We start from the raw sequence: 288358 nt of genomic DNA, 5'->3' as shown, positions 1-288358 counted from the left end.
TTCACTACTATCTTTGTAAATAAAGTTTAATTAGAACACGACCACACTTATTCATTACATGTACTCTATGACTGCTTACAGTACACCATAATAGCAGAGTTGAATAGATACCACAGAGACCTTATGCCCCACCAAGCCTAAAATATTGCTCTGGCTCAGTACAGAAAAAGTTTGCAAGTCCCTGACCTGGAGTCTGAGAGCAGCCTGAGCTGCTTGTCACATGGACTTCCTCCTTGTCTGTCTCTGTCTAAATTTTTGTCTCCTTGGAAGAATCCCAGTCACTGAAATAGGATACACCTTAATCCAGTATGATCTCACTTTAACTTGGTTACATTGCAAAGACCCTATTTCTGAATAAGGCCTATTCACAGATTCTGGGTGGGCAAGAATTTTACTGGGATACTATTCACCTAGTATACCACAATATCAACAATTAGGTCCAAATCTCAGCATGGCGCAAGTAGGGAAATGCTGGCTCTGCTAAGGGATGGAAGGATTACACTTAGAAGCCCAGGAGCTAAGATGTTCATACAGTTCTAGGAGTATAATGGTCTGAGGTATCCCAGACACCTCCTGAAGATAATGTAGGAGTTACTGTACCTTGTGCCTCTGACCACAGAGGAAAAAAATTAACAAATGAAATGAATTAAAACAGAGTTTGCTAGACCTCTTCTAGTTTTAGAGGCAGCTTGCACTGCAGTTGTGACTCATTTATCGAGTGACCTGGGAGATTTCCCAGTTTTGAATAGATCTGAGAGTGAGGCAAGAAAGTGTTCCACAGCTGAGTCCAACCACTCCCTTTAGAATTTTCAGAGATTTCCTTGTGATAATACACCGAATTACAATACATTTTCCTTTTCCTAAGACAAAATCCTCTACTGTTCTCTGTTCAAAACCCTCAGATATTCCATTAACAGCAAGAACATAATCCAGAATCCAGAATCCATATTCCAGTGATCAGTGGACTTCTCTCCACCCTAGATTTGTCACATTTTGGACTTCTAACAGCAAGCAATTTTGAAAGGGCCAGTATCAGTAATAAAGATGAAGAATTGCTTGTGTGATTAACCATGTTTGAACATTAAAGAAAGAATAAAAAGAGATGAAAAGGAAGAGAAAGAGAGAAAGAAGAGAAAAGGAGAAAATATGTCTTCACTACAAGTATGTAAAGGAGTAGAGTTACTTTTCATTTTTCCTTTTCCTCATTATTTATGACTCTGCTCCCATCTATTAACATAAAACTATAGAGTGTTGTTTAAATGTTTTCCAAGATAGGTAAATTCTAATTTTTTTTTTTTTACATTTATTTAATTTTGATAGACATAGAGAGACAGAACACAACTGGGGGAGGGGCAGAGAGAAGGAGACACAGAATCTGAAGCAGGCTCCAGGCTCTGAGCTGTCAGCACAGAGCCCGACGCGGGGCTCGAACTCACAAACCGCGAGATCATGATCTGCGCCAAAGTCGGACGCTTAACAGACTGAACCACCAGGTGCTCCTCAAGGTAGGTAAATTCTAAAAAAATATTTAGTATTTAAAATCAAATGCTTTGAAGAAAATACCAAAACACGATTCAGTGAATTACAATCCACTTTCATGTAGTTCCTAAATCTCCAAGTGGCAAAGCATTTTCACATATAATACAAATACTTTACCCAATACATCTATAAAGAAGAAAATGGAAGATATTGTTATTCCTTTAAAGGCTGAAATCAGCAAAGTACAGAGCTTTTCTAATAACTTAAAGTGAAGCCATCTCTCAATATACTTGACAAACACATGCTAGGCAAGCTGATATGCCATAGGAAATAAAAATCCCTATCCCCATTCTTCTGGGGGATAGAAGCATTGTGCCAAGACTAAAAATTTAAAACTGAGTAGGATGGGTAGCCAGAGGGCAGGGGGGGGGGGCAAAATGGGTGAAGGAGAGTGGGAGGCATAGGCTACCAATTAAGGAATGAGTAAGTCATGGGAATGAAAGGTACATCACAGGGAATACAGTAACTGTATTGTAATATTGTAATGGTGTTGTATGGTAACAGAGGGTAGCTACACTTGTGATCATAGCACAATTTATAGACTTATGGAATGCTGTGCACCTGAAACTAACATAACATTATGTGTCAACTACAATAAAAAAAAAATGAGGATGAGAAGCTGTGCCCTTAAGGACACACACACACACACACACACACACACACACATACATACATCAACATACATACAAGCATGCACATGTGCATGCCCATATACAACCATATGATATGATATACTCTCAGCATAAACAGTCTTCAACAACAACAAAGTAGTGATTAATTCCAAACGAAGTTATCTGAGACCTTACAGAGAAAGTAACATATTTGATGGGACCTAAAAAGATGAGATGGATTTCATGAGGAAGTAAAAAAGGAGAAGACAGCAAGGTGGGGAAGTAGAGGCAACACCAGAGAATCTTGAAAGCTTAGACAGGTGTTCAAGGAGGAGAAGAAGTCATTAAAATGGAGGAAGAAATGACTCGTGAGGAATGGTGGGCCATGCTTCTAGGTGTGTACTTTTGGTGGAAGACCATTAATTTTACTATGAATACTAGAAATCAAAATGTCCCACAGATAAGATTCCTTGCATTTTCAAAGTCTAGCAAAATACATGACAAACTTTGTAAGGGAACAAGAAACATTTTTGACAAGTTAACATAGGACGTTTAAGTGTGTATTGTGTTTTATGGCCTTGTTTTGCATTACATTTCATGTACTGCATTTATTTTATATCTATACTTTTTATTACTTTGGGGATAAGCATTTATATGAAGAGCATCATTTCTACTAAAACACTGGTAGCAGCAGTTGGCATTTAACACCACTCTAAAGGATCATTTTCAGAACCTCTCTTTAGGGAACTACATTTTAGGAGAAACACAACTTTGAAGAAAATACAAGCAAAGATGGATATAGGAAAGCAAAAGTTAGTGGGAAATTTCTTGGTGAATATCAGTAAGATTCTGCCAGCAGAGTTTAAGTGCAGCTAGATCTTAGGTGTCCACCTTTATTTATCGTACACTTTAAGAAGTTCCTCTGAGACCGAGGAGCTTCCTACTAAACTACACATTTGATGTGTCCAGATTATAAAAGAATTTCTACCTCATTATTCCTACATTATAACAATATAATGCGGGTAAGCATACTTTACAAACTGTATAAGTTTTTCCATATGTAATAATAATAATTACTGCTTACTGAATAATTGAAAATGACTGATTTTGAATAATTAAATAGACACTATGCAATAAGAACTGTTAAAGAATATTTTGAGTGCTTATTCTGTGATAAGCACTGTGATAAGTACCCTGCATAATTATTTTATTGATTCCTTTCAGTAACCCAAAGGAAATAAGTAGGATCTTGGATTTATAACTGAGGAAACTGACCTAGAAAGGTAATGTGATTTGCCCAAGGAAATATAGGAAAGTAATACAGAGATGGTAACATACAGATAACAGAAAGAAGACCTGAATATAAGCAGCACTAATATCAAAGATCCAGAAATTAACCATAAGACATCAAACAATCCTAAGAAATGGCTGAACATGTAAAATGGGCAAAAGCTTTGAATATACACTTCACCAAAGATATATATATGGTTAGCAAAGAAGTATGACCAAATATACTCAGCATCATCAATTAAAATGGGAATTCAGATTAAAGATACAATGTCATACCAGTATACATCTACTAGAATGGCTAAATTTTAAGTTTTAAGTTTAAAGTGAAATAAATGACAATACCAAGGGTTGCAAGGATATGAAGGAACTTGAACTCTCACATAGTGCTGATGGCCATATAAAAGGGCAAAACCACTTGGAAAAACAATTGGAAGTTCCTTAAAAAGTTAAACCTACACTTACCATATGATCTACCCATTACAAGCAAAATATTCACCCAAGAGAAATAAGCTCATAAAACTACACAAAGACTTGTACAGGAATGTTCACAATAGCCTTACTTGAACAACCAAAAGCTGTAAATAAGCAGAATATTCACGAGATGGTGACAGAATAAACAGATTGTGGTATCTCTACACAATGGAATACTATTCAACCGTAAAAACTATTAATTCACATGACAATATGGATGGATCTCAAAACCACTGTGCTGAGTGATAGAAACCAGGCAGAAAGGTATATACACAGATTCTATTTATATGAAATTCTGTAAAGTGCAAACTAACCTACATAGTGAGGAAATGCAGACCAGTGGATGGCTGGGATGAGGTGGGGCAGAGAGGCAGGAGGGAGTGATTACATAATGAGTTGGGGTACCTGTCAGGCTCAGTGGCAGAATATGCGACTCTTGATCTAGTGGTCATTCAAGCCCCACGTTGGGGGTGGAGTTTACTTAAATAAACAAATAAAAACAAAAATAAAAAATAAAAAAAATACATATAAACAAACCTGAGATAACTTTGGGAGTTGATGAATATGTTCATTACCTTGACTCTGATGATGGTTTCACAGACATACCTATGTCAAACCCTATCAACTTGTGCACTTGAAGTATCTGCAGTTTATTTTAGGTCAATCCTATCTCTTTAAAACTGTTTAAAATGTACATGTTGGTTGTTTTGTTTCTATGATTTTTTTAATGTTCCTTTTTTTTTTAATGTTTATTTAGTGTTTAGAGAGAGGGAGAGAGAGAATGAGTAGGGGAGGAACAGAGAGAGAGGCAGACACAGAGTCTGAAGCAGGTTCCAGGCTCTGAGCTGTCAGCACAGAGCCTGGTGCAGGGCTGGAACTCACAAATCATGAGATCATGATCTGAGCCGAAGTCCAATGCTTAATGGACTGAGCCACCCAGGCACTCCTAATGTTCTTCTTTTAGTCTGTGAGAATTACTATCAACATTTTAATGATGGTTTTTTTCTGGGAGAGAAAGATTAGGAATTTTCTGAATTTTCTTCTGTGAGTTAATACTCATTTTCTCAATACACTACAACAATTACAGATATTCTTTTAAAACCAAATACCAGTTTAAATGTAATTTTTTAAAATAGTTATAAACAGAGAGGGAGGCAAAACATTAGAGATTCTTAAATACAGAGAACAAACTGAGGGTTGATTGGGGGGGGTGAGGAGAGGCGAAAATGGGTGGTGGGCATTGAGGAGGGCACTTGTTGGGATGGACACTGGCTGTTATATGTAAGTGATGAATCATGGGAATCTACTCCTGAAGCCAAGAGCACACTGTATGTTAGCTAACTTGACAATAAATTATATTTAAAAAAATAAATTGAATTTTTAATTGTCCTTTTTATTTTTAATTTAGTATTTTTTATTTTAGTTGAGACACAATGTTACATCAGTTTCAGATGTACAATATAGTGATTCAACTTCTCTACAGCTTTGCTATGCTCACCACAAGTGTATGTATCTGCAATAACAAAAGACAGGAAAATAACATCAAGTTTAGAGCTAGTTTATTTATTCCTCCTACTTTTCTACAGTATCCTATTTTTCTTTGCAGTAAAGATAAATTTTACATTTAAAAATAAAATGTCTTTTTATTCTTTTTTAAGTTTTTATTGTTTTTTATTTATTACTTTTAATGTTTATTTATTTTTGAGAGAGAGAGCTGAGCAGGGGAGGGGCAGAGACAGAGGGAGACACAGACCATGAGCTCCTGACCTGAGCCTAAGTCCCACGCTTAACCCACTGAGCTACCCAGACGCCCCCAAAATAAAAAGTCTTTTTAAAAGAAGGCACTGTCTTCTTACAGACCCTTGGAAATGTGCCTATATACTACTCTGGCAATTATTTCCATACCTACATTTGTTAAAATAACCAGAAAGTCAATTTATAAAGACCCAATTTGGCTGTGGACCCCCGCGCCCAGATAAAGTTTTGTGACTTTTGTTTTCCTCTATGTCGCTGCCCTGCCTCCCCCAGGCCTTAGTCTTTCCACAGAAAGAGGTCACAAAGGGAGGGCAAGTACACTGGGCTCGTGCTTTCTTTTGCTAGTCGTAGTGCCTGCTTTTCTTTCTTTTTTTTTTTTTTTTTTTTAACAGCACTTTTAACTTAGATGAAATAAATTACAAACGCCCAAGGGCAGAAATGGGGCAATGTTTCGTTAAATGGAGTTGTCAGGATTATCCGTCTGCGCCCAACCGCGACAGGCGCGCGCGCCCCCGCCGCCCTCCGCCTGGAACTCTGAACCTCTCGAAGCGAACGCGGGTGTGTGTGACGCAGTCGCCATCGCCTAGGGCTGCGTTCTGATGCAGAAGCCCCTGAAGCCCCTGGTGCCCGACCGCGCGGTGAGCCGCCCGGGCCTCAGTTTCCCGACTTCTAAAGAAGGGGAACCATGCCGCCCTGTTTTTTGTTCCTCTCTAAGCAGATCAGCAGTTCGCTGGTGTCCATGCGCAGCGCGCGCCGAGGCTTCGCACTCCGACCGCTCTGGGTTTCCTGGCGCCCCTCGGGTCCCCAGCCCGCCGCCCCCCGCCGGCCGCTGGCCGCAGCCACCTCCTCCCGGGACCCTGCCGGGCCCACCTCCGCCCCCTCCCGAGTGCGGCAGAACTTCCACCCGGACTCCGAGGCCGCCATCAACCGCCAGATCAACCTGGAGCTCTATGCGTCCTATGTGTACTTGTCTATGGCCTATTACTTCTCCCGAGATGACGTGGCCCTGAACAACTTCGCCAGATATTTCCTTCGTCAGTCTCGGGAGGAGACCCAGCACGCCGAGAAGCTGATGAGGCTGCAGAACCAGCGGGGAGGCCGGATCTGCCTGAAGGACATCAAGAAACCTGACCTGGACGACTGGGAGAGCGGGCTGAATGCCATGGAGTGTGCGCTGCTCTTGGAAAAGAATGTGAACCAGTCGTTGCTCGAATTGCACACTCTGGCCTCAGACAAAGGTGACCCCCATTTGTGCGACTTCCTGGAAACTCACTATTTGAATGAACAGGTGAAATCGATCAAAGAACTAGGTGACCACGTGCAAAACTTGGTTAAGATGGGGGCCCCGGCTTCTGGCCTGGCAGAGTACCTCTTTGACAAGCACACCCTTGGAAATGAAAACGATCACAATTAAGCCACAGGCTGCCTTCCTTGCTGCCCATGGTGTGCCAAGACCCAGAGTCGGCTGACTCCTGCTTTCTTGCCCTTAAAATGCACCTCCACCTTTATATCCTGTTAAACTGTCCCAATCAAGTGACTTGTGGAGAAAATGTATTTAGCCTCCAGTTAACAAGGGCTTTTTTTTTCTTCCTGTCCAACATCAAGATAATTTTTCTAGCCTGTAAAGTAGCCCAGGATACTATGGTATAAAAAAAGACTGGGAAACAGCTACTGAAAAGTAGATACAAACTTTCTCCAGTTACCAAATATTATTCCAGACCATGAGCCTTCACTAAAATTCTGTGATTTTCTACTGAACAAGTGCCTGTTATTTTCAAGACTTTATGCTAAAGGCTAAAATTGGGAAGATGTGTAAGATAAATATACAAACAACTATAACAAGTTGAAGAATATATATAGTACTATAAAGTACTGTGAAAACCATACATGAAAAATTCTGTGACAACGTTTACCCTTTCCCAGTATTTTCCAAGAAAAAAATAATGTCTGGAGATGATCTGTTTCTGAAGGATTTTGTGATCAAATTCAAGGAAAGCTACACAAAGTGTCGATACTGGCCTTAGGAAGTTATGACACATATGAACATTTTAAGGGCTCTGGGAAGTCTGAGAATTAAAAACGTCTTGGATTATTTTTGTTTAGCTCAGTGTTTTCCCAAACCTATCCAATCTCTGCTAATTTGTAGGTGTTTTAATTTTTTTTTAATGTTTACTTATTTTTGAGAGAGCGAGATAGAGTGAGAGCAGCAGAGGGGCAGAGGGAGAGGGAGACCCAGAATCCGAAGCTGACTCTAGGCTCTGAGCTGTCAGCACAGAGCCCCACACCAGATTCGAACCCATGAACCACAAATCATGACCTGAGCCAAAGTGGGACGCTTAACCAACTTAGCCACCCAGGCGTACCTGTGTGTGTGTGTGTGTGTGTGTGTGTGTGTGTGTGTGTTAAATGATGATCTAGGTCTGTCTGATTACAAAGTATACACTTCACCATTGGGCTTTATAGCCTCCCTTTAATGTAACTAACTCCTTTTGACAAAAAGAGTGACTACACTGCAGAAAACACATTTCTGTGGCCTTTAAAATGGAGGGGGGTGCGTGGAGGAAGTCACAAAGAAATCCAGAATGAAGGAGGCATCAGCTGAGCACATGTTTTCTTGGGGGCTGGGGGAAGGAGGCATGAGAAAATGAATGCAAGAATATTTGGTCACCAGGCCCCGGAGCTGGACTAAGAACACTGGGTGGTGTTTGGATAGATGGGCTGGAGCCAAATGTGGAGGGGGTAGGAGGGGCTTAAGCTTAATGTGCTGAGCAATGGCAGTGCTTGAAGGGCTCTCAGCAAAAGAGTGCTGTGCTAAGAATTGAGCAATCACAAGTTTAGTTGTACAGAATACAAACCCGAGAACAACCTAAATGTCTGTGTTAGTTTGGGTCTTCTGAGAAACGTGCCAAGATGGGATTAAGTATATAAGAAATGTCTTAGGGGAGACCAAAAGGCCCTTGAGAGAAAATGGGAAAGGAGCTGGAGAAGCAGATACAGCCTCCAGACTCCATGCAAGTCTGATCCTGGCGGAAGGAAAAAAGGAATGTGGTGCATTGTTGTAAGCAAAGTGCTACAAAGCTTTCTGGGAGACCATAGCTAGAGTCGCTCATCAGAGGAATCCCAGGTCTCCCAGAAATGGGCCTGCCTAAGAACATTTCCGGAACTCTGTTATTGACTGGGAAGTGCAGGCTTGCAACAAGCTAAGAGATGAATCGATTTTTCTGAGCAGAGCAGCAGGGTCCTTGGCAAATTGTGCTCCCTGTAGTCCCAGATCTGAGAGGCACATGCACATGACTGCACAAACTCAACAAAATGGTTTAGATTAAAATGCCATACGTGGAATGCCCTACAGCTATTAAATATGATTTTGCCAAGCACATAATGATGTGAGCAGAAATTCACAATGTGTTCTCTTAAAAACGAGAGTATTATGAAACAGGACTATATTATATACTTGTATATAGACAAGTACAGGGGAAATAATATATATGCATACAAAATGGAAGTAGATACACCAACAAAGGAAGCCAGAGAGCCTCTTAATGAGATTGTGTTTGATATTCATTTTCTTTAGCTACTTGTCTTTTTAAAATAAATTTCTTCTTATGGACACCCATTGCACTACTCTCACAACAAGAAAAGTAAAAATATAAGGTAGAGAGAAAGCAGTAGGGCCTGAACATGGCAAAATCAGTGGAAATAGAAACAGATGCTGACAGGAATTTACAGGCAGATTATTTACAATTTTGCAAATGAATGAATGGAGAGAGTTACAAAAATGGGGGAAGAAACCAGGGAATTAAAGTGACAGATCTCAGACCTATGTCACTGGAGAACAGAGGAGCCCAGAATAAAAAGGGATCTTGACAGGAGGAACTACTGGGGTGTGGGGAGTGCACAATAATTTGCTGTTGATTAAGCTGATGGGCCTCCCTTTACCTTCTAGACTTAAAGTTGGTTTATTTTGCTGCATATAATCTTATTACATGTCTTCAGAGAATTTCCTCTTCAGTTCTTCTGGATGAGTGTTTTCCAAACTACAGATTCCACCCCATCAGTGTCATGAAATTATTTTGTGACTTGCTAGCCACCATTTGTCATTAGAACAGATTTGAACAGAAGTGAAAGTAAGTTAAACAAGGGTATTGCCTCCTGAAATTCTTGTTTTGCAGTCTCCGTGTGTGTATGTGTGTGTGTTTGCATATTTACCTCCTCAGTAATGTTATTTCTTATTCTGTGTTGCTGTCAAAACATACAATAGCCATTGTCCCAATTCTTTTACACACTGTCATTGTGGATCTCTCAGTCTCCTCCCGCTCAGTGCTGTCTGTTGATAATCCCCTTATTTCACTAAGAATTTAGAAGGAATCCCAGGAGAACCTCACACTTCCTTGTCATGGAATTGATCACATGCTTGTAATTGTAGAAAGCCTTCTGTTCTGCTACAGGGGTTGAAGCATCTATGCCACTTCCTAAAGCCAACCTCCCATGGTGCCCTGAGTCCCAACCCTTGAGCTTACGGAAGGACTCCAGGACATCACACCTCCAATTATTCTCTTGCTGGCATTATCCATTTTGCCCTTTCTACTGATTGGTTCCCAGGAGAAGCAAAGATGGTGTTATTTCTCCTCATCTTTTTTGGACTTACATTCCCTCCAGCACCCCCTACTTAGTTCTTTTTTTATACTCTTTTACTACAAAACTTCTTAAAAAAGTTATTTCTGTTTCCCATCTCCACTTACCCTGTTCTCTCTTGATCCCCTGCAAGTAAGTCTGTGTACAGTGTTTACCCCCACACCAACCTTTTTATTTTTCCATCAACAGCGTCAGTGACTTCCATGATGACAAACCTAGTGCTTCATTTCTCAGCCTTCTTCTCACTCACCCAGCTAGCAGGACTTGTCATTTCACTCCTCAAACACTTACTCACTGTCATTTGCCTCCCTTTCTAATTGCCCCTCAACTTGCTGAACTTAACACATTAAAGTGTTCCAGAACTCTGTCCTCTGGATCTCTTCTCCTCTTTATCTATACTTGTTCTTTAAACATCTCCTCCAGTCCTGTAACTTCTTTTTAAATACCTACCTGTTGGGTTCTAGTCAAAGAAGGCAATGTAGGAAGACCCTGAACTCACCTCCTCCATGGAACTCACCAAATGACAGCTAATTATAGAACAATTCTTCCTGAAGAACTGACCCAAGAGCTAACTGAACAATTTTTGGACAAAGATAGACAGAATGGCAAGAGAACAGCAAGAGAGACAGAGACACAGTAACAAAGGGAATCCCCATTCAGGGACACTGAGAATGGCAGTGGGGAGGCATAGTACCAAGGGGCTGGGAACAGTCCTTGGTTCTTGGGTACAGAAAAAAAAAGCCTTGGTTTAAAAGAGTAACTAGCATATAAAAGAGACAACACTAGAACTCTACCAAATGGAGGAGTGACTGTGGGAGCACTCTCCAGGTTGGAGGGACTAGAGACAGAAGCACATCCCGCTCCACCTTAAAAGCCTAGACTGGAGCAGGGTCTGGACACCATAACTGGTGGGCCAAGCCCATCATCACAGGGACCCTGAGTTCAGCAACCTCAGCAAGCCCAGGATTCGCAAATATACACCAGCCTGGGTCACCCTGGGACTCAGGAAAAAGCCTGCAGTTTAAAAGGGCCAAGGAGCTATGGGACACTCTCTCCTCTTCCACTTTAAAAACCCAAGACTGGCTCATAGTGAGCCTGCAACCTCAGACAGCCAAGGTCCACAAGCCCAAATCAGCCCCTCTGGTGCTGGGTTACAGAAAAGAAGCCGACTTTTAGATTTCTTTGCGGTTTTTTTTTTCAGCCTTTAAAAGTTTGTTTTATTTTTATTTTATTTTTAAAATTATTTTTTAAATTACTCTTGGTTTTGTTTTCATTTTTGTTCTTGTTATTTTTTCTTTTTGTTCTTTGTAGATTTTTCTTTTTTTCTTTTCCTTATCTTTTTTTCCCTTTTCTTTTTTCTTTTATTATTTTCTTTTTAATATTATTATTTTTCTTTTTGTAAAAAGCCACAAATGAAAAGAGTAGCTAGCATACGCAGCCACAGCTCCAGACAGCCAGCAAAAGTCACTAAGCACACACAGTCTACATAGGAGACACCATACACAAGATTATTCATTCAAATTTAGAAGAAGTAGCTGTTCTACCTAATCCATAGAATCAAACAGAAAGTCAAACAAAATAGGAAGATAGAGGAATGTGCTCCAAAAGAAAGGAAAAGAAAATGCCTCAGAAAAAGATCTAAATATAGATAAGCAATATGCTTGACAGAGAATTTAAAGTAATGATCATAAAGATGCACTGAGTTGGAGAAAAGAATGGAAAAACTCAGAGAGGTTTTCACTAAGCAGATAGAAAATATAAAAAAGAACTAATCAGAGTTTAAGAATACAACACATGAAATAAAAAACATACTAGAGGGAATCAATAGTAGATCAGTGGACGCAGAAGAACATAGTGATCTGGAAGACAGGGTAACAAAAGCACACAGGCTGAACAGCAAAAAAAGAAAAGAATTTTAAAATGAAAATAGGTTAAAAGATCTCTTAGACAACACTGGGCAGCATTTGCATTTGCATTACATTTGTATTACAGGGGTCCCAGAAGAAGAGAGAAAGAAAGGTACACAAAACTTATTTGAAGAAATAATAACTAAAAACCTCCCTAACCTAGGGAAGGAAATAGACATTCAAGTTCATGCAGCACAGAAAGTTCCAAACAAGATGAGCTGAGGAAGTCCACACCACAAAATGTGGTAACTAAAATATCAAAGATTAAAGAGAAAGAGAAAAATTTAAAAGCAGCAAGAGAAGCAAAAGTTTATGTATGAGGGAAATCCCATAAGGCTATCAATTGATTTTTCGGCAGTAACTTTGTAGGTCAGAAGGGAATGGCATGATATATTCAAAGTGCTGAAAGGGAGGGAAAAAAACTACAACCAAAAAAACACTACCCGGCAAGGGTATCATTCAGAATTGTATAGAAAAAATAGCTTCCCAGACAAACAAAAGTTAAAGGAGTTAATCACAACTAACCTCACAGAAAATGTTAAAGAGACATCTTGAAGTGAAAAAGAAATGGCCATAAGTAGACATAAGAAAGTTATGAATAAAAAGATGTAATATATGACAACATATACATAAAACATGGAGGAGGGAGTAAAAAGGAAAAGAAGAAAAAAGGAAAAGAAAACTTTTCCTGTCAATGCTTTTCTTTTTTTTTTTAATGTTTTTTTTTTTATCTATTTTTGAAGGAGAGAGAGACAGAGAATGATCAGGGCGGGGGTGGGGGGGAGCAGAAGGAGAGGGAGGCATAGAATTTGAAGCAGGCTCCAGGCTCTAAGCTGTCAGCACAGAGCCTGCTGTGGGGCTCGAACCCATGATCTGTGAGATCATAACCTGAGTCGAAGTTGGATGCTCAACCGACCAAGCCACCCAGGCGCCCCAATGTTTTTCTTTTTTTAAGAATGTGTTTGAACTTAAATAATCATCAAATTAATACAGGCTGCTATTTACTTTGGATGTTACATATAAAACTCATGGTAATCATAAACTCAAAACCTATGACAGACACACAGAAAATAGAGAAAGAAAGCCAAACTTAACACTAGAAACTCACCAAACCCAGAGAAAGAAGAAACAAACAAGAACTGTAAGAAAAATCAGAAAACTAATTTTAAAACGGCAATAAGTACACACCTATCAATAATTACTTTAGATGTAAAGGGCCTAAATGCTTCAATCAAAAGACATAGGGTGGCTGGTAGAATAGATTCAAAAATAATAATAACACACAAAAACACAAGACCCATCTATATGGTGCCTATAAGAAACTCACCTCAAACCAAAAGATACATACAGACTGAAAGTGAAAAGATTGAAAAATATTCACCATGCAAATGGAAGTGCAAAAAAAGCCATATAACAATACTCATATCACACAAATTAGACTTTAAAACAAAGACTGTAATAAGAGACAAAGAAGGGCATTACATAATGATAAAGGAATCCATCCCACAAGAGGATATAACAATTGTATATATCTATGCACCCAACACTGAAGCACTTAAATACATAAAGCAACTATTAACAGGCAAAAAGAGAGAAACTGATGGTAAGATAATAGTAGTAAGAGACTTTAACATCCCACTTACGCCAATGGATGGATCATCCGGATGGAAAAATCAATAAAGAAACAATGTCATTGATTGACACATTAGGTCAAATGTACATAACAGATATGTACAGAACATTCCATCCAAAACTGACACAATATATATTCTTTTCAAGTGTACACTGAACATTTTTAAGAGTATATCATATATTAGGCCACAAATAACTCTCAATAAATTTAACCATATTGAGGGGCGCCTGGGTGGCGCAGTCGGTTAAGCGTCCGACTTCAGCCAGGTCACGATCTCGCGGTCCGTGAGTTCGAGCCCCGCGTCAGGCTCTGGGCTGATGGCTCGGAGCCTGGAGCCTGCTTCCGATTCTGTGTCTCCCTCTCTCTCTGCCCCTCCCCCGTTCATGCTCTGTCTCTCTCTGTCCCAAAAATAAATAAAAAACGTTGAAAAAAAAAATTAAAAAAAAAAAAAAATAAATTTAACCATATTGAAATCATACTGTGCATCTTTTCCAACCACAACAGTATGAAACTATAAATAAATCACAAGAAAACACTGGAAAACACACAGACTTATAGAGACTATAGAACATGATACTACACAACCAATGGGTCAATGACACAATCAAAGAAGAAATTTAAAATACATGGAAACAAATGAAAAGAAAAACACAACAGTCTAAGATCTTTAGGACACAGTGAAAGAAACTCTCAGAGGGAATACATACCAATACAGATCTAGTTCAGGAAATAAGAAAAAGCTCAAATAAACAATCTTATCTTATACCTAAAGGAACTAGGGGGGAAAAAGCCCAAGGTGAGTGGAAGAAATGAAATAATAATGATAAGAACAAAAATAAATGTCATGGATATTAAAACAAATGAAAAAGTCAATGAAACCAAGAGCTGGCTTTTTGAAAAGATAAACAAAATTGACAAATCCTTAGCCAGACTCATTAAGAAAAAAGATAAAGGACCCAAATAAATAAAATCAGAAATGAAATAGGAAAATCAACAACTGACATCACAAAAATACAAAGGATTATAATAGAATACTATTAAAAATAATATGCCAACAAATTGGACAATCTAGAAGAAATGGATAAATTCCCGGAAGCACACAATATTGCAAAACTGAACCAGGAAGATATGGAAAATCTGAACAGACTTATTAAAAGTAACGAAGCTGAATCTGTTGATTAAAAAAAACTACCAAAAATAAAAGTCAAGGGCCAGATGGATTCAAGAGTGATTCTACCAGACATTTAAAGAAGAGTTAATACCTATTTCTTCAAACTATTGCAAAAAATTGAAGAGGAAGGAAAGCTTCTAAATGCATTCTAGGATATTTTACCAAATACTACCTGACACCAACAACAGACAAAGACACCACAAAACAAACAAACACACAACAAACTACAAGCCAACATCCCTGATGAACATAGATGGAAAAGTCTTCAACAAAATATTAGCAAATTAGATACAACAGTACATTAAAAATATCATTCACCACAATAAGGTGGAATTTATTCCCAAGATGCAAGGATGGTTCAATATTTGCAAATCAATCAGCATCACACACCACATCAACAAAAGATAAAAATCATAGATCATCTCAATAGATGCAGAAAAAGCATTTAACAAAATTCAGCATCAGTCATTTTAAAAACTCTCAACAAAGTGTGGTTAGAGGGAATATACCTCAACATAATAAAGATCACATATGACAAACCCACAGCTAATGGCATACTCAATGGTGAGAAACTGAGAGCCTTCCCTCTAAGATCAGGAACAAGATAAGGATGTCCATTCTACTGGAAGCCCTAGCCACAGCAATCAGACAAGAAGAAATAAGAGGCATCGATATCATTAAAGAAGTTAAACTGACAGTATGTGCAGATGGCATGATACTATACAGGGAAAATCCTAAAGACTCCACCAAAAAGCTACTAGATACAGGGGAGAGTCTGGATGACTCAGTTGGTTAAGTGTCCAACTCTTGATTTTGGCTCAGGTCATGATCTTACCCTGCGTTGGGCTCTGCACTGCTGGCATGGGGCCTGCTTGGGTTTCTCTCTCTCCTTCTCTCTCTGTCTCTCCCCGACTTGTGCTTTCTCTCTCTCTCAAAACAAATAAATAAAAAGTTTTAAAAAGCTCCTAGAAATAATCAGTGGATTCAGTAAAGTAATAGGATACCAAATTATTACCCAGAAGTTTGTAGCATTCCTATACACTAATAATGAAGTAGCACAAAGAGAAATTTTAAAAACATCACCATTTATGACTGCATCAAAAAGAATAAAATACCTATGAATAAAGTTAACCAAAAAGGTGAAAGACCTGTACTGCAAAAACTATAAAAAACTGATGAAACAAATTGAAGATGACACAAACAAATGTAAAGATATTCCATTCTCCTAGATTGAGAGAAGCAGTATTGTTAAAATGTCCATAGTGCCCAAAGAAATCTAAAGATTCAACCAACATACCAACAGCATTGTTCACAAAAGTAGAACGAATAATACCAAAATTTTTATGGAACCACAGAAGACCCAGATAGCTAAAGCAATCCTGAAAAAAAAGAACAAAGCTGGAGGTATCTTGAATCCCAGGTTTCAAGATATACAGCAAAGCTGTAGTAATCAAAACAGTTTGGTATTGGCACTGACACAGGACATGTAGATCAAAAGAACAGATTAGAGACTCCAAAAACAAACCCACATTTGTATGGCCAATTAATCTATGACAAAAGAGGCAGGAATATACAATGGAAAAAAGGCAGTCTCTGTAATAAATGGTGCTGGGGAAACTGGACAGCTACACATTAAAAAAAATGGAGCACTTTCTTATACCATACACAAAAATAACCTCAAAATAGAATAAAGACCTAAATATGAAACCTGAAATAATAAAAATACTAGAAGAGAGCATAGGCAGTAATTGTCTCTGACATGAGCCATAGCAACATTTTTCTGGATATGTTTAATTATTAATTAATTAAATATGAATTAATTAATGAATTGATTAATGAATTAATTATGAATTAATTCATATTTAATTAATTAATTAATATTTAAGTATTTTGGGTGTTCAGTTAACTGAACTGAACACCCAAAATACATATATGTATGTAAAATACATATATACATATAAAATACATATATATATGTAACTCAACACCCCCCAAAATTAACAGATTATAAAATGGGCAGAACACCTGAATAGACATTTTACCAAAGAAGGCCTATAGACGGCCAGCAGACACATGAAAAGATGTTCCACATCACTAATCATCAAGGAAACATAAATCAAAACCACAATGAGATATCACCTTATGACAGAATGGCTAAAATCAAAATGACAAGAAATAACAAGTGTCACTGAGGAAGTGAAGAAAAAAGAACTCTCAAGCACTGTTGCCGGGAATGCAAACTGGTGCGGCCACTGTGGAAAACAGTATTAAGATTCCTGAAAAATTAAAAATAGAAATACCATACGATCCAATAATTGCACTATTGGGTATTTATCCAAAGAAAATGAAAATACTAGTTCAAAAATATATATGCAATTCTATGTTTACTGTGACATTATTTACAATAGTGAAGATATAGAAGCAACCTAAATATCCATCAATAGATGAATAGATAAGGAAAATGTGGTATACATGTATATAAATATATATATATATGTACATATATATACACAAATGTATGTATATACATATAAATGTATATATGTATGTATGAATATTAATTAATATTATGCAGCCATAAGAAAGGATAAGATTGTACTGCTTGAGACAATTTGGATGGACCTAGAGGATATTATGCTAAGTGAAATAAATCAGACCAAGAAAGACAAATACCGTATGATTCCACTCATAAGTGGAATCTAAAGACAAAACAAAATAAATGAATAAACAAATTAAAAGAGGAATCAGACCTATAAATACAGAGAACAAACTGATGTTTGCCAGAGGGGAAGGGGTGGGAGGATGGGCAAAATGGGTGAAGTGGAGAGGTAGATAAATGCTTCCAGTTATGGTATGAGTAAGTCAGGAGAATAAAAGACACAGCATAAGAAATATAGTCAGTGATACTGTAATAGCGATGTGATGGGACAGAAGGTAGCTACATCAGTGGTGAAAGTAGCATAATGTATAAACCTGTCAAATCACTAAGTTTTACACCTGAAACTATTGTAACACTGTGTGTCTACTATATTCAAAATCATATATTTTGGATATATATATGTATCAATATTTAATCGATATTTCTTTTCAGATGTTTAACAGACATTTCATATTGACCATGTTCAAAAGCATATGGCTGATTTCACCACGCTCCACGACCTGTTCAACCCATTCTTTTGGGTTTTTTTTGGTTTTTGGTTCTTGTTTTTTTTCATAATAAATGGAAGGTCCAGTCTACCAATTTCTAAACCCAGTCATTCCTGACTACACTCGTACACTCATACCTTACACCAGAACCTTCAGCAAATCTTTTCTGGTCTTCCTTCAAAATAGATCCTTACTACTTCTAACAACTTTCATCATTGCCACCTTGGCATAAGCTTCCATCTTCTTTCCTGCATTACTACACTTTTATTTTTAATTTCTATTTATTTTTGAGACAGAGAGAGAGCATGAACAGGGGAAGGTCAGAGAGAGAGGGAGACACAGAATCTGAAGCAGGCTCCAGGCTCCAGGCTGTCAGCACAGAGCCGGATACAGGGCTCGAATTCATGGACCATAAGATCATGACCTAAGCTGAAGTCAGACGCTTAACCAACTGAGCCACCCAGGCGCCCCTGCATTACTATACTTTACTCTTGACTGGTCTACCTGCTTCCCCCTTGGGCACACAGAATCATTTTCTCCACAAAGCAGGCAAGTATTTCTTTGTAAGTGTAAGTCAGATCTTGTTACTTCTCAGCTCAAAACCTTTCAGTGGCCTCTGCTCTCATCTGGAGTCAAAATCAGGGTCCTTACCATGTCCCACAATACAATTTGAGCCTCTGATAACATCTCTAGGTATATTATATATATATTAGTAGATAGATAGATACAGAGATAGAGATAGATATATAAGACATGTGTGAATGTGTGTGTAAGAGTGTAAGAAATGGTAAGATTATAAAATTTTACATAGATATAAATATATAAATAATGACATCAAAGAACTCTCTTTCTCTCTCTCTGTAACAGATATCTCTATGCACATTATCAGAGAGTAGAAATAAAGACACACACACACACACACACACACACACACACAGAGAGAGAGAGAGAGAGAGAGGACATTTTTCCTCACTATATTCCAGTCACGTTGCCTCTTTGTACACTTTGCCCCTAGATATAAATATGGTTCACACACTCATTTCCTTCAGATTTCTGTTCAAGGGGCATTTTACAAAGACCTTCCTGATTATGCGATCTAAATTAGTCACAACATTTCCCATCATTCTCACTCCTCTGATCTGATTTGTTTTCCTCTGTGGCACTTACCACCACCTGACACATTGTTTATTTGCTTGTGTTTATTTGCTTGGGTCACTAGGATGTGAGCTCTGTGGGGCAGGGACTTTGTCTTGTTCACTTCTGTCTCCACACTCTAGAGCAGTTCTTATCTTTTAGTCGCTTCTCTGTGAGCTTGAATGAGTGCATGAAGATATCCAGAAGCCAGTTGGAAGTGCTGATCTGTAGCTTTCAAAAAATTAGTACCAGAAAAGTAAACTGGGAAGTTGTCCTTATGAACATGGTAAACGACAAATGTGAAAAGGCTGAAGCGACAAAGAAGAGAGGAGAGAAAAGAGAGATACAGGAGAGGGGTCCAAATATAGCAATGTGGGAAATTGGAGGAGCTCTATAATTAGGGGAGATTATATAAGGAACCCTTGATAGGCTACAGAAAAGGAACATAAAAATAGCAAGACAGAAAAAAAAAAAAACACTTATCTAGGAAGCCATGAGACAAGAGAGTTTCCATCAAATGCCCCAGAGCCTAATGAGGTTATGGGTTGAAAGGCCATCAGAGTGGGCAATCAGTAAGTGAGTGGTTATTTTGGAAAAATGGCTTTAGCAGAGGTGGAGATAGAAACCAGGTTCAAGGGAAACAAGGCGGAGAATACAGAAGGCTCTTTTGAAACTTTTTCTTTTTTAAGTAATGGAAGGTACAAGAGGGTAGAGGGTGCCCATGAGTGTGTTAAAATGAGGAAAGGAGCTAGAAACAAAGGAAAGACTTGAGAAGCAAGTGATAGAATGAGGTTCCAGGAGAGAACAGGGAACAAGAAGAAGAGCCTAAGTATATACAGCCTGGTAGAATATGTCCTCCCAAACCAGAATCAGACAGGAGGGAAGAAATGACATAGACTTTGAAGAAGAGGGCAAAGCGAGGAAGTTTATATTGGCTGAGCTCAAACTAGTTAAATAAAGTAGCAAATGACGTCATCAACTGAGACATAGCTGCCTGTATGTCAAAATATTTTAATTAACCTTATTTCTCAGATATGATTGCAAAAATAATAAATATAAGTTATTTTACAGATGGGATATAATCTTTACTCTTTGTCTAATATTTAAAACAAGACGAGCTTTCCCAAATCAAAAAGCAAGTTCCTGGAATTGAGCCAAGTGGGGGCCAGATTTCTAAACAAAAATGTAGTATACAGAAAGATATGGCTCCAAACCCCTAAATGTCATGATGGATTGTATTACTCCTGAACACAAACACTCAGTGATGCCAAGATCCTAGGCCCTCAGACCTGCAGGAAAAGACAACATATATCCACTAACAGTAGCAGCTCTTGAAAATGATCATCTTTCATGTTCAACTGTTAATCAGATTTTGTATGGTTCATTCGAAAGGGTAAAGCTTCCTTAGAGAAGACTTAGCCTCCATGCCAAGATATCTCAGGACAGAGTGTCTGTGTGTGTGTGTGTGTGTGTGTGTGTGTGTACGTGTGTGCATGTGCATGTACATCTTTTACTGAAATTTTGACCCAAAGTTCCTGAAGCCAAGAAAGTTCGCTTGACTTTTTAAAACTGTGAACTTCACCTTCAAACTTTCCGCTCTCGGATAAAAGGCAACAGAGAAAGCATTCAGCACCTCTAAGGTAAGAGAGGAAGGTGAGATGCATGTGTAGTGGAGAGAAGGGAGAACACACAGATTCCTGCATGAGACACTCTGTCTACTTCCTCCAAGAGGGCACCGAGACGTACATTCAAGAATCAGATGACTAGAGGGGCGCCTGGGTGGCGCAGTCGGTTAAGCGTCCGACTTCAGCCAGGTCACGATCTCGTGGTCCTTGAGTTCGAGCCCCGCGTCAGGCTCTGGGCTGATGGCTCGGAGCCTGGAGCCTGTTTCCGACTCTGTGTCTCCCTCTCTCTCTGCCCCTCCCCCGTTCATGCTCTGTCTCTCTCTGTCCCAAAAATAAATAAAAAAACGTTGGAAAAAAAATTAAAAAAAGAAATGATTTAAAAAAAGAATCAGATGACTAGAAAACATGCATGATTGCTAAGCAGAACTGACAACAGCGGTGTCTCTGCTTACAACAGACTGTCAAATAGCACTCACTTTATTAAATCAGAAAGGCGCACAGGCTGTTGCTCTTATGTTGTTACCTTCTCTAAGCTTTATATTTCTATTATGCGAGATTAAGACTCTTGATAGATATAATTGTTTTTAAGTGAATAAGTGAACAAATATGGTATGTGCATGCACATGCACAAAGTCACACATACACACACACACACACACACACACACGCGCGCGCGCGCGCGCGCGCGCGCGCTGAGTGTCAGACGGAATTCCAATGCCCACCAAGGACTGAGGCTGGCTGGCAGTCCAGGAGAACAGATCGTAGACATGCATTCAGGTTTGGGCTCCTTCCAAGTAACCTGGCCAATTTCCCAGTACAGATGGTGGCCAAACAATCTCCTGAGATAGATAGAGAGAGCTAATGCTTTTGGAAATACTTTAGTTTCTCTCAACCACCACCCCCCCCCCCCCCCCCGAGTACCATATTATCGTAGGCTGAATTAGCACAAAGAATTTCTAGGACCATAAAAGGACTGTAGACTACTAAAATCCTATTACATGACCTACACACGGAGCCTAAGAGCCTGCACTTGAGAATTCAGAATATCTGGGTGACAATAGCTCCTTCACCACAGCAGCTGCATGATTTGGGGAGAAGTTAAACTCTAAGGGTCAGAATTTCGTTTGCAGTAATGACAGCCTGCCTCAAAGGTTATTGGGGGATTAAATAAGACAATGCATATAAAGTTCAGCACATTGTCTGGCATACAGCAAATGCTCAATAAATATTAGTTGCTTAGAACTGGTGTTTTAAAGGGGAAAAAATTATTTGTATTTGTGAACATGTTTGCTTACATATGCAGAGACTATTTCTGGAAGGGTAATGTCAATTGCACTCAATCAAAAGAAACTGGAAGCTGGGATAGGGGCTCTAGTAAGATCTTTCCATTGTACAGCTTTCCATATATCTTGAAATTTTAACCACTTGAAAATATCACCTTTGTAAAAAACCTAAAATTTAAATATAGTGAATAAATAGGAGCTGTTATTAATTTTCCTCACTTCCAAGCACTGCACATATGCTACCTTTCTCTATAATGTGTTCTCTCATTAAATTAAGAAATAATCCAAATACAAGTTGGAGGAGGACTAATACTTCTCTTTTATCTAGCCTCAGGCATTTCCCAAAATCATTTGTTTGCTTTGCTCTCTCCTTAGCCATTGATCAAATATTCAGGCAGCTCTCGAATCACATTGTCCCAATATGCATGAATTTCAGTTACTATGGTTAGTTAAATAACAACAGTCCCCCAGCAACATGGTTCAAATTTCCGTTACCATGGTATATTTACTCTGAATAAACTGCATCAAGAACACACTTCACTTCTAACTCCTTAGCCCACAAATCACTATATAAAGAGCAGATGCCCATCACGATCAGTTACCAATAGTGTCACTTCTTTCCAAGTCCAATGGCAATCGGTCACTGTGCATCTGTTTTCCAGTTTACATTCAGATGGTAAAGCTTAAAGTTGTGTTGCCTCCCCGCCAGTCTCTCAGTGAAAAACCCAGGTAACATGTGATAACATTGGATAATCCAAAGAGAGAAGGGGGCAGAGATGAAAGTGTAACAAGAATATAAAAACACAATATTGCTAGAAGCGAAATTGGATGTTCTTAAATTTATGGATCTCCATGGGTGGTTATGATGAAATGAATGAAGATATGCCAGAGAAGTGACACCAGAAAAAAAAAAAAAAGACTTCCATTAAAAGAACTCTTGGAGATATTTCACAACATTGAAAGTGCAAAAGATGAAATTTTGGAAATGAATCCAAATTTTGAGAGAAGAATTGCAATTTATCAAGACGTTAAAAAAAAAGATGGTGGCTCCATATGCTAAGTTATATTAGAAGAAAAGGCAAACATTAATGAAACCACATGTGATATTTTCTTCAAAGAAATAAAACACTTTACTTCTCAGCATTTCTAATGTTTTAAATTACAGTGTACTAAATACTGGTCTTAGTATTTTTTTTTAATTTCCCTTTATATTTACAACCAACAGTAAGACAGTGTTTATTGTTTTGACAACACAATGTTAAAGGTCACACAATAATCATAATTTTTCCCAGTGATTATTAAGACCACTTTGCATGGCCTTGGGGTCAGTTTTATAGCCTTGTCCAACCACGCAAAACAAGAATTATCTGTATATTCAATAAAACAGAAAACTGATTTCTCTGTTAAGAATATCATTCTAGGGGCACCTGTGTGGCTCAGTCAGCTAAAGCTCAGGTCACGATCTCATAGTTCATGATTTCAAGTCCCACATTGGGCTCTGTGCTGACAGCTTGGAGCCTGGAGCCTGCTTCAGATTCTGTGTCTTCCTCTCTCTCTGTGCCTCCCCTGCTCGCATTCTGCCTCTGACACTCAAAAATAAATAAAAACATTTTTAAAAATTAAAGAATATTATTCTAAATGCTTTTTTTCTATTTGTCAGGCATTTCTTCAATCCAATTAAACATCTCTCAATTATTCCATGTAGTAATATAGGAATCAATTTATTGTGCAGGCAAGGAAACTAGAATTAGAGTCAATGTTCCCGTTTAAAATTCAATGACAAGTAAAATTATCATCTTGGCGTACAATTTATAAAATATCTTTACAAACATTAACTAATTTATTTCTCACAACAACTGTACACTCTAGGTGCTTTTTCCATCTCACTTATGAAGAAACTGAGACTTGTAAGTCACACTGTTAGCCAGTGGTTAGGCTGGACTCAGATTCTGAAGTTTCAATTTCAGGTTATGGGCCTTTCCACTCTATCATTTTGCCTTCTTCCAGGAAAGGATGCAAAACCCTCATCTCAAGTGTTAAATAGAACACGCTTCTTTTAATGTGTGCTTAAAGTGTGCTTTAAGTGCTTAAAATGTGCACTTAATGCTTAATTTTCAAGAATTAATGATTTATTAATCTAACTATAGTCATTAATAGAATGTAATGATGTCACATCCTTAATTATTAGATGCATTTTCAGTCATGTTAATTGGCAGTGAAAATGTCACAAATGTCAATAGTATCTGAGCTCAATTTCTTGGTTGTTAAGATTCCTCCATCATTATTGATACACACACAAACACACACACACACACGCATACACACTCTCTCTTGGGTTCATACAGTCATATGGGAAAGATAATTTTCCTTAAATTGAACAGGATCCACACAAAATAATTGAAGCTCCTTTATTTTCTCCTTTACTGACATGAGTTCAGGAGAGTCTCCCCAGTGTTGAAACAGGAAAATGTTTGATAGACTTGTTTCAAACGTTTTCTTTTTAGACAAATACAAAATGTGTTTGAGGAATAACTTAACAGTTTTAAGATGAACCATGTTATTTCTGTGTACTCTGTGTTTTGAAATGCCTACACGCTCTATATTAGTAATCTTGAAAGGACAAAAGATGTATCTTTGATAGCCAGGGGTTATTTATGAAGAAGATAACAAAAGCAAGATGGAAATACATGGGAACTATAAGTGGGTAATTTCAAGGTCACAAACTTGAAGGAATTTTAATGACATCAAGCTTCTAGTTGGTAGCATGCTTCTGCCACCCATTATAATTCTCACATGGGGCACATCCAGAGGAGGAAGTCAGGAACAAGTGAAATGCTTTGTGAAGGAACTAAGAGGAGGAAACTCATGGGTGAAAATCTGTGAAACATAATGATTTAGCAAGTAAGAAAGGGAGAGCAGCTCATCATGTAACACAGGGAAAGTAGTCAAGCATACATGAAGAAATGATCATTACAATAAAGGAAAACTTGAGTGAAGAGCTAGTGGGAATACAAAGAAGAATAAGGACTACCAGGAAAAGAAAAGGGAATTTTTTTTCACCAAGTGTTTGCGATCTGGTCAGAAACCTTATAATCATGTTTAACAATTCATTTTATCTTGGCCTCCATGTCTAAACCATCACCCAGGTCCTAAGTATTTCTTGACCGTGTTCACCCTCTGCCTCCCACCAGTGGCACCCAAGTGTAGGCCACCATGATGGCTCACCCAGACCACTGTTACCATCTTCCAAGTTGTCTTCCTACCCTGACCCAGTCTTCTCTCAGATAAGACAGTGATTTCCATAAAACAAAATCAGATGATGCTATGCATGACCAGACTCTTCTACAGTATTGCAATGTTCTTGGGAGTAAAGACAAAACTATTTAATTTGGCATGAATGCCCCTGTATGGTCTCTTTCATGGCACCTCTATAACATCATGTCTCATCTCTTTTCCCTCTCCATGCTCACTGCATGGGCATTATTTTAGTCTCTAGATTCACCCTCCTGCCACAGAATCTTGGCCACCCTGCTCTGATTGCGTGGAAATCACTTCCTTCCCTTGCGCATCTACTCACCTCCTCCTTATTCTTCAATTCTGCAACTGCCACCCACACAGGGAAGAGTTCTGTTTGCCCCACCAGAACCACTCTCTGCTCTTCTTGTCTTTCTCCATTCAAACAGACAAGGACCCATCAATGGGCTAGTCTGCCATGCGGTCCCATCAAGGCATCTGTTTACCAACTGACTACTTTCAATGTCACCATCATTTGCTGCATCCCTCTTCAGAAACCAGGACTCCTGTGAGAAAAGCAGCTCCCTCCACTCAGTCCCTCTGTCCTCAAGTTCTAACAACCCCTCTAACTCTTGCTGCATTAGACCTGAGGTGGCAATGTCCAACCCTAGCCCCATTCCCCCACCACATCTTTGTAAATAGTTGCTTTATTATAGTCTCTTCAAATTATCCTACTTGATTGTGCACTGTACTGCCTGCCAGGACTCCATGATCTTGTCCTTGCTTCTTTCTCCAGCATGATCTCCTGATACTCTTGCCTTCATCCCAAAACATGTGCCTTACAGTCTCCACCACAACATTTTGGACTATAATTACAGCAACCTGAATGTACCCTGATTGCACTCAGATCTTCTTCTTTATTACTCACCTGCCCCAATATCAACCCCACCATGCAGAAACTTTCTGTTCCGGGAAACCCTGACATGATCAACCTGCAACCTTCTGGTTTGTCCCTGGAGTTCCCACAGCACTCTGTCTATACCATGACCTTTGTCATCCTGTGACTGTTCCTTGTTTCAACTGTCTCTCCTGCAAGGCTCTGAATCACTGTTTACTTTCCAGTCCCCAGGGCCTAATAACCTACCCAGCATATGATAGCTATTCAGTAAATGAGTCAGATTACAAAGGTGTATGTATTGTCCAGCTAAAGTGGTTCAGAGCCTTACTATAATACAGTACAGTATATTATCAACATGCTTGTCTCTTTACTCGAGACAAAGGTTTTCTCCAAATACAGCACCTTAGTAAGAATGTCGCTACCACAGCTAAAATACTGCAATAGGTGTGTACAGAATGATGTAACTTCCTTAATCAGCCATTTGCTCCTTCTAAAAATAAAATATTTAAGCTTGCTTCTCAATTCGCCTTTTACTGAGATTTTATCCTTTCAATGTTGTCAAAGAAAATACGGTGCATTGAAAAGTTAGGATGACCCAGAAAATTGGGTCAAGAAAGGTTTTAGAAGGTTCTTCCAGGTAAAACATCATGAATTTTTCATAGCATTGCGACTACTACAGCACTTGGAATATTGATGCACATTTACCACTTGTTTAAATGCTTTTATTAAAATTATTTTTCTCTTTTCTTGTATGTTACCTCTTCCACTCTCCTCCCTCATTTCAACCATGTTATTCATCATCCAGTTCTTTAGAGGATATTATGGTGTGCCAACTAGATTTCCTTACCCCTTCAAGACTAAAGCAGTGGGAATGTTGACAGTTGATGGCTCACAGCTGAATCCTCCCCTCTGAGGATTAAGCCTCAGTTAATGAGAACTACAGCCACAGGATCACACGTCCTTACTGGGGGCAGTCCATACCCAATGACTAGTCAGTGAAGAGGGCAGAAAGGGAGAATACAGACAGAGAAGGTAGGGCAAATAGACCCCTGACTCCAGTTTGCAATGACCATGATAGAACATCCCCGCTCCAGAGACCCCTGGGATCCTCTGAGACGTTGCTGTGATTGTATCACGGTCCACCACCCCACCTTCCCTCCCTCCAGCCTAACTGGCTTTCCTTCATTTCCCTTCCATGGAGGATCAGAGAAGCACTTCTACATAGACTTCCTGCATGCCAATCTCTATCTCAGAGTGTGCTCTCCAGGGAACTTGACTATAAGAACCTTCAAGAAGGATCCCATATAAATAAACTAACATGAGGGGCGCCTGGGTGGCTCAGTCGGTTAAGCGGCTGACTTCGGCTCAGGTCATGATCTCGCGGTGCGTGAGTTCGAGACCCGCGTCGGGCTCTGTGCTGACAGCTCAGAGCCTGGAGCCTGTTTCAGATTCTGTGTCTCCCTCTCCCTGACCCTCCCCCGTTCATGCTTTGTCTCTCTCTGTCTCAAAAATAAATAAACGTTAAAAAAAATTAAAAAAAGTAAATAAATAAACTAACATGAATGCTTCCATGCTTTCTTCCATGTCTAATTAATCATGTACAAACATGTATTGACACACACACACACACACACACATATATATACACACACATTTGTATTGTAAATATATAATATTTTTTAATTAAAAATGTAAATTGAGGCATAGTGGATATACAGTATTATAGTAGTTTCAGGTGTACCACATAATGATTTGACATTTATATACATTGCAAAACATTCACCGCGATAAGTGTAGTTACTATCTGTCACCACACAAAGTTATTACTATATTATTGACTACATTCCCTATCTGCAAATGATAAAGCTAATCAGAAGTTAATATTCAAAATACAGAAAGAACTCATACAACTCAACACCAAAACACACAAACAACCTGAAAAATGGACAGAGGACCTAAAGAGACATCTTTCCAAAGAAGACATCCAGATGCCAACAGTCGCATGAAAAGATGCTCAACATCACTCATCATCAGAGAAATGCAAATCAAAACTACAATATCACCTTACACCTGTCAGAATGTCTAGTTTCTGTTATGTTTTTTTTTAATGGGATCTTATTATAAATCCCTTAATTTTCTCATTCATCAATATATAGTATAAATTCCTCTAGCCAATTTGTATAGCTTTGTAGCAATAGTTCATTCTTTTAGGAGATGAATAATATTTCACCATATATATCACCAGTATAGACATACTATAATGTATTCAATCATCCATTTTTTGATAGGCCTCTACCTTGTTACAGAATTATTTTGTTTTTATTTTTGGCTTCCAGGAACAAGGCTAAAGTAAAGATTATTGTATACTGTATATAACCTTACAGACTGGCATTTTCATTTCCATAGAATAGGTTTTAAAGACAGCACTAGGTTCAAGAGTGCATATATATATACTTTTTTCTTATTTAAAATTTTTTAATGTTTATTTTTGAGAGAGAGAGTGTGTGTGTGTGAGCAGGGGAAGGGCAGAGAGAAAGGGAGACACAGAATCTGAAGTAGGCTCCTGGCTCTGAGCTGTCAGCACAGAGCCCCATACAGGGCTGGAACTCACAAACCATGAGATCATGACCTGAGCCAAAGTCAAACGCATAACCAACTGAATCACCCAGGCGCCCTTATGTTTTTTCTTATACTGTCAGATTTATTTCTGAAATTTCTATAAAATGCACATGTGTACCATTCATGGAAAGAATAACTTATGAAGTGATTCCAATATATATCATTGTGATACATTTCTTTCTTGCCCTCTGACATAGCCAAGTGATTTTATATGAACTTTCTTTTTCAGGATGAAAATATAGAATGGTCCCAAAACACTCTTTAACAACTCATGGCTGTGTAGATGTAAAGATAACACAAAAATGGAAAACATCTTTTCAAAGCCAAAGTTCCATTTTCGGGACACCTGGGTAGCTAAGTTAGTTAAGCATCAGCCTTCAGCTCAGGTCATGATCTCGTGGTCCGTGAGTTCAAGCCCCAAGTCGGGCTCTGTGCTGACAGCTCAGGGCCTGGAGCCTGCTTCAAATTCTGTGTCTCCCTCTCTCTCTCTGCCCCTCCCCGGCTCATGCTCTCTTTCAAAAGTAAAATAAAAACATTAAAAAAAAATCCATTTTCAATTGCAGGGAAAATCTAGCTTTCTTTCAAGCTAGGGTAAAAAATGGCATTCTAGTGTACTTAGTTTTATCTGAAACAATTTCTTCTTTTATTCAGACTCTCTTAAAAGCAATAGAATGCATCCAACCTCTTTTCCCGCAGGATTTGACATTAGAAAGTCTCTTACATGTGTTCAGAAGTCTGTGATAACCAGTAAGAATTATTAGGACCAGAGATTTCTCAGGATCCTTGGAATAAATGTTGGTGTTTGAAAGCAGATAAATTCGATTCAAAAATTCAATTCAAAAAACAACATCCAAAACTTAACATATTCAAATTTGAAAAAGTCAGTTTCAAGATAAACTGATGTTACCAGCTCTGATTTCAAAACCAAACCTTTATGGAAATAAAATATAAGATAAAAAATCTTGAATTCTTATGTGTATTTCTCATGACATACATTGTACACCACACAAAGTTCAACTATTGTGCCACTTGAAAACTTGTTGTGATGTGCAAGGAAAACAGTTTTCCTCTCTGTTTTGGCTAAATTAGAAGTTAATGAACTAGGTATTCCAGTGTGGCATTAATGTAAATAAATACAAATCTACAACAAAGAGAGTTAATCAAATTGAGTTTCACAATACATTTTCCCAAGTACATTTTCCACAAGAGTACAGACTAAGGAGTAATTATTTTTATGCATGGGCACTTGGCATTTTCAACTTGAGAAACATTTTTGCCAAGTGAAGTCAATTCTATTTATAAGCAAAACCCATTGGTTGCTAATGTTAGGACACCATCTTGTGGCTAAGACATCTAGTTTGAAAACCTGTCTTTTTTAAATTACTTACATAGCAAAAGATAAAATTTGTTTTAAGTATAACAGAAACTAATCAATAGCTTCACTTTTATTTTCTTATCAAGTAGACATAAGGTTAAGTTTAAGAAAAGAATACTGAATAATTTTTATCAAAAGAACCTTTTTCTCACTGTACATATATCAGCTACAAATCAAATACTACATTCAAAAATTCCTATCTGTTTTAAAAGTATTTTAATGAAATTTTTCTAAAAAGAAATTAATTAAATCTTACTAGTAAAGGTAACCTTTCATTTAACATGTTAGTATAGTGCCAAACACTTTAAATAAGATGTAGATTGACTGGCTATCTATTTTTCCTGTGTTTCACTTGGACAATATTCATAAAAATATCTGAAGGATATGAGAATTTCAAATATCAAAAAGTATTAGTATTTAAAAAGTATTTAAAAAGTATTAATATCTCCAGTAGCCTGCCTACATAGCTAAAATTAAAAAAAAAAGGGCTTAACACTTATAGGAACACTGCTATAATTAGACATTTTATTTTATTATTTTTAATACTTATTTATTTAATAATATAACACTTAAAATAAATAAATAAAATAATTTCATGCTTATTTATTTTAAAGCATGAGCAGGGGAGGGGCTGAGACAGGGGGAAAGAAGATCCCAAGCAGGCTCTATGCTGACAGCAGCGAGCCCAATATGGGGCTTGAACTCATGAACCACAAGATTATGATCTGAAAGGAAGTTGGATGCTCAACAGACTGAGCCACTCAGGTGCCCCTGCAATTAGACATTTTAAAACACAAGTACATTAGCAGAGCATGGTACAAGAGGCTGAATGGGTGGTGTCTAATTCTACCTCTGTGACCAATCAGCCACCCATCGTGGACAAGTCAATTCACTTATTATGTACTAATTATCATGGCTGTCAAAAGAAATAATAGCAGCTTATCCAAAGAATTTTTGCAAACATAAAAAAAATGGTATGCATAAAATTTCTGGGTTGACTGTAATACAGGAAATTAAGGAGAAATGGGTATTATCTTTTTCCAGATCCTGGTTTCAATCCATGACCTCTGAAACAACTGTGATTTCTTTAGCAGTTTTGATAGATCATCCCTATACCCTTCCAACACATTTTTTTTCTTCTTTTTTTTTTTCTTTTAGTAAGCTATTTTAAGCCAGATTCTGTCACTTGTAATAAACCAGTTTGGTTAACACACCAATGACTTTGGGAAAGCAATTACCCCCACTTAATGGAGGAGGGATTAAAAATGCAGGGGTTGATTACAGGTATAGGTTTGAATTCTGACTTCTTCACTTGCCAGTTGTGTTACTTTTGGTGAGTTACTGAGCTTCTTCTGCCTTGATTTTCTCATTTTCCTTGCAGAATTATGTAGAGTGCTAAATTAAAGTTTGTAAGGCTTTCACATTATCGCAGGGAATGGCTATGTTGAATGAAATGTGGCAAAAAATGGTAATTATCATAATTATTATAAGTTGATATTATTTTATTTGATGTCCTCTCAAACTTGAAAACAACCCATTGTGTGAAATATTCATCAGTCATAATACTTAAAAGAAATAATGCTGTTCTGGGGTGCCTGGGTATCTCAGCCGGTTAAACATCCAACTTAAGCTCAGGTCATGATCTTGTGGTTTGTGGGTTCAATCTCCTCATCGGGCTCTGTGCTGACAGCTCAGATCCTGGATCCTGAGAGGGATTCTGTGTCTCTCTCCCTCTCTGCTCCATCCCTGCTCATGCTCTGTCTCTCTCCGTCTCACAAAATTAAATAAATATTTTTTAAAAATTCTTCATTTATGCCCACAAAACATCCGGTCAGGGGATGACGTAAATGATATTTTGATAGAGACAGAATTGATTTCCTCTAAATGGCCAAAGCTTTAAAACAACTGGTAATTTCCCACAAAACACAGAAAACAATACATGAAACTCTTTGAAAGATTTTGATCTTCACAAATAATTAGTCTAAAATGAAAATAATTTATGAGAATATTTGAAAAAAAAATTTTTTTTTTAACATTTATTTATTTTTGAGACAGAGAGAGACAGAGCATGAACGGGGGAGGGGCAGAGAGAGAGGGAGACACAGAATCAGAAGCAGGCTCCAGGCTCCGAGCCATCAGCCCAGAGCCTGACGCGGGGCTAGAACTCACGGACCGCGAGATCATGACCTGAGTCGAAGTCGGACGCTCAACCGACTGAGCCACCCAGGCGCCCCAATTTATGAGATTATTTGACTTATAGAATTGACTTAACTTCCCTATAATAAATTTGAGGCTGCTTTAGTTAACGTGATGAGTCAAGATTCAGCAGACTATTCAAATAGCCTCATCACGAAATGATCAGGTATCTTGGAAAAATATAAGATAGCCCTTAGTCTCTTTTATCATTTGACTCATTCAAAAGTAAAAAATGCCGGAGGGAAGATGGCGGCGTAGGAGGACGCTGGGCTCACCGCGCGTCCTGCTGATCACTTAGATTCCACCTACACCTGCCTAAAGAACCCAGAAAACCGCCAGAGGATTAGCAGAACGGAGTCTCCGGAGCCAAGCACGGACGAGAGGCCCACGGAAGAGGGTAGGAAGGGCAGCTAGGCGGTGCGCGCTCCACGGACTGGCGGGAGGGAGCGGGGCGGAGGGGCGGCTCGCCGGCCAAGCAGAGCCCCCGAGTCTGGCTGGCAAAAGCGGAGGGGCCGGACGGACTGTGTTCCGACAGCAAGCGCGACTTAGCGTCTGGGAGGTCATAAGTTAACAGCTCTGCTCAGAAAGCGGGAAGGCTGGAGGACAAAGGGAGGGTGAGCTGCTGAGCCCCCGGACGGCAGAGCTCAGCTTGGCGGGGAACAAAGGCACTCACCAGCGCCATCTCCCCCGCCCATCCCCCAGCCAAAATCCCAAAGGGAACCAGTTCCTGCCAGGGAACTTGCTCGCTCCGAGCACAACACCCAACTCTGTGCTCCTGCGGAGCCAAACCTCCGGCAGCAGTCTGACTCCCTCCAGCTGCCACAGGGCCCCTCCTGAAGTGGATCACCTAAGGAGAAGCGAGCTAAGCCTGCCCCTCCTGTCCCCGTGCACCTTGCCTACCCACCCCAGCTAATACGGCAGATCCCCAGCACCACAAGCCTGGCAGTGTGCAAGTAGCCCAGACGGGCCACGCCACCCCACAGTGAATCCCGCCCCTAGGAGAGGGGAAGAGAAGGCACACACCAGTCTGACTGTGGCCCCAGCGATGGGCTGGGGGCAGACATCAGGTCGGACTGCGGCCCCGCCCACCAACTCCAGTTATACACCACAGCACGGGGGAAGTGCCCTGCAGGTCTTCACCACTCCAGGGACTATCCAAAATGACCAAACGGAAGAATTCCCCTCAGAAGAATCTCCAGGAAATAACAACAGCTAATGAACTGATCAAAAAGGATTTAAATAATATAACAAAAAGTGAATTTAGAATAATAGTCATAAAATTAATCGCTGGGCTTGAAAACAGCATAGAGGACAGCAGAGAATCTCTTGCCACAGAGATCAAGGGACTAAGGAACAGTCACGAGGAGCTGAAAAGCGCTTTAAACGAAATGCAAAACAAAATGGAAATGACGACAGCTCGGATTGAAGAGGCAGAGAAGAGAATAGGTGAACTAGAAGATACAGTTATGGAAAAAGAGGAAGCTGAGAGAAAGAGAGATAAAAAAAAATCCAGGAGTATGAGGGGAAAATTAGAGAACTAAGTGATACACTAAAAAGAAATAATATATGCATAATTGGTATCCCAGAGGAGGAAGAGAGAGGGAAAGGTGCTGAAGGGGTACTTGAAGAAATTATAGCTGAGAACTTCCCTAAACTGGGGAAGGAAAAAGGCATTGAAATCCAAGAGGCACAGAGAACTCCCTTCAGATGTAACTTGAATCGATCTTCTGCACGACATATCATAGTGAAACTGGCAAAATACAAGGATAAAGAGAAAATTCTGAAAGCAGCAAGGGATAAACGTGCCCTCACATATAAAGGGAGACCTATAAGACTCGTGACTGATCTCTCCTTTGAAACTTGGCAGGCCAGAAAGGCTTGGCACGATATCTTCAGTGTGCTAAACAGAAAAAATATGCAGCCGAGAATGCTTTATCCAGCAAGTCTGTCATTTAGAATAGAAGGAGAGATAAAGGTCTTCCCAAACAAACAAAAACTGAAGGAATTTGTCACCACGAAACCAGCCCTACAAGAGATCCTAAGGGGGATCCTGTGAGACAAAGTACCAGAGACATCACTACAAGCATAAAACATACAGACATCACAATGACTCTAAACCCGTATCTTTCTATAATAACACTGAATGTAAATGGATTAAATGCGCCAACCAAAAGACATAGGGTATCAGAATGGATAAAAAAACAAGACCCATCTATTTGCTGTCTACAAGAGACTCATTTTAGACCTGAGGACACCTTTAGATTGAGAGTGAGGGGATGGAGAACTATTTATCATGCTACTGGAAGCCAAAAGAAAGCTGGAGTAGCCATACTTATATCAGACAAACTAGACTTTAAATTAAAGGCTGTAACAAGAGCTGAAGAAGGGCATTATATAATAATTACAGGGTCTATCCATCAGGAAGAGCTAACAATTATAAATGTCTATGCGCCAAATACCGGAGCCCCCAGATATATAAAACAATTACTCATAAACATAAGCAACCTTATTGATAAGAATGTGGTCATTGCAGGGGACTTTAACACTCCACTTACAGAAATGGATAGATCATCTAGACACATGGTCAATAAAGAAACAAGGGCCCTGAATGATACATTGGATCAGATGGGCTTGACAGATATATTTAGAACTCTGCATCCCAAAGCAACAGAATATACTTTCTTCTCGAGTGCACATGGAACATTCTCCAAGATAGATCATATACTGGGTCACAAAACAGCCCTTCATAAGTTTACAAGAATTGAAATTATACCATGCATACTTTCAGACCACAATGCTATGAAACTTGAAATCAACCACAGGAAAAAGTCTGGAAAACCTCCAAAAGCATGGAGGTTAAAGAACACCCTACTAACGAATGAGTGGGTCAACCAGGCAATTAGAGAAGAAATTAAAAAATATATGGAAACAAACGAAAATGAAAATACAACAATCCAAACGTTTTGGGACGCAGCGAAGGCAGTCCTGAGAGGAAAATACATTGCAATCCAGGCCTATCTCAAGAAACAAGAAAAATCCCAAATACAAAATCTAACAGCACACCTAAAGGAAATAGAAGCAGAACAGCAAAGGCAGCCTAAACCCAGCAGAAGAAGAGAAATAATAAAGATCAGAGCAGAAATAAACAATATAGAATCTAAAAAAACTGTAGAGCAGATCAACGAAACCAAGAGTTGGTTTTTTGAAAAAATAAACAAAATTGATAAACCTCTAGCCAGGCTTCTCAAAAAGAAAGGGGAGATGACCCAAATAGATAAAATCATGAATGAAAATGGAATTATTACAACCAATCCCTCAGAGATACAAACAATTATCAGGGAATACTATGAAAAATTATATGCCAACAAATTGGACAACCTGGAAGAAATGGACAAATTCCTAAACACCCACACTCTTCCAAAACTCAATCAGGAGGAAATAGAAAGCTTGAACAGACCCATAACCAGTGAAGAAATTGAATCGGTTATCAAAAATCTCCCAACAAATAAGAGTCCAGGACCAGATGGCTTCCCAGGGGATTTCTACCAGACGTTTAAAGCAGAGATAATACCTATCCTTCTCAAGCTATTCCAAGAAATAGAAAGGGAAGGAAAACTTCCAGACTCATTCTATGAAGCCAGTATTACTTTGATTCCTAAACCAGACAGAGACCCAGTAAAAAAACAGAACTACAGGCCAATATCTCTGATGAATATGGATGCAAAAATTCTCAATAAGATACTAGCAAATCGAATTCAACGGCATATAAAAAGAATTATTCACATGATCAAGTGGGATTCATTCCTGGGATGCAGGGCTGGTTCAACATTCGCAAATCGATCAACGTGATACATCACATTAACAAAAAAAAAGAGAAGAACCATATTATCCTGTCAATCGATGCAGAAAAGGCCTTTGACAAAATCCAGCACCCTTTCTTTTTTTTTTTTTTTTTTTTTTTTTTTTTTTTTTTTTTTCTAATTGTTATTCTGTTTTTATTTTTTTTATTTATTTTTTTTTCACTTTTATTTTTTTTTTATTTTTATTTTTTTAATATATGAAATTTACTGTCAAATTGGTTTCCATACAACACCCAGTGCTCATCCCAAAAGGTGCCCTCCTCAATACCCATCACCCACCCTGCCCTCCCTCCCACCCCCCATCAACCCTCAGTTTGTTCTCAGTTTTTAACAGTCTCTTATGCTTTGGCTCTCTCCCACTCTAACCTCTTTTCTTTTTTTTTTCCCTTCCCCTCCCCCATGGGTTTCTGTTACGTTTCTCAGGATCCACATAAGAGTGAAACCATATGGTATCTGTCTTTCTCTGTATGGCTTATTTCACTTAGCATCAAACTCTCCAGTTCCATCCACGTTGCTACAAAAGGCCATATTTCATTCTTTCTCATTGCCACGTAGTATTCCATTGTGTATATAAACCACAATTTCTTTATCCATTCATCAGTTGATGGACATTTAGGCTCTTTCCATAATTTGGCGATTGTTGAGAGTGCTGCTATAAACATTGGGGTACAAGTGCCCCTATGCATCCAGCACCCTTTCTTAATAAAAACCCTTGAGAAAGTCGGGATAGAAGGAACATACTTAAAGATCATCAAAGCCATTTATGAAAAGCCCACAGCTAACATCATCCTCAACGGGGAAAAACGGAGAGCTTTTTCCCTGAGATCAGGAACACGACAAGGATGCCCACTCTCACTGCTGTTGTTTAACATAGTGCTGGAAGTTCTAGCATCAGCAATCAGACAACAAAAGGAAATCAAAGGCATCCAAATTGGCAAAGATGAAGTCAAGCTTTCGCTTTTTGCAGATGACATGATATTATACATGGAAAATCTGATAGACTCCACCAAAAGTCTGCTAGAACTGATCCATGAATTCAGCAAAGTTGCAGGATACAAAATCAATGTACAGAAATCAGTTGCATTCTTATACACTAACAATGAAGCAACAGAAAGACAAATAAAGAAACTGATCCCATTCACAATTGCACCAAGAAGCATAAAATACCTAGGAATAAATCTAACCAACGATGTAAAAGATCTGTATGCTGAAAACTATAGAAAGCTTATGAAGGTAATTGAAGAAGATATAAAGAAATGGAAAGACATTCCCTGCTCATGGATTGGAAGAATAAATATTGTCAAAATGTCAATACTACCCAAAGCTATCTACACATTCAATGCAATCCCAATCAAATTTGCACCAGCATTCTTCTTGAAACTAGAACAAGCAATCCTAAAATTCATATGGAACCACAAAAGGCCCCGAATAGCCAAAGTAATTTTGAAGAAGAAGACCAAAGCAGGAGGCATCACAATCCCAGACTTCAGCCTCTACTACAAAACTGTAATCATCAAAACAGCATGGTATTGGCAGAAAAACAGACACATAGACCAATGGAATAGAATAGAAACCCCAGAACTAGACCCACAAACGTATGGCCAACTCATCTTTGACAAAGCAGGAAAGAACATCCAATGGAAAAAAGACAGTCTCTTTAACAAATGGTGCTGGAAGAACTGGACAGCAACATGCAGAAGGTTGAAACTAGACCACTTTCTCACACCATTCACAAAAACAAACTCAAAATGGATAAAGGACCTGAATGTGAGACAGAAAACCATCAAAACCTTAGAGGAGAAGGTAGGAAAAGACCTCTCTGACCTCAGCCGTAGCAATCTCTTACTCGGCACATCCCCAAAGGCAAGGGAATTAAAAGCAAAAGTGAATTACTGGGACCTTATGAAGATAAAAAGCTTCTGCACAGCAAAGGAAACAACCAACAAAACTAAAAGGCAACCAACGGAATGGGAAAAGATATTTGCAAATGACATATCAGACAAAGGGCTAGTATCCAAAATCTATAAAGATCTCATCAAACTCCACACCTGAAAAACAAATAACCCAGTGAACAAATGGGCAGAAAACATGAATAGACACTTCTCTAAAGAAGACATCCGGATGGCCAACAGGCACATGAAGAGATGTTCAATGTCGCTCCTTATCAGGGAAATACAAATCAAAACCACACTCAGATATCACCTCACGCCAGTCAGAGTGGCCAAAATGAACAAATCAGGAGACTATAGATGCTGGAGAGGATGTGGAGAAACGGGAACCCTCTTGCTCTGTTGGTGGGAATGCAAATTGGTGCAGCCGCTCTGGAAAGTAGTGTGGAGGTTCCTCAGAAAATTAAAAATAGACCTACCCTATGACCCAGCAATAGCACTGCTAGGAATTTATCCAAGGGATACAGGAGTACTGATTCAAAGGGGCACTTGTACCCCAATGTGTATAGCAGCACTCTCAACAATAGCCAAATTATGGAAAGAGCCTAAATGTCCATCAATTGATGAATGGATACAGAAATTGTGGTTTATATACACAAAGGAATACTACGTGGCAATGAGAAAAAATGAAATATGGCCTTTCGTAGCAACGTGGATGGAACTGGAGAGTGTGATGCTAAGTGAAATAAGCCATACAGAGAAAGACAGATACCATATGGTTTCACTCTTATGTGGATCCTGAGAAACCTAACAGAAGACCATGAAAGAGGGGAAGGAATAAAAAAGGTTAGAGAGGGAGGGAGCCAAAACATAAGAGACCCTGAAAAACTGAGAACAAACTGAGGGTTGATGGGGGGGTGGGAGAGAAGGAAGGGTGGGTAATAGGTATTGAGGAAGGCACCTGTTGGAATGAGCACTGGATGTTGTATGGAAACCATTTTGACAATAAATTTTATATTTAAAAATAAAAAATAAAAATAAAAAATAAAAAAAATATTTAAAAAAAGAACCGGAGTTAAAGAACTCAATAAATGAAATAAAAAATGCACCCAACAGAATAAACAGACTAGAGGAATAAAAAGAACAGATCAGTTACCTGAAGGACAGGGGTACTGGAAAGCAACCAATCTGAACAGAAAAAGAATTTTAAAAATTAGAATAGGTTAAGGGAGCTCAGCAACATCATCAAGCATAAAAACATTTGTATTATAGGAATCCAAGAAGGAGAAGAAAGAGAAAAAGGACAGAGAATTTATCTGAAGAAATGACAGCTGAAAACTTCCCTAATTAGGAAAACAAACAAACAAACATCCAGTCTTGCAATCAAGACTACTCTATCCAGCAAGGTTATCATTCAGAATAGGAGACGGGAGAGATAAAGAATTTTCCAGACAACCAAAAGTTAAAGGAATTCATTACCATTAGACCAGCCTTACAAGAAACATTAAAGGGAATTCTCTGAATGGAAACAAAAGCCTATAATCAGAAGTAAGAAAATTAGAAAAGAAAAAAAAATTTCACAGATACATACAAACATAATAAATGTGTTGATTAATCGTGTATAAAACCAGTACAGAGATTAAAGCACAAAAGCAGTAAAATCAATTGTATCTATAAAAATCAGTCAAGGGATTCACAAAATAAAAGGATATAAGGTATGACATCATATACATAAAATATGGTGGGAGGGGGAGTAAAAATTTAGTGCTTTTAGAATGGGTTCAGACTTAAGCGATCATCATCCTGAAGTAGGCTGCTATATGCATAGGATGTTACATATAAACGTCATGGTAACCATAAATCAAAAACCTCTAATATATATGCAAAAAATAAAGATACAGGAACATGCTGATTAAAAGTGAAGGGATGGAAAACATTTATTATGCAAATGAAAGCAAAAAGAAAGCTAGGTACCAATACTTACATTGGATGAAACAGACTTTGAACAAACACTGTAACAAGACACAAAAAATACTACAAAATCATAAAAGTGACAATTCAACAAGAAGTTATAATAATTGTAAATATGCACCGAACATGAAAGCATCCAAATACATAAAACAAGTATTAATAGACATTACCAAGGAAGAAATTGATAGCAAAACAATAATGGTAGGGAACATTAACATCCCACTAGATCAATGGATATTTCATCCACACATAAAATCAATAAGGAAATAGTGGGTTTGTATGACACATTGGACCAGATAGACCTAACAGACATACTCAGAACATTACATCCAAAAACAACAGAATATATATTATTTTCAAGTGCACATGGAACATTCTCCAGAATAGACCACATGTTAGGCCACAAAACAAGTCCAACAAATCCAAAAAGGTTGTAATCATATCATACATCTTTTCTGACCACAATGGTATGGAAACTAAAAATCAAACACAAGAAAAAAGTCTGGAAAGAATGCAAAGACAAGGAGGTTAAATAACATGCCACTAAATAATAAATGGGCCAACCAAGAAATCAAAGAATAAATAATAAAATACATGAGACAAATGAAAATGAAAACACATGATCCAAAATAGTTGGATGCAGCAAAAACTGTTCTAAGAGGGAAGATTATAGGGGCACCTGGATGGCTCAGGCAGTTAAGCATCTGACTTCAGCTCAGATCATGATCTCATGGTTCGTGAGTTCAAGCCCCACATGGGGCTCTGAGCTCACAGCTCACAGCTCACAGCTCAGAGCCTAGAGCCTGCTTTGGATTCTGTGTCTCCTTCTCTCTCTGCCCCTCCCCTGCTTGTGCGCTCTCTCTCTCTCTCTCTCTCTCTCAAAAATAAACTATAAAAAAGATGGAAGATTATAGTAATACAGGCCTACTTTAAGAAGCAGGAAAGGGGCACCTTGTTGGCTCAATTGGTTGAATGTCTGACTTTGTGAGTTTGAGCCCTTTATCCAGCAGGCTCACTGCTGTTTGAGCACAGAACCCACTTGGGATTCTCTGTCTCCTTCAATCTCTGCCCCTCCCATGCTCTCACTCTCTCTCTCTCTCTCAAAAATAAATAAAACATTTTTAAAAAGCAGGAAAAATCTCAAACAGCTTAAACTTATGCCAAAAGGAACTAGAAAAAGAATAAACAAAGCCCAAAACCAATAGAAGGAAGAAAATAATAAAGATTAAAATAGAAACAAACAAACAATGAAAAAAAAAAGCCCAATAGATATCAATAAAACCAAGGGCAGCTTTCTTGAGTAGACCAACAAAATTGATAAACTTTTAGCCAGATTCATAAAAGTTAAAAGAAAGTACTCAAACAAAATTGGAAATGAAAGAGATGGGGTGCCTGGGTGGCTCAGTGAGTTAAGCATCTGACTCTTGATTTTGACTTAGATAGTCATCTCATGGTTCATGAGATTGAGTCCCACATTGGGCTCTGTACTGACAGTATAGAGACTCCTTGGGATTCTCTCTCTCTCTGCCCCTCCTCTACTCAAGCATGCACGCTCTCTCTCAAAATAAATAAATAAACTTAAAAAAAAAAAGAAATAAAAGAGGAGAAATAATAATCACCACCACAGAAATACAAAAGGTTTTAAGAGAATATTATAAAAATTATATGTCAGGGCGCCTGGGTGGCGCAGTCGGTTGAGCGTCCGACTTCAGCCAGGTCACGATCTCGCGGTCCGTGAGTTCGAGCCCCGCGTCGGGCTCTGGGCTGATGGCTCGGAGCCTGGAGCCTGTTTCCGATTCTGTGTCTCCCTCTCTCTCTGCCCCTCCCCCGTTCATGCTCTGTCTCTCTCTGTACCAAAAATAAATAAATAAATAAATAAATAAATAAATTATATGTCAACAAATTGGACAACCTAGGAAAAATGGATAAATTCCTAGAAATACATAACCTTGCAAAAATGAATCAGGAAGAAATATAAAATTGAAATAGACTAATGAAATTGAGTGATTAATCAAAAAATTCCCAACAGACAGAAGTCCTAGACCAGATGACTTCACAGGTGAATTCTACCAAACATTTAAAGAAGAGTTAATAAATATTGTTTTCACACTGCTCCAAAAAATAGAAGAGGAAGGAAAACTTCCAAATTTATTCCATGACACCAGAATGACCCTGATATCAAAACCAGATACAAAAAAAGGAGAACTATAGACCAATATTTCTGATTAACACAGATACAAAAATCCTGAACAAAATATTAACAAACTGAATCCAACAATATATTTTTTAAAAAATCATTCACCATGATCAAGTGGGATTTATTCCAGGGATGCAAAGGTGATTCAATATTTGCAAATCAATCAACGTGATACATCACATCAACAAGATAAATGATAAAAATCACCCGATCATTTCAATAGATACAGGAAAAGCTTTTTACAAAATACCATATCCATTCATGATTAAAAAAAAAAAATTCAACAAAGTAGGTTTAGAGAGAACATACTTCAACATAATAAAAGCCTTATATGAAAAACCCACAGCTAATATCAGATTGAATGGTGAAAAACTGAAAACTGTTCCTCTAAGATCAGGAAGACAAGGATGTCCACTCTCACCACTTTTATTCAACATAGTACTGGAAGTCCTAATCACAGCAATCAAACAAACAAAAAAAAAAGAAATAAAAAGCAGTTGGCAAGGAAGAAGTAAAACTTTCACTACTTGCAGATCATATAATATATATATAAAACCCTAAAGACTCCACCCAAAAACTATTAAAATTGGCAAATTAATTCAGTAAAGCTACAGGATACAAAATTAATATACAGAAATCTGTTGCATTTTTATACACTAAGAATGAAGTAGCAGAAAGAGCAATTAAAAAAAAAAAGTCCCATTTACAATTGTAACAAAAAGAATAAAATACCTAGGAATAAATTTAATCAATGGGGTGAAAGACCTATGCTCTGAAAACTATAAAACACTGATGAAAGAAACTGAAGATGACACAAACAAATGGAGAGATAGTCTATGCCCATGGATTGGGAGAACAGATATTGTTAAAATGTCTATACTACCCAAAGCAATCCATAGATTTAATGCAATCCCTATCAAAATACCAACTGCATTTTTCACAGAAGTAGAACTAATAATTTTAAAATTTGTATGGAAACACATAAGACCCCAAATAGCCAAAGTAATTTTGAGAAAGAAGAACAAAGCTGGAGGTATCACAATCCCAGATTTCAAGATATACAACAAAGCTGTAGTCATCAAAACAGCATGATACTGACAAGAGCACCAAAAGAAACACATAGATCAATATAACAGAATAGAGACCTTGGGGACCCTGGGTGGCTCAGTCGGTTAAGCGTCCGACTTCAGCTCAGGTCATGATATCGCGGTCCGTGAGTTCGAGGCCCGCGTCGGGCTCTGGGCTGATGGCTCAGAGCCTGGAGCCTGCTTCCCATTCTGTGTCTCCCTCTCTCTTGCCCCGCCCCCGTTCATGCTCTGTCTCTGTCTCAAAAATAAATAAAACGTTAAAAAAAAAGTTAAAAAAAAAACAGGATAGAGACCCCAGAAATAAACAATTATATAGTCAATTAATCTTCAACAAAGCAGGAAATAATATCCAATGAGAAAAAGACAGTCACAAACGGTGTTGGGAAAACTGGACAGCAACATGCAAAAACAAAAACAAACCAAAATAAAAAAAAAAACCCGAAAATATAAAAACTGGACCACTTTTTTACACCATACACAAAAATAAACTCAAAATGGATTAAATACCTAAATATGAGATCTGAAACCATAAAGTTCCTAGAAGAAAACATAGGCAATAATCTCTTTGACATCAGCAGTACAAACATTTTTCTAGGTATGTCCCTTTTGGGAAGTTAAACAAAAGTAAAATTAAACCATTGGGACAGCATCAAAATAAAAGGCTTCTGAACAGTGAAGGAAACCATCAGCAAAAGAAAAAGACTACCTACTGAATGGAAAAGATATTTGCAAGTGATACATCTGGTAAGTGGTTCATATCCAAAATATGTGAAGAACTTGTACAACTCAACACCAAGCCCATAAATAATCCAATTAAGAAATGAGAAAAGCACATGAATTAGATATTTTTCCAAAGAAGACATACAAATGGCCAGCATACACTTGAAAGATGCTCAACATCACTCATCATCGGGATAATACAAATCAACCACAATGAGATGTCACCATATGTCTTTCAGGATGGCTAAAAACATAAGAAACAACAAATGTTGGTGAGAATTTGGATAAAAAGGCACCACCATTCAATGTTGGTGGGAACGCAACATGGTGCAGCCACTGTGAAAAACAGTATAGAGGTTTCTCAAGAAACTAAAAATAGAATTACCATATGATCCAGTAATTCCACCACTGGTTATTTAACCAAAGAAAATGAAAATATTAATTCAAAAAGATGTATACACCCCTGTGTTTATAGTAATAGTATCTCTAATAGCCAAGATATGGAAGCAACCCAAGTGTCCCTCCATAGATGAATGGGTAAAGAAGTGGTATATGTATACAATGGAATACTATTTTCAGCCTTAAAAAATAATGAGCTCTTGCCATTTGCAAAAACATGAATGGAGCTAGAGAGTATAATGCTAAGAAAAGAGTCAGAGAAAGACAAAGACCTTATTATTTCACTCATATGTGAAACTTAAGAAACAAAACAAATAACCCCAGGGAAAAAAGAGAGATGGGGCACCTGAGTGGCTCAGTTGGTTAAGCATACAACTCTTGGTTTTGGCTCAGGTCATGGTCTCATGGCCAGTGAGACTGACCCCAGTGTTGGGCTCTATGCTGACAGCACACGGAGCCTGCTTGGGATTCTCTCTCTCCTTTCCTCTCTGCCCCTCCCCCACTTGCTCTCTCGCTCTCTCTTTCAAAATAAATAAAATAAACTTTAAAAAAGAGAGAGAGAGAGAAACCAAGAAACAGACCCTTAACTATAGAGAACAAACTGATAGTTACCAGAGGGGAGGTGGGTAGGGGGAAAGGGTTAAACAGATGATGGGGATTAAGGAGTATATTTGTCATGATGAGCATCTGGTGTTGCATGCAAGTATTGAATCACTACAATGCACACCTGAAACTAATATAACACTGTATGTTAATTAACTGTAATTAAAATAGAAATTAAAAATAAATAAAAAATAAAACAAAGGAACAAAGGAAAAAAGGGAAAACAAAAATAAACTTTTAAATATAGAGAACGAACTTGTTGTTATAGGGGAGGTGGGCAGGGACATGGGTGAAACAGATGAAGGAGATTAAGAGTACACGCATCTTCATGAGCACTGAGTATTGTATAGAATTGTTGAATCAATATGTTTATATCTGAAATTAATATAACACTGTATGTTAATTATACTTGAATAAAAAGAATTCCAACTGGCTGTTTGGGAAATTTGATAGTACATTATTTTCAGCCACCCATGTGACTATAGATAGACTGAGGTCAAAACCCAGTTAACTAAAACAAAAGCTCTGTGGACAAAATAGTTCTCAGAAAATATGTCAACATACTCCCCCATCACCGTTTTTTTCTTTTCTAATTCAGTTCCTGAATTCTCTAAGGGTCAGCTCAATTTCCAACACTTTCCTGAATTCTTCCTTATCCATCATAATTAGTAATGATTATACTAGGCTATCTTATACTTGATTTTATTAAACATCTATATGTTGAGGGCAAATCAAGACACTCCAAGGTAACTAAAACCCTCAAATTTATTCAAATTAATAGCCTTTAAATATGAATTAGGATTTACCTTGGAGGGAGGAATCCTGATTTTTTTAATGTTCATAAATGTAAAAACCTCTTCTTTCATTTTCAGAGTAGAGGATTTATCACATGTATAATATATGAGCTCATTTGGATTATATTTCATTCTACATTTTTCTCATCAATCACAACGGACTCACATTCCTCACAGTCAAAAAAATTGAAAGTAGTGTACAGAAATATAGTGCCAAATTCTTTTACAAAATACGTGGTTTTTTTTTCTGTCTTTAGTGTTAGCAAAACATTTCAAAACTGTCTATGGTTTTTGCTAGAGTTTTCCTATGCAGTATCTTGAATAAGAAATCTTTGGGAAGCATATTAAAGAGTTAAACTTTTTTTGTATTCTTTTTTTGTATCCTTGCATTTATCATTCATTTTATAAAACTTCGGCTTCCATGACTGCTGATATCAGGTGACTGTCAACTGATTGGCGCAGAGTTGGTAGCATGGCCTGCAGTTGCCCTCTGAACCTTGAATATCACTTGTTCAGATGGGTAATGTTTAAGGGCAGTGTTTATTTTGAAGTGTTTAGTTGTAGAGGCTGAATGTGTCATGAGGAAGGGTTGCATAAGGAGTCATATGGGGAACTCCAAAGTTAGTTTGGCTGCCAGGACATCTAGCCCCTCACTCTAACTCTTTTAAAAACGTGAATTCCTGCTGTGCCTTATGAATTGATCCAACTAACGACTTTGAAGCTCTCAAAATAACAAGTGGGTGAGGTGAGTGGTAACTGATTCAAAATCATCCTTATGTGACACCTACCCTCAGGTCCTAATATAATCCTCTAGGAGCAGTTAATTGAAAAATCCATGATATATGGTTATTATGTAACCATCCCTACTGTTTAAAACTCATTATCTGAGCATGTTAACAGAATATTCAGCTATAATAGGCATTTGGTATGGATCTGTAGGTTTCATAAGGACTTTTCATGAATCTATAATGCTTCTTCCCCATCTTAGATTTCTTCCTTTCTGTAATAACACATCTCCATGGCAAGAGTCATGTTTTTCAGTAAGCCATATGTTGAGGTACTTCCTAATATATATCTTTCAACAATTTCAAATATTATCTTTTTGTTTCTTGGTTACATTAGTATTTTTCAAAAACTAAACTTTTATGTACTCACACTATGCACTTAGTAACTTTATTAAAACCAATAGTGCATTCTATTCTGAGCTGGTTCATTGGCAGCAAAGATTTGACAGAAATATACCGCATAGTACAGTATCACTTTCACCTGAATCCAGACTGACCCAGTGCATTTATATTGACTTATTCACTGAAAGCAATGGAGCTGAGCCCAAATTAACAATGCTCCCTTGCTTTCTAAGAAGTCCCATCACAAAACTTCTTTGAAATCGGGGGCCTCTTTTATCTCCTACCTCCCTATAATGGTATGCACACTGTCTTTTAACCCAAGAAACTTGAATACCTTTTCTTGTTCTCATGGAGTATTTCTGAAATATATTGCACAGTAGAGGTCCGGTCAAAAAACAGGTGATTGTTGCAAATAATAGTTAACATAAAAGAAAGAAATTGAAAATGCCTTTTGTTGCTATTATTTTTTTGGTAAGGCTCTTACAAATCTGACAGGTCTACCGTCTCACTCGTGTGTCACAGTCCAATGGCTGAGATGATATTGTAGGACTAACATTATGGGGGGAAATGTAATAACTTAGAGTTGTTATGGTTGTGTGGGTTATACCGAGCTGCTCACCACTTGATGCTCATACTCCCTTGTGGCAGGGAGCACACATTACTGGTTGAAAGGAGATATATGATTGGAGAATGATCAGAGAAATAAGTTCTCTACAAAAAATACCCAGTTTACATAATGTGAAAATCAATCACTTAGACCTAATTAGCATCATATTTGAATGAAATTAAGTGACAGAGTTGCCTATATTTATTAAGTACTCTCATATGTATAGCAAGAAGCTCTTAACAACAGGCAAAAATATAGCCAAACAATATACTGAAGAGTCAGAGAATCATTTGACTATTTTAACTGAAAATGTCTTTAAATATCATCTTGTCCTAATATGTTAACCGGTCTTTTGTTCATGTGAAATCAAAGAATAAATAAATTCATGGCTGATCAAGGTGAGAAGAGTGAGCACTGTTTTAGGGCAGTTCTTTTTTTTGTTTTTTGTTTTTTTTTTGAGAGAGAGAGAGAGAGCAGGGGAGGGGCAGAGAGAGAAAGAGACCCAGAATCAAAGGCAGGTTCCACACTCTGAGCTGTCAGCACAGAACCTGACATGGAGCTCGAACTCATGAACCATGAGATCACGACCTGAGCCAAAATCAGATGCTAACTGACTGAGCCACCCACGAGCCCCAGGGCAGTTCTCTTTTTTAACAATGACTTCTTCAATGAAAGTGTCACATATCATTGCTTAAAAGAGATTTTTTTTAAATATGTATTGAATTTTAAAGTCAATAATAAGAAATATCAAATCTTATTAATTCATGGTTACAAAAAATATTGCATTATAATGGTCACAGATGTAACTTGTATTAAAATTACTTTCTTCATTTTTCAGGCTTCAGTAAGCATTACCAAAATTAATTGTAATTAATTTAACCCAATCTAAATGGAGAGGATTAGGAAATCTTAGTATTGTGTTTGAGATATTAAGACTTTTAAAACCTGATTGCAGTTTTCTATATATAGATAAATATATCTTGTTATTCCTCTCAAGTCTAACAGAAACAAAATATGGTCCCTTGGCTAGAGACTTTTGGATTCTGATGATGGTTAGGCAACCAACCTGAGTCTGACCAAACTTTAAATAAGCAATCCTGCAAGAAGAGACTTCATAAAATAGAAAGTAATGTGAGAGATTCCAATATTACTATAAATTAGGAGCAGTTGGTCCCAATGTATAATGGACCCGAACAGCATTGGCCAGCAAAGAGGAAATGATAACTTCGACCAGAGACAAACAGAGAGCCCAGCACAGTTGGCAGTCTTGGTTTTGCCTGTCCAGTATTCCTTCCAACTTCTTTGGTATGCAATACTACCATCTTGTTTGGAGGTTTATTTTCTTCCCACTGAGTGCGGTCTTGGTAGGATGTCAGTTAAGGGGACTTGACTTAATCTGGCCAAAGGGGAGAGGAAGGCACAGACCAATCTAGACCAAGTCCACACACACAATAACTCTCAAGAATTTCACTCTGTTAAGTAATTGAGCTCAGAGTTGCAAGGGTAAAAAAAGATATGGAGCTGATTCTTTCCAACTGTGAGCAAACAATCCACTAGGCAGTTCCACTGCCTCTAGCCTCAAAATTGCTTTTTCTATGACTTGATTCTATAGCTTTTAGTGTGTATGTGACATACAGCTGTATTCTTCCAATAAATATATCAGTATCATTCTTACAATTAGCTCAAATAAGTTTCTATTACTTTTATCCGACTAGTCTAAGTGTTTCACTGAGGAGCTGGCTGAGTCCAGTACTGGCCTCCAAGTAGAGGGAAGGGCTGCTGATAGCCAATGCCAGTGTTCCAAGAACCATACCAAAGTGATGAAGCCAAGTCAATCTTGGTTCTGTCAAGTCTCAACTTCTTCAAAGAAGTTCACTCCAGGGAAAAATGCACATTGAGAAGAGAACAAGTAGGAGGACCCACACTTTTATATGAGCAGTTGTATTGCCCTTACAGAAATATCAACCTCTTCAAAATAGTAGGCCAGGCAGAAACAAAGATGCTGCAAACAGGCCTCCTAGCCAGGGGACAAGACTGGCAGAATATTAGTGATGCCATGGGCTGAAGTTTAACACAAGGGATCAAAGAAGAGGCTAGAGATGGTGTCTAGATTAGGTGGGCCCTCCTAATCATCAGGGGTCATGTTGGCATAGCTACCCTAGATCTAGGTTAACAGGACTGATTCCAAACTCTGTTTACTGGGACCAAAGTAGTCAATAAAGCTTTTTGCTCTAGTCAGAAATGGCCCAAGGGCAAAGCTGTACCAGCTCTTCTATCTGGGATGACAAGGCAGGGCTGGGTTAGAAGACGATAAAGATGGTTTGCTAAGAGTGGAGAAAGTCCATGATAAGTTGTGCTTTGAGCTGGAAAACAAAAAGTTTAAATATGTAATCTAACACACTTCTTGCTGTTTCCCAAAATACTACCCCCCTGCATTTGAACTCTTCTCTTTTCTTGGGATGTCCTTTCTTTCATTCTTACATGGTAAGATTTTATTTTTTATTTTTATTTTTTGTATAATAGATCCAGCTCAAATGCTATCCTATCTTCCAGGGAGAATTCTTGGCTCTAGAAATAAGCTTGTGGTATTTTTACATAATTCTAATTTGAATTATTTATTCCTCCTACAGGAAGGCATGGGCGATTTCTAATTAATACATGGATTTGTGCACTGTGCCCTGCACATCACAGGCATACAGAACATAGTTGTTGAATGCATGAATGCCAAGTTCATGAAAGATGTAACTCCCTCTCTGGCTGAAATTATTTATATCTCTCTTTAATGTTTTAAGTATTCATGAGAAATGTTTCAGCTAGAAATTAAACTCCATTAGCATTGGAGGCACTGTGTGCCCTCCTTTACACACAAAATTAACTTTATTACTTATGGAGAAGAAATCTCTCCAAAATAAGGAGAAAGTGATAGGAATAAAGTGGAATAAAAATAAAGAGGAATAGAGGGAAAACAAAGTGTATGTTTCACAACCCAGCTGTGGAATGTATTTCCATTTTTCTTGGGTCTTCCTGGGATATAGGTGGAATATAACAACAAGGCACTTTAGTTTGTATTTGGAAAATATGCATAAGAACATCAGTTGCAATGAAAAAGAAAATGTGCTTAAATACTCCAGAACCAGCTATGGGGGAGGGGGAGTCTAGATTCTCTGTGGTTGATGATCATTCTCTGCTTCCTTCAGATAGCTCTTTATTCCAGATCAAAGGCTTGAAAAGTATCATTTCTTCTCTAATACCCGAAATCCCACCTTTCGGTTTCCAGCGTCATCAGCATTATCTTCTTAGGAAAGAATTCTTCCTCAAGGATGAAGAATAATGAGTACCTTGTAATGTACATACCTGAAAGTATTCCATTTAGAATTCCTTGTTTCCAAAATACAAAATAAAGAATGCTTTTAAAAGGAGTGATTGAAGCATCATTTAACTTTTTTCTTTCCTCTCCATATAGAACCAGATTTACTCAATGTAAGTGAATTTAAAAATGCAATTTTAAAATAACCATGACAGCCTATTTGCTGCTAATATGTATATGAATTCAAGAAACAATAAATAATCAAGAGATCATTTGTTTCATAAAATTTCAGATAAATTTGTTTTTAGCAATTTAGAGTTCTGAAAAATATATCAGTGTATAAAGCACATTCGTGCATCTCCCAAAAGAGTGGCCTTTTGAAAGAAATCAAACCTTGTTTCCTTTTACAGGGATAATCAGGAAGATGTCCAAACAATTGTTTTCAGTGAGCTTATGAACTTTTAGAAGGTTAAAGTCTCTATTCCTAGTTCTTTGGGGATTCTTCCTATGTCTTTCACAAGCCTGATACAAGCTTCACTCATCACATGTGTTGGCAGTTTACAAGACTACTGTGCCTGCCAGAAACTAAGCCTACATTTTCACTCATCTTGCAGAGTTTGGCATTAAAAAAAAGCCACTTACTTTTTCTATCAAATGATACTGCTCATTTATAAAAGTGAGAGGTCTGATTCCAAAATCATAGCAATTTGAAGGATTTCTCTTTTCAAATATCAGGACCTCAAAGCATAAATGCTACAAATTAGAACTTATACAGTGACAGATAAAACTTCCTGCAAAACTGTCTTTTTAAAATTAAAACCATGATAATTATGTCACACTAAGCACAAAGGAATGTTCATTTCCAAAATGCACAGAGGAAAGCACAAAGGAATGTTCATTTCTCTAAATGTAACCTGAATCATCTAAAATTTTTGAAGAAAGGAATGATCCTAATTAGCAGAGGGTCATCCTAATGATACAGTGAATTTTTTCTCTAATTTACTTCTTGGATTTTTATTGTGTCCCTTTAGAAATGCAATACCAACACAAATCTTCAAATGCCCCAAATTCCATGGAGATACATGATACAATCAAAATCCTGCTTCCCCATAAATGGAGAACAACAAGGTTCCCAGTGCACTGCAAATATCTTCAAACTCTCTCCTCAGAAAGCCCCCTCTCTCTCTCTTCCAAAGCTTTTTTCTTTAGCCTTCAAAACCAGTGTTGATTCATTAGAGTCTATATTAAAACTGAGAGTCTCTGGCCTGGCTGTCTATAGCAGTGTAGATGTCTAGGCCATTGTTAGATGAGGGGAGAAGGTCCAACCATCTCTCTCCATAGTACGTAGATTGAAAAAAAGTGCCTTCCTTCCAGAAAGCTAGGAAATGCTTTCCAATCCTTACTTTTCCACATCCCCTTATTCTGGAGACCAGTGCAGAATATAATCTCCAGCCGTCCTAGAGCTGGATGAATCAATTATTCTAGGGATCTTCCCATTCTGGGAATGGAGAGAAATGGATTCAGCAGAAGGGTCTGGCTCTTCCACTTCAGACAGTGAAACCATGACCAGTTATAATCAATTTCATGGTTTTACTTTACTGACCATCACTCCAGAACACCCTTCAAGGGAAGAGAATAAAAGGAAAAAAAGGCAGGCAGTCATGGCTAGAAGGGGAGGGTTTTCCATCTCCTTTGCTTTATAAGGCAGGAGAGTCTCAAGGATTCTTTGAGCAGAGGGATCCAGCAGAGGAGTAAGGTAACAACAATAATGTGAAAGGGAGCGTGTCAGCTAAAGAGAGCCTGTTCCACAGCCTGCGAGGTCATTCCACCTGCTGTAAAATCACAGGGATTGCATATTGTTTGTACAATGTGACACAGTAAGTTGTCAAAATCACCTGAAAAGATACTTAATTCCACCCCTAATTCTTATGTCCCTTCAGTTTTGATCAAAATTGAAACGAGCTCATTTGAATAAGTGTGCTTTCCATATGGTGGTTTATACAAAGCACAAATATGTTTATAAACTTTTAAATTTTGTCAAAAGGAAAAATATAAAATAACTCAACAGTCTCTGTGATTTTGTGAGCTAGTTATAAAAATAGAAGTTGATTTTTAGGTCTTATGTACTTGACACAAATTAAAATGATACAGCAGGAGTCCAGCATCTAAGCCTAGAGTTTTCCCCATCTTTCTCACCAATGTCCTTCTCCTCCCACTGGCCCACTGCCCCTCTCTTCACTCAGCCTCTGATACCCCAAATCCAGTGTTTCTCAAGCTTTAGAAATGTAGTTATCCCTTTCAATGGAAAAAATAATCTTTGAGGATTTCTGGTGTTGACAAATTCTTCTTTATTATTATGTTCGCTAAATATGTATAAACACAAAACTAAGTATAAACTCCTCATGCTTAGAGCTTATGCTTGGAACATTAAGTCTACAACCAAAACAAATTTACCAATGTATACAAACAAAATTTAAAAATCAATAAAATTCAATTAACATTAATTGAGATAGATGATGCTATTATGTTGCAACTAAACGTAAATACGATATTTAACTGCCTCTGCACACATCTGTCATCTTTGTTCTGAATGCTTACAGTATTTTCTGATATCTTATCATTCAAGTGTTCTAAGACTTTTCTATTAAAACTATTGTAAAGCCTTAAATTGTCATGTGATGTCATTTGGCCTCTACCTGGTATGAAATGCATCATTTATGTATTAAGTTTCGCCTCTACTCTTTCCATAGTATCGCACATTTTAAGTGCCACTTTGCTTAAACTCATTCTTAGACACGAATGCACATTGGCTCTCCATGGGGGCAATTTTGTCCTCTAGGGGATATATGGCAACATCTGGAGGCATTTTGGGTGGTCAGCTGGGAAGAGGGAGTACTGGCATCTAGGAGGTAGAATGCAAGGATTCTTCTAAACATCCTAAAAGCACAGGTCATGTCCCCACAAGTAAGAACCATCGAATCCAAATGTCAGTAACATGGGGGTTGAGAAACTCAGGTAAAGCAAGTGTCAGCTGTTAAATCCTTTCTCAGGACTTGGTTATAAGTGGTCCTGTGGATAATCCAAAATATGCTTATGTCAATTAATTTTATATTTTTATTTAAAATTTAAAAATCAGGGGGTCCTGGGTGGCTTAGTCAGTTGAGTGTAGCAGTCTTGATTTCAGCTCAGGTCATGATCCCAGGGTTGTGGGATCAAGCCCCATGTTGGGCTCCATGCTGCTTAAGATTCTCTCTCTAAAATAAAATTTAAAAAAATAAAAAAATTAAATTAAAAAAAATTTTTAAAGACTATTCCTTCTGAAAAATTTCTGAACTCTCCATCTGTTTGATGAAAACTAAAACTGCAATAACTTAGAGCTTCCATTCTGAAGAGGTTAATTTTCTTATATTATAAAATTCCCACCAAGCTTTTGGATTTCTGAATCTTGATCTATTTATTTTATAGCCTGAATATTTACACACATGTAGAATTACTCTTGAATGTCAGTAAATTACATCACCAGAAAAACATTTGCTGGCCCATAATTGACCACAATACCATACAAAAGACACATAAAATTTACTTCAGAATCAATACTATATTATAACCAAAGATCTGGATATACATACCTACAAAGGGATGATGGGTATGAGAAAGTTTGCTAAGTATAATTATAGATCAGTCTAAAAATGAAATAGCATTTTAGAATTCTAATACCACCTTCAGTCTATCAAAAAAGTATTTATTGGATACCCGTTATGTGGCATGGTCTTTCTACAGTTTAATCTTAGGTCAAGTACAATGTATGTTTTCCCTTCGCACTGATATCCAAGTTTAATGGGTTCCAGCCAGAATGCCTGGAAAATAAATTCTTGCCACAGACAAAGAAACTAGAATGCTTTTGAAGCCAAATTTTTGTTTGTTTTAACAGTAAGTTTCAACATAGTGCGCCTTTCAGTTCCTTTTCAATCTCTTCTAGGCAGTTGCTGCAGATCATGGAACATGTTCAGCATGTGCAAGGGCATATCCACCCTTCTCTAAGAGGCAGTATTAAGACATCAACCTAGGAACTTCCTCTGACTCTGTATTGTCCTGACAACTGTGACTTCTGGACGTTATCTATCCTCCCATTTCCTCATTTGCACAAAACAGATAATAAAATGTTTTCATTAGTAATATGAAAGACAGGTAATATGGAGACAGCTGAAAACAACACCTGACACTTGATAAACTCTCAGTAAATGTTAGCTGTAATTATTTATTTGAATTATAATAAGAGACAAAAAGTTTATAAAAATAGCAGAAGATTGCTAAAGGCTCATTTTTTATTTTAATTTTTAAAAATTTTTTTAAGTTTATTTATTTTTGAGATAGCACATGTGCACGAGCAGGGAAGTGGCAGAGAGAGACAGAGAAAATCCCAAGCAGGCTCCGCGCCATCAGCGCAGAGCCCAACATGAAGATTGATCCCAAGACCATGAGATCATGACCTGAGCAAAATCAAGAGCTGGAAACTCAACCTGAGCCACCCAGGTACCCCTTAACACCTCTGGATGTTTGAAATGAGAAGCATTATTCTGCCTGAAGTAAACCATTCTCTTAATTCCTTCCAGGCATTCGTTCCACTAAAAATGTGTCCATTTACTATTTGTGAGTCCAATTATTATTTTTTCATCAATTCCAACAAATAAACATTTACTGAGCACCTCCTATGTTCCAGGGCAGATGGAGTCCAATGTGGAGTTTCAAAGATGAATAAGGCAGAGGTTCTTCACTCCAGAAGTTAATGAGCTAAAGTAAAACTGATATTGGCACAGAACCAAATATCACAAAAAAAAAAATCGCTTCAGCCCACTACCTGCTTCACAGGCTTGTTTAAAAATGTGTTAGTGATCAGCCCAAACTCAATGATAATGCGGAAAAAACAAAGAGCAAAAGAACTGTATTTGCCTTCCTTTTGTTTGTCAGGAATTCTCTTTATGAAGACAGATGTTGATTACAGATGTGAGGAAATCATTCCAAGCTTCTATGTGCACTGATAGAAAACTCAAACACTCATGTGCACACACACAGACTCATACACACAACACATAATGAACAGACTTTTCCTTTTAATCTCATATGAGGTTCAATAAAATACTAAGCAAAGCTTCACCTCAGTATGTACTCCACTGAAACAGGTGATGGATACATCAGCCCCAAGAGAGATAAAACAGAAAAGAGAACTGAAATTACAAGGACTGCATTACACTCTTGCCATTTTCTTGATTCCCCACAGAGTTGTGGATGAGGCTTGATCTGCAAGCACTCAGTATATTTTTGGTCTTACCTAGCTTCTGTAAAGTTCCTAGGCTTTGCCTGTTAAGAATCTCAAAAGCAATAGCATTGTGAAAGAGCGAAAATAATAAAGCAGAGTTCTGTGTGGAAGATGAGGAGCTTAAGAGTTAACTAAAAAAACAACAACAACAAAATCCACATGTAATGATCCTATTGTAATATTCCCTGGGGGAGTATTTCTACCTGCAGCTTTCAAATCACTGTCCTTGTTTCTGCCACGTTTATAACAATAACAGTAAAAAAGTCATGTGACTTTTGGGAAAAAAGAAACAATTTAGGATCATGCCACAGATTAATAATGACAGATCATCCACATTTCAGCGTCATTTGGTTCTATAATAGGAAATCAGCTCTAACATCTTGTATCCGTCAAGAACTGTGAAAGCTCAGATTTCTACTGTACTTGCAAGCTTCCAAGTTAGTGTACCACAATGTCATAGGCATAGTTTCACAACACTATACTCCTAATCCATAAAGAAAAGCACACTTTGTTAGTCGAGCCCTAGCTGTAGCCAGAGCATCATCACTTTTGCTGCAGGTCTCTGAGCCTCAACTGCCATGGGCCACCGCAAAACGGGCCAAGGAACACCTGTACGCAGGGGGCGGTACTCAACAGGAAAGAAACTCGAGCTTAGCAAGCCCAAATCTTTTCTAATGGGCAGTCAGCCTGCTTGAATTTTGCCCCAGAGGCAGACATGATCTTCATCACAGTGGAGATGAAACCATCTGCCCTTTGCTCTCTAGTGAGAAATTTCCCTTCGTTTCTTCCTAGAGGGTTTGCTATAAAAACACCCTTAAATAGATAGTCTAAGATGAGGCAGGCAGTGCCTTGGTTTGTAAAACACGTAGCAATGCCAAAGACCCACAGAGAATTACTGAAATACAAAAATATAAAACATCAAAACCCCAAAAGAGCTAATGACTATAGTTTGTGTTTTGGGGGTCAATGTTACTACTGAACCATGCTGATTCCCAGTGTCTCATTAATTTAAATCCAGAAAAGGGTTGACAGATACTTCCTTTTTTTTCCAGATCTTGACTTAGAGCATCAGGGATTTCATATCCACTACATTGGATTTGTTGTTGGGAGTAAGGACTTACATTCATTTCATATTCCTTCCCACCCCAATGATAACACTAGAATGGAAATAGCTTTGGCCAAAAAGCATATATATATAAAGCCATTTGGGTATAGAATTTTTGTGTGTGGGTGAGAGAGAGAGAGAGAGAGAGAGAGAGAGAATGAAAGCTCTGGAATACCAAAAACTATCAGAACTCATTTCTCCTCCCCAACTCAGAGAGGCTACCTTACTTTCCACACAATCCACACAGCAATAATTATTGTATTTCTATCATGCTAAATTCCACTACAGAATATGTGCTGAATGTCATGCAATACAGAGCTAATCAAGGCAAGATTTCAAAGATTCCTTTTTAGAAAAATTAAATGGACTTCCAATCCATAATTAACTATCGCCCCTACAAGACAACCAGGACTTCATTTTATCTTTGTATTTCAAATCCCTCATAAAGATGTTGAAAATGTAAGCACTCAAGGAAGTGTTATTAAATAAGACGAAATTTAAAAGATGCCCTGTCAGTATTCACACGACTACATTGAAATAAGTTCAAGGGACTCAATATATTAACAAAAACGTTTTTTCACCTGGACTAACAGTTGCACTATTGTGATAGATCTCACACGTAGCTGTTTTGACCCTACTAAATGAAGCAGAGGAGGTTAATACTGTGTAGAAGTGGCAGTGATCCAAAAATTGGAAATTCATCTCCAGCCATCCAAAAGCTACCATAGCAGGTGGTTAGGGAGAATATAGCAAGTATACACACACCTTAACACAAGTTAGAAGAAGAGAACTACAATAAAGAATACATGTTTATATAAAATATCAACTTCATTCTAAATAGATCAGGCTAAATTCGCAAATATTTACTTCATAAACTTTGTTAAAAATTAAGGGTTGAATTTCCACTCCCTAATGGCTAACTGAATGCAAAACCTTACTTATTTCTCCTCCTAAAATTTTCAAGATAACAGAAAAACATAGCAGTCAGGTCATGTAACAAGGAACTGGAGCCACAGTAGTCCGAGTATAATTTCAATCTACTGTTATTCTTTTTCAAGGCTGCCATTTGAAAGTTCTAGCTACTTGACTATCAGAAACACGACAGTATTCCGACAAAATTAAAAATCTCTCTGCTCTTCAGCCCAGATCTTAGAATATTTTTTTTACAGTAAGTTGGAAATTTCAGGGTGTCAAAAGATAGAGAAGATACAAGCCCAAAGAATTTATACTATACCTTTATTTCCTTTCCAAGGCAATGCCAAGGGATATTCCAAATCGATTCATGCTCTTTCCATCCTTCTCCCAAGGTTGTGAGTTGTCAATCAGCATTATCTAGGACCATCAATTCACTTAGCTCAGGGGGGGTCATAAGGACAACACCGAGGTGTACCAACCTCCTAGGCAGGCTCTGTGGTCAAGTTTGGTGACTGTCTTAAAAATAGAAAGTTATTTCCAAATGTTTTTGTTACCTCTCTGGCAAAGACTGTACGATCTGGGTGACAATTCAATTATAACCTTCTTAAATCATTTCAGGTAGGTTCACAGGTCTCACCTTATTTAGAGCACTGAGAGGAAATATCATTTCTGATCTATGGTAGAAATTAAATTGGAATCTGCCATCATTTCTACACAAAGGAACGCTCCTCAGAGAAATTTTGAAAACATTACACACTACACCCCCTTGTTACGGTATGCAGAATAATTCTACCAGTGGAAAGATACACACCAGGCTTTAACTAGGAAAAATATTTTGGCAAACTCATTTGTCTCCCATGAGAAAGACGAATTGACATGTCATCTTGGTAAAAAGCCCAGAGCTTTTTCCGAAGGTCTCCTACAGAGCTGCAGAGCGTTATGAAAGTGACACAGGACACTGGTCCACAGAATACAGTATAGGAGAAAGAGTTCTCCGTCCCTATTCCAGCTGGCCAGTCCAGGCCCTAAAACTTCATGACTGTACCATCTCAATAGCCTCCAAACTAGTCTGATATCCTTCAAATCGTTCTTCACATGCTAATAGCCTCCCACATGGCTGGCAACATTTTATTTCTAAAAATGTAGTTCTAAGAACATTATTCATCAACTCAGAATTTTCTCAACTTCTCACCACCCTTAGGATGAGTGTAAACTCCTTAGCATGATTCCTTTATGCTCTGATATGAAGGTCTAATTCGCCCCTCTAGTTCCATTCTCCTTCATTTCCCCTCCCTCCAAGCCCATCAAGCTGAACTACTCACCTTTCTCCATTCCTTCAAGTCTCCACTCCTTTTCCAATATTCCTATTTGGAAATCATGTGCTACAGATAATTTATCAAGATACGTGACTCTGTGCTGCACAATGAGACTGGAATGCGAGTACAAGTAAATCAGGTATTTGTATGTTGCCAGGGCTGGGTATTGACAAAGCAGGACTATGAAAAGTTTACAAGAGTGAGGGCACATGATATGGTCTCTAGAATAGTCTCAGTTGAATAGAGAGACAGGTGAGATCTACAAATGGCTGCAGGACTGGGAGTAAGGCAGTGAAACAATTGATGGTCAAGGGAAGGGAACTAACAGTTTCCGTTGTAGAAATAGAAGAACAAAGACATGAAATCTCTGAAGCTGAGCAGCTCTGCATGATGGCAAATTGCAAATGTTGAGTGGCAAGTACAGATAATAAACAGAACTCCAAGATTTTTGAATTGGGAAGGTCAAGGGCTATGAGGCTAGGGTTTTGAAAAGCTTATACAGATCAAATCAGCCAAGTGAAGGCAGAAGATGAAGGAAAAAGGAAAATCTTGTTTTCACTGCCACAATCCTTCCTCAAGATGGGTTGTCCTCTGAAGGAGGGGAAGAAGATGTCACTGAAAAGGCATATAAACCATCATACAACTAGATGGCATGGGCCTCAGCTCACTGAACAACCTAAAATCAAACTGAAATACATCTCATTTAACTCCTTGAAATAAAATAGAACTTGAGATAATGAACATTTAAAAACAATTCCTCAAAAAAGCACTCAAAGAGTTTATTTGTATTTTTATAGTTTATTGAAAAAAGGAAGATACATTTTTTCTAAGCAAACAAACACTCAAAAGGCACATGTCCTGGACCAAATACACACAGTAGAGAGAACTGAAGTTTAATTATAACCACGTAAAACCTCCCAGAGTAAAAATATTGTAATCCACATTAAGATAACTAAACATTTCACTTCCTGACAAGATTTAAAGTGTAGTAATAAAAATGGCTTGCTAGATTCCAGAAGAGAAAAGAGAATCCCGCTCCTGATGTTCAACCACTTTTTCCCCAGGAACTTTGTTACCAGAAGAGGCACTGCTGACACGGAGCACTACTTCCTGCTTTGGCTGTACCAACCCACAGAGATGTGAATAGATTTTTTTTTAAGTTTATTTATTTTTGAGAGAGTGAGAGAGCAGGAGAGGGGTAGAGAGAGAGGGAGAGAGAGAACCCCAGGCGGGCTCTGCACCATCAGCTTGGAGCCCGACTCAGGGCTCAAACCCATGAACTGTGAGATCATGACCTAAGGCAAAATCAAGAGTTGGACACTGAACTGACTGAGCCACCCAGACGCCCTGACATGAATAAATTTTTATTACACATATAATAGATACCCTCAAAATAGTCTACATTATCTATCAAAGAAAAGAAATTTGTCATAAACCATCTATTACGAGAAAGAAGAATGTTATTTCAGTAGACACCTTAAAAGTGGATGTACCTTTCAAATCAACATTCAAGTATGCACGTGGTAACCATATTTTATTCCTATGGTTGTTTGTCTTTATCTTAAAAAGAGAATAATATTGATTGAGAAATCAGAAAGTATAACAATTATATTTTAAAAATCTAAATTTAGCTATATATATAGTCAAACTCAGAGACGGTTATTAAATAATCAACCAACCTTTTACAAGGTACTCTCCATTAACTGAATCACTGTAAAGTGTTGGAGATATTCATGAACACTGGAAAATAACATATCTTTCAAGTTGAACATTCTCAAAATCTGAAAGAGAAAGGAAAAAAGGACATTACAAAATGTACTGATGATGTCAGAAAATGGAAATAAAACAATAATATCAATTTGATGACTTAACATTTTCAAAACTAAGTTTTATGTAATATGGTGATGTTCTAAGTGACCACCTAATGTTAGAAAATGTGCTGTTCCTGGGGCACTTGGGTGGCTCACTCAACTAAGCGTTGGACTCTGGGTGTTAGCCCAGGTTGATCTCATGATTCATGAGATCAAGCCCCACGTCGGGCTCTACGCTGGCAGCGCAGAGCCTGCTTGGGATTCTCTTTGTCTCCGTCTCTGCCCCAACCCTGCTCATGCTGTCTCTGTCTCTCCCAAAATAAATAAATAAACATAAAAAAGAAAGAAAGAAAGAAAATGTGCTGTTCCCGCTTGCCATTATGTAGTCACTAATAAGTTAAAAAACTATGGTATTCTCATATCATTTCTCCATCAATAAATTGCTGTTTAGGGTGCTATATAATTAGAAAGATATTTTAAATCTGGCAAATAAAGAAGTATCAACTTGGTGTTTTTATTCCTATTCACTCACGTACTTTTTATTTGTAGCCTAAGAGATACTATGATTATCCACAGATGATTAAGGTCCCCTTTGTGCGTTCTGGTGCTGTGAGACATATCTCACTGATGCTTCACAATAAACGGTAGAGAAATACAAGAGACATGACCTCAAAAGAAATCATGGCAAAAAGCAATGCCTCCACCACTCATAAGCAGTGGAATTGAGGGCAAGTGTCTTAACCTCTCTGAGCCGCTATTACCTCCTTTCTAATGCCTACCTCCTAAAGCTGTAAGCAATCAGTGAGATAGTTTGTCAAAACTTGAGTGCAGTGTCTGACTTTGAGAAAGTGCTCAATAAGTCACAGTTTGCATTACCATTATTATATAAAACCAGTAAGTAAGACAGGATAGGCAGAAAAGGAGATAAAATATAACGCATCAAAACTGAGTGTCAGCAATAGAAGTGAGAAGCATTGCAGGAGCCCATAGTAGGGAGACAAGACAGGAACAAGGCAGTTTCCCAGAGATGCTTTCCTTGAGATATTGCTGCTTGGTTTGGATTCAAAGACAGAGCTCACAAAAGAGACAAGAGACAAAGAGTACAGCAGGCATGGCAGAGGGCCTGTGGCACACGCAAATGTTAGGAACTACCTCAGTGTAGCCAGAAGGATGCTCTTGGGGAAGATAAGGGGACCTTCAACTGAAGATTAATGCAGGAATAATATTGGAGAAGATATAAATACCAAAGCAAGGAGTTTAGATATACTCGGCAAATGAGAACTGAACAAAGTTTTCTAAAGCCTGAATTTTTATAGGGATGTATTTATGTACACTGATAAGTTAATTGAAGTACATTGTCAAAAAGTACCTCCTGAGTTTTCTCAGATTGGGCCTTTATTTAAAAAGTCAAAAATATAAAATTAAGCTTATCTTTCCTGGCTCCTGAAACAGCAGTTAATGTGATCCACAAAACCTAGTACTCAAAACATGGTTTTTACATTTTAAATGAATATTGTTATTGATGGTAATGGAAAATAAGGATGTGTGCATAAAATTTCATCTTATAACCCCAAGCATTACATTGTCCAATAGTTTAACCTTTCCCTACTGTAGCAGCCGTCAAGGAGGAGCAAAATGAATGATTAGAATTCATCTCCTCTCTCTTCTACCATTGGACATGCTAATGAGCAGAAGAATTAGCAAAAAGCAGGAATGATGGGCCAGAGGTGAAAGCAGTAAATGACAAAAAAGCAAGTCACAAAAATGAAGAATCACTCCCTAAGTAATATAAAGTTGATTATGCGGTATTATGGATAATTACCCTTCAAAAGCACTTTAACAATGAAAATCATTTACAAACAGCTATCACTTGCATACTCCTAAAGGGCTCACATCCTAATTGCCCCTAACTGCACTTGTTATTGCTAAACTAATGCATGTACCACGTGGGGCTGGGGTCTTTCTTTCATGTGAAGGATAACACCGGGGTACATGAAAGCTCATCCAGTGTTCAATACTGCGAGGCACTAAGGAGTTAAGTGGATAATCATACAGGCACAGGAGCCAGATTGCCTGGGTCAAAGCCTAACTCCACCACTAAGGAGCTTTTTGATCTCAGGCAAGTGTCCTTAACTACTCTGTGCCTGAGTTTCTCAGCTTTGGAATATGTGTTATAACAGTGCTGTCTAATAAAGCGTACGTAAGTCCATACACACAAAACACTTGCAAGAGTATCAAGAACATGATAAAAGTCAACAGAAGTTAACTAATAATTAGCTATGTAAACAAAAGGATAAAGAATTTCCAGAACGGAAGCAATTACGTCTACATATGACAAGTGGTGGGAGTCACGGAAGGCTTCAAAAGGAAGATACTAGTTAGACATGAAGTCTTGGTATGAAGGAAAATGGAGAAAGGACAATTCAGAAAGAGAACAAACAAGACTGAGGAACATGGAGGCACCTGGTGGACTCCAATGGTGGGAAGAAGACCTGTCTTCTAGAAGTGGTGGGAAGTGAAGCCAAAATCTTGGACATTAGGATACACACTGGTAAGGAGGTTCTAAAGCTTGTTAAGGTTAGGAAAGCCTTGGCTAGACATAAGATTTAGAAGGAACTTAGCAGTGTGGTAGGGTCCCCCAGCCTAAGGAGAGAGAATAAAAGGGAGAGAAAACTTCAAGGTAACCTGGCTATGTGCCAATGTGACAACATCCCTCATGACCTGTAAACTGAGACTACTTAATCAGACTACATGCTTGTGTGTGTTACCATATATGGAAGAAAAAGAAATAGAAAATGTATAAAAAACTATGCCACATGACATTCAGGGCTCAGTTCTTCGGGTACTAACCCAACTGAGCGATGCTGGCATGAATAAAGTTGCTTCCTGGAAATTAAAAGGCCTCAGTGTCATGACTCTGGGTGAGAATCCTGCTACAGCAGCAGTAGAAAGGCTTCTTGAGCTAACGGTGAGATAACCCAGATTCACTGAAAGATAGTATACTGTAAGGCTATCACTGCAGATTATTTAAATCCTAAATCCATCAGCCACTGAACATATACATATATGTATATATGTATGTATGTGTGTGTGTGTGCATAATATATAATCTTTAACAAAACTTTGTGTAACTACTTGCCGTCATATGGTGCATATGCTCAAGATCAACAAATTTAAATGATCTGCTCAAACAAACACAGCTAGTAAGAGGCAGAACTGAGTCTTCAAACATCCATGTCTATTGGGTGCCAGGGCCCTCGTTCTTTCCACAACATCTAGCTCCCTTCCCAACCTGTTCAATGGCATTAATCTAACACAGAAAACAGTAAGGACCTATACATGGCTATCAGCAATGTAGACGAACAGTGGATGGTTGCTTCCCAATGTCTTGACCATGAGCTATGAAAGGGGAAGGTAGCAAATGTAATTCTCAATTCCCTAGCATGAGTAATCAGCCTCTGAGTGAAAGAAAGATATTTTATGAGAAAGGTGACAGACTTAGTTTAAATATGTGGTGAATTTGAAGTGCCTGTGAGACATCCACTTGGAAAGATTCAGTTGGCAGGTAGAAAGAGAGCTTGAAGCTTCCCAGCAAGGCTAGGCTGCAGACAGACTTAGGAGATATCAAGGATTGGGTGATAGATGGTAATAAGAAAAAGAGAGATTTGTACAGTGGAAACATGTAAAGAAATAAGAAAATGAGAAAGAAGATCTTTTGTTTGTGATACTGGCTTAAATCATTAGTCCTTGAGAAACCAATAATTTTAAGCCCTGTAATAGTTACTCCACTCTGCCAAACTATTGAAGTGTCATAACACTTATTAATGACACACATTTTTCAGCTCTTGTCAAATGCATTAATGCAGTCAAATGCATTAAAAGCATGCAAAGCATTGTTTAACTTTACTGAGCACCCCCTTGCAGAAGTCATTAACCATCAAAATCTCTCTACAAGAAAAAGGCAAGAATTGCAATAACAGCTATAGATTAAAATTTGTGACTCGAACTAGGAGCTCAGCAAAATTATTGATAAAGCTGAACACAGACTCAGCTCTTCTGATTTACACTCCAGAGTATTAGTCAGTGGAGTGACTGCATCTGTTGTTATAATGTGCATCTGTCCCTCCTTGGGACTGAATTGAAACTAAATCACTTCACACTGTTGTCTTAATAGCTCTAAAATTATAATTGCTATTTAATCACTACTGAATTGGGCTTGGCCTTGATTTCTTGGCAAGTTTTATTTCATTAGTAATATATTGAGTTTCTTTCTCTATTTTTTCCTATCTTCTTGCCAAACATCTCTTTCTAAAATGAAAATATGCAAAGTCTCATTTTTTAAATAAAATTATAACCACAGTGTAAGGCAAATAAGATTACAGATAAGTATCCTTTTCCATTAATAAAAAAGAATGCTACCATTAAGCATCATAAAATTATGACAAGTCCAGAAAATCTCTTTCTCAAGCACAAATTTCCTTTTACATGGCAGATCAACTTCAGTAATACACAATATGTAAACTATGAAACTGAAATACATCTCACATTTGTGTTTAAATTAGATCCAATTTCATCCCTAAAAACACATTATGTTGATACCAGCTTCCTTGGTAATCACATTCTTGAATCCAGTTCAGAGAAAGTGTCTCCAATAGTCTAATAAAGAAAAATAAAAATTGTGACTTGATTGTGCTTTTCTGATACCTACTTAGGAATAGTTAGAATGATGCATGCATGAAATTAAGAGGTATTTTAATAGCATTAAAGCATAAAGAATTAAACTGTATGCTTGACTGAATCACTGTAACTTCTTGCCCTCGGTTTTCTCAACTATAAAATGAAACAGCTAATCTTAAATTATTTTGAAGTCTTTTCTAGTTCTAATATTTTAAGATGAAGTGACAGTACCAAGGGCTAAGTGTACGAGAACCTCTAGACCAAATTTCCCATGGCACTCAAGACCCCTCCCAAATGAGCAGAGCAACAAAGTAAACACAGGGGATTATTATATAAGGGCAGCCTGATGCCAACTCACAACCCTCCCACCCAACAAGATGGCTGGTCCCAACCTTCTCTGATAGAGACATTTTAGAGCTAAATGACTCATACTCTTGATTCTTTTAGTTTCAATAACTATTACATGTATTCATTGACAAGTCTGGAACCAGAACAAGTATTTGTCAAACAAGGGACATCGTTAACACATACCTTCATAATTAGGAAAGGTAAAGAACATTTTGTTTTCTTTCCTATAATCCAAGATAACCTAAAATAAATGTCATAATATTCCTTCCACTACGCATATTTTGGATTTCATCACACCAAAACTAGACCCACGGCTGTAGTTTAAAAGTTTTAGTATGTTTCCCATGAGGACGCAGGAGTTCTGCTATTAAGACTTTCCTTTCAAGGTCACTGACACATGCAACTGAAGCACTTGGGAGGTAATTCTATGTTTGATTTAAGAGACAGAAGTTGAACTAAAATAAGCATATTGAGAAGCACTAGATGCTAAATTATTCGCTCAGGTTCTGTAACTAGAAAACTGGAATTAGCTTGTGCCTTGGGCACTAGTACATTAAAGTTTTAATATAAAAAGTTCTGCTTATGACTTTGCCCTGATGACTTCTCGTCACTTGTATGCCAAAAAAAAAGCCATATGGAAAAGCACATCAGGGCATGGGCAATAAGTAATTAACTGCTCCTCACTTAAAATCTTTTATCATACAAGGCAGAAACTGTCTCCTAATGACATTAACTTACTTAAAATGAATAATACATGGCAAAAAATGTGTCCCTGAAGTTCAGAAAGGGGATTTGACTCTCTTTTAGTGCATTGTACAGACAAGGCAAGGGCAATTCTCATTAAAGTGTTGAGCATATACTCATAGACCAATGAGGCACAGAATAATTACACATACCTCCCAAAAGACAAAGAACATTAGTAATGTTACCTCATACACACCTCAAGGATCAGGACTGAAGGAAGTGATTACAGCATAAAGCGATTGTTTCTAAATGTTCCTGCAAGGGATCTGATTAAATTTTCATGATATTCTAAGAGATTCTTCCTTTCATATATCTTGAAAAGATGCAGAGTATATAATGAGTTTAGAGGAGAAAAAATTTTTATTCTTTTCTAGGTTAAATTATTCATTGATTTATTAAATATCTAACATATTTATTTCACCCTTAAATATCTCATCTATTTATTTAAATAACATCAAGATCATTCTTTTCATGGGCAACTAGTAAACAAAACCAAACTTAATAATTTCAATAATAGGCTAAACTGTTTTCTTTGAGCAAATTTTAAACATCTCGGGCAAGGTTTCAAGGATGTCCACAATGACAGTGTTTTATAATGCCACTGTAATGTTTTAGTATATCTAAGCAGTTTACAACATAACTCTATTTTTTACTGAGGTCTTGAACAATTATTCAGTAGTTAAAACAGAACATGTATGAAAAACAGCCATTTATCACAAATTCATAAACATTTTAACAGGAAAAATATGATTTCTGCTTTTAGATACTCTTTGAGTATAAAAATAAATGCACATGAAAAAATAAAAGGAAACTGTCTACAAGAATGTTTTTAATAAAATTCAAATTTTTAATGAAAACATTTCTTAGGTATTCTTTGTCATTTACTCAATTTTCCAAAGTGGATCATCTGATTTTGCCATGATAACAGTAATACATTTTTAGTCAATAATCTCAATGAGATAGCTAACACTTCAAAATATAACTATATTACTTTTTTTTATGAAATCAAAAGTGAATAAGACATAAATTTCTCACACAACCTCTGGAAGGCAAAGACCTTCCACAGTTTTACACAGCAATTATACCGGTAAGGATATTTAACATCCATTTGTAATAGGAATGGACACATTTTTGAAGAGATAAAATTTTATTTTTATTAAAAAATATATTTTTAAATAGGAGGGAAGGACTCTAATTTAAGTAAATACATAGATAGATATAAGTATATGTGTTTGTGTCTGTGCATGTTGTGGGTTTTAAAGCTAGTGCTGAAAGCTTTTTCCATGAATGGTTGAATTAAATTATTTTTTATTAAATTACTTTCAGGGTTTTTTCCCCAATTGAGAGACCAAAAGAAAGGATTACTAGGCCAAATGCAGAAAAATTGCTTTAGAGAATACTGTAAACTGCAGGTCAAGGCATACATAGTCATCTAACCATACTGCCTGCTAACTTAACCTCATGTAAAAACTAAGCTCAATCCAGGAGTAAAGACTTGCTCTCAGCTTCATACTATGCAATGCTTCAAGGACAGTTAAAGCCAGGTGGTTTATGGACAATACAAATTAATGATATACACAGATAGAATGTTTTGTCCTGAAGAATGGAATCCTAGCACATTCCATTCTTCAGATATGTGGTGATAGAGAAGGGAAGAGCAGCTTATTAATATCACATAGCACCCAGGTTAATAGCTATGGGTTCCTCATCATCAAAAACTACCATCAGAAATTCTAATACCTACTTATGGAACTGTTTCTTAATATCAAAAACAAAACAGAAAGAATGGTTGTGCTCTCCTATTATCGGGTATATTACTGTTTGAGTTTAAAATATTGAAACATGGTAAACAACTCACTGAACACCAGTAAGTAAAAGGAAGCCCTGGTTAGTTATTAAAAAGAGATATGCCAAATGTTTATGTGTGATCATATTCCCCCATTCCAAATTGGCAATGTTTTAGTATCGACTGGGAAATGATAAATGATAATTGTTTCCTTTTGAGCATCTGGACATATATCACATCCAGGTTTGGTTCATTATGGCTGAGTTTAGCACACATAGCTCATGCATTTACTCATTTATCTGAAAAAAGGTACAGAATGAGGCTTCAGTCATCTGAATCAACAGCTTTGGGGTTAGATAAGTAATTTCAATTTGAAATTAGATCAATGAAATTCCTGAAAAGGTCTCACTCTTATAATCTTAGTTGTACAGATACCTGTAGCAGTGCTGAAATACTGATCTATTTCTAGAGACAGCTAGCCTTCAGCTAAGATAGTCTTCTCTCTCTGTACAAAAAGCATATCAGCTATATATTTACTCAGCTTTGAACTCTAGGTGAAGTCATTTTACTGAATTATCACCAGGGAGTTAATCCAAAAAAGTATAGTTTTCTGGGTTTTACCCTGAGAGATTCAGATTCAGCAGATGTGGGATTGGATCCAAGAATTTGCTTTTAGTAAGTCTTCAAGTTGCTGGAAGCTTGGAAAGCATGCTCTGAGAAACATTTACATAAAAGACTGGAACCAAATCTTTATGACTCTTAACAATATCAATCTATTTATATTGTTCAAACAATTGCTCAGATTAAGAGTCACTGGAGTATATTAAAATTATGAAAAACTTGTGTGGAAAGCATAATCTATCCGATGTTTACTCTCACATGGATTCAGAGCCTTCATGCCTTCTTTTTCCTCTTTCTTCTTACATGCTCAGACACAAACACACGCATACACACAATTTGTTATATTGATCAGATGACTGATTGATTGTTCCATTTAAAATTTTAAATCACAACTTTCAAAATTTAAAGTGTAAAAGGAGCACCTGGCTCTGGAAGTATTGGAACATCTGACTTCCTTCAACTAAAGTGTGACCTAGAAAATGTAAACTGTGAAAATATGCTTTGGAAACTAGGAAAGAGTATTCATCAAATATGAAAACTTCAGAGGGCCATTATTAGTTAATGAGAGGATAAAATAAAGAATTTTATGTAAAAAATGACTAAGAAATGAATAAATTCATAGAAACAAAATTTACAAAGATTGGCTTAAGAAAATAGAAAAACTGAATAGTCCTATTGTAGATAATTGAACACTTTTTCACAAAGAAAGCTTCAAGCACAAAAGACATTGTCAATTAATGCTAAGAGACATTTAAGAAGAAATGAGGCCTATCTCATTTAATCACTTTCAGAACAGAATAAGAGAACACTTAGGTTTATAATAGCATAACTTTGATGGCAATCACTGAAAGTCACATCAAGAAAATAAATTTATAGGCAAATCTTGCCCAAGAACATAGGTACAAACATCTTAAATAGTGTATTAGCAAAATGAACACAGCAGGATATAAAATGTGAAAAAAAACCCTGACATTGCATTTATTTCAGGAATAAAATCATTTGCACTTAACACTTAAAAATCAATTTATCAATTTATTTCATAACATTAACATTCTAAAGAGAAAAAAATACATAATTACCCTAATTTAATACCCATGTGTGTCAAAAATAAATAAAAGTAAGAGGAGAAAGACAATTAATATACTAATCAGAATCTTCTTAGAAAATCTATGTTGCACTGAAAGGGGAAATATTGAAAGCTTTCCCACGTGAAATTGGGAATAAGTGTGATTATACCTCTTTCTAGCTTGTAGTTAAGATCTTGACAGTGCAACAATATAAGAAAAATAAATGATTGGAAAAGGAGTAAATAGTTATTTGCAGATAGAGCCAATAGATGATTGTGCACACAGAAAATTTAAAAGAATTCACATAACTATTATAATTAATATGTAAATTTATCACGGATGTGGATTAAGTCAATGTTCAAAAATCAATTGCATTTCTGAATAACAATAAACAATGAAAAATTTTAAAAATTAAATGTTACTTTTACAACAGCATCAAAAATAACAAATACTTGGGAAGAAATCTAACAAAAGATTGTGGGGAATAAGCTTAGAAATTCCCTGACCCTGCACTGATGGGTTAAAAAGGCATAAAGAATTACAAAGCCATAGCATGCTCACAGCCAAGTTTGGGTAAACAAGATTAGGTAAATAGATATAGAGAGGGTGGGGCTGAGGCCCCAATACAAAGGTACTTGAAGAAGTAAATAAGATTAGGTATTCAGGGCGGATACTCCCCCCCCCCCCCCCCCCCCCCCCCCCCCCGGCTCAATTTAGTACTATAGCAGAAAGCTGCTTTTGCAGGAAGGAAGGACCAAATTAGGTAAACAGGAAAACAGGGCTATAAACTGCTGCAAGGTGAAGTTGCCCAGAATGGAGCTAATTAACAAAAGAAAGGTGCCTTGTAGACCCTGAGGTTATACACTCTGTCTTATCCCCTAGGCTGGCTAAGTTAAACAGACATGGAGCCCTCATGTCTGCCTTTAACATCCATCTGTCCTGCGCCAGGATTTTGGTTTCTATTGACCCAAACCCCTAACATGGTATATCTTCAAAACTCCCTTTCCCTCAGTCCATGAGTTCATGTTACAGATTCATTGTCTCTTTGTGCATGCCCATCATATTTGTAAGCCTTCTGATCTTAATAAATATGGAGCAGGAAGGACCCTTATTCGGGGCTCTTATCTTTTCCCGAACATTAGCCATCTCTTGCATTTTAATCCTGTGTCCCGATTTCTTGTTAGACAAGAAAGAACTTAAGACCCAGAATCTATAACAAAAGATGTGCCAGATCTCTATAAAACATTATGGACAATAATTAAAGAAAATCTAAATAGGGGTGCTTGGGTGGCTCTGTCGGTTAAGTGTCTGACTTCGGCTCAGGTCATGATCTCATCGCTTATGAGTTTGAGCCCCACTTTGGGCTCTGTACTGATAGCTCCGAGCCTGAAGCCTGCTTCAGATTCTGTGTCTCCCTCTCTCTCAGTCCCTGCCCCACTCATGCTCTGACTCTCTCTCTTTCTCTCAAAGATAAACATTAAAAAACAAAAAAACCTTTTAAGAGAGAGAGAGAGAGAGAGAGAGAGAGAGAGAGAGAAAGAAAGAAAGAAAGAAAGAAAGAAAGAAAGAAAGAAAGAAGAAAGAAGAAAGAAAGAAAACCTAAATAAATGGAGGAATATAATATCATATTAGTGGATTCAGACTTAATATCCTAAAGATTTTTATTTGCTACAAATTGAGGTACAGTTTAAATTCTGTCCCGATAAAACTCCCAATATTTTTTTGTGTGTGTGGAAACTGAAGAGTTTATTTTGAATTATATATTAATATGCAAAGAACCACAAGTAGCTTTCCAGGATTTCTCAACCAGATTTCCATCAGAGGATTAAACCCTAATGACCTAAAACTTCCATTTCATGATTTAACTTCTCTTCTATGCTTTAAGAATGGTGCCATAATTGAAAGAATTGAGAAAAATTATCATTCTGTTTTTTTACATTTTCAGTTCAGATGAAGAACATTAGTTGAGAAAGCCTAGCAGAAAATTTTGAAGAAACAGAACACAGAATGCTATCACTAGATAATAAGATTAGTTCTGAAACTGCAGTAATTAAGTCAGTTGGGTATTGCAACAAGAGATAAACAGACTAATAGAAGAAAATTTTCAGGAACAAGTCTAGACATTTATGTCCCTTAATGTATAACAAAGACGCCAGTGCAGAGCAGTAGAAAAGGATGAGCTTTCAATAAATGCTGCTGTGTTAACTGAATGTCTACCTATGTCTGTGCATCTATGTCTATAAACAGACAGACAGATGAGGCAGAAAGAGACATGGATGGTTAGCAGGAGGGAGAAGATAGAAAATTTTACCCCTACTTTTTCTATTAACCAAAATCAATTCTACGTGGCATACAGATCTAAATTTAGAAGATACAATAACACTTCCAGTAAGTAACATTAAGAAAAAACCTTCATTAACTTAGGATAGACACAGAGTTTTAAACAGAACTCAGAACTAGCATGAATAAAAATTTTAATAAATTAAGCTATATTAAAATTAGGAACCCATGTTCATCAAATACCATAAAAAGTATGAAAATACAAGCCACTGAGAAGATATTTACAACACCTATAACTGCAGAAGGATCCTGTAACATATGCAAAGATATGTATTCATCCTCTTCAAGAAAGGACTCATTCAGTTATTAAGAGTGTGGTTAGCTGAGAGCCTCCAGCTATTAGCACCTTTAGAGTCTCCAACTTTTGAGCCAAGACCCCCCCATTTTCAGGATGACAGTGACCAAGGAAGTAACAGCCCAGGCTACATTCTTCATGGGGAGGCCCCTAGCTAATGCCATGCCTTTACAATAAACTTTCTGCATTTTTAACTCTTTATCAGTGTCTGCTTCCCTCAAACACAAACTGACAGATTCATGTACAAACTACACACACACACACACACACACACACACACACACACAAACTTCTAATAATCAACAGGAAAAGGACAAGTCATTTTTAATGGGCAAAGACATGAATAGGTACTTCACAAAATATAATATCCAAAAAAAGATGTTCAACCTCATTACTCCTCGGCAAATGGAAATGAAAACCACACTGATTTACCATTACATACCCACCAGAATGGCTAAAGTTTCAAAGGCTGAAAGAACCAAGGGTCAGTGACCGTCACTTTGGAAAATTCTCTGGCAATATAAGTTAAAACAGAAAATACACACATCCTATGACTTAGCAACTTCACTCTTAGGTATATACCTGAAAGATGTGTGTGTGTGTGCATGTGTACATAACAAAAGACATAGGATGTGCATATGAAAATGCTCTTCATAAAAACAAAAAGATTTAAATGAATAAATAATTTGTACTACATTTATCCAACAGAACACCTTACAGCAATGAAAAAAAAGTAGTACTACATGCAACAACATAAATGAATCTCACAATGTTAAACAAAAGAAGCCACACTTGGGGCATGTGGGTGGCTCAGTTGGTTAAGTGTCCAACTTCGGCTCAAGTCATGATCTCATAGTTTGTCAATTCAAGCCCCATTTAGGGCTCTGCACTGATAGCTCAGAGTCTGGAGTATACTTAGGATCCTCTGTTCCTCTCTCTCTGCCCCTCCCCTGCTTGTGTGTGTGTGCTCTCTCTCTCTCAAAAATAAACATTTTCTTTTAAAAAGAAATATTCAACAATAAAAAAAGAAGTTACACTTAAAATAATCATGTTATGCCATTTCATTTATATAAATGAAATCAGGAAAAACTAATCAATGTGATATAAGTCAAGGTAGTAGTTACCTTTAAGAGATATGGGAATGAGGACAAGATCTTTTGGGGTGTTAATTTTCTTTTGCCTGATCTGAGGGGTAGTTAAATGGATACATTCACTTTATAAATATCCTTTGAACTATATGTTCATGATTTGTATACTTTACTGAATATATTATATACCTAAAATTTAAAAAATATTTTTAAAAGATTAGAATGTTTTTGAAACTATTTAAAAAATTTTTGAGGTTCATTTAGACTTGACTCTAATTAATTCAGACCCTTCTTGTATTAACATTGCAGCCTATATGAATGAACATTATTACTTCATACTATTATGACTATGAGGTAGTTACATTCATAAGTATGGACCATGAAAATCAGTTTAATAGCTTTGCAGTCATATCACACGTTGTGGATGTTTACAATATAGCTGCATAAGGAAGTACTCGAGAAACCCCATAATGATGGGGTTATGTCAAAGGGACAACAGGTACCAAGTGGAAAAGCCCCCAGTGGCCAAAGTTAAAGCAATTTGAACAATGAAATAAACAAAGTAGTATTATATTATATTATATTATATTATATTATATTATATTATATTAATTATATGTATATTATGTATGTATATTATATTACAATCAAATGTATAAAACAATCCTGGATTCATATTGATAAAAATATATTATTTTAAAAAATAAGTAGAACAGAATAAATATCCCATACATAAAAATTTTAAATAATTTGTGTAGATACTCTGCCCCCAAGAAGATGGAATATAATTCTCCACTCCTTCATTGTGTGTATATAATGATTTGCTTCCAAAAAATACAGTATGAGAAGGGGTGGAAGGATGGGAGAGTAACTTCACAGTGAAGATACCTGAGAAACACTACCTCAGTCAGATGAACAAGGTTACCATCAACAGTGATAAATCATGTAAATAGTATGTGCCCTTAATACAGTTTGATGAAAACTGCACTTTACCTTTGTGGTTTTCCAATCAAAAATCAATAAACCCAGTTTAATGAGATCAAAGAAATCCCAATCAGGAAACTTCAGTAAAATATCTGACCAATACTCCTCAAAACTGTCAACATCATCAAAACCAAGAAAAGTCTAAGAAACTGTCAAATTCACAAGGAGCTTAAGGATATATGACAGTGTAATGTTTTACCCTGAATCACCAGAAAGGCATTAAAAAAGATTAAGAAAATCTGAATAAAGTAGGGACTTTAATTAATAATAATGTATCAGGGCACCTGGGTGGCTCAGTCTTTGAGTGTCTGACTCTTGATTTTGGCTGGGATCATGATCTCATGGTTCCAGAGATCAAGCCTCACGTCAGGCTGCACACTGATAGCATGGAGCCTGCTTGGGATTCTCGCTCTCCCTCTCTCTCTGCCCCTACCCTGCTCACTTGCATGCTCTTTCTCTCTCTCTATCTCAAAATAAATAAACTTAAAAAATAATTTATCAATATTGGATAATTGATTGTGACAAATGTTCCATACTAATGTAAGATGCTAATAACAGGGGAACTGGGTGTTGGGACTATGGAAACTCTGTACTCTCTTTGAAATTTTTCTGTATATTGAAGACTAGTCTAAGATAAAAGTTTATGTGAAAAGAATGAATGTGATTAGAAAACTAGTTTGACATGTGAAATTATTTCTAAAGGAAAAAATGGCAACTTACACATATTAGTAAAAGTATTTTCTCGTATCTTTATTGGTTTGGACTAATTCTCAGTGCTTCGAAATAGTGTCTATTCCTTTATGGTCATCGTCCTCAGTACTCATCCATGGAGACATTTAATTTTCTTTTATGGGATTTTGATTAGCATGAGTAGTATAAGGAATCAAAAAGATCTGGAATTCAGTGCCACCTTTGACACCAGCAATAAATGTGACTCAGTAACCTCCTTATGTCCTCATATTTCTCATTCGTAAAACTGTGATCTAAACTACATTTTGTTAAATGCTAATATTTCTACATATTAAAATACTCTGTACATACTAGTCTTTAGAAATGACTAATGAAATCACATCTTATCTACAAAATCTCCTATAGTTTATAGTAGGCATAACAAGCTATTAATAATCCCTGATGGTGGAAAAACAAGAGAAATAAATGAAATAGAAAATATAAGATGAGTCTACTGCCTAATAGATTTTGTTGAGCCTCTCAGGAATTCAATTATTGCCAAATTTTCTAAAGATTCTATAAACAGGGCCTCAGTCAGTTAAGTGTTCAACTCTTGGTTTCACCCAGGTCATGATCTCACAGTTCCGTGGGTTTGAGCCCCACATCAGGCTATGTGCTGGCAGTGTGGATCCTGCTTGGGATTCTCTCTCTCTCCCTCTCTCTGTCCCTCCTTCACTCACACTGTCTCTGTGTCTCTCAAAATAAATAAACTTTAAAAAATTAAAATTAAAAAAATAAAGATTCTGTAAACAACTTGAAAATCCAGGAGTAATTTCCTTATTTATACCATTTGTTGATGCACTATGTATTCTAATATAGTATCATACATAGCAAAGCTGCAGAGATTTGAGTGAAGTTTGCAAAGATTGCCTCAATCCTGTTTCATAGCTTTTTAAACCAGATTTCATAAATACTGAAAAATATTTTTGATGAGACTCTTGTCTTCATTAATACTATGCTATACATCTTAACGTAAGCAAATTAACTTAAACAAAAATAAATGAAGTATTTTTCCTTCCAAGTAGGTAGGAATAACTTGACATTACAAATAATAAACCTGAAATAAAGGGTAGACACATGTATTTTTGAAGTTGGCAGTCATATCTCAGTAGGCCACTGGAAATGTTTCAATTCCTTAGAGATTAAGGAAGAAACTGTTTGTCAGATATAAATGAAAATACTGAACATTATATGTGCAAGACACCTCAACATTCTCTTACCACTGCAATTCTCCTGCCAAGAATCCTAGAAGATATATACACTTCGCTCCCATTAGCATCAATTAAACTCCCAGGCTATGGAGCAAATACCTTATTAATGTCAGAGTTGGGGTGCCTGGGTGGCTCAGTTGGGTAAGCATCCTACTCTTGATTTTGGCTCAGGGAATGATCTCATGGTTCTTGAGATCGAGCCCTGAGTCGGGCTCCGGGCTGTTACCATGGAGCTTGCTTGGGATTCTCTCTCTCCCTCTCTCTCTCTGCCCCTTCCCGGCTCATACTTTCTTTCTCAAAGTAAAAAATAAATAAATAAATAAACCTTAAAAAAGAAGAAGAAATGACAGACTGGTTGAAGATTAAAAAAACCCAGGTAAAATAAATTTTGAAAATCAGTAAGCCTAACAACATAAACAGCTGAATGTCCCAGGTTGGGAGAAAGTGGTGTTGAATTATGGAATCTTTCTGAAAAGGTTTCTGAGTTACCATGTCATCACTCAAGAAAGATATAATCAGAGATGTGATATTTAAGAAGCCATGATTTTCCAAAGAGTCAAGGACAGCTTGACATTCTAGACCAAGGAAAAATATGTACACATATAAGGTATACTCTAGAAAATCCATGCAGTCCCAGATTGATAGATCAAGGCTGGGATAGTGGTCTTTGAATTTCTTGTAAGTAGTGGGTATAGTATGGGTGGAAGAGTTATTCATGTGGTTAACCTTGGCTTCCAGGCTTGCTAGCAAAAGAATGAACATAAGAAAAGAGCTGTTAAAATGTGAGAAAATGAACAACTCAATACTGAATCTGAGAGTAAACACATCAAGTTGAGGTTTGGTGGAAGTTAAGCAAATAAAAGAATACTACCTTTAACAAAAGGGAAGTTTTCCTTTCTGTCATTTAAAAGATATCTAGAAATAAATAGTACAGGTCTGATTCCACAGAATCAGGGAGTCAGTCACCTTTTATCTTGTCGTTCAGTTATTTTCAGCTCATACTTTAATTCTCATAGTACAAAATGGCAGCTGGAGCTCCAGATATCACATTTGTTGTCAGGCCAACTAGAAGGAGGAAACAGGGTAATCCCTTCCCTCAACTCACTTCAAGGACACTTTTACTCAAAATGTTGCTTACATATTATTAACCAGAAAAGACTTAGTCACTTGGATAAGATCAGCTGTAAAAGAAGCTGGAAAGTACAGTATTTGTTTCCAGATAGTTATGCTTACCACTATTTGTGGGTTCTATCTTTAAGGTGGAAAGAGAAAGAACATCAGCGATAGGTAACTAGCCTCTCTGCCATGGTTCTTCCAACATTTAACATTTCAGAGGTTAGAGACATTCTGGATGATAATAATGTCCAAGAGTATTATTTTGTTCAAGTGGAGAGAATATAAAAGATACTGATACTGAGGAACTTGGAAATACTTGAGGTGCAGAAGTTGGATAGATTATGCACATGCACACTGGAATCACTCAGAACAATAGAATATTCAAAGAATAAATACTGAACCAGATCCAAAACCTTCACTGGATTTTGGGGAAAAGTGGGACTCTATGAACAATTATATAATCAGAGTGTGTGATTTTTCATAGGAAGAGTTTTTTTGTAACAAGATGGGAGAATCATGATACAGAGTTCCTAGACTTCTAGCCACATCCCTCCAAGCCAGGAGATGCAGAAGGTAAGGATGAATGAGAAGCTTTGAGCAACAATGAAAGTGAGTCCCACAGATTTCGGGCTCAACCACAACTTTGTCATTCACTAGTTTTGTGATTACTGGCAAGGTATAAAAGCACCTTGTTTCCTCATTTATGAACTGGGAATGATTCCTACCTCAAAAGAATATGGTAAAGATTAAACAATATAATATTAAAACATTGCTGAACTCCTAGTAGATTCTCAAAAACATTTAGCCACATGTTCTCCTCCATCCAAGAGTCCACAATATTTCTGAAGCAGTTGTTTTTGTTTTTCAGGTTACAGTCTTTTCTACAAAAATTTAGGACAGAATATAAGAACACCATGGACTGAAAATGCATAAATAACCTTTAATTATGAAGGTTCGTATTAGACTTAATTTATGATAAATGAGGACCCTCTTTTAGGTCATAAATTCAGCCACTTATTTCTCTCAGTACCCTCTATTAGACATTAGGAGAGAGAGGGTGCTGTGAGTCTCAATGCCATGTAGGGAGAATAAGCAAATATCCTCCCAGGGTGCCACTTTGCTAAAAGCCTGCCATATGTCCATGACGCACTGAAGCATTAACAGCACATTTCATTTTATATCCCCACTTGACAAGCACAACTTAAAGCGAGGAAGAGCTTGCACTACATGTGCTTGTCTAATTCCCATTACTGCTAATTATGTGCACACAGCGGGAAGACCACATCTCTTCAGACTAAGGCTTACTTTTCAAGAGAGAGATTATGAAAAGTCAGTAAACTTTCAAAGTCATGAATGATTTATTACATTTATTGGCACTTTATATGCCTGTGGATATTTTATTCAATGACCTTAATTGTTATTTAGTGGTGATCACATACTCTTTAAAAAAAATATTATCTTTATTTTCATTTTTATTTTTTTATAACGTTATTTTTAATTTGTTGCCTGGTAAGACCTAGTGAAATCTGTCTTCATCAAGAACCCTGGCCATGCCATTTTCTGATTGCAAAGTAGAAAAATTATCTCATGACTAAGAGGTACTGGTGAAAGGAATGAAATACATAAAAATAAAAACATTTATCTTTTTATTTGAGTATTACTAGAGTATGCCATTTTTAAATAAGCTAAGGAAATTTTATACCAGTTTTCCACGTGATTTCCTATTTTAATCTTTCTAATTATACAAGGAAGTATTTATGAAATACTTTGATAATAGCACAATATATGCTGTTATAGGACACACTACTAACATTCTTCTCTGTGCAGTTGCCTGCAGGATAATTACAATGCAAAGAAAACTTTAAATCTCACAAATTTTCAGCCTTTTATCCTGGCTTATGTATTTTTAAAGTGTTTATAAACCATCAGAGAGAAAGTATAATTTGATAAAATGAAACACTGGCAAAGCTACAAAGCCTTACCGTCACTACAGTAAACCAAATTCGGCATATTCTTTCATCAAGATCTGCCTACATTTTAGAGAAATCTATTTTATTATGAAACATCTAGTAGTCAAATAAAATCCATTCCTACATAATAATGCAGAGAGCAAAATAAGCCAAAATCCAATGCTTGGACATATATGGAGTTTAAACTTAACTTCTTCATCCCTAGTTGAGGGAACACATCACTTTATTTTTATCCAAGTCCTGATTCAACTCCAGATCTCTGAAAATTGCTTAATGTTAATATGCTTTTTGGCAAATGATCTTTCAGCAGATTTTGTTTGTGGAACTTCTTGAGATTTCGTATATTTTGAGCCTCTCCTTTTAAAATTATATCTTCAGGAGTGTTTGAAGCATTTTTACAGAAGGCAAACTCTATGTCTGTCAAGTGTTGCCTTTAAAGTAAATTTTCATAAAGGTGTATCTTCAATCAAGTGAAGCATGATCATTACACTGAGCTCACAGAGAAGGTAAATAAGTGTCAAAGAGGGAAGAGGAGAGATACAGGCTCAACTTCATGCACGGTAAGGACTAGACAACTTTTCTTTGTAATCTTGCCCTATCCTCTTCAAATTATACATTATTTCATCTGCGTCATCTTAAAAATGGAAAGATAAAAAATGCATGATTTATATTATTCAGATGGTTTAAGTCTTTCCACTGCTGTCAACACACGACAGAATGGAAATCTCCATTTAAAAGCAGGTCTATTATGAATATAAAACTGACCCAAAATTTCAATTAATCATAGCAGCTGTATTTTTTCTTTGAAAGATTCAAAAGATACACTCCTTTTTCCTAATCTTAGAGGGAAAGTTTTGTGATTCACCACTGAGTATGATGTTACCTGCAGTTTTGTCATATATACATGGCCTTTATTGTGCTGAGGTATAATCTCTGTAACCACACTTTGAAGAGAATTTTTATCACCAATGGATGTTGAATTTTGCCAAATGCTTTTTCTGCATCTGTTAAGATGAAATGATTTTTGTTGATGTGATGCATCACAATGATTGATTTGCAAATATTGAACCATCTTTGCATTCTACAATAAATCCCACTTGATGGTGGTGAATGATCCTTCTAATATATTGTTGAATGTGGTTTGCTAATATTTTGTTGAGAATTTTTGCATTTATGTTCATAGGAGATACTGGCCTGTGGTTTTCCTTTTTTGTGGTATCTTTCTGGTTTTGGTATCAGGGTAACACTGGACTCATTGAATTTATTTGGAATCTCTCCCTCTTTATTTTTTGGAGTAGTTTGAGGAGATAGGCATTTACTCTTCTTCAAATGTTTGATAGAATTCACCTGAGTGTCCATCAATACACAAATGGATAAGGAAAATGAGGGGCATCATGGAGCTGTAAAAAGAAAGAGATCCTGGGGCGCCTGGGTGGCTCAGTTGGTTAAGCATCCAACTTCGGCTCAGGTCATGATCTCACAGTCAGTGAGTTCGAGCCCTGTGTCAGGCTCTGTGCTGACAGCTCGGAGCCTGGAGCTTGCTTGAGATTCTGTGTCTCCCTCTCTCTGACCCTCCCCCGTTCATGCTCTGTCTCTCTCTGTCTCAAAAATAAATAAACGTTAAAAAAAATCTGCCATTTGCAACAACATGGATGGACCTGAGGGGTATTATGCTAAGTGAAATAAGTCAACTGTGGAAGACAAATATCCTATGAATTCACTCGTGTGGAATCTAAAAAAGAATGAATAAACAAACAAAAAGCAGAAAGAGACCTACAAACACAGAGAACAAACTAATGGTTCGTAGAGGGGAGAGAGTAGGGAGATGGGGAAAATGAATAAAGAGGAGTGGCAGATACTGTCTTCCAGTTATGGAACAAATAAATCACGGGAATAAAAGGCACAGCATAAGGAGTACAGTCAATGATAGCAGCACTGTATGGTGACAGATGGTAACTACACTTGCACTGCATAAATGTATATACTTGTGAAATTACTATTTGTACACCTGAAATTAGTGTAAATTGTGATCAATTATACTAAAAAGAAGAAGAAGAAGAAGAAGAAGAAGAAGAAGAAGAAGAAGAAGAAGAAGAAGAAGAACCACCACCACCACCACTCTTCAGTACCCAAGAGAGCATCTCTGATTATTTGGCCTCACACATCTACCCCAAGTGAGTTCCAGAAGCTGCTTCAAGGTAAAACTATTGTCATTTATTCTTCCAGGAGACAAAGACATATGCTGGAAAGGAGAAAATATCCAACTTTCCTCCCCTTCAAACATTCTGCCCATCCCCAAATGATCAGAATCAAGTCTACTTTCTGGACCAGCTTTCTCCCATCCAGCAACTAAGGGGCGATTCACTAAGCAACTTCTATTAAAGATAAAATGTGAACTCAGATTGAGTGAAGATATTCACTCTGTCCATACTGTAGAGTGGACAGTTTAAGACTAAGAATGAACAAATAAAAATCAATTGTGGACTAGCAAGACATTCTTTGTAAATTGTATACGTGCAAAATAAGTGTTTTTTTTTTTAAAGAATTGGAATTATTTCAACCTAGCTGGTTATTCTAGGCAGGAATAGGATTAGTTGATCTTTTCTTCTTTTTAAATTAATTAGATAAACACTGGGAAATTGATTGGGGTTACAAATCAAGCTTCTGGAAAGAGAATAAAGAAGCCACTGTAAATGTGCATGAAAATGCCTCATTAAAGGTATAGTCAAGTTACCTGGCTCCAGCCGGGCCCTTTGATTCACACTATTGAACCAGCTGCCAAGCATCTCCCTGGAGGGTAGCCATTAGAATGCTGGCTACATGGCAGAAATTACAATACAGCCGTCCTGCATGTTTCTTCCCTACTTTTCAACAGTGGTAAAGTATTATCAGTAGTGAGAAACAAGGGGTGGTGGGGTGGTGGGAGGGAGAGAAGTTAAAAAATGAATATGATTTCTAGACTAAAAAAATTCCTATTCCTTTCAAATAAGGGCAATAACAGAAAAAAAAAACATAATTTTTTTTCTGTATTTGAAACATAATTTTTTTTCTGTATTTGTATGAAAGATTTGTCACATGAATTTACCCATCATTTCTGCCTATTTGATGTTACTATTTTCCTTAAAAATAAGCAGTTACTAGTTTAAGTTCACAAATCACATTCATTAAGTTCATAAATCACATAAACTAGTGATCACATAAATCACTAGTTTAAGCTCATAAATCACTAGTTAAGTTCATAAAAAGAGTAAAAATTTACTCTTTTTTAGCATGTCCTCTAATTTTGACATTTGACATTGGCCCCAAACAACCATCCGGATGCAAAGTCATGACGCCACTTTTGCTACTTCATTCACCCTTCCATCTAACCCTATCCCTCCTTCCGTTTTACCACCGGAGTTGTTCTCGCTCAGACTGCTGTCAGTTCCAGTAACAGCCTCTACCCACCTTCTCTAATGCTGATTCCTTCCTGCACAAAGGCATTGTGCAAATTCCTGAGAGAGTCCTCTTCCTGTGGCCTGCTTTTGGTTACATCCCCTGCTCAAGTGGCTTCAATAATTCCTGAAAGCCTCCTTTAGGCCAAGTGCCTTGGTAAGTATTCAAGGAAGGCATTCAAGTCCACACTCTGATCTAACCCGACTTCTCCCATACTTTTCCCCACTGCTCTCCCTTCAAATAATCCTAGGATCCAACAATTAGATGACTCTCTTGGATCTGCCCTGCAAACCCCTCCTTCTCTGGCCAAGTCCACCAAATCCACTGCCCAACAGGCGTCTTTCCCTATGGTTAGCCTCCTCGACAATGTCGGAAGCAAATCCCTTGCCAGTTTCATAAGGCCTCCTTCAGATCTCAAATTCCATCTCCTCAGGAAAGGTTTTGTTGACAACACATAAGAGGTTAGGACCTCAGTTTTATACACTTCTGACATCTGTTTCTCCGTGTAATTCTTATGGCATGTATCATTAATTAAATATTTGCATAATTACTTGAGTTATTCTGTTTCTGCTACAAGACAGTGAGTGACCTGAAAGCAAAGAGTGATATCTGTTTTTAATTCTGTACTCCCAGCACCGGGGGATGTAGTGATCATGCCCTCTTGCCACCTATGTGCAATTTTCTGTCCCTGTCCTAGAATTGCTCTCAGACTGTGTGTGCAGTGCAGCAATGTGTCATGATGATGTGTATATGCATCTTATCTGCAGCCTTCAGGCTTTATTCACCCTTTGTCTCCCTGACAGCACCTTGCACAAATCTTTGCAGTGTTCAGTAAATGTTTAACGTAGTTGAGTCGAAAAATAATTAAATGAAGGCTTTGTTTTGGGGGTTTAGAGGGAGGCTTTTTGTTTGTTTGTAAAACCTACAAGTAAAAATTGACCTTTGGAAAATTGGGATTATTGGCTCTGACTTCCGATCACATAAAGTCTTGTCTAAAGGAGAATAAATGAAGTTTATACTTTCTGCCATTAAAGAGGTCTTAAACCTTGACCCTTTAATCACTTTAAATATATTCATTTTTATGTTTACCATGTTTACACTACAAGAAGAATTTATTTCACATCTGTATGATACAAATTCCTTTCAAAGTCTTTTAAACTCTTTTTCTCATGTATGCATATTCAACAACTGCGTACAGAAATATCAGTGTGCTAAAAGGCCAATTGTTTTAGCAACATGAAATATTTGCTACATCCATGAGTCTCCCCATGTCAAAACCATTCAACCAGCTTTTCTTGAGAATGAATGTGTCAGCAGCTCTAGCATTTCCACAACAGCTCCAGAATTTCTATCAAGAAATTGTGAGCAATATAGTTATAGCTATATAGTATCACTGGAGGACTTGTCTTTAAGGTGTAACTTCGTAATAAATGTGCTACTTCTATTAAAATTCTATGTCCACTTGGAGTGGCCTGGATGGAAGCTAATGTAGATTATGGGGAACATATTCCCACACTAACAACTGATGGCACCACTGGCCAGGTCAAGTAAAACCTAGTATTACTGTAGTTACAATTTTTCATGTTGCTTTAGAAACAAAAATTAGGGGGCGCCTGGGTGGCGCAGTCGGTTAAGCGTCCGACTTCAGCCAGGTCACGATCTCGCGGTCCGTGAGTTCGAGCCCCGCGTCAGGCTCTGGGCTGATGGCTCGGAGCCTGGAGCCTGTTTCCGATTCTGTGTCTCCCTCTCTCTCTGCCCCTCCCCCGTTCATGCTCTGTCTCTCTCTGTCCCAAAATAAATAAAAAATGTTGAAAAAAAAAAAAAAAAAAAATTAGAAACAAAAATTAGGCAATCATTTTCCTTTCTCTTTCCAAACTTAATTGAGGAATAACTGACAAATATAATCATAGATACTTGAAGTAGACCATGTGAGGGGTGCCTGGATGGCTCAAAGGTTAAGCATCTGACTTTGGCTCAGGTCATGATCTCATCATTAGTGAGTTTGAGCCCCACGTCAGGCTCTGTGCTGACAGCTCAGAGCCTGGAGCCTGCTTCGGATTCTGTGTCTCCTTCTCTGACCCTCCCCTGCTCGCACTCTGTCTGTCGGTCTCTCTCTCTCTAAAAAATAAACATTAAAAAAAATTTTAAGTGGACAATGTGATGATTTGATATACATATACATTGCAGAATGATTACCAAGATCAAGATAATGAACACATCCATCATCTCACATATCTTTTTTTATTTTTGTGTGGTAAGAATGTTTAAGATCTACTCTCAGCAACTTTTAAGTATACAATACTGTGTTTTAAACTAGTTACCATGCTGTACATTGGATCTTCAGAACTTATTATCCTTATAACTGGAACTTTGTACTCTTTAATCTACATCTTCCCATTTGGCTCCCTGGCAACCACCATTCTATTCTCGGTTTTTCTATGAAATCAGCAGGGGGTTTTGGGGGTGGGGGGGGTTTGTTTGTTTGTTTGTTTGTTTTTAGATTACACACACAATCTACTATTTATCTTTCTCTGTCTAGCTTATTTTACTTAGCAGAATGCCTTCCAAGTTCACCTATATTGTCACAAATGATAAAAGATCTTTCTTCTTTTTATGGCATACTAATATTCCTGTGTGTGTGTGTGTGTACTTATAGTCTTTATCCGTTCATTTAGGTTGTATCAATATCTTGACTATTGTGAATCATGCTGCAATAAATATGGGTGTGCAGATATTTCTTCAAGATAAATGACTTCATTTTCTCCAGATGTAACCATTTTTCATTCTTCCACAGTCAACAATCTTGCAAAGGGGGTAGTATATTTACTGAGGAAACAGGTGCTCTATTACTTTGAGTAAAAAATGCTAATTTATGCAAAGTTCAAATTTAAAATAATTTTTATTAGCAATACTTGTTCAAGTCCCCTCAGCATATGAACAGGATTTACTGCAGACAACGGCCTTCTCTTACAAATGAATCAGTCTACCTATTTATTTGGAGAAGTGCTTTCCCAATCTGCATCAAGAAATATCATAGAGTAAGTCATCCTGTAAAATATATGGCTTCTCTCATTCTTACCCACCTAATAAAAACCTGTGTAAGAGAAAAAGGAAACTTAACCAAAGCTGTTTGCATCTGCTAACAAAAGCTGAACCAAAATGAGGGAGAGAGAAGCAGGCAGAGATGGAGTCCGTGTCCCGCCCATGCTGATTATACTTCTGCTCCTGCCATCCTTCATTACAATCAGACTGCCCAGAGCAGTGTTTTCCAATTAGGGCATGTGAGTTACAATGAAGATACTTTTTTAAAGTTTATTTATTTTGAGAGAGAGAGCATACAAATGGAGGAGGGACAGAGAGAGAGAATCCCAAGCAGGCTCTGCAATGTCAGTGGAGAGCTGATGCAGGGCTTGAACTAATGAATTGGAGGATCATGACCTGAACCAAAGTCAGATGCTTAACTGACTGAGCCACCTAGGCGGCCCTGAAGATACTTTTTTTTTTTTTAAACTTTTTTTTTTAACTTTTATTTATTTTTGAGACAGAGAGAGACAGAGCATGAATGGGGGAGGGTCAGAGAGAGGGAGACACAGAATCCAAAACAGGCTCCAGGCTCCGAGCTGTCAGCACAGAGCCCGACGCGGGGCCTGAACTCACGGACCGTGAGATCATGACCTGAGCCGAAGTCGGCCGCTCAACCGACCGAGCCACCCAGGCTCCCCAAGATACTTTTTTTTAAATTTCATGTGTTTATTTTACTAACAATCTAAGATTTTATACATAAGCACATTCTGGATATCTGTCAGTACTTCCGTGTAGCTTCATCATTTCAGTACCCATGTATCTGTCTTTCCTACCATACCGAAACCCAACAGTTCACCAATTTGCTGAAGCTAATGACAAAAAGCACAGATGTGAGGTAAATATAAAAATAATATTTTCACTCTGCACGAATGTTCGATGGATATCAATAAACACTCTCGAAACAATGGTTATATATATGTTTCCATGAAGACAAGTGAAGGGACTTTTGAGTTATCCCTGAGCAAGCAAAGGGAAGGTAAAAGATAGGCCAAATTTAAAAGAACCTGCCTTGTGGCAGCCGGTTTCATATTTATATTTTGAGCACTGATTCAGTTTTAGCAAACAACATCATCTGTCATAGTCAAACAATGTTTTTAAATAAAAATTTCTGTTCTCTTTTCATTTTGTTTGCATTGATTGAAAAGATTATTTTGGAGATTATGGGGGGAAAGGCTGGATGAAGATTATGAGGAACCACCCTCCACCACCAGCTACCAATTGACAGCACCACTAGGAAGGAAAACAGGAACACAGTATAACCGTACCATCAACATGTAATTTTTTATGTTGTTTTAAATCAAGACACAAAAATCAGTCATTATTTTTTTACTCTTCTCCATTCAACAACCTCATAAAAAGGAGTAGTATACCCAACAATAAGCCAAAAATCTTGAACCCTTAAAAATATTGAAAATAAAGAAGAAGAAAAATAATTTTAAACTACATTGAGGGATATGAACATTTTTGTTTTCATTTAAAAGGTGCCATGAACTTCTCAACTTTGAGAATCAAGTTGATCTTGCCTACCCAGCATCTTTTGTCCTAACTTTAGTAATAGCATCCCATTCATGCCTTGGAAGACCACTCCTCTGTTACACATGGTTGAAGTAGAAGAATGAATCATGCTGCTGTTTGGTCCCTTATCCACCATATGGGCACATGACTCACATTAGTGAAATCAGATTCTCCCTCCCAGGATTGTGACTATGAGATGGAGATATATAAAGGTATCAAATGGATAGAACTGAGTTACTTCCAAGGAACATAACTATGAGTCCTTGTTACTGAGATCAATGGAACTCTAGTAGGTTTCTCTTCTTTCCTGGAAACCTGTTGTTGAACTTACTATCCTGTATCATGAGTAATACATTATCCTTCCTATAAATTCCTTTTCTTTTTTTAAATTTAACCAAATTCAGTTTCTACCAGTCACCTAGAATCCTAACTGATGCATTCATCTAAACAAAACTAATCCACATTCACACAAACATCAAAGAAGAAAACTAAAATAGCACTCAAGAGTTTAGAGAAGGATAGAGAAGAGAAAAGCAAGACTGTACATCGTATTTTCTTCCTTTTTCGGACTAGCTACAAATTAACTTATTAATAAATTTTAAAATTGGCATGCATTTGGCTGTATAATGTATCACACATGACTAAACATTTCTTGAAAGCAAGAACTAAATCTTATTCATGTGGTGTTTCTAACATCTTATAAAATACCTGGCATACATAGTAGAGTCAACAAATATGTTTGAACATATTTCATATGTCAATACACAAAGAGGTTTTTTTTTGAGGTTTATTTACGTTCAGAGAGATAGAGAGAAAGAGTGGAGTTGGGGCAGAGAGACAGAGAGAAACCCAAGCAGGCTCCCTGCTGTCAGTACAGAGCCAGATGCAGGGCTCGAACTCACAAACTATGAGATCATGACCTGGGCAAAAAACCAAGAGTCAGATGCTTAACCACCTGAGCCACCCAGGCACCCACAAAGAGTTTTTAAAATTCATAGAGTTTATTGTAAAGAGAAGGACAAGTCAGTTTTGCAGTTATTTGGAGAATGACCTTTAGAAAGGTAATTATTAGTACCACAAGCATCCTTCACTCTACAGTAAATTCCTTTAAGTCAGAAAATGTTTTTTATCTTTGTATCTCCAGAGTCCTAAAAGCATCTGGTATATAAGTATCACTCAGTAATGGTTTAGTAAATTAATTTATATTAAAATTAGAAATATCACTCAGGAGCATTCATGATATAAATTAATGTGACTTGAATTTGAAGACCCTTTTTATGTCCTACTCTAGTTCACACCTAAGTCTCTATCAAACTATCTGTATTACTTACCAAATTTCCTCCTTAAGGCTATCAAGTAGGCTACATAGCAGCACCGATTATTCCAAATTCTCTAATAATTCACTAGGTCTGTTGAGGTCTAAAGCGAGAACCATGGAACAATGAATATTAATTGAATCGGTAGTACGGATTCTGTCAGGAGTACTGCCATTATCAACAACTTGATTAATATATTCTAAGTCCTTTTTGCTGAAGTACACTATATAGAAATCACTTTAATGCACGCAAAACCTCTGTGACCTAGCTTGTTCTTTCTCAGAGCTTCAAACACCAGTTAGCCTTACCTTTACTTATAGTCCACCCTTATTTCACCTTTTCAATCCAAATTTTTGTTAGACACTCAGCAGAGTTAAGGCTTGGTCTTATGTAGGTTATATCTCACTTAAAAATGGATTTTGGTAAGAAGAGTCTAAAGGAAGTGGTCTCCAAATTTGAACAAAGATGTGATAAGCATACTGTACATCAGGGAAATCACTACACTCCTTGGAGCTGTGGGATTTGAAATCCACAATAGAAAATGAAATAAAAACTCCTTGCCTGAGATATTTAATTATCAAAACCAAGCAAAAGACAACGGTATGGTCAATGAATCTTCAACCAAGGAGGCAAGAATATGCAGTGGGAAAAAGTCTCCTCAACAAATAGTGTTGGGAAAACTGGACCACTTTATATACCATATACAAAAATAAACTTGAAATGGATTAAGGACATAAATGTAAGACCTAAACCATAAAAATCCTAGAAGAGAGCTCAGGCAGTAATTTCACAGACATCGGCCATAACAACATCTTACTGGATATGTCTCCTGAGGCAAGGGAAACAAAAGCAAAACTAAAGCATTGGGACTACTTCAAAATAAAAAGCTTGTGCATAGCAAAAAACAAAAAAACAAAACAAAAGGAAACAGCCACCAAAATTAAAAGACAACCCAGTTAATGGGAAAAGATAGTTGCAAATGACATATCCAAGAAAGCATTCGTGTCCAAAATATGTAAAGAATTTACACAACTCAACATCAAAAAAAATAAAAAAAATCAAATAATCCAATTAAAATGGGCAGAAGACATGAACAGACATTTCTCCAAAAAAGACATACAGATGGCCAAAAGACACATGAAAAGATGTTTAACATCACTCATCATCAGGGAAATGCAAATCAAAACCACAATGAGATATCACTTCACCCATCAAAATGGCTAAAATTAAAAACTGAAGAAACAACAAGTGTTGGCGAGGCTGTGGAGTAAAAGGAACCCTCTTGTACTGTTGGTGGGAATGCAAACTGGTACAGCTACTCTGGAAGACAGTATGGACGTTCCTCAAAAAATTAAAAATACAACTACCATATGATCCAGTAATTGCAGAAATGGGTATTTACCAAAAGAATAAAAAAATACCAATTCAAAGTGATATATGCACTCCTATGTTTAATGCAGCATTATTTACAATAGCCAAATTATGGAAGTAGCCCAAGTGTCCATCAGTAGATGAACATATAAAGAAGATGTGATATATATGTGGTATATGTGTATGTGTTGTGTGTGTGTATATGCATGCACACACACAACACACAGAGACACAGGGTTATCATTTAGCCATAAAACAAGAATGAAATCTTGCCGTTTGCCACAACATGGGTGGATCTAGAGAGTATAATGCTAAGCAAAATAAGCCAGGCACAGAAAGACAAATACTATATGATTTCACTCATATGTGGAATTTAAGAAACATAACAAATGAACAAAGGGGAGAAAAGAGAGACAAAGCAAAAACAGACTCTTAACTACAGAGAACAAACAGATGGTTATCAAAGGGGAAGTGGGTGGAGGGATGGATGAAAGAGGTGAAAGGGATTAAGAGTACTCTTACCTTGATGAGCACTGACTGATATATGGAACTCCTGAATTACTGTACTGTACACCTGAAATTAATAGAACACTGTATGCTAACTATACTAGAATTAACATTTTTAAATAAATAAAAATTTTATAACTTTGTTATAATCCTCTCTCTCTGTCATTAACTAGCTTTATGTCCTTGATCAAGTTATTTATTCCTTCCAAACTTCAGCTGCCATGTTTATCCATCTATCCACACCTATACTTTGAGAAAGAACTTTTTTTCTTTGACCATATCATGCTCTCTCTTATCTTCATACTTTTGTACATGTTAGAAATGTTCTTTCCTCATGATCTCCTTATTTGCTGCAAATCAAGTTTACTTTGTGCAGCAGAAAGAAAGAAAGAAAGAAAGAAAGAAAGAAAGAAAGAAAGAGAAAGAAAAGGAAAGAAGGAAGAAAGAAAAGGAAAGAAGGAAGAAAGGAAGGAAGGGAAGGGAAAGAAAAAACAAAAGAATTCCTGCCTCCTGTTAACTGCCCGACTTTTTATTTATCAGCATATACTCAATCATTACCTTTTCCTAGAAGCATCCAAACTGCTCTAGTGTACCCTCTCTGTGCTCCTATAGCATCCTGGGCGTGTCTCTCCCATAACTCTCATCACACTATGTCATTACTGTTCTTGCTGATCTATCCATCTCTTCTCTTGGCCTAAGAGCTCTTTGTACAGGTTGTGTCTTATTCCTAATGCTACTCTTATTACTTAATATAGTCTTGTGCATATTAAGAGCTCAATAAGTGAACTAATGAATGGATGGACAGATGAATAAAAAAAGATTCTGTTCTAATACTGGTGTTTATGACAACCAAATGGCATATTTGGTAAATATTATTCTACAGATATGAAAACCTTTGGAATAATGCTTAATCTCATTAAAATACAAACTGTACATGAAGGAAAGAAATCTAGCTACATCCTTTCCTGCTAAAAGAGGACTACACGGTGGGATCTATTGTTTTTATGGTCCATAGATCAGCTTAATTGCAACGCAGGTATTTATATAAACACAATTATGCTATTTATAGTCAAGTCACTATAAATGCTTTCTTTTAATGATTTCAGAAATTAAAGGAGAAAATGAACATCATCATTGTCACAGCAGTTTTTATAATTGAGTTTTGAATAATAAATGAATAATGTATAAGAATGTAATATAAAAGCAGTTTAGGAAGTACATGTTTTTCATTATATAAATATATACTATTATATAGAAAATCTCCTAATTTTACTGATAAGATAGTATTTAATATTACATAAGAAAAAAAATGCCAGTGTTAATAATATCACTAAGCTCAATTCAAAACATACTTTAATACAATTTCGTTTCAAGTTTTCTTTACTATCAGTGTAATGAAATCAAGTATATCTTATTTTAAGCCTAAAAAGAAACCATTAGGGAGATTTCAAATATTTGTTAATGGCAAAATTTTACTGTAACAAATAAGGCATACCATTCATATTTATGTTTGTTTTTCATTTATATTTTACAACTACAAATGCTTCATGGTCTAAGCCCAAACTGCACTGTTTCTAATAGCTCAAAAACACAAATATCTAGAAATCAAAGCATGTTGACAAGATGCTATTTTATTTCTGACAATTATTTTTAATTGTTGTAAATGTTCATCTATATAAAAGATGAAATTTAGATTCTCAAAAGTGCAGTTTTCCTTTTTGATGACCACTGTTCTAAAAGTTCAGTAGATTGTTTATAAATTCCCAAAAGAGTAATACATAAGGAGAAAAAAAGGGAGAAGATGCACAGTCAAAAAGTTTATTTCTTACAATCATTCAGTTTCTCTGGAGGAGCTGAATAATAGTATAGATGCATCAAAAAACCTGTAAAAAGTAGTTGATGCAAAAAAGTATTCAATCACAATTTTTTCCCTGACCTTGTATACTATCCATATTTGTGGTAATCCTCATTTCTTCATATTTGTTTCTTAAAATGTATCAGAAAAAATGAATTGATTTAGGGATTAAATATCATTTTTCTCTAACATGTGGGACACTCAGGGCAACTATAAATTTTAGGAGAGGTAAAAAGGCAGCAAATCTGACTGTACACATTATGTGAAAAGAAAAGGTCAAGAATGAACAGTAGGGGTGCAGTGAGCCATCATTAACTTGGAACACAATTTAACTGACCACTACAGAACAAAATACCATTGGGTTGTCATCTGAAAAAACTTGTAGCTGTCAACTTAAAAATAAACAGAATTTAACTGACCCCTATAGAACAAAATGCCACTGGGTTGTCATCTGAAAAACTTGTAGCCCTCAATTTAAAAATAAAAAGCTCACTTTTACCTCTTCTAAATAATCAAAAAAGAATGTTGGTAAGTTACACAAACTGCATTGTCACCATTTGGCTTTCACAGTGCTGGGGACCTCCGGCCCCCAACAAGGAAGATTCTATTTCCCTGAAAACTGAATGGTTTAGACCCACTGCTAGTGGATTTTCAATATGGTAAAGATCATCTTAACTAGGAACCTCTCTTTGATTACTTATACAAATTTTACACTTTTAAATCCTGTCATTGGTTTTGGTTTACATTCATTTTCACTATTTATTATTATATTATCATTTAAAATAATAGGTTTTGTGGAGTGCTTACTCTGTCCCTAGCATTATGCCAAGAACTTTATGGAAATTATCACATTTCAGCTCCACGAGAATCGAATTCAAGAGGTACTCTTATGATCTTCATTTTATAGATGAGAAAACTGAGGCTTAGGAAAGGTTTCTTGGTCTGGTTACCAGAAGAATTTAAGCCCTTCCCAGATCTGATTCCTGAACTCATGCTTAGCCACAAATTTAGACTGCTTGAATAAAAAACATGATGATACCACTCAAAATCTCATTTTAATGACTATTGTTGATAAAATATTAATTTTAAGTTAGACAATAAACAGGAAAATGAAATTCCTAAAATGCAGAAAGATGATTGCTTTATTGAGCAAAACTACTGTTAAATCTTGACCCTTTCAGAGTATTACCATCAGCAATTTACACCAGATTCATAAACATCCTGTACTAAAGATCAGAGCAAATTTTTCTATTCAATCTCAGCTTATTCTATAGTAATAGATGCTTTATGGAAGATGGCAGCGTAGGACGATGCTGGGCTCGCCTCGTCCTGCTAATCGCTTCGATTCCACCCACGTCGGCCTAAACAACCCAGAAAACTGCCAGAAGACTAGTAGAATGCACTCTCTGGAGCCAAGCATAGACAAGAGGACAACGGAAGAGGGTAGGAAGGGCCAAGAGGTGGTCCATGATACTCCCGGGGCAGTGGAGGGACAGCCCGCCCAGCAAGGCAGAGCCCCCAAAGTCTGGCTTGCAAAAGTGGAGGGGCCAGACTCCATGAGTTCTGACAGCCAGTGAGACTTACCATCTGGAACATTAAAAGTCAACAGCTCTGCACTCGGAGAGTGGGGAGGGTGAGAGGACACCAGGAGGGAGAGTTGTTGAGCCCCAGAAGACAGAGCTCAGCTCGGCAGGGGAACAAAGGTGCTGGCAAGCGCCATCTCCCTCTCCCATCCCCCAGCCGAAATTCCAAAGGGAACCAGTTCCTGTCACCGAACTTGCTGGCACCATGCAAAGGCCCAACACTGTGCTTCTGTGGATCCATCCCTCTGACAGGCCTGCCTCCCTCCCTCCCTCCCAGTGCTGCAGAGCCCCTCCCGCAAGGGACCACTGATGGTGAAGCAAGCTAAGCCTACCCTTCCTAGCCCTGTGCACCTTGTGGATCCATCAGCTAATATGCCAGATCTCATCAAAGCAGCACCACAAGCCTTACAGTGCGCAAGGAGCCCAGAAAAGGGCCACACCACTCCACAGTGAGTCCTTCCCCTGGGAGAGGGGAAGATAATGTACACACCAGTCTGACTGTGGCCCCAGTGGTGGGCTGCGGGCAGATATCAGGTCTGACTGCGGCCCCGCCCACCAACACAAGTTACTCCCGATAGCACAGGGGAAGTGCCCACAATTTGGAGCCACCAGAAGGACTACCCAAAATGACAAAACAGAAGAATTCTCTTCAAAAGAAACTCTAGGAAGCAGCAACAGATAACGAATTGATGAAAAACAATTTAAGCAATATAATGCAAAAAGAATTTAAAATAATAGTCATAAAATTAATTGCTGGGCTTGAATAAAGCATAGAGGACAGCAAAGAATCTATTGCTACAGAGATCAAGGGACTAAGAAATAGTTATGAGGAGCTAAAAAATGCTATAAATGAGGTGCAAAATAAAATGGAGGCAACCACAGCTCGGATTGAAGAGGCAGAGAAGAGAATAGGTGAATTAGAATATAAAATTATGGAAAAAGAGGAAGCTGAGAAAAAGAGGGATAAAAAAATCCAGGAGTATAAGGGGAGAATTAGAGAACTAAGTGATGCATTCAAATGAAACAATATCCGTATCATAGGAATTCCAGAAGAAAAAGAGAGAGAGAAAGGGGCTGAAGGTGTACTTGAACAAATCATAGCTAAGAACTTCCCAGATGTGGGGAAGGAAAAAGGCATTGAAATCCAAGAGGCACAGAGAACTCCCTTCAGACGTAACTTGAATCAATCTTCTGCATGACATATCATAGTGAAACTAGCAAAATACAAGGATAAAGAGAGAATTCTGAAAGCAGCTAGGGATAAACGGACCTTAACATACACAGGTAGACACATAAGGGTAGGAGCAGACCTATCTACTGAAACTTGGCGGGCCAGAAAGGAATGGCAGGAAATCTTCAAAGTGATGAACAGAAAAAAAAATATGCAGCCGAGAATCCTTTATCCATCAAGTCTGTCATTCAGAATAGAAGGAGAGATAAAGGTCTTCCCAAACAAACAAAAACTGAAGGAATTCATCACCACTAAACCAGCCCTACAAGACATCCTAAGGGAGATTTTGTGAGTGGAATGTTGCAAGGACCACAAAGTACCAGAGACACCACTACAAGCATGAAACCTACAGATATCACAATGACTCTAAACCCATATCTCTCAACAATAACACTGAATGTAAATGGACTAAATGCTCCAACCAAAAGACACAAGGTATCAGAATGTATAAAAAAACAAGACCCATCTATTTGCTGTCTACAAGAGACTCATTTTAGACCTGAGGACACCTTCAGATTGAAAGTGAGGGGATGGAAAACTATCTATCATGCTACTGGAAGTCAAAAGAAAGCTGGAGTAGCCATACTAATATCAGACAAACTAGACTTTAAATTAAAGGCTGTAACAAGAGATGAAGAAAGGCATTATATAATAATCACAGGGTCTATGCATCAGGAAGAGCTAACAATTATAAATGTCTATGCACCAAATTTGATGCACCCACATGTATAAAACAATTAATCACAAACATAAGTAACCTTATTGATAACAATGTGGTAATTGCAGGGGAATTTAATACTCTAATCACAACAATTAATAGATCATCTAGACAGAGAATCAGTAAAGAAACAATGGCCCTGAATGATACATTGGAACAGATGGACTTGACAGATATATTTAGAAGTCTGTATCCCAAAGCAACAGAATATACTTTCTTCTCGAGTGCACATGGAACATTCTCCAAGACAGATCACATACTGGGTCACAAAACAGCCCTTAATAAGTATAAAAGAATTGAGATCATACCATGCACACTTTCAGACCACAATGCTATGAAACTTGAGATCAACCACAGGAAAAACTCTGAAAAACCTCCAAAAGCATGGAGGATAAAGAACACCCTATTAAAGAATGAATGGGTCAACCAGGCAATTAGAGAAGAAATTAAAAAATATATGGAAACAAATGAAAATGAAAATATAACAATCAAAATGCTTGGGGATGCAGCGAAGGCAGTCCTGAGAGGAAAATACATTGCAATCCAGGCCTATCTCACGAAATAAGAAAAATCCCCAATACAAAATCTAACAGCACACCTAAAGGAAATAGAAGCAGAACGGCAAAGACACCCCAAACCCAGCAGAAGAGAAATAATAAAGATCAGAGCAGAAATAAACAATATAGAATCTAAAAAAAATTGTAGAGCAGATCAATGAAGCCAAGAGTTGGTTTTTTGAAAAAAGAAACAAAATTGATAAACTTTTAGCCAGGCTTCTCAAAAACAAAAGGGAGATGAACCAAATAGATAAAATCATGAATAAAAATGCAATTATTTCAATCAATCCCTCAGAAATACAAGCAATTATCAGAGAATACTATGAAAAATTATATGCCAACAAACTAGACAACCTGGAAGAAATGGACAAATTCCTAAGCACCCACCCACTTACAAAACTCAAACAGGAAGAAATAGAAAACTTGAAAAGACCCATAACCAGCAAAGAAATTGAATCAGTTATCAAAAATCTCCCAACAAGTAAGAGTCCAGAACCAGATGGCTTCCCTGGGGAATTCTACCAGACATTTAAAGCAGAGGTAATACCTATCCTTCTCAAGCTGTTCCAAAAATAGAAAGGGAAGGAAAACTTCCAGACTCATTCTATGAAGCCAGCATTACCTTGATTCCTAAACGAGACAGGACCCAGCAAAATAAGAGAACTACAGGCCAATATCCCTGATGAATATGGATGCAAAAATTCTCAATAAGATACTAGCAAGTCGAATTCAACAGCATATAAAAAGAATTGTTCACCACGATCAAGTGGGATTCATTCCTGGGCTGCAGGCCTGGTTCAACATTCGCAAATCAATCAATGTGATACATCACATTAATAAAAGAAAAGAACCATATGATCCTGTCAATCGATGCAGTTAAAGCATTTGACAGAATTCAGCCTTCTTTCTTTTTTTTTTTTTTTAATTTTTTTTCAACGTTTTTTATTTATTTTTGGACAGAGAGAGACAGAGCATGAACGGGGGAGGGGCAGAGAGAGAGGGAGACACAGAATCGGAAACAGGCTCCAGGCTCCGAGCCATCAGCCCAGAGCCTGACGCAGGGCTCGAACTCACGGACCGCGAGATCGTGACCTGGCTGAAGTCGGACGCTTAACCGACTGCGCCACCCAGGCGCCCCTCAGCCTTCTTTCTTAATAAAATACCTCGAGAAACTCGGGATAGAAGGAATATACTTAAACATCATAAAAGCGATTTATGAAAAGCCCACAGCTAATATCATCCTCAATGGGGAAAAACTGAGAGCTTTCCCCCTGAGATCAGGAACACAACAGGTATGTTCACTCTCACTGCTCTTGTTTAAATAGTGTCGGATTCTAGCATCAGCAATCAGACAACAAAAGGAAATCAAAGGCATCAAAATTGGCAAAGATGAAGTCAAGCTTTCACTTTTCACAGATGACATGATACTATACATGGAAAACCCAATAGACTCCACCAAAAGACTATTAGAATTGATACATGAATTCAGCAAAGTCACAGGCTACAAAATTAATCTACAGAAGTCAGTTGCATTCTTATACACTAATAATGAAGCAACAGAAAGGAAAATAAAGAAACTGATCCCATTCACAATTGCACCAGAAGCATAAAATACCTAGGAATAAACCTAACCAAAGATGTAAAAGATCTGTATGCTGAAAACTATAGAAAGCTTATGAAGGAAATTGAAGAAGATATAAAGAAATGGAAAAACATTCCGTGCTCATGTAATGGAAGAATAAATATTGATAAAATGTCAAAACTTCCCAAAGCAATCTACACATTCAATGCAATCCCAGTCAAAATTACACCAGCATTCTTCTCAAAGCTAGAACAAGCAATCCTAAAATTCATATGGAACCACAAAAGGCCCCGAATAGCCAAAGTAATTTTGAAGAAGAAGACCAAAGCAGGAGGCATCATAATCCTAGACTTTAGCCTCTACTACAAAGCTGTCATCATCAAGACAGCATGGTATTGGCACAAAAACAGACACATAGACCAATGGAATAGAATAGAGACTTCAGAATTGGACCCACAAAAGTATGGCCAACTAATCTTTGACAAAGCAGGAAAGAACATCCAATGGAAAAAAGACAGTCTCTTTAACAAATGGTGCTGGGAGAACTGGACAGCAACATGCAGAAGAATGAAACTAGACCACTTTCTTACACAATTCACAAAAATAAATTCAAAATGGGTCAAGGACCTGAATGTGAGACAGGAAAGCATCAAAACCCTAGAGGAGAAAGCAGGAAAAGACCTCTCTGACCTCAGCCACAGCAATTTCTTACTTGACACATCTCCAAAGGCAAGGGAATTAAAAGCAAAAATGAACTATTGGGACCTCATGAAGATAAAAAGCTTCTGCACAGCAAAGGAAACAACCAACAAAACTAAAAGGCAACCAACGGAATGGGAAAAGATATTTGCAAATGACATATCGGACAAAGGGCTAGTATCCAAAATCTATAAAGAGCTCACCAAACTCCACACCTGAAAAACAAATAACCCAGTGAAGAAATGGGCAGAAAACATGAATAGACACTTCTCTGAAGAAGACATCCGGATGGCCAACAGGCACATGAAAAGATGCTCAATGTCGCTCCTCATCAGGGAAATACAAATCAAAACCACACTCAGATATCACCTCACGCCAGTCAGAGTGGCCAAAATGAACAAATCAGGAGACTATAGATGCTGGAGAGGATGTGGAGAAACGGGAACCCTCTTGCACTATTGGTGGGAATGTAAATTGGTGCAGCCACTCTGGAAAACAGTGTGGAGGTTCCTCAAAAAATTAAAAGTAGACCTACCCTATGACCCAGCAATAGCACTGCTAGGAATTTATCCAAGGGATGCAGGAGTACTGATGCATAGGGGCACTTGTACCCCAATGTGTATAGCAGCACTCTCAACAATAGCCAAATTATGGAAAGAGCCTAAATGTCCATCAACTGATGAATGGATAAAAAAATTGTGGTTTATATACATAATGGAGTACTATGTGGCAATGAGAAAGAATGAAATATGGCCCTTTGTAACAACATGGATGGAACTGGAGAGTGTTATGCTAAGTGAAATAAGCCATATTGAGAAAGACAGATACCATATGTTTTCACTCTTATGTGGATCCTGAGAAACTTAACAGAAACCCATGGGGGAGGGGAAGGAAAAAAAAAAAAGAGGTTAGAGTGGAAGAGAGCCAAAGCATAAGAGACTCTTAAAAACTGAGAACAAACTGAGGGTTGATGGGGGGTGGGAGGGAGGGGAGGGTGGGTGATGGGTATTGAGGAGGGCACCTTTTGGGATGAGCACTGGGTGTTGTATGGAAACCAATTTGACAATAAACTTCATATATTAAAAAAAATAGAAAATAAAATTTACATATATATTTTGAAGTAAAAATAAATAAATAAATAATAAATGAAGATTTAAAAAAATAAAATAAAAACAGTGTTTTTTGGCACTATATGCTAAGTATCTTGGATGTAAATTTTAAAAAGTAAATAAAAAAAGAAATAGATGCTTTGCTAAAACATGTATAATAATTATTAAACATTAAATGTCTAAATTATAGACACTAATAGATTATTAAGAGCAGAAAAGAGAATCTCATACCCCTCAGGTCAAATCTCAGCAAAAACTTTAACTAGTTTCAAACATTAAACATTACATGGTTCAGCATAGTAATTTTTAAATTTCATTATGTCCAATACGTCCTAAATCTCTTAAATTGTACACAACATTTCCAATGGGCTTCCTTTGATTCTCTAATGTACTTTTTTTAGACAGCTTTACATTGAAAGCATTTTCACTGATCCTCCTGAAGACTTTCAAAATCTATCAAGCTAGTTATTTAGAACCTATCTGATAATTCAACCTCAGTTATTTGTACAAAATCTACACATACCCATACCCACAGAAATGGACATTTACGAAACACCAGGAAAATAAGGACTTCATGAAAACCCCAAGAGAATCTGCTATTTACTTATCAAAATCCTAGATGGCCATTTTTTTCCTTTTGAGAAGCTTTATCTCCATTTTTTTTTTCCTGATTGTTTCTGCACACAAATAAATAGCAGATAAGTTTGTGCATTCAGGATTTATTCAAAGAAAATACTCATTTTTGTGGGACTGTTCTTCATTTATCCAGATCATAGTTTCTTAATTTATATTTTAATGTAAAACACCATTTTTTTAAAAAACAGAAACTTAAAGTAGTTCATCTAGGGGTACCCGGGTGGCTCAAGTTGGTTGCACTTCGGACTCTTGATCTCAGCTCAGGTCATGATCTTAACAGTTTGTGAGTTTAAGCCCCACTTTGGGCTCTGCGCTGACAGCATGGAGTCTGCTTGGGATTCTCGCTCCCTTCTCTCCCTGATCCTCCCTTGCTTGGTTCTTTCTCTGTCTCTCTTTCTCTCTAAAAAATCAGTATTTTTTAAAAAATACAAAAAATAAAAAAATATGGTAGTTTAACTATATTTGTCTAAGACTTCCATACACTGAAACCCATGATTCCAAATGGTTGATCCTTTTACCAGATTTTATAGCCCCATAATTGCCAAACACCAGTAGACCTATCCGGCACTACAGTTAGAAGTTAGAGATGTGACCAAAGGAACCTCATTCCCTCATAACATAAAAATGTATAATATAACACAGTTGCTCCCCAAATGTGGGGAACTTAACACTGAATACTTGATATGATTTGGTTAGTACACATTTAAAAAAAATTTTTATGTTTATTTGTTTTTGAGAGACAGAGAGACAGAGAACGAGCTGGGAAGGGACAGAGAGAAAGACACAGAATCCAAAGCAGGCTCCAGGCTCCAAGCTGACAGCACAGAGCCTGATGCGGGGCTTGAACTCAGAAACTGCGAGATCATGACCTGAGCTGAAGTTGGATGCTTAACTGACTGAGCCATCCAGGCACTCCCACATTTTTAATTCTGATGTAATGTACTTACTACATTTTAATATAAAAACATATTACTAATACATCAAAATTGTGATAGTATTGTAAGGACAAGGTAAAATAATACATAAGTTTTGTTTTAGGTCATTTTAACAGACAATAAGGAGGTAAATAATAGGTGGGCATGGCATAAAGACAATGCAAAACTTATGAAAATTCTGTAAGAATGACTTAAGTTCGAAAAACAGTAATATAATTGAAAAATAGTTGAAGGTTGGCTATAGTCTCAAAAGAAGCATCAATATCAGGACATCTTAAATTACCATAACTAATTCATAGTTGTTACTGAAGTTAAAAAAGAGAATAATTTGGTTCCATATTAGTGGGTAATATCTTCAGGCATATCTCGAAGCTAATGTTTTATTCAATGTGACATTACAAGCATTTACTTTTACAAACCAAGCCAAGAAATAAATGTGCTGCATTTTAAATAATGTATAATATTTATAGATTTTTCTCCCACTCAGATATGTGCTTTACTCTGTAAAGGACAATAAATACCAAGGGCCTGAAAAGATTTGTAAGTGCTCCTTAAAAGCCTTTCTAGAAATTTATTTGAGCCACAAATATTATGTACCATGTAAAATAAAGCAAAACTAAGAGTAAAGTAGATTGCATTCCTGACACTGTGTTATAGTAAGAATGTGACAAAAAGCAGGTTCCATTTAACAGGTGCAAAGGAAAAGGAGAACAATGTTGTATTTGTAAAAGTCAGATTAAATAAAGTTTTAAATTTTGACCACTCTCTCAAATTGTGTGAAATGTGTTTTTTATTTTGTAGGGGAAATTATATACAATTATTGCTTTTTTTTTTTAAGTTTATCCATTTTGAGAAAGCGCATGCACGTGTGCGAGTTGGGGATGGGGAGAGGGAGAGAAGGAGAGAGGGAGAGAGGGAGAGAGTGAGAGACAGAGACAGAGAGAGAGAGAGAGAGAGAGAGAGAGAGAATCCCAAGCAGTGTTCGCGCTATCAGCTCAGTATCCAATGTGGGCTCGATCTTACAAACCATGAGATCATGACCTGAGCCAAAACCAAGTGTCAAATGCTTAACCAGCTGAGCCACCCAGGCACCCCTACAGTTAATTTTTAAAAATAAAATTATTTAAATAATATATGATATATGGCCTTTATTTCTATTTGGGACATAAGCTCCCACTTTGCGCTCTTCTTTTTAGAAGATAATGCCAAACTATAAATACAAATTTAAAATACACAGTATTAGAGTATTCAAGATACAAGTGCTTCAATACTTTCTGAAAAAGTCAATAGCATGGTAATTCAGAAGCATAAAAGACATATGTGATTCCAAATGTAAAATTCGTATAATGTACTCTATATAAATGATACATTAAAAAAAAAGTCAGAAATATTATAGGATGATGTGCAGTGAGAATCACAGCTCCTGATAATAGTGAGTGCTGACTGAAAATGATTTCATGGAGGTAATCCAAAAATAACAAATTATACTTTGAAAGGCTTTATCAGGGCAGCTGGGTGACTCCATCGGTTATGCGTCCCACTTCGGCTCAGGTCATGATCTCATGGTTTGTGAGTTTGAGCCCCACGTTGGGCTCTGTGCTGACGGCTCAGAGCCTGGAGCCTGCATCGTATTCTGTGTCTCCCTCTTTCTCTCTGCCCCTCCCCAACTTGTACTCTGTCTGTCTCTGTCTCTCAAAAATAAATAAATAAATGTAAAAACATTATTTAAAGGGTTTGTCATAAAACTTATCACAGACAGTAGCTGGGGGGTGGGGGTGGGAATCAGGGAGCTGAGCCTCAGGAACTCTAGTCAGCTTGTAAGATTAATCAAACTATGTCCATCGAGATTAATGTATACAGCTTCAGTACAGCAAAGGGATTGGCAAAGTCATTAAGGCTAACTGTAGAAATACACAACATGTACACACAGCAAGCACCATCACAAAACCCTCTCTGGTCTCCACCAGAGGAGGAGCAAATGGAAGAGACTGTAGACAATAATTCTATTTGCCTTCAATTTATAAAAGTAGGGTTTGAATCAAGTACTCATTCTTACCACTCTGATATTTTATTGATAAACATTTTTTCCTCCTTTTCACATGGTTCTTTCAATCTGCCTTTTCTTTCCTCTCTCCCTTCCTCCCTTCCTTCCTTCCTTCCTTCCTTCTTTCCTTCCTCACTCTCTCCCTCCCTCCCTTCTTTTCTTCCTTCCTTACTTCCCTCTTTCTCAGTTTCTTTTTTTGTTTCTTTCTGACTAAATCCAGTTGTTTATAATATTATATTGTTCAGGACTATCAATGGTCCTGATCAATGGTCCTTACAGGGCCTCTCTGGTTTTGTATCTCTTGTTATATTGTTTGTATCATTTATTCCCTTCAATCATTCTCTTCTACCGAACATTCAGGTGTTAGCTTCATATAGATTTACCCAAGAAAGGTGATAGTGTCAAATGTGACCATAACTTAGAATTTAAAAAGATGGTGTTCAATTAATCTTTTGTTTTTTACTCCCTATTTACAATCTAATTTTTTTTTTCAACGTTTTTTATTTATTTTTGGGACAGAGAGAGACAGAGCATGAACGGGGGAGGGGCAGAGAGAGAGGGAGACACAGAATCGGAAACAGGCTCCAGGCTCCGAGCCATCAGCCCAGAGCCTGACGCGGGGCTCGAACTCACAGACCGCGAGATCGTGACCTGGCTGAAGTCGGACGCTTAACCGACTGCGCCACCCAGGCGCCCCCCTATTTACAATCTAAATTCACTCTCTGTCCTCTACATAGTATTCCAAAGTATATATACGGCACATTGGTAGCGTCCAATACCCCAACAGCAATTAATCTTCCTGGGAAATAGAAATTCTAACAATATAAGGTTGTTACTGCTGTGATTAAATTTGTTTAACACAACCTGCTGATTTCAAAATAATATATTTTTTTCTAACGGGTCTACTCCTTAATCCTATAACAAGTTAAAGTCCTTTCATTTCTGAAAATGAGAAAGATATACATAATGAATAAATAAAGCATGTAGTTAATCTTTCACAACTAACCTTTAGCAGAAAAAGACTGTCAAATTATCTTCTTCCCACGCAATTTATCACAGTCTTTTGTTTTCTGAAAAAGTGGAGAGATGTCCTTGAGCCAGAAAGCTTCATAGGACATATTTGATGAGTTCCTAAGGATACATATAAATGTCAAAGAAATATTGCTACCGGACATTTTAGTACCTTAATGAGATCCTTTAACCCTTCCTTCTACTCTCTAGCTTTCCCTTATGGACTCCAATTGCTTGTTACCTTAACAACAGTAGAATATGTTACTAATGTGACTACAAAATCTCTAGACCAAAATTCAAGTTCTTTCGCTTGAGGAGAAAGGCATCAAAAATTGATTTTAACAAAAATTGTCAGTCTTTGCTACCATTTCTTTGTTCTAAGGACCTCTATATTTTAGGTTAATTGTACTACTACAACATCTCAACTAGAAACGTGAATTTAGAACTACAAGAAAAAAGAATATATATTTGGGAAATGATGAATTAAGATGACTTAACCTCACATAGCTGCTGTGGGGGGTAAATAAAGTACATATGGATAGTGCCTAGCATAGTAGTGCTTAGTAAAAAGTACTAAATTCGTATTAATTTCTCCTCCCATCTCCTCTTTCTTGAAATCCCACTTTGGTCTCTTTCTTATTTTGGATTTCCTCAATGACCAAGTGTCCAAAATCTTAGCCAACTGACAAATCACCTTTTTAACAAAGTCTTCTCATGTCACTATTCTTAAAGAATTTTTACTTGAGTGTAGTGACAATATCTCCTGTCAAAACTTCTAAAAAAGTGAGTGATGTAAACACAGTGGAAACTCAAAAATTATTTTTGAATGAACAATTTAAAACTGAAATAGTGAGTTCAGGTGTGAGTTCAGGGATAGAGATCCTTGATTCATTCATGAAGATCCAACATGTTCTGGGTATAATTCAAATAGACTGCATAAAAATAAACCAAGGTTCTACTGTCGGGGGGGTGAGCACATACACAACAGCACTTCCAACTACTTGCTGAGAGTTCTCAACTTCAACATTTCATGTTTAAGAGCAAAACAAGTATAGGGGACTGGTCATAAAAATGAAGAATACCTGGTCCCTATACTATGACTCTTTTTCTCCAAAACCTATTATTCCACAGCTTGAAGCTATTTATTTAGGCTATATCATTGATACCTATTGTCATCTTAAGCGACTGACCTGCCAGCCAGCTTTTGGAGCTGCATATTCACAAAACTCTGGTGACCATATGTCCCAGTTTGCCTAGGACACTCATCATTTATAATATGAGGAGCCCCACACTGTCGCAGGCAAAATGCAATGTGGGACTCAACATTCCATTACATTCTCCTAGTAAAATATCCTTACAACAGGGTATTATTAATTTTTAATATTTATGTTTTGAATATTTATGTTTTAACTTAATATTTAATTGTGAGAGTAAGAGAAAGGTAATCTCATAAAATTGTTTTTAATTACAAATAAGACCTCTGCTTTTATCTTACCAATTAGACTACTCATAGTCTTATCGATAATGTTTAAAATTTGACTACCACCCACCATCCTAGTCCTCTTTCCTATAATAGTATAAACACCCCAGTGAGTTTGCCATGAAACCATCCAGGTAACTCCTTGTGTATCATATTTACCTATATACATGTCTAGCGGTAATAAAAAAAAGTATTATCTTTTAACTGAAGGGAGTGGTTACATAAATTGTATCACACTGTCGAACTAATACTTCAACTTGCTTTTTCCATGCAACGTTTTTTTTTAAATTATTTTTTTTTCTAAAGTTTATTTATGCATTTTGAGAGAGAGGGAGAGAGAGAGAGAATGCAGAGGAGGGGCAGAGAGAGAGGGAGGGAGAGAATCCCAAGCAGGCTCCACGCTGTCTGCACAGCAACAAAGACAAGGCTCAATCCCACGAATTGTGAGATCATGACCTGAACCAAAATCAAGACTCTAACACTTAACCTACTGAGCCACCCAGGCACGCGTCCAATGAACATTTTGTAAGTGGTTATTGTTGAGGTAAATAAATTGATTAATGAGATAAAGACATGTAGAAAATTATGTTTTTAATTTTTGCATTTGGCCTCATGTTTTTCCAGTTTGAAGAACTCTCCAACACATACAATTCATGTGTCTACTCATTTTAATTTTTTCTTGGTTAATTTTGGTTTTCCATATGGCACTAGAAAATTGTCACTGTCTCTAGATGTCCTAATTTTTTTTATAAAGTCTGTCATCACCTTTGTACCACTACCTGGTAGCACTGCAAGTAATAACAAGCTGAAGTTATGTGTGCTTTCTGCTTTCTTCATGATGGCATTTACCAAATGTTGTTTTTATTATTAGTTTCAAAAGAATATTAGTTTCACTGATAAAATCTTCTGAGATTTTTTTATGTTTTATTTTTAATATTTCTGCCTTCTTTTCTATTAATTTCAGTACTGAACTTGATGGAGGTGTATTTTATTTTTAGTCTTCTTAAAGTTCATTTCATTTACTTTCACTATTTCATTAGTTTTATCATGTATTTAAGTCCTAAATTTCTTGAGTGCTCTGCTTTAGCCACAACCACAAATTGGGATATGTGATACACACATATTTGTTCACTTATGAACACCTTATAATAGCCATCTCCATCTCCCCTTGAACACAAACATCATTTAGAATTGTGTTTTTATCTTCTAGTCGTGTACTTTCCTGATTATTGATATCTAATTGCACTGTATTGTGATCAGGAAATGTGATCTGCAGGAAAACAATTCTTCCTGTTTAAGATTTCTTCCAAGGTTAAACATAAATTTTTGAAGACTATTTTTACATGTTTGAAAAAATACATATTCTATATTTTGAGAATAGGAAATTCATGCAATTCTATTAGATCAACCCTAGCATTTAAAGTTGTAATTTTCAACAATCTTAATTTATTTTAATCTTTTAAGCTATTTTTCCAAGTGATAAATATTAAAAGTTCAAGTATGGGGGCAGCTGGGTGGCTCAGTTAAGTGTATGACTCTTGGGTTCAGCTCAGGTCATTATCTCACAGTTCTGAGTTTGAGCCCTATGTCAGGCTCTGCACTGACAGTGTGGAGCCTGCTTGGAATTCTCTCTCTCTCCCTCTCTCTCCCCTTCCCCTGCTCACTCATGCATGCATGTTATCTCTCTCTCAAAAATAAACTTTTTTAAAAAAATTAAATATTTTTAAAAATAGTTCCCACTATGATTGTAGATTTTATATTTTTCAAATTGTGTAATAAATTCCAAGCAAATTTTTTTTCTTCATGATGAATTGTTCTTATGATGGGGAAACAGTCCTCTATGTTCCTCTGCTTATTTAGTGTTGTAATGAACACATGTATAAATGTCTCTTACTGGATTTACCTGGATTTAAAGGGTTTTAAATTAATTTGAACTCCTAATTTTTTAAATAAGTATATTTAACATATTCACATTCATTGTGGTTACTGCTATGTTTGTATTTCTTACTGTATCATTTTATATTTTGATTTTTACTGCACTTTTTGTTTTTTCTTCTTTTGTGCTTTTTGTTGGGGGGGGGGGTCTTATGTCTTTTTGTTCTTTTTTCCCCTATTGGTTTTACATTATACTTCTGTTTTCTTCTAGTCATTAGGAAATTGCCATCACTTGCACTTATTTTTAATAGCATCTAGAGTTCATCAATATTCTCCACTTTAACAGAACATTAACATGCTATATCGTATTCCTTCTCTCTACTTGCTTCTCTTGCTCAATGTCCCATGTTGATATGGTTTGGAATTTTCTTTTCATATTGTTTTTAAGCATTTTAAAGATTCTATACTTAGAGTTAGCAAAGCTTCCTAATTTATTTTCTCCCTGCTGATTTTTGAATTTCACTAATAGCTCATTCATTTTTATTTTACTGGAACAATCCTTTAGTAATTCTTTGTAAGGATGCTTTATTTTTGAAATCAAGCTATTTTGGTTTTGTCATAATAATTTGGAATTTATTGGAATCTAGAGGAATATTTTGGAACTTACAGTAATCTATAGGAATAATTTACAAGTTTAATCATTTACTTTTAGTTATATACTTACCAATATAAGTACAACTTTATAAAATATATTTGGTCCCATACTTTTATAGAAAGTTGCCTTTGACTACCACTGCCACTCACTATGAATAATTAGGAAATTTTAATACTGCTAATTTTTCTCTCCTCATTTTCTTCTCTATCACCTAACTTGGACTAGTTATATAACTAATTTCTACTTCAAGTGTTTATCTTCAAAGTTTCTGAAATAATACTCTGTTAGTTCAGACATGACCTAAAACTAAAAGTCAGTATTCTTACATCACCAAAATCCATTCTGACTTTTAAAAGCTCTAATTCGGATCTTGGAAGAAGATGGCGGCGTAGGAGGACGCTGGGCTCAACGCGCGTCCTGCTGATCACTTAGGTTCCACCTACACCTGCCTAAAGAACCCAGAAAACAGCCAGAGGATTAGCAGAACGGAGTCTCCGGAGCCAAGCGCAGACGAGAGGCCCACGGAAGAGGGTAGGAAGGGCGGCGAGGCGGTGCGCGCTCCACGGACTGGCGGGAGGGAGCCGGGGCGGAGGGGCAGCCTGCCGGCCAAGCAGAGCCCCCGAGTCTGGCTGGCAAAAGCGGAGGGGCCGGACGGACTGTGTTCCGACAGCAAGCAAGCACGACTTAGCGTCTGGGAGGTCAGAAGTTAACAGCTCTGCTCAGAAAGCGGGAAGGCTGGAGGACAAAGGGAGGGTGAGCTGCTGAGCCCCCGGACGGCAGAGCTCAGCTTGGCGGGGAACAAAGGCGCTCACCAGCGCCATCTCCCCCGCCCATCCCCCAGCCAAAATCCCAAAGGGAACCAGTTCCTGCCAGGGAACTTGCTCGCTCCGAGCACAACACCCAACTCTGTGCTCCTGCGGAGCCAAACCTCCGGCAGCAGTCTGACTCCCTCCCGCTGCCACAGGGCCCCTCCTGAAGTGGATCACCTAAGGAGAAGCAAGCTAAGCCTGCCCTCCTGCCCCCGTGCACCTTGCCTACCCACCCCAGCTAATACGGCAGATCCCCAGCACCACAAGCCTGGCAGTGTGCAAGTAGCCCAGACGGGCCATGCCACCCCACAGTGAATCCCGCCCCTAGGAGAGGGGAAGAGAAGGCACACACCAGTCTGACTGTGGCCCCAGCGATGGGCTGGGGGCAGACATCAGGTCGGACTGCGGCCCCGCCCACCAACTCCAGTTATACACCACAGCACGGGGGAAGTGCCCTGCAGGTCTTCACCACTCCAGGTACTATCCAAAATGACCAAACGGAAGAATTCCCCTCAGAAGAATCTCCAGGAAATAACAACAGCTAATGAACTGATCAAAAAGGATTTAAATAATATAACAAAAAGTGAATTTAGAATAATAGTCATAAAATTAATTGCTGGGCTTGAAAAGAGTATACAGGACAGCAGAGAATCTCTTGCCACAGAGATCAAGGGACTAAGGAACAGTCACGAGGAGCTGAAAAGCGCTTTAAACGAAATGCAAAACAAAATGGAAATGACAACAGCTCGGATTGAAGAGGCAGAGGAGAGAATAGGTGAACTAGAAGATACAGTTATGGAAAAAGAGGAAGCTGAGAGAAAGAGAGATAAAAAAAAATCCAGGAGTATGAGGGGAAAATTAGAGAACTAAGTGATACACTAAAAAGAAATAATATATGCATAATTGGTATCCCAGAGGAGGAAGAGAGAGGGAAAGGTGCTGAAGGGGTCCTTGAAGAAATTATAGCTGAGAACTTCCCTGAACTGGGGAAGGAAAAAGGCATTGAAATCCAAGAGGCACAGAGAACTCCCTTCAGACGTAACTTGAATTGATCTTCTGCACGACATATCATAGTGAAACTGGCAAAATACAAGGATAAAGAGAAAATTCTGAAAGTAGCAAGGGATAAACGTGCCCTCACATATAAAGGAAGACCTATAAGACTCGTGACTGATCTCTCTTTTGAAACTTGGCAGGCCAGAAAGGATTGGCATGATATTTTCAGTGTGCTAAACAGAAAAAATATGCAGCCGAGAATGCTTTATCCAGCAAGTCTGTCATTTAGAATAGAAGGAGAGATAAAGGTCTTCCCAAACAAACAAAAACTGAAGGAATTTGTCACCACGAAACCAGCCCTACAAGAGATCCTAAGGGGGATCCTGTGAGACAAAGTACCAGAGACATCACTACAAGCATAAAACCTACAGACATCACAATGACTCTAAACCCGTATCTTTCTATAATAACACTGAATGTAAATGGATTAAATGCGCCAACCAAAAGACATAGGGTATCAGAATGGATAAAAAAACAAGACCCATCTATTTGCTGTCTACAAGAGACTCATTTTAGACCTGAGGACACCTTTAGATTGAGAGTGAGGGGATGGAGAACTATTTATCATGCTACTGGAAGCCAAAAGAAAGCTGGAGTAGCCATACTTATATCAGACAAACTAGACTTTAAATGAAAGGCTGTAACAAGAGCTGAAGAAGGGCATTATATAATAATTACAGGGTCTATCCATCAGGAAGAGCTAACAATTATAAATGTCTATGCGCCAAATACCGGAGCCCCCAGATATATAAAACAATTACTCATAAACATAAGCAACCTTATTGATAAGAATGTGGTCATTGCAGGGGACTTTAACACTCCACTTACAGAAATGGATAGATCATCTAGACACACGGTCAATAAAGAAACAAGGGCCCTGAATGATACATTGGATCAGATGGACTTGACAGATATATTTAGAACTCTGCATCCCAAAGCAATAGAATATACTTTCTTCTCAAGTGCACATGGGACATTCTCCAAGATAGATCATATACTGGGTCACAAAACAGCCCTTCATAAGTTTACAAGAATTGAAATTATACCATGCATACTTTCAGACCACAATGCTATGAAGCTTGAAATCAACCACAGGAAAAAGTCTGGAAAACCTCCAAAAGCATGGAGGTTAAAGAACACCCTACTAACGAATGAGTGGGTCAACCAGGCAATTAGAGAAGAAATTAAAAAATATATGGAAACAAACGAAAATGAAAATACAACAATCCAAACGCTTTGGGACGCAGCGAAGGCAGTCCTGAGAGGAAAATACATTGCAATCCAGGCCTATCTCAACAAACAAGAAAAATCCCAAATACAAAATCTAACAGCACACCTAAAGGAAATAGAAGCAGAACAGCAAAGGCAGCCTAAACCCAGCAGAAGAAGAGAAATCATAAAGATCAGAGCAGAAATAAACAATATAGAATCTAAAAAAACTGTATAGCAGATCAACGAAACCAAGAGTTGGTTTTTTGAAAAAATAAACAAAATTGATAAACCTCTAGCCAGGCTTCTCAAAAAGAAAAGGGAGATGACCGAAATAGATAAAATCATGAATGAAAATGGAATTATTACAACCAATCCCGCAGAGATACAAACAATTATCAGGGAATACTATGAAAAATTATATGCCAACAAATTGGACAACCTGGAAGAAATGGACAAATTCCTAAACACCCACACTCTTCCAAAACTCAATCAGGAGGAAATAGAAAACTTGAACAGACCCATAACCAGCAAAGAAAGTGAATCGGTTATCAAAAATATCCCAACAAATAAGAGTCCAGGACCAGATGGCTTCCCAGGGGAGTTCTACCAGACGTTTAAAGCAGAGATAATACCTATCCTTCTCAAACTATTCCAAGAAATAGAAAGGAAAGGAAAACTTCCAGACTCATTCTATGAAGCCAGTATTACTTTGATTCCTAAACCAGACAGAGACCCAGTAAAAAAAGAGAACTACAGGCCAATATCCCTGATGAATATGGATGCAAAAATTCTCAATAAGATACTAGCAAATCGAATTCAACGGCATATAAAAAGAATTATTCACCATGATCAAGTGGGATTCATTCCTGGGATGCAGGGCTGGTTCAACACTTGCAAATCGATCAACGTGATACATCACTTTAAGAAAAAAAAAGAGAAGAACCATATGATCCTGTCAATCGATGCAGAAAAGGCCTTTGACAAAATCCAGCACCCTTTCTTAATAAAAACCCTTGAGAAAGTCGGGATAGAAGGAACATACTTAAAGATCATAAAAGCCATTTATGAAAAGCCCACAGCTAACATCATCCTCAACGGGGAAAAACGGAGAGCTTTTTCCCTGAGATCAGGAACACGACAGGGATGCCCACTCTCACCGCTGTTTTTAACATAGTGCTGGAAGTTCTAGCATCAGCAATCAGACAACAAAAGGAAATCAAAGGCATCCAAATTGGCAAAGATGAAGTCAAGCTTTCGCTTTTTGCAGATGACATGATATTATACATGGAAAATCCGATAGACTCCACCAAAAGTCTGCTAGAACTGATCCATGAATTCAGCAAAGTTGCAGGATAAAAAATCAATGTACAGAAATCAGTTGCATTCTTATACACTAACAATGAAGCAACAGAAAGACAAATAAAGAAACTGATCCCATTCACAATTGCACCAAGAAGCATAAAATACCTAGGAATAAATCTAACCAAAGATGTAAAAGATCTGTATGCTGAAAACTATAGAAAGCTTATGAAGGTAATTGAAGAAGATATAAAGAAATGGAAAGACATTCCCTGCTCATGGATTGGAAGAATAAATATTGTCAAAATGTCAATACTACCCAAAGCTATCTACACATTCAATGCAATCCCAATCAAAATTGCACCAGTATTCTTCTCAAAACTAGAACAAGCAATCCTAAAATTCATATGGAACCACAAAAGGCCCTGAATAGCCAAAGTAATTTTGAAGAAGACCAAAGCAGGAGGCATCACAATCCCAGACTTTAGCCTCTACTACAAAGCTGTCATCATCAAGACAGCATGGTATTGTCACAAAAACAGACACATAGACCAATGGAATAGAATAGAAACCCCAGAACTAGACCCACAAACATATGGCCAACTCATCTTTGACAAAGCAGGAAAGAACATCCAATGGAAAAAAGACAGTCTCTTTAACAAATGGTGCTGGGAGAACTGGACAGCAACATGCAGAAGGTTGAAACTAGACCACTTTTTCACACCATTCACAAAAATAAACTCAAAATGGAGAAAGGACCTGAATGTGAGACAGGAAACCATCAAAACCTTAGAGGAGAAAGCAGGAAAAGACTGCTCTGACCTCAGCGGTAGCAATCTCTTACTCGGCACATCCCCAAAGGCAAGGGAATTAAAAGCAAAAGTGAATTACTGGGACCTTATGAAGATAAAAAGCTTCTGCACAGCAAAGGAAACAACCAACAAAACTAAAAGGCAACCAACGGAATGGGAAAAGATATTTGCAAATGACATATCGGACAAAGGGGTAGTATCCAAAATCTATAAAGAACTCACCAAACTCCACACCTGAAAAACAAATAACCCAGTGAAGAAATGGGCAGAAAACATGAATAGACACTTCTCTGAAGAAGACATCCGGATGGCCAACAGGCACATGAAAAGATGTTCAACGTCGCTCCTCATCAGGGAAATACAAATCAAAACCACACTCAGATATCACCTCACGCCAGTCAGAGTGGCCAAAATGAACAAATCAGGAGACTATAGATGCTGGCGAGGATGTGGAGAAACGGGAACCCTCTTGCACTGTTGGTGGGAATGCAAATTGGTGCAGCTGCTCTGGAAAGCAGTGTGGAGGTTCCGCAGAAAATTAAAAATAGACCTACCCTATGACCCAGCAGTAGCACTGCTAGGAATTTACCCAAGGGATACAGGAGTACTGATGCATAGGGGCACTTGTACCCCAATGTGTATAGCAGCACTCTCAACAATAGCCAAATTATGGAAAGAGCCTAAATGTCCATCAACTGATGAATGGATAAAGAAATTGTGGTTTATATACACAATAGAGTAGTACGTGGCAATGAGAAAGAATGAAATATGGCCCTTTGTAGCAACGTGGATGGAACTGGAGAGTGTGATGCTAAGTGAAATAAGCCATACAGAGAAAGACAGATACCATATGTTTTCACTCTTATGTGGATCCTGAGAAACCTAACAGAAGATCATGAGAGAGGGGAAGGAATAAAAAAGGTTAGAGAGGGAGGGAGCCAAAACATAAGAGACCCTGAAAAACTGAGAACAAACTGAGGGTTGATGGGGGGTGGGAGGGAGGGGAGGGTGGGTGATGGGTATTGAGGAGGGCACCTTTTGGGATGAGCACTGGGTGTTGTATGGAAACCAATTTGACAATAAATTTCATATATTAAATAAATAAATAAAAGCTCTAATTCTAATTGCATTTGTTCCATACTTTTCGTTAAAGAACTACAGAATGCTCATTGGTAAAGCTTCAGATGTCAAAGCCTCTATTGTCTGTGGCAAATATGGTGCATTCAATTGAAATTTACTTAGAGACAAGAAGTCTGTAAGTGTATATACTACTTAAATCCCGAACTGTTTTTTATTTCAAAGTTTTTCGGGGTCAATTACCTTTTAAAAAACTCTGCCTTCTCAGATATAGTGCGTATTATCAATCTAATGGCCTTTAATTGTATGACATATCAATTTCACAGTTTTCATAGCACAGAATTCTAGGACAAGGGGGAGAAAAAGCCTAGGATGTGCTAGAATAACTATGTTGCAGAAGTGTCTAAAATTAAGATCACCACTGGGGAACCTGGGTGGCTCTGTTGGTTAAGCATCCGACCTCGACTCGGGTCAAGATCTCACGGTTCACGAGTTTGAGCCCGCCAGTTTGAGTCTCCTGTCGGGCTCTGTGCTGACAGCTCAGAGCTTGACTTGCTTCAGAATCTGTGTCTTCCTCTCTCTCTGCCCCTCCCACCCTTGTGCTGTTTCTCTGTCTCACAAAAAACAAAAACAAAAACAAAAACAAAAACCAAAGACCACCCAAATTGTATCTGTCAGTTTTGTACAGGAAACAAATTATTCTGAACCCAAAATAAATTTTCAAAAAGAAATGTAAATTGGAAATCACAGTAAGAATAATAATACTGAAAAAAACAGACAATGAAAAAATAACAGTTATGGGAAGGGTTGGATTTTAAGATAGCAAAAGGTAGGAAAGATTTCAAAAGTAGTATGAAAGGGTTAACAGGGTTAACAACTGTCACATATAGGGAGGAGGGGGAATAAAGGAATTAAAATCATTCCAAGTATCCATTGCAACTACTAAAATTGTTCATTATCTTTACTATTTGTCAGTTTACAAGACTAATGCATGCTGGTTATAAAATATTTAAGTATAATAGAACTTTGTAACATACAAAGAAGTCTCCCATGATCCAAGCCCAAAGAAAACAAATTAGATTTTTTAAAAACATATACACACTTTATCAATGTTTTTTTTTTTTTAATTTGTTTTGTGTTTCTGTCTGTTTTTAGGCATTTACAACATTTAATAGTTTGGGATTCCTTTTGACAAAACAAGGGCATAGATGGGACACAATATGTTTAATTGGCCCCTTATTAGGCAACAATTTCTTGTTCCAATTTTTCACAATTTGCAAATGAGAGTATGATGAATATTCTCAAATGATATGAGTGTTCTGTAAATGTATGTGTACATTTAAGTGTACCCATAGTCCTCAAAATAAGATTGCCAAATCAGAGGGTATAAAAAGTTTATATTTTAATGCATATCACTAAATTTCTCTAAAAATTACTAGAACACTAGAATATTAAACTATTAAAAGCAGTGGCCTTTCTCCCACATTGTCCTCAACACTGGATAAGAAATTAAATATATTGATTTTAAGAGTTGTTACAACATTCTATCAAAAACACTCTTTCCTATCCCCTCAGGACAGCACAAAGAATAGAATTGTACTAAAAATACCAGTATTGACAGGAGACAGGTGCATGGCTGGCTCAGTTGGTGGAGCATGGGACTCCTGATCTTGGAGTAGTGAGTTCGAGCCCCACGTTGAATGTAGATACTATATTTAAATACAATCGTTTTTTAAATTTTTTAAATGTTTGTTTATTTTTTGAGGGAGAGAGAAAGTGAGACAGACAGAACATGAGTAGGGGAGGGGCAGAGAGAAAGGGAGACCCACAATCTGAAGCAGGCTCCAGGCTCTGAGCTGTCATGATAGCACAGAACCTGCTGCAGGGCTCGAACCCAGGGACCACAAGACCATGACCTAAGCCAAAGTCGGATGCTTAACCGACAGAGGCACCCAGGTGCCCCTAAAAATAAATTTTTTTGAAAAAACAATACTGACAGGAGACAGACACAAATGCAAATAGGAATCCTAAAATCCAAACTAAGGAAATGGTAAAGGGTCATAATGAAAACAGTAGTCCACATGGTTTTTAAAATAATCTTTTAACATGCATCAATTCTTTGCAGTTTTTCTCCAAAATAAAGAACTTTGCCTGTGAAATACTGATCAACCAGAAAATAATTATTTCCAACTCAAGCGTAACTGTTACAGAGGATGTAGTAACAAATTTATCTGATGTCAATGACAATAAAAGTTAAGGGCATCTTCTGAGTTTAGACTACCTTTTTAACTACCTTTTTAAATTTGTTCAAAGTCAGAACCAACTGTGTGCTCTACATTAATCCATCATTTTAAGCTTTGCTATTTCCTCTAACAATATAATCATGTATGGTATTACCACTGGAATAAGAACTCTTCTGTGTTGCATTTTCTTTTATTTTAATAGGAAGGAGTAATTAAAGAGAAATAAAAATAGACTCAGCTTACACAACTAAATTGAAAACACCACTTATCTGAGTCCTTCAAACACTCATTTAATCAATATGTGTTTTTAATGGTAACAGTTACATGCTTACTAAGAGAGCTTAATTAAGAAGTACAATGATGAAATTAGAAAGGTACTAAGGAAGCCATCTGGACATTTAGTCTTTCAACCTATAGACTATCTGTATTCCTTTTATGTTTTAAAATGCATCTAGGAATAATTTGGTGAGCCAATATAGCAATACCAGATGTACTCTGCAAACCGATTATGAAGCAGATGATTTTATGATCACACTTGTGTTTTAAAAGGTGTTATTCTATTATGTAAGGTTTGCATTCACAATGCATGCTTCTTGTTTAGCATTGTGGATGGTGTCATTCTGTCAGAGTATCTCACACATTTCTCTTTCTCTGCATCTGTTCAGTAAGTAGGCTGACTGATTCTCATACCAGGAGGGATAAATTATCCAATTACATTGCTGGGAGGACAGTATATTACACAGTCCTAATTTCCTTATTAACATCATGACATCAATATAACTTCTACTAGAGGCAACCATGGAAAATCAACACAGATGTCTAAAAGCCAAGTCAGATTGTGTCCAGTTTATTAAATGCCTGATCCATGTAACCAAACAAGATTTGACATGAATATTTTATTCTTAGTGGTCTCTTTCTGCTATATACCATATAGTTTTGCTTAAACAAGCTTGTAGATAAAGCATACTCTGTAAGTAATTCTATTTTGAGAGACTATCATCATAATTATTCTAGGCATACTAACCTAATAATGAAAAGTATTAGCCTTTATTTAGCCATAATAGAAAATAAATATGGCTACAAGTATAAGCATGCCTTTCTGGCACCAAATTTCAGTTTTGTCGTTTCTTTAGAACATAGTGAAATGTAAGAAAAACATGCTAAGGAAAAGCCCGACTTCTCTATAAACTCAGTCTGCGTCCTGACATCCTTGACTGATTTGTTAAGGGAACTTAATTCTGGACTTGTGAGATCCAGTGGAATTTATTCTATTATCTTCATGACTGGATTAGTGTTACTGTAGAAGAAACCTTCATTCATTCAACTAGCATTTATTTGCCACCTACAAAACACTCCTGAGCTAGCCACTACAGATACAAATATAAGTGGGTCATGTGTATGCCCTCAAGGAGATCAGAGTCCAGTGGCAAAGTAGAATGCAGATTATTCATGAGTGTTAGAGAGAATTACTATTATTGTAACAAATATTAAACTGTAGTTAATGGTGTTCATAATGAGATATTAAACAGGAAGTATACTGATGTCTATAATTTACTTTAAAATACCCTTAAGGGGCACCTGGTGGCTCAGTCGGTTAAGCATCTGACTTTGGCTTAGGTCATGATCTCACAGTTCATGAGTTTGAGCCCCGTGTTGGGCTCTGTGCTGACAGCTCAGAGCCTGGAGCCTGCTTCGGATTCTGTGTGTCTCTCTCTCTCTGCCTCTACTCCACTCATACTGTCTCTGTCTCTGTCTCTGTCTCTGTCTCTCTCTCTCAAAAATAAACATTTAAAAAAATTAAAATACACCTAAAAGAAGAATTAAATACACCTAAAATACCTTCTAAAAGAAGATGAATTAAGAATGGATAGAGGGATGGAAAGCAAAACAAATAGGTATGTTCTATAACAAATATAGTAACATAGTAATGATATGATCTAGGTAGTGATTATGCAGGTATTCACTGTAAAATTATTTCAACGTTTTTGTATGTTTGAACTTTCTATAACAAAATGCTGGAATGGAAAAGAAAGCAGGATGCTTACAAGTGAAATTATGGAGGAAGGAGTGCAGTTGCTAGTTATGGCTAGTTTAGAGTAAAAACATGAGAGAGGTTGGCTGTTTTAGGGTGAAAATAGGGTAAATAAATGAAAATCAAGGAATTGAGAAACCAGGGCATGGAACTGGAAAATTCATTTACTTAAATCTTTGTAGATACTGAAATCATCAAAATTTTGTATTTGTTGTACTACAGAAAGGTATAGTTAACTACTGTTTAAACCTTCAACGAATGGGAAATTGGCCAATAATGAGTGACACAGTCTGATGGGAAGCTTCAGTGCTAGATGCTTTTAGGAGGGAGAGGGGGTCAATGTTCTAGATACAAGAGAAAGGAACAATAAGGGAATTCATTCCAATTTCAGGCTCAGGGGCACAAGGGCCAGAGGAGAAAAATTAGCCACTACTTGAGAAAGTTACATGAAAAATAGTGTAGGGTACAACCAAGTCCTGGCTAGAGGACAAAGGTAAAGGGAATGTTTAATAAAGAGTTTGGGGGCACCTGGGTGGCTCAGTCAGTTGAGCGTCTGACTTCGGCTCAGGTCATGATCTCGCAGCTTGTGAGTTTGAGCCCTGCATCGGGCTCTGTGCTGACAGCTCAGACCCTGGAGCCTGCTTCAGATTCTGTGTCTCCCTCTCTCTCTGCCCCAACCCACTCGCATTCTGTCTCTATCTCTCTCAAAAATAAAGAGACAATAAAAAAAATTAAAAAAATGAATTTGAAGGGGCGCCTGGGTGGCTCAGTCGGTTGAGCATCCAACTTCGGCTCAGGTCATGATCTCATGGTTCATGAGCTCGAGCCCTGTGTCGGGCTCTGTGCTGACAGCTCAGAGCCTGGAGCCTGCTTTGGATTCCATGTATCCCCCTCTCTCTCTGTCCCTCCCCTGCTCCCACTCTGTCTCGTCCTCTCAAAAACAGACATTAAAAAAAAAAAAAAAAAAAGAGTTTGAAGGATATTTTGATAAGGACAAATCACAAGTTCCAGAGGGTATGCTAGCGGAATTTAGAAAATGAAATTGGGAATAGGGGTAAAAAAATAAAGTCAAATGAGCCATGAGTCCAAATAAGGATGAGTCCAGATCTTCTGGTGGGGGACAAAATACACAGGAATCAAAAGTGTGATGGGTCTCAGAGACCAACTGGGTGATGAAGTTCTGAAAGATGGAAGGGGAATAAGAGTCGGGGGTATCTTGCCAAAAGCATGCAGAAAGAGTAGATATTTATCAGGTAAACAGGCAGGGAAGAGATTTCCAAGCAGTGGGAATAGACTGAGCAAATGCTCAGAGGCTCTTAACAGTAGAATGCTTCAGGGATTACAGGTAGTTGAACACTTGTGGTGTATAAAGTGCAAAGGTGAGAGTTCTAATGGTTGAAGCTATACACAGAAGCAGGGTGTTATATGCCATGTGGGGTTTAAAACTTATCCTCTAAGAGGTGTGGAACCATTGAAGAATGTATAACCTTGTAACAAAGATTACCTTGGACACAGTATGGCCTGAATTGGATGATGTCACTCTAGAAACAAAAAGTCCAGCTAAGAGGATTGTTCCTAGAGCAGGTGATAAATGATTAATGCCTCAGCTATAAATGTGGCAGTAGGGATGGAGAAGCATGGAGAGATATGAGATGTCTTTAGGAAAAACGACCAAGCTTCAGGGGGAAAAAAAAAAGCTACAGCAATTTATGCAAAAAGCAAGATAATGGGAAAAATTCATGACAGACTCAGGTATCTGGGATGATCATGGAGCCGGTAATACACAGGAAGTAATGGATATTGGGGGGATTTAAAGGAAGTGAGAAGGCTTTGATTAGGGAAAGTATAATAAATTGCTTTTGTAACATGAGCTTGAATGCAAATGTGAATGTGTATAGTAACATTTGGGTTACAGAATCAGAAAGTGAACAAGGATTGGGAAATAGCTTTTAGCAGTTTTCAACACTGAACTAAAATACTGAATTGATCATTTGCTGCCTGTCCACTGCTAGCCCAAACATTACAATCAAAGAACACAAATCAGTATGAGAGAAGCATGAAAAACAAGGGAGACTTATAGGATTAATTATTATGAGAGATTTTCACTTGAAAGATACAACACTCAGTAAGTTAAAATAAGGAAATAGGTAAAAAAGTGTAGTTCTGATCTGAACATTTTTGATTTAGTAATGCTTTTTTATAAGTCTTTATTCATTTATTTTGAGAGATACAGAGACAGCGTGAGGAGCAGAGGGGTGAAGAGAGAGGGAGAGAGAGAATACCAAGTAGTCTCCATACTACCAGAGGTACAGTCTGATATGGGACTCAAGCTCATGAACTGTGAAATCATGACCTGAGCTGAAATCAAAAGTCAGTCACTTAACTGACTAAGCCACCCCAGCGCTCCAGTTTAGTAATACTTTTAAGAGCCATAACATTTTCATTATGAGCCTATTACTATTAGATCTTGATATATTATGGAGGCAACAAAATGGGAAGCATGGTCTTCACTTAGAATGGCTGCAGAGTTGAATCAAAGAAAGCTTAATGTTATTCCAATACCTTTGCTTGTATCAACCTAGAAATTCACACATTTCCTTTATCCCACAAGCAGTGATGACCTAATTTTTTGGCTGTCACACCAGAATGGTGCTATTCTGAAAACCTCAGTGCAAAGCCAATGAAAAATGGACTTAAACTCTAGTAAATACATTAAATATGTATGACCATTGGAAAATCTGTCTCTTCAATTAAAAGTTTAGCATCATTTCATACATGCATTTAAAAAATTTTTTGGCAACAAGTTCCAATATTCTGAGGGCATAAAATATCTTTGATAGTAGATCCAAGTAGAAATCAGTTTTTATTAAGAATATACAACCATACATTGTAATTAATTCCTACATTTAAAAATATGATGAAGATTTCTTGTGTTAAAAATGATAACATGAAAATTTAAAGTCCACTTCCTGAAAAGTGAAAAAAATTGTCACATTTATCTGAAACAGAAAGGCCATGTCTTTGCTGTGGAAACTGCCTTGCAAAAATCTTCATAAGGTGAAATTCACATCTAAAACCATAGCTTTACACTTCTTTTTTGACATAAAATTATTAAACATGGGTGATTCATCATTCTCCCAAATTCATGAGTCCATTTTTCCCATTTCTGTTTAAATAACAGTATTCTAGACTAGATAGATAGATCTAGTACACTGTCAAAATTATAACCAAAACTGACATTTCTTAAACTACTCTGTCACTACTTGGATTTGACATACTAGAAGGAATAAGAAACATTTGGAGTTCTCCCATGAAATACAACTTCTTTTCAGACTTTTCCATGATTTCTGATTACATACTTTTGTTCTACCCATTCAACCTTGCTGATCTGTCTCCACTGACATGGCACACTATTTACACTACTGCTCTTTTGGCCGCTCTTACATTTGCAACCTGAGGGTGGGGGAGGTTTCTTTCATTTATTTATTAGTATTTCTTACATTGATGATTGTACATATGCTAAGTAAGATATAATTCTGCTTAGCTACAACCAATATAATAAAACTCAGGCAACTGGAAGAATTGTAGTGTTTAGAGTCTGGTTGTAGCCCTGCATTGGTACTGCTGAATCTCTACTTTGAAAATAGAGAAGGTAGTTTTTAACATGGCAGGCTGATGATGCTGACAAGCAGTTGCTATCCTTCCATCTAACATTTCTGACAAGAGGTATTGTTCATGATTGTTTAATTTAACCACTATTAGAATTAACGGCTTTTTAAAAAAAATTTTTTTTAATGTTTATTTATTTTTGAGAGAGACAGAGACAGAATGCGAGTGGGTTAGGGGCAGAGAGAGAGGGAGACACAGAATCAGAAGCAGGCTCCAAGCTGTCAACACAGAGCCTGATGCAGGGCTTGAACTCACAAGGTGTGAGATCATGACCTGAGCCGAAGTTGGAGGCTCAACTGACTGAGCCACCCAGGTGCACCTAGAATTAATGGTCTTTTTATCATCCAAATAGCAAAACTGGAACAACTCCATTTAAAACTGGGTTCTATTCTAATAAAGATATATACAGAATTTAAATCAGCATATAATCAAATATATGTAATCAACCACATCTCCAAAATCTGAAACAAATTAGGTCACCCCAGAATAAATTAAACACTGAGCACTTCAGTATTTTAAGAATTTCTTCCTTTCACATCTTTCTGTTCAAGTCTTGTGTAAATGGCTCAATGAAAATAACCTTTGGATTCTCCAACTCTTTTAAAGCAATTATCTTAGGCCCTTTGACTTTACAATTGATCTTGATCTCTCTGAATCCTACAGCCTATTGTCTGTAACGTTCTTTCCTTTGCCTCCAGTTTTCAGCCCAGCAATTACTTCCGGAATTTAGTAAAAGAACTTGGTTTTCCTGTTTTGTTTTGTTTTTAACTTTTCGGTGTCTTAAAATACAGTTGGTTCTCCCTCTCTGAGTCTTTCTATACTAGTTCACTCTGGGCAATTAATATGTCTGATCAAACTGCAGCCTAACTGCAGCCTCTCCTAGCAACCTGATTGGTCTGTGACTCTCCACCTCAAGATAACTCGCAGCCCTCTGAGAAAAAAACCCTATTTTTTTCCTTATGATTTTCGTTCCTGTTACTTTTTCTGCTAGGAAAGATAGGAAGGAAGGAAGGAAGGAAGGAAGGAAGGAAGGAAGGAAGGAAGGAAGGAAGGAAGGAAGGAAGAAAGAAAGAAAGGAAAAACCATCAAGGAGCAGTAACATTTCAATTTGTCTGACTGTACCTAGGAAAAGAGAAAGAAAGTTGCTGAGCAGCTTACATGTACCTTCTTATATCACATGACCTACCCTTACTTATTCCCTGACTACCTGGTCAACAGAGCAGGATTAAGAACCCAGATAGGTAGATTTTTTTTTCCCCCAAAGTTGGTGCTTACTTTCTAAAAGGGTATTAAAACAAACAAAAAACAGAAAACTCCTTAGTCAACTTTTTTATTATGCTAGCAAACCAATTCATTTTTAAAACTGATAAAGGCTATCAAGTATTTATCCTACCTCTTCTACACGATCATATCCTAAGATAACAAAATAGTTGAGAAGGAAAAGTTTCTCTTTATAGAAGCAGGATACTGCCCAAATAAATACCAAATAATGCACTTAAATTATCACCATTTTTGAACCACTAAGAAATTAATAGAGCTAGATAATGATCAAAATAGGTACTAATTTCACAGAGGAGTCAAATACCCATGTCTTCGAATGGAAGTACACAATCTTACTGATGAAGTGTTTTTATTTTCAAGAGTTAGAGTCCCATTCAGCCTCCAGATCTAAGTACCAAATCATAAGAAACATAAGGGTTAGAGGACAAATTAAATACCAAGACACAATGGTATCTAGGAAGTATTTTAGTTCTTAAAATAAGACAATAAAATAATTTCAAAATGCAAATACTCATAAAATACATCCTGTTGTGCAGAAGAAGTATAATTAATACTGACATTGAGAACACTAAAAAAAAAAAAAAAAAAGGCAGGGAGGACATTCATCTCTCAACCTTGAGAGAATAATAGGGTCTGGGATTACTTTCTGTTGTAAACAACTTGAAAACTGAATAAAATATATGGAATTTCATATGTAACTTATATATAACTTTCATATATTAGGTAACAGGCAGCACAGGGCTGTAATCCCTGAAAGAAAGCAAACAAATGAATATAGATCTATTTATGGTGTTTTTCTAACCTGATCTTTAATAGTTTGAAACAACACTTTGCTTAATCAAAACCTAGGATACCCTCCAGCTATAGAACACAAAAATATAAGCATTTTTATAGGACAGATATAGACTAAACAACAAGAAAAATGACTGGGAAGGAAAGTAATACATGAGTAGATAAGTGAACAGAATTTTTAAAAATACGATTATCGGGGCACCTGGGTGGCTCAGTCGGTAAGCTTCTGACTCTTGATTTCAGCTCAGGTCATGATCTCACAGGTTTGTGGGATGAAGCCCCACATTGGGCTCTGTGCTGGCAGCTCAGAGCCTGCTTGGGATTTTCTCTCTCTCCCTCTCTCTGCCCCTCCCCCGCTTGTGTGCATGCACATGCACTCTCTCCCTTTCAAAATAAATAAGCATTTACCATTATCATTACATCAGACAAAATCAGGTTCACCCTATTGTTATATAAAACCCAAATTTACAGGGACTCAAACACCTAAGTCTTGTTTTTTATTTCTTTCACTCAAGGAAAAGTCCAGATTTGGTATAACCATTCAATGAAGTAGTTAGGGACCTATATTCCTTCCAAATTTTGAGCTCACCATTATGTATGTGGCCTTCATCTGTATATTTTTAAATACTGCTGGAGCCCTGCCATTATGTCAACATTCCAGCCAGTGGTAAGGAGGAAGAACAGGAGGTACATTCACTTCAACATAAAGTGTACCTACAACTTACATTTATATCCTTTTGGTCAGAGATATTGGTAAAGGAGGCTAAAACAGAGTCTGTATTCTGGATGGCTGAGTATATTTTTAGCTGTCCTACCTTAAAATCAATCAATGATTGTTTTGCAGTATCAGATGAGGAAAACAGGTAATGGAAGGAACTCTCAATCTCTGCCACAATTATAGAATTACCAATCTAGAGACTGGGAACTAGAAAGCTAACTAGACTAGAAACTAGAAATCTCAGCAATCAATATTTCCAATCAATATTTCCAAGCAAAGTAAGACCAACTAAAGATAAGGTACGGGGGAATGCAATAGTGAATAAAGAGGTTAGTGGCCCAGGAGCTAAGTCTATGCATGCTGAACCCCTCAAAGACCTACTTGGATCTTTCATTGGATAAGATTTATGCTTTTAGGAACAGGTTCCGGAAGATGGCGGCGTAGGAGGACACTGGGCTCACCGCGCGTCCTGCTGATCACTTAGATTCCACCTACACCTGCCTAAAGAACCCAGAAAACCGCCAGAGGATTAGCAGAACGGAGTCTCCGGAGCCAAGCGCAGACGAGAGGCCCACGGAAGAGGGTAGGAAGGGCGGCGAGGCGGTGCGCGCTCCACGGACTGGCGGGAGGGAGCCGGGGCGGAGGGGCGGCTCGCCGGCCAAGCAGAGCCCCCGAGTCGGGCTGGCAAAAGCGGAGGGGCCGGACGGACTGTGTTCCGACAGCAAGCGCGACTTAGCGTCTGGGAGGTCATAAGTTAACAGCTCTGCTCAGAAAGCGGGAAGGCTGGAGGACAAAGGGAGGGAGAGCTGCTGAGCCCCCGGACGGCAGAGCTCAGCTTGTCGGGGAACAAAGGCGCTCGCCAGCGCCATCTCCCCCGCCCATCCCCCAGCCAAAATCCCAAAGAGAACCAGTTCCTGCCAGGGAACTTGCTCGCTCCGCGCAAACACCCAACTCTGTGCTTCTGCGGAGCCAAACCTCCGGCAGCAGATCTGACTCCCTCCCGCTGCCACAGGGCCCCTCCTGAAGTGGATCACCTAAGGAGAAGCGAGCTAAGCCTGCCCCTCCCGCCCCCGTGCACCTTGCCTACCCACCCCAGCTAATACGCCAGCTCCCCAGCACCACAAGCCTGGCAGTGTGCAAGTAGACCAGACGGGCCACACCACCCCACAGTGAATCCCGCCCCTAGGAGAGGGGAAGAGAAGGCACACACCAGTCTGACTGTGGCCCCAGCGGTGGGCTGGGGGCAGACATCAGGTCGGACTGCGGCCCCGCCCACCAACTCCAGTTATACACCACAGCACGGGGGAAGTGCCCTGCGGGTCCTCACCACTCCAGGGACTGTCCAAAATGACCAAACGGAAGAATTCCCCTCAGAAGAATCTCCAGGAAATAACAACAGCTAATGAACTGATCAAAAAGGATTTAAATAATATAACAGAAAGTGAATTTAGAATAATAGTCATAAAATTAATCGCTGGGCTTGAAAACAGTATACAGGACAGCAGAGAATCTCTTGCCACAGAGATCAAGGGACTAAGGAACAGTCACGAGGAGCTGAAAAACGCTTTAAACGAAATGCAAAACAAAATGGAAACCACGACGGCTCGGATTGAAGAGGCAGAGGAGAGAATAGGTGAACTAGAAGATAAAGTTATGGAGAAAGAGGAAGCTGAAAGAAAGAGAGATAAAAAAATCCAGGAGTATGAGGGGAAAATTAGAGAACTAAGTGATACACTAAAAAGAAATAATATACGCATAATTGGTATTCCAGAGGAGGAAGAGAGAGGGAAAGGTGCTGAAGGGGTACTTGAAGAAATTATAGCTGAGAACTTCCCTGAACTGGGGAAGGAAAAAGGCATTGAAATCCAAGAGGCACAGAGAACTCCCTTCAGACGTAACTTGAATCGATCTTCTGCACGACATATCATAGTGAAACTGGCAAAATACAAGGATAAAGAGAAAATTCTGAAAGCAGCAAGGGATAAACATGCCCTCACATATAAAGGGAGACCTATAAGACTCGTGACTGATCTCTCCTTTGAAACTTGGCAGGCCAGAAAGGCTTGGCACGATATCTTCAGTGTGCTAAACAGAAAAAATATGCAGCCGAGAATCCTTTATCCAGCAAGTCTGTCATTTAGAATAGAAGGAGAGATAAAGGTCTTCCCAAACAAACAAAAACTGAAGGAATTTGTCACTACGAAACCAGCCCTACAAGAGATCCTAAGGGGGATCCTGTGAGACAAAGTACCAGAGACATCACTACAAGCATAAAACATACAGACATCACAATGACTCTAAACCCGTATCTTTCTATAATAACACTGAATGTAAATGGATTAAATGCGCCAACCAAAAGACATAGGGTATCAGAATGGATAAAAAAACAAGACCCATCTATTTGCTGTCTACAAGAGACTCATTTGAGATCTGAGGACACCTTTAGATTGAGAGTGAGGGGATGGAGAACTATTTATCATGCTACTGGAAGCCAAAAGAAAGCTGGAGTAGCCATACTTATATCAGACAAACTAGACTTTAAATTAAAGGCTGTAACAAGAGATGAAGAAGGGCATTATATAATAATTACAGGGTCTATCCATCAGGAAGAGCTAACAATTATAAACGTCTATGCGCCAAATACCGAAGCCCCCAGATATATAAAACAGTTACTCATAAACATAAGCAACCTTATTGATAAGAATGTGGTCATTGCAGGGGACTTTAACACACCACTTACAGAAATGGATAGATCATCTAGACACACAGTCAATAAAGAAACAAGGGCCCTGAATGATACATTGGATCAGATGGACTTGACAGATATATTTAGAACTCTGCATCCCAAAGCAACAGAATATACTTTCTTCTCGAGTGCACATGGAACATTCTCCAAGATAGATCATATACTGGGTCACAAAACAGCCCTTCATAAGTTTACAAGAATTGAAATTATACCATGCATACTTTCAGACCACAATGCTATGAAGCTTGAAATCAACCACAGGAAAAAGTCTGGAAAACCTCCAAAAGCATGGAGGTTAAAGAACACCCTACTAACGAATGAGTGGGTCAACCAGGCAATTAGAGAAGAAATTAAAAAATATATGGAAACAAACGAAAATGAAAATACAACAATCCAAACGCTTTGGGACGCAGCGAAGGCAGTCCTGAGAGGAAAATACATTGCAATCCAGGCCTATCTCAAGAAACAAGAAAAATCCCAAATACAAAATCTAACAGCACACCTAAAGGAAATAGAGGCAGAACAGCAAAGGCAGCCTAAACCCAGCAGAAGAAGAGAAATCATAAAGATCAGAGCAGAAATAAACAATATAGAATCTAAAAAAACTGTAGAGCAGATCAACGAAACCAAGAGTTGGTTTTTTGAAAAAATAAACAAAATTGACAAACCTCTAGCCAGGCTTCTCAAAAAGAAAAGGGAGATGACCCAAATAGATAAGATCATGAATGAAAATGGAATTATTACAACCAATCCCTCAGAGATACAAACAATTATCAGGGAATACTATGAAAAATTATATGCCAACAAATTGGACAACCTGGAAGAAATGGACAAATTCCTAAACACCCACACTCTTCCAAAACTCAATCAGGAGGAAATAGAAAGCTTGAACAGACCCATAACCAGCGAAGAAATTGAATCGGTTATCAAAAATCTCCCAACAAATAAGAGTCCAGGACCAGATGGCTTCCCAGGGGAGTTCTACCAGACGTTTAAAGCAGAGATAATACCTATCCTTCTCAAGCTATTCCAAGAAATAGAAAGGGAAGGAAAACTTCCAGACTCATTCTATGAAGCCAGTATTACTTTGATTCCTAAACCAGACAGAGACCCAGTAAAAAAAGAGAACTACAGGCCAATATCCCTGATGAATATGGATGCAAAAATTCTCAATAAGATACTAGCAAATCGAATTCAACAGCATATAAAAAGAATTATTCACCATGATCAAGTGGGATTCATTCCTGGGATGCAGGGCTGGTTCAACATTCGCAAATCGATCAACGTGATACATCACATTAACAAAAAAAAAGAGAAGAACCATATGATCCTGTCAATCGATGCAGAAAAGGCCTTTGACAAAATCCAGCACCCTTTCTTAATAAAAACCCTTGAGAAAGTCGGGATAGAAGGAACATACTTAAAGATCATAAAAGCCATTTATGAAAAGCCCACAGCTAACATCATCCTCAATGGGGAAAAACTGAGAGCTTTTTCCCTGAGATCAGGAACACGACAGGGATGCCCACTCTCACCGCTGCTGTTTAATATAGTGCTGGAAGTTCTAGCATCAGCAATCAGACAACAAAAGGAAATCAAAGGCATCCAAATTGGCAAAGATGAAGTCAAGCTTTCGCTTTTTGCAGATGACATGATATTATACATGGAAAATCCGATAGACTCCACCAAAAGTCTGCTAGAACTGATACATGAATTCAGCAAAGTTGCCGGATACAAAATCAATGTACAGAAATCAGTTGCATTCTTATACACTAACAATGAAGCAACAGAAAGACAAATAAAGAAACTGATCCCATTCACAATTGCACCAAGAAGCATAAAATACCTAGGAATAAATCTAACCAAAGATGTAAAAGATCTGTATGCTGAAAACTATAGAAAGCTTATGCAGGTAATTGAAGAAGATATAAAGAAATGGAAAGACATTCCCTGCTCATGGATTGGAAGAATAAATATTGTCAAAATGTCAATACTACCCAAAGCTATCTACACATTCAATGCAATCCCAATCAAAATTGCACCAGCATTCTTCTCGAAACTAGAACAAGCAATCCTAAAATTCATATGGAACCACAAAAGGCCCCGAATAGCCAAAGTAATTTTGAAGAAGAAGACCAAAGCAGGAGGCATCACAATCCCAGACTTTAGCCTCTACTACAAAGCTGTCATCATCAAGACAGCATGGTATTGGCATAAAAACAGACACATAGACCAATGGAATCGAATAGAAACCCCAGAACTAGACCCACAAACGTATGGCCAACTCATTTTTGACAAAGCAGGAAAGAACATCCAATGGAAAAAAGACAGTCTCTTTAACAAATGGTGCTGGGAGAACTGGACAGCAACATGCAGAAGGTTGAAACTAGACCACTTTCTCACACCATTCACAAAAATAAACTCAAAATGGATAAAGGACCTGAATGTGAGACAGGAAACCATCAAAACCTTAGAGGAGAAAGCAGGAAAAGACCTCTCTGACCTCAGCCGTAGCAATCTCTTACTCGGCACATCCCCAAAGGCAAGGGAACTAAAAGCAAAAGTGAATTACTGGGACCTTATGAAGATAAAAAGCTTCTGCACAGCAAAGGAAACAACCAACAAAACTAAAAGGCAACCAACGGAATGGGAAAAGATATTTGCAAATGACACATCGGACAAAGGGCTAGTATCCAAAATCTATAAAGAGCTCATCAAACTCCACACCCGAAAAACAAATAACCCAGTGAAGAAATGGGCAGAAAACATGAATAGACACTTCTCTAAAGAAGACATCCAGATGGCCAACAGGCACATGAAAAGATGTTCAACGTCGCTCCTCATCAGGGAAATACAAATCAAAACCACACTCAGATACCACCTCACGCCAGTCAGAGTGGCCAAAATGAAGAAATCAGGAGACTATAGATGCTGGAGAGGATGTGGAGAGACGGGAACCCTCTTGCACTGTTGGTGGGAATGCAAATTGGTGCAGCCGCTCTGGAAAGCAGTGTGGAGGTTCCTCAAAAAATTAAAAATAGACCTACCCTATGACCCAGCAATAGCACTGCTAGGAATTTATCCAAGGGATACAGGAGTACTGATGCATAGGGGCACTTGTACCCCAATGTTTATAGCAGCACTCTCAACAATCGCCAAATTATGGAAAGAGCCTAAATGTCCATCAACTGATGAATGGATAAAGAAATTGTGGTTTATATACACAATGGAATACTACGTGGCAATGAGAAAGAATGAAATATGGCCTTTTGTAGCAACGTGGATGGAACTGGAGAGTGTGATGCTAAGTGAAATAAGCCATAGAGAGAAAGACAGATACCATATGGTTTCACTCTTATGTGGATCCTGAGAAACGTAACAGAAACACATGGGGGAGGGGAAGGGAAAAAAAAAAAAAAAGAGGTTAGAGTGGGAGAGAGCCAAAGCATAAGAGACTGTTAAAAACTGAGAACAAACTGAGGGTTGATGGGGGGTGGGAGGGAGGGCAGGGTGGGTGATGGGTATTGAGGAGGGCACCTTTTGGGATGAGCACTGGGCGTTGTATGGAAACCAATTTGACAGTAAATTTCATATATTAAAAAATAAAAAAAAAAAAAAAAAAAAAAATAAAAAATAAAAAAAAAAAAAAAAAAAAAAAAAAAAAAAAAGATTTATGCTTTTAAATAGAAGAAGTGACAAGTAGGAAACACCTTAAATTACCCTTGATATATAATTCCTTTAGGTTAATTAGAACAAAATGAGGGTATTCCACTTCATGCAAGATGTGTGGGATGGACTTCAAAAGCATTTGGTGTACAGGGACACCTTTTATCTGACGGAATTAAGATAGTCTACATAGAGCATCCACCCACTACCCTAGTTGTACAGGTAAGGATCCTGAGATTCAGGAAAATGAAATGACTAACCCAGGGCCAGAGAGCTAATAAATTTTAATACTAGTACAACTGACCCTTGAACAACATGGTTTACAATGGGAGGGTATACTTACACACAGATTTTATTCAATAAATACAGCACAGTGCTATAAAAGTAATTTTTTCCCCAATGATTTTCTGAAAATTTTCTCTCATTTACTTTATTCTAGAAATACAGTATATAATACACATAATGTACAAATATGTGTTAACCAACTATTATTAGTAAGCCGTCTGGTCAAAAGACTATTAGTAGGTAAGTTTCTGGGGGTCAATTTCATAAGTGGATTTTGAATGTGTAGGGGTTGGTGTCCCTACACCTATCATGTTATCAAGGGTCAACTGTGCTAGATATAGAAACATTTTTATTTCCATTACATGGATCTTAAATCTAGCTAAATATTGTCTTGGCAAAATCTAGTTATTCATCAAATTTTAGCTTGCTCAACCTTGAAAAGATCTCACTCAGTACATCAATTTAGAATTCTTATATTCAGGATCTATGCAACATTGAGTCAAAAAGCCAGTTTAACCTACAGTAATTCTGTATTACCTAAATTCTACATTTTTTTAAGGATTTTATGTGTATGTGTTTTTGTTTTTTTTTTGAGAGAGAGAGCATGTGAGCGAGGGAGAAGGGCAGAGGAAGTGAGAGCGAGAGTGAGAGAAAGAGAGAGAGAGAGAGAGAGAGAGAGAGAGAATCTTAAGCAAGTTCCATGCCCAGCACTGAGCCTAATGCAGGGCTCAATCACACAACCCTGGGATCATGGCCTAAACCAAAATCAAGAAGTCAGACGCTCATCTGACTGAGCCACCCAGGCACCCCGAGGATTCATTTAATCCATTGCTCAATCTGCCATTATGGTCACACTGATGCAACTTTTTTTTTTTTTTAATTTTTTTTTTAATGTTTTATTTATTTTTGAGACAGGGAGAGACAGAGCATGAACAGGGGAGGGTCAGAGAGAGGGAGACACAGAATCCGAAACAGGGTCCAGGCTCTGAGCTGTCAGCACAGAGCCCGATGCGGGGCTCGAACTCAAGGACCGCGAGATCATGACCTGAGCCGAAGTCGGCCGCTTAACCAACTGAGCCACCCAGGCGCCCTGATGCAACTTTTTATTCGTCTTTTACTATTAATAATAGTCTTGGGTATTCAGAAAGTCTGACTCTTTTCTGTTTAAAATATTCTGAATACAACCAGGTACTCAGTCTCAGCCTGCACTGCTACATAACTCTGGGGGACAAAAATCACACAACAGTCTTTATTAATAGCCTGGGTATTTTGCTAGATGCTAGAGAGTAAAATAGGTAGCCAAACTACCCCTGGCACCTGCTAACACTGAGCTTAGAGTTTAGTAAGGAGACAGATACTAAACAAGCACACTATTGGCCATATAATTTTGAAAGTTATTTAAGGAAGATAACAGGTCCAGTGAAAGCACACAATAAAGACTTTCAACAAAAGTTTACTGAATAAATTTTGGGACATAGATCATACAGTGCGACTGTTAGGACTGGTATGAAGTGAGATTGTAAAGTTAAGATGTATCACATCATCAAGGACCTTAAACCGAAGCTAGGTGCTTATACTATGCATAACAAAATGTATAAACAAAATGAGCCATTAGTTATAAAGTAGAGGAACTACATAATCTTATTTTTTAAAATGTTTTTAACATTTATTCATTTTTTGATAGAGAGACAGAGCGTGAGTGGGGGAGGGGCAGAGAAAGAGGGAGACAGAATCCAAAGCAGGCTCCAGGCTCTGAACTGACAGCACACAGCCGACGCGGGGCTTGAACTCACGGGCCGTGAGATCGTGACCTGAGCTGAAGCTAGACGCTCAACTGACTGAGCCACCCCGGCGCCCCTACATAATCTTATTTTTGTTTTGGAAAGAATACTGATAATAGCTAGTGACATGCTTATGCTTGGCTGTAAAACTAAAATCAGGAAGACAGGTTTGCTGGCAATTACAAGAGTTCAGGTGAGAAGTAAAGAGGGCCTCAATGTAACAGCGACACAACAGGAGCAGGAATTAATTGGAAAGACATCTCACAGATACTTCTGAGAGATGGATGGCTAATAATCTACTAAAATATCAGGGATAAGAACATAAGAGATTATAGTTAACCAAATGTTTCTTGTTTAGATGACTGAGACTCTGCCAGTAAATAAGACAGAACAAAGAGGTACTGTAAAAAAAAAAAAAAAAAAAAAAAAAAAAAAAAAAATCAGAGGAGGAAAAAAGCAGCTCCTGTTAAGGTGACCTGCTCTGAAACTCACAGGTTGGATTAAGTGTTACTACACATCCATCTCATATTTACAGCGAAGCTATGATCTGCTCGTGGATGCTAACAATCTCACCAAACATGAACATCAAACAAAGCAACGCTAAGACCATAACTAAGACAAAAAGATAATCATCATGAAACCTACAAAATACCAAATATTCCCCTCCCTCAGCCAAAATGAGTGACTACTACTTATTTGCCAAATGCAGTTTTATCCTCACTCCCTTCCAATACATAAAATTTATTGAGATACCTAATCATAGATTTTCCCTCTGCTTTCTGAAAATACCCAATATACAGCTATTCCTTGCTTCCTTAGATCTCCTCCAAAATTACTCAGACTAAATCCAAATCCTGTAAGTTCTAACATCCCCTCAGTGAGACATCCTACACTTCACTATGTTGTACATTCTTCCACATTGCAACAAGTAATAGTCCCAACTTTTTAAACCATAAGTGTGCTTCACTGGCCTTTGACTTGAGATCACTGACATAGCAATGAGCCTAATACTGAATATACAATCTTGAAGAAATTCTGGGTGTATGAGACAGTTGGATATTGAGTTTTAGAGTTCAGGTAAAAAGAAGGATCAGATATATACACATACTGGGGACTTACAACTTTTATGACAATATTTCCCAAAGTAGTATACAAAGTTTCAGTAGATTTAATAACTACAACACGATATGACTTATGCTCCAATGAGACTGGAAAGAACTAATTTAAAGATGATTGAGAGGGTTCTTTACATTAGAATTATCATAGGATTTACTTTACATTATGAATGTTACTTTATATTATGAATCATACAAATTCTAAATGTATTTCATTAGAGAACCATTTTCCTAGCCAGATCTATCAATGTGAAGTTTTATGCCAAATGTAATTTGGGAAATGTTTCAAAAGAAAGTTGAAATATTCAGGGTAGATGAGCTCCCTCAATGAGTAAAAATACACCAAAAAGGAAAAAAAAACCAAGAATATAATCTGTTGTAAAACACAGGTATCATTAACAGTCAATTTATATAAACTTTAATAAATTATATTAGAAATAAAGGCAAAAGAGACCCAAAAATAAAAAATGGATAACATTCCTAATTTTTTTACTACATCATACTATCATCTATATTCCTGAGCTTATGACTGATTGATCTTCATGGTGGATTCCATAAAATAGTGTGTTACTGCAAATCTCTTCTGATCTCCACCCCACTCAGGGACATCTCCTTAGCAGCTTGAAAGAGGTAACAGTGGGGGAGCACTTACACTTCGAATAAGAGCAAATACCACAAATCAGGGCTCGCTTAACTGTTTTATTGATTGACCCTAACCTTATGACAACGAAGGAGAAAATTTTAACAACACAGATTAAGTTTAAAAGTTTGCTTTGTCTACGTCATTCACTGTGGATAGTGCAATGTTCTTCCTGTAATCAAAAACCATAACCAATTCAGTGAGAAGTGCTCTTGTCATTTATGAACAAATGAAGTTTCAGCATATATCTTCACTACTTTCGCTTTCATCTACTCACTAATGTAAATAAAAATACCAATCAATATTCATGTCAGAATTATGCTCATTCCTCAACTGAAACCATACTTTTTAACTACATTAATATACTACAAAGCTGAAAATTTATTACTAGATATTGGTCTGTCAGAGCATTCAATGATAATATTATTATTTTTATTTTCAAGCTTGAACTTCTCTGCATATTTATCAAAAACCTTATACAAAATTGATCTTCATATATTCGTGTTTAATAGATAATATAGCCATATTTGTCCATTTATCTTCACTTATAGCTCAAGAACACTTTCAGTTAATTTTAATGTTGATGTTTCTTTCACAAGAAGCGACATGTACCTATATGCTACTAGTCTAAGTCTTAAACCTTAGAAAATATTTGGCAGTGAATCATTATAATCTCATTCACAATAAATTCCAGAAACTGTAATATTATCCGTGTCTCTGTTTCCTCAGGATGTATGCTAAATGGTTCCAGTTAAAAATATTTCCACTAAAATATTTTCACATTAAAATTCATCATAAACTTCTGGTTTATCATAATACTGGTTACAACTACACATTTTCTTCTTCTGCAAAAATCAGAGAAACTGGCTGAAGGATAACGCACATTATTTAATCCACTGTTTCTTTTTTTTTTTTTTTTAATTTTTTTTTAACGTTTATTTATTTTTGAGACAGGGAGAGCATGAACAGGGGAGGGTCAGAGAGAGGGAGACACAGAATCTGAAACAGGCTCCAGGCTCTGAGCTGTCAGCACAGAGCCCGACGCGGGGCTTGAACTCACGGACCACGAGATCATGACCTGAGCTGAAGTCAGACGCTTAACCGACTGAGCCACCCAGGCGCCCCTTTAATCCACTGTTTCAAAGCAAGCGTCCATTTTTAGTGAAAACCCTTGAGGCATTCACCTATTGCTATTCTGCTCTGCTAATGGCAATGTAATACCAGCATCTTCTGTTGTTTCTTCTCCCGTTCTTCTCTGAAATTTGATTCTTTTTTCTATGTGAATGTCCATTCTCTTACCTTTTTTCACTTGTTGGTGTTGCATGGTTCATATCACTTTCCACATTTCCTGTATGCCTCTTTTCAAGAAATGATTTTAAAGCTTGGCATTTCATGGTACAACATTCAAGGATGATTCCAGCTTTCTGCAAATTTTTTAATCTGATACACCTCATCTAAAACTTCACATCAGAAAAAAAATAGAGAACTACAAAATTCACAGCTATTATTCTATCATTTACCCCAAAAGCTATTAAATGTGGGAATATATAGTATCACAGAGACTGCAAATCAGCTGTGTTGAAAAGTGTGCTCAGCTGATTCCAAACAATCACAAACTTACTACCGAATAGGTATCTGAATCTATGTGTATCAGAGGCCAATTACATACCTGGCAGTTCTCCAACTTACTTTCATATAAGATACGTTTATTAAAGTTAATAAAAGTGTGGTAATTTTGAAGCTTACATCTACATTTTTTTTAATTTTTTTTTTTAACGTTTATTTATTTTTGAGACAGAGAGAGACAGAGCATGAACAGGGGAGGAGCAGAGAGAGAGGGAGACACAAAATCTGAAACAGGCTCCAGGCTCTGAGCTGTCAGCACAGAGCCCAACGCGGGGCTCGAACTCACGGACCGTGAGATCATGACCTGAGCCGAAGTCGGACACTTAACCGACCAAGCCACCCAGGCGCCCCTACATTTTTTTAAACTTAATAGTAAAACTGTGGTAATTATTTAGAACAGACAAAATATTTGTTCAGTGAGGAGAGTTTTATCACTTTTTTTTTTTTTTTTTTTTTTTTTTTTTTTTTTTTTTTAGCATTTCTAGTGCATGGTGATAATAGAAGCAGGTTGACTTTAGTCAGGATTGTAAATAATTTTAAATTTTCTCCAGAAAAATTCTTGCCCCTTCCCTCATTTCTTGCATCCAGAGCTGACCTCTCCCATACCCTGGCCCTTGCTTGGAACTTCCCTGCGCTCTAAAGTAGTTGTTACAGACATGAACACAGGCAGATCTCAAGTCCAGCACTATCACCAGTGGGGCTGGGTAATTCTCTCTTGAATCAATAGTATTCACATGACCAAGGTAAGGTATGAAAAAGTCTAGCATGAAGCAACCTCTACATAGTCCATCTATTTGGCAAGGCTTCTAGCTTAGACAATGATAAATGTGAGAAGACAAAAGAGGAAGGGGGTCACTGGCTCAGCCATCACATTCAGGTGAGTCAATCCCGGCGACAGAAAGGGGTGATATCTCATACTGTGAACAATCAAAAGTATAGTGAGCACCTGGGAGGTCACTGGTAACAGTGACAAACACAATTTCAGTGGAGTGGTAACAGGGATTCAAACAGCAGGGCTTTGAGGAACAGCTGAAAAGTGAAGAAGCAGAGACAGCACTTTAGAGAATCTTGAGTAGGAGTTGGGGAAAATAACAGAGCTTCTTTCTCCAACCCTAATCCTCACCAGAAACAAAACTAGCATTCCTTCAAAGAGAGGCTAAATGACCAGCTAAAGGCAACTCCCAGCCTATACACTCTATCACTCTCTCGGCCTCAATGGACAAGTGACCGAAATATCTGCTACAAATAAAAAATGTTTTCTCTGAACAGGCTTTTACACCATTCACTTTATTCTGTCCCAAATTTCCATCTCATTGTTTAAATATAACTACAGCAAAATATCCTTTAAATATTACTCAGTCACTTACAAATGTATAAATCCTCAGGTATTTCGAGACCTGCTTCTCCCAGTCTATTAAGATTCATAAAGTATGATTTTTGCCTTAAAAGATTTTGCTTCACTTTTTACAAATTTCAGTAACTTTAAGAGAACTATCATTTTAAGGGGTGTGTTGGGGAAATACACTTAAGAAATTTAAAAGGTTTTAATTTCTATGCCTAACAATGTTTTTAAAAACTTTAAGAAAGTGTGACAAATCCTTTGTATTACTTCATGAAATACAATGTCTTTTGCCACCTTGCTTTTATATGACTAATTTCCTTTCCTGAGAATTCTCTCCCTATTCTATAGCTGCCTATTTAAGGGCCACCCTTCTTTCAAAATAGAGCTCAAAACCTATCTCCTCTAGGAAGTCTTCTAATCAAATTGTTCTCTCACTTCCCTGTAATAGTCTTTATATGGCACTCAATATAGTTGGTCTTGGCATTGGAATTATTAAAGTCATTATTCCATAAGTCCATGGTAAACATGGAGAGCACAACGACTTAATCATTTATCTCCTATTGAAACCAGTACACCGGTTTGCACAATAGATGCTCCACAATGTTGATTAAAATGAATCACAGCCATAAATTTAAAGTGAATATACAGGGCTTTAATAATGTTTTCTCAACTTAAATCATTATAGGCTTTGTTGCATAATCTTGAGCTTATCTTGGGTTAACTGGTAACTAATTAAAAAAAAAAAACAAATCATATAGGAAGGGATTTATAGTTTATAAAGTGTATTCAGTCTTTAATTACTGAACAATCAATAAATAATTAGATGAATGGGAAAGAATGGCATGGTAGTCATAAATTATAAATGTAGTTTATACATTCATATCATGGAATTGTTATAAAACTGCCACCAATGATTTTATGTCAAGAGACTTGGATTGCCCTCTTATTACCTCTCTGACCTCAGGAATATTTGTTATTCATAAGACACGACTCCCTCTTACATACTATGCCTATCTTACAAAGTTTCTGTCAAGATGAAATGAGATAATGGAAAATAATAGCAGTTTAAATTATTGACAGGTAAATATTCATTAAGAAACTACACTGTGTTTTTGCTTAATCATCACAACAATCTTATGAAGCTGATTATCATTCTCATTTTTATAAGGGAAACCTGTCACAGAGAGCTTACATAACTTGCCCAAGGGCATACAGTTATTAAAAAATGGAATTAAACTTTGTTGTCAGATAGTCTGACTCCAGAGCTAAACCTCTTAGCCAAAATACTAAATTGCTAACTCAGTGTCAGCTCATTCCCTGAGATTTTGTAAAATTTGATTATGTAACATTAACCAGTTTTTTTCAAATTTTAGTATCTAAAATTCCTAAAATACAAACTTTTCTTTAGATTTCCCACAGAGATAATAACAAATCTATTCAAAACACTCCATAAAAATTAAAATAAAATCTAGGCAAAAAGCAATCTGTTAGAGGATTAATTTAGTAAACATATTGGTCTAGGAACTTGCGAATTACCTGCCTTCTATATACTAATCAATTACGCTCTTCAGTGTGTGTGTGTGTGTGTGTGTGTGTGTGTGTATTTATATATACATACACATAAAGTTGTATCTTTAAAAAACCCATTAGCAGTTCACCTAGAGGGTTGGTTGTTGTTGGCAATTCACTTCAAATCAAAAATTAAAGACTGAGCAGTTAATCTTAGTCATTAAAGAAATACAAAATCTGATAGATTCAACTGTTTTCTTTCTAATTTAAAAAATGTTGTCATAAGCCATTTGCTTAGATTGCTTTCTATACATTTCCAAAATTTTTAAAGGTTTTACTTATTTATTTTAAGAGAGAGAAAGCATGAGCAAGGGAGGGGCAGAGAGATAGGAGGGAGCAAGAATCCCAAGCAGGCCGCACACTGCCAACATAGAGCCCAAAACCTGAGCCAAAGTCTGATACATTTAACTGACTGAGCCACCCAGGTGCCCCTACCTTTCCAAATTTCAATTGTAGTGTCAAATTTGGAGAACAACACTGCCATCCAGGGATAGAGAACTCAAAGTGCAGAGCCATAAAAGCAAAAACTTAATGCAGTAGTTAACAGTTGGCACTGAAACACCCAACTATACTACAATCTGCTGTGAGTGAATTACTAACTGTTCAAATGTAATTTGAGTACAAAATCATCAGATTAAAAAGATTATAAATACACCACATTCTTAAATAGTGAAAGGATTCCCCAAAACTTCTCTTTTACCCACTCATTCAAGTAAGAGAAAGGCGGAGCATTACAATCACCTTGTTAGTACCAGCCCATAACTTTCTTTTTTTAAAGCACTTCACTAAGGTAAGATTAATCTACAAAAAACTGTACACAATTAACACACTCAACTTAATAACTTTGAAGGTAAGCACAGTATATACCATGAAGCCATAACCACACTCTATTCCATTAGCATATTCATCATCTCCAAAAGTTTATCCTGCCCTCTTTAATGCTTTTTTTTCTTTTTGAGGATAAAAACATTCAGCATAAGAACTATCCTCATAGCAATTCTTAAGTATATGATATTGTTAACTATAGGCATTATGCTTCATAGTTGATCTCTAGGACTTATTCATCTTATATAATGAAATTCTGTACCCTTTGACTAATACCTGTCCATCCACATTTCCCTCACTCCAACCCCTTGCAAATGCCATTCCAGTCCTTTCTTCTTTGAATATGACTGCTTTCAATTCATAATGTATATATTTAATGTTGTATTTGTCCCTCTGTGTCTGGCTTATTTCACTTAGCAAATGTCCTAATAGCAATTGTTACCCAATATCTAATGATAGAAACAGAGATCAATGGGCACGTTAGATAAGGAAAAGATTGCTTTAAAATTTTTCTTAAAAGTCCTTAGAGAAAGCATGAGTCAGGGACAGGAGCAGAGAGAGACAGAGAGAGAGAGAGAGAGAGAGAGAGAGAGAGAGAGAGAGAGAGAGAATCTCAAGCAGGCTACTACTCAGAGCAGAGCCAGATGCAGGGCTCGATCCCACTATCCTGAGATCATGACCTGTGCCAAAATCAAGCATCAGATGCCTAACTGACTGAGTCACCCAGGTGCCCTGGAAAAGATTACTTTTTAGGTAATTTTCTTTTCTCAAAGAAAGTGGCCTCAATTGTGTCCTCTACCCCTACTCCAACCTATACATTGAAGCTAAAATCCCCAAAATGTTGGTATTTAAAGATAAAGTCTTTAGGGAGGTAACTAAGATGAAATGAAGTCATAAAGGTAGAGCCTGAATCCAACAGAATTGGTATTCTTAAAAGAAAAGCAAGAAATACCACAAAAGTCTCTCTCCAGGTGTGTCCATTCGAATGGCCACATGAGGACAAAACAAGAAGTGGCCACTGCAAGCCAAGAAGAGAACTTCAACCAGAAACAAACACGATGCCACCTTGATCTTGGACGTGTACCCTCCTAACTCTAAGAAAATAATTTCTGTTGTTTGAGCCACCCCACATGTGTTATTTTGTTATGGCAACCCACATAGACAAAAATAGTGTGATTTGACAAACTCTTGAGAAACCTAAAAATGGAAAACTTGATTCCCATTGAACATGTTGTTGGATCCTTACTTCCACTAATTTTTATTACAGTGGATCCTTACTTCCACTAATTTTATTACAGTGTAATAAAGAGGTAAGAGGTCTCACAGTAGTTGCTTTTAATGATAATAGAATTGTTCTTTCATGTATCTGGCAGCATTTAACTGATCCAGGTCAACACTTCAGGAATAAAAGGAAGAGGTGTTTTCATGTGTTGCTTTCCAGAGAAACCTGTACCCTGATTAATACAAATACATTGTTATTACTAGAGGAAATGCATGTAGCTTAAAAGAGCAGGTTAGTAGAATCATCTCTGCAAAGAATCAAGATAATTTTTGAGATTGTACCATCAAAAGGGGGAAATGGTTTGACTTGTTAGCGATGTTTCAGGGACAATGGAAAACTACTAGTAGTTTAAAATGAGCATCTAAGGTTGCTAAAAGTTTATAATGTATGAGAATAGTTTTTACAGAAGAAATTTCAAGTCAGACTATTGTAAGTAATATAAAAAATGAGGTGCTGATGAAAAAAAATTAACTTCTGTTGGGAGTTACGGAAAGGATTCTTTAAAAGGATGGATGGGGGGCGCCTGGGTGGCGCAGTCGGTTAAGCGGCCGACTTCAGCCAGGTCACGATCTCGCGTCTGTGAGTTCGAGCCCCGCGTCGGGCTCTGTGCTGACAGCTCGGAGCCTGGAGCCTGTTTCCAATTCTGTGTCTCCCTCTCTCTCTGCCCCTCCCCCGTTCATGCTCTGTGTCTCTCTGTCCCAAAAATAAATAAAAAACATTGAAAAAAAAAAATTTTTTTTTTAAAAATAAAAAAAAAAATAAAAGGATGGATGGAACTTAATCCAGTCTTGAAAAGTCGCCATTGAGAAAGCAGATCTGGCATGTGAAAAGGCAAAGGAGAGAGCCTGGGCCAAGAAAAGGTAGAAAACAAACTTTGAACCTGAGAAGATTGAAGTGTTGGACAAGAGGAGTCGTCCAGAGAAAACACTACAGGGCCTTTAAGAACTACAGACAAACTTCATATTAAGAATACATTTTCTGAATTATTATGAAATCATAAAAACACCTTGTCCCAAGTTAAAATACATATTTTCCATAAAGCTCTACACTTATCTTTAAGATGCCCTTTCCTATGTACTTATGCATGGAGTGCCTACTACCTACCTAGGTTGAAGAAGCCATTACATTCCAGGAGCTCAGCTTTAAGAAAGAGAAACAGATGACTAAGGAGACAATTACAATTTAGTGTATGGCTTATTAATGGCAAAACTACCTTCGTGCAACATTATTCAAAGAGGAAGTCAACCATCAATGATTTGTGCCCAAATCATACAATAAACTAAAAAAAGAAAAAAAAAAAAAAACAACCACAATACAAGTCTGAGTTAATGTAATTTGAATACAGAATCATCAGTTAAGAGCACAGACTCTGGACACAGCTGTCTTTTTTGGACAGAGGCGCCTAAGGAGGCCTAGCTTAAACATTCTTTCATCAGTCTTAAAATTGTCAATTTTATCTGTGAATTTGAGTTTTGTAAGTGAAGTCCAGTGTGACAATGAAACATATCTCAAGGGTTTAGTCCTGGGTCATTTTTGGTCTTGCCTCCCACATATTCCAGTTGGATTCTCCAGCTTCCCACTTTCCTGCCTCTGCTCAGCAACTGCTGCCATCTTGTTACAAAACACGCATCCTACCCTGAGTCCTGGGGTACAGGTCCCAGGCACCTGTAAAGGTCTGCACTAGATTCACCAATATGCCTGTGCTTGACAGAACACTACATTACATACCAAATAAAAACAAAGGACAGGTCAAGAAACACCATGCAAGAAATGAAAAAAACAAAAACACCTTTTTCCTACTTTTTCAATGAGGGGTCTTACATTTTCATTTTGCACTGGGCTCCGCAGATTTATGTAACCATTCCCTCAGTCCTGTGGCAGTGGTTGGCCCCAGCTAGGAAACTATGGGTAAGACCCTTGGCTCCTCCGAAGTCAGTTTCCACATCTGTAAAATAAGAATAGTTCCTATCTCATCGCATGTCTGTATTTTGGAGATAATTCATGTAAAGCTTTTGTCCCAGCCTCTGACCCATTTTAATGATCAATACTACCAGGTGTTAAGTATTAATTCAAAGATTATCTAATTCAGATTTACTCCTTAATGTCTCTTCAACCTGCAGGCAAATACTTCAAAACAGTCATTCCCTTAGGCAGTTGCAAACGTGCTTTTAAAGTTTTCCTCAAATGTTCAATTATTTGTTTCCTTTTCTAAAGGGAAAAATCTATTTAAATCTACTTAAACAGTTATTACTATTATATTAGTATTAAATCTATTTAAACGTTCGTTACCTAAATTCAAACCTTATTACAGTGTGCAGAAAAAATAGGTCCACGCTTCAGCTATAGTATGAGCCTGGGGGGCGGGGGGGGGGGGGGTGGCGATGGGGAGAGCTGCATCTAATTAGGTCTCCTTGTGAGAAGCGCAAGAATGTTCACAAACCCCAGATAAAAATTCGGTGCAAAAATTGGTCACTCAACTGTTCCTTTCATAAAACGTCTTTTCACTCCCCACTGGGACACAAAAACAAGGTCTTTAACAGCCAAGCCAAGTTTACCAACAAATATAATAAAATAAATAAGCATCTTAAAAAACTTCCAAATTTGCCAACAGTTAGAACCTCCTCTAAGCCACCTGCGCAGGCTCGGTTTCCATAGGAACGTGCAGTTCCGGCGCGTAGCACTTCACTCCGGAAGTCGTTCTCACTCACTTCCGTTCTGTCCCTGAAAGAGTCAATCTCCCTTCTCCTCAAGCGTCGTCGCGGAAGGTTGGTTGGTGAGTTTTGGGCCACAGAGCGTGCCGTAGAGGGGCGTGGCGACGCAACAGCGATTTGATTCGCAGAGCTCACGTGCTGGTCGCAGCGCTTCTTGAACCCACCATGGCTCAACAGGGGAGTCTAAACCTCAATAACGAGGTAGGCGCCGAGGTCTGGGAACTTGTGGGACTGCCCTTTAGTACCCTCCCTCCCCCCACGAACGGGTCTTTGGGTCTTTCTGACAGGCGCGTGGTCTCCTGGGGGCGAGGGTAAGGAGTGCGGCTGAAGGAGCCGCTGGATGGGCCCAGACAGGTTTACCGGAACTCGGAGGCTGGTTACAGTAAGTTCTCTTCACGGTTCCGAGGTGGCTGAAGCAAGAGACCTGTCTCTTGCCCTTGGGCCCCATGAATTTTTATCTCTGAGACGTTGGGAGTATCATTTAATCTTTATGGTAACTGTCCGCGTTTGTAAAACGAAGCTCTTGATCCTACTTTCTTCGCAAGGATGTTGTGAGCAATTAATTGGAATATGGGAAGTGTTTGCACGGTGCTGGACAGCTAGTACACTCTCATTAAGCATTACCTGCCTTTTATCGGGTGCTGAAAGTGAAGGCGGGAGGTTAAGAACTATAGCTTATACTAAGAGATTGCTGATCTACAGTGAGATCGTGTCGTTTGTAAGGAGGTACACTCAATACCACGTTTCTTATTGCAACTACTGTCCCATTTCTCTCCTTTCATTTACAGCAAAATTTTTAAAAAGAGTTGTTTATACTTGCTGTCGCTAACTCCTCTTCTCTCGTTCTCTCTTAAATTCAGTCTGAAACCAGGTATTTGCTCTTATCACTGCTAACGTATCGTGTCTGTGTCACTAGGCTACCATTTCTAGCGCTATCCCCTTTCCAGTTTCTGGTTCTTTTTAAGGAATCATAAGACATCTGAAGATTTAAAGTAAGCTGGAGAAGCAAGAATCAAATGAGGACCTCCCAGCTAATGCAAAGGAGGTTTTTTTTCCTGTATTCAGTGGCTCTGTGTTTGCTATGAGCATGATCTACTGTTGACCTTGCACAGTTGTGTGTAGACATACTTTCTATTTTCAGGCAACCTGTAGGTTGCAACTCAGATAGGAAAGGGTAAGCAGCACCCGCCTATGGTATAGAATAATGCCCAGAAAGACAAGTAGTGCAGAAAAGTTTCCAAAGAAGGCTAAATGAAGTGATTATTCTTTGTCTTTAAGGATCTTAGACTGGCATTGCAGTCAGTGATTCACTGAACGGAAAAAGGCATTCCAGGCAGAAGGACTGGTGTAAACCAAAAAGAGATGGTAGTAGGGACTCCCTTGGGTAGTACAGGGCTAGGTAACTCTCCATTGATGAGAACGTGTGGATGAAGTAGGAAATTAAATTAAAATATATTACATACTGCCCTACTTCCAGGTTAATGAGTCTAGATTTCACTTGTCAGTGGAGTACAGATACATTGAAGGGGGAAATCCTGAAGATCTTAGCATATGTTTGTAAACATACATTATAATTTAAAATAAATGGGAGGGAAAATTTGCAAAGGGAAAAACAAGCATAGAGTTGTCCATATAAAAATGGCAAAATATCCTGAAATTTAAGAAAGACCGCCAATTACAAAATATATATATATATATATATATATATATATATATATATATATATATAGCAAATACGACAGATAAATGGCTGATGTCATTACTGTTAAATAGGAGTTAGGAGAAACCGTCTCATAGAAAATTGGTAAAAGAAATGAAATAACTCCTTCAAGGAAGAAATGTATCAGAAAAAGAGTTCACTATCTTAATCCATTACTTTTTCATTACCGTCCCATCCCAGTCCAAGTTATATCTCTGACCAGAACTGCTTACTAGCCTTCCAACTATTTTCCTTGATTCTTCTCTCCCTCTAGTCTGATCTCCATAGTGCAGCTACAGTGAGTGCTCGCTTCAAAATAGAAATCTAATCCCATGACTCCCTTGCTTACAGCCTATTTGATGGCTTCCTGTTGCTTTTGGTAAAAACCTGCCTAAACAAGACCAGTCCCCTCTCCCCCTTCTAGTACACCACTGCCTCCCACCCCACACCCCACTTCAGCCTCACTGGCCTTCCTGTACTAAGAAGCGTCGCACTCTTACTCCTCCTTTGCGCGTATTCTCCCTTGTACCCAAAACTCCTTTTCTTCTTATTAGTCCATTTCATATTTCTACTTTACTTGTTATTTTCTCAGGAAAACTGAGTTTGACTTTATCCTTTTATCCCTTCTATAAGCGTTTGTAACTCCATTTACTTTTTAGCTCTTACAATAGTTGCTTAGGGTATATGTGTGTGAATGTGAGAGAGGTTTCTTATTTCCTCCATTTATCTGGAAGCTTTTTGCTCACCATCATATCTTCACTACCCATCTGTTCAGTGAGTAACTCGAGCCATCATTTTTATGATTCTTAATAACTTAGATTAGCTCTCCCTAACTGAGATTTAGGAATTCAGGGATCCAATAACTGCCTGAAATTATGTGTAAATTGGTGTTTATGTGTGTGTCTCTGGGGGGGGGGGGGGGGGAGTCCACAGGTTTCAACAGATTCTCTCTCTTTTTTTTAACTTTACTTATTTTGAGAGAGAGAGAATGTGCGAGCAGGGGAATGACAGAGAGGGGTAGAGAGAATCCCAAGCAGGCTCGATGCTGTCAGCCTGGAGCCTGACACAGAAATGAATCCCATGAACTGTGGGATCATAACCTAAGCCAAAACCAAGAGTCAGATGGTTAACTGAGCCACGCACACACCCCAGATTCTCAAATGTTTATAAATCTCTGGTATTATTTTTGTGATATTGATACTCATTATCTGTGCAAAATTTTTAAGGCTTTTTCTTTTAATAAATTATGTGGCCATCTAATTTATAGCATGTTTAATTTTCCAAAATATCTTTTGTGAAAATAAAAAGCCTGCCTGCACAGGCACCTATTGTACTGACTTTCATTGTCTTCTACCCTTAATGTTTTTTATTCTTTTCAAAAATTTTCCAAGGAGAAAAGCTGACATTTATAGACGACTTCCTGATTCTCAGTTCTTAAAATAATGTTTATTTTCTTAAGTATGTAAAATCTTCCCTTTTTAATTTTACCTCTATTTTTCTTTTAAAAAATCACTTTATACTTCACTTTATGATTATTTATTACATGTTTTATCTTGACCTGTACTTTATGTGGAGTTCAAAGTGAGACTATCTAACTGACTTCTTATAGCAGCTTCCCTGACTTTAAGCATAGTACCTAGTTTGTACAGTTAACAATGAGTAAATAGTGTTGGGCAGAGGACAGTATGGATAGCTCAACCTGAGGTACTTCATGTTCACATGAACGATGGAAATCTCCTAACTGTAGACTTTTTTTCTCCCTCTCCATTGAACTAGAGAAAGGATGCACAATTGGAAACAATGCCCTAGCATGTAGTAAGTACACATTTGCAAAACTAGTGCTGGATTTGGTCCAGTCATCTCTTTCTTTAGGCAGCAGTGACATGCACAATCAGAATTAGGAGGTGAAACAATCTCATTATGAACTTTAATTCCATAGGGGGGCCAAGGGCCTTTATGTGAAACAGACATTATTTTGTTTCTGATAGCACATTACCAAGACGCTCATTAGAAAATTGATTTCTACCTCCTCTTAGATCCTAAACGTGAAACAGAATTGCCAGAGAACAAAGTGATTTGTCTCCATGTATTGTAAAAGATAAAAATGTCAAGAACCGTGTTTGTATGTGCTTTTGAAGTTGCAAAGCTTCTATTTCATAATTGAGTGTGTAGTCCTTTTTAATATTTTTTACTGAAATAGTAAATGAGGGTCTGTCCAAAAGAAGGAACTGTTTTCTGTTCTGTTGTTAAACTATTCTGAGAAGTTGTGCTAGGTGGCAGCATATGCTCAATGATTAAGTTATAATCACCAAGTATTCTAGAATTTTTAAATTGTTGCTCGTCAAAAATAAAAAAGTATAATTCAACAGTAAATTATCCAAGCGGCCAAATTAGAAGTCCTCTGTATAATTAATACCATAATAACTAATAATAAGTTATCATATCATAATTAATTGTATCAAATATGAAATTGTTCAGTCATATGGAAAATGACATAACAAATGTCCCTATAATCTCATTGTTGTGTTTAGCAAGTGTCAATGTTTTGCCATATTCTAATGCTTAATTCCACTCACCTTCTTCTCTGTTTCAGAAGTAATTATTATTCTTTCAGTGTTATTTTATTATCTATATGTTTAATTTAGTAGCATATTTACCAGCATGTATTATGTTACGTGTACCCACAGTACACGTATATGTTGTATATTTTTATACTTTACGTGTGTTACTGTATTAATGCAGTGTCATACCACATGTATTCTAAAAATTACTTTTCATCACTTTTAGAGTTTACTCCTAATTATACTTGCATATGTCCTGCATTGATTTAGAATACCACATTGTTTGTGCTTTATTTATATGCATTATTTTATGTCTACTGTAGCATTTTATAGGAAGGCTGCTGTGAACGGTCCTGTGCATAGCCATTTCCTATTGTTGGAGATGTATCCTCTGGATAGATTTCCTAGAAATAGCATTTTTATCAGGTGTTGCCAGAGTTCCCTCCAGAAGGAGTACACCAGTTTGTAGTCCTCTATCAATAGCACGTGAGAGTGCCTATTTCCTAACAGCCTCATGGACATGATGTGCCATGATTGTGTGTGTGTGTCGCGGTCTGACAGATGTGTAATGAAACACAGGTATGCTCAGATTTTTCTTAGCACTGCAAGCTCCCCTAGAGCAATACAAGGTCTAAGGAGCAATTGTTTTCTAATAACTATGGGATTTTGTTATAGGTTAATTTAAATGCATGACAAAGTCAATGAATTACCAAAAGATGCTGGCTAGTAGTCTGGTTCTCAGATAGCTAACAAGGGTCAATTCAGAGTAGTATTTACTTTTATCTTGGGACCGTAGTTTGCTCTCAGCTTTATATATCAGAAACTTGGTATCCTTGTCACCCCAAAAGTATAGCTCACTCTTTCAAAAGCAAATTCACATTAACCATAGCTTATAAGAGTCTGTATAAGTGAGAAAGCTAGTTTATTAAATGTATCTAATGTAGGACAGTAATGCTTACATTGCAAAAGATTCTTTCACTGCTGACCTCCACTGGCTGCACACAGTTCATTGTTGGGCTCTGATACATGTGTCCCCATAATTCAGTTATTCCAGTACAAATTGTATTACTCGTCTCTGAACTGGGAAATCTTCTTTGGAATCTCCTTGAATGAGACACTGCTAGCTTTTGCTCTTTGTGGCTCCCTTTCCTGTGTTTGTGTTGATTCTCCCCCATGTGCCCACATGTCTTTCCTCAAGCATGTGTATTAGCTTTCCACTTAATTTAGTTATGATCTTATTTTTGTACTGTCTACCCAAGAGTTGACCCAAGTTACGTTAATGTGTTAAGATTTTACCAGGTTAACTGAGAGTATCCATATGCCTAAGTTCTCATTGACACCTCACTTTGAGCATATGCATCAGATATGTGTGTGTGTGTGTGTGTGTGTGTGTGTGTGTGTGTGTCCTTTTCTTCTGCTCTTACAAATTAAATACATTCTTTTGCTGCTTGGAAGCCCTCAGCTTGGATTTGGCAGTCTTGCTGGTCATGACCTACAGATTTGTCCTTCAGTTTCTTTCTTCAAGCTCTTTCCTTTTACTTTTTCTCCTTTTTATTTCTTCTTTGTCAACACATTTCATTTCCATTATTATGCCTCTGTTTTCTCCTTGCTGTCTTTACTTCTCTTTCCTGCCTTCCCTCCCAGACAGTATCATACTTATTTCACATTTCTAGCAGTGATAGTTCTGTTTGCTTTGGGTTGGGAAACCCAAGAACATTTGCCCTTAAGTAGTGCATTGGCCTTCTTACAGTATTGAATGTTTTAGGACTATTTGTTGACTTGTGGGTTTTCTGTCAACCAACTTCATAATTCCTAGGTGCAAATGAATTTTGCATTTGTAACTAAGAGGTTCATGGTACCTGTTTGTCACTTTTGCAAAAATAAAGTTAAGTGATTGAAGAAAATGAAGTGCTTGAGGCAAGCAGTTGTGAGAAAAATAAAATTATAATTCCATTGCCACATAAAATGAATGTACTCAGTTTTCTAATATAGTAATGACATTTTTTTTATAGCTTCCACAGAAATCCTGGAAAAGTCAATATGTTAGAGAAGCATTTTTTGGTTTTGACATGAAGCTACATACGTAAAGCATTCCCTTTTCGTTTAGAATTCCCTAATGCAGTAATGACGAACATAGTACTTCTTAAATTGGAGTTTTAAAATTGGCATCTAGCTTTCCCATGATCGGAACCTAACTGAGGACCAACTCTGCTTACTGTAGTTTCTTAGTTATGTTTGGCTCACAGCAGATAGCAAAAGAGCATATAATCACTTCATGCAGCTTCAGGGTGCAGCAATTAGAAACAGTTGTTAATATATTTTAATGCATAATTTGTCACTCACTATCGATTTATAAAGGACTTTCAAAAAAAATGTATCCTAAACTCCCACTTTGCTGTGTATGAAATGTAAGCTTTTCTCACTTAAACCTGGTCTAAATGGCTTTTTATTTGTACAAGTAAATTTTTTTTTTCCTCAATCTAACTTCAAAATAAATTCCAAAGAGGTTAGCATATCTAGTGGGAAAAAAACCTGATTACTCTGCACTTTGTTAATATATTATACATATGAAACAGTGAATGAACAAGTGAGTATTGTAGACTTTCTGGTCATTTATTTAACACATGTTTATTGAAAACTTACACTATACCATCACTATGTTAGGTGTTAAGACGTAATGTTGACTAAAACCAGACACTTGATCCTTATGGAATTTATAACCTACTGGGAAGAAGACACATTAGATTGTAATCGGATTACAAGTAAAATATTAAACTTAAAATAATGGGCATGATAAGTTCTAGTAGCACTCTTTTAGTGTTTATATAGGCGTATTTTGACCCACTTAAGAAAGCCAGAAAAGATTTTACTGAGAAATGACAGTTGAGCCAAAATCAGAAGGATAAGAAAGAGCATGCCTACCAGAGGAAACAGCAAGTGTAAAGGCTTGGTAATAGGTGGGAGCATGGTGAAGACCAAGGAATAAAAGAAAGCCCGTGTGCCATCCTAAGATAAATTGGAAACCACCGAAGAGAATAAAGTAAAGGTCTGTCATCAGATCTCTGTGTTAAAAAAATGTATTCTAAGTTGTGGATAACTGATTGGACAGAGGCAAGAATGGATGTAGAGAAACCAGTTAGCAGTAACTCAGCCAGGAGAGCTAGGAGGTCAAGATAGGGGAAAAAGCAGTACAGTTTGAGATATAATTAGGAGATAAAATTAACCCAAGTTGGTAACAGATTCATTGCGAGGGATTTAGAAAAGAGAACTACTTATAACGAGCCCGGGGTTTATAATTGAACAAAAGGATTGTTCTTTTCCATGAAATATGAAACAACAAAAAGAATCCATTTGGGGGTGAAGAACATGAGTTTAAATGTAAGTTGTAGATGAGTTTAAGCATGCTTAAAAGGAACTGTCAAGTAGAGAGTTGAACACTTAGGTCTGGAGCTAAAAGAAATCTGAGCTGAAGGCAGAAATTATTGAGTCACCGTTGTTTAGTTGGCAAATTACAATATACATAGGTAAGATCACTTAGGGCTAACAAGTATATTTTGAAAAGAAGAATTGGTTTAGGATTGTCCTTTGAACTTATGACTGGTTTAAAGTGGATGAGCCTTCAAAGAAGACCAAGGTGGAGTGGCTAGAGATGATGGAGGAAGCCCAGGAGAGTATTCTGTTATGGAAAGCAAGGAGAAAGTGTTCCAAGAAGGAGAAAGTGGTCAACAGTGGCAAATGCTTCTGAGACTTCAAGTGAAATGAAGCCTGAAACATTTCCGTTGGATTTGAGGGACTTTTAAAAATCATCGGTGTCTTTTGTGACGGCTCTTAGTGCAATAATGGGGATGGAAATCCAACTGAAATTATGTGATATTCAGAAGTGGAGATAAGGAGTTTGAACCTGTCTGAAAGCTTGGCTCTGAGGCATTTGTAGAGAGAAGGTACTCCTAGTGATCTTCATAGTGAGGATATTTTGTCTGTCTTGTCTCTAGTGAAAATGAGTCAAGCTTGAATAAAAATTAATAGAAACAAAACAATTAATGGAAACATCCATGTAAGAGATTGACAGAGTTAGAGTAAAGGGACAGTCTATAGTAAAGGTTCTAAGAAGGCAGAAAAGATGAGATCCAAAACACAACTAGAACATTACCATCAGATGCTGTGTAGGGGAATTTCTTACATTGTAACTTTATGAATAGAGGATAATTTGCATTCATGGTGGTAGGTGGTAGAAAGATGATGGATCCCATCTGATGTTCGTCTTCTTTAGGAAATTGGAAAAGAGAGAGGAAGAGGAAGGTCTCTTGTTTTAGAGAGCAAAGGTTTAAAATAGTCATTGTGGAAGGAATTAATCAAAAACGTAGGATAGGAGTTAAGAGTATTGGGCCCATTTCAGTTGTGATGAATTTAAAGTAGATAGAATGTATTTCCCAGCTATTGGGGTGCTGTGATAAAGAACTCAGGATATTGTTTTCATCCAGGATTAACTAGAGGGATTGCTAAAAGGAGGGATGGGGGAGTTTCAGGTATTCACAAGTGTTGATGATGCATATGACTTGAATAAAAGGAAAGTTTAAAAGAAGAGGACTAATCATATGAGAGAAAGTGTAGGGGTCAGTGAACTGGTGGTTACAATGAAGTCAAAAATGGTTGTAGTGGTTAGACTTGAAAAAGGAAGTTAATAGACATTGTGGTCTTAGTGTGGAGTATTTGAATTAATGGGTGCTGAGATAGAATAGTTTAGGTCATAAAGAGGAAATGAAGAAGTAAGGATATAATAATGGCTAGGTTGTAACATGGACATCTACATCACCTGGAATGGTGGAAAATGTTAGGGCGGAAATAAATTGTTAAGTTGGTTGCCAGTATTTTCAAGGAATAAGCAGGTGAGTTGTATTGAGGGTAAGAGAATAGCCAAATGCAAGAGCCTTGAAGAGACAGGATCATGTTGATATTGTTATTTCAGTAAGGAGAATTTGAGGGATTATATGTGCCAGGCATTCTTTCAAGGCCCAGAAAGCATCATGTAAGTCCCACAAGGCCCCTGTCCTCTTGGGAGTGCCCAGAGCATTGAAAGTGATGGCCACTTGGGGCGCCAGGGTGGCTCAGTCGGTTAAGCATCCGACTTCGGCCCAGGTCATGATCTCACAGTGCATGAGTTTGAGCCCTTGCGTCCTCTGTGCTGACAGCTCAGAGCCAGGAGCCTGCTTTGGATTCTGTGTCTCATTCTCTCTCTGCCCCTTCCCCACTTGTGCTCTGTTTCTCTCTTTCAAAAATAAATAAACGTTAAAATTAAAAATAAAAAGATGGCCATGTGAATAAATAGAGACAGTTCACTGAAATAGATGCTGCCTACAAAGTTTACTAGGGATGCAAATGTCAGACGGGTTATCTCTATCTGAAGAAGTCATTGGAAATTTTCTCAGGAAAGATTTTATCTGAACTGAATTTTATTTAGTTCTTAAAGTGGAGAAGGGAAGAAGGGCATTATAAGGAATGATATATGACTCCTAATAATGATAGACGAAATACAAACTCAGAATGATAGCATCGTGTTGTACTAAGTACTGTTATAACATGTAGTTCTTCATTATTAGAATATTTCCATTTCTTGGCTGATCTTTCTGTTGTTTCATTCTTAGAGTTCAACACTCCTCTCTAATAGGATGATTTAAAGCATCTGTCAGTGTGCGTGCGTGTGCGCATGCCCCTTGTGTTTTTCACATCTCTTTTAAAGTTATGCTTGAAATTTGTTACTGGAAACAAATGCAAGGGATGCTGCATAAATAAGGAAAATGTTACCACTTTCACACGTTTGTTTTTGGTAATATGAACACTCAGTAAATTAAATTCCTACCATTATAGGTGAAGCTCTGTTTTAAACCCAAGGGTACCAAGATGAATATGACGCTCTCCCATCTCAGGGAGCTCAAAACACAAGTGCAGTATTAAAATACTAATCACCGAGAACGCTGTGACTTTTTAAAAAATTGTAACTCGTTTCTCTTAAGTCCTCAGACACATTTTTAGAATGTTGATTTATTGCTTCAGTGTTGATGGAACAAGTTGGATTTCATCTAACTGTAACTGTGCTTAAAAATTCAGTTAGAGTGACTAGACTTAATCTCTAATATTAAGATTCAAAATAAAGTGTGTTTCTCCTTGAGTGAAAAGGATACCTTTCTAATTTTGGTTTCATTCCTCAAAGGTTGTGAAGATGAGAAAAGACGTGAAGAGAATCCGAGTGCTGGTTATCCGAAAACTTGTCAGAAGCGTTGGCAGACTCAAGTCAAAAAAGTTAGTCATTTGAAGTCATGGTCCTATGACTAATGAAATGTCAGAAGTTGTTTTTATTCAGTATTTACAAAATCTGAGGGTGGGACCTGGAGGAATAATTAAGTAACTTACTCATGCAGCACTTTTTTTTATACGGAGAGGGGGTCTGAGTGGGATACAGTGTGCTATGTCAGCACATCCTCACGTGGTCTGGGCCACGTTTGTTTAAGATACACAATGAATTCTGCTGTTCTTGCAGAGCTCTCGTTTTGGAAGCCTTTGCAGAGTGAAAGTCCTTCAGGGTTACTTACGTGTTTTATGTTATTAGAAGTTATTTTAAGATGTTTGATGTCGTTTAATAAATCTGGTAATACCTTGAATCAGTAATAAAAATTTTATAGCACTTTATCCACTGAATTGCTACATAAGTTGAAATCTTTAGAACCTTGTGGAAGTCTTTATCAAAGCATTGTTTTCCATCAGTTTTTTAATATTTTGAAACCTCATTGTCACTAATATTAAAGTAAATATGTTACTTTTAATTTTTACTCATTAAGCATGAATAGTCTTCAGATATTTTGCTCCTGCTTAATTTCTTGTTCTTTCTATCATAAATAACCTTTTACTCTGATATAATCAGGTATTTCTCTTTCTGTATTCCTTTTATTGCAGAGAATAAAATTTTGTTGAATAAAATTGTATCCAAACTTTAATGGTAGCTCATTAGCCTATGTTATGTTAAATGCAGTGTGCTGTTAATCATTTGATTAAAAAATATTATTTCGCCTTTCCATTAAGGAGTTAAAAGGCATACTGTCTCTCAGTAGTAATAGTCATTAATATAATGCCAGATAATGCTTATAATTTGCCAAAAACTTGGGTTTGTTGATGGAATCGGGATATGTGTTATGCAGTGGATGTGCAGGACAATGCAGGATAATAGTGCTTGTTATTTAAAGACTTTTGGTGCTCTTCTAGAAAAAATGAAGACTTATTATGATGTGAGTCTAATAAATGCTTTTCCTGGCTGTACATTTTCATGTAATTTTTACAGGGGTACTGAAGATGCACTGTTAAAAAACCAGAGACGGGCACAACGATTGCTTGAAGAAATTCATGCAATGAAGGTCAGGCCTTGTGTGAGTGTGAATATACACGTGTGTTTCCATGTCTCCTCTCAGCCTGCTGTGTGTGTGTGTGTGTGTGTGTGTGTGTGTGTGTGTGTGTTGTTATTTGAATATTGCTGTTTGAGACTTATTTTTATGAGTCTCTTTGCTGAAGAATGTAGCACATTTAGAAAATTGTATGTTTAAGCTTACATTTTTCCATGTTTTTTACTGAAGTTGTTAAAGCATTAGAATAATTTGCATCGAAACTCTGCCAAACTAAACTCAACTATGTTTAATAATGCCTCATGCCTAAGATTTTTATTTTTACCCAAACTACACACAAGTCCACGTTAAGTTCTAGAATTAAAGTGTTTATGCTGTTCGGTAATGCGGATGGTGATGTTGGTGGCTGACATCATGCTTTGCCTATTGCCAATTCAATAAATTTTTGTGTGGTGGTGTCAGCATTTTATTCAGCTCTGTAGTAACTTGAAATAAAATTAGTGTTGGACCAAAATGATCCGTATTTTTGTTTCTTTCAGCCAGACTCTTCACTAGCATAATTTTTAGGTCTTCTCACTGCTCTTACTTTGTGGAAACTTTCATTTACCAAATGACATACTATTAAATGTCTGGGAGACTGTTTTATTGCAGAACTTAAAAACAACATTTGGTACCAGCAATTATCTTAATTGCAGGGTCATTTTGCATGTATGTTTGACTATTACGTTTTGGTATATCTTCCAAGTTTTGAGATAGATAAAACAGCAAGAGATTTCTCTAACAGTATTCTAATTGAGTTAGGTCATCAAAGCTTCTCACCGTTTTTTCCTTTTGAAGGGATTGTAAAGTGTTTTATAACAAAGTTATCACAGGTAATCTGACTAGAAATAAAGGTAGGACATGATTCTCCTTTGGTGTGAATTATGTTTTTTGTGGGGTAATTTTACTTATGTTCACAGGTCTACAAAAATCATGGAATTCATTTGATACATCTTTCCTTTCTCATAGTTTTAATCCCCGTTTTATCAAGACATTCAGTCAAAATATTCTGTATGTGACTCCTAATTATTGTTTGTCTGACTATGGATTACACATCACGTAGGCCTTTCCATAGACCTTTTTTTTTTTCCTGTGAAATTCCTATGAGAAATAAAATCTTTCGAGATTTTTGTTTTGAGTGTAACACTGAGATAGGAAATTATGATTTATCCCATTTTCTCTTTCACTTTCTCTTAACCAAGGTCCTTACTAAATTACATTCCTTACCTAAATTTTTCCCTGTAATTTCTTCCAAATAGTCATTTTTGCAGTCCTAGATTATTGAGATGCTTTGAACTACTGTATAACTGCTGATTTTATTTTACCCTGGAAAGGATGTTTTGTATACAATAAGCCTATATGTGGTGTATAAAGTTTGAGATTAAAATATATTCATTAATTTTCCCTTCTGTAGCTCTCAATGATAAATTAGTTTAGTTAATTAAAAAGAAAAGGCCTATTTGGTCTGCATGTGAAAGTTGTTTTCTGTTTTTCTTAAACCTCATCAGCAATAGGAAATCAGGCCCAGTGATAATTAAAGTTTATAGGTTTACAGAATTGCTGTGTCATGACCTTGTGTGTTTGTTTGTTTGTTTTCCTAGATTATATAAGACCGCTATGGAATTGTTGGCTCATAGAAAGCTAAAAGTTATCACCTGTATGTTCTTTGTATTTTTAAAATTAATAGTGTATATATTCTTTGAATTCTTGGTTCTAGTGGTCTAGATTGGTTACTCTGACATCAACTTCTTTCATAATGCTGCTTAAAAACTGGATTACATTTAAATTTAAAAAACAGACTAAAAAGTGTACTAGAAAGACCGTATGCTTTCCTTACATTGAAATTTCTCACTCTGGATTCTTTTACACAATCAGTGTACTTTTCTAAAAGAAGCAAATCGTAGAGGACTTTTGAAAATTGAAAGTTCATCTGTGATTTCTTAAGGAAATGTTCATCATCTACATGGAAGTATCAAAGAAATAGCTACAAAACAGAAAACTTACAGTCTCAATTAAATTTGGAGAAAAACCTCTACATAATTGTTTTTCCAGATGAATTTTTTCTTTAGCTCCTATACCACTACATTTTTATAGACTTGTTCATGACATATCGTCCTATACTTGCCTTCTATGATAATAGGGTATTTTGTTGCAAGCTGACTTCCTCAAGAAGAAAACCTGAGATATTTTTAGAAATGGGAGTTTGCGTTTTCTGGCCAAGAAAAAAAAAAAAAAAAAAGTCCTGATCTTTATGTTACTTTAAAATCATAGGTTCTAATTTTATAGACTGTAATGTATGAATACCAGGTCTTTGCTGTCTTTGCTAATAGTATTCATACTTTTAAAACTTCGATGTAAGTACTGTCTTCTGAAACAGCTCCTTTTTCTTTGGAAGTTAAAGTAGCTTATTAACTTTTACAGATTCTTGTTAGCTAGCCAGAGAAGGAGATAGTAAAATTAAGACATAACATGCAGCCAACCAAAATGCTCAAGGAATTCCTTCTTAAGTAATAAAGGTAATGACTGGCTTTTACTGAGCATTTAGTATGTGCCAGGTACTGTATTGTGTATCTTATATTCATGATTTAATGAAGTTGACATGATTATTGTCTCAGTCTTACAGAATACAAAATTGAGGCTTAGAGAAATTAAGCAGGTTGACCAAGGTCACACAGCTATTAGAGGATGGGCTTCCTAACTATTTTTAAGTGAATGGAGGTAGCTACTTGATGGTGCTGCCTCAGTAAGATAAGAATTTCCTGAAATACATCTAGATTCTGCTCTCCCAGATGAGATAATATAATAAACACGGTAGCTGCCCTCTAGAGGATTAAGGCCCAAAGACGTGCAACATGTTTTCCGTTTCCTTGATTCCTCCCAGCTAAATATGTTCAGTTACCTGTGTCTGCGTGTCTTTTCTTACTTGTTCCTCGCTGAGGCTATTACTCTTCCCCGTGCCAAGTATTCCTGGACACTGAGAACTTGCACGTTCTAGGAGACCTTATCCGGCCTGCTGCCCTTACTTCTCTGTCTTAAAACTTTCTAATTTTGTTTCATCCCCTATTTTTTACATGTTCAGGGCTCTTACTCAAAGCAGCCTTTGAGCTGGCATCAGCTGTTAGGATCGCCTTGTCTCATGCTCCTTCATAGCCTGTTTCTAAGTGGTTGTCATTGTGGACCACAGATAGGAAAAATGGTGTAGATTATGATAATATTTATGTCATATCATTTGAATTTCACCGCAACTCTGTAAATTAGGCATATTCCTATTTCACAGGACACGTTGAGAAGAGTTCTGGGCTACATACACCCACTCAATTGCAGGCTTATCATCATATATTTTCATGTGTTAACATTTTGTGATATTTCTGGTTATATTTGCTTTTTAAAAATTGGTGGAGAAATCTCATGTACTTAGGTTTTAGTTAAAGTTTTCTTCTGTGAATGCTTAAAAAGAAATTTTGCCATAGGATAAAAGATGCCTTATGTTTCCTGTAAGTATACTGTGTTAACTATTTTTATCAAATCAGTAGAACAGATCACTTATTCTACTAACATTTTACTTTTTATTATTCATCTTAGATCGTAATTATTTTTGATGTTTTCATCTTTTGCTTATAAGCCAGTACAAAGAATCAATCAGACACATATTAAAGATCTTACCAACCATCCAACTTTACTAATAGTTGCAAGGATATGCAGTCAGAAGGCACATATCTGGAACAAGGAGAGATATCTGGAACTCTGGGCGATTCCCCATGTCCGTCCTTTCTACGTCAGGCAGGCACTTTCTGGCCCAGAATAGATGAGGTCTTTAAATGAGGAAGTGTAGTTATTACCTCATAGCAGAGAGCACATAGATTTTGAAACTTGTCCGTTCTATTCCCCAGGGTTGTATAGTTTAAGTGATTTTCTCCAGTGGGCCATGCCTCATAAGTCTAGATTTTTGAGTTTGTTTACTGTAAGCATCCTTAACAGGGGACATCCTACTAAGAGCATTCCTCATGTAAAGATTTTCCTCTTAACAAAAATCACTAATCTGTTTACCGGAGGACCAGTTAACAGTATATTATTATTAACAAGTACATTAAACTCCTTTACCTACTTTTCTTAGAGTTTCTTTCTGATAAAGTGAATGGATCCCGGGACAACTGCTTTAATTCTTCCTGGATTTGTAATAGTCTTTTGGCTTGCTTTGTTTGTGCTTCCCTCCACCTGTTGGGAGAATGTTTCAAACCTATAGAAAAATTGTGATTGTGCAGTATAATAAGAATAATGCTACATTGTGTCATATCCATGTTTATTGGTGATGTTGAGTTCTAATCATTTGGTTTGGATGTTGTCTCAATTTCTCCATTTTAAAGGCACCTTTTTCTGTTTGCAATTATTAAGTAAATTTGTGAAGTTACAAGTTTGAGACAATATGAATATCTTGTAGTCTTTCACCCAGTGATAGATGTTCTGTGGCTAAATCAGTCAACGGTTTTTTATTGTTTCTGTTTCTCTGCTGAGATTTTTTTCTCTGATAAAATTGTAATTCACTGAGGGGAATTTTTACAAATATATGCAGGTATGTATCATTGAGGTTATTGATAATAGCCATTTTTGCCTCTGGAGAATGCAGGTGTTTCTGTTTTTTGGTTCTTCATATGAGGATTTTACCCTGGACATAATAGAGGTCAGATAGTAGAGATTCTGGGTTTGATTGGTTTTCTGCAAAGAGTGGTTGTATTGGCAGTTAATTTTTTTGGTTAGGCTTTATCCACAAACTTTGTTTCTTAGATAGCAGCTCCACCTCAGTTCAGGTCTTTTCTGCTTCAGTGACCTGCTTGAAACTGGCTCTTCCACATGTTCCCCTGCCACTGCTCTTGAACCGTAACCATGCAGACTGCAGCTAGCCTAGGGCCGTACTCTGAAGAGTATACTTTGAAGAGAATGTATTTATTTGTAAAGCTTCCCATCTTTACCTTAGCTTAGTCAGCTTCCACTCCCTATCCGTATTGCTGCTTTCATTTACTCCCTATTACCTTCAGGCAGGGTTTTTTCTAGCATGTCCAAGCTTTATGGCTGTTGCTGGGGGAAGTGAGGGACAAGGGAGTTAACTGTATGATCTGTTAGTGTCTTAGTCTCCTACCCAGAAATGAAGGTATCCAAAGCTGGAAGTAACTGTAACTAGCTAAGGAAAGAGACCTGAGCACTCCAAGACAGTGTAGATTTACATCTTAGAGAGATGAGGAAGAATAAGTCAAAGAGACTGAGAAAGGATAGCCATGGGAGGAGAAAGAACCAAGAGAGTTTGATATCTGGGAAACCAAAAGACTCGTTCAACAAGGGAGTGATCATCTAGGTGTCTTTGTTAGCAGTGGTAGTGGTTGTGTTTTCAAAGTTAGCAGTATCGTTTTCAGTGTGCAAACTCCATTATTTGATGATGATTATTGAGGAGTTTTTTAAGTTATAGTTCTTCTGTGGCCTAGCCTACTTTGCAGAACCGTGCTGATCGCAACAAAATGGGTTTTGTTCTTACTCCTGCGATCCTGAGTATGCCTTTCCTCCTCCCTGTCCCCATCCTGTTTTGTACCTATAAAAAGATGTCTGACAACTCTGAAGGCTGAATTTGTTTCAAAGCCCTGTTTTTCTTCAGTTCTGAAACCTAGAAGCTGCAGACATTGGCCCAAGCATGGAAGAGGTATAGTGTTTCTCTTTCTCATTTACTTCCCAGATTCCTTGAATATGTGTGCCTTATGATCTTTTATGGCGCCGGGGTCTGCAACAATCCATACTGTGACTTGAAAGTAACTTTCATAAATCTGTACTTTTTATTAGGTTATTTTTCTGTAGTGCATTAAGGAAATCAAGTAATAAATGATTTCTTGAAACCTTTAGGTTAACTTTAAAGATCCCCAATAAAAACTCAGCATGGTATTCATTCATAAAAGGGAGAGAAGTAACACTCTTCTCCAAAACAGTTTCGCCATCCAGGCACCGATGAGAACAGTTCCACCTGCGGGACTGTTTAATTTTTCTCCTTTATTCCTACTTGTCCCATCATATTTTTGCTTCCTTTTCCCTTGTTTGCTATTCTTTTTTACTGTAGCTCCTGGTAGTATCTGTTCTGGTGGACACTTTATTGAATAGATAGCTCATAAAATAGGTGAACAGGGAGACTGAACGAAGTCAGGTTCAGTGGCTCTTGCACTAAGGTAAATCTGAAAAGCATCTGTTGCTGGAGAGGACATCAGTCATGAACAAGCAGTCTTATCCTGCTGAGCTGAGTAGGTTTTTTCTTTCGATGCTTCTGCCTACTTTTTCGTTAGAACATAGTAAGAGTTTTTCCACCCCTGTCCTTAGGCCAAAAGAAAAAAAAGTAAGGATAAATTGATAACTAAAAAATGGAGATCTAAGTTGTAGAGTTCAAATATAATTCATGTGATGAACTTGGACCTCTCTCTAGGCTTCCGTTTTGCAACCATCAAATGAAGAAGATCAAATAGATTAAGCTTTCAAAAAGTCATTTCTTGCTCCCACATTCTTTTCTTTTATATGAATTTGCTTACTCGCAACTTTTACTTTCCTGTCTCTTTCAGGCATGAGCAAGAGTGCCTTTATAGCTTCATACTGAGATAGTATTTAGATTTTGAAGTAGTGTAATAATTTGAATTTCTCTTTTAATTACAGAGCAGCAGTTGACATGTTTTGACATGTTGTCATGATACTACTTACACCCCTTAGATACCTATTTTACTAAATCAGCAATTCCTTATTTTATATTTTTGGTAGAGTAAGGCCTTTCTAGACATTTACCCTTTTAACATCTAATTTTTTGTGATGGTTAATAATTGTTTTAGATACAATCTTCCTTGTACTTTGGTATTTAAAAAGTGACATGTGGTGATTCTAAAATTTATTATAGGTATTTGTTTCTTCGGAAACTAACCCCACACTGATAGTTTGTTCTCATTGGTCCTGAGGGGAAAATTGTTTTTGTTGTTTGTTGTTTTTTGTTTTTTTCCACTTTCTATTCAGGACCCATCCCTCTTAATTTGCCAAGTCCCTTTTGTCTCTTTTATTACTTATGCCTTTTTTCATCAATAGCTTCAAACTCTCCCTCTTTCTGTTTGTTCCTCAGCTAATAAACTTGTTTAGTCTGTGCCTGAACACCCATCATCCTCCTTTAACTGCCCCTCAGTGTCTTTTTTTCCCCTTATTAGAATAACATCTTTGTTCCTACTAGTATAGCCACTGTGACCATGACCTCCTCAGTTCACATTCCCCTGGTAGCCACTGAGTTTCGCTCTTCCCTGTTCCTCCGTTTCTTTGAGTAGCATTAACTCTTATCTGTATATTGGCGCTCCCCTTCAGTTCTTTATTTCTTTTTTATTTTTTAAATTTTTTTAAACGTTTATTTTTACGAGAGAGAGAGAGAGAAAGAGAGAGAAAGAAAGAGAGCGCACGCGCACAAGCAGGGGCGCGGCAAAGAGAGAGGAAGACACAGAATCTGAAGCAGGCTCCAGGCTCTGAGCTGTTAGCACAGAGCCTGACAAGGGGCGGGAACCCATGAGCCATAAGACCATGTCCTGAGCAGAAGTCAGATGCTTAACCAACTGAGCCACCCAGATGCCCCTCCCCTTCAGTTCTTTCTTTAGCTTCTCACATGGCAGCCTGTAACCCAGCTGCTTGCAAGTTGAACTACGTACGATCACTATTCTGGACACTATAATCTCTCTTTGATGCAAATCTTTCGTATAAGATATGCACGCTTATATTAGCTCCACTTAGGTATTTGTGCATGCACTTGAAATTCAACATTGTACATGACTCACAGAGCTAAGCTACAGAGGCCTTTTGTTAGGATTGTGGAGTTTCTTAAGAAGCCTAAGGGCAAGAACGCAGTTTCTTGCTGGGGACTATAGTCAGAATGTAGAGAGCTCTTAGAAACTCAGCTGGTGGAGTGCCTGGGTGGCTCAGTCAGTTAAGCATCCGACTTCAGCTCAGGTCATGATCTTGTGGTTTGCGAATTGGAGCCCTGCATCAGGCTTAGTGCTCGCTGCTCAGAGCCTGGAGCCAGCTTTAGATTCTGTGTCACCCCTCTCTCTGCCCCTCCCATTGTCATGCTCTGTCTCTCAATAATGAATAAACATTAAAAAAAAAAAAGAAACTCAGCTGGTTCTTACACATGTTTCCTTCTTGCCCCTTTTGCCTCCATTTTTTGCTCGTCTCTGCTTTTCCTCATTTTCCATCCCTTCACCCACTTGTCCCGTTGTTCTCCCTCCCCTTCTCTCTGACTCTCCAGACAGCTTTCACTTGTACCATAGAGAAGAGATGGTGGCTGACCAGATAGTCTAAAAGATGTCAGTATATGAATATTGACCCTAACGTTTTATGACTCACCATGACTCTCTTATTCAGGTATTCTCTTCTGTTCCTGATTTTGGTTTTGACACTGTTCATCTAGTTTCCTAAGCCAGAAATCTAGGAATCCTTTTGCATTCCCTTCTCCCTTAGTTACCTGCTGCTCCCAAATCTTGTCCTTTGTCAAATCTGTTGTCTCTTTTAAGTATGTAACCACTTTTAGCTTGGGTGCTTATTCTTTCTCACCTTGACTTCCTGCATCTGGTCTCACCTCCTTCAAATCACATTTTTCACTGTGATCAGTGACCTCTCTAAAATGCCGATGTGATCAGTAGTCTCCGGTGTGGCACACAAGGCCCTGTGTGATCTGAACTCTGGCTCCACTTCTCCTCTTCCTCTCCCTTCCATGTACCCCATACTTCTTGTGCCAGCTCTACCAAATCCCAGACGTATCAGTCTATTTCATGCCTCCTTGCTGTTGATCAGGCTTTTTATATATTCTCTGTCCTGAATAGACTTATTCTCTTCTTTAACACCTAGTTCTTAGGTTCCTTGCTTTTGGAAACAGTCTCTCATACCACCACTCTGACCCCAGAATTATTCACCACCTCCTCCATACAGCCCCCTTACCTTGTATGTATTTCTTCTGTTGCATAGCAGTACATTCTCCTTTCATGCCATTCCTACTACTTAGACCTTAAGAAAATTAGCGGTTTAGGGCACCTAGCTGGCTCACTCAGTTAAGCGTCTGACTCTTGATTTCTGCTCAGTTCATGATCTCACAGTTGGTGAGTTGGAGCCCCACGTCAGGCTCTGCACTGACAGCATGGAGCCTGCTTGGTATTCTCTCTCTCCCTCTCTCTGCTCCTCCCCCACTTGTGCATTCACACATTCTCTCTCTCAAAAATAAATAAACATTTAAAAAAATAACTATCAGTCCTTAAGGAAAAAAAGAAGAAAATTGGTGGTTTTATTCAGTTCTCTCTGTTCCCACACCTACTAATGTGTGAGGTACATAGTGGATGTTGCCTAGCTAGCTGACTGAGTGAATTTTAAGCATACTTTTTTACTTTTATTGGGTTGCTCTGTGTCTTTGTAGACAAGTAGAATACTCACCCATTATTGAGAACAGTCTAAAATCGTAGAGTCGTTTTTAATGTTAAATATCAGCAACAGAAGATGAATAGGCTCTTCATTTCACAGTCACCTTAGCCATTGCTCTTGGACCATTTTCCATCTAATTTAATTTTTTTTAAGCCAGAATTTATATTGCTTCCAAGGCAGTGTAGGATGCCTTGTATACCCAACTTGTGGTATTTGAAATGATAAACAGGAAGTCATAGCGGTATTTTAAAAGATCAGTATATACCGCTCCCCTCACACTCATGGAACAGCGTTTAGAAACAGATCATGACATTGGAATTTCAGTTTGCTTCCTGGCATGTGGTTTCTGCAGCTTTAAGCCAGCTTTCTGAGTAAGTCATATTCCTGAAACCCTTAACAGTTTTGCATTATTAAGCTGTGTTGATAGGAAGATAGTGTATCAAGTCTCTGGTGGCCTTAACAGATTTTATTTTTATCTTTTAAGTAAGAGTATTTGTGGCAAATAAAAGTGGTGCCCATCCTCACTTTGAACCTGCTTACTTCTGCTTGAAAACGGAGGATAAGTTAGAGGTTCTTGTTGGCTAAAGTGATGAATATGTGATTATCATTTACTGAGTCACTCTACACACCTAATTTTTAAAAAACTGATTTTGGAATTGCTTCATTCGAGATCAGCCTAGTTCAAAGGCTCCTGAGTGGATAAACAGGATTTAGGGGTAGGAAGTAAAAAAGGAGTATCCCATGACCTTTTAAAAAATATTTCTTATTTTTGTATTGTTTTTATTTAATTTTTTAAGTTTTGTAATTCTGGAAATTTGAACTTACAACCTTGGCAGAACATTCTTACTAACTGTGAAAGTACCCAAAGCCCTTTTCAACTATTAATTTTAAAAATTTGGACAACCAATAGTACTATCATAATTCCAGTACGAAATAATGTGGTGTTTGAGAAAAGAGGCAAATATTACAACATACTTTGTTGGAAACACACAATGGAAGAGAACAGGCCCTAGAGAAAAGCAACAATAAGAAGAGTAAATAACGGGTCTTGCAAAATAGGATTTTCTTTTTTATTTAACTGAACGTCACCTGAAGTTTGGTTAAATGGAGACAAATCACATCCAAACGTTTACACTCCTAAACTTGAACACATCTCCAACTTTGCTAGATTTCTATCGCAGTGCAAACCTTGTATTCTTTTTGTTCTTTCCTACGTGTTAGAATAACTGGTATTAGGGTCTCGGCTCCTCAAAGAATTACTATTTTATGATCACAAGAGAAAATATTATTTTAGCTTTTTTTCTTGAATATGAAGAATTTTATTTTGTGTTCTCTACTTGCCACTAAATTATGTAAGCTGTGTAGTCTTCTAAGAAATAACAGTAATTCTAAGGGGAGTGATTGTTTCAATTGAAAATGCTTCTTTAGAAATTAAAATAAAAATGTATAGTTTACTTCCCCCCCTTTTTTATAAACACTGCCCAAACCCTTTATAGGGTGTTCCATTTTATATACTGGTGAGAAGGAGGAGAGGGAAATACTCACTTTTCTAATTATTGATATCTGTTAAAACTCTGTATTAAAATAGAACTTGTAGGTTTGGGTTTAGTTAACCAATAAAAATTATTCTTCTGTTCATCACAATGTAAGATAGCATCCCAGTTTATTAATGATCATTTACCTTAAGATCCATAAAATTTGTAAATTTTACAATAAATTCTGTATTACGTGCTCAGGTTAATTAAATAAATTTTGATTGGGAACCTCCTACTGTGTATGTAGATGGATGGATTTCTTCTGTCAGGGGACCTACTGTTCTGTGGGAAACAAGCAATAAGCATAAGTGTCTGTTTAGGATACATACTCTTCCAGTATTGTAACCACAGAGTTGTAGAAGTCCAGAAAGGGATCAGTTAATTTAATTACTTATAGGACTTAGGAAAGACCTTACTGAATGGGGGACACTGAGTTGCAGCTTTAAGAATAGATAGGATTCTGGTTTGGAAAAGGCCATCTAGGTAAAGAGAGCACATTGAGTACAAAGTATACAGGCCTAAAAGTACATGGTGTGATTTGGGACGAGTATTTAGTTCTGTCTTTTATAGTATTTTGCCAGTTGAATTGCAGCTTTTTCTTTGTATGTCACCTTTTTTGAGGATAAGGCCTTACCCAGTGCTAGTGCACTAATTGGCAAAAAGCAGACATTCAGCCAAGGACTTCTTGAGTGAATTAATGTCCTGGATGGAATATGGGGTGAATGGAGTCACAAACAGTTGAAGATAGTAATCACAGTGGTAGATGAAGTTACTTTTTAAAGCTGTTTAGGAAACGTGGATGGCCAAAGGTTTTTAAGTAATCATATTTGTTTTCTGGCAAGACCAATCTGAAGGACCACGGAAGATTGATTTAGAGGGAAAAGACATTGAAGACTAGCTAACTAGACAGAAAGCAATGACTGACTTCATTTTTTCATGTACATTTACTTAACATGTCTTTACACAAGGTCTTATGCCATGTGATTCATTGTTCCTGCTCTGCAAAAATCTTAACCCTGTCAGAGAAAGGATCTGGGACACACAGTTCTAAAAACAGGCTGTAAGTTACAATGGGTGGTTTGAAATTTTTAAAAGAGCAAGAGATTGCTTTTAGCTAGAAGGTTTCCTGGGAAAGCTGACAGTTTAATACAAAATATTAATGTTACTTATTAAACAAATTGATTATTTCTTTAATATTCTTTAATTGAAGGATAGATAGCAGGATACAATGCAACAACTTCATATCCCAGACTTACTTATTTCTAGCACAAGGAAGCTCACCTTGGGATGTAAGAGCACCGCTGCTCATAAGCAATGTAATAATAATGTTAGTTAGTAGTTGTGGAGCGCCTACCCCACGCCAGGAGGCACTTTGCTGCAGCCTACATGTAGTATCTCTCATCTTCGCAGTATCTCTCCAAGGTTCCTCTTGAGCTCCTCCATTTTACTGATGTGGGAACCAGGGTTTAAGGGATAATTGCTCTGTTCAAAGTCACACACCCTTGATAAAACCAGAATTCAATCCAAATCTGTCAGAACTGGTAGTCCATGTGTTAACACTTTACTAACCTAACCCCCTAAAAGTATTAAATATATAATTTTATCAAGAATGACTAGGTATGGTAGAGAAATGTGCTTGTGCATTATAGTTTGAATGATCAATGTTAATAGAAAAGGGAAAATAAAGATGAGATATCATCATTGCCTCTTGGGGGAAAAAGTTTGGATCGGTTCATATTTTGACCTAATTAGAGTAGTTGGGCCTTCCTAAGGATACAGAGTGCCTCAATATCTATAAAAGGTCTTGTGTGTGATTTTAACATTCAGAAATATTATCTGGAAGCTAAAGACCAAAATAATTCCCTTGAGACCGTGAGTTAGTAACAATGATTCGGTTAAATGGGAAAAAAATTCCCATTTCTTGCCAAATTTGGTATTATAAAAACATTGAATGTAACACAACTCCAGTATTAATTGGTATAGGCTTTTTAAACTGTTAACACATAATTAAGAAATGAATATGGATTTCATTATCATGTGCCCTTGAAAAAGATTACAGAAACTTGAGGATTCTAGGGAAAATACTTTGAAGGAATTTTATAATAACAAATAGTTTGACTTCGTTGGGAGTTTGAAAGATTTTCTCTCATTCTTTTAAAGACCACTCTTTTAATACATTCCTATATTCCTTCTAGCACAGCTGTATATCTTAGTCATAACTCCGAAATTACAGGAAAATGCTGGCTCAATCACCTCATGTAATTTCCCTAACTAAGTCTTTCTGATGAATTCTCAAGGTGATTCACTGTTGGGGAGGGAAGAGGGGGGCGGAATGTGCTATAGACCTATGTAATTGTCTATTGAGTTTGAGGTTTTCTTTGTTTCTGGTTATGGTTGGGCAAGGAAAACTAGCATGAAATATTTTCGGAGTAAAAAAGCAAATACAGTATGTTCATACCACACTGTAATTTTGTCCTCTTTTTCTTTGATGTACTGAGTAATAACACGTACATCTATAAACCTCTCACTTTTACTGATTATTTTTGTTCTTAACACGTTATCCTGAGAAGACATAAAAATTAAGTGGTTCTAAGTATTTCATTTACTCCTTATAAATTGACCACGATATGTTCTTTTAAACAAAGGAAAAAGAGTAAACCTTTCTCCCCAACGCCAGCCATTTTGTTAGAAAAAAATCTCTACAGCGAAAAAATCTGTCTCCTTGGGCTTGTTAGAATGCAAAAGTGCTCTTGGTAGAATCTTCAGGTTGATGTAAATGCTGGACCTTATCTCTGACTATCTCTTTGGACATGTTAGAAGTGAGTAATTTTATGTGTTAGGAAGAGTTTAGATTTTTTTTCTTTTTGTCTTAAAAGATATATCCCATTTTGATTGCTTGGGTTAAACAAGCAATTTTGTCTTGTTTTCTAAAACGTATTTCTGCTGTGAGAGCTAGGACTAGGTAATGACAAGATGGTTTTGGAGTTTCATTTGGCTAAATTATTTGATACTTACTGTTAAGTGAAATGCAAGTCTTAGAAATACTGAATTATATAAATTGTTTTAGCGTTTGCTCCCTGAGATTGTAGTTATTTTTGTATCAGTAATTTTTTTTCCTATCTTGATGAAATTAATTTATAGTAGAAAGATGTATGCAGTTTAATTTTGAGAATATGAAGATGTAATTTTAAACATGAAAGTCAACTTGGAACTGAAGTGAGACAGTACTATTTGTAGACATTTAGTAATTCTTTAACTGGCTGCCAGCAGAAAACCTGACACTAGTAAAATTTCCCAGTAGTAAGACTGATTTATTTTATTGTATCACTCTCCTGCTCAGGAGCCTAAATTAGCTTCCTCTGGTCTCCCACACCAAGTCTAATTCCTCATAGGTATTAAAAGCTTTTTTGTCACTTGGCCTTTCTCATATTGAGCAGCTTTCTCTTTCATCTCTATTTCTGTCTGCATATAACAGTCACCATTATATTTCCCACATGTACTTGGTGCATTCCTGTTTTTATGACTCTCTAGCTCCGAAAAGGCAACAGTCATTACCACCTCACACACACTCTTAGAAAACTAGAGTGAATCATTGTCACAGCCTTCACCAACCCCACAAACAGTGGTTTGGTTGGGGGAGGCAGGGGATAAATGCATGAAGATTCATGCCTGGGGAAATAATATCATAATGGATGGGAAATATGTACAATTTGAGAACAGTCCCACAGCCATTTGTATCTTTCTGTTGTTCCCACCATTGAGAAGTACAGTCCTAACCAGAAGTTGCCCTGCTTAACTTCATCTTCATGCACAAAAGTACTTAGCTAAGGAGTTTTTAACAGTGTGGTGCATTGTATCTTCCTTTGTGTTATCAGTTCAGGTCATTTGCATGTTACTTTGAAAATTAAACTCTCTTTTTGGTTGGCTTTTATTAAAAAAAATTTTTTTTAACATTTCATTTTTGAGAGACAGAGAGAGACAGAGTGCGAGTCAAGGAGGAGCAGAGAGAGAGGGAGACACAGAACCCAAAGCAGGCCCCAGGCTCTGAGCTGTCAGCACAGAGCCTGACGTGGGGCTCAAACTCACGGACCGCGAGATCATGCCCTGAGCCGAAGTCAGACACTCAACCAACCGAGCCACCCAGGCGCCCCTATTTTTTTTAATTGAAGTATAGTTGACATACAACATTCTGTTCATTTCAGGTATACAACATAGAGATTCAACATTTGTACACATTATAAAATGATCACTGTGGTAAATCTAGTTGTTTTTTTGTCATCACACAAACTTATTACAAGTTTATTGACTATATTTCCTATGTTATACTTTTCTTCCCTGTGTGACTTCCTTATTGTATAACGGAAAGTCATAGCTATTAGTCTCCCTCACCTATTTCACCCATCCTTCCACTACTCCCCTCCCCTGTAGCAACTAGCAGCTTATTCTCAGGATTGATGATTCTGTTTCTGTTTTGCATGTTCATTTAGCAGGTTTTTTAGATTCCACATATAAGTGAAGTCATACGGTATTTGTCCTTCTTGGTCTGACTTATTTCACATAGCATGATACCATGTAGGTCCATCCATGTTGTCTCATACACATCACGTCTCCTTTATCCATTTGTCCATCAGTAGATACCTAGGTTGCTTCCATATCTGGTTATTGTAAATGATACTGCAGTGAACTTAGGGTGCATGTGACTTTTCAAATTAGTGTTTTCATTTTCTTAGCAGAATTGCTAGAAGTGGAATTGCTGGATCATGTGGTAGTTCTATTTTAATTTTTTTTTTTTTTTTTTTTTTTTTTTTTTTGAGGATGCTGTTTTCCACAGTGGCTGCACCAGTTTACATTTTCACCAAGAGTACATGCGGGTTTCCTTCTCTTTATATCCTCATCAACACTTGTTATTTTATTTATTTATTTTTCTTGATAATAGCTAATCTGACAGGTATGGTGTAGTATCTCATTGTAGTTTGTCATTTCCCTGATGGTTAATGATTTTGAGCATCTTTTTAATGTACCTATTGGCCATCTATAGGTCTTTTTTGAAAAAAACATCTATTCAGGTCCTCCACCTGCTTTTAAATTAGAGGATTGATTTTTTTTTTTTTTTTAATATTGAGTTTTAGGAGTTCTTTCTAGTTTGCATTTTAAACCCTTATCATATATGTCACTTGTGAGTGTCTTCTTCCATTTTGTAGGTTGCCTTTTTGTTTTGTTAATGATTTCCCTTGCTAAGCAAAAGCTTTTTGGTTTGCTATAGTGCTTGTTTCTTTATCTTTGCTTTTGTTTTTCTGGCCTATAGGCTGATCCCAAAAAATATTGGTAAAACCATTGTCCAAGAGCTTACTGCCTATGTTTTATTCTAGGGTTTGAGGTCTTAACATTTAGGGCTTGAATGCATTTTGAGTTTTGGTTTTGTTTGGTTTTGTTAATGGTGGAAGGAAATGGTCCATTTTCATTCTTTTGCATGTAGCTGCCCAATTTTCCCAGCATTTATGGAAGAGACTGCCTCTTTCCCATTGTACATTCTTGTGTACTTTGTTATAGATTAATTGACCATACAGCATGGGTTTATTTCTGGGCTCTCTATTCTTTTTCCATTGGTTAAGTGTTTTTTGTGCCAGAACCATACTGTTTTGATTACTATAGCTTTGTAGTATTGTTTGACATCTGGAAGTGTGATGCCTCCTGCTTTTTGTTTTTACTCAAGATTGCTTTGGCTACTTGGGGTCTTTTGTGGTTCCATACAAATTTTAGAAATATTTGTTTTAGTTCTCTGAAATATGTGATTGGTATTTGGATAAGGATTACATTGAATCAGTGAATTGCTTTGGGTAGTATAGACATTTTAACAGTATTAATTCTTCCAGTCATGAGCATGGTATAACTTTCCTTTCATTTTTGCCATCTTCCATTTTTTTCATCAGTGTCTTATAGTTTTCAGAGAAGGTCTTTCATCTCTTTGGTTGAATTTAATCTTAGATATTTTACTCTTTTGGTGTAATTGGGATTGTTTTGTTAGTTTTTCTTTCTGATAGCTTGTTATTAGTGTGTAGAAATGCAACGGACTTTTTATACGGGCCTACCTCGTTTTATTGTGCTTCACTTTATTGCATTTCACAGATACTGCATCTTTTACTAATTGAAGGTTTGTGGTAACCCTGTGTTGAGCAAGCTTATTGGCACCATTTTCCAATAGCATTTTCTCACTTCACATCTCTGTGCCACATGTTGATAATTCTTGCAATATTTCAAACTTTTTCATTATTATATTTGTTATGGTGATCTATGTTCAGTGAATATGACTTGCTGAAAGCTCAGATAATGGTTAGCATTTTTTAGCAACATTTTTTTTAAAATTAAGGAATGTACATTGTATTTTAGACATAATACTATTAGACACTTAATAGATCATTTGGTTTCCTTTATTGTGATATTAATTTTATGTCAGTTGTCTAGAACCAGACCCACAATATCTCCAAGGTATGCCCATATTGATTATTGTATTCTACAACTTTACTGATTTCATTCAGTAGCATTATTTATATCAGACAAAATAGATTTTAAAACAAAGACTGTAAGAAGAGAAAAAAGGGTATTACCAAATGATGAAGGGATCAACCCAACAAGAAGATAGAACACTTGTAAATATTTATGCACCCAACATAGGAGCACCTAAATATATAAAGCAAATATTAACAGACACCAAGGGGGAATTTGACATTGACAATAATAAGATAATAGTAGGGGACTTTAATAACCCACTTACATCAATGAATAAATCATCCAGATGGAAAATTAATAAGGAAACATTGGCCTAGAATGACACATTAGACCAGATGGACTTAATAGATAAATCAGAACATTCCATCCAAAAACAGCAGAGTTCACATTCTTCACAAGTGCACATTGAACATTCTCCAGTACAGATCGTATGTTAGGCCACAAAGCAAGTCTCAATTAATTCAAGAAAAATCATATCAAGCATCTTTTTCAACCACAGTAGTATGAAAGTAGAAATCAAATACAAGAAGAAAACTGGAGAAAACACAAATGTATAGAGACTAAACAACATGCTACTAAACAACAAGTGGGTCAGCCAAGAAGCCAAAGAGGAAATCAAAATACACCTTCAGACAAATGAAAATAGAAACACAATGCTCCAAAATCTATAGGATGCAAGAAAAGCAGTTCTGAGAGGGAAGTTTATAGCAATACAGGCCTACCTGAAGAAACAGGAAAATCTCAAAACAAGCTAACCTTACACTTAAAGTACCTAGAGAAAGAACAAAGCCTAGAGTTAGTCGAAGGAAGGAAATAATAAGGATCAGGAAGGAAATAATAAGGATCAGAGTGGAAGTAAACAAAATAGAGACTTAAAAAAAAAAAAAAACACAGTAGAAAAGATTAAAGAAACTAAGAGGTGTTTCTTTGTTGTTTTTTTTTTTTTTTTTTTTTTAATGTTTGCTTATTTTTGAGTGAGAGGCAGAGTGCACATGGGGAAGGAGCAGAGAGAGGGAGGGATACAGAATCTGAAGCAGGCTCCAGGGTCAGAGCTGTCAGCACAGACCCTGACACCAGCCTCACACTCCTGAACCACAAGATCATGATGTGAGCCAAAGTCTAATGCTTAACCAACTGAACCACCCAGGCACCCCAAGAAGTGTTTTCCTTCAAAAGATAAACAAAATGGGTAAGTCGTTACAAAGAGTCCTCAAAAAAAAGGGACAGCCCCCAATAAATAAAATCGAAAATCAAAGAGAAGAAGTTAAAGCACATAGCACAGAAATACAAAGATCATAAGACTGTTTTGAATAATTCTGTGCCAACAAATTAGATAACCTATAGGAAATGGATAGATTCCTAGAAACCTACAATCTTCCAACACTGAATCAGGAAGATACTTAATATCTCAACAGACCAGTTGGTAGTAATGAAATGAATCAGTTATCAAAAAACCCCCTACAAACAGAAGTCCTGGAACAGATGGCTTCACAATTCTAAACATTTAAAGAAGAGTTAATTCCTTTTTTCCTCAAACTATTCTAAACAATTGAAGAGAAAGGAACTTTTCCAAAGTCATTCTACAAGTCCAGCATTACCCTGATAGACCAGACAAAAAGACACTACAAAAAAAGACACACAAACTTAACAGGACAGTGTCCCTGATGAACAAAGATGCAAAAATCCTCAATTCAAAATATTAGGAAACTAAATTTAACAGTACAGTGAAAGGATCATATATCATGGTCAAGTGGGATTTATTCAGAGGACGAAAGGGTGGTTCAGTATCTGTAAACCATTCAGCATGATACACTACATAAGTAAAATGAAGAATAAAGATTATGGTTATCTCAAGAGATACAGAAAAAGCATTTGACAAATTCAGCATCCCCTTATGATAAAAACTCTCAGTGAAGAGGGTAAAGAGGAAACGTGCTTGAACATAATGAAGGCCATGTGTGACAAATCCACAGCAACATACCCAGTGATGAAAGTTTGAAACCTTTCCCTCTAAAATCATGAACACAACAAGGATGCCCACATTCACCACTTTTATTAAACAATACTGGAAGTCCTAGCCATGACAGACGAGAAAAAGAAAAGAAGGGCCTCCAAATGGGAAAGGAAAAAATAAAATTCTCATTGTTTATTGTTGTCTTATACTACACGTGGAAAACGTTGAAGTCCCCAATCTTTGTTTTAAAGTCTGTTTTATCTCATACAAGTTTTGTTCCCCCAGCTTTCTTTTCATTTCTGTTTGTGTAGATTATCTTTTTCCATCCCTTCACTCAGAAGTGAGTCTCTCCTAGGCAGCTTATAGGTAGGTGTTATTTTTTTTTTTTATCCATTTATTCATCCTCTGTCTTTGGTTGGAGCATTTAGTCTGTTTACATGTAAAATAATTATTGGTAGGAAAATAAATAAATAAAATAATTATTGATAGGTATGTACTAACAATAATATTGTATTTGGTTGTCTTTTCACTCAGTGCCTGATATTCTGCACAATAGAAAACTCAGTAATATGTTTATTCATATGCATATCTGTTATAAATAGGTTTTTAAAGAGGCTATAGCAAAGAACATTAAATTTTCTTTTTTTTTTTTTTTTTTTAGTTTTTATTTATTTATTTTGAGAGACCGCATGAATGGGAAGGGCAGAGAGAGAGAGACAGAGAGACAGAGAGAATATTCCAAGCAGGCTCCACATAGCCAGCACAGAGCCCAGCATGGGGCTCAAACTCACTGTGAGATCATGACCTGAGCTGAAATCAAGAGTTGGAGGACTAACATACTGAGCCACCCAGGCACCCCAAACCATTAAATTTTTCTAATCAGAATGAAGATAAGTCTTTATCAAAGTTGTTTGTGAATTTTCTAGTTTCCTGTTTTTTATCCTTTATCTAATGTTAATGCTTTAGACTTTGTTGTTAATTTTTCATTTCAGGTTTAAGAATTTGAATTTCAAAATAAATTTGGCAGTGTGTTCATAACTTTTAAGATGTGGAAAAATATAATTAAAAAAAAAACAACAATTAAAGCCATTTGTGTCATTTCCTGAAATGTTTAACAAGTTGGGTTGATACGTTTTTGTGCTCTCGTCTGTGTGTTTCATCTTAAAACTGGAAATATTTCCTATATGACTGCTGTAGGGATTAAATAAAATATGCAACATCAGTCTTCCTATCATAGTACTCTTTTAATATTTTTTTAAGATTTTTAAAAAATTTTTTAATATATGAAATTTATTGTCAAATTGGTTTCCATCAACACCCAGTGCTCATCCCAAAAGGTGCCCTCCTCAATACCCATCACCTACCCTTCCCTCCCTCCCACCCCCCATCAACCCTCAGTTTGTTCTCAGTTTTTAAGAGTCTCTTATGCTTTGTAAGATTTTGAATCTGTAGTTTTTTACTCTATATAAATGACAACGAAATGTTTAAATTTTAAAAACTTGTTTTTTGTAGAGAGACAAAGACAGCATGAGTTGGGGAGAGGGACAGAGGGACAGGCGGGAGAGAGATGTACAACACGGAGACCAATGTGGGGCTCAGTCTCACAATCCCGGGATCATGACTTGAGCCAAAATCAAGAGTTAGATGCTCAATCGCCTGAGCCTGAGCCACCCACGCGCCCCTAGAGAAAATATTTAAGATAGCTGTTGCCTTTAATAGCTTTTTGTAAAGTTATGCTAAAACTATTCAGTGACAGTGTTCTTGAACAGAGATCTCTTAGAAATCCACTATACTACACAATCCATCATCATTGTCCACATTGCATCGTGACTTTAGACCAGAAGCTGAAATCATTCTTATTAATTTAGCTAGTACTGCAGGATTTAAAAAAAAAAAAAAAAAATTACCTAATATTATTTAGTCCTGTAATTTGCCGGAAAATTTCGCATACTTTTATAATGTCCTATCTGGGCTATTCTTATGACCAAGGCTCTTTATTTCAGGTCAACAGTAATACATTAGGTCTCTGCTTTTTTATGCCAGATGCTCTGCTACTGTATACAAATATAGGAATTAATATGTTTGCCCTTGAGAAGTGTATAAAGAGAGAGATGGACATATGAACAGAATTTCAGTACAATGTACAAAACACTCATAGATGTATCAGAGGAGGGCCATTTAATATAGCTTTGCGGATTCAAGGAAGGCTTTCTGTAGCATGAAGCTGAGCCTTTAAAAGGTGACTGACTGTGACTTCACAAGTAATAAAATGTAGATTTAAATTTATATTGCTTTATTCTTAGTTTGAAAAGGTTGTGAAGGAAGTACTTAGAGAACCAAGAAATACAGTTTTTAGATTATTTTTCTAGTTTTCTTACAAGAAGTTCTGTGTTAAGTTTGATATTTATAGTCACATCTCAATGTGGGCAAGAGTAAAAATTAACTGGTGGGTTTTTTTTTTAATTTTTTTAAAATGTTTTATTTATTTTTGAGAGAGAGAGACAGAGTACGAGTGGGGGAGGGGCAGAAAGAGAGAGAGAGACAGAGTCTGAGGCAGGCCCCAGGCTCTGAGCTGTCAGCACAGAGTCCGACGTGGGACTCGAACTCACAAACTGTGAGATCGTGACCTGAGCCAAAGTCAGATGCTTAACCGACTGAGCCACCCAGGCACCCCGTTTTTTTTTATTTAGAAAAATAAGAAGTAGTAAACTTGAATGAAAGACATAGTTACTAAGTGTACTCTCTGCCATAGTTCCTGAATAGGGACAGTGTTTGCTGGCAGGTCTGGATTGTGCTATATACCCAATAGTGAGATAACAAAGATCTTTCTTTAACAATTCATAATACCTAGCAAGCATGTATAGCTTAAGTAAGTATTTTTTTAGCGTTTACCACATGCCATGTGATTTTCTAGGCTCCTGTGATACATCTGAGGGGGGGAAATTTAGACAGAGTTTCCTAATCTTTCATAACTTCTTTTTTGGGAGAATTGAGGAAGGCAATGTATTTTTTTTCTTCCAAGTTTTTATTTAAATTCCAGTTAATACACAGTGTAATATTAGTTTCATGTTTAGAATTTAGTGATTCAACCCTTACATACAATACCCAGTGCACCTCACAACAAGTGCCCTCCTTAATCCTCATCACCTTTTTCATCCATCCCCCCACCCACTTCTCCTGTCATAACCATCAGTTGTCTATAGTTAAGGGTATGTGTCTTAGTCCTTGTCTCTTTTTTTTCCCCCCCTATGGTCACTTGCTTTGTTTCTTAAATTCCACATATGAGTGAAATCATATGGTATTTGTCTTTCTCTGACTTATTTCACATAGAATAATACTCTGTTCTCCATTCATGTTGTTGCAAATGGCAAGATTTCATTCTTTTTTATGGCCGACTAATATTCCATTGTGTATATATATACTACAACTTTATCCATTCCTCAGTCGATGAACATTTGGACTCTTTCCATAATTTGGCTATTGTTGATGCTGCTGTAAACATCAGGGTGCATGTATCCCTTTGAATCAGTGTTTTGTATTCTTTGGATAAATACCTAGTAGTGCAATTACTGGATCAAAGGACAATAGGTATTTTTAACTTTTTGAGGAACCTCCATACTGTTTGCCACAGTGACTGCACCAGTTTGCATTCTCACAAGCATTGTAAGAGGGTTCCCCTGTCTTCACATTCTTGCCAATACATGTTGTTTCCTGTGTTGTTAATTTTAGCTATTCTGACAGGTGTGAGGTGATATTGTAGTTTTGATTTGTATTTCTCTGATGGTGAGTGATGTCGAGCATCTTTTCATGTGTCTGTTGGCCAAGGGAAGACAACATATTAAGTTAATTATATATCATGCTAATAGATAATGTGCAATGGAAAAAACAGAGTAAAGTAGGAAGGATTAGGAGATATGATGTGAAGTAGCAGTTTGATAAATGAGTCTGGGGTGCAGAAGAGATTTGGATTAGAGATAGTGACTTTGGGGAGTTGTTGACATTTATGTGATATTTCAAGTCAGGAGACTGGATGAAATCACTAAATACTAAATACTAGTGAATAGAAAATTACCAAGTACAGAATCTTGGTCCACTCTTAAGCCAGAGAGGAGAAGGGGAACTAGCAAAGGAGGCTAAGATAGAACAGCCTAGACTGTGGGTCCTCTAAGTCAAATGAAATTAAGGAGAAGGAGGAATTAACGTGTTAAAAGCTGGTGATTGTCAAGTAGGGGAAGAGCCAGATGGTACTGATACGCTGAGTAAGAGGAGTACTGAGATCTGTTCATGAGATTGAGCAACATGGAAGCCATTGGTGACTTTCACAAAAATATGCATAGGGGAATAATTGGGGGCAGAAGCCTACTTGCAATGGATTTAAGATAAAGAGCTTTTGGAGATAACTAGAGTTACAGTTATATGGTTCCCTAAAGGCTAGATTTCCCCAGGATTCTTCTGATAATCACCACCTGTCTCAGTTTAATTTTTAATACGGCATCGTGTCACTCCCACATGTGTTCTGTTTTGAACAACAAATTATGCGGTCACTGGGTTTATGATCTCTTGCTGTCATTGTTTTATTTGACACCCAAGTTTGACCAGTAGTATCCCTTCTAAGCTGGCTACGTGACTTTTGAGAGAATCATTGTCTTTTTGAGAGAATCTGATTAGTTCTTCCTTTTCTGGCATAACAAAATGTTGTAGGGATTATACATTTCATATTTCCAATCTATAATCAGCCATTTCTCTAAGAAGCCCTGCTTCATTTCAGTGGCATTTAGAAACCAAGAGTTGAAACATGGATAGATTTTAACTGGAGACCAAGGGAGTGTAAAAGGTAGGTGACCGATGGCAGAAAGGCATTCCACAAATAAAAACTGAAAAAGCAGACAGTTACTAAAGATACTGACACTGGAGGAGGTAAAATTTTTGTAGATGTTATGTAAAGCTGGATGGCCTATGAGACCCTTCATAGTATATAATTGTATATACTATTACGTATATATTATATATTGCTATATAATATAATAATTATATATACTATATACACTAGTATATATAGTATATACTGTATATTTATACTATATATATAATTATGTATACTATAGTAAAATTGTATATACTATATAGTATATAATAATACATATAGGAAAGATACATGGAAACCAGATAATGAAAGAGTTTGAATATAAGACTGAAGGTCTTTGTCTTTGTTCTGTATTCAGCATATTGACACAATGGGCCTTGGAAGTTGTCGGGCCTGGAGGCTGGAAACCCAGTTAGGCTGTTACAATACACATAATCCATAATGAAATCCTGAACCTATGGGTAGTCAGAAAGAGGGGACCAAATTCAACAGAATTACAGGAGAGAAAGTAAAAGGCGGGGAGGGTAGGAACATAACAGAAGCATGACGAAGAGGCCCACAGTGTCAGATTACTCTAAGCTGTCTCATCTGAGTAGCAGAGGCTGGAGATGCCATTAATTGCAGTCGGGAACACAGGAATAGGTGAAGGAGGAAGATGGAGATATTTTATTTGGAAAAAATCCTTTGGCAGTATGATGACAGAGTATACCTTATTGAAGTTCCATCTGGTAGAAATGTATTTAGGAAACAGTAGAACAATATTTAGGAACAGAGTTTTTTGTTGTCACTGAAGGGTAACCATAATGAGATTTCCATCTGGAAAAGCATGAAGATTTGGATGTCAGTAGCTCTCACGGGTTATTTCAGATTCTCTATTTCAGAGAAATGCATTTCTTTCCTCATTTCCAAATAGACAAAAAAAAAAAAAAATCTTTAAGAATTCAGACTTCTCTTGTCACCCTTTAATTCCTTGTGTCCAGTATTAGCCCCTCATAAGCTAAACATACTCCAATTTTAATCACATTTTGGAGAATACAAACATATTTTGTATTTTATTAAGTTAAAAGCCCAACTTTAATGAGAGCCTCTTGGAATTAAAAATGTCAGCATGGTTACTGCGTCCAAGTTATTTTTGTCTTGACTCAGTCTCCCTCCCCACAGCCTGATACAGAACAGTTTGGATGCAAACATACTTTCTCCCTTGAGTGAGAGACAACACTACACTGGTTATCTAGTTTTGAGTCAGTATACTCAGTACTCTGGAGAGAACTAAGACAAGGAGATAGCCAAATAGTCAAAATTGGGATTACCTAATTCCAGTTACATTTGCTATTTTGAATATAAGCAAAGCAGTAGCATGCAGCATAGTATGGAATAAAGGAACTGGAATATTCTGGTGAATCTTATTGGTGGATGACTACTTTTAATGTAGGAAACTTGAGCAACTTTAGTTGAATGTGATTAGGAAAGAATGAAAACAATTTCTAATATATCACCACTGACAGGATATGGCAAAAAGCAAACTGTGGGGATTCCACGCTTAGCTCTATTGTAATTCTTTGAATGGATCTCTTAAACTTTCTTGGATTATCATTTCTTCTTAGGCTCATTGATTCACTAGCATTCATAATACTCAAGAGAAGCTGTTATGCTCAGTTACAGATTATTACTGTTCAAGGATATCAATTAAGATCAACAAAAGGAAAAGGCACATGAGGGGAAAGTCCAGAAGACACCAGGCATAAGCTTGTAGCCTGCATCCTCTCCCAGTGTAGTCACATGGTCACACTCCCAGCAATGTTGTGTGACAACACTTGCAAAGAGTTGCCAACCAGGAAACCTCACTTGAGTCATGGTGCCCACATTGTTGGGAGCCAGTCACGTAGGCATGAATTAATCTGCATGACTGTCCTCCTCAACTGCTAAGACTTAAGCCTCCCAGAGCAAAGACATAGCCATCATCAATCACATAAACTATCTGATCACATTGGTTCTATGTGTACATATCCAAGCGCTCTGAACTCATCCCAAAGAGCTAGTCAGTGGCCAGTCCTGAGGATAAACCTTTCTCAGTTACATGAAGTTTGAGCATCCCAGGTCTGCTGAGTTAGCCCTTTCCTGCATGGGGGTAGAATTATTCATTAGCTTAAGTCTCTTATATTTCCAGTGTTTTAATGAATGGATTGCTAACTACTCTCATATAAATTGTATAGAATTTAATGCTTTATTTAATGTTTAAAATGGTTTGGATAATTCTATTTGAAAGCTTAAATAAAAGAAATTATACTGATACTAGAAAATAAAGCTGGATTGAATGTCTAACAGTAAAAGAAGGTGTGTCTTGCACAAGTAAACACAGAGCCCTGCTCCCCTGACGAATGAACTCCCAAGTGAATAAACTCCAAGATTTTCAAACTTCAGTAATTTTAAGGAAACCTAAGGAAAAGAAACTACTTAAGTCCAGTTTCAGAAGCTAAGTTTAGTTAGTATTTGATTAGTAAATCACTGATCATTTTTGTTTCTCTTGTGTTGGTGATAAATTTAAAGACTTTTTTTTTTAAAAAAATAAAAACCCTTTATAGAATTTCTGTACTGTTGAGTAAAATTGCTCAAGTTTTGCTTGTCTAATTTAGTGTGAGTCTTTCTTGCACTCATTTTAAAGTTGTTTAGTGCAGTATTCCGTATTTAGCACCTGCAATATAACTGTGGTATCTTCATTTTCCCATTATTTATCCCTGATCCGTGGTTTTCTAGTTGAGAATGGTTTCATTTGTGGTTTTTTGTTTTTTCTTTTGTCTTTTGTAACGTTTTTCCTTTTTTTTTTTTTTTTTGTCACTTAATGTGTTAGGCCATACTTATTTGACTCAGAAATGTTCAAAACGTTTTCCTAAATTGAAATATATCTAGGTATTTTTTCCCTAAGTCTGTAGCATATGACTTTGATACAAAATCAAATTTCCATATGGAGTAATGGATTTTGTTCTTTTGAAATTGTAGAATATTTGAGATGATTATATTCAATCTAAAATAAAGACCTTTTTAAATTTTTTTCTCATCGTTTTTAATGTTTTTATTTATTTTTGAGAAGAGAGAGACAGAGCATGAGCGAGGAAGGGGAGAGAGGAAGAGGGAGACACAGAGTCTGAAGCAGGCTTCAGGCTCTGAGGTGTCAGCACAGAGCCCGATACGGAGCTCAAACTCACAAGCCATGAGATCATGACCTGAGCTGAAGTTGGACGCTTAACCAACTGAGCTACCCAGGTGCCCGGACCTTTTTAAAATTTAAGAGAAATACTTTTCTCTGCAAAAAGGCTTTGGAATTTATTTTGTATGAAAGAAAGCTAAGTGTTCCTTTCTGGTTAGTCATTTTATATAGAATTAACCCCATACACTAGAAATATCGTAGTGCAAAATTATCATACAAGCCCTGAACTGGTGTGTTTTCTTTCAATTTCTAATGAGTATTTTTTTCACCATGTTCATGTGTGGTGCGTGCAGGGACCAGATAACCTTTCAACACCAAGTACATATAAAATACGTTACTTAGCTGCTATGTAAAATATCTGTTGCTGGGTGTAAAAATGGATCTTAGTTTTACAGTTGGTATGAAATCTTTTCTCAGAAAGAATATAAATCTTTTAGCTGGCTTATTAGCTAAGGTAGTTTCCCACCCATTCATAATATGATATGTAGGTTTCAATGAGTCCCTAAGTCATATTTTACCTTCTCCCATTCTCCCAGTTATTTGTTCTTACCTTTGCTTCATAAAGAAAACGCCCACACGTGCAACTGAAACTTTATTCGCAAATCCTGAATTGGCCATTTCTATTGATAAGAGATTTTACTGACCTCCTTTAGATTTTCTCTTTTCTCACTAACAAATAGGCATTTTAAATTTCTTTACTCTGGTCCAGTCCTTTCAACAAATGTCTTATACTGGAATCTAGGGGCAAAGATGTGTAAGACACCTTTCTTAACCTGGAAGAACCTTACACTCTGTGTTTTTCATTCCTTTTTTATATCAGGAAAATGGAAGGCAGAGGTTAATATAAGCATAACTTATTCGGTGACTGTTTTGTATAATGCCTAAAACCATTTCGTTTGGACTAGATAGCTTACTACCTGGCCATGTTAAAGTTTGCTTCCTTCTTATGTTCTTGAAGCAGAACTGTTCCCAACAAGCTGGTTAGAATGTACTTTCACTTCTGAATAGTTAGCCAAAAAGCTGGAATTGTCGCATCTCTTTATTGTTCAAGCCTCTAAATATCATTTGTACTTTCAGAGCTCTCTACTTTTTTAACTAAATTAAGGCTTTTTGGAGTTTTATCCCCAAACCTTGCAATTTCACTTGTTTTTCAAACTCTTGTGGGGAGCCATTCATTTATAGCAAAGAGAGTAGATGTATTGTCAGGTAAGACACACCACAGTGGAAAATCCTAAAAATTACCCATCATCCAAAGCATTCTTTGAAAATTGTCAATTACTTCAAATTTTAAATAAATAAATAAATAAATAAATTCCCTATCTTCGCAATTAAAATCACTGATCTAGTGGACCTTAGTGGAATTTGCTATAGCAACTGGCTTTCATAATCCATTTGAAGTGTAATTCATTCTTAAAATATGACTAAAATCATATGGCCAAATTATAACCTATTTAGTTTTTCATACAATCCAAGAAAAATGAAAATGTTGTTTAAAACTTCTCACTTTCAAAATGTATTAGAGGGGACTCTTGAATGGCTCGGTCATTTGGGCATCAGACTCTTGATTTCTCTCAGGTCATGATCTCAGGATTCCTTGGTTCAAGCCCTGTATTGGGCTCTGCACTCCCAGCATGGTGCCTGCTTAGAATTCTTTGTCTCCCTCTCTCTGCCCCTCCCCTGCTTGCACTGTCTTTCCTTCTCTCTGTCTCAAAGAGATTTTACTGACCTCCTTTAGATTTTCTCTTTTCTCACTAACAAATAGGCATTTTAAATTTCTTTACTCTGGTCCAGTCCTTTCAACAAATGTCTTATACTGGAATCTAGGGGCAAAGATGTGTAAGACACCTTTCTTAACCTTTCTTATTCCCCCCCCTTTCTCTTTCCCTTCCTGTTTCCCCTTTTTCATTTCCACTCACTCTGTAGTGTCTACATATAAGAGTTCCAACCTGAAAACAGATTTTGGATTAATTGATGTTTTTGTGTTTTTCTATTTTCACTTTCATTGGCATTTGTTCTAGCCTGTATTGCTTCTTGTTTCATGCATTTGTGTTCATTTTGCTCTTTTTCTAGTTTCTTAATGTGGAATTGTAAAATAAACAGTTTTAATAAATAAATATATATATACATATATATATATGTATATATATTAGATATTCTGAGTCAGAAAGTACATAAATCTAGAATTTAGAGCAATGAGAGACAGTTTGTGAGTTTTGAAAGTTTAACATGAACTTCCCAAGTAAACTCCACAACACACTCTGAGAAGGATGCAAAAAGGTTATGGGTTAAATTTCCTCTTACCATGCTGAAGGGAATACTAACATTTGAGGTGCTATCTATCCATTTGTGATAATACATCAAGAAGAGTCTTATTTAAAAGGCAGTGCCTGATTTCTTGTGAATAAACATATGGGAAGGGAGGATAACTTCATAATATAATATTTAATGGTGTTTTTGCATGGTCTAGAAAGACATTGGATTTATTAGATTCTCCGTGCCTACTTACGATAGCACTAAACCGAAATTTTAGTTTGGGTACAGCATCCCTACCCGTATAGGTTTGCTATTTAAACATGATTTAAAAGTTTTGTATGAACTATAACTTGGGAGGTAGCATTCCCTATGTTGTCATGTGGTTACATTTAAAACTAAGGCAATAACCAACTTGGCTCCAAGAGTGAGTATTGTCATAAGGAAAGGTTAAGCCATCCATATTGCATCTTAATTTACTTTGGTAATTTCATAACTTGGTATTAAGATACTTAATTCTGGGCATTATTTATGGTACATTGTGCTTGTCCAAATAATACAGTGTAATGAATTACTTTGTAATATGAAGATTGGTAGGAGATAGAAAGTTTGTTAGTTTCCTAGTGCTGCTGTACAAATTATCACAGATTTGATGGCTTAAAACAAGAAGGATATTTTATCCTAGAGTTCTAAAAGTCAGAAGTCTTAAAACAAGGATGTCAGCAGGGCTGTATGCCTTCTGGAGACCCTAAAGAATCATTTTGCTGCCGTCTTCAGCTTTTACAAGCCACTTGCCTTCCTGCCCTCATGGCCCCTTCCTCCATCTTCAAGGCATGTTTGGGAAGCCATTCAACCTAGTACAGAATGTGTAAATAATAGGTGCTTATGTTGTAAAACTAGGGGTTTATTATAACCCTAATTTGTGTTTGCGGGTTGTACTATCAAAGATACAAATGTAAACAGTTGTCCTTCTTCATTCTGAGAATATGCTCCGTACTTAATAGTCAATTTTCAAAGGTGTTATATTCCTAAAAAGTTCCCTTAGTTTTGATTGCAGCATTTGTTAAGTTTATTGTCTACTATGTGTCTGGGGCCTTTGATATTTTGCAAAACAATGGATAAGATAAAAAGCAGGTACTCTGGTTCTTGCTGTTTGAGTAATAAACTGTCCTTTGTTTCTGGCCCAGGAGTTTTGTGTCTACTGCTGTCATCCATCAGACTATGCCAGGCTAACCTGTTAACTTTCAAGGAGGGTAAATTCTCAGACCCTTCACAGATCTTGATAATGGCTGTTGTTTATAATTAGCCCAAAAAATGCCCAGTCTTTTTTAGTGGCAACATTTCTTTAAATATATTCAACATTGTTAAATTCAGATCAACTTCAGTCTGTACTTCTCTTTTAAGGGTATTGTGTTTATTTTTTTTTTTAATTTTTTTTTTTTAACGTTTATTTTTGAGACAGAGAGAGACAGAGCATGAACGGGGGAGGGTCAGAGAGAGAGGGAGACAGAGAATCTGAAACAGGCTCCAGGCTCTGAGCAGTCAGCACAGAGCCTGACGCGGGGCTTGAACTCATGGACCGTGAGATCGTGACCTGAGCTGAAGTCGGACGCTTAACCGACTGAGCCACCCAAGCGCCCTGAATCTTCAAATCTTAAATTAACATTTTGAATTATTTTAATCTTATTTCAGTTAAAGAGTTTTTATTATGCTAGAGATTTCTTGGCACATTGAATTTTCTGGCTTCCTTGGAATCTGAGTGTAATTATCTTAGGAGGATTAGCTCTTAAATTCCTTTTTCTGTGGTTTTTCAGAGTATGATAATTTATTACTATGATAGGAGTTATTCTTGTCTAAAAACTAAGAACTTATTTAATATCAAATTTCTTAAATGCAAAACATGGGAAGGAATGTACCTCATAATAATTAGTAATGAATGATGCTTTAAAATTAGACTCATAGGGGCGCCTGGGTGGCGCAGTCGGTTAAGCGTCCGACTTCAGCCAGGTCACGATCTCGCGGTCCGTGAGTTCGAGCCCCGTGTCAGGCTCTGGGCTGATGGCTCGGAGCCTGGAGCCTGTTTCCGATTCTGTGTCTCCCTCTCTCTCTGCCCCTCCCCCGTTCATGCTCTGTCTCTCTCTGTCCCAAAAATAAATAAAAAACGTTGAAAAAAAAATATTAAAATTAGACTCATAACTAAAATTACTTTATTTTTTTTTATAGGAATTGAAACCTGATATAGTAACTAAATCTGCTCTCGGTGATGATATCAACTTCGAAAAAATCTGCAAAAAGGTATATCTATAATTGGTTGACTTTCTTTTTCTTGTCACCCTTTTCCTTGAAGAGAAAACTTACCAACCAGCCAGTTACTATTAATGTATGATGATTTTTCCCCACTTGAGCTCCAATATTGCCACTAAAAAAATATTTTATGGTAATTTATGAATACTACTTTGCTTGTAACATCACGCCTTCAAAGTCCTCAAAGGTATGTTGAACTTAAATGTGGCATTTATGTGAGACAACAATTAGTCTCTTATTCTTACTAATGAGTACAAAGAGTATTTTTATTTTTTTCCAAGTAATTTTTGTTACTAATTTATTTAATCAACATATTTACTGCTCTGTGAAAGATTATTTTTACCCCTGTTTTTACAAATGAGGAAACGGAAGATCAGAAAGCATGGAGTGAGCTGAGTCAAGGAGACTACTGTTATGTGGCACAGTTAGGACTGCAAACCAGTTCTGCTCCGTACTATTCCCCCCCCCCTTTCTCTTTCCCTTCCTGTTTCCCCTTTTTCATTTCCACTCACTCTGTAGTGTCTACATATAAGAGTTCCAACCTGAAAACAGATTTTGGATTAATTGATGTTTTTGTGTTTTTCTATTTTCACTTTCATTGGCATTTGTTCTAACCCGTATTGCTTCTTGTTTCATGCATTTGTGTTCATTTTGCTCTTTTTCTAGTTTCTTAATGTGGAAACTTCAGGCCCTGATTTTAGACCTTTCCTCTTCTGTAACAGAAGCACATAGTGCTATAAAGTTACCTCTAAGCACTCTTTTACCTGCACCCTTAAATTTGGTATGTTGTATTCTCGTCTTCTTTGAGTTCAAAGAACTCAATTTTTCAAAGAACTTAATTTTCCTTTGAAACTTAATCTTTGACCTGTGGTTTAATTCTAAGTGTATTGTTTAGTTTCTGAGCAATTAGGGGATCTTCTAGGTATCTTTTCATTACTGTTCCCTTTATGATCCATGAGCACATTTTCTCTGATTTTTATTTGTGTTATGGTTGAGAACGTGCCTTACCTTGGTGAATATTTCCTGTGCACTTGAAAACGATATGTTTTCTCTTGGGATCAGTGTCCTAAAATGTCAGGTAGGTCACATTAGTTGTTGGTGTTGTTCAGGTGATTTCTTTCTTTACTGATTTTCTGCCTACTTGTCTTATTGAGTACCAAGAGACACGTGTTGGAATCTCCAACTATGAATGTCAGTTTGCCCACTGACTTCTCTACAATTGGTATGAGACATGTCAAATTTTAAAGCATTTTTTAAAAAAATGTTTATTTATTTTGAGAGAGAGAGAGTGCACACACAGATGGGGTAGGGATAGAGAGAGGGAGAGGGAATCCCAAGCAGGCTCCATGCTCAGCACAGAGCACTACACAGAGCTTGATCCATCACCATGAGATCATGACCTAAGCCAAAATCAAGAGCTGGACTGAGCCACCCAGGCACCCCTGAATTTTAAAGCATTTTAAGATGGTAAGAACATAAAAGAGTTTTGTTTGTTTGAAGGGACGGAGAGTTTGTTGTTGTTGTCATTGTCCAACATTAACCAAAAAAAAAAAAAACCACTTAAGTCTTGAATGTGGTTTTACAACAGCCTATTTTGTAGTAGCATAATTTTACAGTAATTTTTCATAGGATTTTATTCATGAAGAGAAGGAAAAAATATGATCTTATTATGGTTTTAAACTGTAGTTTGGTCTGTATCTCAGGCATAATGGTGACATACATGTTAAATAGAATAGTGATAACTGTAAAAATATCATAGAATGTATTTTTTTTTGAGAGTTTAAAAAATCTTTTAAGATTTTACTGAAATAAATTTTTTGAACTTTCTGGATGCTAAATTTGAATTCTAGAAGTATTTCATTAATGTTTCACTTACGGTGAGACTAAAAAGCAATGTAATATCCTAATAATAACGTTTCCATTTAAACTCTTAACAGTAAAACTTGGCAGTATTTGAAAATACCCACGATAAAAAAATCCAATGTTTGTATTTTTTTTTTTTTAATCTTCCTAGCCTGATTGTTTTCACTTTGGAAGGTTAATATTAGTACATGTGTCATGTACATTTTTTAGGAGTGCCTGGGTGGCTCAGTCAGTTAAGCGTCTGATTTTTTATTTCTGCTAGGTCATGATCTCATGGTTTGCTGGATCAAGCCCCACATCGGGCTCTGCACTGACAGCATGGTGCCTGCTTGAGATTCTCTCTCTCTCTCTCTCTCTCTCTCTGCCTACCCCTGCTCGCGCACGTGCGCGTTTCCTCAAAAAATATTTTTTTTAAAGCACATCAGTTTTTTAGAGTATCTTCTACGTACAACCCTTTGTTCAGCTTTTCCATTGTGTGAAATATCTTTTGTCCAAAAAATGGGGAAACAAATGTCTATGTTAGCTTATCATTGTTACTTTGTATAAGTAAAATCATTTGCATAGGACCATATTTGTAGTCATGAGATTTTTAATAGCAGTTCAGGTAAAAAGTTTAGGATCTCACTGTGAAGTGTCAAGTGAAACCTGGTTATATTTTTGCCCTGCTAGTACCTTCCTCCAAACAAAGGAAGGGAGGATGGGAAGGTAGAGAGGAAAGGAGGAAAAATTGTTTTATTTCATCAAAGTTCTTGATGGAATCCTGCAGGGATTTAAAGCCAAGGGAGACTGCCCTGCTTTAGAAACCATTTCAGATTCCTCCCAAGCTATTTGATTTCACCTGTTCTGTTAGTATTTTATTTCATTTCTGATGTTCTTCCACTGGATTTGGTTCTTGTGTATGAAAATTTGCTAATTTTCTATAAAATGAGGCAGATAGCAGTGTTGTGGAGGCAGGACTGATTGTTCTTCAGTGTGTCATAGAAAAGCTGCTCATGGGGCGCCTGGGTGGCTTGGTCGGTTAAGCATCTGAGTTCGGCTCAGGTCATGATCTCACGGTCTTTGAGTTCAAGCCCCACGTCGGGCTCTGTGCTGACAGCTCAGAGCCTGGAGCCTGCTTCGGATTCTGTGTCTCCCTCTCTCTCTGCCCCTCCCCTGCTCGCACTCTCTCTCAAAAATAAACATTTAGGGGCACCTGGGTGGCTCAGTCGGTTAAGCGTCCGACTTCGGCTCAGGTCATGATCTCACGGTCCGTGAGTTCGAGCCCCGCGTCGGGCTCTGTGCTGACCGCTCAGAGCCTGGAGCCTGTTTCAGATTCTGTGTCTCCCTCTCTCTCTGCTCCTCCCCTGTTCATGCTCTGTCTCTCTCAGTCTCAAAAATAAATAAACATTAAAAAAATAAAAAATAAAAAAAAAAAGAAAAGCTGCTCAGTGGAAGATAACCTCACAGAAATGAAGTCTGTTACGTAGAGCTCTGCACATTTGAGGCTGTCTGATGAGCAGAGCAGAGCAAACTAATGTGTGTAATATCTTACAACTTGCACAGTTCTTCCATATACAGTCTTACCTCAATTGATCTTACAACAGTGATCTCATGTGGAAAGCATTCAGGTGTGTATATGTGCACACACATGGGTTTGTGTGTGTGTGTGTGTGTGTGTGTGTGTGTGTAGTCGTAATAGTGAAATGCAGAAAAGGGGTGGAAAGGTTAAGTAGGCAGTTAATATGTATATGATGAAATTTTAAAGCTAGAGAGTTGAAGGATGATAATTCTGACATTTCCAGACAGCTGGTGCCAGAATTTCAGGAGCTTCTCAATTAAAAACATCTGTTGCTTGCAAAGCCATCAGCCGGGCAGTGTGGAATATAGGAAGGGAATAGGAGACACAGAGTATTTTCTAGAGGAATATGTCATCTTCTGGGGAGTAAAAGATAGTTATAGTAAACAACCACAGGATAAGGGGAAGCAAATTAATATCTGTTAACATCTACTAGTTGCCTGACTCATTAGATGCTTTTTGTATATTAGCTTTCTCTGGGAAGATGATAATAATTCCATTTAACAAATGAGACACAGGGGCCCAGAAGGGTCAAAAATACACCTATAGTCAGTCATTAGCAGATGGCAGGTCCAAGGTCTAAACCCTGGTCCTGCCCCTAAAACCAAAGTTTAAGAGAAAATGCTGGAATGGGTCCCCTGTCGGTCAGACTACATCTTGGAAACATGGTGTCCTAGGTTTTATACAACCTGAACAAATCTAGAAAGGTCTCCCGTTGCCTTAAGTGTGGACTCAGAGCCTTAGGTTGCCACAGTTCTTCTGAATCAGCTGAAATGACTGGTTCATATTACCTCCCTAGATATTTTTAATAAATACGAACATTCATATATCTTTAGGTAAAACCTAGAATTGAAATTAAGTCTAATTAATGTCAGAAACATACCAGCATTCTACTTCTACCACTGCATTAAGAGTCCCTTTGTTCTAGGCAGCATTTCACAGGAATGAATAGTGCATGTAAGAGAGCTTTTTCATTTTTAGACTGTTGTTTATATTCACATGTACATTCTCAAAATTCCTTTCAGAATTGAACACCAAATGCTTGTGTTCATAATAAATACCCAGATGCCAAAATAAAATTTTTCCATAAAAAGATGAGGTGTTTTCCCTTTTTTTATGTAATTTATTTGAAATGGAAGAATCTGGAGGTGTGTGAAAACCACAGCTTCCTGAGAATTTTCCATGGCAAATGTTGTGTCAGTGTTAAATAAGGAAAGCTGTGGTTCCTTCACACATCCTCTAATATTGTGAAGGCTTTTTTCATGCAGGTGTAAAAACTGTTCATAGAGAATACGTAGCATTTTAAGCTTCACAATAAATGAGTTCATTTAAATTTAAGGTATATGACTGAATTTCTTCTATAAACCACCATAACATTTTTCATCTCTCCAAGGAGGTTTATCACATTCACTTATTTTGTACATTATTGTCTTAACCTTTGAAATTAGGGCAAGATTGTGAGCCTCGGAAGAGGATGTTTGTGTCGTTAATGTGTAAGTTCGTGCTTTCACATATTGAGGCATGTTTATATAAATGTAAGTATCAGTAAATATAAAGAGGGAAAACGTAAGTGAGGCAGAAAGGTGACCAGTAACAAAATAAGGAGGGGTAAAGGATTTGAAGGGTCTCATGGCAGCTTCTGCCCTGCTTGTTCTTGTGAGCTCTTACACCTCCCCCAGTGTCCTCAGCAGAATGGAGACCTGGCGGCTTGCAGCGGAGACCCAGGGCACTGCCAGCTCCACGAACCTGCACCCACTCAGTTCACAAGCCTCTTTGTTCATAATTATGTTTGATTCCTTTCCAGAAAGCTTGGAGGGGGCTTGGAGGGGAGTCACAGAATGAGAGAAAAGTGATCTCACATACTTTAGAAGAAAACTGATAGAGAATACTAGACTGAGTTCAGAAACTGGACTGTGAGTTTAGCTTCTTCCCAACTTGCTGGGTAATCTTGAAATCAAGTCAGGACTGTTTAGTCTAATTATTGGGTAAAATAATTGGTCTGTATTCCCTTTACCTCTTGTTAAAATTTGAATTCAAAAAATGCATTGAATGAATTCAAATTGCTGTATTAAGAATAAACTTCAAAAGAAGTTTAAAATGTAAATTTGGCATTGTTTCCTTAGAAATAAAGTTTATTTAAATGGTTGTTTTCACTTATAAAAGGTGATATTTTTAACTAAGACTTTTTTAAAATCAAATATTTTAAGAAATACATGTGTCACATTTTTTATTGGTCTAACTGAAATCCTTAGTATTGATAAAGCATGTAAGTATGTATATGCCATTAACAGTTTTTCGGTTTGCCCTTTTTCCCAGTTAGAATTCTACTCCCCAAATCATAAGCTACTCAGATTTGCAAATTAGTAACAGACCATCAAGAACAGATCTAAATTAATTAAAAACAACTGGCAACTAAATGTAAGGAAGTTTGAAGGACTAGATGTACCTTAAGGAGATCTGTACAATGCGTTCTTTTTACAAAGATTGCTGGTCAGCAAAGGGAAGAAGCTTAAATTTCTAGTTTCTGCATTCTGGCTACTGTTGATTTGCCATTAGTTGCATGGCTTTAGACAGGGCACTATCTCTGGCTCTGCTTTTTTTTTGTTTTGTTTTGTTTGTGTTTGTTTGTTGTGTTTTTTCATTTCTCTAATAAACTCTTCCAGATCAAACATTCTGGTAATGCATTTTCAACCCCTTCCAAAGTCCTTTTTGTGTCAGATCTAAAAATGACAGGGCTGATCCTCTCAGTGTTCAATTTCATTTTGCCAGAAAAATGAAATGTTTTGTGCACCTTCACATACTCACCAAGATTTTCATGAAATTTCTACACTGTATTATCTCTTGATGTTTAAGTATTCTTAAATAGCTTTGACATTTTTTCAGATTTCAGTAGAACAGAAGTACTTTGTTCTCTAAGATATTTGGTGGTGGTGTTAAGTAGCTGACCTTATCAAAATTTCCAGTTTATAAAAATTGGAAGTAATAAGGACATGTTGAAATGTATATTTGCAGATATCATAGTGCACAAAGTAGGTTTGTCACATTAACTACAAGACAGTGTTATTGTTAAATAGATTTACAGCTAAATGAATGAGAATTTGAGAAACTATTTCTTTTCTTTTTGTCTACAGATGCTGATATAGTAACTTTAAATATTTTGGTAATTTTTTTTTTATTTTTTGTTTCTAGTTTTATTGAGATATAATTGACATATAGCAAACATTGTGTAAGTTTAAGTTCTACAACTTGATGGTTTGATACACGTATATATTGTGAAAGATCACCATAATAAGGTTAATTAATTAACACATCTATCACCTTATATAATTAAATTTTTTTTGTGTGATGAAAACATTTAAGATTTACTCTTTCAGAAACTTGCAAGTATATAATAAAGTATAGTTATGTATAATCACCTGGTGAGTATTGGATCTCTAGATGTTGTTCATCTTTTAACTGGAGGTTTGTACCCTTTGACCGAAGTCTCCCCCTCCACCACTTTTCCTGCACCACTAACACCAGTCTCTGGCAACCAACAATCTGGTCTTGTCTCTGTGAGTTTGGGTATTTTTAAATTCCACCTATACGTCCTACTATGCAGTATTTGTCTTTCTCTGTCTGATTTATTTCACTCATTGTAATGCCAACCAGGTTCATCCACATTGTTGCAAATGGAAGAACTTTCTTCTTTCTCATGGCTAAATAATATTCAGTTGTGTATATATATGTGTATATATATATGTATGTACTTACATATATATGTATATAGACACCACATTTTCTTTATTCACTCCATTTATCAGTGGACTCCTGGTTGTTCCCATGTCTTGTCTATCATGAATAATACTTCATTGAACACAGCATCTCTCTGAGATAACTGACTTCATTTGCTTCTATTTTTAATTTGTTTAGGAGTCTTCTCTGTTTTCCCTAGTGTCTGTACTAGTTTCATTCTCACCAGCAGTGTGCCAGGGTTCCCTTTTCTCCTCATGCTCACCACACTTGTTAGCTCTTTTGTTTTTGATACTAGCCATTCTGACAGGTATGAGATGATCTCTCATCAGGGTTTTGGGTGATTTGCATTTCCCCAGAGATTAGTAATGTTGAGCTTCCTCTCATGTACCTGTTGGCCATTTCTTACTTGGAAAAGTATCTGTTCAAGTCCTCTGCCCATTTTTAAATCAGATTTTATTTTTATTTGGTTTTATTTATTTGCTGTTGAGTTGTATAAGTTCCTTCCATATTTTGGATTTTAGCTCCTCATCTGAGATATGGTTTGCAAATATTTTCTCCCATTCTGTAGATTGCCTTTACACTTGGTTGACTGTTTTTTATGTTTCGTAGCCAGTTTGTAGTTTGATCTTACCCCACTAGTTTATTTTTGCTTTTGGTGCTTGTGCCGTTGGTATCACATCCAAAAAAAGTTATTGCCACAACCAGTGTCATGGAATTTTTTTCCCTACGTGTTCTTCTAGGAGTTTTACAGTTTCACTTCTCACATTTCATTCTTCTTAGTCCAGTTTAAGTTAATTTTTGTGAGTGGTAAGATATGGGTCTCGTTTCATTCTTTGGCCTATGAATATCCAGTTTTTCTAATACTGTTTATTTAAAAGACTGTCTTTTCTCCTATCATGTATTCTTGACTCCCTCATCAAATAGCAGTTTACTGTACATGCAAATGTTTATTTCTGGGTTCTCCTTTCTATTCCATTAGTCTATGGGTCTGTTTTTATTTTAATACCATACTATTTTATTACTAAAAGTTGGTACTATAGTCTGAGATTAGGAAGCATAATGCCTCCAGCTTTGTTCTTCTTTCTCAAGATTGCTCTGGCTATTTGGGGTCTTTTGTGGTTTCATACAAATTGTAGGATTTTTTTTATTTCTATGAAAAATGCCATTGGCATTTTTATAGGGATTGCATTGAATTTATAGGTAGTTTTGGAACTGCGGATATTTTAACAATACTAATTTTTCCAATCTATAATTACAAATACCTTTACAATTATTTGCAACCTCTTTGATTCGTGTTATTAAAGTCTAACCGAGTTTTAAGCGTAAAGATCTTTCACTTCCTTTGTTGTATTTATTCCTAAGTATTTTATCATTTTTTATGATACTGTAAATAGGATTGTTTTCTTTATTTTCCTTTTAGCTATTTCATAGAAATGCAACTGATTCTTGTACATTGCCCGGATAAGTCCTTCAAACACAGTAGACTTCAAACTGCCATCATCTTGCACATACTAATGTGCTCATAAGTTTGTATTACTAAGGGAAAAAAAGCTTTATATTGGTCCATTAACAATGAAGAGTAAATTTAAAATAAAGACATTTGAGGCTGACAGCTGTACGTGACACACTAGTGAAATGTATTCACTTGTTTTATGAGATGTTTATCAAATCCAGCCTGTTACCAGTTACCGATCCAAGCACTATGTCTGTAGCAATGAGGAAAACAAAGCCCCTGCCTCACAGATTGGAAAATACCTTCACTGACATGCAGTGCTAAGTGATGTGAAGTAAATAAAGAATTATGGCAAGTGTTGTGTTAGTTCAGATAACATTTGAGCAGATAGATGAATAATAGGAGATGATCAGCCATGTATATATTTGGGAGTATACCATTCCAGGTAGAGAAGAGCTTATAGTGGAATAGCCTAAGCATCAGAACGCAGTAAAGCTTGAAGAAGAAGAGATAAGGACATACCATCATCTGGTTACCTTTTAAGAACTCACTGTGATGCTATATGGAAAATCAGGTGTCGGGGAGCAAGTGACCAGGTTTGAGGATATTTCGTTGGTGCTGCAGGTGAGAGGTGTCAGTGAATTGGTCAAAAGTCTTAACAGCAGAAGTGGTGAGAAGTGACTGGCCCTGAATCTATTTTGCATTTGGAACTATAGGATTTGCTAAAGGAATAATTGTGAGCTGTGAAGGAAGGAGAAATGTGATAGAAGAATTCTTAAAGTTTTAGTTCTGAACAACCAGCAAAATTGAAATTACATACAATAAGATAGGAAAGACTGAAGAAGTAGCTTTGGGAAGGATATCAAAGAATTCTCTTTTAATATGTCAAGCAGGAGGTTCATACAGGAACCTCAATCTCAAGTTAGAGTAGCAGTTAGAAATTTGGAAGTTGTCAGCCTACAGATGATATTCAAAGAAATTATCCCAAATCATTGGTTTTTCTAAATTCATAAATATATTAACTATTATATATAATCAGCTTCCATTCAGGCATCATCAAGTTTATGAAGTGTTGGCTATCAGCCAAGCACTGGTAGAACATTCTGAGAGTACAGTAGAGATATTGAGACATTCAAAATACAGATATTTAACATCAGATAATTTCTATATCTCTGTTAACTGGAATTTCAAACATTACAATATTTTGAATCACCCAGCTTAGTACTAATATGTTATTTGGTTCTTTCATATTGATTTAGTCTATTTTTAACTAGATTTTTTAAGCTCTTTGAAAGCAGGAGCTTCCCCCCCCCCCATCACACAGGATGCCTACCACAGTTCTGTAAATATACTAAGACCACAAAGAATATTTGTTAATGGATGACATGATAATTTTTTTAAGTTTATTTGTTTTGAGAAAGAGAGTATGAGTGGAGGAGGGGCAGAGAGAGAGAGAATCCCAAACAGGCTCTGCACTGACAGCACAGAGCCTAACCCTGGGCTCTATCTCACAGACCACGAGATCATGACCTGAGCCAAAAGCAAGAGTCTGCTGCTTAACCAGCTGAGCCACCAAGGTGTTCCTGATTAGATGATTTAATTGTTCAGGGCAGTATTATTTTTGTCACCATGAGCTTTATTTTTTCTTCATCATGGATTATACAAGTGATTTATCTAATGAGAATACTGACAAATTCCTGTTACCTAGCTCTTCGTTTTAAAAAAATTACAATAGATTTTCTTTTATTCACTTCTTAATAGTACTATCTGGCTTTTATTCCCATGTTTATTATTTCAATTTGCAGCCTGATTCTACTGCAACTGAAAGAGCAATTGCTAGACTAGCAGTGCATCCTCTTCTGAAGAAAAAAATAGATGTGCTAAAAGGTATGAATTAAATGACTTTTAAGCCATGTACCTAAATGCACTTGGGTATATGATTCTGAATAAATGGCTATTGATTATTTATTCTATGTTTTGTTGCTTTTTTTTTCATTTTGAGGACCTTTTATAAATATCTCCTTCAAATATTTTTAAATGTGGTAAGGTGCCTGATAATATGGAAGTTATCTGATGTCTAATGAAAAATTAAATCTGTATTTTTTCCTAAATTCTAATATATAAATATGTATGTATTTATATATATAACATATATTCATGGTAAATTTGAATACAATTGGTTTGCTAAATATTAATGTAATTCATAATATTACTTTTGATGTGGCCACGTACTCACATAATTTTCATTATTATAAAATGCGTTGAAAGAATTAAATGTCACAGATTAGAAGATATTTATTTTTATGTCTGAAAGCACAATTTATAATGTGCCACAATCATATCAACACAATTTTGCTAAAGAAATTGAAGTGGCCATTTTATTTTTCTTATTTGTATTCAGTGAAGTTTCCACTGTTTTTCATAACTCCAAGGCCTGAAAGGATGGTTAATTTTAGAGTTTTAAATTGAATACCTCTGAGCATTTCTTCTCAGTTTGGTTTTTAAAGTCACTAGAGTTCTTCTGTGGGTTCAGATCTATCATATATATTTAATGTAATTGCAGTTCTCCTCTTAAGTATATCCAAATAGTTGAAGAAATACTGTACTGAAACAGTTATGTTTTATTATCTGTTTTAATGCTGAAACAAGTCATGTGCTATTTCTTTTGCAGCTGCTGTCAAAGCTTTTAAAGATGCAAGACAAAATGTTGTTGAAGTTAACTCATCAAAGAATGCTTCAGTAGAAAATCATTCCAAGGACACTTTGTGTTCAAATGATGATGCCAGTAAGTTACAGCATGAACAAACTATTGTCAGTGAGCAAAAAGAGAAAGAAGCCAAAATATTGGCAAAGAAACCAAGAAATTCAAAAGAAAAAATAACCAAGATGGAACATGGACCCAATGCTGTAGACATTCCAGATTCTCCATCAAAGCCTTCTGAAAGGGATTCTGTAGTTCTGTCTGAACCGCGGAAGACACCTGCTGACCCAAAAATGAAAACAATAAGTAAAACTAAAAAAAGGAAAGGGTCCGATAGCTCCCTTGGTGATAACAGTGATGGAGAAGAATTACAGGAAGAAGAAAAGGAGTATTTTGATGATAGCACAGAAGAAAGGTTTTACAAACAGTCTTCAATGTCTGAGGATAGTGACAGTGGTGATGACTTCTTCATTGGGAAAGTCAGACGGACACGAAAGAAGGAAAGTAGTTGCCATTCTTCAGTTAAGGAACAAAAACCCCCCAAAAAAGTGTTACCTGAAGAAGATCTACTTGAAACCCATCAGAATATAAGAAAAGACAAAAACCCGCCAAGTACAGAATCAAGGAAGTTTGAGTCAGTGTTTTTCCATTCTTTATCTGGATCTAAAATCTCCAGAAGGTAAGAGTATTTTTTCTATCCTAAAATAATTATTAGTTCTTAATTTTTTTAAAGATAAGAAATATCTGCACATCCTAACTACGACAGAATCTCTCCCATACATACATGTAGTTTATAGAACACATCCTTTGTTTAGACTTGGCCCTTTTGAATGTTATATTCGGATCATATTTACAAATACACATATGGGAGGGTGCCTGGGTGACTCAGTTGGCTGAGCATCTGACTCACTTTCAACTCAGGTCATGATCTCACACATGGTTCTGGGTTCAAGCCCCATGTTGGGCTCTGCGCTGACTGGAGCCTGCTTGAGATTCTCTGTCTCTTTGCCTCTCTCTGCCCTGCTTGTCCTCTCTCTCTCAAAATAAATAAATAAACTTTAAAAAAAAGGGGGACATCTTAAAATAAAAATTTTTTAAAATACCTAAATGGCAGTGCCACATTTATCCTGTAGCCAGGTAATTTGTCCAGCTAATTTAAGTTTATCCCTTAGATGACCAAAGTCTTCAAACTTTGAATTTGCTTTTGATGAAAACCTTTTGAAAATGTCTCACATATCTTACTCTTTAAATAGAACTTTCTGAAAAGAACAGTGGGCTTTGGGGCGCCTGGGTGGTTCAGTCGGTTAAGCATCCGACTTCGGCTCAGATCATGATCTCACAGTTTGTGGGTCGAGCCCCGTGTCAGGCTCTGGGCTGACAGCTCAGAGCCTGGAGGCTGTTTCCGATTCTGTGTCTCCCTCTCTCTCTGCCCCTCCCCTGTTCACGCTCTGTCTCTGTCTCAAAAATAAATAAACATTAAAAAAAAAATTAAAAAAACAAAACAGTGGGCTTTGTTTTTGACAACCCAGAGCCATCATTATTTTAAACATCAGTCTTTTTCTTATGAAATGTTTGCTCTCACTGAGCTTCTCCAGACTCCTATGTATTTGGTAATGTTGCTGCCTCTGTCCCTGCTATTCACCACCACTTTCCACAGCTCTGCTGTGATAAGTCAGTAAGTTTAATTTCATTTGTAATTCTAATCTGGTAGGAGATAGCTTCACACGGTTAGCTTATTTCTTCAGTAACAGCTATTTTCTTCAGAAAATTGTTTTTGTAAAGTCAAGGATAATTTTTAATAGAACAGAAACTTGTGATGTTCACATTTTCCAGGGAAGTAAGTGTAGAAAGACACACAACCATATTTGGAACCTTAAAATTAATTAAAATCGTTTTTATGTGTCCCAAACCTGCCTCACAAGGCTCCATTTCTTTTCTCACTTGAGAATAACATACCGTTATCCCTTCCATCTCTCACAAAATGTAAATCTTAATTTTTGTTACATGTGACTCTTTCCTGCTTTATGAAGACTTTCGAAATTTTTTGTCTGGATGGTCTTCAAGAGTGGAGACAGTATATATGTAACCAAGATAGGATATTTTATGACCAGAAGTCCCTGTAAGAAAGTGGGGTGAGAAGGAAAGTCACATGTTTCTGTTGTAATATTGGTTGTAAATACTGATTGTAAAATCAAACTTTGATACAGCTAAAACTTGGGGGGGGTGTTATCATTTTTTTATTGATTGGGGGGATGAGGGAGTGCGATAGTCCTTTGAGTTTTATCCCTAGTTTATTTTATTTTATCTTTGTAAAGTTATTTATCTTTTTAAAGTCCTAATGGTCTTTTCTTCTTTTGGAAATTACAGAGAACAGGCTCCAAAAAGCAAAACCCCAGGTATGTATTACTGGCTTCCTGCCCTTTCTATACAGTTAACTGATACTTTTCCAGAATGGAAGGATAAAAACTCCGGGTTGCTTAATAGTCTGAATGAATTATGTACCCACAGAAAGGGGAACAGAACATTTTCTAATTATCAGTGTGATTTTTAAATTGTAATTGGTTTTTCTGTTGTTGTTGTTGTTGTTATTACCTATCTGTGCCAGGAGGAAAGGTGTAAATAAAACTTACCAGGACATATTGGCTCTATTTGATTTCTCTTGAACTGAGTTATCATATACGTTATGTCTTAGCACCATACCATTAAATATTCAGTAACAAGTATGTTACTTTCTGGGTTAAGAGTAAAATCAAAGTATTTTCACATTAATTCATAACAAGTCAAATTAAATATATTTGGGTAGTCTCACTTCTATACATAATCCCCGACTCTCACTGGCTTAAAATAATGAAAATCTATTTTTCACTCACATCACAGTCCACTGTGAATTGACAGAGGGGCTGTGTTTCATAGAGTAATTCAAGGATCAGGCTCCTTTCATCTCGTAGCTCCTTCCTCCTGCAGTTTCCGTTTGGCCAGCAGAAGGGAAGAAGTACATGGAGAATTGTGCAGGAGGTTTTCATGGGCCAGGCCAGAAAGTGGCAGGAATCAGTTACACTCACAATTCATTAGCCAGAATTCAATTATATGGTGCCATTTAGCCACAGGGGAGCTAAGAAACATTGTCTAATTGTGTGGTTAGGAGGAAAAAAGAAAGTGGAATTTCTTAAACACGTAACTGTCTGCCACTGACCATCCTTCCCTCACCGGATGTGAGAGATTCCATTTCACTGCCCCTCCCCCAAACAGAGCACACTTCTCTCCTTCCCAGGGAATCCACCTCAGAGTCCCAGCCCAGCATCATCCATCCCCTGGATGAGGCGGTACTTTCCATCCGGTTTCCTGGATGGGACTGCCCCAAGTTTGGTGGCCTGGCCACTTAAACACAGACTGCCCGTCCCCAGCTCATAACCAAATATTTAGTGGCAGATCAGGGACAAGGTAACCACAATATAAACTTCAAGTCAGTTAAGAGAGAATTGGGAGGCACATAACATGTCTACCACTACTGAGCAAAAATTGTAGAGGAGCTGGAGGAACTTCCTTATCCATTGTTCTTCCTGGCTTCTGACTGTCTTCTTGGGAGGTTTTTGTTCTATGGCCACACCTGAAGCAGACATTTGGTATAATTTCCTTGGGGGCTGCACCAAGTGACTGGTAAAAACATATGGTCCTGGAGACCGTTCAGAGTCTTTAACATTCAAGAGAGTTTTTTCAGCCCAGACTTAGGGTTTCTCTCACAACACGGGTCCCTCCAAAACTTAGTGGATTTCTGACTTCTTCATTTCCCGTTAGTCCATCCATGAGCTAGTCACCACACCACCAATTTTTTCCTAGAGCAAGTTGTCAAACTTGCTTTCTTTATGTTTGAGGGTATTTTTTCCCCACCCCAAGCATCATTCCATGTGTCTGCTGTGTTGAGACTCTCAGGTTTGGTTGAGAAGGCCATACTCTACTCTTAACTTTGCTCTGGGGCTGAATCTCCAGAGGCCTTTACTGCTTAAAATCTTAGTCTCCCATCTAACTTTCAAAGTCCAAAGGCTTTTCTTAACCTTAAGTTAGTTCCCAGATACCTGGATTCTCTGTTGCTTTCAGTTTCTGTCTGTGAGCTGGCCAGTTCTTTCCTGGACACTGCTCTTTTTTGTAGTCTGTTGCCAAAGAGCCATCAGTACACTAATTCTTTTATTCTTTCCCACCACCTACCCTGGTGTTGGGAACTCCATAGGCATACAGCCTGCCTCCCAGGTTCTCACTTGGCAACAGTGAGAATGGCCACAGTTCTGCCCATTTCATTGGCACGGGAGATGTGCCCACTTTTCAGCCTCGGGTATCCATTTCCTTACCACCTACCACTGAACGGCCGAGCCAGTGCCAAATGCACATGTTGTTGTGATGGCTGCATCCTCCTTCCGACTGGCACTTTGCTCTTATTCGTAGTAGACTGGCTGCTGTAGCAAGCAGCCACCAAATCGTGGTGATTGAATTCTCATTCGTCACAGCCTTTGTGCTCTTTGCAGCCTCCTTCCATCTCGTGCCTCTGGGATTTCTCTGTGCTCTCTGGGAGCAGAGAGAGAGAAAGAGATTAAAGGATCGAATGTGAGGTTTTTCTGATCAGACCTTTTGTTCACATGTCTTTGGCTATAACTCAGCTTCATGGCCTCATCTAGCTGTGGTCAGGATGGGGAATTCATCCTGGCGGTGCACCCAGGAGGAAAAGAAAAGTAGGTCTGGCAGACACTTGGCATCTGCCTCATTTACCTTATATTCAGACACAGAGTAACTGTAAACTGCAGGCACCCCCCACATTTTCCCAGTGAGGAGACCCAAGTGGAAGGGCTTTTGTTTTTTCACTTAGCTTATATATTTATAGAATTTAACTTATAATGTGTTTACACCTACAAATATACTTTACCTAATTATCTAAAATATATATTAGTTTAGAATACTGCCTTATTTAAATCTCATTTTTTATGAAGCAGTTTCTTTTAACATTTAAACTCTTTGTTCTTCATCACTAGAGCCACTCTGAGTATTATATCAGATTTCTAGACCACTTGTGATTTGTGTAGCATGCACGACGTTTTGAATTCTGTGTACAATAAATGTTTTGGAAATGTCGTCCCAAACTGTGTGCGTTTGTTTGTGTAATGTTACGACATTTACTTTTTAAGGAGATCTTGAGAACGCTTTTGACAGTGAATGATGTCTAAGTTGCAGTGGAGAAATTACACTTCCCATGTACTACTTAAAATCTCTGTTACATTTTTGTCTCCCTTTCCCCCACCCTCATTCTGTAAGCATGCATTAATTCATGTCTTTTCTGGCTGATGTGTTTCTCACAAATGCTACTTTCTTGTTCAAAATAATGTAGTTTTAAGTATCTTATAATTTAAGAGGATGTAAGGACTAGAAGCAACTTGCCACCCTTGTATCTGGTGGATAATTTTATGATTGAAAAAGAGCTTTGTCTTAAATTGGAGTGAATTTAGTAATTTATCTCATAATAATTTTATGTTCAATAACAAGGCAGTGGAATCAATCAGTAGCCCTTTAAAAATTCATCTCTCCTCCCATCACCATGGTCAGATCGAGTATTTTAGTAAATACATGTGAATTTTCTGGCTACATCATACACAGATATCCTAAACTAATGATGTTCCTTTGAAAATATAAGATGCTCTTTTCTTTTTTTTCTTTTTCTTTTTTTTTTTTCTTGGCCTTCCATGTTGTCTGCATTGTTTCCTTTATTAAACTGTTTCCTCAATGCAAATAAGACAGCACAACATACATGAGGAGATACACAATAAACATCTGTTTAAAATCTTAGAAGGCATGTGTCCCGAAATTGCCTATTCATATGTATATTACAATTTCAAACTATTCCTGTTAGACTTAGATTTTAAATTGTGGTATATTCCATTGAAGTAAAATTAAATTCCTTCTTTAAACGCTGATGTGAGAAAATGAAATGTCTTTCTCTTGTATGGTCTTTAGGCATTTAGTTTTCACTATTTTTGCTTTCTCCTCCCAGGTTTTCGGCAAAGTGAACTTCAGCTCAAGAATCCGTTTAATAAGAGTGCACAGAGAGGACTTGAAAATACAAAACAGCAGTCACAGCTGCCTCTTCATCCTTCATGGGAAGCAAGCAGGAGGCGGAAAGAACAGCAATCTAAAATTGCTGTGTTTCAGGGGAAAAAAATTACATTTGATGATTGATTAGGACTTCTTTCTGTGAACCAGCCTGTTATTAAAGTTATGTTTACATAAGCCATGCACAAATCAAGTACATACTTAAATTGTTTCTTAATAATAAACCCGCACTCTTCCCTCTGTGCGAGAATTCTGAGATCACAACTCTCTCGGTCTTGGTCATGTGCACTTATCATGAAGTGAATATGACAAGTGTAGCTCTTGTTTCTTGCCTTGAAAATGAATGTTTAGGAGATATATTTTACAGTGGAAAATATGAGGAAATTATAGTTATTTAAAATAGATCATCTTTCCTAAGAGTTATTCTTAGCAAAACTAAGTTAACTTTTATTATGGGTATGAAGACAATAAATTATAAAAATAAATGTTAATTTTTATTATACTTTTAATGATTTGTGATCTCTTTGACTTTTAAAATAAGTTCCCAGTTTTTGATTTCTGAATTTTATATCTAGTTTTTAGGAAACATACGTGTTTTAGTGTAGCAACATGACCAAAAAATTGGTTATATATGTCACTGCATAGAAATACTTGTTTATATCAAGAATGTATGACATGTAGTTACTTTAATGTGCTTTTATAGAAACATTTTTTTTTTTTGTGGAATCATGGATGGGAATTTATTTATAAGGACAAATCCTGAAGGAGGTATGATTGAAGGAGCATTTCCAGAGAACTGAATGAGGTTATGAGATGCCTCACAGGGGAAGGGACTACTCTCGCTATACAGTACTGTTATTTCAAAGGAAGACAGGATTTTGAAACTCCTTTCAAATGTTTCACTTTGGCTTCTCTGGAAGAAATTAAAGGTTCTTGGTTAACTAACTAAAGATAAGGAAATTCCTTGTTGCTGTTAACGGCAGGAAAAGGCCTCTGGTTAGCAGAAATTCATAAGCTCTGGAGAGTCATTTCTGTCATTTTCAAGAGCTTAAGAATTTAGATAACTAAAGCAATGGAATTCAAGAGAGTATACAGAAAGAAAATTGTTTTTTGCTGTTGAATGCAAAATTTACTTTCTCTGCTTTAAAAATTTTATTTTGAGATGTCAGTTATATAAAATTAAAATTAATTTCCATTGAAATTTTAATTATGAAAAATTATTACAGGAAAGGTGAAAGAAAAATGTGTCCATGCCTACCCAGGTTTAGCCAAATTGTGACTTGGAGAGTACTGTCCTCCAGACCACCAAGTCTGCCCTAGACTTCTTATCCTACTGCAAGGAATTAGGGCCCAGCTACAGGGTTAGAGGGAAGAGCCCACACAAGACACAAGACCACTGTCACTTCTGATACTTCTGACACTTCTGCAGGTTTGGAGGTGGGGGTTGTGGGGGAAGGGTTCCCCAAACACCCTTAGGTTCAAAAATTTGCTACAAAACTCCCAGAACTAACTGAAACCTACACACACACACACACACACACACACACACACACACACTCACACACACACACACACACACACTGAAACCTATTCAAGAGTTACTGTTTATTACAGGGAAAGGGTACAAATTAGAACCTCTCAAAGGAAGAGATGCATAGGACCATGTCTGTGAGGGTTCTAACTAACACAAAGCTTCTGTTGTCCTCAGGACACTTTACCATCCTGGCATCAGTGTGCTTAGAGTTTGGCCAGTGTTAGAAGCTCACTCAAGTTTTGGTGTCCAGAATTTTTGTGGTGGCTGCAATATGTAAGCATGATCAGTTGATTGCCCAAATGATTGTAGCTAGCTGCTGCCCTAAACAAAGAGACTTCTATCAGGTATTCCTCAGATTACCTCCAAGAAGCCAGTGGCAAAGGCAATTCTCTCTTTGGGCAAAGCCAAATTCTTTACTGCACAATATTCTTCACCCAGGTTCTCCAAACAGTAACATTACCACATTTGCTTTATCCGTGGCTCTCCTCCTCCTCCTCCTCCTCCTCCTCCTCCTCCTCCTCCTCCTCCTCTTCTCTTCTCCCCCCCTCTCTTTGCCATTGGTTTTGTTATAATATTTCATTTGTCTTCTTATCATGTTCAGGTTTTTCTCTACTTCCTTGAACACGTGGGACGTTAATAGCTGTTTTAATGATCTTGTCTGCAGTGGCTCTCAGTTTTGGGGAGTTTTACCCTTAGGGAACATTTCGCAACATCTGCAGATATTTTGTGTTACATCTAGTGAATATAGGCCGGGGATGCTAGTGAACATTCTACTTTGTATACAGCAAGAAATTATCCATCCCAAAATGTCAGCAGTGCCAAAATTGAGAAACCTTGGCCTAGGGTTCATTTGGCTCCACTCCAGAGGCATTCCCATTCTGAGCATCCTGCCTGATGCTTTGTCTTTTATTTAGCAAATCCTTTTTGTTATATCTGGTGAGATGAGAACACAAACTACACCTGGCCCTTTGTAGGTTGTTTCACAATCTCCTTTCTGGTGAATTTTTTCCTGGCCTTGGCAGATTCCTCATACATTGCACAGATCAGTCTTAAGCCATAGGCTTGACAGGGTCCTGCCAAAGATCTCCAGAGCACTTGTTTTCTGTTCATCTCCTTCTTCTCTAGAAGTTTGCTTCAAATTCTAGTCACAGTAGTCTATGTAAACTCCGAACTCTGTCTCTTCAGTAAGGCCACTGAGCTATTCTAGGGTTCCTTCCCTCAGCAGTGTAGTTAGAAACTCCATGCAATGAGCTAAAGCACTCAACTGGTTTGTTTTCTTTCTCTGAGTTATTACTATATTGTACTGCCTTTTGTCCATTGGCTGAAACCCTAAGTTTTATATATTTTATCCAGTCTTCTAGTCATTTAATGTAGAATGGCCAGTCTGATTCCTATTACTATATAATTGTCAGCATTAGAAATCCATTGTTTATTTTGATGCTCGAATTGTCCTTAATTTGGCCAGTCGGAGCCTACTCAGGCTGTCTTGTGTCCTTTTGCTATCTAACAGTGAGAAAGATAGTTCTCCTTATCCACAGTATATTTACTTATTTTCTCAACCCTAGAATACACAGAAGTTAGTTTCAAAATTGCTAACTGATGCCTCTGCAAAATACAAGTCTACTAGCCAAAGTTCAGTATAGTTTTAGAGTTCTTTTTTCTTTAGCTCAAGGACAAATGGTCTCAAAACGAAGTTTGAAAGTTATCCGAAATGATGTCAGCAAAAATGGTGGAGTAAAGACATACCGGAATTCTCTCCCTAAAAAGCAGTGAGAAAACTATATTGTCAGAATCAACCTGTTCTGAACTATGGAGTTAGCCACAGGTTGACTGCAATCCAGGGAGTATTTTTCAGGAAAGGATGCATCTTGACAGGAACAGTGATCTTTGTGACATTTTAACTTGCCGTATTTTCAACTTCTCACTCCTCAGATCCTTGATAGTTTTGAGAACCAGCAGCTCACAATCATAGTGAAAACCAGCACCCTGGCAGCCACTAGAGAAAGAAGAACAGGGTTGGACCTGCTTCAAAGATACATTCACTGAGAACTGTCATTATTTGACCAGTGTGGTTATCCACTGGAAGACCCCACTTGCAAGTCTGTTTTGACCAAGAACTTGCTCAGTGTGAAAAGCCTGTTCTCCTGATGTCACTTATCAAAAACTATCAGAGGTAATTGTTTAACATCACATCTGCCTAAGGCAGTGAATAACAGTTGAGACAAATGCGTTTATCAAAAAGCTTAAAAGGAAATCTGGAGAATTCAGTATCCTTAGGGACTTTGATAAGTTTTGACATTTCTTGGAATTAAGCAAGTCATGTGCATGCATAGGGCTGTGTCTTTGTTCAGGAAAGAGCTGAGAAGGTGCTAAGCTCTTAACTTCTAGCTGACCTTGAGGTTCTACTCAAGCAGGAAATGAAGGCTCAGGTGGAATTGTCCACTTCCTGGCTAAGTGCTGAAGGTGTGCCCCCGTACACACACAGAGCCTCTCAGCAAAATTGGAGAAGTGTTGATTCCAGCATTGAAGGAAATCTCTGTCCAGTTATTAGTGTACCACTAAACTAATGAAGCAGAAACTTCAGTGGCCATACACAACAAAGAATCCAGACTTGACAGTTTCACAAAAGTACATTTAAACGACAACAAAAAACAGGAACAACAAGCCCTAGGGAGAGAGGAATATCTGATTTTTAGATTTGCACCATTATATTACTTAAAATGACCAGTTTTCTAAAATACTAGAAGACCTGCAGAAACAAAGTATGCCCCATATACGGAGAAATAAAAGCAAACAAACTGTTCCCCAAGAGGCCCAGACTTCAGAATTATTCAACAAAGACATTAAATAAACCACTTTGAGAAGATGTACAAAGAACCAAAGGAAACAATGTTTAAAAAACTAAAATAAAATCTGAGAACACAGTCTCACCATATAGAGAATATCAACAATGAGATAGAAATTATAAGAGAAAAAAAATTAGGAACTGGAAAGTACAGTAAATGATACGGAAAATTCAACATAAGTGGCCAATAGCAGATTGGAGCAGGCAGAAGAAATATTTGGTGAAGCTAAAGATTGGTCAATTTTTTTCCTATTTAAAAAAAAAAAAAAACAATGACAATGAACAGATATTCAAAGATGTGTGGAATACCATCAAGTGTACCAACAAGCATAATGAGAGTCTTATGTGAACTGCCTTTTCACTAATAGCTGTAGACCTTAAAAGAATTGAAAAATGTTCAAACAAAAAGTAAAACATGAATGTTCATAAAACATTCATAATAGCCAGAAAGAAACAACCCAAAAACCATCAACAGATGACTGGATAACAATGGTAGTATGTATGTGTGTATGTATGTATATATGTGTGTGTGTGTATATATATATATATATATATATACACACACACATACACACACACACACACACACACCATGGAATACTACTCAGCCATAGAAAGGAATGAAGTATTGATATATACCTTGACTTGAATGAACTTTGAAAACATTGGGTTAAGAAAGAAGCCAAACAAAAACATGGTTCCACTTACATGAAATATCCAAAATAGGTAAATCCATAGGGACCAAAGTAAATTAGTGATTACAAAGGGCTAGGGGAGGGAGGAGTAGTGACTGAATGACCGCTAATGGATATGGAGGCATTCTTTTTTGGATTGGCGAATGTGTTCTGTAATTGGATGGTGGTGTTGGTTGCACAATTTTGTGAATATACAAAAATCCACTGAATTATGTGCTTTAAGAGAATGAATATATGGTATGTGAATTATATTTAATTTTTAGAGTAATAACAGTAAAAAGTGACCTGGGTTAGTGCATTTTCCATGCCTTCCTTCCATGTAGTAAGTACATCATTTGAAATGAACTTTAGTTCACGTGTTTCTGATGTATTTTCCTTAAAGGATTTTTCTTCCATCCTTGGTAATTTTACTTTATTTTTTCTTCATGTGTGTGAAACATGAACATTGTTCCATAGTCAGAGGTGCACAAAATGGTATACTCTGAGAGATGGTGGCAACTCCTCTTTCCAATTGTTTCTTTTCTTTTTACCCAATTCCCACCCATCCCCTCTAGATAATCCATCTCATTAGTCCCTGGTGTATCCTTTCTGTGTTTCTCTTTGCACAGATGAATAAATGTGTATGTATTTATTTCTCCTTTTTTAATGCAGAAGTTAACACTCCTAGATGATTTTATAAACTACTTTTTTCATTTAAAAATATATCCTGAAGGATAGCTGGGTAGCTCAGTTCATTGAGCCTCCAACTCTTGATTTAGGCTCAGGTCATGATCCCAATGTCGTGGGACTGAGCCCCACGTCGGGCTTGGCGCTGAGCACGGAGCCTGCTTAAGATTCTCTCTCCCCCTCTGCCCCTCTCCCCTACTCACACTCTTTTTTCTAAAATAAAAACAAATAAAATAATTAATTAAAATGTATCCTGGAAATCACTGCAAATTTGTCCATAAAGATTTTCCTTATTTAAAACAAAGAACAACAACAAAAAGAAACTTTCTAGTACCCCATTAGGTAGACTTGTCAATTTATTCAACCACTCATCTATGTTTGGGTGTACAAGTTATTTTCCCTGTCTTGCAGTTACAAAAAATATTGCAAAGAAAATACAAACAACGGTATATGTTTTCATATTATTGGAGTTCTCTCTTTGGGATTTATTCCTAGAGTGGAAATGTTACATCAGAAGGTAAGTGCATATGTAGTTTTGTTTGAAAATTGCCAATTTTCCAACATGAAGGTTGTGCTTCAGTACAAGAGAGAGGCCTGTTTCTTCACAACTTCTCCATTGTGGTTTTACTATGTATTTTCTTATGGGTATAGTTGGATACTTTTTTTCAAAATTGTTAAATACTTTCTACATCAGGTTTTGTGAATTTTTTTCATGTCTTGCCCTTTTTTCTACTAGTGAGTTTTGTTTTTGACTTTTCCCCATAATTTTTAAGATTTATTTATATATTACATACACTAGCCCTTTATCTCTTAACGGGTATTGCAAGTATTTTTTTCCCAGTTTGTTAACTCTTCTGATTTTGTGTTATTTACTTTGCTATCATGTTGTTTTTCTGTCACTTACTGTATGTAGTCACATATTTCAGTTTCTCCTTTTATTTCATTTTTGCATATGCGCTTGAAATTATAGAAAATCTTTCCCTATTGTTTGCTTCCCACTTGATCTGACGTCAGTGTTGCTATCCCTGCATTTTTAGTGTTCCCATTTTCCTGGAATACATTTGTCCATCCCTTTATTTTTAGCCTTTCTGAATCATTCTGTTTTATGTGTGTTTCTTCAGTACAGTATATAGTTAGGTCTTCATGAGCTAAGCTCAAAATCTTAACACTTAATAGGCAAGTTCAACCCATGCACATTTGTTGATAAGGCAAATACGTTTGCTTTCAATTCTGTCATCTTCTACTGTAATTATCATACTTATTATTTTACTTTCTCTTCAAACTGTACTTTCTATTAAAAAATTAGTTTTGTGTTTAGCAAGATTAATATTTCTGTTCTAGTGGTTACACCTTAATGCCCATCGTCACATTTTTTTATTCACTGTGTTGCCTATGTTCTATTTCACTGTCTAAATTACCTTTAATGAGCTTATTCTAACTTCCCTCATCTCGTCTCCATTCACCTCCCATTTCTGGTTGCATTATTTTTACTTAATTGGAACCTACAATGCATGATATAGAGCATTATAGTATAACATTACTCTGCTTCTGAGATTAGTTTTAATCTTAGATTTTCAATGAAGTGCTAGAGTTTTCCAAGTCATTTTTTGTTTGGATTGGGTTTATTCTCTAATAGATCCCTCAAGAAAGGACTCATGGAAAGAATTGTTCGAGTTCTTGATGTTCGAAATTTTTTGTGGTTTTCATATGTTAAAGGATTATGGGTGGATCCACTGATTCTGCAGCTCTTTGTGGCAGCAAAACTCTTCTTGCATCTTTGGTGAGTCTTGTTTGGGAGACTTTTTTTGCCCCACCCCGATGTAGGATATCTATCTCATAGTCTGGGCACACATTAGCTTCCTTACTCTTACCAGAGATACAGGTTTTTTTCTTTCTTTTTCATTTACCGTTCCCCAACCCACGGTGAGTTTTTACCTGTGCCCTCTTGACAGTATCTGATGACCTTACAGTGACCTATAGTGACAAGCTTTTTTCAGTAGGGAGCAAGAGTCCTTGTGGGCATTTGTGTCCTGCTGCAGTACCGTCTCCTTTCAGGCTTGTACCATCAATGAAAACTTTTTCTCCACTCTGTTCCCCATCTGAATCCTGAGTGCCCAGTGTAGGCCCATGGAATCCCCATATTCTGCAAATGTATTAACATAGGTAAATAGAGGTCTTTTTTCCTCTAGTACTTTTTATAGGTTTATGTTATATTTAGCCTTTAGTTTGTCTGGAACTTACCCCTACGTATTCTGACAGATTGGTATGCTCCTTGATCAAATCAGTTAGTACGTAACCAACCTGTATTTCTCAGCATCACTTGAAGTTAGGTTGAGGTCCTGTGACTTAAGAATTGCTTAGTGGAATGCATGTGGAAATTTTGTAAACCACTTCCAGGTCCAGCCCATAAACTCCTCTTCTGTCCTCCACTCTTCTTGTGTCCACCCGCGGGATGTCAATTCCCAGCAAGACACTAGAAGACACCATTTTTAAAATGAAGGAATAGCCATCAGCCTAGGAACCTAAGTAGCTATGAGAATTCTAGTCCTCTACTTATTCCTCCACTTAGGCCGATTGGATTTAAGTTATATAACAAACACCTATCGTGTTCAATCAGCGAAAATTAGAGATTTCGATAGAGATTTTGATAGAATAAGTATCATTACTCTCAGAAATGGCTGGTGGAAGGAGGGTGCTACTGTAAAAATGAATCCAAAGTACTGTACATGGCATTGCCCCCACAGACAAGACGAAAACTAATATCCAGTATTAGAAAATGAGGTTTGTGTAATGCAATGACAAAACAGTTTTTAGAAAGGTCATTTACAATTACTTGGAATTTGAACCTGAGCCCTTGACCCCATAGCTCTAGGGAAAGGCTAGAAAATGTAATGTTGACTTTTATGACCTGCATTTATCAATGTGATAGAAAACAAGAGATGGGATGTAACAGTAGCCTGTTAGCCTGCAAGGACAGAAAAACAAAAAGTAATAGGATGAAAAAGCCATTGCTTCTAGTCCCAAAGGACAAGAGATTATGCACAAAAATCCATTAAGACTTCTGGCTACAGCACAGATCTGAGTAACAGTGGCATTTCCTCCTAAGGATGATAGCTTTAAGACGGGGCAGAGGAGGGGGAAAGTAAGTCAACTTTGAGAATTATATTTAGGAAAGAGCTTTGAAAGTGCTATGGGCTTATGCAGCTGAATAGATCCCCTTTCTCTCAAAAACAATAACCTGCTTATTTGTAATGCCAAAAAAAAAAAAAAAATTGCAAGTCTGGACTTGACCAGCTTTCGGATGTTCTGTCATTAAAAGTATTTTAGGGCTCCTACACTTGTTCAGGGAAGATATGGGTTACAAAACTTTAAAGGCCTCCAAGGAGAGTCAGTCCCCATCATGTATCTCAAATGTGCTAATAGACAAAAAACCTGCTAAAGAGTAGATTCAGAGCTATGAAGAATGTTGAACAAGTAACTCCTCCCAGGTAGCCAAGTTGAAATCAAGGATATGTTCTTAATGCTGGAATAGGGGGAACTAAAAATTCCTGCCAGAAGTTTTTTGTAACTACTATAGACCAGTGCCTTCTGTGTGTCTCTGCTATACCTTATACCAGATGTAGTTTTTATTACAAGTTTATCCTTGTTTCATCATAGTATGTTGGGCCAGGTGGCAGTAAAGACATTTCTGTAACTGTGTTGTTTGTGCAAGTATCACTGAAGATCAAGGAGCCATATCCAGAGCTGATGGAAAGAACCATGCCATCATTCAGAGATCTTGCACTTGAAGCTGTTTGCAGTAACTGGATAGAACTTTGGGGGGCGCCTGGGTGGCGCAGTCGGTTAAGCGTCCGACTTCAGCCAGGTCACGATCTCGCGGTCCGTGAGTTCGAGCCCCGCGTCGGGCTCTGGGCTGATGGCTCGGAGCCTGGAGCCTGTTTCTGATTCTGTGTCTCCCTCTCTCTCTGCCCCTCCCCCGTTCATGCTCTGTCTCTCTCTGTCCCAAAAATAAATAAAAAAAATGTTGAAAAAAAAAATTTTAAAAAAAAAGAACTTTGGGTTGTCTCCCTTGAAAAAAGAAAAAGAAAGAAAGAAATGTGTTCCAGTTGTGGTAGAGGATACTTGGTAACCAGAAAGATGTACTGTGTCAAACCTAAGTGCTCACTTCATCTACTTCGTTTCCTTAGGTACCTGGCTAACTTCCATTTGCCAGCCTCCTTGCAGTGAGGCAAATGTTAGCCAATGGAATGTGGGTAAAAATTATTACATGATGTTCACCTCCCCACAAAATGTTCCAGGCAGTCTTCCACATTTCTTCCCTTGTTTTCCAGCAGGGTGCTGACATCTTGGGCAAAAGCAGGATCGCTTTTGAAGATGAAGTTTCCATCCACCAGGGTCTTTGCATGACTGCATGGAAGAGATAACCTGAACTTCATCCAGCCACCTATTGAACTTCACATGAGCAAGAAGTGAGTGAGTATTTGTTTAAGTCATTGAGATGTAGGATGTGTATCTGTTACTCAGCTAGGGTTATTTTGATACATGTATAATAAGTGGTGGTGATCTAACTATTCTGTTTTTCTAATATGAATATGAATTCTATTTTTGAGTAGTTGGGCCACCCTTTCACTACTCATTTGAAATGTCACCTTATAATTACAGAACTGCTCCTAGCTCCTAGCTCTCTTTTATCGATCTCTCTGATCCAGTATTACACCCTAAATTATTATAGCTGAATGGGTAAAGAATTTGTGGTATATATACACCGGAATATTACTCACCCATAAAAAGGAATGAAATCTTGCCATTTGCAACGACGTGGATGGAGCTAGTGAGTATTATGCTAAGCAAAATAAGTTAGTCGGAGAAAGACAAATAGCATATGATTTCAGTCATAGGTGGAATTTAAGAAACAAGACAAATGATCATAGGGGGGAAAAGAGAGACACAAACCAAGAAACAGATTCTTAACTAGAGGGAACAAACTGAAGGTTACCAAGGGGGCAGTGGGTGGGGGGATGGGTGAAATAGGCAATGGGGATTAAGGAGTGCACTTGTGATGAGCACCTGGTGTTACCGTAGGTAAGTGTTGAGTCACTAAATTCTGCACCTGAAACTAATAATTACACTGCATGTTAACTAACTGCAATTTAAATAGAAACTTAAAAAAAATCAAAATCAAAAAAAGCATTACTACAATAAATATTTTAAAAATTATTATAGCTTTGTATTTTCCCTAGATACTCAATACCCTGGTTTAATCATTGATCTTTTTTTCTTAAAATTTTCTTAGCTCTTCTTAGGCCTTTTCTTTACAAACAGATTTTAAAAGTAGCTAGTAAATTTTATTTTCAAAAATTATGTTGGAATATTAATTTTGATTACTCTGAGAAATTGTGACTTGGGAAGTACACAGGTTCTCTTTATTCTCTAGTTGCATAAAATGATAGGTCTGTTTCCATGAATGGGCCTAAATTCTAGACTTGTAGAAGAAATGATACATACAGGAACATGTTCAGTAGCCTAAGTATGACGTCATCGTGCAGAAATTAAGTAGCCTTAAGTCAGACACTGGAATGTTGTTTGTACTTTGAACATGTGTTTCTCTTCAAGGGAAAACTTGTTTTGAAAGAAAGTCATTCTCCATGTTGTTTTCAGGATTAAATTAAAAGGATGTTTTTTAGTAAAGACAGCCAAAACTTAGAGGGTGAGTGAAGGAAGGAAGGTTATTTGTGTTTATTTTTAAAGTAAGCATGGTATAAAAATTCAGTGTTTAGCTTAACTCCCCCTATCATGGACCAAAGTTCATAGTCCTCACATATACCAACAACAACCAACTTATTTGTGTCTTAAATAGATGTGAACTAGTTCTGAATTTTGTATTTTCATTGTTGGCACCAGTTGTGAAGAAGGAGAGGTTTTTCAGGTCCTATCAAATTTTTCAGATTTTGTAAGTGCTATAATTGCACGATTAATGCATAGGATTTACTTTATTTGGTGCTTGCATTTGTTTTCTCCACTTTGAGATTGGTCCATCTGTCAGTATTTCAGGTCTCTGCTCAGATGTCATTCTGTCAGGGAGAGCTTCTCTGACCTGCCTTTGAAAACATCAACTGGTTATTCCATCCTTCTCACTTGATTTTTCTTCTTTGACTTCCACCACGTTAAAGCTATACTTATATAGCTGTCAGCCTCCCCACCTTTGTGAGTGCAAAGACTTTGTTTTCTTCTCTGTCATGTTCCAGACTTGACCAGTGCTTAGTATATAGTAGGTGCTCAGTTAGAGATTTGCCTTTTGAATACATATGCTATAAATATATGAATAAATACTAGTTTGAATAAATAATCATGGCTATATACAAGTTTCCTCAGTTTATTAATGACTCCTGTAATTGACTAGCTGCAGCTCCCAGTTAGGAATCTATTAGAGGAACCTGAGTAAGAGATAGGATGGCTTGGACTTGGGCAGTAACAATGGGGAATGAAAATGGGAGAGAAGGTAATGTCTGATTATAGAGGAGAAGGTATGAATTAATCTATGAAAAGCATGAGAATAACTGAAGTCAGAAACCAGTGTGAATTCTGGGCAGCCTTAGGAGCCCATTTGACGTCCATTGTCATTAATTTGAAGCCAGAGAAATTAGCACAGCCATTTGAATCTTCATTTCTGTGACCTGCTTTTTGGCCATAATTATTTGCGCCTGGTAGTATTTTTGTTTCTGACTTGTAGGAGCTCTTCATATGTTCGGGAAATAAGCCCTTTGTCTATCATGATTTGCAAAAAAAAAAAAAAAAAACAGAAACAAAAACAAAAAAACAAAATTCATCTTATCGTTTGTCTCTTGACTTTGATTTTTTCCTAAACAGTATATGATTTTACTCATGTTTTAAATTTTATTAATGTTACAAATGGTTTATTCATGTTGTAAATTCTTTAACCTTCTAACTGGTTATGGTGGGTGTATGAGAAGACTGTGAATTTCTGTATATCATTAGTTTCCTCAGCCACCTTATCGAACTCTCACTGTTTTTCATAGTTATCCCATCATTTCGCTTCCATTTTTCCAGGCTCAGAATTATATCATTTTAAGATAGTGATCATTTACTTGCTCTTAGTTTTTGTAACACTCTTTCTCTTAGGCAAGAGTCCTAAGAATGTCCAGTACTTCCAGGACAACATAAAATAATAGCCCTGAGAGTGGACCTCCTCTCTGTTCCCGACATTAATGGGAATACTTCCAGTGCTGTCTATTTAGATGCAGGTAGATATGTCTTAAGGTGTTAAGAACCATTCCTCTTACTTAGGTGTATTTTTGTAAATCAAGAATAGATGTTGAATTTTATCAAACACCTTTCAAGCCATTTATGAAAATGTTCTATGTGATTTTAGTGGATAGAATAAGTCTGAAAAAAATATTTCAGCCTGGTGCATTTTGACAACTTTCCCTATGTTTTCTGTTAATTTTTTTAGATTTTCACCTGAACTCAATTTATATATACATTTTTTTAAGTAACCATTTTATTCATGACATATTTTATTTACAGAGCTAAACAGTGTAATCTCTGATTTTTAAAATGACCTCTGCACATTTGGGGTAATTCACCATCAGCCTTTAAAAATAGAATGGCCAGGGGCGCCTGGGTGGCGCAGTCGGTTAAGCGTCCGACTTCAGCCAGGTCACGATCTCGCGGTCCGTGAGTTCGAGCCCCGCGTCAGGCTCTGGGCTGATGGCTCGGAGCCTGGAGCCTGTTTCCGATTCTGTGTCTCCCTCTCTCTCTCTGCCCCTCCCCCATTCATGCTCTGTCTCTCTCTGTCCCAAAAATAAATTAAAAACGTTGAAAAAAAATGTGCTGCCAATTCAACTGTGAGTTTCCCAACAAAAGGAAAATAAAGTGATTGATGAGTTTACTTCCATTAAAGCCAGAAATTTAAAAAAAAAAAAAAAAAAAAGAATGGCCAGTTATTTTACCAATAAATTGGCTTTCTTTAGAAACAGCAGAAGAATTGCACTTCAGCACATGCAAGCTATGGCAAACCATAGGCAAGTCCAGAGATCAAAGGAAAGGAATGTTACTTTATAGAGAAAAGGAGAAAATTGGGAGGCGCTACTTTGTACACAAGTCCATTGGAGGGAAGTGAGAATTCAGGAGGGTGATGGCTTCTCATTGACTCAGTTGCAGTACTTTCTTATTGTCTGAACGTGTTGCTGGTTGAGGAGAAATCCTTCCTCTCTCCTGCTGGAGCAGTACTGGAGGCTTCTTCCTGTGGGGAACCCAAGGGGGTGAGAGCTCCCCCTTCTGTCCTCCGATGGCACCTTAAATGAGGTTTCTTCTTTGACTCAGTTTCACAATTCTTTTGTCTTATTTTGCATATCTGCTTTATACTTTCTAGATTAATGGTGTACATAAGTAAGATACATAGTTTTCTCTTTGTGCTCTCTTTTAACCATATCCCACAGACTCTGATACATCACGATTTCTCTGCTACTGGTTTTCTCTCTCCTGTTTTTCAGTTGCTTTTCAAATGTGTTTTTGTTTTGTTTGTTTTGTTTTGTTTTGTTTTCCCCATTTTCCTTCTCTGCTATTTTGGAATTTCTTTTGGTAACTACTCTTTAACTTTTAAAGTGAATCTTTTCTTAAAATCTAAATTAATTTCATTAAGCCTACCAGAACGACACATGGGCTTCATAGATTTAGTTCACTTTGTTTTATCTTGCATGTATTTGTGTCAAATATTTTAGCTCTGCCTTTTGATTTTTAGCTAGAATTAGACAATATCAATATTGTTTTATTCAGTATTTATGTAGATCTCACATGCTTACCAATTTCTTTGTTCATCATTTTTCTTCGTTTCCAATGTTATTTCTAGTATTATTAACTACTTTCTTAAGTACATATTTTTCAACCTTGTACAAGTGAGGATCTATCACTAGAAAGCTTTCTAACTTTTTGTCTGTCAAAATAATGTCTTTATTTTAATCTCTTTCTCAACGATAGTCTAGTAGAGGAACTAATCTTGGCTAGTTATCTTCTTCCGCTACTATGAAAATATATCATTTGTTTTCTGATGTAGTTTCTATTGAGAAGATGGCTGTCAATCACATTGTCATCCCTTTTAGGCAATTTTGTGTGTCAGTGATTCTTTGATAATATGAAATATTTGTATCTTTTAATAGAGGCTATCTTTATGATCGTAATTTTATATGCTCTACTCAGTACTCTGTTGCTTTAGAGCAGGTGTCAACAAACGTTTTTGGCCGCTTTGAAGCTTATCTCTGACAGCTACCTGACTTTGCTGTTGTAGCACAAAAGCAGCCATACATAATATGTAAACAAATGACTGTATTTCATTAAATTTTATCTGCCAAAACAGGTGGTGGTATGCCTGAGTTAGCCACTGGTTCTTATGTTTCGACCCCTGCTTTTGACAGTCTATTCTGAATAATGATTACATTAATATATTTCTTCTTCCTTTCAGCATCCTTTCCCCCACTGCTGGATATGAGTTTAGGGTTTGTTTATGTTAATAAATCTCAGAATAGACAGATGGATATATTTATCAGCTTTAAATTACATATTTTAACCCACACTATGAAAATATAAAGAAGTAGCAAACGCATCTTTTCTTTCCCATCCATTCTCAACCTTAGTTAATTGTGCCATTTTAACCATAAGGTTTAGAGCATTTACATTCTGTTCTGTCACCCTATCTTTGTCGGTCAGGTGACTTGTTGAAGGTCACATAGCAAGTAAGTGGTTGAAACCAGGATACTAGGTGAACTTGAATAGCCTGTGTTGTTAACTACATCATGCTGCCATGTTTTTTCTGAAGCTTTGCTAATCTTGATACCTAACAAAAATTATGGGGGGTTGAGAGGAGCCAAATCATCTATAAATGTGGATGTGAAAATGTCAAACCTGCAAACCAAGTTCTCTATATTTTTTAAAGTTGTTCAACATTATCATGGTTAATTCAATTCAAATGTTATTGAATTTAATTAAAAACATCACTCCAGTAAGACCAATAAAAAAATCTTTTTTCATCCCAGTAAAAAACTGGAAGACTCACTAATATATCCCATTTCTAAGCAAAGCACTTAAAAATTTAGGAATAGAGGATAACTCATCAACATGAAAACAGGTATCTTAGACTGATAGGCAATATTGTATTTAATGAAGAAATATTAAAAGTTAGAAACATAACAAGGATGGCTATTATTATATTGTTACTACATTTCTATTTAACATTGTACTGAAAGCAGAAGCCAGTACAGTTTGAAATAAAAGAAATATGATAGGTGCAGCTAACTTGAAAGGAAGAAATAGAATTAATATTGGTTTTTACTACTGCCTCATGTATAGGATTTTATTCAGTTCCAATGTGACTGTGGTTACAGTCAGAGTTTGGTATGGTTTGTTGTTTTAACGCCCTCATCTTCATATGAAGGATCCAAGTTCCCTTATTCCTTTCCTTCAGGAAACCCACGGCTGTCCAGGATTACTGAGTGACAGGTTATTCGTAGGGGAAAAATCAGAAAATCTTTCATTTTGTCCCTGAACCTCTGAAACTTTTTGTTCTTCCTTCTGACTATTTCCTTCTCCGTGTTGACTTCCACTCTACCCTCCCTCTGACTCTTTTTTCCCCTTCCAGTTTTATCTGTTCTTTTGGGGACAGAGAAAACAGCCCCCCAAGTGTGCCTGAAAGAACTTATCTGGCACTTTAGGGCTAAGGTTTGTTTTGAATCTTGGCTGCTTAGTGAATATGAATTGGGAGTAGAGAAATGACCCATTAAGTGTAAATGAGAGAGAAAAAAGGATAAGAAATACTCTGAACAGAACAAAATAAACACTGAGACGTAGTTCTGCCCCATTTGCAAATAGGAGTCTCTACATAGCACGTAGGGTTCTTCGACAAGCACTCAGTGAGTGTTAGCTATTCTTGCAAAACTCATCTGGCTGCCAATAATCACTTCTAACCATTATCAATATTTTAGTTACTTTTCTTATAATTAAAATTTTTTGGAGAAAGTATATTTCAATCCATCTAGCTTGGGACCAAGGACTCACTACCATTTGGCAAAGGACACCATGATTATCAAGGCCATGTGGGGGAGGTATTATTACCCCAGAAGGAATTAAGGTGCTCATTTCTTTTAAAAGCAAGAACACACACACACACACACACACACACACACACACACACACACACAAAAGCAGAAACACAAGGTGTTAACCATGAAAGAGTAACTTCCAGTGCAAGTCCAATAAGAGAGCATGCATATACGTGAATCTATAAAGAAGGTGTTTACCTTAAGCAGTAGAGAAGTAAAACTCCTGCGTGTTCAGAGCACAAGTACTTTATTCTTGCAGAGAGAAGAGGTGTAAGGGGAATGGACATTTGTCTCGCTTGGCTAGAAGGGAAATGCACATAAATGGTAGGGTATACAACCGATGAAGTGGGGAATTGGGGCCAGATAAAGGCAGGTCTTGAATGTTGTTAGAGTTCTTGAGATTTAGTTAACAGGAAATTGAGAAACCAAATTTAAAACTGAAAAGTCTGAGGAAGAAGAAAGCTATGGACTTGTGTAGAGATTTAAAGCATGTAATATATCCACCTTGCCAAGTGTCCTTAGCTTTCTTGCATTTCCAGTAACTGACCTCTCTGAAAATGTTCTAGGTCAAAGTTTTCCCATGATATTTCAGATCAACAGATCATTTGTGTAAGGTTAAAATTACACTTAACAGTAATGGGGGAAAAATACACACGCACGATAAAAACAGCTCCAAAAACAACGTTTTGGCTTTGCTTGTGAAAGAACACAGCACCTTAAATGTCTTTCATAAGGTTCCAAAATTATCTCAAATTACAAAAAGGAGGGGGAAAAAAAGGTCAGTTATCAAGTTTCATGTTAAATGTTATTTAATTTAATAAAGTACATTAATGAAAGGAACAAGTAGTTCATTTCAAATGAGAGACCACACGTGCCATTATGGAATTCTCTCAGCTCTTCAGAAAAAGTCACTGATTCTGGTCATTTGATAATAGATCTAGCTGTGATCGTTAATGGCTGCTAAAATTAGTGCGTGAAAACATGGCGGGGAATTTTACAGTGGATGCATCAGACAACACTGAATCCCCAGATCATTCTTACCATCACAAAAAGAGAGACAGCTGGGGACATCCTGGGCTTCCTCATGGGATGCAGTTGTGTGGGGCACACTACCACCTGTCAAGTCTTCTTGCTCCCCCAGATCAAACCCAGCCCCTATCTGGTCACTCCTCCAGAATTTTTATAGGATATACAAAGAACAAAGGAGTGGATTAAATGACACCACCAGGATACAGTCGACAAAATCTAGAATGTAGAAAATTCTGAGAGAATAGGTATCCTATAAAAATCCCTATTTTTTTCATACATATTAATAGGAAGACAAAGGAAAAAATGATAAAAAAGATGTTTAAAAAGAGAGACTAAAAACAGATTATAATCAAATTCAATGTGTGGTCCTTTATGATCCTGATTTAAATAAACCAGCTCAAAAAAAAAAAAAAAAAGAAAGAAACAAGTCATGAGACAGTGTTTGAAGTTTGAATACTAACTCGACTTTTCATGATATTAGAGAACTGTGAGAAATGGGTATTTTTTATTAATGGCAACGAACTTAAATGATTTCCATTAAAACAGGATGGACATATTGATTTTGAGTAAAGGTCCAAAATATTCTGATAGGGTAAAGTCCAAGTCTTGGATTTTTTTTCTTCCTTGCATTTTCAAATGAGACCAGTGTCTGAGGTTAAAGTACTCACACTGGCCTCTTGTTGATCACTGAGAAAGAATCCCTGAGGACCCCCTGTAGCTAAATTGTGAAATCCTGTGCATGAGGAGAGAGAAACGGAGAGTATGTCATTTTTTTCCACAGAATATTCTCCTGAGAAAATTGGGGAGGTGGGGGTAGGGAATAAAGCTATGTGTGCCTCACGCCTGATAAGCCTTCTCAAACTCTGAAACAACAGGATAACTCCCTGTGGACTAAAAAGCATCCCTGGTCAGCCTGGACCTTGGACACAATCTTGGCTTGGTAGGGAATTTTCCAGAGAGCAGGTTGCCTAAATTAGGGAAGAAGCCACACCATGTGTGTGTTTTTGTTCCCATCCCCTCTGACCTCATCTCCTTAGATCTCTGATCTGCAAAGCAAATGTAGCTGAACCACCGATGCTCTTGGAATCAGGTTCAGAAACCTCTGGGATGAGCTGTCACACCTTTGCACCACCCCCGCCTCTCCAGCATCAACCACACGTCAGTTTTTCTATATCCTGGATTAAAAAGAATGAATGGGGTGAATATTGAGAGATAGATGAGCATAGTTCACTGCTAGTTACTGTCACCCAAGGCTCTCAATACCACTGCAGTTATTCCAGAACACTGGTATGTTGCCGCGCTTTTTTCTGAGTTTTCCCTCTGACTTTTTTCCACCACTGAACTGTACCCATGCTACAGGGACTGTAAATGTGTTAAAAGCACAATGTAACTAATAGAAATAAAGAGTGCAATGCCCTCTCCCCAAGGTACTGCTTCCAGAGACAGCCTCTCACTGATGCTCAATGATTAACAAGAAAATAGAAGGATGGGAGAGGGGTCATTGGAAATGGGTAGCACCTGGGGGAGCAAAACCTTAAAAGAATGGCTTTTCCTCTTGTTCTTTTCCTGTTTTATCTTTGACTCCACCCTCCTTTTTGCAACCCCACTGTGTTTGGATAGGAAGGAACTAAAGTCTTCTCACTTGTAAGGATACGCCTCCCTCCTGAAATGTCCTACTAAGACTTCATGAAACACAGAAGGTGGGGTGAAAGTGAACAGGTTGTTTAGACCTGCCAGTATGGGAGGAAGGGCAGTGTTGAAAGGGAGAGCAGGACAGCACTGTTTCCTTCTGGAGGAAAAATCAGCCCTTAGATACTGATAATATGGGATTGTCTTCGCAGAAATCAGTTGAATGACTAGCTGGAAGAAAAGGTCATGAGTTGGACCATATAGATGTTGATTTTGTTAATCTTTTTGTTAGACATAAATAGGGTGACTTGCTGGCTCCCAGTAAACTTCTCATTGACAGTACCCATGATAATTCACCCCTGCCTCTGGAGCAATCATTTTCTTTTCCCTCACTTTCCTTTCACACCCACGCATAAAGCCAAAATGCAGTCATGTGCTTGGATGGGAGCAGCCGGTCTCTTGCCTGACGATTCATCCTTGACTTTGGTGATTGAATAAGAAAGAGCACTTGACTCAACCTAGACCTGTCATAATATTCACATGACTGAGTCTGAGCTTAGGAAATACCTTCCCTAGATTTTCAAACTTGAGCTACAGGTTATTGATATTTTCTTTCTGATCAGCGAGCCAGGTAGTTGTGCACCCAGATTTGTATCTGTAGGCAAGAAGGTTTCCATCCTCATGAAGAAACTAAAACCGAGAGCCTGAAGTTGACATATAAATAAACAGAGAACAGGCAGTAAGAATGTGGCCTTGATGGTGTTTGATTTCCTGATAACAGCTGCTCCTTCAGCAAACCCTAACTTTGCTTTTCCTCTTTTTGGTTACATGAGCCTATGAATTCCTTTTTGGACTAAGCAAGTTGGAGATCTGTTTCTGTTACCAGAAACCAAAGGGCACTAAAACAAAAATGAAGTGATCACAACTACCAGATTGTTTATTTATCCATGAATGTTACCTCCAGCAGCACCCTAGCTATAGATTTTCATAAAAGGTTTTTTTTCCCCAATACCATCCCTCTAAAAAGATAATGTCATTGTAATAACTAAAAATGGTTGACTTGGATGTTTGCTGTGGTATAATTCACTAGTTTGCAAATAACTCGTTGGTAACATTGGCTCCAGATATCTGCATTCGTTCAATAAAGATAAGTGCAATGAAGATCCAATATTATTTGAACCGTTTGCAAAAAGGAGTTGTTTCTGACCCGTCTCTACCATTATATTTGTCCTTAGTCCTTGGTACATACAGTTGTCATGACCGCTGAGTTGACTTGGTCTGTAAAGGTACTGAAAACTAGCAGTGTTCTAACAGTCCATATTCTTGGTCATTGTATTGATGGTTCATTCACTTTTTGGTTTGTGACTTTTCTCTCTCTCTCTCTCTCCCTCTCCAGATTTGGTGCCTGTTACCCATAGTTAAGCAGCGAATTATTGGCAGCAAATTATAAATATATGCATATATCCTTCCAAGTCATTCATTCCCAATCCTGTTTTTCCCTGTCCTTGTTGAAAAATATTAAGATTTACTTGAAATTTACTTAAATGATGCTATCACATATGAAATTATTTCAACTATACAAAATGAATGAACCATGAAGAAAATGATTAATTCGCCCTGAATGCTATAAACAACTAATATCTGGGAGAGGAGAGATTTTAATGAGGAGTATCTAAAGCATTCAAATTATTGGACAGATAGGAAAGATGTATGTTTCCTTCTAAAACAGAACATGGTTTAGAGACTGAAATGATGATCTCCACTGAAAGGATCCTATTTAACCATTAGGTTTTTAGAAAGCAAGGCAAGCAATGAATTTGTGGGTTTTAAGTGTTTCTGTGTCCCACAGTCCAAATACTATCACTATCATATATTTGTTTTTTGTTTTTGTTTTTTATTATTATATGAAATTTATTGTCAAATTCATTTCCATACAACACCCAGTGCTCATCCCAAAAGATGCCCTCTTCAATTTGTTTTAATTAATTAATAAATTATCTCATTTTTATGAACTGGTAATTACTTAGTATGTCATATGCCAGAGTTGTCCAAGATAAATGGCTTAACAGAATAACAAGTGCTATTTAAAAAAAACCAAAAAACAAAACTTTTGTGGCAAAACAAATGTGAGAAATACTGGATAACACAGACAAATTGATTTCTTTACTGCAGGATCTCTGAGACTCTTTAATATGCTAATATGTATTGGGAATCTCCACCATAGAGATAACATCTCTCGTATCTATTTTTCTATGTGATTCTTTCTGAGTAACAGTATCTTGCAAAATTAGAATTCTTCTATACATGCTTTAAGTGGTTATTCAACCTCTCTGTTAATCCTCTACTAATACCTGTGGCAAGGATTAGAAATATTAATAAATGAGTGTCCTAAGACAGGCACCTTTTCTAACACAAGGAAAGGTCCACTCTCCCCTGTCTTTGTTTCATGAGCTTTTGGTTGAATGAAGAGTACTCAAAACACTGACCACTGATGAGATAAGAGAAATCATATTTTTTATTAATAATGAAAGTGTGTTCAGATACTTTGCCTTGAGCAAGCAAGGGAAGCATGAAATTTGTGGTGTCACTGAGAACAGACTACTCAGGTCTGCAACCTGCTGGCCACAAGCCTACATCCATTTTACCTGCAAGAGCTCATTAAAGGTGAATTGTGAGTTGACCCTCCAAAGCACTTGTCCACACTTTGGTGCCTGTTTGTCCTTCCAGGTTATCAGCTCCCAGGCTAATCTGATATACCTTTAGATAAGATATCTGTGATAGCAATGATTCTCTTTATATAAATAATTTGTAGCTTGAGTTGGATAAGTCCCCTAGCAGTATATATATGCTCATGTATATTTCTTATAAATCAGAGTGTGGTTGTTCTCATAATGCCTGCTGTGCATCCTTAGAGAGGTTAGGATCAATTCATGTGCAAGTTTCTTTTTAAAACATCAGCTACATTTTTTATCCATCAGAAACAAGTTTCAAGCCATGTGAGCTCGTTAAACAATTTGTTAATACAAAAGGCAACTAAGCAAAACCACCAGCAATAGTCATGGTTTTAAGATTTTAACCTAAAATGAAAATCATATCATTTATTTGTATTTAACAACAAATGACCACTATAGACACTTGAAATCATTTATTCAAGGCATTTTTACATAATCTTGCAATCATAGTATAGGCATATAATAAAAGAATGTGAGAATGTAAAGAAGAATATAAAGCCAGTGTCTGGGCAGTTAAAATAAAAGCTCTTTAAAAAAGTTACAGATGTTTTACAAATAGGATTCCTGAAAAATTTGGAAGAAACTAAAACTTCATCAAAAACATTACAATACCAAATCACATGTCATTTAGTTCATAGCAAGCAGTTATATATTAATTAAATGTTTCTATCTTGTGAGCTAAGACTTAATACATTTTACATTCAAGTTGAAATATTTCAGCACCATTCTGGTTTGAAGGATAAATGAAATGCTTTAAGTGTTCAAAAGTGGCCCAGGCCTTTGGGTAGTTGGGAATGAGATAGAGCTGTTGATTGAATATGCTGATTGTGAATATGAATTCTGAACATAAAAAATCCAGAAAAGGGGCAATTTTTACTTATCAGTTACTATACAGTTAATATCAAAACAAGGTATTTTTAAATTATATTTTCACACAGTTTGCTAAAGATGAATTCTCAGTGCCATGATCATTTTAGTGGACTGCATTTCCTTCAGAATCTGAATGTTACGAATGTTTGTAAGTGTGATTATCCTATGAGATTTCAGAGAGAAAAAAATTGTTCATTATTACAAACAAAACATAGTGAATAATTAGATGATAGAAATTGTGGATAAAATTACTATTTAAAAATATAAAGATTTCCTGGAAACAGGCAATGAATTCTTGTGGATACTTGTGGATTCGTATGTTATAGTACTGTTGGGAGACTGAATCCTAGCCTCAAAGGTCAAGACATCTTTAATGCAGACTGCAGTCTAAATAATTATGAGGCTACTAACATGGCATATGGAAGGAGTCAATAAGTTATTTTCTTATTTAGTCCTTTTTTTCAGAGTCTTTATTAGTTTAAAAGCCAATCTCCTTCCAGCACTCCACATTCTTGGGATTATTTCTGTCTCCTTTTTAAAAAATATTTTATTTGGAGTTTGGTAAGTCTGGATCATGTTTTTTGTTTAAATTTTATTAATGAATAACTTTGACCAGCTAATCACTATATGTGAATTTTTGTGGTTATTCAGAGACGAGATCCCTTGAGGTTCAAAAATATTGAGTGTTAAATCAATACTTATGAGTTATTCGGGAGTGTTTAAGGGTAATGGGAGGAAGGAATATTTACATAAGGAATAAGCAAGAAAGTTTAGCCTCCTAATTGAAACTTTTTTTTCTCAAAATCAACCAAATAGTAGGCTTTATATTTAAGAGGCAGACATTTCAAGGATTGAAAACATAGTTTTAATTATTAGTAACACATACATGCATATAGCTATTTATTTTAACTTATTTTTTTAAAATAAAATATGGTCATGAAAAATAATAGTGCTAAAAAAAGAAAAATTTCAGACATGTACTTATAGTTGTTAAAAATGAAATAAAGTGGACCTAAAGGGAGATAATGACATTTTTAATACTTCTTGAGGTTAGGGGACAGTTGTTGTTTTTTAATATCCCAAGGCCTAGCATGTAAGCACCTGGCATGTAATTAGGCCCTTGAATGATGATGGATGGACAGACAGATGGAAAGTTCCATGAATGATAGTAAATGTCTTCTCATATGTGTTCAAAGGCCATGCTATAATTTTTACAAGGATAAGAATCTCAATGGCCTTAATCTGTAGATGCCAGTCTGGCTCAGTATTAATACTGACAGTAGTTTTGTTGTGTTTTTTTTTTTTTTAAGCAAGTATATTAAAATATCTCTATTAGAAAAGATAATAATTTGAAAGGATCACTCTACAGTCTTAAAACTAAAAAACGCAACATAAGGCAAAGAGGTACATCAAAGAAGCTATTCCGTAGCTCAGATACTAGCTCAGTAAAAGTTCTGGGTCTCTATCAAGCCGCATTCTCTGTTGGTAAGCGTGTGCCCTGGTAGAGGAGGATCACATCGGCACCTGGACGATGGTCCATCTCTAGCCCCTCTTGCCACGCTAGGCACTAGTGAGTAGGGAACAATTCTTAGTAGTTGGTGTTGACTTTACGAGTCTGTGACGTATGATATACATGACATAACAGTGAGGGATGCCACCTCACTTTTAAATTCTAACAAACATGTCCTGGCACTGGAAATCCCTTGCTTGAGATTTTAATACTTGTTCACGTAGGAAGACTTCTGCCTGAGCACCACTAACTTAAAAGTGTCATTTGATTTCTCTCTGTACCTTTTGGATCTAGGGGGAAAAAAAGGAATCTTCCAAATTTTGTTGTGGCACATGGTTTCACAGTTTGAAAATAAAATCACAGCTGTCTCATGGTGCAGCACAGCCCTTCGTTGTATAGAAAGTATTCTCTTTCCCTTATTCACCAACCCCTCAAGTATGTAGTGTTACATGCTTTGCTAATTTGGTTTACACTTCAGACACACAAGAAAAAAAAAATGTATGATTGATTCCTAGATGACCTGATAATGTTCCTATATCCAGATATGATGTTTTCTATTCTGGATAATTAAAAAAAAATTTTTTTAGGATTCTTCATTTTAAAGCATTCTTAATTTTCTACATTAAAAAAATGTAGAAAAGTTGAAAATCCTAAGATGTTTTTCATCAATTTTTTTTAAAGTATTTGAGAGACAGTTGTGGTTTTGGGGACTTGTTTGTATGATTTTTATGTCAACAAGGAAAATATTTTTAGCTAAAAGGTCCATATACTTAAATGCATACATAGTATCTCTGAATGTATCACATCTATCATCAGAATGACTTCCCATTCACACAGTCGTCCTCCGTATACCAGTCCCCAGAATGGTGATTCTAAGAATGCCACTTAAAAGGTCTCTGCCCATAGGAAAATTAAAGAATTGAGGCAGCAACAGTGAATGTCAGACAGGAGTTGGGCAGCTCAGTTACTTAATTTGTTCCAAAACAAAGCTGACTTAAGTCAGAATGAAATGGTACACTTAAACAGAAAGACAGGAGTTTACTAATTTTAAAATGTAAACATAAATTTTATATAGGGATGTAACTATCTGAATACATATGTTGCCATTTCTCTGCTATATAATAATATTTCTTGACACCAATGGTAATATGTTTGGTCCTTCCTCAGCACCAGATGTGTCCGTATCTATTCGCACAGTAGGAACCTCCTTTCTAAACGGATCTATGCTAAGACATATACAAGCCAGTTATTGCTATGGTTTACTGAAGTTTCAGCACTTAAGAAAATTCTCAGTTCATAGTAATTTTGGCTCATTCACTGAAATGTTATTTTCACTTTTACACTGTAATTTCTGAAGGAGCCTAAGAAATTTGGATTTCCTTGAAAGGGCCACGTGTACATCTACAGAATGGAAACACTGTGTTCATTCGCAAGGTAATACAAATAATAATATTAAAAATGTCCCAAATAATGCCAATTTAAATGTCCAAAATCCAGTTATGTGCTTGGGTGTAAAAGAGTCCAAAAAAAAAAATTCTTTTGTTGTTTTCTGTTCTGTTTTTGAAAATATATAAGTCCTACTGAAGTTAATCTATTTTTTCCCACTTGAGAACACCAGGCACTGATTTATCCATTGGGAGTTTTGGCTTGCTTTCTAATACCTAGATTAAGAAAACAAAATAAGACAAGTTATTAACTTGATAATATTATGAATGAGTATAGTAGACACGTTTAAAGTTGACCCTTAAAAAAAAAAAAAATCTGTAGCAGTTTCTCTCCACCTAAGCAACAGTCACTGTATGAAGTTACCCATGAATACACTCTTTTAATACTGATTTGAAGGAGGTGACTTTGTTAGTAGCTTTGTTAATAGAAAGTGTATGTCTGGTATCTACAGACTTGATGTGTAGAGGTAAAAGAAACAGCCTGTAAAAGAACGGAGAGTAAAGCAGGCCTTATGGGACCAGAAGCCCTGCCCAGATGAGTTCACTCCAGGGAGCAAGTACAGTATGTCCACCTAGACGCAGGGTCTTGGCCTCTGCACTGTCCCACGTTACTCCTCTCTCAGCACAGTTTTGGATGTAGAATGATGCATTCATAGGCAGATACAGGGTCAAAGCCAATCAATGAAATACAGTATTTATACTATGATCACAGATCCCCACATAAAGAAAATAAGCAGTCTTAAGTCACAGACCGTCAATTTCCAGATACTAAGTTTTGTGAGTGGAGAACTTAATCACAGTATCATAAAACTGAACTGGGCCACAGTCACTGGGTCCATACATTTTGTTTACAGTGAAGACAATGAGGGAGAGAGGCTATATCAAAGGCATACCCTGTCTTACTGGGTAGTTTTTACACACCAATGGAATACTCTCCAGTGTTTGATTAGCATGAAAAACAATCTGTGAACCGAGAGATGATATGTCTTTAAAGAGTTAAAAACGGTAGGGATTCCTGGGTGGTGGCTCAGTCAGTTAAGTGTCTGACTCTTGATTTTCATTCAGGTCATGATCTCATGGTTCATGAGATTTAGCCCACATCAGACTCTGTGCTAGGGATTCTCTCTGCCCCTCCCTGCTTGTGAATGTGCATGCATGCATGAACTCTCTCTCCCAGTCTCACTCACTCTCTCTCTCTCTCAAAAAACATTTTTTAAAAATTATTTTTTTAAAAGTTAAAAAAGTACTATAACATTACCAAGGGAATCAGGTGCAGTGCCACTTACAAGCCACCAGACTGACCCCATGGCTTTAGGCAAGTTACACTCCTTGATCAAGGAACTTCAAAGACTCCCCATGGCCTTCAGAATGAAGTTCAAACTTTCTGGCTTCCTCTTCAGTGATCCCTTTGATCTGGTCCCAATTTAGCATCCTTTTAGCCCAGTTCTTAACCCCATGAAACACATGCCTTAGCCACACAAGAAGACTTGGTTTTCCAAATCTGTCCCTACAGTTTCTTCCTGCCATGGGGGGGACCAGTGATATTAACTCCTCTTGGCATGCCCTTCCCCAACTGCCCCCTGCAGCTCAGTCCTCTTCAACCTTCAAGGCCTAGTTCAAATTCTTTCCTAAAGCCAGTCCTGAATCTCAGCTAGAGAAGATGGCTCCTTCCTCTGAATGCTTATCCCTAGCAAGGGAGACCAGAAGCAAAAGTCCTAACAAAGGAGGCAGGCATCATTCATCTGAAGGCAAGGCTTCCTCTCTCGAGTCAAGGTCTCTGCACATCTCCCATTATTATCCACCCTCGAGAAGTACCATCTTGTTATCTGATTACATATCACTGTAGATCATTTCACCTTCTCATATTTCCATCTATCTGATCAATACTACTTATTAAAATTTTACCTCAACCAGTCTTGCACTTTAGTTACAGTCAATGACAACTGGTTTAAAAAAAGAAAGAAAGAAAGAAGGAAAAATAAAACAACTCTGTGCTGAAGCAATATAAAGGTTTTTTATTTGTTTCAAACACCTGGCGATAACCAATTCAATAGATTCTACTGATGAAAATCAAGACACACTCTGTGCTACAACAGTCACATCTCCAGACCCATTCTTAGCACAAGGTCAGCCTTTGTACCTGCAAAGTCACCTGGCTTGTAGCAGAGATCCTTCTGTTTCCCTGCATTTTATTTTACCCCTTGTGGAATTTTCAGAGTGTAGCTCTCCTACAGTTCTATGTGTCTTTCTCTGAGCCTCTCAATTCCACATCCTAAATTCCCTGAAAGAGAGGGTCATTTCTCTACTATCCAAGCATTGAATGAGAGGCTACTTGGTGGCAGGTTTGTACCTGGGTATATACAGTGATGGACAAGAGACTGCGTCCCAGCCATGACGGGACAGACAGGAGACAGACATTACACAGCAGATTCACGTGTAAAGTAATTGAGAATTCCTGTCATACAGTTCCAAGGGCACACAGTAAAGGGTTAGAAACCGTATTTATCTTTGCATTAGTCTTTAATAGCTAGTTTAGGACCTCAGTGAATCCACAGTGCAAAAGCAAGAATGCCAACAAATAGAGAATGAGTGAATAAGGAATCATAAAAATTGAGAGAAATTAATTAATGTATGCATTTTACGCTATTTTAGTTTAGCTTAAATTACACTGATGTGGGGGCACCTGGGTGGCTCAGTTGGTTAAGAGTCTGACTTTGGCTCAGGTCATAATCACACGGTTCATGAGTGAGTTCAAGCACTGCATTGGGCTCTGCTGACATCTCAGACCTGGAGCCTGCTTCAGATTCTGTGTCTCCCTCTCTCTCTGCCCCTACCCCGGTGCTCTGTCTCTCTCTCAAAAATAAGCATATTTTTTTTCCTTTTAATTACACTGGTGTGCTAAGGATTTTCAGTTATCCTTTGATGAACTCCATACAATATGGGCCATACGCCCAGCCAGGTTTTCTGCACTGTGGGCATGTTCCCAAGAATACATTTGATTATCTTTTCTCGGTGCCGTCCTTGTGCCGTCCTAGGCTGCATGTATCTGTAAAGCCGTGGTGCCGTTTGTAAAGCACAGGCTCGACTCCCTTACAGAATAAGGAAAGGGCTCCCTCTCAGGTGAATACAGCCTGAGCCACAGCGCACGGCCCAGAGCATGGAAAGTGGGCTGCTCTGAACCCCGCACCTCCTCTGGCCAGGAGCCCAGGTGTGGGGGAAAGCCTGCACAACTGGGTTTGGGTAGGTCTGGGAAATCCCACAAACCACAGACTTACGTGGGGCCAACCAACCACTGTCCTGGGCTGTGTATCAAGGAGAAAGGGGTATTAAGTGTGAGTTTGCAGTGCAGCTCTGTGACATGTTTCTACCGTGGCCCAGTGGCACTGGTGCCTCTCCCACCTGGACACTTTCAGTATCATTCCAACGGTGTTTGTATGATTGGGAATGTAGTACTCCCAGGTCGCACAGGTGATGGTTCGGGTCCTTAAGCCAGTACCGCCAGAGCAGGCAGGGCTTAAGGGATCTCGCAGGGCAGAGACCAGCATGCCAAACTCCCTAACCTTCCTTCAGTTACTTTCATCACAGCACCACCCCTGTTAATATTTATGTGCTGGGAGTCCCTCTGAGCTTGCATTCAAAGAAGAGTTTCAGGGCTAGGAAAAGTGTGCAGGAACTTCCACACACGCCTCCCTTCCTAGGATATTTCTCTAGTAATTGTGGTTTTAGAACTCAAATTTGTAAAATCTTGGTTTTGTACAGAACAGGCGGTCTGACCTCTTCGGTGGAGTACTTTAAGGCAGTGATTTCCAAAATGTACTTTAAAGAACTCTAGGAATTTCTTCAGGGCTGCTTCATGGACTCTGGTGAAGATTGAGGAAATCCAACTGTTTGGGATCCCCCAGGGTCACCCACACTGCATATGGCCTGTTTTACATATTCATCCGCCCCAGGGGCTTTGTGGGTAAACAGTCTGTTCTGTGTGTATATCCTGTCCTGCAAACTCAGCTTTAGGATGATAAAAACCAGAGGACATCTGCCCTCCCCCTTCTCCACCATCATTAAAGGAAGATCAGCTCTAATCACGGGATAGCACAGACTGCTTTCCAGGCAAGCTGCAGTAGTAGTAGAAAGAGACACATGTATAACGCCTGTCAGTGCGCTAAAACGCTTTGAGAACAGAATCAACTAAGCTAGGCAGTTAGGACTCACGGTGAAATTGTGCAGCCCGAGGCATACGCATGGTGTCCCGTGTAGCGGATTTCACAGCGCACGACATTGTTAGAATAGTCTGATTCCGGCACCAGGTAGCTGGGGTTCACGCTGACCTAGGCAATGTAAATATCATCCGTGTTTCAGATTTCATCAGCAGTGTTTGCTGGTTAATAGCTTCCTATTTCCACAAGGCTACAACAAGGAAATGCGTCAACTTCATCAAGCAGGGCGGGGGGTTAAAAAGTGAGGCAAGTGGTCAAACTCTGGAGAAGTTACAGAAGGCGGCCATATATTTTTCACTGAAGTTCTTAAATAACTTTTTCATATATGTATGTTGGTTTAGAAATATTTCCGTATGCCTAGGTGGCTCAGTTGGTTAAGGGTCAGACTTTGGGGCTCAGGGTTCCAGCCCCATGTTGGGTTCTGTGCTGACAGCTCAGAGGCTGGAGGCTGCTTTGGATTCTGTCTCCCACTCCCCTGCTCACTCGCTTTCGCGCTCTCTCTCTCTCTCTCTCTCTCTCTTGCTCTCTCTCAAAAATAAACATTTAAAAAAATATTTTGGGGTGCCTGGGTGGCTCAGTTGATTAATCGTCCAACTCTTGATTTCCACTTAGGTCATGGTCTCACAGTTTGTGAGTTTGAGCCCCACATCAGGCTCTGTGCTGATAGTGTGGAGCCTGCTTGGGACCCTCTCACTCTCACTCTCTCTCTCTCTCTCTCCCTCTCCCCCTCCCTCCCTCCTCCTCTCTCCCTCTGTCTCCCTCTGTCTCTCTCTGCCCCTACCAGAATATCTGTCTCTCTCTCAAATAAACTTCAAAAAAAAAAAAAAAAAACACTTTTTAAAGAAATATTCCTATGAGATATATAATTGCTTGCAGGGTTGTGATTATTTAACATTGGATTCAGAAGGGGAGGTCCATTGAGTTGCAATCAAAATAAATTGCAGGTTTCTATTTTCAAAGGTCTCTCTACCTTTAGAATGTAGTTTCCAGGCTTTACATCTGTAATATCAATCCATTGGCAGTCTATGTCTGCATTATAGGTATCATAGCAGCCAGGACTCAACCCCTAGAAGAAAGAAAATTTAAAGATTATTTAAAAAGATGGTATAAGGTTAGAACATGTTAAAGAATGTGCTTAGTAGTTGCAAATTAAATTTTAAGTGCGTACTTACTTAAGAGTTTGACATAAAGCTACACTTCTATCACATTTCCTTTGAGAAGTATATATTACCCAGCCTTATAGAACCTCCAGCTAAAAAAACACAGGACTATATAAGTAGTAGTACATCTAGCTTCTTGCACGTGTCATCAGTTACCAGTGATAAATACACTCTAAGTGACAGGACAGGCCTCCACCAAAATTCTAGAATATCACCAGTTCAGGGATAAAGGCCATGTAATAATCCCCTTAACTCACACAACCTCAGCTCAACTAGCCTTTCCAGTCTCTCTTGGAATTACCCTCCTTCACTCTGAGTGCCTGGATTTTATAGTGTTTGTGCTCTCATGCTCTACATTATAATTGTACTGTATAACAATTTATCTCACTAGAGATTAGAAGCTCCTTTAGGGTAGTGTCTATGTTGCATTTTTGAGTAGCTAACATTTATGAAGTATGTATCATGTGCCAGGACCAATCTTAAACATGTTACATCTATAAATTCAATGTTCACAACTACAGGAGTACAGGAGCTGTTACTATCCCCATTTTACAGATGAGGAACATGAGGCACTGTAAGGTCAATTAAGTCACTCAAGGATATATAGCTGGTAAGTGGCTGAGATGGTTTTGAGTTTAGGCATTCAGGAGTCCAGGATCCCTATTCTTAACCAGCACATTATTCATTCTCTCTCTCTGTCTCTCTCTCTCCCTCCCTCTCTCTCACATTGTCACTGAAATATTTTATTAAATTAAAGGGATGAATGTATGCCTCAATGAATGAATACCACATCACTCGAGTTGCTAAGATATTCACTTCAGTGAGGAAATGAGTGCCTTCTACCGGCCTGGAGGAGGAGAATTCCAATAAGGTACAGTCCTTGCTCTCCAGAATGTTACAGTCTAGGGAAATCTGTTCAAATTGGAGTCCATAGGTATATTCTTGATGCGATTAGCCCCTTCTTGAGGAAATTTAACTGTTATATTTTCATCCGAATACTAAATTTTAAAGCATATGTAGGAATCATTTTAACTCCTTGTTGCCACTGAATTTCAGCACCCAAAATTTCTTTGGTGCTTAAGATCACCTTGTTACCAAAAGGGCTTTAAGAGCTCTGAAACTGGTACATCAGCTGGCAGAATTTAAGTGATTAACTTTGATTATTTGAACTACCACACCAAGAACAGGAATTTTTAAGGCCATTAAAAAAACAAACAAACAGGCATTTCACATATTCAAAGTCAAACTGTAAACACAAATGAAATGTAGAACCTTAGCCAACATTGTCTAAATTCGCTGTTTGGTTTTAGCAAAAGAGAACCATTGGTTACATTAAATTAATGAAGTTAATTTAACTGTTTCTAGTTTCATGTGTGTTGAACATGTAAATTTATTATCTAAGAACTTACGAGTTAGATGAAAGTATAGATAAAAGGAAGTTATATCTATTTTTATGTTTGGGTACATTTAAACTACATTAAAATACAACTAGTCTAAGTTATCATTGGGGCTTTGTCAGAATTTTTTTTTTTCCCTTTAAATAAAGTCTGTGTTGAAGAAACATCGGTCTAGTGAAAAACACGAATACAAAAATCACTTGTAATACAAGACCTGGTGAACAGTGTTTAAACAGGACATACAACATGGAAAGTAACTGATGAGAAAGCTACCATAAATAATGAAATGGGGTCACCCCAAGGAGTTGGAAGACTAGAAGTCTTATAAATACCTACAGACCTAAATTCAAATATTTCGACAGAGAGCTTTCCAGAGCGCCTCTTTTCCTACATGGAGGGAATAAACTCCAGGTGCTGTGCACAGGCAGGCGGCTACTGTGGGGCCGGAGATTGCCGAATGAAAAGGGAACCTCTCTGCCCACATATGTGTAATGTGTGGGTAGGTTACATCTTCTATTTGAACAATAAGTGCTGTCTCCAGGGCATGTAGAATTGAACCTTTTGCCTCCTCCAATTGCTATGGTGTTTTAAGCTCAGAGAAAGAAGCAGTGGTGACATTTAGGTCACCAAAAAGCTTCCTGCCACAGCCCTAGAATTTACTCCCCAAGATACCAGCTGCTCATCCCTTTGTGCCCTGCCTGATGTACATTCACTACTCCTTGCCAAGATTCCGGCTAGAGTAAAATTATAATGTCCTTTTACAAATGAGGGCTTCTTATGGAAATACTGGCCTGGCTTTTAACTGACACACATTTTCCCGTTATAAGGCATACACACTGCTGAGGTCAGCACTATTTTTAAAAATCCATCCAAGGGACATCTGACATCAATTATACTGTAGTTTAAATATATATGCATGGAGAAAGAAACTGTGTCCTTCTATTCTTATTTTCATGCTTATAAGAGACTGATTTTGAGGAGCTTTTCAAGAAACAGGTTTCTCTTTGTTGGCGAGCCCCAATCACCATTCTGTCGCTAACTTAATAGGTGGAGGGAGGAATGGTTTTGAAGGGGAGAACACAAAGGTGTCTCTTCCACAGTTACTTACCAAGCCAGTTACAGAATACAGAATGAGTGCAGATACTGGAAACCATTCGGATTTTTTCAGAGGCTAAACCACTACTTTTCATTGTGGAGCATAGCGATTATGCACATTGACCTTCTGTGATGAGGAAATGCTTTAAGAATAATTCAGATCACCAAGCCACCAGTTTCCTTTTCCCAATTATTTTCCATCCTGACCAGATGACCCCCTGTGGGTTCCCGATTTCAGGCAGCCAACCTACCTGTGTGTGGGCAGTACATGCAAATCGCCTGTGGTAGCCATAGTCACAGGAGGTGTCCTCAAGACAGAAACTCGCTTTGTGGCCTTCAGCCACCCTCCTCTGGGTACTGGCATCGAGTAGGTCATAGTGGCTGAATTCATCCATGCTGTGGTAATGTCTGATGTCCCACACAACACAGAGACAGAACATACAAAGAAAGCCATGAGGATTTTAGACGAATTCCCCACTGCCTCCCACACTTGTTTTCACATTAAAATTGAGATCAAGTTTGAGGTGCCTGGGTGGCTTAGTGGGTTGAGCATCCGACTCTGATCTCACATTTTGTGAGCCCATGTCGGGATCTGCACTGACAGTGCAGAGCCTGCTTGGGATTCTCTCTCTCTCTCTCTCTCTCTCTCTCTCTTTCTCACAGTAAATAAACTTAGAAACTTACAGAAATTGAAATAAAGTTTACCTTTTTTTAATGTTGATTTTCGAGAGAGAGAGAGAGACAGAGTGCGAGTGGGTGGGGGGGCAGAGAGATACAGAGACAGAATCTGGAGCAGGCTCCAGGCTCTGAGCTGTCAGCACAGAGCCTGACGTGGGGCTCGAACCCATGAACCATGAGATCATGACCTGAGCTGAAGTCCAACACTTAACTGACTGAGCCACCCAGGCACCCCAAGATCAAGTTTATCTTAAAGCCAGATTCATGCTAGCTTTCCCTCCCCACCCCAGGGACAGCGATCTAACTTTGCTTTTAGGAAAAACAGACTTATTTTGAGCATTTTGCTTTCCTATTATACCCTGTTTCATCTTTGAATATTTAATAGAAATAGACATTAAACTATCTGTGTTTAAGTAGACCTTGCCATATGCTCTCTAGTATATTTCTTTTGGCTGCCAGTACTCATGTTTCATTCCAAATAAAAGAAGAGCACTCTTGGGAGGTTTCTGTGAGTTTTTAAAAAAGTGAGTTCTCACGTATTTAAAACCTTTACTCAAATACAAAGGAGAAATAATGGTGTGTTTTCCCCACCACTGTTATTTAACTAGTGTAAACTTTTATTTATAAATAAAATAATTCTACTTGATCAGAAAAGTGGGTGTTCATATCTGTTTTTCTCATCTTGTTAAAGGAAAGGTGCTGAGCTGTTTATCTTCTCACAGAAGGAAAGAACGAGAAAAAAAAAAACCGTTCAAATTGCAGAAGGTTTAAGGGGCATCCTTCAGAATTTCCTGTCATTAAATACCTGGGCAAGTTACCAAGGCGAATTATAGAATTGCCTAATGTAAGGATCTTTAAATTCAGGACAGAACAGGCATTTACCCTGGGTTTGATACAGGCCTTGTAAAACAGAGGTCAGTCCTTGTCACCTCATGGAGTATATCATCTCTTTCTTTGCAATTGGCATATAAATCCTTCTACTAACAACTTGCAGTCTTTCTGAAATGTTATCTTACTGTAGATGATCTTGGCTGTTGTTAACAAGTTTTTTGTTGTTGTTATTGTTGTTTTTAGAAATCTTACCTGTAGTATGTTGTAATAAAATTCTCATGAAGCCCACTGTTGTATCCTATAGCAGTTTTAATCAGCTGGACTTAGAGTTTCCATTTTAAAAGATAAAAGGATCTTGTAGCTAATGTATTTTCTTAAATACAGATTCCCTTGATGATGTCACATTACACAGAGAAAATTCTAAATGTGAAATACCCAACAGCAGTGTTCTCCCTCTTCTATAAAAACTAAACCTTGGCATTTTTCACCTCCAGGACCACCTGAAAAAGGAAAAAACAACTCACAAGTACCCAAGAGGCCCGTCCACTTACTGGTGACAGGAGGCCCATCCACTTACTGGTGACAGCTGTGCCACTCCCAGGAGTATCTTGGTCGGCTTGGTAAGAAATCTGATGTCCCTTGGTTTTTCACTCTTTGGGGGAATCGCAGCAACACCCTGTGATCATAATCTCTGACATCTGCCCGGTATGCTGAGCTGTGATTTTGAAAAAGGAAGCACTTTAATTTCCACAGGATATTAACTCAAGACAAAGTACAAGCAAAACCTTTCCAGTTTATAATGGCGACTGCCTCCCACCCCCCACTAGACTATCAGTTGCAAAAGCCCAGCGCATTTTGCTTATTTTGTTTACTGCTGAATCCCCGGGTCCCAGAATGGTGCCTGGCAAGTGGCCCGATCTCAGTTGTGAATGTTTGTGGAATGAGTAAATGCATGACAACTAGGGACATCTGCAGTTAAAAAGTGAAAAAAAAAGTAACAAAATCAGCATTAAATGTGTATGCGCGATCAGTAAATTCTGTATTTGTAATCAGTTCTTGTTGAACCACATGAATCAGTAGAAATGATTGCAAATTAAAAAAAAAAAAAAGAAAGAAAAAAAAAGAAAAAAGTATGCCCTTATTAAGAACTTTGAATTTTGGGGTACCTGTGTGGCTAAGTAGGTTAAGCGTCCCAACTTTTGGTTTCTGCTCAGCTCGTGATCTCATGGTTCTTAAGTTCAAGCCCCACATCGGGCTCTATGCTGACCCCACGGAGCCTGCTTGGGATTTTCTCTCTCCCTCTCTCTCTACCCCTCCCCTGCTTGTTCTCTTTCTCAAAATAAATAAATAAACTTAAAAAAAATTTTTTTAAAGAACTTTGAATTTAACATTGTTTCTTCTTAAAGTGAGGAAATAATTCTAAAAGCATACACCCAGATTAGATAAATAATTTTGTAACTTTGCTATCTGCAAAACAATGGCATGACTGTAATAATATCATAGGGAGAGCAGCGGAGTAAGTGATGCGAGACTCAGGAATGAAAATGGTAACTTTGGCTTTCTTCTCTTCCTTCCGCCTGACAGTTACAGAGGGTCAAAGTGGGAGAAAGATCCAGCTGAACAGATCAACATTACTTTGCTCCTTCTAATATATGTTGTGTGGATATATATTCAAATACTACTGAATATTTTCACTTTGCACTTGAACAGTTTTTTTATGAGACCTATCAAAACATCGTTTGCTCCCTCTGCTGGTTTCCCAGCGGCAAAGTCAGAGGATTCCATTCCCCAAATTGCTATGATTTTATTTTAGGACGGATTCAAAAACAAAGCTCTTGCTCGGGCTTATTCTGGCTGAAGTAATACCAAAACAATGAAGCTAAACTGTGGCCTTAAACAAAAGAAGAAAACCGAAGCTTTGCTCTGAGGGCTGCCACACTGGCAAGTTAGCCCTCCGTTTTTTAAGGGGATATTAACAAGCTCTTCCATTACAATATTTTTTTCCACGTTATTGTACAGTTCTTTAGCTCCAAAGTATGAGGATCTTGGAAAAAGAACATGAGATCCCAACTCTCCACCGTAAGGGTTTGCTCCACCTCCCTGATTTGTGGCAGAGTTTTAAAGACAGAAGAACCCATAGACATCTTCAAAATGTTAAACACTCTCCATCCAGGTCAGCATGCCCAGCAGACCACATTCCGCATTCCACTTGCCCCATTTGCCCAACTCTTGTCTGCATGGAACAAGAGCTGTGGGAACCAGGCACTTGAGCAGCGCCTGAACCAAGACGGGTGCATGTAGCCAGGCCGAGGAGATCCTTGTCGGTACCTGGCCAAGCAGTTTTCCTCCGCTGCGCATCTCAGGTTGTACATGGACATCTTCTGCACGTACGTGGAAGCCTGGATGTAGTATGGGTCTGGCACCAGGTCCGGGAGACCTAAACGTCACCAGGCGATGGGGGGGGAGGGGGGGGAGGGCAGGGGGAGAGGTAGCAGTGAGACAACTCAGCCCCCTACCCCCACTCCCCGGCTTTGGGTCCCTCCATGCCCCTCACCCTTCACCCTTCTCCCAACCCGGCTGCGGGTAGCAGGAGAACGGGACGCCCTGGGCTGCAAAGCAAAGTGGAAAGAAAGCAGGAGGGGCTGGGAGTGCGGTTTGCACCAGATTCCAGGGCTGCCTCTGCAGGCGCAGGGGGAGGGATCGGATCTGCGGGAATCAGGCCTGCCGCGCCCAGGCAGCCACGTCGGGGAGCCAGAATTGGGGAAGGGGTGCCCGGCTGCTTCGGGCGACTTGGGGGTCCTTACCGTACTGGAAGTAGCCGGTACCGTATCCGGGCCGGTACCTGCTCCCAGGCCGGGGCCTTTCGTACGTGTCGTAGTAGTTGTAATAAGGGTTGTCGTCGGTGTACTTGTAGGGGTTGTAGGGGTCGTCGCCCACCATGCCGTCTACGCGGCTAGGCGGCCTCAGGTTACTGAGCGCCGGGCGCTCTCCTGGCTCCGTCCCATTGCCGTCGCGCGAGTCCCCAGCGTCGCGGGCCCCGGACGGCGAGTAGCCGGCTTGGAACCAGTGGCGAGCGGCGGGTCGGGGTCGGCCGGCGGCCCCCGACGAGCCCGGGGTCCGCTCCCGTGCTGCCGCCGTGCGGTTGCGAAGCAGCAGGATGGGCGTGCGCGGCTGCGGGACGGCGGCGTTGGCAGCGCCCGGGGCGGTGGCGCCCGGGTCCCTTCGGCGCTGCGGCTGGTACTGCGAGCCCAGGCTCAGCAGGCTGAACACCTGCCCGTTGTTCTCCCATTGGATCCGCTGGCGCCAGGCGGCCGGGGCCGCCGGCGGCTGGCGAGGGGGCTGTTGCTGGCCGGCGGCCGGCTGGGCGCAGCGCAGGAGCGCGCAGAGCTGCAGCGGCCCGAGCACGAGCGCGGTCCAGGCGAAGCGCATCGCTCCCTTTGCTCGATTGTCCCCACTCCGGGAGGACGTAGCTCGGAGACCAGGAAAACGGGGCCCAAACGTGAGAGAGAGGGACAACTCTCCAACCGGGGAGGCGGGCGCAGCGCGGGTAACTCGGTCCCCAGCGAGCGACGCCAAGGGTGGGCTGCAGACCCTCGTCCGGTACAGGCGGCTGCCGGGACGTGGCACCCGCCCGACTCCTTTTTCCCAGTCCTTCTTTCTGGAAAGCGACGGGGAGCGGCGCGGCGGCCCCAGCGAGCGGGCAGCGTCTGGAGTGAAGGAAGGAGGAGAGATTTTAAACTTTCTGGCACGTTTGCAAAGTTACACAAGCAGTTCTGGCCCGGCAGCCCCTCCGCTATTTGTTCACGTAATGCGATTGGAAACGTGCGAGGCGGACAGCTCCTCGCCTCTGCCCCTCCCTCCCCGTCCTGTCCTCCTCCCCCCAGACACGTTGCACAGGCAGCGTTAAGGGGAAAGAACAAAACGGAACACACATCCTGAGACACACTCGGCTTAATCTGGGGCGAACATGCAGGAATTTCAAAAGACTCAGACAGACGAAGGCAGCCAGGCCGTGGGGCGACGCCAAAATATGCACGAAGAAAAATGCTATTAGGTCACCAGCCCTGGAGAGGCGGGAAGTCGGGAGGTGGGGAGGGTGCTGGGGGCGAGAGAGTCGGGGAAGAGGGGGCGGGGAGGGACGATTGTGACTAACGTTTATCCATAAGGAGTTAACCAGACAAATTTCCCAATGCATACTCACTCGCTTTTATGGGAAGCACCCTCGGCAAATAAACCCTGAGATATCAGATTTTGTTTTTCTGTGTGTAGGTAATATGAGAAATGGGTTACAAATTTGTTTCCTACAGTGAATATTTTAATAACCAAAAGTGAAATTTTGCAGGGAACCAAGCCATCTAACGCTGAAGGGATGAATAAACCTGTCTCTTTTTCAAAATGCCGGCCTGATTTGTACTGTGAGTGGGAGTGAAGAACCATCCTTCTTCTGGACAGTATCTCCCAGGATATTTCAGCAAGGCGAGCTATAGCACTCAGAAGGCAGCTTCAAAGAAGCATTTTATCTGACTTTTCTCCTTGTACGACTATTTAGGAGGATTGACTTTGGAATTTATAATTAAATCACTGTTTGTTAAATGCTGAAAAGTCCCATAAAACACCCTATGGTGTTTGTTTGATCTTCCAGTGTAAACAAAGCGGGTGCTGAAGAAACAGCCTTGGGGTTCAGATTCTGGTAAGGACAAGGGAGTAGGAGTGGCCAGGCAAGAATGGGTGGAAGATGGGTTGGAGGTAAGTAATGCCCACCGGAAAGAGATGTTTCATGGAGCAGTTATTCACATAGGAGGAAGGGTTTAGGTAGTGTTGGAAGCATTCAATGAAAAAAAAAAAAAAAGAATCTTTAACCAGCCTGATTTAAAGCTGTGACTCAAAACCAGGCTTTAATAACCTTTTTATTGGTCTCATCATTGAGATGTTGTCTACATATACTTCATTATTCGTCTGTCACTGTTGATCTCTGTCTCTCTGTATTTAACCACCACATTTAAAAAAAATTTTTAATGTTTATTTATTTTTGAGAGAGAGAGACAGAGCATGAGTCGGGGGGTGGGGGCGGGGAGCAGAGAGAGAGAGAGAGAATGAGAATCTGAAGCAGGCTCCAGGCTCTGAGCTGTCAGCACAGAGCCGGTTGCAGGGCTCGAACTCACAAGCCACGAGATCATGACCTGAGCTGAAGTCAAACACTCACCCGACTGAGCCACCCAGGTGCCCCTGATCACCACATTTTGATGATGTGGTGGACAGCTGCTGACTTGAATGCCTACCATCCTTCCTTCCTTCCTTCCTTCCTCCATTTATTTGTTTGTTTATTTATGTGTTTATTTATTTATTTATTTTCTGGTAAGAGCAACTGTATTTTCCTTTGGTAAAACTCTCCTACTCAACTGCATGGTGGGACTTACTGAGAATTCATGAGAGTTTTGCCACTTCGAGCAATGGCAGTGAGTTCCGAGCTTGGCTCATCAAACCATCTCCCTACAATTGGATTATGAGCAGGGGGACACAAGGGTCAAAAATGTTGGAATTCACCCTTCCTACTACTGGAGAAAGTTTCTATGACTTCTTGCTACACAGACTGCCCTTGAGCTGTTTCAGGCCAGTACCTTCCAAGAACTGATTCTTCAGCTTTTCCTGAAGAATCACACACACAATTTTTCCAGTGTGTGTGTGTGTGTGTGTGTGTGTGTGGCTGTTATGACATGGTCAGAGTCAATTGCTGTTATCTGCCACTTAAGAACCATGGCTGACACTGAAGGGGGTTGTGATTGGTTCTCTCAGATAATCAGATCTCATGACTCTGCACCAAACATGATGGGTTTAGTTCTTTTTGAGTCAGGCTAGATTTGCTCTGCCCATGACTACACAGCATCCTTGGTTACAAAAGAGTTTCAGATGAACGCTTCTCAGTGGATTGGCAAGTCTATTGCTTATATGATAAAGGCAAAAATGCAAGTGGAAATCCCACTGATGGCAGGTGAACAGTGCCGCATCTCTTTCTGAAAGTCAGAGACATTTTATAGACTTTCTGCAGTGCTTAAACTATTCAATTTCTCCAACCCCCCTAAGAGAAGATGGATTAAAAAGAAGAAACAGGTGTATATAATTTGGATGGACAGGCCAAATGATGGGGGAAGCAGGAAGGGAGAGAGTATAATTTGTAATTATCTCTCATCTGCCCATGAACAGCTTATTCCTCAGGAAAGAGTCTCATAACTGCCAGTGGTTGACCACACATCGCTGAGGCAAGATCTTTTCTGTGAGATGTGACCATCGGATTGGCAGACCAGAGCAGCCCTTAATGGGAGGGTAGACAGTTTATGCTGGATGTTGAGTAAAATACTCTTGTTTCCCATCCTGGTGCTCAAATAAGAAAAGCTGTGTATCTTCGGACAGCTGATTTACTTTCCCTGGCTGTTAGTTATCTGTAGGACTCAAGGGTTAACCCAAATTCTCTCTGAAGTGTTTTTCCTAGCTTTAAAACTGCTGATTTTTGTGTGTCTAAGTAATTCCAGCAACTTTCAATTCATTCACTATAATGTTGCACTATGATTATTAATATTTCATTAAATTACTCCTTTAGTTGGACTTTAAAACATTGGATGTATTTTATGTGAGTTAGAGTCTGCAGACTATCTTCCCTTTTTATAGATTTCCCTTCACTGAAATTCAGTCTACATTTTTGTTTTACAAATATTTCTTGAATACACTTATGCTCTGAAGTGTAATGTATCATAATGATGATTTACACTCATGAATACTCAATGAATGTCAACTGATGCACTCATTTGGAGAATTTATAGCTGAATGAGGGTTATCATTTGTTTCAAATTTGCTCTAACAGACTTAAAAATTCTTATCAGTACAAGTATAAATAACTAGAGTATAAATAACTAGAACAGTAGTGGTATGCAATCTTTATTTTTGGTATTCAATATTTATTTTTATTTTCTTTAAAACACACACATAGTACTTTAGGGGAGAAGACACATTACCCTTTGTCACCCATCCTAATGAGATGTTTACTTAGTTTTCTCTCTCTTCCACTTTCTCTAAACTCTCTGTGACTTAAGACTCAGCCAGGTGAAAACAAACATATGGCTACCACATGGGGGACAATGTAAAGTGTGTGCAAGCCCTATAGGAGACAGTCTAGCCACACATTGTGCTCTCTGTTCAATGACAAAACTATTATTCACAAAATCGGAGAAACCACACTTCCTTCTATACAGTGAAATAATAACAATAATGACAATCACAACAACAACAACAATGGTAGCTACATCAAAATACCTTTAGCATTTTAGTTTTGCTAAGAGCCATATCTGATTCCACTTTGACCTTGGTACTTTCTTTTCGTAGACAGTTCTGCATATGGCATATACCATATGCAGAAGAATGTTGAAATGATACTAATTCTCTTTTTCTATTCTAGGCTATCAAAGTCAAGAATTTATTTTTTTTAAGATTTCATTTTTAAGTAATCTCTACAAACAACATGGGGCTCAAACTTACAACCCTTCAATCAAGAATCGCTTGCTCTGCAATCAAAAGTCGCTTGCTCTACTGAATGAGCCAGCCAGGTACCCGATCAATATCAAGCATTTAAACAGAAATATTGTTTGGCCCATTGACCAAGAAGTGGAATTTGCCCTAAAGCTATGTACACCATGTTTGTTAACTGTATTTATAGTTCTGGGATAATTCATATAAATGGAAAGTAGAATTATGCAAGAAGCCCAAACCATATAACAGTGCTGTTGAATGACCAAGGCCAGAACACTAATGCTATAGTCAAAGAACTCAGGCTGGGCATTAATTCTTTTGTTTGGGGCTCAGGAAGCTCATAACAAACTTGTTCTTTGGTAAAGACGAATGTGCTTATGTGCTTTGGGGCCACGTCCCTGGGAAGCACCACAGGGAATCAAATAAAGAGGTGGGAATTTGGAGGTGCATAGCGGAAAACGAGGAAAGAGGGAAGTATGCCGTCAACACAAGGTGGGTCTTGAGAGGTGAATAAGAGGCACATTTTTAACAAGTAGTTTAGAAAGGGTAACCAGAGTGAAATCAAGAGCTAGAAATCATTTGACTTGGAGTAAAATGGAAGAGAGTGAGTTCGCCTTAAAGTTCACAGTGTGCTTGTTTTCTCTCCTCATTCTTGTCTTATGCCACATTACCACCTCCAGGTACTCACCCAAATATAAAAAGTAGACAGTTGGTACACACTTGTCTGTGTGTCAAGGCAGAACTGAAAAAAAAAATCTGTAAACAGACTGAGTAGAAGAATTCCAGAAATTATGAATTTTAAATATATCTTGTTTGGTTACCCATCCCCTTGGGCCACCTAGGGAATGGAAATGTGGAACTTAACCCTAGGGAATGGAAAAGGATTTCATTCTAGTGTCTGTCTGCATATTCATATGTGATTAAGTAAATAATGGTAGTCTTTATAACAAAATGGAAAAACGAGAAGAGATGAACTTATGATAGGAGAATGGCTCTTTGAAATTCACTGAACCAGAGTTCACAGTAGTTTGGTTATATTGACCACAAAAATGAGGGGTCAGCCAGTTGGCAAAACTGCCCATGAGTGAAGTCCAAGTGATTTGACTGGGCCTGATGGACTGTCCAATGGCAAAGAAGCAACTCTTCGTCTCACCGTGCAACGTACTAGGCTCATTTCTGTTTCTAACGGAGAGCCCACCGATCTCCTCAGTCCACGTCCTGGTCTATTAGCTGCCCCTCATCTCTTCCCGCATTCTACTGTCCTAGAACCCTGGAAGTTACTGAATTTCATATAACCTGGGTGTGATCCTCTGAGAGGGTGGGTTAGAAGTTGGGAGGACGTTTATGCTTAACTCGGGCATCTCTTTCTTTGCCCATCACATGCAATGATTGCAGCCGACCATGAGTCATCTCTCTGTTTTAACTTAACCCTAGGGCCCGGAAGAACAAGACAACAAATTACTAACAACCTAATCCAAATTATATGGAGGGGTTTTTTTTTTCCTCCCCTGCAAAGAAATAGATCTCAAAACATTTGAGAGTGTTATGCGTGTTTGGAGTAGAGGCAGAGTGGAAGGAAGATTTGGTGAGGCTATGAAGGAAAAAACCTGTTTCCTGATTTTACTTGACATCAGTTTTGAGAATCATAGTTCTTTCTCTTTTTGTTATTATTAGAACACTACTCATTTAAACCATCTACTTCCTCTTGATGATATAGCACCTTCAGCACAGAATCAAAGCTTTATATGTAATGGTTCTTAAAGCAGTGGGAGTCTCTTAAAGCACACCCAGTTAGTTACAGTTAGGACATTGTTGTAAACATGGGTTTTTTTTTTTTTTTTGCCTTCTACCTGTTTTATTTTTGTACCTTTCTGCTGTTTCATGGATCATAGTAATTTCTTCCAGAAGGTAGCTGATAAAAAGAGAAAAACTGAAATTCATAAAGTCTTTGGTAGTAGTGTCTCCTACAGGTCATCTAATGGCCCTGGATAGTTTTTCCACTCCTCTGGACAGTTTGACCACTCAAAGACCACTCTTTGAGGAGTGGTAGAAACTGTCAGTTTATGGGACATGTGTATGGGAACCAGACAGGTTTTTCTACACTGACCCATCTTTTATACTCTATTGTCCCTGGTCTATGTAAGTTTTTGCAAGTAATTAGTACAGGGGCCTGTAACAGTGGCATATTGAAAAATATTAAATGTAGATAGTAAATATCAAGTGAAAAATCTTAAATGAATACGTACATCAAAATGATCCACAGCTAAGGAATCGCCAGTGCTGGAATGATTGAGTTGACTACCCAGAGCCTTTCCACACTTGCTAAATTGTTCCCTAGCAGAGGAAGGAAATAATAAGGAAATATGCAATAATAAGAAAAATAAGCACCCTCTCTAAAAGGACAATACCTGTCTTCTCATTAATAAGACACATTTCTATTTCTTGTCATTAACTACGTTTTTGGCACAATGCATAATGCTTAAGGGCATTACCTCATTTTATCCTCACAATACCCCAGTGAAAGTAGTTGTTAATACTTTGATTTAATGGAGAAAGGGCTGAATCTTAGAGAGATTAAGTAACGTGCTCCGTTAAAAACTGACAGAGCTGGACCTTGAACCCAGCTCTATCCTATGATACACATTATATGAAACTCTTGCCATGTGAGGTAGAAAGGAGGTAAGTATCAATTTTGGGGGGATTTTCAGTGTGTTAATTATTGGAGAAATTAGGCTTATTAAAGGTTACACGATAAGGAGATTGTGGGCAGGCCAACTAAATGAGTAGATGAGCAGTGACTACTCACTGCTGAGTAGTCACTGCACTAGTGACTACCTAGTGCCTGTAGTTAAATGGCTTTGGAATAGGTGTGACATACAAGTCAACTGGAAGGTGGCACATAGTGGAAGGAAGCTGGGTGATGGAGACCGACAGTCCCTGGAGAAACTCTTACCTCTACTATTTACTACTAAGTAGTTCTTGGACGAATTACTTTATTCTGAGACTTAAGTTACTCCACCAGAAATAAAGATAGTAAGTCCTACCTTCCAGGATTGTTGTGTGGATTAAATGTAAGTGTATGGCAGAGATTCTAGCTTATAGCAGGCACTAAGTACATAATGACCATTGTTACTACTTGGTACTTGGGTATTCAACTTGAAAAGTCAACAAAGACTATTTGTATATAGACAATCAAGCTAAAAGGCTTTCTATATATATAGAAACAGAAACAGTCTTTACTTTCTAAAGCGCCCATTTTGTTACTTCGGGGCATGAACATTCCTTGAAAAAATAAATTTTATTGAGATATAATTTAAATAAATTAAAACGTATAATTTTTAAGTGTATACTTTGAAGAATTTTCACAAATGGTATGCCTTTGAAACTGGCACCACAGTCAATACACAGGTTATTTCCTTATTATTTCACAAAGTCCCTGTGAGCCCACTCCACCCTTGCCCCAGGAAACCACAGTTCTGAATTATTTTTTCCACTTAGACTAGTTTTATCTCCTCTGGAAGTTCATATGGTTGGGAATTATACAGAGGGTACCCTTTTGTGTCTGTTCCTTTGCTCAGCATGTCTGTTAAATTCATACATATGTTGCTCAATCAGAGGTTCATTTGTTTTTCTTAGTGAGTAGTATTTCATGCTATGAACATACAATGATTTGTTTTCCAGATCGGTATTATGAATAAAGCTGATATGAGCATTCATCTACAAATAATTCTGTGGATGTATTTTTCATTTCTTTGTGATAAATACTTAAGGGCAGAATTGCTGCAGCTTTAGAGTAGGTACATGTTTAATTTCATAAGGAACTATTAAATATTTTTATAAGTAATTGTATTATTTACCTTCATAGAAGCTACATAAAAAGTTCCCATTGTTCCACATCCTTGGCATCCCCTGATAGCTCAGTCTTTTTCCATTTTAACAATTGCTTGTATAATGGTATTTCATTGTTGTTTTAATTTGCATTTCTTTAATGACTAATGATTTTGAGCATTTCTTTTGTGTGCTATTTTTCATGCGCTACACATTTGTGAAATATATGTTTTGACCTTTTGCCCAATTTTTAATTTTTTTATGTTCCTTCTGAGGAGTAAGAGTGTTTTATATATTCTGGATACAGACTTACGTGAGACGTATGTATTACAAATATTTTCTCTGTGGCTTACCTATTCATTTTCTTGATTATGTCTTTTGAAGAACAGGAGTTTGTAATTTTGATAAAATCTGGTTTACCAGTTTGTTTCTTTTGTGGTTAGTGCTTTTTATATCCTGTCAAAGAAATCTTTTTCCAGCCCAAGTTCACAAGATTTTCTTCCATGTTTTCTTCTAAAAGCTTTATGAGTTAACTTTATCTGTAGGTCTGTGATCCATTTAGAAATATTTGGGGGATATAGTATGAGATAGGAGTTGAGGTTTATTTGTTTCCACATGGATATCCAGTTGATACAGCATTATTTTTTGAAAAGACTATTCTTTCTCTAAGAGGCCCCTTGACACCGATTTCAAAAATCAATTTGCCTTAAATGTGTAGATCTCTTTCTGGACTTCTTACTATTTTTCACTGATGTATTTACTTATTCTTATGCTAGTACCACACTGTCTTGATTATCATAGATAGTAAGTCTTGCAATTAAGTAGTGAAACTCCTCCAATTTTATCATTTTTTTCTAAAAATATTCTGAGTGTTTTAGGTTCTTTGCATTTCTACTTGCACTTGAGAAACAGCCTGTCAATTTCTACCTAAAATACTGCTGAAATTTTTTTTTTTTATTTTTTTTTTTCCAACGCTTTTTTTATTTATTTTTGGTACAGAGAGAGACAGAGCATGAATGGGGGAGGGGCAGAGAGAGAGGGACACACAGAATTGGAAACAGGCTCCAGGCTCCGAGCCATCAGCCCAGAGCCTGACGCGGGGCTCGAACTCACGGACCGCGAGATCGTGACCTGGCTGAAGTCGGACGCTTAACCGACTGCGCCACCCAGGCGCCCCAATACTGCTGAAATTTTGACTGAGGTTGCATTGAATCTATAGATCAGTTTGGGGACCATTTATATTTAAATAACATGAGTTTTCCAGGGCTGCCTGGGTGGCTTGTTTGGTTGAGCGTCCAACTCTTGATTTCAGCTCAGGTCATGATCTCACAGTTTCATGAGTTCAAGTTTTTGCATCAGGCTCTTCACACTGATAGTGTGCGTGGAGCCTGTTTGAGATTCTCCCTCTCTTCCTCTCTCTCTGCCCCTCCCCCAATTATGCTCTCTGTGTGTCTCTCTCTCAAAATAAATAAATAAAATTTCCAATCCATGAACATGGTATATCACTCCACTTATTCAGGTCTTCTTTAATTTCTTTCAGCACTGTTTTGTAATGTTTAGTATAGAAGCTTCGTGTCTTTTGTTTTAAATTTATTCCTAAGTATTTTATGTGTGTTGAGGTTATTGTAACTGAAAATATTTAAATTTAATTTTCTTGTTGTTTGTTGCTAGTTTATAGTAATACAACTGATTTTATAAATTGATTTTTTAACTTCTTAAAAACTTTTCTTCTTTAAGATTTAGGGAGCAGAGTAACAAGAGACTGCAGAAGAGGTGTGATGGATGTAAATAAGAGAAAGAAAATATCAGGAAATACCCAGAATGATTCTATATAGGCCATTTTAGGAAATAGGTAATGAAAAAAACAATTCCATATCAGTTAACTTTTGCTATATAACAAACCAACCCAAAACATTGTGCTTAAAAGAATGCACATACTGTTATTTCACAATCTTTGAGTTAGCTGAGTGGTTCTTCTGCTATTTTCACATGAAGTCACTCATATTCAGTTATATCTTTTTCTCAGAGATATATATGATACATACTTTATTCTGTCTGTGAATGAATCATTTTGTTGGGGAAAATAATTTTGACCATAAAAAAAATATATTGAAAAGAGCATGAATAATTCATTTCACGTAATCAGAATATTGAAAATGGCCAGACGTTTTCAAAAATATTCATTTGTTCTTTCATCTAAAATATTAATACTTCAAATAGTTATGGTAATTCATTAAAAGATAAAATATTATAAGGTGTTATAGTTACTTTTTAAATAATTTTAACCCCACACAGAGTAATTAAAGAGTTTCACAAGAGGAGGAAGGAGCAATATTTATATATATGAAAGTTGTGCTTAATCCTGGAATAAGAAGGAAATAATTTTTAAATGAATGGTTAATAATACATTAATACATATGGATCTATTCCAAAACTTTTAATATATAATATGTCTAAACATTATTTTTCTGCCCCTTAGTTTTTCCTTTATTGTCATTTATCTTAATAACCACAGTCCCATCTGGCTAGTCCAGATACCAGGAAGTCATCCTGCAAGTTGCTCTGTCCTTTACCCTCAATATGAAACCCACCAAATTGTTCATTGGACCTGCTTTAATTTTTTAGGAATTTCTACTTCTCCCCATCTTCATTTCAAATGCCCCTGTCCACATCACCAATTGTCTCTCTCTTAGGCAATAACTTCCTAACCAATTTTCCCATATTCACCCATGCCCACCATTCACATATTCCATACAGCAGCCAGGATGACTTTATTACAAACACACTTCTGACCATATCATTCCTGTCATTACAATGGTTTAGGAGAATCTCACACCCCTTAAGATAAAGTGGAAACCCTATGCCTCATGGACCCTACTCTTGCCTACCTCTCGGGCTCAAGGGTACCACCACCCCCTTCTCCTCACAGTGCTATGTCCTTTACACCTGCTACTATTTGTTGCAATTTCCAGGCCAAACTGCCCTTTTTCCAACAGGACCTTTTTTACATAAACCACACTTCCCTCTTCTTTTTTGCTAACCAGCCTCATCAATTCCTTCAAGTCTCAATTCAGAATTTCTTTCTGGAGACTTTCCCTTAACCTCTAGACAATGTCAGTTCCTTATCTTTTGCACATATATAGTATACTGCCCTTCTTTGTAAAGCTGGCCTCGCCTGTAATTACATGTTCAGTGTCTGTCTTCCCAACTGAACTATCATTTCCATAAGGATATAAATTTCATCAATATATTCATCCAAGCTGTTTATTTCCATCTGTAGGAATGATGACTTTATGTATTGTGTATGGACCAAGTACAATATCTGTTCTCAATACATGTTAATAAGCATTAATCATAAGAATACTTTGTCTCAGCTTGGTATGGTTTCAACAAACATGCATTACACTCCCAGAATCAGCATACCAAATGAAAAATCCCTTCAGTTGTCTCAGCATGGGAACTTGTGTTTTCTCACTTGGGAGAGAAATGGGCATAATTTAACCAGACTAGTAGAGCATCTGCTCCAGAGGTCTTGGGCTGAAGCAATTGGAAGCTTAATCTCACTAAAATGACAGGGTCTTGGCGGAGGTGAATGGGAAATCTTGCCCAATACTTGACCACACCAAGCTGACTTTAGTCAGGCTCTCACATTTACATGTACCAATACCTACATGTTTCTTAACTTAAAAAGGGTAAGGGTAACTTAATTGTAAACAAAGCAGTTCTATAATAAAGAATTTTAGCCTTATCCTATTTAAATTTTCATTTATAAATTGAATAATTCATTCAACTGAACTGTTATTCACATCTTCTTAGGACTTTGGATATTTTGTGCACTGCCCTTTATTGAGAATGGTGTTTAGGCAGCCATAACTATCACATAACTATATGATGAATTGTAAATGAGATGAGAAGAAACTTGAAGATGATCTAACAGTAAACTGCAAAGCTTATGTGGCAAAATACATGCATGAGCATTGAGATAGCGTTCCTAAAAATGCTGTGACTTGTCCTGGGAAATAACAAAGCCCTGCTAAGAGCAGTTCCAGCTGTATTCCAAATGGTGATATTTTCATATGTGAAGCGCTAAATGATCATTTAGTGATCTTTCAAGCAAACCACAGAGGAAATCCACAAATTACTACAGCAGAATTTGTGTTGACACTTATGTACACAATCAAATAGGCTTTTCTCTAAGTGTCTCCATTAAAGGCTTGCTTTCAAAATGGAAAAATATTGCCTAGAAGTAGCTACAGGAACAAAGAGTAAACAGAAACAGAAATTACTGCTTTTTTTTATCAATACATTTTTACAGTGCTATAACCTTGTACTAATAATCAGTTTTAGGGCACCTGAGTGGCTCAGTCAGTTAATCGTCTGATTTCAGCACAAGTCATGATCTCATGGTTCGTGGGTTCGAGCCCTGCACCAGGCTCTGTGCTGACAACTCGGAGCCTGCAGCCTGTTTCAGATTCTGTGTCTCCATCTCTTTCTGCATCTCTCTCTCTCTCTCTCTCTCTCTCTCTTTCAAAAATAAACCTTAAAAAAACAATAATCAGTTTAAATAAGTGATTAGTGAGAATGAATTGACAAAATTTGCTCATTTCTGTATTGATAAATGGGTATTATTATTAAGTCATTTATTTCTGGAAGAAAATAATATACTTTGCTGATGATACTAAGGGACCACTAAATAAAATACTGCTACAATGTGCTGCATTATTCTGAATCACCTCTAACAAAAAGATTTTTCTGTCATGCTGGTGCTCTAAATTAATTTCTGAGAACAGAGATCTGTATTAAATATTCAATGTTTATTTCATATTGGCTAGAGATTGGGACTGTGTGATGTCTAAAGAGATTTTATAAGAAAACTGTCTATGTCTTAAGAATGTACCCCCTATTTTGACATTTTCCTTGGAGATTGACTAAAGTTTCTAATTGCTTAATTGCTATTAGGATGATTGACTTTTGTTTATTGAATTGACATCCTGCTGAGTTGGCATGGAGCCCAAGTTCTATTTGAGTCACGTGTTAAGGACCACTTTTTAGAATTTTGAGGCTAGTATATAATAATTACTAGAACTACATACTTACCCCATGCCTGCCATACTATTAACAGAATGGTTATAAATGAGAAAATGGTCCCAAAAAAGTGCCAGTAGTTTTTAGAGTAATACTGAAAGCCAGTGAAATGTGGAGACGTACTGGGCAAAATGTCAATTTTGGGGACAGGATGCTCTCATGTAGAACTAGATTTATGTAGAATTGTAATGAGGGGATCTCTGAGCTTGGTTTTTAATCCATTCTAAACAGACTCTCGGTTGCTTGGTATTTGTCTCAACTTTTTGTAACAATTTTTCCTAAAAGAAAAGAAGACAATAGCAGACATGCTTTTATTATTTATTTATTTATTTATTTATTTATTTAATTTTTTTAAATGTTTATTTTTGAGACAGAGAGAGACAGAGCATGAACGGGGGAGGGGCAGGGAGAGAGGGAGACACAGAATCGGAAGCAGGCTCCAGGCTCTGAGCCATCAGCCCAGAGCCCGACGCGGGGCTCGAACTCGTGGACCGGCGAGATCGTGACCTGAGCTGAAGGCGGACGCTTAACCGACTGAGCCACCCAGGCGCCCCTATTATTTAAATGTTTCTACTCCCCTTCTGAAAATTTCCTGTCCTCAGAACATGGCTTCCACTGGGACACTTGAAGTCAAACAGCTTCTGGATTTACTGATGCAGGCTGCTTACTACTAGGAATTTGAGAAATTCTTGGGAGGTGTCTCACCAGGAACCCAAGAAGTGGAATTTTAGGTGTGGCTAGCAAATGACTTAAAACTGCTTTAGTGGACTTCCTTGCAGACAGAAAAATGTTTTCTATAGGTCTTGTGGGCTTGAAGCCACACAATACTTTCCTTTCCATAGTGGACTTCCTCACTGCTCAGGAATGAGTGTATGGCAGGATGGAGTGTTGCTGGAGGTCATATGTCAAGTTCCTGTGAGTGGGGAGAAACTGCTCTTGCGTTCCTACAGAAAACCACTGAAATGAGTCATCCTCTAGGGGGCAATAGAGTCTGATATAGGCTCGTAATTGTCAGGATCAAGTTCCTGAGGGAAGGACTGATTAGGAAGAATTGTTAAACAGTCTTAGACTGGAGAATACATTAAGCAGGCTTCATGTTTACTATAGTCACTCAGAATCTCCTTGAATGTTTGTGGTTAGTGAAGTAGACCATGAGCTGAGTGTAGCTGCCCTACAAGAGCATTACACATGAAGGAGGCTAAACCCCAGATCTAGGGAGGACTTCAAGAGAAAGGGATGAGGCAAGGCTGACTCAGCCTTGTTAGGCGCGTTGTTTTATTTAAAGTGAGGTTTCTAACCATATCTTACTAGAGGAGTGCCAGGTTGGGAAGGGTCCTCCTCATTTAACAGCAGTATAATTTTCCAGACCCAATTCCCTACAGTTGATAATACCTAGAATAGGAGAAAAAGTGCTCTGGACCACCTCTGATTCCCCAAAACTTTGATGGCTCCTCATGGTCCCACACTGCCTCACTTCTGTTGGTGTAGGTTATCTAGTGGTCACATGCCCGTGTAATAGAAAGAATTCTGTGGGGCGCCTGGGTGGCGCAGTCGGTTAAGCGTCCGACTTCAGCCAGGTCACGATCTCGCGGTCCGTGAGTTCGAGCCCCGCGTCAGGCTCTGGGCTGATGGCTCGGAGCCTGGAGCCTGTTTCCGATTCTGTGTCTCCCTCTCTCTCTGCCCCTCCCCCGTTCATGCTCTGTCTCTCTCTGTCCCAAAAATAAATAAAAAACGTTGAAAAAAAAATTTTTTAAAAAAAAAAAAAGAAAGAATTCTGTGAAATCACCTTTATCCTCGTGTTACTGAAAATAAGGACACTGGGTGGGTGTTAAAATCCAACTGCTGATGCATCTACTTTCCAGTTTTATAGGAGAAACTTAAATGGACACAGGCGTGCTACACTTTCCTCAGCACATGGTAATAACCTGTCTGACCCAAGCAAAGAAGAAAACCAGGTTGGCGTGTGATGCCTGGTGGTGGTGAGTTGTACAAACACATATGGCATTCTCCTCTTGGTAGTGGGAATAAAGATCTAAGTGGGCCAAAGGTAACAGAGAAAATAGAAGTGTGTACTTGGCAAATATCCAGAGACTCCCTCATCGCTTTGTTCTCTTCCAAGGAGAAAAAAGTCTTACTGGTTGCATCTCATTTTCTATGCAGAGTTGGAGTGATGGGATGATTCTTATGAGAAAAATAGTCAAAGCACAGGACAAGAGTAAATGTGACAGAGGGAAAGTCATGCAGCAGGGATGGTCTGTCTATGCAGCTCGAGCTGTTGGTTATAGACTGGGCGCAGGGTCCCTCTCCTCCAGAGGAGGAAGATGAGAGAGAGGATAGCAGTGGAAAGACCATGCTGAGGGGCTGAGATGAAATTTATAAAGAGATGAGGAGTAAGAAAACTATCCATTAAAAAGAATGTTAAGTCATGTGGCTTGTATTAACAACACACTATCTGTTTGTAGGCATTTTCCCCCACCAAGAGACTTACTGAAGATTCCAACTGCTTTTATTTACTATTTGAAAATAGGCCATTTGGGGACAGGGACTCAATTACATTTAGATTATAATTAAATAACATACTGATTTAGAATACTATTATCTACTTATTTGCCAAAATTACTTCTTCTAGCTCTTTCTTCACTTTATGTTTTGATAATAATACACTTTCCTAAGTAGCAATAGATCTGAGAAATATTTTAGAAATGTATTTTTAAATCAATAAAAAAATAAAGTTCCAGCCGGGTATTACCAGGCTGCCTGCCAAGTACAGTAATTGTTACTTGTGGAATTTTCTTAGAATGGCCAAGGCATTTGACTCAATAACTAAAACTCTGGAGCGAGTAGCTGGGTGGAGACATTCGTCTGTTGGAAAGTTGGTGGGTAGGTCAAGCCCATATGCTGGAAGAAGAGATTTATGGATTCACTCAGCACATCCAAGAAAAGGAGTATATGTTTTCTGCAAATTGAACATTGAATTTCACTCACCTATTGCTATTAGTTCCCCTTTTCTCTTAACCATTTCTTTGCCTTTTTTTCCTCTACTCCTCTTTTTGGTTGTTATTCTTTATACTAGAACAATACACTGTTTATTAACTTATACGCTTTTAGATGTGTAAGTACAAAGACCACAGTTAGTCAAGTTAAGAAGGGTAAGTCAATTATTTAACAACACACATGGACCGGGACCAGAGCTGTGAGGAACTCAAGAAATGCAGAGGAATGGAGGCAGTGACAAGGACCATAGGCATCACTGCTAAACCACGTGATACGGGCTACACAGTTCTCAGTCACAGTGTCCAAGTCTGAGCTTTGACCTTTTTCTCTCTGAATTTCCTCGTTGCCCTTTCCAATTTGTCAGCGTGTGGACCAAACCTGGGGAAAGGCAGACTATAAAGGTAAGCACCTCAGCAGCAAATGGTATATACCCTGAGCTCCAAAGGTCATTTCAAAAAGTTCACTTGTGAATGGGCTCCTTTATCTCCAAAGTACTCGTTGGCATGTGCCCAAGTGTAGAGAACAATTAAAGAACAATTTTAAATTTTATTTTTTTTTTTAATTTTTTTTTCAACGTTTTTTATTTATTTTTGGGACAGAGAGAGACAGAGCATGAACGGGGGAGGGGCAGAGAGAGAGGGAGACACAGAATCGGAAACAGGCTCCAGGCTCCGAGCCATCAGCCCAGAGCCTGACGCGGGGCTCAAACTCACGGACCGCGAGATCGTGACCTGGCTGAAGTCGGACGCTTAACCGACTGCGCCACCCAGGCGCCCCACAATTTTAAATTTTAAATAGTTTTTCACGATTGCACCTTTTTGAGGTTCTGAATGTGGTTAGAGTACCTTTTGTTTCCTCCCCCTGGGTATTTCAATCTATTGAACATCTTTGTGAACAATTCATTTTTGCTTTTATTTTTAATTTTTTTTAAGTTTATTTCTTTATTTTGAGAGAAAGAGAACATGCATGTGTCCACATGATCAGGGTAAGGGAAGAGATAGAGGGAGACAAAGAATGCCACGCAGGCTCCGCACTGTTAGCACAGAGCCTGATGTGGGGCTTGATCCCACAAACTGTATGATCATGACCTGAGCCCAAATCAAGAGTTGGATGTTCAGTGGATGGAGTCACCCAGGCACCCCTCATTTTTGCTTTTAAAAGTCAAACCATTAACATAAGCAACTAAGAAGTACAAAGTCTTTCTCTGACTAATCCATACTTTAAAAAATGCTAAACCATGTAATGTGGTTGTGGGTCTCTCATCAGAGAATTTGTACATATGTGGCACCACTTGCCCAGGGACCTGGGTCTTTATAGGGGCACCTCTGGGTCTTTATAGGGGCACCTCTGGGTTCTCATCCATTCTATTTTTCCCTTGCACATAATCCACTTTAATATCCATTATTTTGGAAAATTGTTATACGTAAACAGGATATTATCTGGCTTCTTTGTCAGTTAATGTAAATAAAAAGATCAATACATTTTCTAGAAAACAGGTAAAACAAAAAATGCTCAAGGAAATAGGAGTCCTCCCTTACATCCGTAATATCTGAAATATTTCCTTACCTCCTCCATTGAGACATAGGAAGCCTACCCTCAAAACTACTTTAAATAAATGTAAACATTATTTAAAAGGATGTTTGTAGAACCTTTCAGTTCATAAATCCCTAGAAGTTAATTTACTTTGCTTAGAATTCAGCCCTTGACCACATCAGGAAGAAAGCTCAAGAAATAGTTTAGGCTCAACCCAATGGCAGTTAGCTGGGAAAAAACATGGTGCTTAAGCCGATGCTAGGCTCAGAATGCAGCTTATTAACATTTTGTAACTGCGAGGCATCCAAGAACTACATTTATTCCAAATCCAAGAAGAAACGAGGTCATCTGTTTCAGGCTTGTTAGAATTTTGCTTGGGGATTTTGTCAGGGGTGCGGTTCCCCCTCGTGAGCCTTCCTGAACTGCTGAGGTAGGAAAGCTAACATCTACACCTATCAGAGCTCCCTGAAGCTGGGGTTGGAGAATTTGTCTCTGCAGTCAGATGGGCTGCACAAAACCCGACACTGGGGCAAGGCAGGGTTTCTCCCTTTTCCGTTTCTGCTGAGTTTGCTGGCAAGAGTGATGATGTGGTCACGGGATCGATTCTGTAGCTTTATGGGTCTAGGGCTAGTAGAGAGCCCAGGAGGGGCAAGATGGCTCTGGAGCCGACAATACTTTCCAGATCCCTGGACTGCTGCTAAGGTACGTGTTCCCAGAGCAAAAGCTCCAGGGATGGCTTCCAGATTCCCAGCTTTTCTAAATGTGGTCTAGGTAACGGCGCCTTTGGCGAGCCAGTGTTACAGAATCATTCTGAAATTATTGCTGGAGGCCAGGCTAGCATCCAATTCTCCATCTCTTTCAAGGATTTTATAAAGACCGAACTCCCTGCTTTAAGTTACATCCTGCTTAAAATGGAGAGTTTTCTGTTATCTCTGACTATATCCTGATTGACGATAGCAGTGGAGGCAATAGGTTAGATATTTAGCCAATTTGGGGCTCACGGAAATGAGGACTGACTTAACCATGAAATGATGGAATAATAATAATCCACAGCACCTGGAATAAAGCGCCTACAGAGAATACAGCTTTCATAACCGAGTGATAAGTGCCATGGCACAGTATGACATGAGGAATAGGGGTTAAACTGGCTACTGAAAAGTGCACTGGCGAGATTAAAGAAATGAGAAATTGAGGGCTTTAAATTTTCCACTCTAGTATGGCTAGAGAGCCAGGGATTTTTTTAGCCTTAAACAAATTTTCTTTTTGTGGTTGTTGGTACAGAAATCAATCACAGAGTCTGACCCTACAGCCTGTCAAATTACTCCATAGGTTGAATTCAAAGACTTGCCAGATTTCTTATGTTAAAATCCATCGTTTGAGAGGTGGCTGGCTGGCTCAGTTGGTTAAGCATCCTACTTCAGCTCAGGTCATGATCTCACGGTTCGTGGGTTCAAGCCCTATGTCAGGCTCTGTGCTGACAGCCCAGAACCTGGAGCCTGCTTCAGATTCTGTGTCTCCTTGCTCTCTGCCCCTCCCCTGTTTGTGCTCTCTCTGTCTCTCTTCCAAAAATAAATAAACATTAAAAAAATTTAAAAAATACATTGTTTGGGAAGAGTAAGTTTCTAATATCCCAAACTAAAGCCCCTGACCTTCCCATGACAGCAGGTACAGCTCCTTCTACCTAGTGTACTAGTCTTTCAGTGCTTTAAAAGCCTGTCATGACCTTTGCTGATGTAGTCACCCTTCCTGGGGATGCTAATTTGCCTCATGACCCATCCTATGTACACCACCATAAGTAGAATCTAATCTCAGATACCAGAGGGTGCCAGTGACAAAGCCACACCTTAGAAACAAATGCTTTGCACTTCAAAACCCTGAAAATTTTACTAAAGATGTAAAGAAATGTGCAGATGCTCACAAGATTTAGAGAACTCACCAGGAACCTCATTGCACAGAAGGATCTGGCCTGGTAGAAGAAAGAAATGGCTTATTGAAGACGGTGCTTCTGGTGCTAGATGGAGCTCAACTTCTTGTGAGTTGGGGTCTACATAGAAGAGGAAATGTCTTCCCACCAGTGCCCAATGTATGTGTGGTCTGGGCAGGAAGGGGGGGTACTATCCATGGTACATTGAGGACAATCTTGCCTAATTGTTGCTTTCTGTCTCAGTATGACTGGGGCATGCAAAGCTCTGATTGGCCAGGTCTAATTGTCAGCCTCCAGTAGCGAACATGAAGTCCACTCAAAACACAGGGCTTGAGAATTGGGAAGATGGTAGTTCTCCAAAGGAATATGTGGATATGATTGCCAGAAGAAGCGAAAGCAACTGTTGTGTCATCCGGGAAGCTATTGCCCCATGTATACCACACACCATCCTAGTGCCTGAGTGCCTAGTGCCTAGTGCCTAGTGCCTATCACAAGCCACTCATAACTAATATATTTAAGCTTTGCCCCTTTTAAAAATGGTGAGCACGTTCTAACTTAGGGTCTTATCATCATTGTACAGATCCAAGGTTAAGTTGTCTGTCTAGACTAGTAGACATGAGACTTTATAAAGAGGCGTTTGGCCACTTTAAAGGAAAAGAAGTAAATCACGCACATGCTAAAAAATTCAAAAGAATATTCAAGGAATATTCAATATTCACTATATTCAATATTCAATATATTCAGTATTCAAGGAATATATGATGAGAAACAAATTTCCCTTACACCCCGGCCTTTCAAGATACCGGTTTATCTGCCACTATGGTGACCCGGGGCCTGGGCTCGGTCCTCCTAGGGGCATACCCCCACAGCTGGCTGTCTCTCTCGTTTCCATCCCAGGGGCAAACCCAAGGTAGAGGGCAGAGCTGGAGTGAACACAGCAGAACAGAAGGTGGTGAATTCCCTTTCTTGGAGTAGCTTGTGTGAAGAAAACAGGTGGACAGCCTGGTGAGAGGGAATTCCAGATCCCATCCTTCCCCACGGCTAAGCCGCCCTCAGGCCAGCCCTGGCTGGGAGCCCACCACTTCCTCCATGTCCATAAAGAGCTCCGGAGACATGCAGGAAAAGCCTCTCTCCTGCATCTGCTTGGCCACACCAGCTCTCTAACCACAGAGAGGCCGCTTACAGACACTTCCTCCAGATACCTGCTAAGGGCTGGGCTCCGATTGCCATAACCCGTGGGAGAGGGAAGGAGCCGGGGCCCAGGGCGGGGGGGCTAGTCTGACATGGCTTGAAGCCCCAGAATTCTATCTTTTGTCTTTTCATCTTCTGAGTATTTTCCCCAAGGCTCAGCTGGTCTTGAACACTCCTGCCAAGGAGTGACTCGGGCAGCCAGTAACCACATGAAAAACCTTGCCTGTTGTTTTGACACTCGTGGCTCTTGGGAAGATGGCAACTGTTGGAAAGGATTGTATGCACTTCTGAGATTTTATGTACCTAATATTTTAAAAATAGGCCCTGGGTTTGCTAAAGCGGATAATGTCACCTAGTTTGAACTTGATGAAAGCATAGAAAAGCAATTTAAACACTTGTATGGTTCTCCAAGCATAAGCGCGTGGACAGATTTTTGAGAGGATCTGCTGAAACCTCCTGAAATTTGTATTTCATCACAGATAAATGTGCATTGTTGTTTCAAGAACTTGATTATTAGATCATCAGGGCTGTAACTAACAACAAGAGTTTTACCTGCGCTTAAAAGTGAAATAAATAAATAAGTAGGCAAAAATGCCTTAATAGTAATAATAAGATCTCTCAGAAAATGGATATTGTGGTATTGTGTACTCAAACTAGTAATACAAGTATACTTTTTATCATAAGAATTCATAGTCCTTTCTGGATTTTTATGAGGTGCCCTATACAGGTAATTTGCTTTGCAATCTCTTTCTGCCCTAAATTGAAAAAATTAGGAATTAGGAAAGCAGGTACTGATGCGATTAATAGATAATGGCCTCTATGGTTCAATTTCATAGAATAATTTATGCAGTTAAGGAGAAGTGAGGGGTACTAGAGACAGCAATGTCGAGAAGTCAGACACAGCTGGTGCCATTTCTGCCTCTGCTGCTAATTGCTGTGTACTTTGGGACAGTTACTTAACATCTCTGAGCCTTTCAGTCTTGTCTTCTATAAAATGGAGACAATAAAAACTACTTTGGAAGATAATCGAGGGGACAGTGACACATAGCAGCCACTCCTTAAGGGCATTGTTTATTATCATTAATAACAGGGAAGATAATTGTCAACCAAGAGCCAAATGTACTTTCTTTGAGTGTTAAATAATTAGGTTCCTAAACTGAAGTTGGTTCCAGTTGCTATAATGTAAATTAAGCCATCACGAGTTTGGATTACAGAGATTTCTTTATATCCAGTAGGACACAAATAGTTGGGAATTTCTAGGTAATTTTATAATATGAAATCAGTGCTTGGTGTGTGGAAATATTACCCCCAGAGTTGGACACATTGTGTGTCCCTGAGCAAGTCTTTCAGCCACACTCTGCCACAGTGTTATTATTTCTCAAATACTGGAGATGGGGAGCTACTTTCAGGCTAAAATTAAAAGACATCATGGTTTTGTTTTGGAAAAATCGATTCATCAATATGTTTTTTTTCCATGGCTATAAAAAGTATTTGAAAACGAAACAAAATAAAGTAGTAAAAAATCTTGGTATGTATTTTTTCCTTGGATAATGAGGCGCTCATTCAAGTGCTCTTGGAAAAGATTATTTTGTGCTCTGGTCAAGGTGGCCTACTTTTTTTGTGTTGAAGGGCTTTGCAATTAGAAGTTATTTGTATTTTCCCAGGGAGTGTCCACTTTGGGAAGAAAGAAAATTATATGCCTGAAGAATATGGTTGGCCAATTTATTGTTGTTTATGTCTGTGCTAGACCTAAAAGGAAATACATAGAATTCAAGTTTCTTTCTTTCTTTCTTTCTTTCTTTCTTTCTTTCTTTCTTCCTTTCTTTCTTTCTTTCTTTCTTTCTTTCTTTCTTTCTTTCTTTCTTTCTTTCTTTCTGGCATGGGAAAGGGTGGTACAAATATAGTGTCACATTTTGTTTTATGGTAGAATATGACTTTCCCTGTTTTAACGTGTTTAGAGGTGAATTCTTTGAACTCACAGTCTAAACCAAGCCACATATGTGTGTGTAAGAAATGGGAGGGAGAATGAATCAGAAGTGCTTCGGTACAGGAAGGTTTTAATAAGTATGTTCTCCCTCTTCTGAAAGATTGCTTAAATACATTTTAATTTGTCTAATGTGTTCATTTTTTTGGGAAATTGTCAATACAAATAAATTCTTCCCTCTGAAATTATTTTTTACTCATAGGGACTTCTTTCTGTGCCCTATACAGGAAAATCAGTTATCTCGGCCACCTGGTACATTATATCGCACAGGACTGTCATCAAGAAGAAGGTGTGACTGCAATTATCCTGAGATCGAAAGGCGTTTGCAACGGACACATGAAATAAATTGATTTGTAAAGTACAGGTAGTAGAGTCCACGAGGAATCTGTTGTGGACAGGATTTTTTCATTCATTAGTGCTAGGTGCCCTCTCCTGGTCAGTGACAGTAATGTTCAGGAGCTTATTTCTAGATTCTGCTTTGCTAGGCAGCATGAGGTGCCTCCGCACAGGTACTCCATGCCGGGCTTCCTATGTGAGGAAAGAAACCTGAAGGTAAGTGACCTCATTCCGTTCCACGTCCTCACCCTTTTGATCATCAGACGGTGTTTGCTTAGCTGTGTGTGGTAGGGTAATATTTTCGTTTGTTACCTGCTAATCTCTACTCTTTTTCTCATGACTTCACCATCAATCGGAGAGCATCCCGCGTATGGCCTATTTGTACGTGACAAGAGTGACAGGTGGAACAGGAAGCCAGCCTTGGGCAGTGAACACCTTCCCCACTGTCGCTGATACCACCACCTTTGTATAATAAGCCTCAGGAGTTTCAAACCCCGGTGGGTTGTGGGGGGGGCAGTGAGGGGGACATTCCAATGCCATTGTGTGTTAATCTTCAGTATCTGTGAAATCAGCTGAATTTTACTCATTTTACCCTAGTTTTTGGCATGAAATCACGTGAGATCTATAACTGCAAAAGCCTTTCTTCATTAGCCTGTTTAAAAACCATGATTGAATTACGGTATCTCAACAGGAAAACACAATTTTTGATCACAGAGCTTAGCATACATACCAGGGTGAATGCACAAGTCCTGTAGTCTACACTCTAGTCTAGGATAGAATTGAACTTCCAATCTCTTCTGAAAGGATGAGGTAAGTGTATTCCCCCAGACAAAGAACAGGCTCGCTTCCTGTTTGTTAAAACAAAGTAGTGGGTTCTCCAACTTCACTGTTCTTTGGCTGTGATGCAGACCCACTGTATGCATTGAATCCAGTGAGCATATTGGGTCATACTGGGGGGACGTGGGGACAAGGGAGCCAGTGTAAATATGCTGAACCTCATGCTGCTTGCTGTGCAATGAGTCATAGCGTCCTGTGTTTCTGATTCAGGATCTCAAGACTTCGGCCAGCGCTCATGAAATATAACAGGCTCATTTGTTAGTTTGTAAGTGGGGTAAAATCAAATCCCTGACCTGACAATAGCTTCCTCCCCAAGTTGTTAATGTTTTTATACTGTACCATTATACAGTTAGTATTTTGCTGACCAATTCCAGAAGCCGATTAATTTATCTTATCAGTTTATCCCACTGTGATAAGAAGCTATTCTTGAAAATTAATTTTGAAGTAATGTGACAATATGTTAATGTTATAAAAAGTGTATTTCCTATTAGAAAGCAAAATTTGGGGAAAATTTTAAGAAGGCATTCTGTACACCTTGTTCTTCCAAACAGGAAAATAGATAAAATCCAGCACAGATTTGATAAATGTCTGTTTCTCACACTAAGATTCTGAAAATGTATCTGTTCATTTACCACAGATAACCCTAGTGCCCACTGCACTGTTACTGGTACAAAGGAGGTCCTCCATTAATGTTTGTTTAATGAATTTATGAACAGAAATACTCTAGGGGCGCCTGGGTGGCTCAGTTGGTTGAGTGTCCAACCTTGGCTCAGGTCATGATCTCACAGTTTGTGAGTTTGAGACCTGCATTGGGCTCTGTGCTGATAGCTCAGAGCCTGGAGCCTGCTTCAGATTCTGTGTCTCCCTCTCTCCCTGCCCCTCCCCTGCTCATGCTATCACTCTCTCTCAAAATAAACAAACATTAAAAAAATTTTTTTAAAGAAATAGTCTAAATTTTGTTATTTCTGTGATAATAAGCCCAAGATAATTTTTTCAGTCACCATAAAAATGACTACCATAAGTAAATTACAAATAATGATGGGTATGGTTATGGGAAAGGACTCATTATTTTAAGATGGATTTTATTTTAACTGAATACATACTGTTCCAATGGTCTTTTCTTTTCCATTTTAAGAAAATGAATTAGAAGCGTAAGTATAATTATGCCTAAAGTTAAAACCAGAAAATGGAAGAGAAAAAAAATCTTTCTATTATGGAAAATTTTAAACATCAATAAAAGTAGAGAGAATAATAGGATGAACTCTCAGGCACCCCCCATCCAGCTTCAGCACTTACCAAACATGCCAATCTCACTTCATCTGGAGACCCCGCACTCTGCCCCTGGATTATTTTGAAAGCAATTCGTGAGTGCATATCACTTTATCTACACATTCTCCAGAACAAACGTACTTGTTAATGAAAAATATAAAATATGCCAGAAAGGATAGATGATTGTCATGAACTTAATATTTCTAGTCAAAGCAAAGCATGAGCAAGAATGGGATTTCACCCTAAAAGGTACTATTACATTTTTGGTATGACCAGCTCTAACTTCTACTCAAGCAGGGAGAAATTTTTTTTAACGTTTTTTATTTTATTTTTGAGAGAGAGAGAACGCGAGCAGGAGAGAGGTAGAGAGAGAGGGAGACACAGAATCCAAAGCAGGCTCTAGGCACTGTGCTGTCAGTTGAGAGCCCAAAACGGAGCTCAAACTCAGGAACTGGGAGATCATGACCTGAACCGAAGTCAGACACTTAATAGGCTGAGCCACCCAGGTGCCCCAAGAAATTTTAAAGTTCTCCTTGCTCTTTTTTTCCCCTCTAATTTGTATCACTGAATTTAGGATATATTGATGATTTCACTAGATCCACATTATTAAACCCAAATGAAAGCACTTCAGTTTTAATAAAGCTTTCCATCAGAAATAAGAATATTTTCCAGTTACCACCACTTTTAGGGTAAAATTGTTAATATTTGACCTCTGTGAAGGAAAATCCTAACATAATTATTTTTGTCTACTTAAACAGCCACACTGACGTGTTTTTAAAAAAACTCCTGTTGTTATAATTTGTCAAAAGAAACAATTTTGGGAAGTGATGTTGGTGTGTGTATGTATTTGCGTGCTTATGTAAACACACAGTGAAAATGCCTTAGAATTGTAAGATAATGCTATAGTTTGTTAGCTTATGTTCAGTCAGCACACATAAGTTTGGCCATACTTGGTAAAATATTAAGATACTTATAGGAGACTAGCTGCATTTCTAAACCTCCTCCGTTCCTGCTACATCGGGCTCTTGGATCTCCCATGATCCAGTAACTAAAAGGTTAGAATGTAGCCCATTGAGAACCTGCATGACCCTGTTCCTAGCATTAGGCACTTCCATGATCTGATTGCCTCACTGCTTGTAAATATTTTGAAAACCTGCTCAAGTTTAGAAGATGATATAGAACTGATCCAGGGAGTAGATAGAAATATGGAACAAACTGTGGCAGGAAAAGAAGGCAAGTCCCAGAAAAGCAGGTTGGAGATAACTAGAAAGCCTGGCTAAGAGCTTCCTATGTGCATTACAAAAAAAAAAAAAAAAAAAAAAAAAAAAAAAAAAAAAAAAAAGGAACTTTTTACTTCAATGTGAGAAGACCAGAAATAGATTATAGAGGTAATAATAAAAAAATTCACAGGAGGATTGTATAAAGAGTGCTAGCTTTTCTTCTCTTTTCTTTTCTTTTTTTTTCTTTTCTTCCCTCCCTTCCTTCCTTCCTTCCTCCCTGCCCTGCCCTGCCTCCTTCCCTTCCCTTCCTTCCCTTCCCTTCCTTCTCTTCCCTTCCCTTGCCTTGCCTTCCCTTCCCTTTCCTTTCCTTGCCTTTCCTTTCCTTACCTTTCCCTTCCTTTCCTTTCCTTTCCTTTCCTTTCCTTTCCTTTCCTTTCCTTTCCCTTCCCTTCCTTTCCTTTCCTTTCCTTCCCTTCCCTTCCCTTCCCTTCCCTTCCCTTCCCTTCCCTTCCCTTGCCTTCCCTTCCCTTCCCTTCCCTTCCCTTCCCTTCCCTTACCTTACCTTACCTTACCTTTCCTTTCCTTTCCTTTCCTTTCCTTTCCTTTCCTTTCCTTTCCTTTCCTTTCCTTTCCTTTCCTTTCCTTTTTTTTTTGTAGAGAGAGAACATCTTAAATAGGCTCCATGCCCAGCACAGGGCCCAACACAGAGCCCAATGCAGAGCTCAATCTCACAGTGGTGAGATCTTGACCTGAGCTGAAATCAAGAGTTTGATGTTTAGCAAACTGAGCTACCCAGGTGCCCAAGCTCAGTTGACTTTGTTGATAAAAGATGCTGCTGGTAGGCACTGTAAAACAAAGGAAAGAAAAGAAAAAAAGAAATTTGCTTATGTAATGCAATGTAAATTTGCCAAGAATGGTTTTGTAAGAAACTTTATTAGCTTATGACTACTTCATCCACTTGCCATACTAACCAATATTTTACCTTCCTCTCTGGAAAGCATCCTTACTGGTGCTCACAGCTTTTGCTGAATGTTCATGGACATCAGGCTCTTCTCCAGGCTACCAAGCTCTTACCAGTTGAGGTAAATTCCTACCCATATATAACAGCTGTATTCTTTCTCCAGTCTGTTTTTGTCAGCTGTATTTACAACTTGTATAAATTATTACATAAATTAGTAAAATTGGTGGAAGATGTATTTACAACTTTAACTTATAAGTTACTATATAAGTTAATAAAATAAGATAGTTGTTCCCAAGAAAATTAAGTTGAAAGCTTTTAAAACAGTTGATGGAGGTGAGTCACTAAAAACTGCTTTTGCATTACATGTGGACAATTAGTGTAAAAAATTGGGATAGGGGAGAAAGATTGTACAGTCAGATTCCTTTACAAGCAATCTTCAAACTCTCAACGTTAAAGAAATAAAAATTAGAAACTATAGGTAATGCATGATGAAGAGGTTTATTTAAAAAAAACAGCATGTATCCAATCATTTCACCTAATAATGGCTACACATCAAAAGATTGTGCATAAATGTGTATGCATTTGCATAATAGTGAATAAATGTCTATTTTTAAATTGAAAAATAAAGTTAAAGATAAGCCCAATTTTTTGTGAATAAGTGCTTGAACTGAATTTTTAAGTTAATAACCAACTATCAATTCAGATTACATCAGGATTTCTACTGTATGTGACAGAACCAACTAGAAGTTAAAAGTATGAGTTTTGTTATAGTCATAAATGTTCTATATAGAACTATTTATAAGACTAACAGAAGGGACTAGAGACGCATATAAACGTTGTGTCTCCCATGTACACTATTCGTGTTTGAAGAGGAGTCCGAACAAGAGTCTAATGTTTCATCCTCTCCTGTGTGGGAGAAAGTGCAAGAAAAAGGGAAACTGATCCAACAAGGCGCTATGATCTGTGTTTACCTGTTTCAGGAGGTTCTTGTTGTGCACTGGGCAGCAGTATGAGTTGCTCAGAGAGGGGAGTGGCCCTGGTGCTCCAGGATCTGGCTCTAGGCTCTGACTTCAGGAGATTGGAGGAATATGCATCACCCTAAGGGACCAGACTTCTCCAGAGAGTTCTGCCCCAGAGGTGATTGCTAACACTTAGGAATGTACAATACAGTGAGGGGAGGGGTTAAAAAGTACACACCAAGACTCAAATCTACACCAAATGTGGTTTCTTTTTTCTTTAAAATTCTCTTCTTGCCTTGGCAACCCTATTCCTGCTGATGCCAGAAAAATAATGGCACTTGCCAATTAAAGGCACGTTATTCTCTTAAAATTCAAAAATGTTAATCAGGGTTAACTTTCGCTTTCAAGATTTTGTGCTTCCTTTCTTTCTGCCCACACTGGCATCTGGATATAAGGGGAAGCTAAAGCAGCCTTTGAACACCGGAGGAGGGCAGTCTTTCTCACCAGCTTTTGCTCAGATGCCCTCATCTTGCCTTGTTCCTGGGAAAGTGTGTGGTGTCTGCTGAGTTGGAGTGGGTCTTGTCTGTACTAGTGCTGTGGTGTTCTGCTGGCATGCATACGCCAGTGATCATGGATGTAGCCATTGTCTTTATTTATAGTGACCCCCGTTCCACAGTCTCCTGGGTCTGTGTGTCTTGTTCATGAGTGTCCCACCGGGAAACTCCAGAGTGTTTGCCTGCCTTCTGCACACAATATGGCAGGGTGCAGGATTCTGTGAGTCAGCTCAAGGCCCTTCCCTCAGCCTTCGCTGTTACTCTCTCACCAAACTCGATGTGGGGCTTTGCTAAGGAATGTATTCTCCCTGACGGGTTTTGTGGACAGAGACTATCAGCTCTTGAATCATCCCATGACCTGTTTGATATCTTTCCACTTCAGCCCAGGAACACTGACCCTAAGAGGTAAGCTGGAATACTTGGCCATGACCCCTTACCCAATTCGACCTTTCTTGGCTCTGATGCATACAAACTGGAAGAATCTTTCCTTTATTCTGTTGGTTTGATCCTTCCCTCACACCATTCTTCATCCTTCGCTTTACTATGGTTTACAATAAATATGCTCAGACCTTCACATTTTGTTTTTTATATATAAAGGGAAGTTTAGGATTTACTTTTAAAAACTCTATTTCAACAAGGTCTGGATCTCAATGCTGTTATTTCACAAAAGACTCAAAAGAATTTGCTTTTAGACTCAACTCTGAGCAACAGCATTTAAAAAAATTTTTTTTTTAATGTTTATTTACTTCTGAGAGAGAGACAGTGGGGCAGGGGCAGAGATAGGTGGAGACATAGAATCGGAAGCAGGCTGCATTCCCTGAGCTGTCAGCACAGAGCCCAATGCAGGGCTCGAACTCATGGACTGCGAGGTCATGACCTGAGCCGAAGTCAGATGCTTAACTAATTAAGCCGCCCAGGAGCCCCATAAGTGGCACAAAATTTGTGATAAAAAATTGTTTTGAGAGCCAGAGAAAGAAAAGAAACATTACCTAACTAGGAACAAAGACCAGAATTACACCACATTTCTTAATGAAACAATACAAGTAAGATGACAATAGAACATCTTTGAGGTTTTGAAAGAAAAAAAAAAAATGTGTTAGTTTAGAATTCTATACCCAGTCACGATAGTTTTCAAAAACGAAGGTAAAATAAAAACTGTCTAAAAGGTACAAATGCTGAAAGAATTCATCACCAAGAGACCCATATAATATAAAAATTTACACCAAGACCCTAAGAAAGAAAATAATAGTGCTGGAAATATGGATATACATAAAAGAAGAACACCAGAAAAGGTACAATTATATAGAGGCAAGTATGTAATATTTTTAAAAATTATTTAAATATCTTTAAAAGATAATGACTGTTTTGTCACCTAAGTGCCTCAGTCAGTTAGGCATCTAACTCTTGATTTGGGGTCAGGTCATGATCTCACAGTTCATGAGATAGAGCCCTGCCTCAGGCTCTGTGCTGATAGCACAGAGTCTGCTTGGGATTCTTTGTCTCTGTGCCCTTCCCCTGCTCATGTGTTATTACTCTGTCTGAATGAATGAATGAATGAATGAATAAATAACTATTTAAAGAGTAATAGATGTGTAAGAAAAATGTATGAAAACAATAGTATAACGACCACAGGGGGAGAAATGAAATGTATTATTCTAAGGTTTTTAAACTATACATAAAATTGTCTAAGAACACTTGATAGTGGAATGTGATAAGTAAAAGGTGTATACTATAAATCTGAAAGAAACCAGTAAAATAACAAAACAAAAGGTTATAAGTAATAAGCAGAAAAAAAGGAGTGAAAATTGGAAACATAAAAATACTTAACTCTAAAGCACAGAGAGAGATATTGAAAACAACCGAAAATTTGTGACTACAAAACAAATAATGTAGGAGCAACTGAATAGATGCAGAAAAGTCATTTGAAAAATCCAATATCCATTCCTGATTAAAACTAAATAAAAAATACTCAAAACTCTCAATGGACCAGATATACAAGGGAACTTCTTCAACCTGAGAAAGGAGATTTACAGAAGAACAAACAAACAAACTATAGCTTACATCTCGCTTAATGGGGAAATATTGAATGTTTCCCCAAGGACAACGGACAAAATGAGGAAGTCTACTGTCCCCACATCTATTCACCATTATACTAGAGGATCTAGCCAGTTCAACAGGCCAAGACAAATAAAGGCATCCAATATGAAAAGCAAGAAATAAAATGGTATTCACAGATGACATGATTATCTTTGCAAAAAACCTCTTGGAATCTACAAAAAAAAGTTTATAGAAATAATAAACAAGTTTAACACAGCTGCAGACTATTGAATTGATATACAGAAATCAATTGTATTTCTTTATGCTAGCAATAATCCATCAATGATCAAAATTAAAAACAGTATCATTTCCTGTTTCTTTAGATACTATAAGTCCTGAAAACTATAAAATGGTGTTGAAATTCAAGAAGAGTTAAATTAACAGAGAGATACTGCTTGTTCACAGCTCAGGAGATGTTAAGATACTATAAAGATGTTAATTCGCCCCAATTAATGTATAGTTGCACTGAATCTAAAAAACAAAACAACAACAAAAATATCCCAGCAGGTGGTTTTGTAGAAACTGAGAAGTTGTTCATATGGAAATTCATATGGAAATGAAAGAGTCAGCCACAACACTTTTGAAAAAGAGGAACCAAATCAGGAGACCAACACTACCCAATTCGAACATTTATAAAGCTCCAGAAAACAAGGCAATATGGTATTGATTTAAATATAGATAAACTAATCAGTGGAACAGAGTAGATGGTCCAGAAACAAGCCCACACACTTATGGTCAGTTGGTTTTCAAAATGATACAAACACAATTCAAATTATCTTCTCAACAGATGGCGCTTGAACAAATGGCTATCCATATGCAAACAAATAAATTTCAATGTATATTTCACACCACATACAAAAATGAACTCAAATGTACACTCTAGAACTATAAATTTTCCAGAAGAAAACACAGGGGAAACATTTTTTGACCTTGATTTAGGCAAAGTTATTTTAGATACAACACCAAAAGCAGGATTCATACACACAAAAAAATTGATAAATTTGACTCTATCAAAATTAAAAACCTTTATCTACAGTAGCCAAATTATGGAAACAGCCCAAATGTCCATCAACTGATGAATGGATAAAGTTGTAGTAAACATACACACACACAAACACACACACACACAATGGAATATTACTCAGCCAAAAAAAAAAAAAGAATGGAATCTTGCCATTTGCAACAATGTGGTTGGAGCTAGAGAGTATTATGCTAAGAAAAATAAATCAGTCAAAGACAAATACCGTATTATTTCACTCATATGTGCAATTTCAGAAACAAAACAAAGGATCATCGGGAAGGAGAGAGAGAGAGAGAGAGAGAGAAAGCAAGAAACAGACTCTCGACTGTAGAGAACAAACTGATGGTACCCAGAGGGGAGGTAGGTGGGGGGGGGGGGGTATGGGTTAAATAGGTGATGGGGATTAAGGAGACCACTTGTAGTGATGAGCATCCCATGTTGTAGGTAAGGATTGGATCACTGAATTTGTACACCTGAAACTAATATTATAGTATGTTAACTGACTGGAATTTATATTAGAATTTTAAACATTTAAAGCTTTTTCAAAAGACACTTTTAAGAGAATTAAGACAAGTCAGAGACTGGGGAAAATACTTGTAAATCATTTATCTGATAAAGGGCTTATAGCCAAAATATATAAGGAACACTCAAAATTTGATAATGGATAAACAATCAAAAATTATAAATAGCAAAAATATTTTAACAGGCTATTACAAAATGATCAACCTCTAATACCGGATATTAGGAAGCAAGAGAAGAGGGTCTCATTTATAAGTTGGTGATTAACTGTTTTTTTTTTTAAGTTTATTTATTTATTTTCAAGTGAGAGAGAGTGAGCAGGAGAGGGGCAGAAAGAGAGAGAGAGAGAGAGAGAGAGAATCCCAAGCAGGCTCCAGCTTTGTCAGCTGACAGCACAGAACCCCAAGGTGAGACTCAATCTCAGGAATGGAACCATGAGATCATGACCTGAGCCAAAATCAAGAGTCAGACACTTAACAAACTGAGCCACCCAAGTGCCCCTAGCATGGTGATTAGTGATAAAGCTAGGTAGAAGGTGTTCAAGTACTGATTGATTCAGTAGGCTTCCTCCAGCTAGTACCTCAGATGATTAGTCTGAAACTTCTGATACATGCATTACTGTTCTGTCTTCCTTTACATACCCAGCAACTTCTCAATTTTAATAAAAATTAAATTAATTTCTTGGGGCACCTGAATAACTCAATTTGTTAAGCATCCACCTCTTGATTTCAGCTCAGGTCATGATCTCATGGTTTGTGGGATCGAGCCCTATGTTGAGCACCATGCTGATGGCACAGAGCCTACTAAGGATTCTCTTTCTCCCTCTCTGCCCCTCCACTCCTCATGTTCTCTGTCTCTCTCAAAATGAATAAACAATCATTTTAAAAAATGAAATTAATTTCTTTTCCTCTGTCCTACTAGAGTGCTAGACGAATGTCATCTTGCTACCCAAAGTGTATAACGGGCTAAGAGTTCATGCTTTTTTCTAAATTGCCATTTTAAAACTCTGTTTTCAAATCAACAAAAATATATTAAGGCCAATTAAGTATAATCTATCCTGCTGGCTATTATTAGACAAACTCACAAATAAGTGTAAAAAGCCATCTCTGTCATCAAAGAGTGGGAAATGTAGCTACAGCTAAGAAGCAAAAGTTTTCAATGAGAGAAATTAAGTAGAATACAAATTTAGAATAACTGTTCTTTACAGATGGAAGAGGTACTTCTCCTAAGGCACTACATGGTTAAATGTCCCGGGAATATTCCAGACCATGGTTGCCATGAGAAATCTGAGGTTCTTCATCATCTGGGCTGTTTGGGGCAGCTTTTCTTGAAAGAAGTGGGCCCGAAATTTGGTCTTGGAGGATTGTATAACATGCACCAAATGTTTGGCTGGGCCTAGGAAACACACAATTGCTTTTAATAAATTGTTGGGCTGATGTTCTCTGTTCCAAGAGTCAATATGTTCAGGGAGTGCACTCTGCCAGTAAAAAGTCAGTCACTTTAGATGCTGCTGCTGGCAACCTTGCCAGTGGACGGCCCTTCTCCCTGGCCAACCACACAGTATGACCCAAGTCTAAAGGGCTTCTTCAGAAATCGCCCACCTGTTGGAACTAGAATGGAGGTACATGTTGGAGCACCTGTGCCTACCCATGTCTGGACGTGGTTATTAGTCCTTCATTGTCCCAAGTGGTAAACTTGTTCACAGATGTTACTGGAGGGAAAGTGCTCAGTGTTTATGCAGCAAATCTGCTCTGAAGAAACCATTCTATGTTCAACTGAGGAAATGCCATAGTTATTTTGGTATTCCTTTAATTTTGGAAGCCTGTATTATTTGCAGGGCTGACCAAAAGGCTTTAAAAAAAATCCACAAATAAACATGAAATTCCTGTTTAATATGGTGGATGCTATTGGTTTTTGGGAAAAAAAAAAAAGAATAGTCACTCTTGAACCCAACCAAAAAGCAAAAGCCCTTTCTGGTATTGACAGCCCAGAAACCTCATGACGTAAGCCTTATTTCTGAATTAGAACATCTCCCTCAAAAAGGAGGCTCTGCAGGAAGGCCCTTTCTATTCTGAACATTTCTGAAACTGGTAGCAAAGAGCAGACAGAGATAAAACAAGGCTAAGAAGAAGTTTCCAAAAATCAATCTCTCATTGGCAATCAAGGAATTTCCCCCTCAAAAACATTATCTTTAGCTCTTTTTAACTTAAGCCTTTTCTGAGCTGGATAAACAGAAGAGAGTACATTTGGGTTCTTTACCCATCTTAATGGCTAATAAAGTGTTTATTGTCTCCAGAAAAATAAAGACAAAGGAATAGTAATTTATAATTTTTTTCGTGCATGTATAACCATAGTCTTGATGAATCAAAATAACTCTGGAATCAGCTATCCTTTGATTAGTTTAAATGATAATTGATGTAGGGGCACCTGGGTCACTCAGTCGGTTGAGCAACGGACTCTTGATATCTGCTCAGGTCATGATCTCATGGTTTGTGGGATCAAGCGTCACATTGGGCTCTGTGCGGACAGCTCAGAGCCTGCTTGGGATTCTCTCTCTCTCTCTCTCTCTCTCTCTCTCTCTCTCTCCCCTGCTTATGCACGTGCTCTCTCTCTCTCGAAAACATAAATAAACTTTAAATGATAATTGATGTAAACCTCTCTGGGAGATTCTTACTTGGGGGCAGGTTGGAATAAGGAGGGGGATGATCTCTGATCTTTATCTCTGTCTCTGATCAGAGATCTGATTACCTCTGATCTCAAATTCCTACTTCTACTGAAGTTTTAATCTCTTCTCATCTGACTTGCAGTGTATGGACCCTGGCTTTTGCTTTCCTAAATACCACTGACCCAAGGCTGTGTGTAGAGGAGAATTTCCCAAAGATTTGAAACACACATATGGGTGCAGCAGTGTGGAGCCCTTCACAGTGAATGGTAGGTATCTGTGTTTATAAACCTACCCTAGACATTTCTATAACCAACAGGCCCTCATTTCTCAAATAAAGACCTGAACTCCCCTCCACAGTGCTGCTTTCACCCCCTCTCCTTTTAGATCTCATTACCCCTTCTTTAAAGTTTTACTGGCCCCAAAGCCAAGATCCTGTCATGTAGTTCCTGTCTCAAACTCACCCCAGACCAGTGCTATCCGGTAGAACTTTCTGTGATGGAAAATTTCTATAACCTGAGCTATGCAATATGGTAGCCACATGTGTCTATTGAGTACTTAAAATGAATAAAATGTCACATTTAATTTTAATTAATTTATATTTACATTTAGTAGCTACACATGGTATATTGGACAGCACAGCTCCAGACCATTCACTATTGATGAAGAGGCCACTTTTTCAGAACTGGACAGACTTATTAAAATATATTTCTCAGCAAAGATATTTAAAAACAGCAATAGTTTAAAAACAGGAATATAAAAAAACAGGAATTTTTTTTTCTTTCTACTTGCTAAATATCTGGTATGGTGTGTGTCCCTGTGCATGAAACTTAGCCATAAAAATATTTTAAAAATGAGAAAAAAAACAACCCTCAATTAGGCCTTTATTATTCTGTTTGCGCCAGCCTCGCTCTCTCAAATACATCTTTTTAAATATATGCCTCTACATTTATTCAATGCCATTGTCCAAATATAAATTAGTAAATCATGATTCTGTGTTGAAGTCCTTGATAAATAACTTCTTAGAGTAGCCAAATAATTTAATAGATCTAAGCCATGGTTTTAAAATACACGATTTGTATTTCTAATTTTTCGGATACACTCCAGGTATATATGTTTTTCTTTTGTCAGTTGCATTTAAGGAGGTTTGGCATTTGATACAATGGGAACATGTGCTTGATTTAGGGCTTAATCTTCTTTCCTCTGAAATACTGAATATGGCCCTGCTAACGTACTGTCCTGCATCTAATTGTTATTTCTTTTTGTATAAAGAATCAGTTTTGGAGCACTGCAATTGTTTTAAAGGAAGTATTACTTGTTCCAGGAGTGTAGATTTTGTTTCACAATATGTATATGCCTTCTACATTCCTTCCTTAATGTTTACTACAAATGTTAATCTTAAACAGATGGATTTTGTTTTTGTGATTGACTGTGCATTTAATAGATGTTGTGAACCCTTCCCTGCACAGAAAGACTTGTGCTTTTGAGCCAAGGCCTGGCATGGTATTTCCTTTCTGAAACACTCCCTTGTTTAGTTATTTGCTTGTTCTACCTTTACATCTCTTCTGCTTTTTTTGGCACCCAATTGTTCAGGTGTTTCACATGAAAACATACCATTTCTGTTTCTGAAGACACATGCCCAAGCATTTTCCTCTCGTGACTCCAAATTGCCACCTTCCTGGTATGTTTTCGTTCTCACTGGGGAAGTAATGCAATTGTCTTCATTCTGTCTCGGAAAATGAGTTCTGCAAAAGGAACCTTTGTTATTAGACTAATAATTTATTTTCTATTAATGTATCACATTAAGGGGCGCCTGGGTGGCTCAGTGGATTAAGTGTCTGACTTCGGATAAGGTCATGATCTCATGGTTTGTGAGTTCAAGCCCCACCCCATCAGGCTCTGCCCTATTAGTGCAGAGCCTGGAGCCTGCTTTGGATTCCGTGTCTCCCTCTCTCTCTGCCCCTTCCTCGCTCACACTCTATTTCTCTCTCTCTCTCAAAAAGAAATAAACATTTTAAAAATTAAAAAAAAAATTGTCACATTAAGTAAATTGTCTACTTTTATCCAGTCAATAGTAGCTTGCAGTCTTAGCACCTTAACTTTTAAACTTTCAACTATAACCGTTACGTTATTTCGTCACCCACAATACATAATAATTGGCGTTTAAAATCACAAATACCTTTAGTACATGCTTTAATTAGAAAAGTAACATAAGCACATGAATTTCAAATGTGGGCTAAAGAAGAAAATAACCCACAGCCAAACCATTCTAATGCAATCCTTATTTTATTTCTTTTTACATGCATGTTTTCACAGTTAAAATAATGATGTTGGTACAGTTTAGTATCTTACTTTGTAATTAGTTAACATTTTATTAGATGGCTTTTCCATGTTGTGAGTCTTCTCAGCCCTCTTTTTTTCATAGCCATCATTTCAATTGGCTACGTATTATTCTATTCAGCGGTTCACACTATAATTTATTTAAATAATCCCCTAATGATGAGCATTTGGAATACATCTAATATTTTAGTCTGATAAAGAAGACTCCTAGGAACATCTTTATGCTTACAGCCTTTTTACATATTTTGTTTAACCTAACAGTGGAATTATTTATCTGTTTATAGACAGTCTATCTATCTGCCCAGATCCATGTCTAGTAGAGTAAATCTATCCATATCTATTAGTACTTTATTGAGATAATTAAATTTTAGAACCCTAACATCAGGCAAGGATACAGTACAGCCAGTTAGAATATTGGGAAGAGACAATTTTCTAAAATGTGAAATATATTAATTAATTTTACTCAATGTGTCCTTTTGAGCATTCTGTCAAGTAGTATTCCTGACATACCAAGAAGGCTGACAATGACCATGGGAGGCACCATTCCTATCTTTTTTTTTTTTTTTTTTTAATTTTTTTTTCAACGTTTTTTATTTATTTTTGGGACAGAGAGAGACAGAGCATGAACAGGGGAGGTGCAGAGAGAGGGAGACACAGAATCGGAAACAGGCTCCAGGCTCCGAGCCATCAGCCCAGAGCCTGACGCGGGGCTCAAACTCACGGACCGCGAGATCGTGACCTGGCTGAAGTCGGACGCTTAACCGACTGCGCCACCCAGGCGTCCCGGCACCATTCCTATCTTGATGAAGCTTTCTTTAGTATAGGTGATTACAGACCAGTCTACAGACTGGCCAGTACTTTGAATGGGGAAATAGATGTCGTATGGAAATACATAGATAGGGCTCATCCCCTAATACCAAAGTCTTGTAAGGCTTCTTAGAAGATATAACATTTATATAAATCATAAATAAGGAAATAACAAAAACCTAAGGTGGTATAAGGAAAGAGGGTAAATGTACTTCAGGCAGAGATAATGGCACATGAAAGAACATTAGGCAAGGAGTACATGTGGTAGATAAAAAAAGGAAAGGAAAATAGTGTGCCTGGAGAGGGGATTGCATGTAGGAATATTTGAACATTTCTTTTGCATTTGTTTTAACGGTCATCAATAATTGGATTTAATCCTTGATTTATCTATTGAGTTGATAATCCAAGCTTTCTTTCCCACAAAAGTATCCCTGTTCTAATATAAGGCAATGAATTAGAAGTCAGTTAAACTGCATCCTTGCCAGCATCAGATGGTATCAGTTAGGTTATTGTAACAGCAGAAGAATTTTAAAAGATATTATTTATGTTTTTAATGATCATTTCAAGGTCTATGGAGTGATTTGAGGGAAACTCCCAAGGGAAGATCTGTTCAAAGAGAACTCCCATAATTCTTTTTCTGAAGACTGAAATTCCTCTTGTTTCTTTCTCCTTTGGCTTAAAATATTGAAAGCCCTTATTAATTTGTAAATTTATTAGAGGAAAGGATTTCATATTTCTATTCCTTTCAGCTGTGAACACTTTATAATAAATTCTTTTTTCAAAGAGTTGTGTCCTTAAAGAATAGGTCACAGTAGAGTTAAATTTTGATTGTGACTTTTGAGACAGAAACAGTCCCTAATAAGGGTTTCCCTTTGGAATGTGAAAGCTCAGGTGTGGGTATTAGACTTCTGGAAGACTTGGGAAGCAGGGGTGGAGAGTGGACAGATTTTAACCCCAAAATGATGATAAAATAGTTCCAAATCATACCCTACTCACAAATTTTCCTAATCCCAGCCCTGTCCGGCATAGCCATTCTATTATTTTTTTTTTTCAACATTTTTTAATTTATTTTTGGGACAGAGAGAGACAGAGCATGAACGGGGGAGGGGCAGAGAGAGAGGGAGACACAGAATCGGAAACAGGCTCCAGGCTCCAGGCTCCGAGCCATCAGCCCAGAGCCTGACGCGGGGCTCGAACTCACGGACCGCGAGATCGTGACCTGGCTGAAGTCGGACGCTTAACCGACTGCGCCACCCAGGCGCCCCCGGCATAGCCATTCTAGAGGAAAGTCGAAAATACCTTGGAAATGTAACTTCTTTTAAAACATCAATGTGAGACCTTTTTTGCTGCATGGCTAATTTCTCAATATAATGTGGATATATAGAATCATGGTTTTCTTTATACTCTTAGGTCATGCCTCAGCTGTATCTTAGGGAGTCATGAAGAGCTGCACTAGCTGGGCAGAGTAGTGATTAATGACTTACTGATGTGGAATGTTGGGGTTTGGAGCTAACGGTCAAGAAAGAATTCTTGAGGTGTCTTCAGTGCAAAAAGGTGGTATTATGAAAGCACAGGGACGGGACCCATTGTCATAAAGAGCTGCATTGACGTCATGACAGGTGACTGATTATATACTTTAGATTGGGAGATTAGAGATAACGTAAGTCTCTGAGGAATTTTGGGAGCAGGGTTTCCGGGACCTTGAGGGAGCTAGCTATTGTTTGGAAAATGTCATTTATTACTGTCTAATAAAACCTTAGCCATGAGACCTTTCAGATGTTTATCAGTGGGCCATATACTTGAAGGATGATTGCCAACGTATATCTTGGTGGGTAGAGATAAAGGAGGTTCCCAAAGGAATTTCTGTATATTAAAAGAGAGTTACAGCATCCTGGAGGTTGGGGTAATGTTAAGCTAAGATTGCTTTTTGCCTTTAGCAAAGTATTAACATCAAAACAGCTGAGTTCCTAGAGGAAGGTCACTCTCCTGTTTCAAAGACTCATCAATGGGCTGTAAGTAGCAAGGAAATGTTTCTTTTGCCTTTGTTTCCCACCTCATTGCTGGCACCAAAATTAGGTGGAGTAATTTAGCTTCAAGTTGGCTACAGCCATGATCATGATTAATATTTCCAGTCGTATCATACGATACTTGCAATCCACTGTACTATGGCAGTCATTTGACAATTCTGGTTCTCTTCCTTCTGGATATGTTGTAGTTCTTTCATTCCCTATCCTCTTGTGACTTATGATGACTTACTCTGGCCAATGAAAATGGAGTGAGAGTAATGTATGTCTCTATCATGGAAGCATTAACCGGTGGAAGATGGGATCAAATGGGCTTGAACCATACAGATTTAGCCGTCATTGGGAGATGTGGAATTGTGAGGATTTTTGAATGAAGAATACATTCTTGTAATAGTCAAAGCAAGAATGAAAATGGACAATTACAAATCAGGATTTTTCTTTCTACACTCCCCTTGTTATGTGGAAAAGCCAGCATCCATCACATTCTTCCAAAGTAGTCCTGAAAGTTCTCAGGAAATTCTTACTGTGTTTTGCAGCCAAATCTTTTGACTTCAGTGTGCCATCTGTGATCATCTCTTTTGCTCCAGATCACTGTGGCAATGACAATGAACAAAGAAGCAACTCTTTCAAAAGTGCACGTTAGAAGTGCACCATACTGCAATTGCTGAGCCAAATGCACTGCCACATGTAAAGGGCAATGGCACCAAACCAAACCTCTTAGTGTTGCAATTAATACAAATTCCCCTTCTCATTGTTATGGATGCTTTTAGCATCGATATAGAAATGCCATGGAATCCCAAAAATCTCACTTGTATTAGTTTTTATTCATTTTTTTTTCATTATAGTACTGTCTCTTAGTACAGATATGAGGTCATGGTAGCTAGACCAGAGTGACAGACAGAAAGGGGTCTATGCTGTGAATCATCTTTACCTCTATTCTGGCACTGGTGGTAGTCCAAATAAACCAATGCATCTAAAAGGACAATATCTGGGGCTGTTTTTTTTTTTTAAATCTCTCTTGTGGAAGGACAGGCACAACCCCTCTGAGCCAGTTGACCAGTGCGTGTGGCAGAGACTGCCTGTCCCCAAGTGCATTCTTCATTTCTCTATTTAGTAGTAAAATTTGAGTTTCACCTGGCAAATGGTCTTTAAAGGCTTACATGGCTTTTAATGGGAGGAACATGTCTTCTATTTTTTATTTTCCCCTTGCAGCTTGTTGGATCAGAGATATAATGAGGGGAACTGGAGCAGCCACTTCAGACCATGAGGCAGAAACCCCATCATGACTGGGCAACAGGATACAAGAAGCTTGAGTCTTTGACACTAAAACTGCTTCTCTGTTTTGGATTATTTTCACGCAGACTGTTAAATGAGACAAATAATTTTCTATCTAAGTGTACCTACTGTTCTTCTGTTTTCACAGAAGATAAGTTTGTAGCCTGACTACTACAATGAGAAAATTCAGTCAGTGAAAAACAAGCTACCACAGATTTGAGGGGAACAGGAAAGATCAGAGTTCTTTGGGGTGAAAGATCCTTAAGGTAAACCAAAGAAATTAAAATGCATTGTTGACAAAGTTGCGCGCGCACACACACACACACACACACACACACACACAGAGTGTTTATTCAGTATTAGAGAAGCAAGTGTGAGGCTTTTCCAAAAGAAGACACATTAGTTAGCTTACCATAATCCTTCAACCCATATCTTCAGATTGTAACATCAAAAGATGCCTTTGAGAGCCAATGAACTTCAACAGCTAACTTCACTTTCTGAGCCCAACCATG

At 37.7% G+C, this 288358-nt stretch overlaps 3 protein-coding genes and 2 long non-coding RNA genes across 6 annotated transcripts; 2 read left to right on the top strand and 3 right to left on the bottom strand.

Moving 5' to 3' along the window:
- The first annotated feature begins 5999 nt into the window (after window positions 1-5999).
- On the top strand, window positions 6000-7758 carry FTMT (ferritin mitochondrial). The gene has a single exon (XM_058738159.1). The coding sequence runs from the start codon at window positions 6352-6354 to the stop codon at window positions 7078-7080; it is 729 nt and encodes a 242-aa protein (XP_058594142.1). The 5' UTR covers window positions 6000-6351; the 3' UTR covers window positions 7081-7758.
- Window positions 7759-60602: 52844 nt separating this feature from the next.
- LOC131516724 (uncharacterized) lies at window positions 60603-67621 on the bottom strand. The gene is made up of 3 exons (XR_009264210.1): window positions 67515-67621; window positions 66095-66205; window positions 60603-61519 (listed from the first exon to the last, which is right to left on the bottom strand). It is a non-coding gene; the product is annotated as an uncharacterized LOC131516724 (long non-coding RNA).
- Window positions 67622-139050: 71429 nt separating this feature from the next.
- On the bottom strand, window positions 139051-146246 carry LOC131516720 (uncharacterized). The gene is made up of 3 exons (XR_009264208.1): window positions 145890-146246; window positions 145422-145545; window positions 139051-139611 (listed from the first exon to the last, which is right to left on the bottom strand). It is a non-coding gene; the product is annotated as an uncharacterized LOC131516720 (long non-coding RNA).
- Window positions 146247-146339: 93 nt separating this feature from the next.
- On the top strand, window positions 146340-207976 carry SRFBP1 (serum response factor binding protein 1). Its single transcript, XM_058738117.1, has 8 exons — window positions 146340-146512; window positions 156780-156868; window positions 157902-157974; window positions 189990-190061; window positions 200482-200563; window positions 201348-202056; window positions 203745-203773; window positions 207409-207976. The coding sequence occupies exons 1-8, from the start codon at window positions 146477-146479 to the stop codon at window positions 207591-207593; spliced, it is 1275 nt and encodes a 424-aa protein (XP_058594100.1). The 5' UTR covers window positions 146340-146476; the 3' UTR covers window positions 207594-207976.
- A 22130-nt stretch (window positions 207977-230106) lies between these two features.
- LOX (lysyl oxidase) lies at window positions 230107-246449 on the bottom strand. 2 transcript variants are annotated; one of them, XM_058738129.1, is made up of 7 exons: window positions 245713-246449; window positions 245237-245345; window positions 243486-243623; window positions 241651-241807; window positions 238718-238813; window positions 237743-237858; window positions 230107-233749 (listed from the first exon to the last, which is right to left on the bottom strand). In XM_058738129.1, exons 1-7 carry the CDS (start codon window positions 246335-246337, stop codon window positions 233743-233745), a joined length of 1248 nt encoding a protein of 415 aa, XP_058594112.1. In that variant the 5' UTR covers window positions 246338-246449; the 3' UTR covers window positions 230107-233742. The 2 variants fall into 2 exon arrangements, with proteins under 2 accessions (XP_058594112.1, XP_058594119.1); XM_058738136.1 differs by lacking the exon at window positions 230107-233749 and having other exon boundaries at window positions 237739-237858.
- Window positions 246450-288358: the final 41909 nt, after the last annotated feature.

Source organism: Neofelis nebulosa, chromosome 1 (assembly GCF_028018385.1).
Source record: "Neofelis nebulosa isolate mNeoNeb1 chromosome 1, mNeoNeb1.pri, whole genome shotgun sequence".
Classification (NCBI taxonomy): domain Eukaryota; kingdom Metazoa; phylum Chordata; class Mammalia; order Carnivora; family Felidae; genus Neofelis; species Neofelis nebulosa.
Note: the sequence above shows the minus strand (reverse complement) of the source record. Positions and strands in the feature narration are given on the sequence as shown.

Coding starts and splice junctions, on each gene's coding strand:
- FTMT (XM_058738159.1), top strand. CDS start 6,352: ATGCCGCCCTGTTTTTTGTTCCTCTCTAAGCAGATCAGCAGTTCGCTG.
- SRFBP1 (XM_058738117.1), top strand. CDS start 146,477: ATGGCTCAACAGGGGAGTCTAAACCTCAATAACGAG. Junction 200,564..201,347: donor AAAAATAGATGTGCTAAAAG/GTATGAATTAAA, acceptor TTTCTTTTGCAG/CTGCTGTCAAAGCTTTTAAA. Junction 203,774..207,408: donor TCCAAAAAGCAAAACCCCAG/GTATGTATTACT, acceptor TTCTCCTCCCAG/GTTTTCGGCAAAGTGAACTT.
- LOX (XM_058738129.1), bottom strand. CDS start 246,337: ATGCGCTTCGCCTGGACCGCGCTCGTGCTCGGGCCGCTGCAGCTCTGC. Junction 245,346..245,712: donor TACCGGCTACTTCCAGTACG/GTAAGGACCCCC, acceptor GGTGACGTTTAG/GTCTCCCGGACCTGGTGCCA. Junction 243,624..245,236: donor GAGGAAAACTGCTTGGCCAG/GTACCGACAAGG, acceptor TCAAAATCACAG/CTCAGCATACCGGGCAGATG.